The 288358-nt window shown below is 40.7% G+C and overlaps 3 protein-coding genes and 1 non-coding gene across 6 annotated transcripts; 2 read left to right on the top strand and 2 right to left on the bottom strand.

Annotated features, from left to right (window-relative positions):
• Window positions 1–87508: 87508 nt before the first annotated feature.
• On the bottom strand, window positions 87509–170666 carry LOC148014867 (uncharacterized). Of its 2 annotated transcripts, XM_087665632.1 has the most exons (20): window positions 170410–170662; window positions 170240–170312; window positions 149420–149542; window positions 149055–149224; window positions 130997–131149; window positions 94792–94977; window positions 94472–94586; window positions 93160–93485; window positions 91862–92005; window positions 91607–91741; window positions 91435–91521; window positions 91224–91346; window positions 91003–91135; window positions 90788–90916; window positions 90362–90496; window positions 89918–90060; window positions 89676–89822; window positions 89443–89581; window positions 88820–88938; window positions 87509–88703 (listed from the first exon to the last, which is right to left on the bottom strand). In XM_087665632.1, exons 1-20 carry the CDS (start codon window positions 170479–170481, stop codon window positions 88593–88595), a joined length of 2763 nt encoding a protein of 920 aa, XP_087521758.1. In that variant the 5' UTR covers window positions 170482–170662; the 3' UTR covers window positions 87509–88592. The 2 variants fall into 2 exon arrangements, with proteins under 2 accessions (XP_087521758.1, XP_087521759.1); XM_087665633.1 differs by lacking the exons at window positions 87509–88703; window positions 88820–88938; window positions 89443–89581 and having other exon boundaries at window positions 89681–89836; window positions 170410–170666.
• Window positions 170667–194880: 24214 nt separating this feature from the next.
• LOC148014866 (obscurin-like protein) lies at window positions 194881–210038 on the top strand. 2 transcript variants are annotated; one of them, XM_087665139.1, is made up of 7 exons: window positions 194881–195162; window positions 195240–197130; window positions 207614–207755; window positions 207848–208013; window positions 208094–208345; window positions 208511–208982; window positions 209071–210038. In XM_087665139.1, the coding sequence occupies exons 2-6, from the start codon at window positions 195330–195332 to the stop codon at window positions 208859–208861; spliced, it is 2712 nt and encodes a 903-aa protein (XP_087521265.1). In that variant the 5' UTR covers window positions 194881–195162; window positions 195240–195329; the 3' UTR covers window positions 208862–208982; window positions 209071–210038. The 2 variants fall into 2 exon arrangements, with proteins under 2 accessions (XP_087521265.1, XP_087521264.1); XM_087665138.1 differs by having other exon boundaries at window positions 209064–210038.
• Window positions 210039–262107: 52069 nt separating this feature from the next.
• Window positions 262108–262206, top strand: LOC148014865 (U6 spliceosomal RNA). Its single transcript, XR_015688552.1, has one exon. It is a non-coding gene; the product is annotated as a U6 spliceosomal RNA (small nuclear RNA).
• A 1410-nt stretch (window positions 262207–263616) lies between these two features.
• Window positions 263617–269670, bottom strand: LOC148014864 (dihydrolipoyllysine-residue acetyltransferase component 5 of pyruvate dehydrogenase complex, chloroplastic-like). Its single transcript, XM_087665371.1, has 6 exons — window positions 268611–269670; window positions 264933–265124; window positions 264691–264778; window positions 264533–264603; window positions 264345–264428; window positions 263617–264170 (listed from the first exon to the last, which is right to left on the bottom strand). Exons 1-6 carry the CDS (start codon window positions 269532–269534, stop codon window positions 264066–264068), a joined length of 1464 nt encoding a protein of 487 aa, XP_087521497.1. The 5' UTR covers window positions 269535–269670; the 3' UTR covers window positions 263617–264065.
• Between the last annotated feature and the right edge of the window lie 18688 nt (window positions 269671–288358).

Genomic DNA, 288358 nt, shown 5'->3' with positions numbered 1-288358 from the left:
TCAGGAATTTCTCTGGGTCTTTTGCCTTCTAATGCATCCGGGCTTACAATGGTACTCTTCAGAAGATTTGGGAGTGAAGCTAAATCTTTATTCTGCTCAAAATCACCTGGCATTGCTTCACTTTCACTAAGTGAACTTCTCAGATGAAAAAGGTCATCCATCACAGGGAGGACACTCCTTTCCAGATCCCGGGAACTTCACTAAACGATGCAGCAACGTTGAAACCATCTTTAAGAGATAAACAAGCAAAATCCTTTTCAAAAATCCTAGTCCTTGGTGAGTTGTGGCCTAGTTCCAGCACATCTCCTGTAGGACTATGCTGTGTCAAACTCGAATTCGACATCAATGACTTTATGTCTGCATGCACTCCACAGGTGCTGATCAACCTCAGCTAGAGAATAACATTGAGCTGAGAGGCACATTTTCTGTTTTACAGAAGAAGATGCTGGTTTTTGACAATAGCTGAACCATTTGAGTGGATAGAAGCATTTGAAGCTAGCGGAAGTGCCTTCAGAAGGCTCTGACTGCATTGTACCACAGGCCTATCCAGAGAGAGCTGGCTTTCCTATCTCAGAAAGCTTGCTCTGCAACTCACCTTCTGTCATTTGGTTTCTGATACGCAGAGTTTGGAGTTTTAAGTGTGACAACAGACATCCTGAAGAGAACTCATTTTCTGCAGCATATGTCTGCTTAACTTTCAACTCGTCTAGTTCTTCCAACATTTTGCTAAGAGCTGTAACAGACGCCAACTCAGTAGACCTGATATACTTGAGCAGCAACCAAAGCCTCATTAACAGAGCCCTATTCTTCAATCGCTGAATTTGTAGAACTTGTAGAATTCTGATCAACATGTTTTAGCTCTCTTGTGGAAAACATCCATGAACCAACCACCATCTGAGAATATATAGGCTTTGGGGATGCAAATCAGTATACTCATTGATACTTTGTGTGCCCATGAGCTGAGATATAGGGAACGACATGAGATCATGCTGTCAAGAATGGATCAGATGGTTCAATCTACTGATCAGACTAAGGCTTCTATTGATAGGTTGGTAATATCCAACGACCTACTCATGGCACAAATCTCTAAACTTTTACAATTGCAAGCGGCATCAAAAGAAGTTAATGAGAAGGCTTGTTCAAATAGTGACCCTTCAGTCCCACTTCAGCCATCCAACCAAAATGGTCATGGAGATGGGATCATTGCAAGAATAGGTATTCCAAAAAATGGTTATGCTCATGGCCAGCATCAATATGCTGATGGTACACCTGAATCAAATGCTTATGCTTATGGACAACATGTATATGCTGATGAGTATCATCCTGTTGAACCTTGGCAGCAGAGTGGTTACTATGGTCAACATGCTTATGCTTATGAGCATCCATTTCTTCAACAACAAGATTTGGATAATGAACAACATGATCAACAAGAGGATGAGCAAGAAGAAGACCAAGAAGATGTACGAGTCCAAGAAGATGTACAAGCTGATGGTATCTTCGTTGATGAATCACATGAAACACTTGCAGATGTAGATGGTCATGTTGAAGGTTTTAGACTCTTAGAGAAATCTCATGATGATATTTTTGGGCAACAGTTTACACTTAATCAAGGTTTACAGCAGCCATTGAACGCATTTGTTAATGAGTACCTTGATCATGGTTATGATGACCGGCACATGTTTGATGATGATATAATATATGATTTAGGCATACATGAATATGAAGATGGCATTGTGCTTCCCTATGATCTAGGGGATTATGGATGTGATCATGGATTTGATTATGGGGATACTTCATTGTATCCATTTGATCCGGGTGGATTGGAGTATGTGGTTGAGAGGCATTCTATTCTCTTGGACAATCATTATGATGGAATACCTTTTGACCCAGGAGGTTTTGAGTAGGATTTTGCACCTTCATTTCCCACTTACGATCCTCTCTATTACTTAGTACAAACTAGTGCTTTTCCTATTTTTGTAGCCCTTGTATCAGAGTGGTACTCTGTTTCATCTATCCTTTTCTAGTCTTTCAGGTTTGTTTTTGAGGACAAAAACTTTTGGGAAGGGATGGATTGTAAGAAGTTGGAAATAGTTAAAATGTTGATAATATGCCATGTCACACTGACATTGGTATATAAGGAGATAAGTTGTAATTTTCCACATCTTTTGACAAATCAATACATTTACAATCTTTCTCTCCCTTCTTGCTCTAAGCTTCCATGGCTTCTTCATCTTTCCTGTCTTTCTCTCTCCAATTCTAGTCTTTCTCTCTCCTCGTCACTCTTATTCTCTCTCTCCCTGCAGTCTTTCTCTCTCCTCTGCAATCTTTCTCTCTCCTCTTTCTCTCTCCCTGGTTCTCTCTCTGACAAATGATTACTTCTAATTACTAATTATTAGTTATTAGTTACAAATTATTGATTACTAATGGTAAAAATAAACTAATGAGTAACCAATTATTAATTATTAAATACTTTTAACTAATTATAAACTATTTTAAATTAATTAAAAATATTTTAATTAATTATTAAAAAAGTATAACTAAATATTAATCAAATAACTAAATCAATTAACTAGCTAACTGAATTTTCTCAACTCACAAAATATTAATATTGATAAAATTAACTATTTAATTAAATTAATTAATCAATAAAACTATTAAATATTAATATAATTTTGACTAATGAAATTATTAATAAAATAATTAACTTTCAAATTATCAACAAACAAATAAAATTGATTAACTAGAAAAAATTTTCTAACTAATTATGAACGAGCTAATTCAATTAATTAACTAGCTAATTAATATCAATTAATTAATAAAATGGTTAATTTCTAACAAAATTAACGAGCTAATTAAATTAGTTAAGTAATAAACTTTTTAATTATAAAAATTTTTAAAATCAATTTAGTTTAGTTAATGTTGAAACTAATTGATAAATGAACTAACTAATTAAGAACCAGCTAATTCAATTAATTAACTAGCTAGTTAATATCAATTCATTAATAAAATGGTTAATTTCTAACAAAATTAACGAGCTAATTAAATTAGTTAAGTCATGTCATAAAATTTTTAATTATCAACATTTTTAAAATCAATTTAGTTTAGTTAATGTTGAAACTAATTGATAAATGAACTAACTAATTTCTAACTAACTATTTAAATTAGATAACTAATAAAAAGTTTAACTAATTATTAACTAAGGAATTAAATTAATTTAACGAATTAAATTTAACTAGCTAAATAAAGAATAACTAAAATTTGAGGGATGTTGGTTGTTTTTTTGGGGCGCGGGGGGGGGGGAGATGGTATGTGGTAGGGGGCGAGGGAGCAAAAAGTTGGTTGGGAGACGCGGCAAATGACCTAGTGGCAATTTCTATTTGCCTCAAAAAAGGCAGCATTGATGCCTCCTTATGGGGCTCCCTCGACCTTACCTCTTTGCCCACGCTCGTTTACACCACCTACCTGCCTGTCTCATTAATTAACTTACTAATAAATCTATTGATTAATTAAGAAACTAATGAAAATTAAGTAATAACTTCTTTAAATTAACTAGTTAATTAATAAATGTTAAAAATTAATTAATTAATAACTAATTAATCAATTATTTAATTAATAATTCATTATCTAATAAAATTATTTAATTATTTAATTATTTAAAAGTAATAACTAATTACTAAAAATTTATAAGCATATAATAAATAATTGATTAAAGAACTATTAAGTCAATTAAATAGCTAATAATAATATTTATTAGTCAATTAGTGAAAATTAATAACTAATTAATTAAAATTAATGACTAATAACTAATAACTAATAACTAGTTACTTGAAATTAAAAATAAATGAGTTAATATTAATAATTAATAACTAATAAGAAATTATTTATTTATTAGATATAAATCATTTAAATTGAGATCGATTGAAATAATTATTTATAACAAATAATTTATTAATTAATTTATAACACACAATAATTATGTTTTTAATTTGTTAATCAAAATAGTTATTATAATGATCAATGAGTATGAAGTGAACCATTGGTATATTAATATTACTTAACTTGTCTATTAATTTATATGTTAGTATTAATCATTTCATATAAATCAATGTGTTAGTATAGTAATACTAATTAATCAATTAATATGATAGTACATTAATATGTTGTTGTATGGGATTTTTTTTTTGAGAAGATAAAGAGAAAGTGCATGTGCATATGGATTAGGATCATTTTGCTTATTGAGAAAGGGGTCGTCGAAGCCCGCATCTATATTAGTTATTTGGGTTTAGGGTCTAGGGTATGCAAGAGAGAGTGTGTCTGGGCCCTAGGATGGTTGAAGAGAGAGAGTGCATGTGGATTGGGATTATTTTGTTGCCAAAGAAGGGGTCATCGACACCCCAATATTTGGTATAGGAAAATATGATAATCACACCGCCCTCTCCCTCTTGCATCTCTCTCTTCGTATGACACATGTTTCCCAGTCTCCCTTTCTCCATCTCTCTCTCTCTCTCTCTCTCTCTCTCTCTCTCTCTCTATCTAACATGCATTTAATGCAGCACTATCTCAAAGTGGTTATATAAGGCCACACACCCCCTATGACACAGCTCCTCTCCCTCCCTCAAGTTGTGGAATATTTTCTTAATCTTGCAAGTATGTACACCTCTCTCTCTCTTCTCCCCTCGCCTCCCTCACTTTATCTATCACCCCCCAGTCTCTCTCCTTGGCTCCCTCTTGCTACTCTCCAATCCCCCCTCTCTCTTTCTCTCTCTCTCTCACACACACGCACACACACACACAATCTCTCTCTATCTTGCTCTTTTGCTCTCTCCCTCCCACACAAATCCACATATCCTCTCTCTCTCATATCTGACACCCGCATCCCTACACACACACACACACACACACACACACTCTCTCTCTCTCTCTCTCTCTCTCTCTCTCTCTCTCTCTCTCATACACATGCTTTATATATCCTCCTTTCTCTCTCTCCCTCTCTTATATATGATATACACCCCCATACTAAGTCTTTCAATGACACCCATATCTGACATGTGTATTCATACATGTGTAGATAGCTTTGGAAATGGATCCAACGTCAAGTGTTACACCAAACACCAAGGTCCACATATATGTATCCTCCCTCTCTACCAAACCTATTATGCACTACACAAGTAGTTGGTTCTCGATGTTGAAGAAGGAATACATTTGCAATGGCAATGGCTACCATGTTCTTGCTATCACCCATGTGAATGGCCAAATACAAAGCATGCCAATCCATTGCAATAATGACCATGAGACTGGCTAGGTATATGTTTTGGATACCTTGGTCTTGTAAGACTATCTTGTCGAATAAGGAAATGGGTCTACATTGTAGCCTTCCCCTACCATAGACCTCACCCAGAGCCCTTGTAGAAAACAACAATCACTGTGGAAGCCTCACCACCCCCATGGACATTGAGAAAAACAAAACCATCCCTATTAGGCTTGATGTGGAAGAGGAAGGGATGCGTCAATCCTCTTATGCTATAAGTGTGGTTGAGTACATAATGTCTTCGGGGGCTTGACACTAAGTATTATGTCATTTGCTTCAAAATACGAGTGCTATAGGGAGAGTGGAGGAGATCCTAGTTTTGTATGATGGCAATGTGGCTTACAAGATTCCACCAGTAGTAGACAATATGCATCCAGGGTATGGAGCAAAAGTACGATGGCCATTGTTGGGCAAAGCCTGTGTCAACATCAATGGCATTCCCTGGTACTATTCATCAAAGCAAATGTGTCGGAGAACTAGAGTGTCCTAATAGAAATTGTGTTGGGAGGTCAATTTTTTGGCTCCCTAAATAAGGTGGCATGGACATGTACAAGATTCCTCATTCGCTCTGCTATCATTAAAATGATTGCGGAGTCGCATGACATGGTTCTAGTACCCTATTGCAAGTAAATCATATTAATCAAGTCCCAATGCATGCTATGCATGTAAACTCAATACCAGCATACCAACCGTCGAAATTTCAGCTGATGGTCTCGATGGAAGCCTTAGATTCTTCTATTGTAAGAATCCCCGCATCCTGCTCTCCAAGTGTGAGTGTATAGTGTATTATGTAATGTTAGTAAGCCCAATGTCAAGACTGTTCATCCATCAAGGCACACATAACCATGATGTGCAAAGCTAATGCCAAAGAGGTACGAAAGATTGTAGAGGAAATGGTAAGAGACTTTAGTGCAGCTGGACCTCGACACCTGCAAATGACTGTGGCCAAAAGGCTAGTAACGAGTGCCTTGGTTCATGAGCAAGGTGTCCCCATGTGTCTGACACTGAACTCTCGACAATGCTCAAGGAACTCCAACCACTGATTCAGAGGAACATGTAACATATTATTCCATTCACAACACATTCCAAAATATAATTAAAAAACCATATATATGAAGATCAATATTCTGCGCATGCAGGTTGAAACACATGGTCCGTGCAGCACATGCCGAGAGAGCGATCATGGAATAGAATCTCATCTTCTAAAGTTAAAGAAATGTCATGAGTGAAATTTTTTCCATGGTAGCCTATTCCCTGGGAAAGCCATTGACAATGATAGCAGGTGCTTTATATTCAAAATGTCAATGATTGGGCTAGCCTTAGGGGTTGACTTAGCGAATCATATGCGAATGAATGACACTAGGGAACCTACTCAATAGCTAGATATGCTTTGACCACGTGCATCGCATTAATGATTGGACCACCATGGCAACACATGTGTATGACCCAAGGTAGTTTCTCTTACACGATTCTACCATCACAACATGAACTTAACTAACATAGTTCTCCTTACTCTTCCATTCTTGTCTTATCTTTCTATAGTGTTCAAGAGTTGATGACTTTGGCAATATGTGAGATGAAGGAAGAGGATACAGATGCACAAGCTCTTTTTTAGACAAAGACGAATGAAGTGATGGAGAAGTGTGGACACCCAAGCACCAACTTTTGAGGATTCATGGCAGATGAGGCAGCCTCCAATTGGAGGGCTATTTGCACAATGTTCAATGGTGGTCCGGACAATGTGATGCAAGGAAGGGAGAGCTCTTCTTATTTCATTGGGAACAAAGTCTCCAAATACTCACAGCACACTATGTGCACAAGACTTTCCAAGATGAGTATAAGCACTTGTCCCGCATGTGGAGGTGTGCAGCTACAGAAGATGATGCAACAATGCAATATTGATTCATTCGGGCTTGGTGGGCCTCAAGGAAAGTTGTGGATTGCAATATACTAGCAATGGATTGTTGGCTTAGTTGGAGGCATATCAAATATCTGCAATCAGAGGTGACACTTTGTCAAGATAAGACTAGTTCGTAATAGTAGGATGTGATGTGTGGTGCATTTGTTTTCTCACGCTCCATACCTTCTCATGTTGTATGTCCACGTGGTGAAGGACATTGCTCATATGCCAACAACAAACCTAGTAGAGCCAATGCATGCAAGTTGGTTGGCAAGGGAGGGATTTAAGGGATCCATCAACTTGTATGATGCATGTGTTAGTGATTTGGCCTATAGAGCACAAAATGGCATGCATTCATTGGTGAAAAGTTCCATGGTGTAGAACCCAGTGTATAGAAGCTTTTGAGTTGACAACAAATAAGGAATTAGCCCCAGTCCCCTCAAGCAATGGCAAGGATGGTTGAGGAGGTGCCAGGAGAAATTGAATTGCATCAACATCCTGATTTTTGAGGGGACAATGTGACTATAGCAAGAAAACACAAGGTTGATGGGAAAGTGGGGTCCAAGGAAGCCAATGCCTCTGACAGGCCGCTGGGTATGTGACAAAAAACACACCTAGAAGAAAAGGTACAAGAAAACTAAACTTTGAGGACCCTTTTCCTTTCAACCAATCAAGGGCAATGTTACCAAATCATTCGGAGGAATGGTGGTGGAGACAGTTCTTCATGACATAGTTTGGGCTATAAGAAGGATTCCATCTTGCATTCGTGTACAATGTCAAAGATGGTTGGGAGCTAGAGAGGGAAAATGCAAAAAATCTATAAAAAATACGACGTATGGAGTGCTTGCGCCTTCATTTTGGGGCATCATGGAGTGTTCCAGCTCAAGAGGAGAAGCTAGCAAACAACATGGAATACGGCACCCATTTATATGATCTTGTAATGATAGTGTGGACTATACATGGAACATTTGTTCTTCCATTCATCACACACCGCCCAAGGTTCCACAAGTATGGCCAATGGCACGAGGCACAAATTTGACCATAGAAGAAACCCACATGTTGGAGAGTGGTGGGTTTGTTTTACAAAAGGTGGCACAAGAGGTGGATGCTAACGAGGGCTTGTGTAGATATTGAAGAGATATTTCACAAGCTATAGGGATAGACTCAGCATTGGCTCTAGATACAACTATGAATACAATGGTGAAGCCCTTGAAGCATGAGGTTTTCAAACTAAAGACACATAACTCAAGTGTCATGTAGGAGTGTTATGATGTGCACATTGCAAAGAATCCAATACGTAATTGCTGAGATTTCATGGACTGTGTCATAGTAAGAAAAGCATATTTGGCATGCAAGCACCTATACTATGTGTACCTTTGAGTATTTGAAATGGATGCAAAAGCCAACATGTTTATACACCAACCCACACTCACTAAAGAAAACTTGCACATTGTATTTAAAAATAGAAGAACTTTTCCAATACCACCTATACTGTGACCAACAATGCAACACCAACACTACCTCTTCGCATGACATCATTTTATTTTGTTGAGAAAGTACTGTTATACAATCCAGTTGGGTGGCTTGTGTCAAAATTTTGACAAGCCTTTGGTGACCTTGTCTCTCTTAATTTGTCAAGCAAAAGTATTTTTTCTAGAGTTGACACAATATAAATGTACATTTGGATTGCTTGTATAAATTGTATTGTATCAAATTTGTTGGGGGGAGGGGGGAAGGGAGAGAGGGGGGAGGGGAGGGAGCTATCGATCCATTGCAATTAAAGTTCTAAAAACACAGAGCGGCCACACAAGCATTTTTATTATGAGAGAGAGAGAGAGAGAGAGAGAGAGAGAGAGAGAGAGAGAGAGAGAGAGAGAGAGAGAGAGAGAGAGAGAGAGAGAGAGAGAGAGAGAGAGAGAGAGAGAGAGAGAGAGAGAGAGAGAGAGAGAGAGAGAGAGAGAGAGAGAGAGAGAGAGAGAGAGAGAGAGAGAGAGAGAGAGAGAGAGAGAGAGAGAGAGAGAGAGAGAGAGATGTATTTAGGATTTAAGAGAAGTGTTTGTTACAACACATGCCATAATTTGATGTGAGGTATTATTATAGAATGTGGGCTGATCACATGCATGAGAGAGAGAAAGTGAGAGAGAGAGAGGGAGATAAGCATGGAGAGTAAGTGACTAACATTTATATAGGTATATATACATAGGTGAGAGAGAGAGAGAGAATGTAGAGTGAGAGGGAGAAATCGCATGTACAACCCTAAACTGAGAGAGAGTAAAGACATGGAGCAATTTGAGAGAGAGAGAGAGAGAGAGAGAGAGAGAGAGAGAGAGAGAGAGAGAGAGAGAGAGAGAGAGAGAGAGAGAGAGAGAGAGAGAGAGAGAGAGAGAGAGAGAGAGAGAGAGAGAGAGAGAGGTGTGGGCCATGGTGTTTCGTTCCAGGTGATCATATGAATGAATCCGTGTTACGTGTTAGAGAGAGAGAAATTGTTTACACGAGATAGAGTGCTATTTGATTGAGTGTGCTACAAAAAGAGAAAATACACGTAGAGAGAGAAACTCAGAAACTGAGAATGAGAGAGAGAGAAAGATAGGTACACAAAGTGAAGGTAGTGGTGGCGATTGTGGAGGTGGTGAGGGTAATGGTAGTGGTGGTTGAGGTGGCGACAATGGTGGTGGTAGAGATGGTAGTAGTGGTGGTGGAGGTAGCTGTGGTGGTGGTGATGGAGGTAAAAAGTAATCTAGGGGTGGAATAAGTGGACTATGTGAAACAAGAAATGGAGATTGCCCAAAAAAGATCACTCAAAAAGCTTGCTTCTTGCCCTTCCCCAGTGCTAATTCTTTCTCTATTTGGAAATGGGAGTCTAGATTGCTTGTCGAATTGACAATCCTTACATACATGATCATAGTTGATATAGCCACACTACAAAAGGCCATAAACCACATGTCTAGACTACATTTGTTTCAACATTTTTCAACATTTGTAAGTCTACATGCCTAATTATTCTATGCCCCATACCTTAATGTCCTTATCTTGTGTTGATAAATATGTCATATCCTATGGTTGCATGTATCTAAAGTACAACCGTATGTAAAGTGTCTTTAAGTTTGGGGTATCTATCTTTTGAGGATACCATTTTAGTGTGTGTGGACTATTGGAGAAATAGAGGAGAATAATGGAGGAGAAGAAGATATTGAGCTCCTGACTTCCCATTTGATTGGCCTCATTGACTCCCTCCACTTCAGTTTTCATTTGGTATCATAGCCATACCCACAGAAACTTGCAAAGAGGCAAGCTGAAGAGCAGGTCTACTCTTTACGTCTCAAGAATAAAAATCCACAGGAAACCAAAGCACACCAACCGCAAGAACAAATGCTGAACTAACCAATTTGAAGCAAGACGAATGCTCAGCTGTGGCGATTTGGAAGGCCTGTGTATTGAGAAGGAGCTCAAAAGGGGCAACTGCGTGGGAGTACACTTGGGACTGCACTGCTACAGAGGAGAGGACATGGTACGATACTTGTGTTGAGAGCTGATGAAGAGAGATGATGCTGACTCGAGTCAAAGGCCACTTGTCACGCTCTCACATGCTGTCTATGCTCTGATGGGACTCTTCGAAAACTGGTTGAGTGTTAACCCCAACACCAAGAAAGAAAAAGAAAGTGGGAAAGACGCAGGGCAAAGGTGGAAAAAAAAAAGGATAGCCCGACTGAAGAAAGAAGAGGAAAGAAGACCAAAAGCGCAAGGGCAATCTTAAAAGTTCAAGGCAAATGCAAAAGGGGAAAAGACGCATTTTAAAATAAAAAGGCGCACCCTGAAATCTTGTAAAAGAGCGCCGGGTTCTCACCCGTGCAATTTGTAAATGTAGACAGGCAATGGAAAAGAAGCTAGGAAGATAGAAGGACAATGAGAAAAGGGGCCTAGGCTAATGGCTAGCCATGTAAAAAAGGGGGATGACCGCCCATGGAAATTAGGGCATGTATATAAAGTTTTAAAGTGAATGAGAAGCTCATTCTTTGGTGTGTGGCAAAAAGAGTCTTCTTCTTCCTCTCTTCTTCTCTCCTCCTTGCTTGTGTGTGCTCTTGAAAGAGGGAGTGTGAGAGTGTGAGGGAGTGATTGTGTGTGAGAGTGAGGGATTGAAGCTCTTCACCATCTCCTCTCCTCTTCTTCTCTTCTCTTCTCTTTTCTTCTCTTGCGCACGCGGCTATGGAGGATGGAGCTTGGAGATGGAGGAGGCTTGAGGATGCTTGAGCTAGTATCAAGAGTCGTGGAGCTACCGGAGTGCAAGAGAGAGGAGGGTACTCGATCGGGCATCAAGGTAAACTCACAACACTCGTAGGATCGACGGCGCGTCGGCTAGGTGAGAGATAGCCATTAGAGCTCGCTTGAAACACTTGAAACAATAAGCGGTCCGTGGGTCTTGGTGGTTGAGTGAAAGCTCCCACATTTTGGTTCCATTACCGGGACAAACGGATTCAAGCTTGAGCACTTGCGCACCTCATATCGAGCATTGAAGTAGGGTATTCATCCCCAAAACAGAGCTTGAGATAGGTAGGAAGTTGGGTGTTTTCGATCTCTAGAACAGATAAGTATTTTGGGATATTTTGGTTGTTTGATGATTGGAAAACATGGAGAAATTAGTTCAGTGTTTTGCTTTCGATTTATGTTGTGTTTAGGGTAGGCTAACAGTAGGAAATCACACCTGAGTGGCAGAGGGTTGCTGCTGTGAAACAGGGAGAAAATCGGGGAAAATAGGGGAAAAATGGAGGAAATGTGCATGTAAATGTGTAGGAAATGCTAGGAGAGTGATCTGTAGTGTTCAGGGAAGGACCAACAGGGTATAAGTTCTGGAAGGGCAAGAGAATCCTCATTTGCAACCAGCTGAGAGAGAGAGAGAGAGAGAGAGAGAGAGAGAGAGAGAGAGAGAGAGAGAGAGAGAGAGAGAGAGAGAGAGAGAGAGAGAGAGAGAGAGAGAGAGAGAGAGAGAGAGAGAGAGAGCTTGGCGACCGTTCAATCGACCAGGGCATGGAGTGACATTGCATTCGGCGATTCCCAGGTACACCGATCTCTCCCTCACCAGTCCAACTCCATTGCTGGTGAATTTCGTGGTCAATAGTAATAGATATCTGGAGATCTTTGGGCGAATTCATGCTCGCAAGTTCGTCGGGCTGGCGGAATCGGACGTCCGACCCAGTGTCCCATTCCTAGAATCGGACACTCGGACAACCCATCCGATTCGGACACTTGGACAGCCCGTCCGATCGGACCAATCCATCCAATTCGGACACTCGGACAACTCATCCAATTCGGACAGCCCGTTCGATCGGACCACTCCGTCTGATTCGAACGCTCGGACTCGGACCCACCCTGTCCGATCGGACGAATTAGGACACGTCAACAAGTCGGACCACCTGCCCGATCCGATTTCCAGAATCGGACCCGCCCATAATCGGACCACCAGAATTGGACACTCGGACTAGCTTGTCCGATTTTAGAAATCGGACCAGCCTAGAATCGGACCACCCTTGTCCGATTCATTTAACACTTGCCCCCGTCCGATTTTTGAGAATTGGACACTCGGACTCTGAGACTGCTACTCAACCCTAACACACCTGGTCCGATTCCCAGAATCAGACCATTGGTAAATCAAACATCCGATTCCCAGAGTCGGAAAAAAAAAGGGGGGAAGACATCAGAACTTGGCCCCACGAGCGACTGGAAGAGCAATCCACTCCAGGACGCCGTGGCTAACACCTTGTAGGCAGTCTCCGACGTAGGAGTCAAGACCAAGGGACACACTGGAGCATTCCCCAGCAACCTATCCCCTAGTGAACAATGAGAAGCAGCGCAGACCCTAGAACCCATTAGAACAGCCAGGACTTGAGTAACAAAGCCTATCAGGCCCGAAATGAGCAAGAGTGAGTAAGACGCCGGGAAATTGCTTGCAGCACTCATGTTGAATTTTCGCACTTGAAGTACACTTAGGAAAGCTGAAAGCCTAATTGAGCACAAGTGCACGAGGAACAACACACTCATGAGTGACCTTAAGTTGAGAACTGTATTCAGTAATTAAAGGAACTCACTCAGATAAATCGCTCAAAAAACCCACCAATAGGAGAGGACCCAAGACATAGATAAATGCGCGAAGCGCAGGATAGAACCAAGCAAGGAGCGTCAACAACAAGGATCTGTCACGACTAGTTAACCTGATTGAGAGCGCAGCGAGGTGCAAGAATTCGACCATGATGGAAGAAAGCTCAGACCATCGGTCTACCGAGGAGCTCGATGTGAGTGTATTCCCAGACGCTATACAATAGATGGTGAGCATTTACGATGCACATGCCCGGTATGAGCACCGTGGCAGGATGGCAGATGCAATCATTGCAGACCTAGAGGAGGAGAGAAGGCTAGCCCGTAGGGCATTACAAGGCATAGCTGAGTATAATAGGGATCAACAAGCTAGGAGCCTAAGGCAAAGCATGGAGCTGCATGAGGTGCAGTGAGTGCTGAACTTGGCTGGCTGAAACCGAACAGACCATGAGAGAGCACTAGAGGGAGACCTGACGCTGAGCGAGCGCCTCATGAAACGACTGCTCGATAACACTGTAGTAGAGCAGAGTGCCATTGCACTAGCAACGTCTCTTCTTGCAGGATTAGGGGCAAACCAAGGCTCAAAGAGCCAGGCCAAAATACCGATTGTTGCCAAGCAACTCGAGAAGTACCAACCGCATGATGATCCGTACAGCTTCGTTGAGAAGTTTGAGCAAGTCTGCGAAGCCAACGGCCTTAACGACCAGACTCAACATTTGCAAGCATTCAGACTTTGCTTAAGCGATAAGGGTAGGACATGGTATACAAGCCTAGATGCCGTGGAACGAGCCAACTACAATAATCTCAAGGATCTCTTCAACAAGAGATTCGCCGAGCCCGGATACTCCGACAACCTGCTAGTACGCTTGATGAATGTCAAACAGAAGGAGAAGGAGGACATCCGCGACTATGTGACCCATGTGAGAAGTCTCTTTAAGAGAATCCCCTTAGGCAAGCGACCAACTGACAGAGCAGTTTCAACTGTATTCATAAGTGGAATTAGAGATGAGGAGTTATATAAGGCATTGGTAGGCAATTCAAGCTTGCAGCGAGACGTGGTGGCTAGAGTTTTTGAGGAAGCCATCAGAGTCCATGACCAGTTGAAAGAGCGAAGCTCTAGGAGCTCAACTCTGGAAGAGACTAACCCGCGAAGCTTAGATTGAACATCAACCTCTAGTGAGCGGTCAAAACCATCATCCCAAGATAAGGGGAAGACCACCGAGACGGCTGAGGTCAAGATGGAATTAGCCAAAATACAAGACATGTTGAGATGACCGACGCGCCCCCACATCCAGTGCGTGTACTGTGGCGGAAACCACTTGCCAGCAGAGTGTCAAGACCCTAGGTCAAGACCTTGCGCTAACTGCGGTAGGTTCGGCCACAATGCCGCACACTACAGATTACCACAAAGACTACCATACGTGCAACCCTACGGCCAGCCTTATCCAGCTAAGAGGCCGCAACCATTCTTCGGAAGGGGAGCCCCGTTAGCCCTACCTGTCTCATCACGCTGCCCTGAAAGAGAGCAGCAAAACAGGGACAAAGCTGACCAAAGGTGCGCAGAATGCAGAATCACCCATCTTTTCATAGACTGCCCAAAGCGGAAGTCGTCCTCCAGTTCAGCTAATTTGCCATCTGTCCCATTGGGGTTGTTTGGTGTTGAAAACCCCGATGGGGAGGCCACACGTATTCCCTTGCGAGTTATGACCCGAGCCCAAACGAAGCAGGCCGGCATCTCTCTACCAGGACCTAGCAATCTTGACACGACCTCAGTAGGAAAGAAAAGCCGTAGAGGCAGAGAAAGAAGAGATTGGAAGCTAAGGTCGCACTGAAGACCAACAGTGCTACAACCTTACCTAATGGGAAGAAAGTCTCAGACGCAGAGGCATAGACTTCAGCCCCTAAAATAGCCCAAAAGGGAAGCGCTAAGATAGGGGAATACCCACACCCCAAGCGGCAATTAGAGGCCATAGAAAAGGTGAACGAATGGGTGAGGGAGGCTCAGTAGCATCTCAAGGATGCTGAACCCATCATAGAGGACGAGATCGATGATCTCTCCAGCATGAGCGCGCCAATGTCGCCACCTCAACCTAAATCGGCTGAAGCCACTGCGCCACCAGCAGTGCCGCTGAGACCATGTCTAGATGCAACAGAACTGCAGAACAGCCGCGGCCAGTGGCTAGGATAGTCTAGACTAAGAGAAGGATGAGTGTATGACAACCTCTTGACCACGTTAGTAACCATGCATGTAACACTTAGCCTAGGGGACCTGCTTAAGCAGCACCCTGCCCTATGGCAAGACCTTAAGCAGTGGGTCGAGGGATCGCAAGAGCAGGCCACGGCAGACCCTCAAGACCATGATGCAGAAACACAATTGCCAAGTTTGACGCTACACTCCGTACCTAAATCCTTGCACGTCAACGCCTTTTGGAAGGGCTCTAAGATGCATGTAGTCCTGCCGATCCTAGCCATGGGTGACACAACAAGGAAGGGAATTGTAGACATGGGAGCCGGGGTTAGTGTGCTTAGCCACGCAACGCTGCAGACTTGGGGAAACCCGCCTGTCGAAGCTGCTCGGATTAATGTCACGCTAGCAAATGGTATGAGAGTGAAGCCATTCGGGGTCTTGAAGAATTGGCCAGTAAAGATCGCAGGAGTCCACTTCTCTGTCGACTTTATAGTCATGAAGGGAGTGGACTATGATATCCTATTGGGCCGACCCTGGATGCACAATGCTAGAGTCATCGAAGATTGGGGTAACAGCCTAATCTTCCTTGGCAATAGAACTGACACCGTAAGAATAGAGATGGACACTTGGAAGACCTCACCAGTCGACCTAGAGGCCATCTCTATTATGCTCAAAGGGAACACTCAGGTCAGGGAACCCTATGGGTCCTTGACTAAGTATATCCCATGCCCAGAGGACGAGAGGGATTGGATGCACGTTCTCGCTACACTTGACCTGCCATTCTCAGACCATGAGGTGTATGAGTAGGCCATCAAAACAATTGGCAAGACAAACGAAGCACTCTCTACACCCGTCTACATGACGGCAGCAAGCCCCCATGAAAGGCCTAAGCCTGTCACCTTCCAAGTACCATCCAACAAAAGGGAACTCCAGGGGGTACTGGAATATCTAGTAGACCAGCTAGCGGGCAACCCAGCTGCCAACTTCAAACTACTCCAGGATCTCTTAGAGGATCCTAAGTGGCAATGGACCAGAGTGCACGAGCTGAACCTCATATATAACTGGGCCCTGATGCCAGACCAATGAGACGGGGCATTCCAAGCCCTAGGAGATGATGGGCAGTTGAACGACAAAGATTCCTGCGATGAATACGAAGACTTTCAATCCTTCAGTGGTGAGAGCGAGGGTGAAGTGGATACCATAGAGTACGAAACGTATGGACGAGAAATTGAGCAGATACGAGAAGATGCCAAGCCACAGAAAAGGCAGGCCCTTAGACTGGAGCAAGGAGTCATGCGCATGGAATGTGATCGTGCGTGGTTGGAATGTATGGGGGCCATAGACCTAGAGCAAGCAGGCCTAGCCCAAGCAGGAACGACATCAATACTTAGAACCGAATCGCCATCCGAATTGCTTCCACTAGGGGAGACCGCCTCTTCCAGTGAAGATGGAGGGTTTGACTTTGAATCGGAAGTTACTTCGGATAGCGACCCAGAGATCCCTAGGCTGCCCATGACTAGATGTACTAAGGGGGACTTACCCATCCACCTGAGACGCAGACGGTCACACCAAGATAGGGCAAAGCATCCCAAAGATACACGATTAGAAGGGCAGTGAAAGCCGCAGGACCTCCCTAAGCGATTCACTAAATTCAAAAAAGGGGATAGGGTAGTGGTTCTGCTAGGTGCCAAGCGTCAAGGGCAGACAAGCGAACCGATCGAAGGACCAGCCAAGGTCAAGGAGGTTAACCTAGCACTGGAAGGGGAGATACCCCGACCAGTGTTCATTGCCGATGACTTAACTGGTAAGAAAGAGTTGAGTCTTGTGGCTCTCTTGCGGGAGTACATGGACATATTTACCTGGTCCTTAGAAGAGCTACGGGGGGTAGATTCAAGTGTTGTGACTCACAACATACCCATGACATCGGACGCAACGCCTATCAAACAGTGACCGTACCCCATGAATCCAAAACACGCCCATACTGTCAAGGAGGAAATTGACAAGCTAATGAGAGCTGGATTCATTTACGAAATTGAGCACACAGACTGGGTATCACCCATAGTCATTGTGATGAAGAAGAACGGCAAAATCCGAGTGTGCATCAATTACAAAAAGGTGAATGCTGCTACAAAGAGAGACAACTATCCCTTGCCGTACATCAAGCACATGCTTGAGAGAGTGGCATGCAAAGAAGCCTACAGTTTTTTGGATGGCTTCTCAGGGTACAACCAGGTGCAAGTGCATCCTACAGACAGGCACAAGACGCCTTTGCTAGTGAGTGGGGCGTCTTTGCGTACGTAGTCATGCCCTTCGAGTTAACCAATGCCCCAGCCACCTTTTAACGCCTCATGTGCACCATCTTCAAGGACATGCTTCACAAGGAGTTAGAGGTCTTTGTCGATGACCTGTGTGTCCATTCGACCTGGATTGAACACCTAGACAAACTCCGCGCAGTCTTTGAACGGTGTCGCTTATATCGTCTCTCCCTGAACCCCTTGAAATGTCAGTTTTGGTTAAAGCACGGATGCACCTTAGGACACGTGGTGTCAAAGAACGGCATTGCCATGGACTTCTCGAAGGTCAGGGCTATCGTTGACCTTCCACCCCCAAGTTGTTACAAGGGAGTTCAATGCTTCTTAGGTCACACAGGATACTATTGGTGGTTTGTACTGAACTACACACTGATCGCTAGGCCATTGTACAAGTTGCTAATTGTCTTCGAGTGGACTGAGGCATGCCAACGGGCGTACGAAGAATTGAAAAAGGCTCTAACAATGGCACCGATTCTATGAGCCCCAGACTTGACCATTACCTTCCACGTATACATTGACGCTTCTAAGTTTGCCGTGGGGGCAGTGTTGTGCCAACCTGGTGAGTATAACCTAGATTACCCAGTGAGTTTTGCTAGCAAGCAACTCACTGAAACGGAGATGAATTATTCGACAATGGAAAGGGATTAGCCATGGTGTTCGCCGTGAAGAAGTTTCGGCATTACCTGTTGGCCACCCCTTTCACCTTCTTCGTGGACCATCAAGCCCTGCTCTATTTAGTGAACAAACCTTGTTCTACAGGACGTATAGCTCGATGGCTCCTCCTGCTCCTAGAGTTCGATTTCTCCGTGGTGGTATGAAAGGAAAAACAGCATTACATGGTTGATCATATGTCCCGTATACCCACAGGAGAAGCCGCTGGACAAGGCATCATGGACGAGTTACCTGACGCCCACTTATTCCACCTGTCCAGCGAAGGAGACCTATTTAGCACCAATCTGACACCGTACTGGGCAGACGACATAGTCCAAGTGCTCGAGCATGGACTACCCGAGCGACCAATAGAACGAGGCGCTTGATCCTGAGAATCCAGCCCCAGCTGATTGCAGGCCAACTCTATAGACTGGGGCAAGACGGATTGTTGCGTAGGTGCGTGTGTGAGCATGAGATGCATGATGTGCTCTCAGAGGTGCACAACGGCATTGCAGGAGGACACTTTAGCGGAGACAGGACAGCACTGAAGGTGCTACAGTCCCAGCTATGGTGTGCCACACTTTTCTGCGACGCTAAGTAATTCGTCAAGCATTGTGACGAGTGCCAAACGGAAAAAAGTCCCGATTCGTAAGGATCAAATGGAGTTAACCCCTGTTATTGCTCGCCAACCCTTCGAAAAATAGGGGATTGACTTCATAGGACCCATCAGCCCCGCGGTGCAATACTCACAAGCCAAGTACATCGTGGTGGCCACGGATTACCTCACGAAATGGGCAGAGGCGAGAGTCACACGAAAAAACGATGCTAGGATGACTGCCAAGCTCTTATGGGAGCAAGTAATCTCGCGCTTCGATTTCCCCATCGAACTGGTTAGCGACCAAGGAACACACTTCATCAACAAAGTGATAGTCCATCTCCTATTCGCCTTTCTTATCATCCATCATAAATCCTCACCATACTACCCTCAGGCTAATGGCCAGGCAGAATCAACCAACAAAATTCTCATCAACGTCCTGACTAAAGTAGTCTCAGCCTCACGAAGCGATTGGGATAACAAGTTGATGGCAGCCTTGTGGGCCTACCGAACAACTTATAAAACGGCCGTCGGTCAAACATCTTTTAGGTAACCTATGGGACTGAAGCCATTCTCCCATTAGAATTCTTTGTCCCTAGCCTGAGAATAGCGCTCCAAGAACGATGGGAAGGGAAGGAAGCATGGACTCAATGCTTGGTCGAGCTGGAACGCCTATCAGAGACTCGTCTTCTAGCCACCCACACACTTATCTGTGAGAAAGCCCGACGCAAGAGCTAGTTTGACAAACATGTCAAGCAACGGGAGTTTGAGCAGGGTGACCTAGTGCTCCTCTACTCAGTTAAAGGACATAAGCAAAAGATGAAATTCAGAGGTCTCAGACCCTTCAAGGTTCGGGCAATCAGCCGAACTAGTAATGTCGAGCTTGAGACACTGGATGGTGAAGGAATAGGCTTCTTCAATGGCAGCGTGTCAAGAAGTACTACCCTCCCACTCATCCTTTGCATGAGCCACCAATGGTAGAACCGCCTGTCAAAATACGAGTAGCCACAATTACTGAAATCTACGAGAATGAGGAGGAGCCTGTAGAACCCGCCTACCTCCGTGTCACGGTCACTACCAAGCAAACGTGCTCCTTCACCGCCTTGATTGATGAGGGGGCAGATTTCAATGTCTTAACGCACAAGCATTGGATCCAACTCGGCAAACCACTACTTCATCCCACAACGGCCAAATTAAGCCCATACGGGGCTCAATCCTACGCGCTTCTCGGCACATACAGAGTCGCCATTTCTATTGAGTCTGAAACTGTCCCCATGTTGTTTTACGTATTGCCAAGTACCACGAACGCAGGCACAGAGTCATTGCTCGGGCGAACCTTTAAAAAGCAAACTCACTGCAATGTTGATTATGAGTCGCAGCGCATCCACTTAGCAATCAACAACGTGCGCATTGTCACAGCTTTCAGCAAGGGCCTCGTAACACCATCACCGTTCACAGGGCCACCGATAGAAACAGCCGTAGGCAAGACTAAGGAGGGGAGTAATGCATATCTGTCGCTCCCAGATCCCCATAAACCGTAGGCCGCAGCAACCAAAGCAAAACCCCAACAGCCTCGCTTGCAATGGGTACCTAAACAGCCTCGAGAACTACCTAGGACTAGATGGGCATGTCTGCATAAGACCTATAACTCTAAATCTAGGAAACCAAGACGCCATCACCGGAAGCGCCATGTGATTAAACAAATATGGGTCCCTAAAATCCTCTTGCATGCACAAGGCTACTATGAGGGGAATGCCTTGATGTGGATTCCTAAGGTTCCTACTGCCAAAAGAACTAGTCCTACGCCGACCTCAAGTCTGATCAGCCCATGTCCCTCGATGCCTCAAGAACATTGGCCGCAGTGCTCTTCAGAACCCCAGCCATCCGACTCCTCTACGCGTCAGCCCAAGAGAGTCACACACACCTATCGGCCCAAACAATGGCCACCACCAGAAGTGGCATCACCCAACCAAGTCAACCCGCCGCTCCGCAGTCTAGTTGACTACAGCAGCCCAGTTTTTGCTGTGACCAAACCTGACCCATCCATCTTGCCAACAGGCAGGTTGCCGACTCAAAAGGACTCCCAGCCACAACTCTGTACAGTCAGAACCTCCAGTTCTAGCAGAACTCAACCACCCGTCGGCCTTACGCCCTCCTATGAACGAAAGCCATTTCTAACGCTGGCCGCGCTGACCTTGCAGAGGACACTGGAGATGATGTGGTGGACTGCATCAAACAGCTCGATGTCACCTTTGTTGCACTGGCCCTCAGCTATGACCGCCTGGACTTGGGTCTATTAGCAGAACCCTTTGCAACAAACGTGCGCAATATGCCTTGCTCTTGGGAGACTTTTGAATTTGCCTTTGCACAGGCTTCTCGCTCTGCCACCGCTGAGTTGCTCGCTAGCGAGGTTTCCAAAGAGCAAGCCATTAAGCAATGCCTCATCACATCATTTGACCCATGGACAACGTCTGCCATCACCGACCAAGAGATCGCAAGGTTATCCCACCTGGATGATACGGGATCACCCTTCTTGAGGCAGTGGTATGCTCTTAGGTTGCAATGGGAAGTCGACGGCGGATGTCGCATAATGACCAACGCCGAACAACATCGAGCCATCAAAACGGTTGAGTATGATCCCACCTACATCGTGCCTACCTCGTATAGAGTGTTAACCACTCTTCGGGGTCGACCCATGGATGAACATATCACAGGGCACCCCTATCTCGACCGCCTCTTAACAGAGGAAGAGCTCCACATTGCAAGTCGGGTCGACTCCGGTGATTTCCTCATAGATGTCCTCACGTACATCACACATGTAGGAATTCGACCCTTTGATCTAGGCTGCGCTGCTCAACTGGAATATAACCCCAACTTCTACGCTTGGCTCCTACACAAATAAAGATGAATGCTTTGGCCCCACAACCTCCAATCCTGGGACGGATTCTTCTTTTCCAAAGGGGGGAAAGAGATAGTAAGGGGATAAACGAAATAAAATCTAAAAAGTAAACCAAGTGTGAAACGCTTAAAATTGAAATGCGAAAGTAAAAGGTGATGATAGAAGTGTGAAAGGCAAAGTTAAGGCTATGTTCAATAAAATTTGCTATGCTTTTATTTTTCCAGCAAATTAGTTGCCAAAAAATACTAAAAATAGAAATGGCTAAATGTGCAGGTGGCGACCATGGCAAGCCAGGAGAAAGCATGCAAGCTTCCCTTCTCAGAGGAGGAACAAGTAAAGTACGGCCTCACGGTGGAAACAAGAGCTTTCAACCAGTTAAAGTTCCGCCACGTCTTCAACCGAGAAGACGTAGTCATTGAAGAACCGGCGGTACATCAAATCATAGAGCAATGCCACCTACAAAAGTACCTGGACGTAGTGGACCGGAGGATAGATTACACCCTGTGCACTGATTTCTTGCGTACCTTCAACAGAAACAGGGGCACCGTCACGGTGCATGACAAGGAAGCTATCAGATAGGTGCAGATCGAGCTAACCCCCGAGTTGGTGGAAAGGGCACTAGGGCTGCCAAATAAGGTGGAAAGGAAGCCAAAAAGAGACATCTATGCCATGTTGGGGATGGATAAAGTGAAGGTTCACACCAATGACAGAATTAGCCTGGCGGACATCCCCAACCAAGAAATTCAGCTGCATGCAAAGATGGTGCACGCCCTATTCTCAAGCCAGAGGTACAACAACATTATGACCCGAATCAATGTACCTCTGCTCGACAGCATTGCGCCGCAATTGCTGGATGAGGTGAACCTTAATGGGTTCATGAGAAAGACAATTGAGGCTTCAGCGAAAGCCCTGGCGATAGGAGGAAGAGCCGTGGCAGGAGAGTCCCCGTCGTCCCGATCGACCATCATCCTCCAAGGCCTCCACCATAAGGTTTGGAGGTGTCCTTACCGCAATCATCCAAGAAGCAATAGGGCAGGGACAAGCAGGAGAAGACAAAGAGGGAGGTGACGAGGAAAGTGGCGAGTCACCGACACAGTCCCCGCCCCACACGGAAGAGCAGCAGAGGTCATCTGATGAGACGGAAACGGACGCTGACGAGGAGGGAGAATCCTAGGCTACACCACAAAGGCATGCAGAACAACGAACCAAGGCCCTACATGGAAAAAGAGAGGAGGAGCGAAAGAAGAAAGAGAAGGAAGATCTGGAAAGGGCTCGAAGGGAGTCAGTGAGGGATGAGGAGGAAAGAAAAAAGAAGGCCGAGGAGGAGCTGAGAAGGAAGGAAGAGGAAGAATTGGAGCTGGCAACCTGTCGCTCCATCGAGAAACAACACAGAAGAGACGAGGAAGGAGCAAAGGGTCCACACCAACCTGAGGCACCCGGTCCCAGTACCGGTGTGTCAGAAATCGCGCCCCTGCCCCCTACAGAAGGAAAATGAAAGGACCTGATCAGGCCAGCTTCCCCCCTCCTCATACCGTCCATGCCAGCCACTCCTATCATGACGACACCCCTTGCCACCGCCACCCAAGGGCCCACCGCAAAAGTCGATGAGAGCAATGTGGTCACTTGGCTACAATTTTTAGTGAAAAGGGAGCTGGCAAGGGAAGCGGCCATGGCCACCCCAGCTTCAGGAGCCAAAAGGGCAGCCACAGCTGAACTGGAGCCAAGGCCAGAACTGAAAAGGCAAAAAATAGAAGATATCACCACCACTACGACCATGCCCCACCCCCCACCTCCAGCAAGCTAATACGACAAGTATGTGAAGGAACTGCTCTCGCAGTTGCAAAGGGCCAGGGAAGAAAGGAGGATAGCCGTGGAGGAGCTGGCAGCGGAACGAGAATCACAAGCCGCCCTCCAGCTGGAGAGAACAAAGCTGATAACAGAATATCAAAGGGAAATCGCTGTGCTCAGGGAGGAAGCTAGCACTAAGGAGGCAGAAGAATTAAAAGCCCTGAAGGAACATGACACTGCCTGGGAGGGAAGAAGAAAAATCTTGATGGAGCGTCTCAATTGGGAGAGGGAAACGAATGCCCACCTTTGGCTAAAAAATGATCAGTTATCTGCAGTTAGCTTGGAAGCGTGAAGCCAGCTTGACAAGATCAAACAGGAGGCTGCAGAGCTGCACCAGTTAAGGGCAGAATAGGTGCGAAGGATGCAGGTGAAGCTGGACAAGCTCAATGTGCAGATCGCAGATGAATACCAGGAGTAGTCCCGCCTGCACCGTGAGCTCGAGGCCCAGCAGCAGCAACAGCTCATGGCAATGACCCTCCAACAGGGGGAGAGCCTGGAGGATATGGAAAGAAGGGCAAAAGAATGGGCAGATCACAATGAGCAGAGAGTACGGGACTTAGCATGCCGGCTAGCCAAGTCCGAAGGAGACAGGGTGCTGGCTGAGAATTAGGCAAAGGCAACCCAACTCTCCATGATAGCCCAGCAGCACACCTTCCTCAATACGCTGCTCCACTTCACCAGACCGGAAGGAGATAAAGCCAATGATCAGCTACAAAGGAAACTAACCATTGCGCGCAGAGCTCCTATAGCAGGCCTGCATGTGCCACTGCAGCTAGGAGGCCCGCCGCAGAGCCTAGAGGAGCAGAGGAGATATCTTGCACAAGTAGTCCTGACGGCGCAGGAGATAGATGACCTCAGTTTCACAGAGGCAAAAGCACAAGAAGATGAGCAAGCAGAAGGGGGTGAACCGGAGTTCGATTTGGGACCTCAAGAGGAGGAATATGTCCCACCACCCCCTCAGCCACAACAAGCCGAAGTGCAGCCCCCTGATACATCCGCCGAGAGAAGAGCGGCCCAAACCAACCGCAGGAAAGAGATGGTGGAGAAGGCAAGAAGAAAGCTGAATGCCAGACCCGCTCCAAGACAGCCTGCCCCTCTCCTACTACGCACCCAAGATTCCCCTGCTAAATTCCATGCCGAATTGATTATCTGGGAACAACAGGAGTATAACCGCGACCCCTTCAACTTGCACTTTGAGTTTCCCACTGCCTTGAATAGGGTACTGCCCATTCAACTGGTAGAGGATGTCATTGCTATGGGGGCAAGGTTCAAAGCCAAGTGGTTAGCAGAGCGTGAGGCTCAGCCAACTGCTTGGGGAGCCAAGGACGCGAGTTTTGGCAAGATAAAGTCCTCTAGGTGCCTAGATCAATGGAAGGCTATAATTGCCAACCCACCTGGAGGAGACGCATTTTTGATGTCAACCTGGACGTGTGGATGGCATTTTGCAACACCCTCCCTTCAGAGAGAAATGACCCCACTTTTATGCCGTATCCTCGAAGGGTAGGGGTAGACTTCAATCCGTCCATCCACGACAGGTTCGATTTCCCCATTATCTATAATACCAATAGCACCTCCCATAGGGACGCCCTTCTCTTCACCCTCCCCGACTTGTATAGCTCTATGGATAGATTTCTTAGCGAGTTCACCTCTTGTCCCGACCCCGCATTCATCACCACTTGTAATTATCTTAGGTTAATTAGGATCCTAGTCCACCAAGAGCCCGCACCCCAAGAACGCCACCTCCCACCCCTCTATTTTAACCCCAACGCCATAGATAGCAACACCATGACTCCCCTCATGATGCGTGCTTCTCTTTTGCTATCTTTCTGTGGTGCACTACTCGAAGACATGAGCGACAGCAAATTCACCCAGTGCAACCACCCCTTCCTTTCTACCACCACCCTCAAAACCCGCCTCCACATCAAAGGCTACTTGTTGAGCCAAAAATTCCTTAACAAGGCACCCCGCCCTCTGCCAACCCCTACCCACCATGTTGAGATATCGAGCTCTACTCGTGATACGCTAGGGTGACCGTTGTGTATTTATGTCACCGACTTGTTAGTTGCAGACACGGTTGGTACACCGCCCATGAATAATAGCTACATGACAACTATCCTTATCTACTCTAGTTCGTGGCTCAGTTAGTATGCCACCTTAGTTAGTTAAGTTTGGTTTGAGACCCATATATAGGGTTCTTCTATTTCTTTGTACTTGAGTTCTTTTTGGCTTACACAACTAAGAAGAGGAAAACTGTTTTCAGCCTCCACCCTTGTGTGTATTCCCCCATTGTGCAATCAAGAAAGCTACAAGTGAGACTCCTTCCTTCTCTCCCACAATCTTGACATGCTATCAGAGCCTTGTTCGTGGTAAGGAGCTCAAGAAAGCAAGCCAAGCTCGCATTGTTCTGGTAAGAGGAGCAGTGTTGCTTTCATTTTTTGTTTTGGGAGCAGATCTCTGCAGGTAGCACAGCCGGAAAGTGCAGGAGTGCATTGTCTCAGGTTGAGACGCCCTTCGCCGTGAAGCAAGAGGGCAGTATATGCTGCGGGCGAGGGCTTTAGCCCTCAGCGACCTTGTTTTTTTGATTTGAGGCCATTTCGGGGCCTGTTTTGGAGGCGGAAGTTTTCTGCACGCACTCAGGAAAAGGCCTAATTTTATGCTGTGTAGCCACTGTTCTACAAGTCGGTGAAAAGTTACTGTAGAAATTGCATTGTATGCCTATGCGCAGAGACATTGGGAGTTACAGAATCATCCTTCTTGCCTGTTGATGCAAAATCGTCACTAGGAAGTGACTGTGTGGTCAAATACCACTTTTGTCAGTTTTGCAAATTTGCCCTTGTGAGGCTGAAGTTGTGTTCTTTGCAGTGACAGAATTTTTTGCAGTGTTCTGTAATGGCATCTGATTCTCTTTCACAGATTGTCACTAAAAAGCTTGACAAGAACAACTTCCAAGCATGGAAGTTTAGAATGACAAATTTCCTTATGGAAAAAGGATATTGGAAATTTGTTGCAGGAAATGAAGAAGAACCAGTTCTTCCTTATGTTCCCAATCAACAGCAAATGCAGGCATTCAAAACATGGCATGAGAGAGCCAGGAAAGTTATGTACTGGCTGTCTATCAATATTTCAGACTCTATGATTGTGCATATTCAAGATGCAAGTACGCCAAAGGAGGCATGGGATACTTTGTCAAAAATGTATAGCACAAATACGCAAGCCAGGAAAATGCAGCTCAAGCAAGAGTTGCACAATGTGCAAAGAGAAAATATGAGCATCAATGACTACCACATGAAGGTGAAGAAGATTGCAGATGCACTTGCTTCCATTGGGTCGCCAATGGAAGATGATGATTTAGTTTCTGTGACCTTGAATGGTCTAGGAAAGGATTATGCACAGTTCCGAACATCCATTTCCGTCCGTGAAAGATTTCCTGATTTTGAGGTGCATCTTCTTCAGGAGGAACTTCAAAAGAAGCTGTCTTCTACTCAAATGCTGGAAGAGGTAGAGGCAGAGGTAGAGGAGGCCGATATGGAGGCTGTGGTAGAAATCAGAATATGCAGCAAACTCAAGAAAACCAGTCCTATGGAGGAGGACGTGGTAACTCTAGAGGTAGGGGGAGCCAAAGAGGTCGTGGTGGATGGCAAAGAGGCCAAAATGCAAACAGTAATGTTGAATGCTACTACTGTGGTAAAATGGGTCATATGGCTAAAGACTGCTATAAAAAGCAGAATGACATCATGAATGGAAAACTGCAACAAGGGAATTATGCATCTTCTAGTAGACAAGGTGATGACAGAAATGAGCACTTGTTTATGGTGCAGCATATGAACAATTCTGTGACAAGTGTAAAAGAAAGCAATGATGTATGGTATGTTGACTCAGGTGCATCAAACCACATGACAGGTCATGCAGAATGGATGGAGGATGCAAGAAAAATGGAAAAACCAAGATTTGTGGAGACTGGTGATGATACTACACATCCTATTGTGCAGATTGGAAAAATTACTTTGTCTATGCAGGATGGGAAAAAGAAATACATGTCCGATGTATTTCATGTCCCGAATATCACCAAGAATCTAGTTTCTGTTGGTCAAATGGTTGAGCAGGGCTTGCAGGCCAGATTTAATCCTCATGGATGTTTTGTTGAGGATATGAAAAATAAAGGTCGCTTGATAGCAAAAGGAAAGAAGAAGGGCAGAATGTTTACATTGGATGCAGACATGTCTGAATTGAGTGCAACAATGTTTGCACATGGGACCGGTGTAGTTGCAGATATTGATATCTGGCATAAACACATTGGTCATGTTAATGTACAGCGACTTAAATCAATGCAGGCCCAAAATATTGTTGCAGGTTTGCCTAAATTCAAGGTTGCAGAAATGCATAAGGTATGTGAAGCCTATCAGTTTGGAAAACAGGCAAGGAAACCATTTCCTAGACATGTTCAAGAGAGTGAGAAGCCATTGGAATTAATCCACTCTGATGTGTGGACTACTAAAGTTGCATCTCTTGGAGGCTGTCATTATTTTGTCACTTTTATTGATGACTATAGCAGAAAAGTTTGGGTGTATTTTATGAAAAAGAAAAGTGAAGTTTTTGGGCATTTCAAAACTCTTAAAGCTATGGTTGAAAAAGAAACAGGCCTGCAGATAAAATGCCTAAGGTCAGATGGAGGGGGAGAGTACCTCTCAAATGAGTTTGCAAGGTTCCTGCAGGAGCATGGCATAAAGCAGTAATATTCATGCAATCATACCCCACAACAAAATAGAATTGTAGAAAGAAAAAATAGGCATATTGGAGAGGTATCTCGTGCCATGCTCAATGAAAAAGACTTGCCATATTTTTATTGGGCTGAAGCAGTTGCTACAGCAGTCTACATAATGAACAGGACTCCCACTGCAGCAATACATGGAATGACTCCAGAGGAGAGGTATACTGGTAGGAAACTAGATATTTCTCATTTGAAAATTTTTGGTTGCATTGCCTATGTACATGTGCCAGATGAGTTGAGATCCAAGTTGGATCCAAAAGCTGAGAAGTGCATCTTTATTGGTTACTCTCTGCAGAGCAAAAAGGGTATAGATGCTATAACCCTTCTACTCGTAAGTTTACAGTGAGCAGAGATGTTGTTTTTGATGAGATGAGTAGCTGGTATAAACCAGTAAATGTGATTGATGATGTAGATGCACAAAATGGTAATGCTGCACAGAATTCACAGCAGCAGTCACAAAATATTAGTGGACCTGGAGCATCCTCTAGCAGTGGTTCACATTCTTCGCCATGGACAGGCAGATTGAGATCAGGAGAATCTTCTCAAAGTAATGCAGATAGTGGTATGCAGGTATCACGAAAAGGAAAAGAGAAGGTTGATCAGCCCATGGTTGATGTGAATGCAGGTCACTGTTATGTGGATGGTGAATCCAGTGGCTCTAAACAGAGCATTGATGATGAGTTGGGTATTCCTTCTATTGTTACACCTGGAGTAAGGAAGACCAGGGTTGTTTTGAGAGCACCTGGGAGTGAACCTACTTTGCGCAGGTCTACGAGAGCTAGGTATCCTGTGGATAGGCTGAAATATGATGGATTTACAGTCATTCACTATGCATATATGGTCAAAGTGATACAGGAACCAGAACCCACTTCTTTTGAGCAAGCCATGGGAAAAGAAAAATGGGAGAAAGCCATGGATGAAGAAATGGATGCCTTGGAAGCAAATGCTACATGGGAATTGGTACCTTTGCCTAAAGGTAAAAATGCAATTGGCTGTAAGTGGGTTTATAAGGTGAAGCACAATGCAGATGGTTCTGTGAACAAATACAAGGCAAGATTAGTAGTCAAGGGGTATGCACAAACATATGGCATTGACTATGAAGAAACATTCAGTCCGGTTGCAAGGATGGCAACCGTAAGAGCAGTCATTGCTATGGCTGCATCAAAGGGATGGTCTTTACATCAGATGGATGTAAAGAATGCCTTCTTGCATGGTGATTTGCAAGAAGAGGTCTATATGGAGCAGCCACCAAGTTATGTGCATGCTGTTCATCCTGAGTTTGTTTGCAGGTTGAAGAAAGCCTTGTATGGCTTGAAGCAAGCACCTAGAGCATGGTCTGACAAGATAGGACAGTATCTTGTCACTATTGGCTTTCAGATTTCCAAGGCAGATTTCTCACTTTATGTGAGAAAAACAGAGAAAGGTATTATGCTACTTGTCATTTATGTTGATGATTTGATTATGACAGGTGATAGTGATGAAGATATCCTTCATGTGAAAATGCTATTGAAGCAGAAGTTTGAGATGAAGGATTTGGGAGAGCTGCGTTATTTCTTGGGCATTGAAGTGATTAGATTACCAAGTGGGATATAGCTCTTGTAGAGGCAGTATTATGGATTGGACATGCTGTCCAAATATGGGATGACAGGCTGTAAGCCTATTTCAGTTCCTTTGGAGCAGAATGTGAAGCTGAGCATAGATGCAGGTGAGCTTCTAGAAGACCCTACTATGTACAGACGCATAGTAGGAAGTTTGATTTATATGACTATTACCAGGCCAGATTTGAGCTATGTTATTGGATTGGTAAGTCAGTTTATGCAGGCTTCAAGGAAACCGCATTTGGATGCGGCTAGATGCATACTCAGGTATGTGAAGTCCACATTGCAGTATGGACTATTTTATGAGACTGGGGTTCAGATACAGTTGCATGGATACACTGATGCTGATTGGGCTGGTAGTATTTCTGATAGATGATCTACCAGTGGATATATGTTCTCTTTTGGGAGTGCTGCAGTAACTTGGAGCAGCAAGAAACAGCCTACAGTTGCCTTGTCGAGCACAGAGGCTGAGTACAGGGGTGCAGCAATGGCTGCATGTGAGGTAGCTTGGTTGCATAAGCTACTTTATGATATGCATCAGTCTACAGATGGGCCAGTTGTCATTTATTGTGACAACATGAGTAGTATACACTTGGCAAATAACCCAGTCTATCATGCTAGAACAAAGCACATTGAGGTGCATTATCACTATGTGCGAGAGAGGGTTTTACTAGGTCTTATTGATCTAGTTTATGTCAGCACAGAGGATTAGGTAGCTGACATATTCACGAAGGCATTGGGCACAGAGAAGCTGCACAAGTTCAGAGACCTGCTTGGTGTGCAGGAATTGGGATTGAGCTCGAGGGGGAGTGTTGAGATATCGAGCTCCACTCGTGATACGCCAGGGTGACCGTTGTGTATTTATGTTACCGACTTGTCAGTTGCAGACGCGGTTGGTACACCGCCCATGAATAATAGCTACATGACAGCTATCCTTATCTACTCTAGTTCGTGGCTCAGTCAGTATGCCACCTTAGTTAGTTGAGTTTTGTTTGAGACCCATATATAGGGTTCTTCTATTTCTTTGTACTTGAGTTCTTTTTGGCTTACACAACTAAGAAGAGGAAAACTGTTTTCAGCCTCCACCCTTGTGTGTATTCCCCCATTGTGCAATCAAGAAAGCTACAAGTGAGACTCCTTTCTTCTCTCCCACAATCTTGACACACCATTCAGATGACGAGAAGTAAACTCCTGTCATGCCCTTGTACTGTTTGCCTCCATGTGTACGCCTCCTCATGCTATTATATTTTTTTTTAAAAAAGAAGAAAAAAAGAAAGAAAAGAAGAAGAAGACGGAAAGATGCACCACAATCACCGCACCTAGGATCCTCCCTAGCTCCCCCCCCCCCCCCCCCCACTTCACACTTAGGGGACATCAAGGGCAGGACGTTCAGACCTGTCACCCTAAGACTTGCACTGCACTGCCAACAAAGCATGAACTGGGTCCTCAAGTGTGGGACTTTACCAAGGGCTTACCCAAGGTCAGACCCATCTCCCAGTTCCACTGCCACACGCACCATGCACTACACAACAAGACAGACACACCCCTTAGGGAATGCACAACTTTTCCTGCAGGTTATGTTCGCACTTCAAGACAGGGCTACCCGCAGAGGAGGATCGCCCACGACTTCCCTTAATGATCAACACTTCTTTTCCTGTACCGGCATCTGGCCACCTGCCTGCTGATGGCCACCCTGAGTGAATCAAGTCAAGGCAGAGCTGCCATTGGCATAGATCTTGGAACCGCCTCGTCCAATTATCCATGCCCAACGCCTCAAGATCCACGGATCGCTTATTGATTCCACAAGCCTGAAGACCTTCAACTCAAAGACAAGGATCTTCAATCAAAGTCACGGGTTTGCAAGCCAAACCGCATTTGAGGGGTTTCTTCAGAATAAATCCCTCCAATACCATCATCCTAAGGGATTGCTTATTGCTTCAAGCATTTCTTATACTCAAAAGACGACCGGCTACGTAACCATCGCCACAACCGTGTGACAGATGCCGAGTATCTTCATGGAGCCTAAAGCATGCCGAAATCTCTCCTGGTCATCATCCCCAACCTCCATCACCTATCAATCCCCCCAACCCCGACCTACCTGTTCCGCCTAAAGGCCGACGTAACTAGCCACTATGGCCCACCGTAGTGCCATGGGACTGGCACTCGTCTAGGAGGGGGTAATGTGAACCCCAACACGAAGAAAGCAAAAGAAAGTGGGAAAGACACGGGGCAAAGGTGAAAAAAAGAAGAAGAAAATGTAGCTTGACTGAAGAAAGAAGAGGAAAGAAGACCAAAAGCGCAAGGGCAACCTTAAAAGTCCAAGGCAAATGCAAAAGGGAAAAAGGCGCACCCTGAAAACTTGTAAAAGAGCGCCGGGCTCTCACCCGTGCAATTTGTAAATGTAGACAGGCGATGGAAAAGAAGCTAGGAAGATAGAAGGACAATGAGAAAAGGGGCCTAGGCTAATGGCCGGCCATGTAAAAAAGGGGGATGACCGCCCATGGAAATTAGGGCATGTATATAAAGTTGAAAAGTGAATGAGAAGCTCATTCTTTGGGTTGTGGCAAAAAGAGTCTTCTTCTTCCTCTCTTCTTCTCTCCTCCTTGCTTGTGTGTGCTCTTAAGAGAGGGAGCGTGAGAGTGTGAGGGAGTGAGTGTGTGTGAGAGTGAGGGATCAAGAGGGTGAAGCTCTTCACCATCTCCTCTCCTCTTCTTCTCTTCTCTTCTCTTTTCTTCTCTTGCGTGTGCGGCTATGGAGGATGGAGCTTGGAGATGGAGGAGGCTTGAGGATGCTTGAGCTAGCATCAAGAGTCGTGGAGCTACCAGAGTGCAAGAGAGAGGAGGGTACTCAATCAGGCATCAAGGTAAACTCACAACACTTGTAGGATTGACGGTGTGTCGGCTAGGTGAGAGATAGCCATTAGAGCTCGCTTGAAATGCTTGAAACAATAAGCGGTCCGTGGGTCTTGGCGGTTGAGTGAAAGCTCCCACATTGAGTCAGCAGCAGGCATGAGATCCAGGGAGCAGCTCATGAGGTGGTTGTTGGGAAGGCCGATCATACAGCGTCTAAAAGGCAGACTGATAGAGGTGGCAAGGTTCCCAAGAGGGTCGATTCCTCACGGAAGTCTGGGCAAAGTGTTGCTAATAGAATCTCGTCCGAGAGGAAACACAAATAAGAAAAGGGTCCCTTTGTACAATGAAAGAAGAAAAGAATGACCAAGAAGTGATTCAGCATCACGCTCTGCAATCACTTGCATAAGTTTGATTGTAGCATACTCATTAAGAGCCAAATGATATGCTTGCTGAGGTGTGAAAACGCCATGCATTCATAACATACGTCAGTGCAATCCTGAGAGAGTGCTAGCTGTAGGGGTCGCCCTTATTGAGGCACCTTCCAGGAGTGCTTCAAATCACTGGCAGTTGAGAGATTTTTTTTGATGTTTTTTCTGTGGCTTACTGACACACCTTCCAGGGTCATTTGCAGGTGTAGCTTCAAGTCACCGATGGCTAGAGAGCAGTATATCTATTGGTAGTTAGAGAGGCTTTATGCTGTTATCTGTGCCTCACTGAAGCACTTTTCAGACTGTGCTGGTGTTTCCAAATCTACTTTTTAGTCCATCACACAGTTAAGTGAGTTTGGTTTGCATGAATTGCCATGGAAGGTAATGGCAGACCAAGAATGCATGGCTCAGGGTTACAAGTTGCAAGAAGTTTTCTTGAATGCGGTGCTGTGTGTTATGAAGTGATGATTTATTTTATGAGTTTGAGGAGATTGGAAGCTGGAGTTCCTATGGAATGTAGTGGAACAACTGCTTTGTAATTCAGTTTTACTAGCATGCTGCTCTAAGTTGAGTGGTTACTGCAGGGATAAAATTCAATACAATGGACAACATCTGATATGCTAGGTGCTACATTGTTGTGCTTGCAAAAGTGTGAGAAGTGTGTGATACACTTCCATCACAGGATTTGGTCATTGGGGCATATTGCTAAATACCATTTTTGGACAGGTTGTATTTTTGTTTTGTTTTGAATTTGCAGTAGTCATAATGTCTGACACAGCACAGATCACTCAAATCGTGGGAGACAAATTGACCAAAGACAACTATAGTGTTTGTCTTACAGGATGGAGAATTTTTTGATGGGGTAGAGGTCTATGGGACCTCATAACAGGTGATGATGAATGTCCAGAAGTTTCGAACATCCAACTGAAGAGCAAAAGAAAGCGTACAAGGATTGGACTGGCAAGAACAGGAAGGTTTTGCATTGGATCTCCATATGTATTTTAGAAACATTGATTCCTCATATCAAAATTGCAAGTACTTGTAAGGAGGCATGGAAAATCATAGAAAAAATGTATGGAACATGTACAGAGGCTCCTAAGATACAACTTTAGTAGAGATTACATGGTGCATGGAGAGGCAATCGTAGTATCAATGACTATGTGGCAGAAATCAAGCAAATTTCAGAAGACCTTGCATCCATTAATGCACCTGTTGATGATGATGATTTAGTGTCAGTGACACTAAATGGGCTTGGACCAGCTTTCAAATCTTTGGATACCTCTATTTTCGTTAGGGGAGGCTCTATGCCTGACTTTGAGGAGCTTATTGGATTGCTACTTACAGAAGAAATCAAGTTGGGATTGAATGCATCTAGTAGTGGCAAAAATTCAGGTGGAGATAGTGTTTTCTATCACCAGAGAGGTCATGGCAGCTCATCTAGAGCTAGAGTCTCTTCACTTGGTCGTAGTAATTATGGTTTTGCTCATGGAAGAGGTAACTTTGGTCGTGGTGACTTCATGCATAGAGGCAGGGGGAGATCTTTCCCTAGAGGTAGAGGACGGTCTAGTCCTTCTTCACAAAGAGATGGCACTTGTCATTATTGTGGGCAGTTTGGTCACTTTGAGAGGGATTGTTATCAGAAAAAGAATGCCATGTCTAGGGGTCGTGGAAGGACCCAGTATGGCCACTATGCAGGCACTTATGGTCGTACAAGTTATGGACCTAGAGGTGGATCGCCTAGAGGTCACCTATTTGGTATGAAGCATGTGCTTGGGAGCATGACTCATCCTCTTTGTGAGAATGCCTCGTTTTTGGATTCAGGAGCTACAAACCACATGACTCATCATGCTGAGTGGTTTGATAGAAAGGAGCAAATGCAGAATGATGAATATGTTGCCACTGGTGATGATACTTTACACAAAATTACTCATATTGGTACTGTGCCACTTGTTACTAAAGATGGGATTGAGAACAAGCTTGGTGATGTACTTTATGTGCCCACAATAACTAAGAACCTAGCATCAGTTGGTCAAATGACAGATCAAGGATTGCAGGTGAGATTCAATAAGTTTGGATGTTTCATTGAAGAGTTTCATAATGGGAGAACTGGCAGGGTGATTGCTCATGGTAGAAAGAAAGGGAGATTGCTTGCTTTGGATGTAGGTACTCCAGTGATTCAAAACTCTATGTATGTTGAGAGAGGACATGGGAAAGATAAGGATGTGGAATTATGGCATAAACGGATTGGTCATGTTAATTTGCAAAGATTGAAGCAAATGCAATCAAAACAGATAGTTCGTGGTCTACCGCATTTAGGATATGTGAATTTTGATCATGTATGTGAGGCTTATCAATTTGGCAAGCAATCCAGATTGCCATTTCCAAAGAGGGGGAGAATAAGCAGCTATCCTTTGGAAATAATACACTCAAATATTTGGGGCCCATGTCAGAATGTTTCCATGAGTGAAAAATGTAGATTCTATATCACTTTCATTGATGATTTTAGCAGGATGACTTGGGTGTACTTTATGCAGCATAAAAGTGAAGCATTTGAAAAGTTCTTGGAATTTAAATCTATGGCTAAAAAGCAGTTTAGATGCTACATAAAATGTTTGAGGTCAAATAATCATGGAGAGTACATGTTATATGAGTTTTGTGACTTCTTGAGAGATCATGGTATCAAAAGGCAATTGACATGCAGGTATACACCTCAGCAAAATGGTGTGGCTGAAAGGAAGATTCAGATTATTGCAGAGGTTGCAAGGGCAATGATGAACCAAATGGACATGCCATTGTCATATTGGGCAGAAGCAGTGCATACTGCAGTTCACATTATGAATAGAACACCTATAGCCTTGATTCATAATATGTCACTATATGAGAGAATGTATGGCATGACACCCACTGTTGCATACCTTAGAGTCTTTGGATGTTCCTGTTATGTTCATGTTCCTGATGATTAGAGAAAGAAGATGGAAGCTAAGGCTGTAAAATGCACTTTCCTTGGATATCCTGATGAGAAGAAGGGATACAAATGCTATGATCCAGTGAGTAAGGAAGTATACATATCAGGGATGTCAGATTCAATGAATATGAATCATGGTACAAGCCCAAAATTGCAGTGGATGTTGATTCCTATGAAAGCAATGATGATGATGGCTATGGAAGGAAAATTTCAGTAACAACAAGGCTGAAAATCATCATGTGGAAGATGCTTCAGGACCTCAAGAGAATGTGGAAAGCAGTGGCAGCTACAGTCCATGGAGTGGTAGATTGAGAAATGCACAAAGGAGTGCAGAAGTTGCAAAAGGTAAGAGACCAATGATTAAAAGTTCAGAAGATGAATCTATAGATGACGAGTATGGCATTCTGCATGTTAAAACACCTGGCATTAGAAGTGCATGAAAGTATGTGCCACCACATGCTAGATCAAATGAGACACACGGTAGTGCACCTCAATTGAGAAGGTCAGAAAGGGTAAGGTATCTAGTTGATACATTAACTTATAATGGGTTCATGAAGATGCATTATGCATACATGGTTTCTTATGTACAACATGTGGAGCCTACTTGCTTTGAAGAAGCAGTAGAAAGCAAAGAGTGGAGACAAGCAATGGATGAAGAGATGGATGCACTAAGGAAAAACAAGACTTGGGATTTGGTGAAACTACCTTATGGCAAGAAGTCCATTGGATGTAAATGGGTTTATAAGGTCAAATGTAAGTCGGATGGTTCTCTTGAAAGGTATAAAGCAAGGCTAATTGCAAAAGGATATGCAAAAACTTATGGTTTGGACTATGAAGAAACATTCAGTCCAGTAGCTAAAATGACAACAGTGAGATCGGTAATTGCCTTGGCTTCTATCTATGGTTGGAGGTTTTATCAAATGGATGTGAAAAATGCATTTTTGAATGGCAACTTAGAAGAGGAAGTGTACATGGATCAACCTGAGGGCTATGTGGATCCAAAATACCCACATTATGTATGCAGGTTGAAGAAGGTTTTACATGGACTGAAGCAAGCACCAAGAGCATGGTGTGATAGAATCAACAAATTCTTATGCAATATGGGATTTCAGCAGAGCAAAGCTAATTATCCACTTTATGTGAGGCATACAGAAGATGGTATGGTTGTTGTGGTCATCTATGTTGATGATCTCATTATTACATGTACACTTGAGAAGGAGATTACTGAAGTCAAGAATGGGTTACATAAAGAGTTTGATATAAAGGACCTTGGTTTGTTGAGATACTTCTTGGGTATTGAGGTTATTGACACACCTCATGGTATATGGATGATACAAATGCAATATGCATTGGAGATGTTGGAAAAATATGGCATGACAGGATGCAAACCGGTTGATACACCATTGGATCAAAATGCTAAGTTGATGGATGATGGATCTTATGTTGAGGATGTTACTATGTTCAGAAAGATGGTTGGTAGTCTTATCTACTTGACCATTACAAGACCAGACTTGAGTTACGCTGTTGGATTGATAAGTCAGTTTATGTAGAAACCATGCAAATCACATTTGGATGTAGTGAGAAGAGTTCTTAGATATGTGAAGAAGACAGTTGAATTTGGGTTGTTTTATGAAAAAGGAATCAAGCCTACATTATTTGGATACTCAGATGCAAACTGGGCAGGTAGCTCTATGGATAGAAGATCTACCAGTGGCTATGCATTCTCATTTGGATCAGCCATGGTAAGTTGGAGCAGTAAGAAGCAACCTACAGTTGCTTTATCAAGCATTGAAGCAGAGTATAGAGGCATTGCATTGGCAGCATGTGAGCAGACATGGCTGAGATTGATCTTATATGACATGGGCATAGAGATTGATGGTGGAGTCATTATGTATTGTGACAATGTTAGTAGCATTATGTTGGCAAAGAACCCAATCTACCATGCAAGAACAAAACACATAGAAGTGCACTATCATTTCATTAGAGAAAAAGTCATTGATGGAGAGATTGACTTGGTCCATGTGAAAACAAATGACCAAGTTGCTGATATCTTTACCAAAGCATTAGGTAAAGATAAGTTTGAGTACTTCAGGAGTGCACTTGGAGTCTTATGTGTGCAAGCTCATTCTGAGCTTGAGGGGGAGTGTTGATAAATATGTCATATCCTATGGTTGTATGTATCTAAAGTACAACCGTATGTAAAGTGTCTTTAAGTTTGGGGTATCTATCTTTTGAGGATACCATTTTAGTGTGTGTGGACTGTTGGAGAAATAGAGGAGAATAATGGAGGAGAAGAAGACATTGAGCTCCTGACTTCCCATTTGATTGGCCTCATTGACTCCCTCCACTTCGGTTTTCATCTTGCTCATGTCTAGTCTCCATATATATAGAACTTTGTATCACAAGAGTTCCTATATCCAATGCAAACAATCTCTTTTGACCAAGAGCAATCAACCTACCAGGTTTTTTAATTCCTAAACTCTTTAATGAAGCAACCATATTTATTGAATCTTACTTGAAGCCCTTGATCAACCATTTGTCCACAACTGAAGCCAAAATTTTAGTGATGATAGGCACATACAAGACATCTTCAAGCTTATTCATTATCCAATCTCTAGTCATCAAAGGAACAATACTAATATGAGTTACCTTATGCAATATATAATCTATTATAGCCACATACTCTTTAGTTTGTGTTTGTTTCTTCCTATCAAACCATTCTACAGGATTTAACATATGGTTTGTAGCTATCGAATTGAAAGACCAATCATCTTCTCTAGGGGATGTGTCATACTGCTAACTACATGCTGCATAGCAAAAAGATGACCTCTAGGTGATGAAATATCTCTAGAACCATAGCATTGCCTCCATAACCATGTGCATAATGAACATATAGTGTCCTTCCATGACCTCTAGACATAGTATTCTACTTATGACAACATTCTTTCTCAAAGTGGCCACATTGTCTACAATAATGATAAGCATTGTCTCTATAAGGGACTAGACCATCCTCTATCTCAAGAACAAGATCTCCCCTTAGCCTCTAGGATATCCTTGACCAAAAGGCTACAACCACGAACAAAGTTTTCTCCATGACTATATAAAGATTCTCTAGCTCTTGATGAGCTACCATGACATCTGTAATGATAGAATATACTATCTTGACTAGCATTTTTCCTATTGCTAGATGTATTAAGGCCCAATTTTATTTCTTCAATAAGCAAGAAGGTAACCAACTCCTCAAAATCAATCATAGAATCACCTCTCACAAAAATAGAAGCGTCAAGGGACTTGCATGTAGGTCCAAGTCCATCCAAATTAATAGAAACCAAATCATCATCATCCACAGGTGTATTTATCGAAGAGCAAGATCATCTGCAATTTGCTTAATATCTAAATTATAATCCCTATTTCTTCGATTTCCATGACATGGATCATGCAATCTATACTTTTGCTATATCTTCCTTGAATCTATTTAAGTGTCATACATTTTTTCAATAGTCTCTTAAGCATCTTTACATGTGCTAGCCTTCTTGATGTGCGGGATCAATGTCCTTGAAATGCATATAGAAATTCGTCATAAAACCTTCCTATTTTTACCTATCCAATCTTTGTAGGTCTCTCACAAAATTAGAAGTGTCAAGGGACTTGTATGTAGGTCCAAGTCCATTCAAAGTAATAGAAACCAAATCATCATCATCATCATCATCCACAGGTGCATTTATCGAAGCAAGATCATATGCAATCTGCTTTATATATAAAACATAATCCCTATTGCTTTGACTTCCATCGCATGAACCATGAAATCTATATTTTTGTTGTATCTTCCTTGACTTTGTGTAAGTGTCATACATTTTTTCAATAACCTCCCAAGCATCTTTACATGTGCTAGCCTTCTTGATGTGCGGGATCAATGTCCTTGAAATGCATATAGAAATTCATCATAAAACCTTCCTATTTTTACCTATCCAATCTTTGTAGGTCTCTCACAAAAATAGAAGTGTCAAGGGACTTGTATGTAGGTCCAAGTACATTCAAAGTAATAGAAACCAAATCATCATCATCATCATCATCATCCACAGGTGCATTTATTGAAGCAAGATCATATGCAATCTGCTTTATATATAAAACATAATCCCTATTGCTTTGACTTCCATCGCATGAACCATGCAATCTATATTTTTGTTGTATCTTCCTTGACTTTGTGTAAGTGTCATACATTTTTTCAATAACCTCCCAAGCATCTTTACATGTGCTAGCCTTCTTGATGTGTGGGATCAATGTCCTTGAAATGCATATAGAAATTCATTGTAAAACCTTCATGTTTTTACCTATCCAATTGTTGTAGGCCTTCTTTTGTTTCTCTGTGGGATTTTCAAGAAGTTTAAGGCATGCATCTTCACCTATTATGAGGTCCCATAGACCTCTCCCTATTGAAATTTTTTCCATGTGATAGGACCATACACTATAATCATCCTTAGGTCACCAACAATTTGAGCAATCTATGCCATTTTTGACATTATGACAATTATAATTTTAGAAAAATTATAAGTATGTAGTATACCAAACCACTATTCAAGCACATGAAATAAGTCATGAGCATCAACAGTTCAAGTTTGAGATTAAAAAGCATTAAAAATACCTAAATAAATACATGTAAAATGAGTTTCAATGAGATTGCTATCATACATATGTTCAATTGCTATCAAATGCATATGCTATGCATAAATTATTTAGCAAGAATGATTGAAAATGGGACTCAAACTGTGCTTGTACAACCCAAAAAACATCAAAATACAAGTCTAAAATAATTAACAATTTATCTTTCTTTTTTAATGTACTTTTTTGTGTGCTAAAAATGAAGTCCAATACATGCCTAAATGGTATTAAATTTTTTGGAAAATTTTTGGATAAAATTTCCCCTTCAAATAGGCACCCAAAAGTGGCATAAAAATCAAAATTTTGACCTTGAAGCCGGTTCTTCTCATTGTAGTGTAAACACAAGGATTGTGAACTAATTCAGCAAAATAACCAGTTCCATGGTTCTCCATGTGAATTTTTTTTTGAAAACAACTAGTTCATCGATGCTCAATGTGAATACCCAAGTGTTTGAACCAATTCATTGCTCGAATGATGTGAAAGTGGTTAAGTTGGGAGGGCCTTAGTAGTAAGGTCAAATAGGAATAATGGATTCATGAGCAGCCACGGCTTGTTTTGGCTACAGCAATTTGGGCTAGGTCTCCTCCATACACTCATAGGGATTATTCTATTCCATAGCATGCTCGTCTTCTACAAAACCCCTTCCTTATCCAACAAGTAGGCCCTTTGCGTCTCCACAAGTTGCCTTTGTGTTTCCCGGCAGAAGTAGGTCCTCGACTCAAGCATGCTTAATAAACCCCCAAGCTTGTGGCATCCAATACATGAACTGATTCAAAACCAAAAGCAACCAAACCATTGTTGTAATCCATGATTTCCAATCTTCAATGACTTTTTGAATGCATTCAAAGTGAGTACTAATGTCCCAAATCTGAGCTACAATGGCTCTTCAAATTTGTGAACATGTTTTGGGTTGACTAAATGAGGATTTGTACCTAATTTAGATGCAAACAACAAGCTTTAAATTCAATGTAGACCTCAATTCCGTTGCACCCCTCAATCTGATTCTTAACTCTTGTACTTTTGCTTTAATACCAACTAAAAGGGTTGGATTTAGATGCGCAATAGAAGGGAGATGGCACAAGATATGAGGCTCAATCCATCTTCTTCTTCTTCCTCCTCATTATTTTTTTCTCATAATACAAACAAGTATCTCCCAAAGTGGATAGACAATTTGACTTTAGGACGCTTTACACACAACCTCTTTTCCACTTTAATACAACCATAGGATATGACTTAACCTGTGTTCTATTTCTCAATAGTTTGAAACTTAACAAAAAGCTTGATCAATATTGGACAACTTTGCTGAGTGTGGTTATTGAGTGATCTTGGGTGATCATGTATGGAAGATTTGCAAGGGATCTCTTGTTGTGGCCAAAGGTTTGAAATCCAATACATTGTACTCTTTCCATATTTTTTATGTTAATTTTTTTAGTCAACGAAATGAAAGCTTTGTGTTGTTTGAATTATCTTTCTTGTCTAGATTTTTTGGATCTTAGCTTTTGCGAGCATTGTCTCTTTGGAAAGCAAACTAAAATGTTGCATAAGAGAGATAGTCAGAATAGAAGATTAGAATGTGTTCATAGTGATTTATGTGGGCCAATGCCTATGGTTTGATTGGGAGGAGTACCGCACTTTGTCATGTTTATATGATGTCACAAGGAATATTTGGGATTATCCTCTTTGCAAGAAAAATAAGGTATTGGATGCATTTCGAAAGTTCTTGGCATTTGTAGAGAATCAATTATGCAAGAAGCTTAAGTGATTGATGATTGATAATGGTGGAAAGTACATGTCGTATGCCTTTGCATATTTTTTTGCAAGGTGTGGTATTAAGAGAGAGTTTGCAACTCCTACGAATCCTACTCAAAATGGTGTGGCTGAGAAGATGAATAGGACCATTCAAGAAAGGGTCTATAGTATATTCTCTAATCTTAGTCTAACTAATGAATTTTAGGGTGAACCTATCAAGATAGCAATGCATTTGATCAATAGGTGTCTTAGCAAGACATTGCATGGAAAGATACCAAAGGAGTCATGGTCTAGAGAGACACCTAATTATGGTCACTTACATATTTTGGGCTATGAGGCATTTATGAAAATAACTAGAGACAAGCTAAGTAAGGTTGATTCTAAGTCCAAGAAATGCGTTTTTTCTAGGCTAAGAAGAGTTAGATGAAATAGGCTAGTATGTAACCATGATGCCATCTTTTATGAAGATAAGATGTATAAACAACCTATTGAAATAATTGAGATCAATAGAGTAGTATTTAAGGAGGGTGGGTGGTAAGTGTATGAGCATATTGCATGATTTGTTTCATATGATGCAGGGCTTGGATAGCTTGACAATGCTGAGATAGAAGTGCCACATGAGATGGTGTGGATAGCCTCGTGTCTTACATGAGAGATAGGAGGGACATTTGGATGTTACTATTGAGCTAGTTTCATGAAAGTTTATAAGGATTTTTAGACTGCCAGATAGATATACTCCATCTCTAGACTATGTCATGATCAGAGATTGTGGTGAGCCTTCTTGTTATGGAGATGCTATGATTAGGAATGACAGTCTTAAGTGATAGAGGGTTATGCACTCAAATATATATTCTTTGGAAATTAATGCTACTTGAGAGTTAGTTCCTTTCCCTAAGGGCACAAGATGCACTGTCATGTAAGCAAGTCTATCTCAATTTGAAGCATTGCCTAATTACAAGGCAAGATTAGAAGCAAAATGATTTAAGTAAGAGAAGGGGATTGACTTTGATGAGATCTTCTCACCAATAGTTAAGATGACCACCCTTCGTACAGTCCTTGCTTTGGTTGTGGAGTTGGTTCAGATGGATGTAAAGATTGCCTTCTTACATGGGAAATAATGATATTCACATGTAGTAGCTTGAGGGGCTTGTTGTGGAAGGAAAGAAGAAGTAGTTGGTGTGTAAGCTACATGAAAGATTATATGGTTTGAAATTGGCTCCTGGAAAATGATATCACAAGTGTGATGCTTTTATGTGGTCTCAGGGGTATACTAACAGTGAGACAATTACTACCAATGCACTAGAAAGACTTGAGATGGTAGTCTTATAATCTTGATTCTTTATGTGGATAACATACTAATTGCTAGGAAGTCAATAAGAAAAGGTCACATGAAACCTTTGACATGAAGGACTTGAGAAATGCTTGGTATGCGAATTATCCAAGATTGAAATAAAAAGATACTCTATTTGTTAAAAGAAATACATTGGAAAGGTATTCAAGCGTTTCAGTATGGAGGGTGTTGGGGCTTGGACTACACCATTACTTTAGTATTTACACATACATATTGGCACTTGGAATCAACATGTATGAAGTGACCCTTACATGTCGTTTGATTTCACCTAAACGGAGGTGACCATCTTGATTATTTCAGATGTATCCTTTTAAATCTTTTGTTGAGAGAAATGCAAAGATCTTGATGATTGCACCCATAAAGGGTTGCTCTTGTGTTCGATTTTTCCATTATGTTCTTATCTCTTGAAAATTGATGCTGTCTGTCATAAATTATTTGTTTAGGAATGATCTTGAAGAGAGTAATCCAATTTACATTTTTCAAGAGAGAAGTGCTCTATGAATGATTATAATGTATATAATATGTTTGCATATCAAACTAAAGATTAAGTGATTAATATGGTTGTTAATTGGTTCAAGAAGTTGTTTGCAGTAGTAGGAATATTTCAAGTAGACTAGTGTTTTTGTGTTCTTATTTTGGTCTTGACAGGCCATAAAACTTTGGTGATCCTGCTTGGTTCATGTGCATAATGCTCATGATTTAGGCATCCAGCCTGGAAGAAACAAAATTTTAGGAATTGGTTTCAAGAGTGCATGATTGTAATGGTAGTGATCATGTCTAAAGTGATATTGATGATGGACAACATTTATATTAGGGAGTTACCTTCCACTGGATAATTGGATTATCACAAGAGCTCGAGCAAGAGAATTGAGAGAGGCCCTAAGGAGGGAAAAACAACAAGTGTTTTTTGAAGCAGAATTTGCAATACATGTGGATGAATATATGCAAACTAATAGAGTGGGATAGTTAGCTTAATGCATATTTATATCTGGAAAAACATGAACCTGAGGATTTGGAACTAGAAGATGTCCCTTCCATAAGTGCATCTAGAACCTGATTTGGATACTTAGACCTCTCTTGATGATTTTAGAAGAAGAATACGAGATGTCCTTCTAGTAGGTATTGCTCTTTTTGGTCCACTTGCATAAAGGCAATTGCCATTTAATCCATTAGGAATTAACATTCAAAGAAGAAGGATGGCAACCTAAGTACCACCACCTCAAAACCCTAAGGTTCGGGCAACCAAATTTTCAGGTGCAAGAGGAAAGAAGCTCTTGATTGTCATGTGGCTTAGTTTGCAACTTGATGGATAGCAAGTGGGTTCAATCAAATGTATGGGGATCAGGTGAAGAAGAAACAATTTGTAGCCACGTTGCAAGGCAAAGCCATGGATTGGTTTAACAGGTTATGGCATGGCTGATTTACTGCATATGATGCACTGAAAACTACATTCCTAGGGAGGTTTAGATAGGACAAGTCCCCTGGCGACATTCTACAAAAGCTAAAAAACATAGATCCAAAGAGTATATTAGTAGAATATTATACTCATAAATTTAAAAACTGACTAAATAGACTTGATCAAGCTAATAGACCATTTGTTCAAATGCAAGTTTCTTATTTTATCAAAGGGTTGAAAAATAGAATCAGAGGCCCTATAGCCAATGTGGAATTTGGACAAAATGATACATTAGATACTATGATAAGACCTACTCTCAGGGTGGAGAAAAGGCTTGGTACTTCTTAGTATTCAGAGAATCGAAACAGATGATGATTCCTCAGATGCAAATTCAGATTCAGATTCAGGTTTAGAAAGAGGCAAAATCAAAAGATGAATCTAGTGATTCGGATGATGAAGAGTCTAGCAGGAAGATGTATAAGAAAAGGAGGAAGAAATCAAGTTTAGCAAAGAGCAAAAAAAAAAGGAAAAAATGAAGAAGAAGTGAGAGGATAGTAAATTGGAAAAGAAAATCAAGTAGAAGTTGAAATATTTGGGTCTTTCTGACTAAGAGGAAGGGGAAACATTGTGATATATGTCAATATCAAGGACATGAAACTAAGACTAGTTGGCACAATCCTAATGTGCACATAGGGTAGCAAGTGCCAATAATACAGCCTAGGGTAAGTGTTATACAACTAGCAGTAGTTAACCAAGTAGTTTCCCGACTTAATGCCTCAAATACCTTTTACGGGACCTAGAAGAATGCTAGCAAGAAAACCATCGAGAAATTTTCATGGACAATAGCAAACTGCTCAAATTGGAGCATGTCATTACTATGGAGAACAAGGATACTTCATAGGACTAAATTGTGAATTGTGGGCAAGGCATAGGATTGAGAGAGGAATGCCAATAGCAAGGACTCGCAATGATGGAAGGCATGTAGGAGAACCTCATCAACAACATGCACTTGCCCTAGTAGCAGCAATCCGACTAGATCTACTTGACCAAGATGAGCAAAGGCAATCTCCTAAAGGTGCAGAGACTGCTAGTAATAGGAATTTTCATTGAGAGAAAGTTCAAGAAAGGGCAGAGCATGTGCCAAAAAATTAAAATGTTGTAAGTATGCGTGTCCAATGTGATTATTCTAATTGCATTAAAGTAGAAGATTGTCTTGAAGAAGCTACAATATTAGTTATTACTAGAAGCCAATAAAATTTAAATGATGTAAGTATGCACATCTAGTGTGATTGTTCTAATGGCAGTAAAGTAGAAGATTGCCTTGAAGAAGTTATGGTATTATTTGTTACTAGAAGCCAAGCCGGTTTGAAACTTAATTGGAAAGACAAGAGAAAGCTAGGAAAAAGGTGAGTAAGCAAGTTAAGGAGTTGTAGAAAGAGATAGGAAAAGTAGTATTTGAAGAGCCTGAAGATCAAGAGTGGCAAAGTACCAGGGGTATTAGGAGCATTCTCCAATTTCTAGAAATGCATTTCTTGAACAAGAAATGGTTCAACCTTTAGAACAAATCAAGTAATGAGTACAACATCTTGAAGGTCCTTTTTCAAGGCAAGGGCTATCAAAATTTCATGATAGGTTAGAAAGCAAGGAGTCTAAAGTGGTTCAGAACCCTAGAACTAGCCATCCTAAAGATGAGTAGTAAGGTAAACTTGAAAAGCAAGAAATTAGGGAGGATTAGGGCATGGATAGTTTTGATGTGCCATTGTGCTGTATGAGGGAGGACAAAAAGCCATCATTCAGTCTAAGCAAAGATATGAGCATACAATGATAAGATCTACAAGAGTAGTTGAAGATGAAGAGTAGGAAGTTAAACTAAATGTGGGAGGAGAGACCCAACTTGGAAGAGAACTTCAAGAAAGATCTTATCAAGTTGTGCTCGGAGTTTTAGGATATCGTTGCTAGGGACTATATAGATATGAAAGGGTTTGATCTAGTAGCATGTCAATATAGGATTAAATTGAAGAAGGATGCTAAGTCAATCATCCAAAATTGATACAAAATGAACTTGAATTATGCTAAGCAGGTCAAGGTGGAGATTGACAAGTTGTTGAGGGTTGGTTTCATCAAGCTGGTTAATGAAGTAACATGGTTATCTCCCATAGTGGTGGTGCCTAAGAAGAATAAAAAGATTAGGGCATGTGTGGATTAGAGGAAGCTCAATGCAGTTGCAATGATAGATCCCTTTTTGATTCCCTTTATTGACTCTCTACTTGATGATGTAGCAAGGCATGAAATGTATAGTTTTTTGGATGGTTTTTTCATATATAATTAGATCAAGATGCTAGATATGCTCTATGTCCCACTATTGTAAGGTGCCACCAATGATCCATGGTGCTCTAAGTTGTAAGGCCCTCATTATGAGGAGAAGCCATGTGTGAGCATGGACATTGGTTGGGTCCTAACTTGTATGTTAGATGAGGTATATGTGATCAGATGATGGTGCAAAGGTGACCTTTGTGGATCTAGCCTTTTGGTTAGGTAGGGTAGTTATGCTAGGTAGTATTTTGAGGCATAATGAATCAAGTTGTGAGTGGGGGTGTGGAAGTTATCAAGGATCCTTATTTTGGGGTTCGGGGGACCACAAAAGTAGCCTCTAGTTGGGAGGTCTCAAGGGGTCCAGTGGTCCCCCCCTGATGGGGGTCTAAGGGCAATACCCTCAATCGGATGGTAAAGGAAATATTCCCTGGTTGACTAGGGAAGGTTCATAATATGGTCAGAAATGCTAAGTAGACTACCTTCTTAGGCTGTAAAAGGAAGACCCCTCCAAAGCCATTGTCAATCTATCTTTCACTTAGCTAGAGTTCTTTTAGTTACCCTTAAGCTCTTTGCCTATCATTTATTTGGATCACCACCTAAGCTTCACAGTGGAAGCGTATAGGTGGACAGAGCCATCTTTGTATCAATTCATTAAAAATTAAAGTAGTTTCTATTCTTCTCATATTTTGGTGTGTGTTCTCTACTCATTGCTTAGATTTTGTCTACTATGCCATGCAATTTCTACATGGTATAAGAGCGTAGAGAGTTCTAAGGAGTGAGGAGTATGTGAGAGGTAAGGACTTCAAGAGCAAAGAGGAGAAATGTTATCTGGTGCATCAGGCAGTGGTGCTGGTGTACCAGGTGGTGCTACTACTATATTGACAATTCAAACACTGAGGATTTGTCCACCAACCTTTAGTGAAGGCAAGTCCGATGGTACAAACTACATTTTGTGAAAGTTTAAAATTACAACTATCCTTGATTCCTATGAGATTTTGGAGATCGTGTTGGGGAGTGACCTAGAACCACAACCCACCCTCAACCCATCGAATTCGAGTGTTACGATTCCTCCAAATATATATCTTCTATGAGCTTGGAAATGAAGTAATGCAAATGCATTGTGTGCCTTAGTTACAAATTGTTCTTTTTTACCTTGATTTAGCATATAACCAAGCCATTAGAGGCTTGAAACATACAACAGAGTCAGTACAAAACATGAAATCAAACAAGGATTCAAAGCTTGGAGAATCAACTAGTAGCAAAGAAGTTTGCAAAAGGAGAGATAGTTGAATCATTCATTACTCAGATTAAGAAACTACCCGATCAGATGGTTAGTGATGGGATACAAAAGACTAGCAAGGAGCTAGCTTGGAGATGTCTTCATATTTTCCCACCAAATTTTGATGGATTGGTAGCTATCCTAAACACTCACATGAGACCCCAAGCTTTGAGGTTTGAGGAAATTTGTGCACTACTAATGGAGGAGTTGCGACTTAAAGTCCAAGAAGATAGGAGTAGTGGAGATGCTACATTCTCCACCAATGCAAAAGGAAAAGGTGGTTCCTCTACTAACATTGACAAAAAGAATAAGAGTGGTTGTGTTTCTATTGCAAGAAGAAAGGACATGCAATTGCAAATTGTCATGTCAAGAAGGTAGATAAAAAGAATGGCATTGTGAAGACTAAATGGAAGGAGATAGCCAATACGACTGAAGTAGAGTTAAAGTTATTCATGGCAACCATTGAGAAAGTGTATTCCTCAGTGCAAGTAATATCCACCACTAGCTCATGGGTATTAGATAGTAGCGCCTTCCATCAAATGACCAAAAAGAAGTGTCTATATAGCTCTATGAAGACTCTGTAAGAATCCATCATTGTGAGTGATGGTTGGGAATGATACAAAATGACCTATTGAGACAATAAGTACTATTTCCTTTGTTGCTACAAATAGTAAACTCAAAAATATTTCAAATGTGATGTATATTCTAGAGATTAAGAGAAATCTACTATCAATTGCTTCTATAACTAATCTTGGCCATGAGGTCAGGTTCACTAAGACATGTGCAGACATCATCAATAGTGTTGGAAAAGTTGTCAGCAAAGAAGAAAGAAGGAACAACCTATATGAGCTAAGTGCTCTTACAAACAACACTGGTGTGGGCATAAGTAAACTTTGGCATGAAAGATTTTGTCACATTGGTTTTGCAGTATTAAAGGAGATACATAAGCAAGGTGAAGAATGATACTTGGGAGCTAGTGGATCAGATAGAAAAGAAGAAGATTATTAGTATCAAGTGGGTCAAGAAGGTAAAGTACAAGGCTGATGGTAGCTTAGAAAAGTACAAGCTAGATTAGTTGCAAAAGGATTTTCACAAATTGAAGGATTTGGCTTTCAACTTGAATCATTTGCTCCAACTACTAGAATAACCCCTATTCACATAATACTTGTAGTGGCCGCTCATAAGAAGTAGCCAATTTTCCAAATGGATGTTAAATTAACATTCTTGGATGGAGGCCTTAAGGAGGAGGTATACGTGGCTCAATCACTAGGGTTTGAGGGCCCACATTCTGATAACAAAGTTTGTAAGCTAAAGAAGGCATTGTATGAGCTAGAGCATGGTACTAGTAGATAGGTAAATTCTTTTTAGGCTTGAATTTTAAAAGATGTGCATCAGATGCTAAACTTGTATGTTTACAAGAATGGTGAAAAGTCTGGAGTGATTGTCCTACATGTGGATGACCTTCTTATTACAAGTGACTATGAAGTTATGATCCATCAGACTCAAAAGACTTTGAGCTGTGAGTTTGTAATGACAAAATTGGGCTTGTTGCACTATTGTTTGGGGATTAAAGTCAGTAAGAGCTTGGCAAACTCTTCATCTCTCAAAAGAAGTATGCATGGGAGATCTTAAAAGCATTTTGCATGATTGAGTGTAAGGAGATACCTACACTTAAGGAGGTCAATGTGAAGTTATCCACTGGGGATACATTAGACTCAAAATGCTTTGAATTGTGAGTTTGAAATGACAAAATTGGGCTTATTGCACTATTGTTTGGGGATTGAAATCAGTAAGAGTTTGGCAAAATCTTCATCTCTCAAAATAAATATACATTGGAGATCTTAAAAGCATTTGGCACGACTAAGCATAAGGAGATACCTACACTTATGAAGGTAAATGTGAAGTTATCCATTGGGGATACATCAAAACTAGTAGACATTGGGAGGTGCAAGAGGTTGGTTAGCAGTCTCATCTACTTATGTAACACTAGGCTAGATATTAGTTTTGTTGTTGGTGTTTTGAGTAGATTCTCAAACAAACCATGAGAAAGTCATTGGAAATCTAGAATGTGGGTGCTTAGATACTTGAAATGAACTCTTGATATGGTATTACATACATTTTTGGAAGTGCTCTTATGGAAAATTGTGAATTATATTGGGCAGGTAACAGTGATTCCAAAATATCAAAATTTGGATATTGTTTCTCTTTATGTTCAAGAATCTTCTCTTGGATTAGTAAGAAGCAACCAATTGTGGCATTGACTTTATGGAAGTAGAGTACAAGGCAGCTTGCTTTGCTACATGTGAAGCAATATGGTTAAGAATGATCCTATGGCATATGGCTAAGATGTGACAATTAGAGTTGTATTGCCATTGCCAAAAATCTAGTTTTTCATGCATGTAACAAACACATTGAGATTCAATATCACTATGTGCATGACTTGATCGGGGATGGGAGAGTAGAGTTGAATGATCTATTGTCCAATGGAGGAGAATGGACTAGATATCTTCACCAAAGATCTTACAAAGAATCTCCTCCAAGTTTATCCTCAGAGACTCATCGACATTGGCCTGAGGATGTAGTTCACTTGCAGGTGGACATTGAGGGGTTGGGTCTTAACTTGTATGTCAAATGAGGTCTATGTAACCAGATGGAAAAAATGTGACCTTTGTGGATCTAGCCTTTGGGTTAGATAGTGTAGTTATGTTGGTAGCAACTCGAGATACAATGCATAAAGTTGCGGGGTGTGGGAGTTATCAGGGACCCTTATTTTGAGGTTCAAGGCTAGTGCCCCCACCTTGATAATAAAACAAATATTCCCTACAATATTCCTTGGTTGACTAGGGAAGCTTCATAATGTGGTCGAATAGGCTGACTAGACTACCTTCTTGGGACCCCTCTAAAGCCATTGTCAATCTATCTTTCACCTAGTCAGAGTTGTTCCAGCTACCCTTAAGCTCTTCACTTATCATCCATCTAGATCACCATCTAGGCTACACAGTGGAAGTGCACAGGTGGACAGAGCCATCTTTGTATATGTTCATTTGAAATTAAAGAAATTTCTATTCTTTACATATTTGCCATGTGTTTTCTACTCCTTTCTCAGATTCTATTTGCTATACCATGTAATGTCTACATAGGATGTATCTAGATGATATGGATGCCTTCTTTCATCACAGAATGGGGAGCATATGTTAGTACTGTAAAAAAAATTGGCCTCAAGAATGGACTACCTAAGTTTCAAAAAGTTGCACACAAGACATTTTATCCATACCTAACTACCTTTATGAGAGTGTTTATAGATTATTTTGTGTCTTTGGAAGCAAATGAAAGAGCACTTGAATAATATTAGGTTCTACTTTGAGAGGTGTAGAAAGTTTACTATGTCTCTTAATCCCTTCAAGTATGTTTTTGTAGCAAAAGAGGAGTGCTTTTGGGCCATATCTTGTTTGAAAAGGTATGGTTATAGATCAAGGAAGGTAGCAATAGTACAAAAGGCCAAAGATCCAATAAACGTGCAAGAAGTTATGAGATTTGTTTGCTAGGTGAAGTGGCACAATAGATACTTGAGGTATTTATCCCATATCTATTCACCTCTTAGCACTTTAACTAAGAAAGGTATGAAGTATGTTTGGAGGGAAGATAACAAAAAGCCTTCACTATTCTCAAGAAAATGCTTGTGGTAGCTTCAATATTACAACCTCCTACATATGGGAATTGCCCTTTCATGTATTTGTTGATGCTTCAAGCATTGCTATGGGCACAATGCTTATGCAAGATAAGGTATTTGGCTAGTTTAGGCCCATATACTATGCAAGTAGAAGGTTAAGTACTATAGAGAAGAATTATTCAATTACAAAGAGAGAAGCACTTAGGATGGTCTATTCTCTAAAGAAATTCAAGCTTTACTTGTTGGATAATCAAGTGATATTTCATGTAGATCACCAAGCCTTATTGTTCGTAATCAATAGATCTTAGAATAACATGCAGATTGGCTAGATGGATGTTGTTATTACAAGAATTTGATTACAAAGTCATTCATACTCCAGGTAAAGAACATGCGGTGGCTGATTATCTTAGCAAGTTGAAAAATGATGATCTTGAAATAGGAGTTCTTGATCAAATACATGATGCTCATCTCTTTGAAGTTTGGGTTGTACATCTAGATTCATACCATGACTAGCTACTTCACCTCTTACTAGAGGGAGTTATGCCAACACACCTTATAGCTGATCAAATAAGGAGGTTGGCACTTAAGAGTAGATAATTTTAGGTTATTATGAATACATTGTACAGAAGAGGAGTTTTGATAATGTACTAAGGAGTTGTGTGCTTGAATATGAATAGCCAATAGTTCTTCATGAAGTTTGCAGATTATCAAGTGGTCATTTTTTTGGGGAGATTACATGCAAGTAAAATTTTACAGGTTGGTTTGTGGTGGCCTATTGCCTTGAGAGGGATGCCCACCAATATGCCAAAGAATGCCTACAATGCTTGAAGGGGGGTTAGCCTCTTGATAGGGCTAGGATGCAAGATTATCTTGTATTACCTCTTTAACCATTTAAAAAATGGGGGATATATTTTGTTGGACCTATCAGCTAGCTGCTAAAAGGACAGGTAACCAATATATTTTGGTATGCATTAATTACTATACGAAATGGGTAGAAGATCAAGCCTTGAAAGATAATGAGGCAACTGATGTAGCCAAGTTCTTGTATTCTAATATCATGACTTGCTTTAGATGCCCCATAGAGTGGGTTGATGAGATAGGGATAATCACCTTTTAAATTAGGTCATTTAAGAATTGATAGCTAGGTACATGATTTTACATAAGAAGTCTACCCCATATACCATTCGCAAGCTAATGGGTAGCTAGAGAACTCTAACAAGATTTTGTTTCATATCTTGAAGAAGATAGTTGAGGATAATAGGAAGGATTGGGATGTCAAGTTGGACTCTACATTATGGGAATTCTAGATAGCATACAAGGCGAAAATGGGACTTACACCCGTTAGGCTAGTATATGGCTTAGAGGCTATTGTCTCAATGGAGTTTCTGGTTCCTAGCTTGAGAATTGCTGTAGAGCACAAGTTGAATCTTGAAAAGTCAATGCAACACAGGTTGGAACAACTTCTGAAACTAGAAGAGGATAGGATGTTAGCCGCCAATGTTTCAAAAATTACACAGTTTAGAAGGCCAACATGGGTGAACAAGCATGTAAAGAACAAAATTTTGAAAAGGGGGATTGGCTTGTGGTGAAAAATTATCAATTTGGAAAATCTTTCACAAATTTGAAGCTAAGGTATGTTGGTCTATTTGTTATCTTTAAGGATATTGGATAGGGCACATTTTTATTACAAGACTTGAAAGGCAATATACTAAAACATGCAATGCTTGGTTTTCAAAGTGGCATGACTAGTAAATTTTGTGTAATTCCTTGTCTAATGGAAATTTAAAAAAAATGAAAATCTTGAGAGTTTCTTCTAAGGATTTTTGGGGTTTTTTAAAAGGATAGGTTTTTGTGAAGTCACAAAGGTGTTGGTCAAAATTTCCATTTTTTTGGGGAAGGTATTTGGAGGTAAAATTGAGTTTTCTAAAATTTGAACACCTGGATATCTCTTCTCCTCTAAGCTCTTCAACTCCATTCCATTTTTCTCGAAGCTCTCCTATATCCTCTTCTCTATGCTATCCAATCTACTTTACACATTGAACTATCCCATTCCCTTTGAACACTTTTCTATTCTTCTCTTTATTCATTTCATAAATTAACATTCACTTAGCTAAATTTGTAACTCCTTTGACATCTCTTCAACTTGAGCTCACTTTCAATTAACTATATCCATTCTATGTAGTCTATGATAGCAAGATACCTTCATATACTTAGCTACTCCATTTTCATTAATGTCTTTGTGTCTATCCAATCTATTGTCACACACTTAACATTCATTCAATGAAATTATGTAACTCCATTGATATCTTTTGAAATTGACCTCACAATCAATAAACAATATAAATGTGGGCAAAAAGAAGTTGTGTGTTGAGGTAAATGTTGAATATGCTCCTTTCTTAAGAGGACATAGAGTGCCCATATTGAGCCTCAAGTTTTATAAAGCTATAGGGAGATGGGATTGAAGCCTATAGAGTTGTGGGTGGATGGGGTAATTCATCTAATTGTTTCTTAACATATAGCCATCTTGCTTTCTTTGGAATGAACAAAATTCCTAAAACATGTGTGTGAAAATGCTAATGGATTGCTTGGTTACATAAGATGTCTCAATGAACAAGCATTCAAGCTATTTAAAACCTACCAAACAACTATACAAAACTATTATGACTTCATCACTACACATGAACTCTAAATGTAGTAGCTAGTAAGTGATGCAACTCAATGGATTATTAACTCATAAAATAATTTGGATCAATATAATACTGGACAATATTCATGATATTGGCATTAGATAAACACAATGGAGGAAAACACTATTGACAATATTGGCATCATGTATAAGGAGATAGATTCATAATTGAATGACCTTAAAAAGATCAATAATAAGTTGAGATAGGAGCATAAATGAAAGAGAAAACCAATCAATGCATTGATTGAGAATGTTGGCCAACAGAAGTAACATATCAAGGCTTGTAAGATTGCTCATAATGAAAACTTAGGTGAGGGTGAGTATGGATCCATTCACAAATTGCTAAAACAATCTTGACATGGGATCCTACATACCTACTAAAATTTAGCAGCAAACCCAAGCAAGTGTAGTGCCTTCACTTTGGTTTCTAAAACCAAAAAGACTTATGATGAAAGCTCTGAATTGTCATAATCTCAATCCAAGCATATTGCAATCTCAATTGCAAACCCTATATCTAAAAGTTTAACAACAATGGAAGTTTGATCCCTCTAGTAATACTTTGTTCTTTGTCTATGAAGAACGACATATAAATATCCTTATACATGCCCCATGCAAGAAAGTGGTCTTCACATCCATATGAAAAAACTCCATATCCTCTCTAGCAGCCAAACCAAGTACCGTATGAAGGCTGGTCATCTTGACTACTAATGAGAATATCCCATCAAAGTCAATCCCCTTCTCTTGCTACATAGCCATCTTGACTACTAATGTTTGTCCTTAGGCAAAGAGACTAACTCCCATGTAGTATTCCTTTCAAAAGAATCCATCTCTAACTACATAGCCATCTTCCACTTATTTCATCCCTAATCATAGGGTCTACATAATAAGAAGGCTCACCAAAATTTGTGGTCATAACATAGTCTAGAGCTGTAGTATACCTATCTAGTAGTCTAGAAACCCTTGTAGATTGTGTAGAACTGGACCAATAGGAGTCTTTGGCTATTCCGCTTGTCTATCCTATACGACATGTAGTTATCCACCATCCCATGGCAATTCCACCTTAGAATTAGTAGGCTATCTAAGTCCTAGATCACATGGAACAAGTCATGCAATTTGTTCGTATGTTGGCTATCCATTCTCTTGAAATACCACTCATAAAGTCTTAACTATTTTGATGGGATACTTATGCATCTTATTCTCATTAAATGTGACATCGTAGTTTCATAGTACATTCCTTGATTCATGATCCCATAAGCAATAGTCCATTTTACTTGATTCTCCATAGCTAAGAAAAGTGTTTTTCTTATACTTAGGACCAGGCTTACTTTCCTTATCCCTAAGTATATCCATAAATGCTACACAACCAAAAATATGCAAGTGATCATAACTCGGTCTCTTCCACATCATAACTTATCTCCTATTTTTCCATCCAATGGCTTGGTGGAGACCTATTGATAAAATATACTACCATCTTTTAGAGAGACCATACTACCAGACCCTTTCCTAAAGAGTCCTATTCATTTTCTCAACCACACTATTTTAAGTAGGATTCTCAAAGAGTTGCCATCTCTCTAAATATCATGGCTTGCACAAAAGTTCATAAAGGAATGTGAGGTGTATTCTCTATTATGATTAGTCCTCAAGCACTTAGGATTCTTGCTTGACCAAATCTCTACAAATGCCAAGAGATTTTGAAATGCATCTAGCACATCACTCTTTTTGCAAAGAGGATAAGCCTAGATCTTCCTTGTGGCATGATCTATAAAAGTGACAAAGTATGATGCTCTGCCTAATGAAGCCATATGCATTGCCCATACAAATCATTATGAACCAAATCAAGACATTTTGATCTTCTACTCTTTGCATGCATAGTTATTACCAAGGTGAACACATTCTCTCCTTCTAGTATCATAAATAGAGAAATACTCCCTATGTGGAGTAATATGAAATGATTCTTTGGAATCCCTAAGCCAATTCTAAGACATATTATCATCCATGGAAACTAAGAAAGAATCACCCAAAATGGATAAAAATAAAACATTACCATCATTATTGCCACATGTATTGATATCGTCAATCCATTGCTTTTCTCTTTTCCATAATTCTCATTTGCCTTCTTATCTTTTTGCTCATTCTTCAATTTGAAGAAGTCATTTTTAATGTACCCTTTCTTGTTGCAAACAAAGTATTCCACATCCTTTTCTTGATTTGCCTCTCTCATGAGAGTTCCGCATTAGGCCTTCCTCTCACCATAAGTGCACTAGAGTTCTTTGACTCTAGATTATTCTTTTGGTCCACCTTCTTAGTGATGAGAAAACTAGTCTCAATAGCACTCTTAAGATCACTTGTGGGTGTGAACTTACTAATGGTAGTCCTGATGTTGAGATATTTAAGCTCAATCTACCTACTACCTACCGACATGACATCTGGGTGTGTATAACTATCAATCATGTGTGTGTGTCTTGAGTGTTGAGATATTCAAGCTCAGTCTACCTACTACCTACTGACATGACCATTGGGTGTGTGTAGCTATCAATCATGTGTGTGTCTTGAATAAGTTGGTAGATTTGACTTAACTCGAGTTAGAGTAAGTCAGTGGTTAGTCATTAGATGTACTTTTGTACTTTGAGTGTGATGAATAATGAAGATGAACATTGAGAGCTGTTTGCTCTCTATTGCCCCTATCTCTCTTTTGTTCTTCTATTAGAGAGATGAACCCCCATGACCCGACGAAGTGTCTGAAGAGCCTAGAAGCTTGGCATTGGAGTTTTAGGAGCTGGAATGAAGAGACCTATGAATGGGTCTATAGGAGTAAAGAGCTATCTTGGAATGTTGGTAGCCATAGCTCAAGATCTAGGTATGTTTCTGTGGTCTACCTTCTTTTGAATAGTATGATCAGAGCCCATTGAAGCTTGTTTTTGTAGGGGTTATTGACAAGCATTGGAGCTCTTGACAATGATCATTGACCTCAACAAGTGTAGCAACATAAAAAACGTGGATAGGATAGGTTACACCTGTTTTTGGATTGACAAGAAGAGGACAACATACATCTACTTGATTGTAGCTCATTGGGAGCTATATGGAACTCCATTGTCTATACTGATGCTGGGCAATGTATATGCCTTTACTCTCATGTATTTGGGGATGGTCTTGAAGAGTTTAAAACTCAAATTTGGAAGGCAAGAGGAGCACGTTGAAATCTATATGTGAATGTATGACAGATTAAGCTTGACAATTGAAGCATTGTGATGCTTGCTTGGTACCCGTCATGCCTAAACTTTGCCACACGGGATGTGGATGTCTTGTGAGATGTTGTGGGTTGTAAATACTCCAAATTTGGATTGATTTTATTGCTATTTATATAGTGGGCTGGCTATTTGTAGCTTGTAAAAAGTTGGTTTGGCATTGCTATTATTCATAAACACCATTGGCGATGCTTGTATGTACTTCCATTGAACCCCTAGGGTTATGGTCATGTTAGGGATGTTTTGAGGCAATTTTGAGCTGAAAATACTTTAGTTTGCATACGCAATACATTGCTAGTTACAACATTGAATTGGCTGAAAATTGTCTATTACAGCTATGGAAAATTGAGCAACCATTTATGCCTATGTGATCATGTATTGTTCCCTACAAGTCATGACACATGTCGAATGTGATTTGAGGATGTTTGTGGCTTGAAATTTCTTAAAATTTGCATAGAGGATTGTTGCTGGAAATTATAGATTGTGATTTGTAAATGTTTTTGGGAAGATACATATATGTCCTACATGTAGTGAATGAAACCTACTTAGCACACTATTGAACATGATTGCTATATGACATATGTTTGGAGATGTTTGCCATGTTTTAGAGTTGAGAAATCATTGATTTTTTTAGACTACATTGAATACAAGAGTTGCAGAGATGGCAAATGCTGACACGATTGATAACATAACTCAAACAATGGGTGAGAAACTCGATAACAACAACTATGCTATTTGGAAGTTCAGGATGGAGAACTTTCTCATTGGCAAGGGTTAATGGGACTTGGTTATAGGTGCGGAGGGTGAGCCCAAATTTTCAGAGAGGAATGCGGCTCCTGATTAGCTTAGGCCGCATCAAGCATGGACTAAGAGAGCTCAAAGGATCCTGCATTGGATATCCCTATGCATTTTTGATACTATGGTTATGAAAATAATGAATTGCGATTCACCGAAGGATGCTTGGGATATTTTGATGAGATACTATGGTACTACCACTAGTTCTAGAAAAATACAATTGAATCAGAAGTTTAACACAATGTACAGGAAAGTACGGTCCATTGTGACTAAGATAAAGACTATTGCCAATCAGTTAGCATCCATTGGGATTGAGGTAGATGATAAGGATTTGGTGGCTATGGCAGAGGTTCTAGCCATGGTAGGGGAACCCAATAGCATGCATCTTAGCATGGGCAAAGTCAACAAGCATTTGTTGGTAGAGGTGGTGGATACTTTTGTGAGGGGGAGATCTCAATCTAGGGGGAGAGGATCTTGTCATACTCAGTCTACTCATGAAAATGCTAATAAGAATTCATATTCATTACTGTGGGCAAGCATGGCCACATTGCAAAATAGTGCTAGAAAAAGTAGGTTGATTAGAAGAAGGGTAGATAGCAGGGTCACTATGCATTCTCTAGTCATGTAGAGCTTGAGATTGGTGAGAGACTATTTGCTATGACTTATGTACGCAACAAAGGCAAGTAGCAAGGAAAGTTTGATGATGTTTGGTATATAGATTTTGGTGTCTCAAAACACTTGCCACCACATGGTGAGTAGTTTGATGAGTTGAAAATAGGTGCTAATGGCTATGCATGTATTGGAAATGATTCTTAGCATGACATATCACACATAGGTATTGTTCCTTTGGTTATGGATGATGGCATGAAAAAGTACTTGCATGGTGTATTCCATGTACTATCAATTACCAAGAATTTGTTGTTTGCAGGTCAGATGGTTGAGTAGAACCTCCAGTATAATTTAATAAAGATGGTTGCTTCATAAAGGTGTATGGCAAAGGATATAGATTGGTTGCTAAAGGCCAAAGACATGGTAGGATGTTTACACTTGATGCAAACATACTTGAGTTGAATGCTGCTATGTTTGCTCATGATGTGACAAGTATCCGAGACATTGATATATGGCATAAACAAATTGGACATATAGATTCCCAAAGTTTAAAAATTATGCAACATAAGGAGCTTGTTATAGGGCTAACAAGGTTTGGGACATGTATGCTCAACATGTCAGTTTGGGAAACAAGACAGGTTTCCATTTGCTAGAAATACATGGAATAGCAGTAGGCCTTTATAGCTTGTGCACTCATATGTTTGGGGATCTACACATAATGTATCACTTGGTGGGTCTCGATACTATGTGACATTTGTGGATGAATGTAGCAGGTACACATGGCTATACATTTTAAAGCATAAAGATAATGTGTTGGACAACTTTATGTATTTTAAAACTCATGCTAAAAAATAGCTTAACTATTATGTCTCATGCTTACGATCTGATGGTGGTGGAGAGTACGTCTCAATGGATTTTGATAGATACTTAACAAAGCATGGGATCAGGAGAGGCAATTGACTCTTGTAGCTATACTCCACAGTAGAACATAGTTGTTGAAAGAAAGAATAGGGTGATTATATAGGCAACCAAGCCATGTTAAATGAGAAGGATATGCCTTTGTCTTATCGAGCTAAAGTAGCACTTATGACTATCTATATTATGAATAGAACACATACTGCAAGGATACATTAAAAGACACCTTCTGAGAAGCTGTACAGCTGTAAGTATAATATTTGACATTTGAAAGTATTTGGTAGTATTGCATATGTTTATGTTCTGGATGACAAATGGAAGAAACTTGACACTAAAGCAGTGAAATGTGTTTTCCTTGGATACTCATAGGAAAGCAAGGCATACAAGTGCATTGTTCCAACTACATGTTGAGAATCAGCAATCACACTCACTCAAACAGCCTCTTTGTATGGAGCTTCAGGGTCAAGGATATGCAGGCTAACCTATCCCATATGCACAATGGTGCCTACTGCAGTTTCCTACTTTCCTATAAAGCATTGTACTTGCTTTCTTTTCTTAATGCAATGATAGTACTCTTTTCTTTTCAATGAAGTGTCAATGTCATTGTCCACATACACAAGATTGTGTTTATGAGTCCAAGTCTCAATCTTGGAATCTAATTCACTTGTGTAACAAACAGTGTCCTTTCCATCATGAGTATACACTTCTTTTCCATCTTCCATAGTTTTCGCCTTTGCCATGCTCTAGATCCCGCATTTCTCACATGGTATCAGAGCCCAGCTGGGCATGGCATTGCTTCTCCAGCCTCTCTTGATTCCTCTCAACCTCAATCTAGCTTAATGTCAGCTCATGACTTCATCTCCCAACTCTACTCTCACTGAAGCTTCCATGGCAGCCATAGCCAGCAGCACCCTGTCAGATTGAGCTGCTTATATCTCACTCCACAGTCAAATCTCTTGGAGCTTCCTTCTGGAAAAGTATTTCCCAACTCACAAATCTTTCATATATCACATCAATCTAGGACATTTGACCATTTAGAGCTCAGCATTGTGAAAATTCTCAATCTCTGCTCTGTGTCTGCCATAGCCAGACAGGACCTACCTCACTTGGAGCTTCAATAACTTCTCAACCAGGCCATTTCAGCTCTTGATTTCTTCTAGGGAGTTATTCCTCTACTCAAGGCGCTTCATCCTGGCACATAAATCGACGACATTGCTACGCCCTGACCCTGGCATTATAGAAATTGTGGAAACCTGTCCTGAACTGTGCCGAATCTATTCGCGCCCTCTGCGTGCTTCATACAGCTAGCGATCTTGACGATTATGATAGGGCTTTGATAGCCCATGAAGTCAGCTTCCTAGGCATGTAAAAACTTTTGAAAATGATCAAGTATAGCTCCTACAATGTTGAAAAAACCAAGCCCCTGTCTCAGAAACCCTAATTTCACCATAGCCAAAATTTCTCAAGCTTTTTTTTCTCAATTTTTCTTTCTCCTGACACTCAACCCAAGTCTCTGTCACTCTAATCCATTGACCTAGCATCAAATCAAGGAGGGGAAGGACTTGAGAAGATTGAAGAACGACCGAACGATACCGAACAAGAAGAATCAAGAATCAAGCTCAACATCAACACTGACATAGTGTGTTTTCACACTCTCACTAACTGTGTCTCTTGACACACTGCATTCTGCTCTTCTACTAATAAAATCTCAGAATTCTGGTGTTGATTTGCAGCTGATCTTGCAACCTCAACATGGGAAAAGACTCTCCAAATGCTCGATTCAAAGGAGTCAGGTTTCACACCTGGCAAACCCACATCAAGCTCATCTTGATGAAAAAGGGTCTCTGGCCCATCACAAATGGCAAAGAGAAGAAACATCGGGACGCAGACCTTGTAACTACTTGGCAAAAGAATGATGATAGAGCCCAGGCCATTATCAAACTGGAGCTTGATGACGGTTATATCCACCATGTGGATAACTGTGAGACCTCACAGGATACATGGAAAAGACTTGATATCATGTTCGGTGCACAATCTAAATCATCAAAGTATGGTCTCCTGATTGAGTTCTTTAGGCTCGAAATGAAGTCCAGCACATCACTTGCCACACATCTCAATTACATGGAAGGACTCCTAACCCAACTTGCAGGAATCAACATTAAAATGGATGAAGATGTTTGCATCGGTGTTCTACTTAAGAGTTTGCCTCCTGAATATAATAATGTATTAACAACTTTAATCAACATGCCAAATCCTGAACTTGTTGATATCCAGGCATCAATGTTAGAAGAAGAAAAGAAACTTAAAAGCAAAGAAGAGCCCAGCACTTCAAAGGATGAACAAATGTTATATGTAAACAACAGATACAAAGGTAAAAAGGAACCACTCTTCTGTGACTTCTGCAAAAGGACCGGACATACTGAGAAGTTCTGTCATGCTAGGAAGAGGTCCCAAAAGGCCTATCTTGCAGCTGTGAAAGAAGAAGAAGACCATGGACCAAAAGATGAAGATGAAGATGAAGATGAAGATGAAGACCACCACGATCAGAAGGACAAGACTCATCAGTCCTTTTACTCTCATAATTATGATAGACTGTTTTAAAAGCCTTGTACTTCCTTGCCCTAATGCTTCCTGCCATTAGCTTTGTAAACTCCTTATGTAACTTGGCATTGCAATCCCTATACACTTTGTGAGGCCCCTGTTACAGCCTCTGGATGTCCATCATGTTTTGGTGCCCACACTTAGCCTTTTCTGCAACAACCTCTGGTGTCTACCATGTTTGTGGTGTGCCCACACTTTGTAGGTGGTTCTCATTACAGCCTCTACACACTTTGTGCCTTTCTAGTTGTGATTGAGGAGGGGTGTTGAGAATCAGCAATCACACTCACTCAAACAGCCTCTTTGTATGGAGCTTCAGGATCAAGGATATGCAGGCTAACCTATCCCATATGCACAAGGGTGCCTACTGCAGTTTCCTACTTTCCTATAAAGCATTGTACTTGCTTCCTTTTCTTAATGCAATGATAGTACTCTTTTCTTTTCAGTGAAGTGTCAATGTCATTGTCCACATACACAAGATTGTGTTTATGAGTCCAAGTCTCAATCTTGGAACCTAATTCACTTGTGTAACAAACAGTGTCCTTTCCATCATGAGTCTACACTTCTTCTTCCATCCTCCATAGTTTCCGCCTTTGCCATGCTCTAGATCCCGCATTTCTCACACTACACACGAGATCTTGCTCTCAAACGTGATGTTGTGTTTGATGAGTTAGCAACTTGGTATGGTGCTAAGTAATTTGTAGTATATGATGACACTTCACAAGGCATGTATGTTGAAAATGGATAGTAAGACACTATTTCTACTAGTGGACCTTCTCATGATGCATCTGGAAAGCAATGTAAGTCCTTGGATAGGACGGCTCCATAGCCATGGGTCTCCATCCACTAACATGGATATATCAGTGAGGGGGAGAGATAAAGAAAAAGAGAAAATTTTTGATGATGTTATAGGTCCATTGACTTCAGGATATGACTCCTTTGAGAGTCTGGATAGCAAGTTTGGTATACTTATAGTGGTTATACTTGGAGTTAAGCATAGATACATACCACCTCATGAGAGAGTGGAATCTAGTTCACCTCCATTGTTGCGGAGATCACAAAGACAAAGGAAGCCAATGGATAGGCTTACCTACAGTGGATACTCGATGTATATCTTTTGCAGAAGCAATTAAGGATAAGAATTGATGCAAGGCTATGGATGATGAATATGAAGCTTTGCTATAAAATAGAACATGGGATTTGGTTGAATTGCCTGAGGGAAAAATGTCAATTGGATGCAAGTGGGTCTATAAGGTAAAATGTAAGTCTGATGGCTCACTAGAGAGGTCTAAAACTAGATTGGTTGTGAAAGGATATGCCCAATAGTATGGGCTATATTATGAGGAAACCTTTAGTCTCATTGCTAAGGTGGCAACAACTGTGTGGACTGTTATTACATTGGTGGCATCCAAAAACTAGAATCTTTATTAGATAGACATTAAAATACTTTTCTAAATGGTGATTTAGTAGAAGAGGTTTATATGGATTAGCTAGAAGGCTATGTGCATCCCGACTATGATATGTATACAGATTGAAGAAAGCATTGTATGGATCAAAGAAAGCTGCACAAGCCTGAAATCGAGAATTACTTTCTACTTGTAGACACTTGGATTTCAGCTAGGTAAAGCTAATCATATTGTATTTACCAGGAAAACAAAGATAGGATATGTGATTTTGGTGATCTATGTAGATGATTTGGTGATCATAGGGCATTGATGACATAAAAGCTATATTGTAAAAAGAATTTTTTATTACAAACTTGTGAGAGTTGAAATTTTTATTAGGAATTGAAGTTATGCATACACCTCATGGGATATAGATGATACAGAAACAATATGCATAGAATATGTTGGAGAAGTATGGCATGCTAGAATGCAAACCCATGGATACACAGCTGGAACAAAATGTAAAGCTAGTTGTTGATACAAGAAATGTGATACAGAATGTGACTATATATATAAAGATAGTTGGGAGTCTGATCTATCTTGCTATAACTAGATTGGAGTTGAGTTATGTAGTTGGTTTGATTAGCCACTTTATGCAGTAGCCAAGGAAATACCACCTAGATATAGTGAGATGAATTTTGAGATATGTGAAGGGTACATTGTCTTATGGGTTGTTCTATGAGCATGGTAAGCCTATTGAGCTTACATGTTATAATGATGTAGATTGGAATGGCTGTGTGTATGACAAGAGATCAACTAGTGGATATGGATTTGGTTTCAGAAGTACACGGTTAGTTGGAACAATAAAAAACAACCTACTATGGCTCTCTCAAGTACAGAACTAGAATACAAGGGTGCATCATTGGCTACATGGAGGCTGCTTAGCTAAGTTAAGTTGATAGATGACTTGGGGATTCGTGTGGATAAACTAATCAAGCTATATTATGATAACATGAGCAATGTGCTTCTAGCAAGCAATCTAGTTTATTATGCTAGGTCAAAGCACATAGATATACATTATTATTTAATCAGGGAAATGGTGTTTGGAGGCAAGATAGACCTCATACATGTGATGATTAAAGACCAAGTGGCTGACATCTTTAGCAAATCACTTGTGTTAACCCTAGTGCAAAGAAAGCAAAAAGAAAGTTAAAAAGATGGATGGCAAAGTGGAAAAATATGGCTTGACTAAAGAAATAGGAGAAAAATGGCCAAAATCTCAGGGACAACCTTAAAAGTTCAAGGCATGTGCAAAAGAGAAAATGTGCATTTTAAATGCAAAGGCACACCTTGAATTTTTGTAAGAGAGTGTTAGGCTACCTCTTGTGCAATTTGTAAATATAGATGGGCATGGGTGAAGGCACAATGTAAGTAGGAAGGAAATAGGAAGAGAGAACCTAGGCTAAAACGATCAATTATGTAAAAAAGGGATGGGTGCCCAAAGGGGATTAGGGCTTGTATAAAAGGAAAAAAGTGAATGAAGAAGCTCATTCTTATATGTGGCCAAAACTAGCTCTTTCCTTCTCTCCTTCTTGTTCTTGCTTGTGCTTGTGCTTGAGAGAGAGAGCGTGAGAGGGAGTGAGTGTGTGAGGGTGAGGGACTATGGTGGAGAAGCTCTCCATCTTTTCCTCTCTTTTTCTTCTTCTCTTCTCTTGCACGCGGAAATGGAGCTTGGAGTTTGATGATCGAGCTTGCTTAGGCTTACACCTTGGATTGTGGAGCTACTAGAGTGCTTGAGGGAGGAGGAAACTTGATCGTGTATGGAGGTAAGCTCACTACACTTGTAGGTGTGAGAATGCACGTAGCTATGTGAGAGGTAGCCATTGCACTTGACTTGAAACACTTAAAGCAATAGGTGGTATGTGGGTCTTTGCTATTGAGTGAGAGCTCGCACATTTTGGTTCCATTGCTAGGACCAACGAATTCAAGCTTTGAGTGCTCACACACTCCGAATCAAGCATTGAAGTAGGTTTGTTACCTCAAATCAATGCTTGCGATAGATAGGAAGCGAGGGAGTTGAAGATGTATTTGATCTCCTTTGCAAGTAAGTTTTTTGGTCTTTGAATAATGCATTTGGGTAAGGATAAAAAAAGGATAACAAAGAAATACGTAGTAGGGTTTTTGCTATAATAATAGGCCCAAAACAAGGAAAAAATAGGGAAAAGAGGGCTCCAAGGCATTAAGACGGCAAAGAGAGAGAAGGGGGAGGTAAAAGACTAAGCAAAGAAGGTCTAAGAAGCCAAGAGGGCAAGGGGAGAGCTGATTTGTCATTTTTGAGTTGTGTGAGAGAGAGAGAGAGAGAGAGAGAGAGAGAGAGAGAACTACATGGCTAGAAACCATTTCATGCTTGGCAATCTTCACCATCACACCTTCGAGCTTTGCAAGTAAGCTCTAAGTGTGCCTTCATGTTGGATGATTGCTCTTAGGACTACAGTTGAGAGATTGATCAAGATGCATATGAGATTTGATACAATTTTGACCATTTTGAAACTTTCGAGGCGTGGCACTTGGATGGAGGCATAGTTGTTTGAGTCCCGTGCTTGGACAATCCAAGTCCTCAGTCAGCTCGGATGAACCATAATGGTTCGAGTCATAAACTCGGACTCAGATAAAATATTCAGCCTTAGACAGCCACTCAGGCTCAAAAGATAGCCAAGTTTGGACTCGCAAAATAGTCCACTTGGATGCACAACCAGTCAGCCTAGATAATGGCCGAGCAGCTGTTCACTCAGACCGCTCAACTCGGATGGTTGGAGCTAGTCACTCCGACACTATCACTTGGAAAAACTATGCAAAGACTAGATTCTAGCAATTTGGACCCACCCTAGGGTAGGCAAAGCCTAAGCTAGACAACACCATCTAAGGCCAGCAAACTCATGAATCACGACCTAATGGTCCATAAAGATAACTACGGTCACTAATCCTCAACCACATTTCTTGATAGAGACCCGAATTAATTGATCAAACCTACTACCCCTCAGACCACATGTCTAGAATGTTGTAGAGAATAGAACAAACCTGCTAGAGTGGTCGTCACCCACACGAAAGGGTTAGGACAAGTGTATGCTACATTATTGTATTGTTTTCATTGAATTCACACACTACATCAATTAAACACTTGACATGCACCAAAAAAGATGAAAGATTAATTTCACACATTTCACTTTGAGGAGCACCCCACTAGTATTTGAGTGTCCATAACATTAAGGATTGTTTTGAATAACAAGGAATTTACACAAGATAAGATAAGTTGAATGAACCCATTAGTATAGAACGAGACCCTCAGACATCGAATAGTGGCCAAGGATGTTAATAACTGAATACAAAGAGACTTGAATCATCAAGCTGCTTAGCGAACAACATTAATAGGTACAATTAGGGATGCAACTCTCCCCAACTTGATCAATTAGATCAACACCCTAGTTGCTCAAGGAATCGGCAACATGTTAGGAACTAGCACCAACCTTGAAAATGATAATATTGACTTGGGAGAATTCCCTATCACCCACCAGTGGAGATCACAAGGTTTAATGTCACATTAGCCAATAGAATGAGAGTTAGGCCATTTGGGGTACTGAAAGATTGGCCCTTGAAGATAGCAGGAGTCTAGTTCTCAGTAAACTTCATAGTCATGAAGGGAGTGGACTACGACATTCTGCTAGGCCGACCTTGGATGCGAAATGCATGAGAGATAGAATTGAGGCAATGGTATCATATTCTCCGATAATAGATCGGAGGCTATAAGAGTCAAGATGGATACTTGGAAGGCCACACCGGTCAGTCTAGATGCCATCTCCACTATCTTGAAAGGAGAATCATAGGTTATGAATTCTTACGAGCTACTAATAGAGTATATCCCTTGCCTCAAGAACAAATGGGATTGGATGCATGTGATAATCACCATTGACCTGTTGTTCTCAAATGATGAAGAGGATTATAAGCAGGTTGCAAGGGCAGCCAATGAGTCCCATAAAGCCACAACATCTCAGCTACCAAGGGGTAAGACCTTGCCATCGGTACCATTTTGCATGATAACCAAGAGCTCTAGCAAACAACCAATACCTGTCCCTTTCCACATTTCGTCTAACAAACTTGAGCTCCAAGGGATTCTTGAATAATTGAAAAGAGAGCTAGTAGGTAACCTAGCTGCCAATCTCAAACCCCTCAAGGACCTCATGGATGAGCCAAAGTGGTAGTGGACCAAAGTGCATGACTTGAGCCTAATGTACAATTGGGCATTGATCATAGATGAGAAGAGGGTTGAGAATAGAAACCTAGGAGACAATGAGTAGTCAAAAGGTAACGATTCTGACAATGAGTATGAAGACTACTACTCTCCAGATGAGGAAAGTGAGGAAGAGCCTAAGACAATAGGGTATGACACGGAGATTGAGTAATTGAACAGATACATGTAGAATCCAAGCCACGAAAAGCTAATGTCTTTAGGAATGAAGGAGGAGTCTTTAGAATAGAATGCAATAGCACTTGCTTGGATCTTCTAGGAGTGATAGACTACGAGCAAGGTGGATTAGTTCAACCAAGTACCACAACACTCCTTAGAAGAGAATCAACCTTAGAGTTGCAACCACCAAGGGAGACTCCTTCCTCTCACAACGGTTGTGAGTTTTTTGTTCTGAGTCAAAAGTGAGCTCTAAGAGTGACCCACAATACCCCTACCACCTAAGACCAAATGCACCAAAAGGGACTTGCCATTCCACCTAAGGTGCAGGCGATTGAAGGAGGAAAATAGGAAGTAGCCAAAGGGATTAGAAGTTGAAGGACAACGAAAGCCCTAAGACCTACCTAAGTACTTCACAAAGTTCAAAAGGTGATAGGGTAGTGATCTTGTTAGGAGCTAAGAGGTAAGGACAAGCAAATGAACTAATAGAAGGGCCTATTAAGGTCAAGGAAGCTAACTTGGTAGGGGAGGGGAAAAGTCTTGACCCATGCTCATACCTTACAACCTGATTGATCTTGTCACTCTCTTACAAGACTACATAGATGTATTTGCTTGGTCCTTAGATGATCTCAAAGGAGTTGATCCGAGAGTTGTGACCCATAACATTCGGATGACTCTTGATGCAACACTAGTTAAAAAATAGTGGCCATACTCAATGAATCCAAGGCACACGCATGCCATCAAGGAGGGAGGAGATAGATAAGCTATTGAAGGCTAGATTCATCTACAAAATCAAGTACATGGACTGGGTATTGACCATAGTAATTGTCCTAAAGAAGAACATATAAATTTGAGTGTGTGTAAATTATAAAAAGTTAATGCTATGACAAAGAGAGATAACTATCCACTACCCTACTACACAAAGCACATGCTTGAAAGAGTGGTGGAAAAAAAGGGCTACATTTTACTGGATGGCTTCTTAGGTTATGACTAGGTGCAGGCACACCTTGACAATAGGCATAATACAATGTTTATGATAGAACGGGGTGTGTTTGCTTACATAGTCATGCCATTTGGGCCAACAAATACACCAACTACCTTTCAATGCATCATGTGTGCCATCTTCAAAGACATGCTTAGGCAAGAATTGGAGGTTTTTGTTAATGACCCATACATTCATTCTAGTTGGAGAGAACACCCACATAAGCTTCATGTAGTCTTTGAGTGGTATAGGTTACATAATCTCTCCTTGAACCCCTTGAAGTGCCAGTTTTGGAGTAGGAATATGGTGTTGACTTTAATGAAGCCTTTTTTCCTATGGTCAAAATGACTTGGAACTTTATCATATGGATGTAAAGATGAATTTTTTACATGGGGACTTGCATGATGAGATCTATATACAGTCGCCTAAGGGCTTTGAAAAAAAAGGCAGGAAACACCTAGTATGCGAGTTGAGAAAGAGCTTTATAGCCTTAAGTAGACACTTAGGGAATGGTACCACTTATGCTTTTGTGCATTCATAGGGATAGAGCGATAGTGCAATGGATCTATGTTTATATAGAAGAAGGCACACGATGGTAGCGTTATGATTTTGCTATTCTATGTGGATGATATGCTTATTAATGGGAGCGATCATGATGAGTTGGATGCTTTGAAAACTTAGCTCAAGAAGATCTTTGAGATGAAAGACATGGAACATTTCTCGCATATTCTTGGGATGCACATCATGCAAAATATGAAAGGTGAGAAGAATCGAAGCTTGCATGGGAGAGCTATGGCAGGAGAGCAAGAGCAAGAGAGAGAGAGAGACTCACAATGTGGGAACTTCAACAATCACAAAGTGTGACCGGCCTTCTCTTTATTCATCTATCACTAAAAGAATAAAGAATAAAGTGACGAGGATGGGTGCCCATCGCTTGCAATGTGTAGGAGCAAGCACTATTAGTGTAGTAATACTCGGGCGGCTAGGTGGAGGCACCTTTACCCCCAACAACCTCCCAGTTAATTTAAATCTACCCTAGTGAGGAGTAAAAAAGAAAAAGAAAAGATAGTACAACATGTACATATGTACAACAGGATGAGGAAAGATGTCATCTCATCCCACGCCCATCAATCTCCTGAGAAAGGCAAAGCACTCTGTAGAGAGGCTTTTTGTGAGTAGATATGTAAGATTTTGGTCAGTCGAGATCTTGACAAGGTCAACAAACTTGTCCTCAATGACCCCACATATGAAGTGATACCTCACCTCAATGTGTTATGTCTTTGCATGGAAGACCGGATTCTTGGCAAACTGAATAGCACTCATAGAATCTGAATGCAGTGTAGGGATAACATCAGTACCAATGTTATGAACCAAACGGCCTAACCATATGTCCTCCTTGCAAGCCTCAGTGGCTACAATATACTCAGCCTCAGTGGTGAAAAGAGTCATACACTTTTGCACTCTAGACATCCAAGAGACATTACCTCTAACATAGGTGAACACATAGCTAGAAGTGGACTTTCTACTATTTGCATGTCCTGCAAAATCAAAGTCAGTGTACCCCACGACTCGTGTATCCTAGCTGCGATAGCATATGCATATATTTGCAATGCCATTCAGGTACCTCATGATACCCTTCACAACATCCCAATGCTTCTTGTCAGGTGTAGCCATATAATGTGCCACAACATCAATTGCAAAGGCAATATCTAGATGAGTGGCTATCATGGCATACATAAGACTGCCCACTACAAATGCATAGGAAATCTTGGCCATCTTGGCCCTCTACTCATTTGTCTATAGACAATCAGCATGTGATACCTTCACATAAGAAGGCAATGGACAACCAATAGGCTTCATGTCCTACATGTGGAAGCGCTCAAGGACTTTATGAATGTACTCCCTCTATGACAAGTAGAGGAGTCCCTGATGCATGTCACATCTAATGTGCATACCATGTATGTGAGAGGCCTATCCCAGATCCTTCATCTCAAAGCTTTTCTTGAGTTGAGCCTTAAAAGCATCATCATGAGCTTTCCCTACTAATAGCATGTCATCCACATAGAGTACCAAAATAAGAAAAAATCCATCACAAGCTTTCTTCGTGTACAAGCACGGATCCATAGTACTATAGTTGTAGCCCTGTGACTACATAAAAGCATAGAACTTATGGTACCATTCCCTAGGTGCTTGCTTCAAGCCATAAAGACTTTTCTTCAACCTGCACAATAGGTACTCCCTTCTAGGCGCTGCAAAGCCCTTAGGCTGCTCCATGTAAATCTCACCATGCAAATCTCCATGTAAAAATGCCGTCTTGATATCCATCTGATACAAGTCCAAGTCAAGCTGTGCGACTAAGGCCAAAACCAAGTGAAGCATGGTCATCTTAACCACAAGAGAAAAACCCTCATCAAAGTCAGCTCTATGCTCCTATTTAAGACCCTTAGCAACAAGTATTGGCTTATAAGCCGGCTTGGGGTGTCCAGGGGTACTCTTCAACTTGTACACCCATTTGCCTGGCACAATATTCTTGCCATTATGTAAGGAAACCAAATCCCAAGTCACATTCATATGCAAGAAGTCTATCTCAGACTATATAGCCCTCTCCCAGGAGTGACTATCACCCCTGTGCATAGCCTCATCATAAGTGAAAGGCTTGCCTGCATCTATAACCAAGAAATAATGCATCGAGGACTAAAATTTGTCAAAGGGATGTCTATCTTTAGTAGAACGCCACACAATAAGATGTGTTGCTTGCCCAATATTCTATCCAACAACTTGGCCATGAGTACTTGCTGATGTTGCAGGCTGGCCAGCTGGCTGTACGGGAGCTCATGGCTCTTCTTGAAATATAACCATGTGTATCTCCACTATCTTCTTAGGCTTCCTATGCATATTGCCTTCATGGAAGACTACATCATGGCTGCGGATGACTTTTCACACCTGCGAATCCCATAGATGGTAACCCATCTCTCCTACATCTCCATAGCCAAGGAATATGCATTTAATACTCTTAGGATCCAACTTGTTACGATTGTCCTTGGGTATATATCAAAAGGCCTCACATCCAAAGAAACATAAATGCGTATAAGAGGGAGGCTTTCCTGTCCATACCTCCTCTGCAACCTAGAAATCAATGGCGCTACAAGGTGATCTATTGATGATATGCATGGCAATTGTAATTGCCTCAGCCCAAAAGTGTTGGGGTAGGCTTGTAGCATGGCTAAGAATACTGTGAACCCTCTCCTAGATGGTCCTATTCATTTGCTCAGCCCTACCACTCTAGGGAGGGGTGTAGGGGGCAGTCAACTGACACATAATACCCCTCTCATCACATAACTGCTCAAAATCACGTGATACATATTCACCTCCATTATTTGTCCTAAGGCATTTCAGTCTATGCCTAGATTGGTTTTTTGCCAAAGCAAGCCATCTCTGAAAAACTGCAAAGACATCAGACTTTTGCTTTATGGGAAAATCCCATACCTTATGTGAAAAATCATCTATGAAGGTAACAAAATACTTCGCGCACCACCCAAAGACTAACACGGCATGGGCCCACATACATCAAAATGTACCAAAGTTAAGGGCTTACTCGTGTGTAATATACAAGACTTCTTATGCGTAGACCTAGTTTGCATGCCATAAAGGTAATGATCACAAGAATCAAAATGAGAATAGTCAAGAGGTGGTAAGTACTACAAACCAAAAAGCATTTTCATTCCTTTAATAGATATATGTCCCAAACGAGCATGCCAAAGAGATACATGAGGTAAAGACCCCACAGACAAAGCATAATCAACTGTAGATCTAGAAATAACTAAGGGGTAGAGGCTGCCAAACTTGGCACCTCTTGCAAGCACAAGCCTGCCACGAGTAATCTTCCATGCAGAGTCTCCAAAAGATACATGATATCCTACAAAAGATACATGATATCGTACATCATCAAGCTATCCAATGGACATGAGACTACGTGTCAATGCAAGTACATGACATACATCGTGCATAACAAAACTGCTACCAAAAGGAAACTGTAGCCTAACATCACCTATATCAACAATCTCAAGATATCCGTCATCACCCAAGTGCACAGAACCCGAAAAAGAACAGTATGAATGGAACCACTCTCAGCAAGGTGTCACATGAAATGATGCACCTGAGTCCAAGAGCCAACACTATGCATACATAGAGTGTTCATTATCATCTATGAAGCACTAGATGAAGCTGCTACAAGGATATAATCCCCATCACTATCCTCAGGCTGCATAACATTGATCTCTTCAATTTTAACACTTGACTTAGCAGGTACTATGCTCGATCAAAAGAATTCTCCTACACTCTCTCTTTTTCCTTGTCTTTGCACCTTTCATTGCGCAATTCATGACATTGTGGCCTTATGTGGCCTTTCTTCCCACAATGATGACAAGTTAGATTTGTATTTCTCCCATGAGACTTACTGTGCGACTTGCCAAGCGACTTGGACCGAGATTTTTGCAAATCCCGTCCGTGGCCATTACCACGGTCGTTCTTTGTATTTCCATCATGTCGTCCTCTAACTGTCAAAGCACGAGACACATGAGAGGTATCCAAATTCTTACGGTTTATCTCTTCTTGCAAAAGAGAGCTCTCAACATCAGATAGCTTCAGAGTAGTGGCAGAAGCACATAAGACTATGTGGAATATATTCCAAGACTCATTAAGAGTTCCAAGCAAGGAAATGGAGTGACATCCTCTTTGAAATCAATGCCCTACTATGGGAGCTTTCGCTCAACTGTCAAGACCCACGGACCGCTTATTGTTTCAAGCATTCCAAGCCGAGCACTAATGGCTACCTCTCACATAGTCGACGCGCCATCCACATCTACGGGTGTAATGAGTTTACCTCCATGCCGATCAAGTTACCTCCTCTCCCGCGCACTCCGATAGCTCCACGATCCAAGTGCAAGCTTCAAGTGAGCTCCATCCTCAAGCTCCACGTTCCAAGCTCCATCGCCACGAACAAAACAAGGGAAGAGAGAGAAGAGAAGAAGAGAGGAGAAGATGGAGAGCTTCTCCTCCCCGGTCCCTCACCCTCACACACTCACTCCCTCACACTCACACTCCCTCTCCCAAGCACAAGCTCAAGCAGGCAAGCAAGAAGAAGCAGAAGAAGAAGAAGAAGAAGAAGAAGAGGAAGAAGAAGAGACCCACTTTTGGCCACACACAAGAATGAGCTTCTCATTCACTTTTCAACTTTATATACAAAATCCTAAATCCCTTTTGGGCAATCATCCCCTTATCCCCTTTTTTACATGGCCGGCCGTGGCCTAGGCCCTTTTCCCCATTGTCCTTCTATCTTCCTAGCTTCCTTTCCACCTCCCGTCTACATTTACAAATTGCACGAGTGAGAGCCCCGGCACTCCTTAAATTAAATCATCATGCGCTTGCACTCTTTTACAAAAGTATTGACTTGCGCTTTTCCTTGTGCACCTTTTTCCCTTATTTAGGACTTTTCTACGCTTCATGTATTTCTAGGATTTTCTTGGCGCGCCTTCGTCTTCTGTTTTACTTTTTCCTTGGCCTTGTCTTCTGCTTCAGCTTTTCTTCCACCTTTGTTCGTTTGAGGGTTAACATTACCCCCTCCTAGACGAGTGCCAATCCCATGGCACTCACCATCGTAGGTAGCAGGCTTTAGTATGCACCGAAGACATGGGTGGCAAGGACGTCTATGGTTGCCGTGGAGGAGTATTGGTAGCGGTGTGGAGAAAGGTCCTTGGGGGCATATTGGTGGCCTAGGTGGCTGGTGGAAGGGTTGTTGGAGTTAGTGGTAGAGCTGTTCTTTGTGGGGGATTGCACTGATGGCCAGCACAAGTGTTGGTTTGTTGGGGATTCTGCACATGACGATTCTTCGCGGGCTTGCAGATGATAAAGGATAAGAATTCAGAGTTGGATGTCGATAAAGAGCGAACGACACATTCGTTGGAGTCTTCAATACCTGCAATTTTGTGGTGCACCTTATAGCAATCTTGAGGATAGTTAGTTAAGCTAAAACTATCTTTGTGTTGAAACAAAGTTTAGCCTTTTTGTCACAATGACATGGTTTTTTGGAAAAAAATGGACATTTTACCAAGCTCATAACATCGCACATTTAGAATGATAAATGACAAAAGGTTTCCATACTACGTCAAAAACTTGACAAAGTATCAAAAGTGGGTTACAAAAGCTAAAAATTACACAAACTATTACAATATTCTTATAAGAAATAACCTAACCATAGGAAAATTGGTCATGCTGGGAATGAGACTTTTCCCACTTTACCTAGAACTCTCTTCAAGGAAATTTATTTTCTTTTACAGGTATCCTCAAAATATCCTACATCTAAACATAAGCTCTCATTATAGTTTCACATTGTGATCTTTACAATCTCATAGGTTGCATATTATTAGGTAGGCCTACATTCCATATAACGATCACTATCCCATCATTGTGGGTGTCCATTTTCCTTCTATTCATGATTCAAGTACTCTAGGAGTACACTCATTATGGTGTGCTACTTATATTTTTAGGCCTTAGAGTGCTCCCTCTTGGAAAGAAACATTTTATTATTAATCGTGCCAATAAATTTCAAGATTTCTGCTTTTTTTGGAGATATCTTTCTCAACTCTCTATAGGAATTGCTATAGGTACCTCAGAGATGCACCTAACTTCACGCATATGTTTCCCAACCCTCTAGGAACTCACTATAGGCAGCTCAGAGATGCACATAACTTCACACACACGCGCGCGCATGCGCGCGCACGTGCGCGCACAGCCCGCACACCCGCAGACGCACACATACACACACGGATGAAATGAAATGAATCATTAACATCTACAAAAGGCAAAAGTGATCTATGAGATCATAAGTAAGAACCATTTGTAGCTCACTAGAATAAAACTAGTAAACAAAAGCTAAAATCTAAAAGAAAATCATAACTTAAACTATCATGGGGTGATGAAGGTCATGAGATTGAAGAAGTTGCAGTACAAAAGCACAGCATGGGTATACATCATAATTAAATGTGGTAGTAATATACAAAACTAAGTAAACATGGGTTGGCCCTATAGATACTGTGAAGATACGTCCATTCCAGGAAAGTTCTCATCTATCATTGATATAGCCTCAATCTTGTCCCATGTGGAGAAGAATCTCATGTCAAGTCTCTAGCTCAACCAATAATGTTATGTATGACCCTTCGCATATGTCCTCACATGGGTCAGGATTTGGCACTTTTAGATTGGCTATGCTAGACCGCTCAATTAAGCAATATCCCTCATATAGATGCAAATGAGAATTGTGTTAGGTACTCCTTAAAACTTCTCCTAAATACAAGAAAGACAACTTTGGAGCCATCTCCACATTCCTTATGAAAAAATGTTTAACCTACATCTTGATAAACACTCAATGTACTGGTCCACTTCAAAGGAGTGTCTCTTTGTGTTGTATCTCAAGCAAAAATAAGGCCACACACATGATTGCGTGCAAGGGAGGGGGGGGGGGCGGGGGGGGGGGGGGGGGGGGGGGTATATGCCCAACCACTTATGCCTCATAAGGTGTTTGATACCTAAGAAGGGCAGCTCAAAGAATTAGGAGTCTGTATGGGTCAAATTAGAGGCTCTTCCCCTTTTCCTTGCCCAATTAGTAGGCCAAAATCTTAATGTCAATGGTGTATACAATGTTGCCTCATTCATTCTAGGAATATATGACCATTAAGAAAAGCTATGGACTTCCTTTGGGTTCATATTCCACCCTTAGAATAAAGATAGTAATTGTGATATTAAGTAACATCAAAATTATCTTTTTGTCTCAATTTTTATTGAAAATGCACAAAGTACAAAAAATATATTTAAGTTGTGAATTACCTTTTATTAATATTAAAATAATTACTACTTAAAAATTTGATACATCATACATGGATCAATCCCTATTAATGATACACTCTCTCTTTAGCAAAAGTTGAGGCCAATCAATACAAAGAGAGAGGAGAAGAAGTGCAATGACCCATGGTGATCAAAGTTGTGACACCCCCATTATGATGAGTAGCTATGTGTAGGTTGAGATGTTGGTTGAATCCTAACTTCTATGTTAGATGAGATCTACATGATCATATGATAAAAGGTGACCTATGTGGGTTTACCCTACATTCTAAATCAAACAATGAAGTTGGTGGTACATTGCATCATAGGAGTTATCAGCCATAGTGAGGCTTTAGGGGCAACACCCTTAATCTGATATAAAAGATGTATGGTTGTCCAACCTAATCACCTTTGTGGCCTATAAAAATGACATGCTCTCAAACCAAGATCTTCCATTGTTCACCTTATCAAAGTTCATCTAGCTAGCCTTAAGTTATTCACCTAGAATCTCTCTAGATCCCGTCTACTTTACTATGAAAGCACTTGATGTGATAGCAAATTAAGAGAAGAGCCAATAAATTTTCTAAACACAATAGATACCTCAATAACAAAGATAGAGGACAACATATATGTATCAAATCAAGGCAAAGTCCAAGAGAGCACATCTTGCACCTCCTAGACAAAATGAAAGCATCACAAAATTTTATGACCCAAGACATAGTAAACACGATATATATAAGCTTATCTACTCATACAATTCATTCTTTTATGAAATTGATGGCCATGATGTCACAAGGATACATGGCAGGAGTGGGCAAAACATTGAGTAGTACCATAAAAACAAAGACACTCTCTTCTTCATCCACGAAAATTACATTGTCTACCTAAGGTTCACAAGTTAGCAACATTAGCATAGCTTTGCACATAAGCAAACTCTATCAAAACCACACAAGGGCCTTCCATGAACATCAACTCATTGAGATATACACTTAGGGGAGTTAAGTAACCTTGCACCCATAATTACAACCTAGCCTTCAACTAGAAAATCACCTCCTACTTCTAAGCAAGATCTTCAATCCAAAAACTTCAAACACAAACTCTCACACAACATCACCCCTTCTCAATCACCAAACCCCCATCATTTTCTTCATTTTCTCGGCAACTTGCCTCCAGGATATGAAGTGCAATGTTGGTTGCACAAAAGAAGGGAATATATGTAGTCAAGTAAGATATTTTCCAAATATCTCCTAATAATCATGGTTTCTCTATCTCAATAATTATTTCTATTATATTGTATTTTCAATTGCTTTATTGCAATTGACCATGTTGATTTGAAAACAGACATATCCTACCCTAATCAAAAAGTAAAATTAAGCATAAAGCCTTTAACTACACATGTCAAAATGCTTTTGAATATATTAAAGAAATAAGATTACAAAAGAGATCAAGAGTTTCATGAAAGAGAAACATCTTGATTCATGTGATGCATCTGAGCATTATTAGATGAGACCAACATGTCAAGTAGAGTGTACATAACCATCTCTAAACTTTTACAAATGAGCACACTACATTTATAGTTGCTAGGATCATTTCGTATCAAATATATATTTTGCACCAACAAAATATGTGTAAATTTATAAGAAATAACAATGCGAAATTACTTGGTGTTAAGTTGAAATAATATATGTTATTTGTGAAGGGAGTGAGACCAGAGTGGAAGCAAGAGCTATGGTGGAGAAAGAGAGAGAGAGAGAGAGAGAGAGATATATATATATATATATATATATATATATATATATATATATATATATATATATATATATATATATATATATATGTGGGGAACTCCAACAGTCACAATGTGTGACCACCCTTTCCTTTATTCAAATGTCATTGAAAGAATAAATATTGAAGTTATAGTGATTGGGCGCTTGCTACCTGTAGTATACAGGTGTATGGATATTGTTAGTGTAGAAATACAAGTGGTTAGGCATATGTGCCTTTATCCCCAACAACCTCCCACTTAAAGGAAAATGTGCCCTAGTGAGGAGAGAATCAGAAAAAAGTGACAAAGTATAAATGTACAATAGAACAACAGGATGAGAAAAGCCATTATCTCATCCAATGCCTTTAAACCTCCTAAGGAAGGCAAAATGCTCCGCTAAGAGACTTTTCGTGAGCAAATCGATAGGATTTTGGTCAATTGAGATCTTGACAAGGTCAACAGACCTATCCTCAATGATCTCTCTAATGAAGCGATAACACACCTCAATGTATTTTGTCTTCACGTGGAAGACCAGATTCTTAGCTAACTAGATAGCACTCATAGAATTTGAATGCAGGGTAGGAACCACATTAGTTTACCAAGGTCTACCACTAGATGGCCTAACTAGAGAGTCTCATTGTAAGCCTTAGTAGCTATAATATGTGCGGCCTCGGTAGTAGAGAGGGCCGTGCATTTCTCTATTGTAGACATCCAAGAAATATCACCTTTAGCAAAGGTGAAGACATAGCTAGAGGTGGACTTCATACTGTCTTCATGTCTTGCATAATCATGATTCGGTGTACCCACCACTCCTATGTCTTGGACACCATAACACATGCACATATCTCTTGTACCCTTCAGGTATCCCATGGTACCCTTGATGGCATCCCTAATTCTGTCTCCCACGTGTAGCTATATAGCGCACCACAACTCCCACTGCAAATGCTATGTTAGGATGAGTGGTTATCATCGCATACATCAAATTGCCCACTGTGAGTACATAAGGGATCTTGGCCATCTCGGCCTTCTACACATTGAACTGTAGACAATCGGCTTGGCTAACCTTCACATAAGAAGGTAGATGACATCCAATAGGCTTACCATCTTGAATATGAAACTGGTTAAGGACTTTCTAAAGATACTCCATCTGTGTGATGATAGATAAACAAGCCTCTTAGAGTGATCATGCATCATGTGCATCTCAAGAATATAAAAGATTTGTCCCATGTGCTTCATCTCAAAGCTCTTCTTGAGCTAAGTTTTCAAGATATCCAACTCATTAAGGGCTCTCCCAGCAATAAGCATATTATCCACATAGAGAACCAAGATCATAAGGTTTCCATCATGAGCCTTCTTCATGTATAAACACGGATCGAAAGAGCTATGACTATATCCTTGTGAATGCATAAAATCAACAAAGTTGTGGCACCATTTCCTAGGTGCCTCCTTAAGGCCATAAATGCTCTTTCCCAACTTGCACACTAGGTGTGCTCTACCGTTTTCTTCAAAGCCCTTGGGATTTTGCATATAAATCTCATCATGCAAGTGCCCATGGAGGAAAGCTCCCTTTACATCTATCTAATAAAGGCCCAGATCTAGTTGAGCAACCAATGCTAGTACCAAGCAGTGTAGGGTCATGATTTTGACCATAGGAAAAAGACTTCATTGAATTCAACATCATGTTCTTGCTTGAAACCCTTAGCTACCAATCTGGCCTTATAAGCAAACTTGGGGCAGCCATGGATACTTTTCAAATTTTATACCCGCTTGCACGGCAAAGCCTTCTTGCCTCATCATAAGAGAGAGACTCACATGCATTCATTGCCATAACATAATCCATGGAGCATATAAAGCACTCGAGAAGTTAACATCTAGAATGTGACAAAGAACTTTGCACCACCTAGCGACTAATAGGGCATGGGACCACATACATCCGAATGAACAAGAGCCAGAGGCTCATCCATGCACTTCATGCCAGACTTCCTATGCATACTACATGTTTGCTTGTCATATAAACAATGATCATGACTCAAAACACTTACAATCTCGGGGTAAAAGATACTACAAATTGGGAAGCATTTTCATTCCTTTCAAATATGTACACAAGGCGATGATGCCAAAGAGATACATGTGGAACTAGAGCCACCATAGCCAAAACATGGTCAACTGACCCAGATATAAGCAAAGGATAGAGGGTACTAGACTTAGCACCATGTGCAATAACAAGATTCCCACATGTAATCTTCCATGAGAAATTACCAAAAGAGACAACATAACTTGCATCATCCAAGGTGCCAACAGAGATAAAGCTCTTCATGAAAGCCGATACATGATGTACATCATAAAGAGTGAATTGTTGCCTGCACCAAACTGCAACTAGGCATCACTAATAACAACTATCTCTTACTAGATCATTACCCAAATGGACAAATCTAGTCATACTGTGATAATCTCTAAGGGGACGCATGAAAGGAACTTTGTGAATCTATCAACCAACATCGAGTATAACTTCACAAAGCATTAGCCAACTGTTAAGCATTTAAAAAAAAGCTACCACTATAAGATCATCAAATACATCAAGCTACACCACATTAGTCTCATAAATCTTGATGCTAGACTTGCTAGGCACAATGCTACAATCGTTATTCTTTTCCTACACTTTATCCTTTCTCTTTTCCTTGCACTTGTCTTCGTGCACTTTATAGCATTATGGCTGAATATGACATGCATTCCCATAATAATGACAAGTAAGACTGGATTGATGGCCACAAGACTTACTGCGAGATTGTCCATGTGTCTTAGACTGTGGCCTATTAGAGTCTTTACCACTACCATTTCCATCATGCGGGCCTCTCACAGTCAATGCATGTGATGTACGGGAAGCATCCACATTCTTTCTCTTCGCCTTTTCTGTCAAGAGAGCACTCTCAACATCCTACAATTTCAACCCTTCCTTAGCATATAGAGCCATACAGAAAGTGTCCTACCAAATAAAAATAAAGGATGGAAAGTATCCTTGAACTCGATCTTCTGAGACAGATAAATGGCTAATGATGGAGTGAAAATCATTCAAGTGTGCAGATATAGAAGTGCCTTCATGCAAAGGTCCATAATCTATTTCAACCAATACATTTGAGATGCAAGACTCTACTTGTCATAAAGATTCTTAATTTGTGTCCAAAGCTCATATGGAGTTTGATTTTTAGCTACAACATTGTAGTGAAGCTACTTGGAGAGTGATAAGATGATTGTGGACTTGCACAGCTTATCTAGTTCATTCCAATTGTCAGTCACAATGTTTTTGGGTTTGACACACCCATTTTCAAGTGGTCTAACCTATAGTTCTTGCACTAAAACCTGCCATATCTAGGTCTTTCAATAGTTATAGTTGGTTCCATTCAATTTCTCAATATTGAATATAGCATTGTTACAAGAACCACTAGCCATGGTAAGACCAAGCAAGGGTGGAAAAGGGCAAAATGGGTTGTTGTAATACTTGCAAATCAACCCCAAAACCGCTACTAAATCAAGCAGGAGATAAGAGATACTACGAAATGAATGAGTTGTCCACAAATTGCAAGCAAGTAATTGTTAAGTCCGAGTGACTATCCTCAAATAGTAGAATGCATAACATTGAAATGACAAGCTACTATAATAAACTACATCAATATGCCAACAATTAGCTATGAACAACCAAGAAGGAAGAAGCTAGGAACAATCAGCACTAAAGACTGTCACAATTGCATTGTGTCAGTAATCATATATGTAATAGGCATAAATGGCATGCATAGAGTAGGTCTCATAAGTAAATGAAGAGAATTGCAAGACGCAAAAACCACTTGGCAAAGCTTAACACATAACCCAGAAGCATATAAATACTATTGACAATACCCAAACATACATAAGTACCAAGTCCAACCAAAGAGATCAAATCATCCCATGATAGGGTAACTGCATCTAATGCATATCAAGGGAGCATATACATGTCACAATGAGTCCCACTATCTCACTATAATAAGCTTAAGCTCAATTGCATAAACCAAATTCTTTGTAGTGCATCCAAGTGTCAAATGTAGCTCAATAAATAAAGCCGGATAGCTCCCACTGAAAAGGAAGTCGAATGCCAAATGAGCAAGCAAAGCTCAAAACATTTGATGATGATATCAATATATTCAAGATCCATAGAGTATACATCAGGAAGCATAATACCCAACATATGCTTTAAACCTGTAACTGCATAACCCAGTAAAGCAACCAAGGCACGCATAACCCACTAGAGCAACCAAGGCATGCAACCACAATCAAGATGAATGTTTCCAAGCTCAAAATCGAGGCGCAAGAGCATCCAAGAGCACATCTAAGCACAACAGGCATTTAATGTTCCATGAGCAAATCTTGCTATCCATTGTATTATAGTAGAGTAATCTCTGTTAAAATTGAGCCAATGTAATCTCAAATCCAACCATTAGCACTTGAAGACATTTGCCAAACATCCCAACATCAATGCATAAGTGTATGAGCATTAGTGAGGCTCAAGCAATGAAGTAATGGCTGCCTCTATTTATATTACGACAAATTGTCCTGAATGTACATGCTCCAATAGGTCCCAAACAATGTTGGAGAGGTGCTAAAGCTTTGTCAAATGCTATATGAGATATAGGAGCTGCCAATGTGTGTAATAATGCCAGGGACAAGAGTTGGAAAACTAACTCAAATCACACTGAGTATGCCGATGTGGTTGTTGGTCTTGCTACTTGTCATGATTGCTTTTGAGCACTTACTAAGGCTCAAACAAGGTCATCCAAGCTCTCAAATAAGCCTCAAGTCGAGAAAACAAAGTGCAACAAGCTTTTTATATATTCAATAATGTAATTGTTATCAATTACGAATATAAAAGCCAATGATTAGGTAGTTTCCTCCAATATCTTCTGTAGATTCTTCAATTGATAGTGCTATGGATGAGCTTATAAAAATATGTGAGATTTACAAATCAAGCTTGCTACCTTGCTTAGGGATGATTTTGTCCATCCTTTCATATAGTGTGACAGTACAAAGTATAACCGTAGAGACTGAGTTAACATCGATGCTTTAAGAAAGAATTTGACTTTTTGATAAGATGGAAAGATTTATACAAATGAAACAACTATGACCCTTTCTATAACCTTCGAGAAGGAACGTATGTAAAAAATTCTTAAAGATTTTACAGTGCGAAACGCTTATGGAGTTATACATGCTACTACATCTATGGATTGCAAATAGGGAGATCTCTAATGTTCACTGCAAGTAAAAAAGCAAAGTTATAGACCCATACCAACCAAAGATAAAGCTAAATGATGCAAGTTAGAGTATTAGAGAGAAGATTGGGTGGGATTCCCCTATGGATACATTTTTTATCTGTGCTTATTTGGTAAAGCAACATAACCTAGATACTTTAGGATAAATGTATGAATGTATGTTTTTGAAAAAAAATAAACTAAAATTGAGTATACATGAAAAAGAAAAGGTTGGGAGAATGGTGCTATTTTTAGAAAAAGAGGAGCCAAAGAGAACAGATTTGAAGCCAGATTTATGGGTTATGGCAGCTATGGCAAGCAACAAGAAAGAGGAGCTTTAGGATTGGCTTGAGTATGAACGAGCTCCATTACTTGAGTTGGCCACATAGACACAATATATTCCTTTTCAAATGAAGGGATTTGATTGTATGTAGTATACTATCAAAATACTCGAAAATTTGTATTTAAAGTACAATACTCTGTTTGATACAACTAATCCTTTTGCACAAACAAACATCAACAAATGGACTTTTCATCTCAAAGAATCCCAAAGTGTTGGGAATAAAGACACTTGCAATACCTGCACACATGTACACTCCAGTGGCGAACACCCATCACCATGACTGCATTCTTTATTCTTTCAGTGACATTTGAATAAAGGAAAGACCGATTACATATTGTGACTATTGGAGTTCTCCACATCTTGTCTCTCTCTCTCTCTCTTGCTCTTGCTTCTTTTACCATAGCTCTTGCTTCTGCTCGCCTACTTCCACTCTAAGCTCACTCCCTTCAACTAGTATCAAAGCCATTGCATCGACATTGGAAAGCTCTTTCCCTTGAGTTTGCAACTTTAGCTTAAAGGTTTCATGGCAGTTCAACCCTCTTCATCCCGAGGCATGAATCTTACTCCCACTTCTTCCTCAACAAACAAAAATGAAACATTAAGAAAATCTAAAACCATTAAAACAATGGAGCATTTCAAATGCATAGTATATTGTTGCAATGCAAAGTTTTTACTTAAAACCTCACACATTTTATTTACAAGTTCCACCCCCAATATTAATTATTTCAAAACTAATCTAAAATTGTCATACATTGACTAAATGAAGATAGCTTAAATCAAACATTTTGATTCTTATATAATACAAGCAACTCTTCACTTCATATTTGAATAATTGATTCCTTGACAAAAATGAATGAGCCAAAAGTTCTTATGCTCTTTCCACATGAGAATCATCCAATGTACGTTGCATCCCTTCAACCTCTTGCTCATTGGCATGATCGATTGCATACATGTTGCATCATTGTATATAATTATTAAGACCATTGCAACAGAATGAGGCTCACTTCTTTGACATTTGGATCTATTCAAAGATACCCTTCCATATCATTTACTTGTGGATGAAAATGGTGGTCTACTGAGTACAATAACAAAAACCACCTCTTATGTGGTGTTACCTCATTTCTACCAAGTTATTGAGAGTTGATTTCATATAAAATCCATCTACAAATAGAGATGCACAATCATATCAATCAAAAGGCCAATACAATGTGACAAAGAAAGGTGAGCTACTCCCACATCCCTAATCACGTGCTGGCTTACGACCTGCTAAAACCAACACAACACAATGATGAAGTGCGAAAAACTCTCAGGACGACAAATTGCATTGTACTAGTTTTGAACTCCCTAGACCTACACAATGCAATGTCAAAGGGTGGACTATGCTTGTGGCCCATAATTGTCTTCTATGGGTCTTAGAGGTGACTAGACCAATGCAACCTCGTAAGGGATTATGGGAAGTTATTGTGGTTCCTAATCAAGTTGTGTTGCCCTAGGTTGTGTAAGCGTGCGTTGTTTCAAATTTGAATTATATTGAACTAGGGATATTATAATATTCTATTATCATATGAGAATATATGGTATTGAATTCTACATTTTTGACCTAAAACCAAGCAAAATTAATTGTGACAATGCATGTAAAATGGCGAAAAACTTCAATGACCATCACAAAATCTCAAAATTAGAAAGAAATTGGGAAAATGCTAATGCAGACCAACACAGCGCAATCAGACGTCAACACAATTTAAGGTTTCGTTGAGAAGAAGCAAGCAAAATTCCCATGTTGACCAACACATCAGAGGGACTCCCTAGAAGTTTGGGGAAGGTTGTATCATGTGCTGGGTGTTTTTCGTGATGTTTTACAAATTTGACCTTTCGGAGGTGCATCGTGTTGTACTGGTCTATTTGGGTATTCTCTCAATTTGTTCCTAATTTGAACTCTCCGAGTCCACTTTGATCGTTTTTCCGATTTTCAATGCGGCTTTTGGGGATGCAATGGTACCATCAATTTTCCCTACTTCTTTCTACACACAAAATGTAGCGAAGTAATGCTGCATTGTAGCTTGCTTTCTAATCAATGTAATCTCCGCCCTCTTGCTTTGACGCTGTTCAATGAATTGAATAAGAGGTTGACACCATATGATAGATGGTCTCCAATGGTGTATAACACAATTTCTCTGAAACCCAAATCTCTTAAGTTGCTAAATGTATAACATATCCACAAAACCCATAATTGCGCCTAGGTGGGTCTCATTACAAGGCCATTGCCTCAAAATTTCAAGGCAGACGACACCGGATTTGTTGACAAGCCGCCTCGAGAGGCTGCTTCAAGTCCAAAACCACCTCCAATATGGTACAGCGGAACTCTGTAATACGACTGACATGAAGCGAGCCTGTGAGAATGTCAGTAACATGCAAGTTGATGAGAATATCTCGACCTCTCTCATTCTTTAGTGGAGAAGCCTTGATATTTGCAAAACTTGCAATCAGGTATCTGCCTGCCCTTCTGTTTCCACGTCTCTCTGGGATGTGTTTTATATCCCAACTCTCGGGTATATCCTGCATGTGGGCTGTGACTTACTTTGCATGAACGTGGCCGCTTTACCGAGTTTGACATTCACTGCCGCATGTGCCTGTCCCCCTGGGTTGTGGGTCTTAATCCAGCTGTTACTGCCTGTAAACACATCTGACTTGAATTAGCCAATTCGTACATGTTTCCCCGTTGGCAATCCTGTTGCTTCTCTTTTACAGCATTTAGCTGATCTAAGCAAGGCAGAGCTTAAACCAACTGGCATTTGGACATCCACTGAACCAAAAAAGCCATTCAGGCATTTGCGTCTTTCTGATTCTTAGGTCCTGTCTGGCCATCCATAAGCTAACGCACAAGCACGGCGTAGCTTTCGCAAAAATGCCAGCAGCTCCTTATTTCCAATACGTTCAATATTTATTGATTCATGACCCTGTGCAGCAGACGACCAAACAAAACTTACATTTTAGGCTCCGCAATTTCTAAGACTAACTTCCTTTTGCTATTTCAAAATACAACATAAACACGGGAAGCACTTTGTTCACTCACCTCAAATCTGCTGAGCAGCGAAATCTCCTCCGGATTGTGGAAAACCATTTTTCGGACATGCTCCATACTCAACACTCGAAGAAGAGAAATGGCAATAGCATGAAGTCTCTGCCCACTTTCTGTCAAAGATAAAGGAAGACGTGATAAATCTAAGATTACTTAGGATGATATACCACAGCATATCGTCACAGGAGCACCTTTACCAGCATGCACCCTTTCAAACACTGTAACATCTGCATAGGACCTCTTCTCACCAAAGATGTTTCCCAAGAATGCCCCCTCGTTTTTAATCTTTAATTATACTTATCTCATACAGCCCCTAGGAAAATTTGATGCTATCCTGTAGGGCATGACCCTATGTGCCATGGCACTCCGTGCAAAACAAGTTCATTACAAGTGTGTGCCTTTCACAAGATTGTGCACATGTTTGACAGGAAACGCAGAGAAACAAGTAGGCTATACTTCAGGGGAAGTACCCTACTAACAGAATGCCTTCATGCATGTAAATCTATTCAAATCACCACTACTTTCTACATGTACACTAGATTATGATAAAGTTATGCTTCCTCATGAGGCAGAAACCCCCAAAGTGCAAAACCCTACTCAAGTAAACTCATGCTTACCTCTGTCTAAAAAATTGAACAAATGATGAGCAACTAGCTCTGTTAGTTTCTCATTATTTGAAAGTAACAGTATACATGGTTGGGTGAGTGACTTTGCAAAAGGTTCTTCTTTCAAATTTCTTTTCTGGAAGCCCCATTCCTGTTGTCACATAACATAGCAAGAGTCTGAGCTGGAAAACAGTTGAATGTCGACATTAAAGCTGGAAACTTACAATTACAATGACAACACTTACAATAGTAACAGTGACGAGATAGTTGGCAATAAAAGCTGGAAGTATTTCGAAAAGTGGCTTTGGAGCTGAAAAGGCTCTATGAGGCCCACTAAGCACAGTAATCATCTTAAGGAGTCCATAGGAGACTACAGAAGGCAAAGGCAAAACCTGCAAAGATGCCCCTTTCAAGCCAAAAGTTCACTTGAACAATCTGTAATGCCATTTATATTTCTTAGATGTTATTTTTGACTCGTCACACTCACCATATGATGACACATTGAAGGGATCAAAAGGTGAAGTAGTAATCTTCCATCACCTAGTTGACAGAGACATGAGCAAACTGCACCACTGATCACTCTATACCTTTGAAGTGTTGTTCGTTTTTCATCCAATTCATCTGTTGCACCTGCAAAGATTACCGAGATCATATGATGAATTATTCACACAGCCAGCACACTGGACATGTAAACCCCCTCACCACCCCCCAACTTCACCCCTGAAAACAGGAAAACATAGTGAAAAAAGAACTATAAAATCCTCAAATCAGTCTGATGCCATGAAAGCAACGAAGTATAGTCATACCTTGTCATACAGGACTCCAAAGGATTTCAAACAAATTTACCCCGCCCAAACTCCCCCTGCCCTACCCGAAAACAGAAAAAAAAAAAATTTGGGGCCCCATATGAGCAATGGAAGAAACATCAAACCTTCTGACCATGCAGGCCCAATGAGAATGGTGAGCAGAAAACTAAGATGATCTGAAAGCCCAATGTATCCTTTGTGAAAAACTGCCTGAACAACCTCCACACACCTTACAATCAGACTCGTTTGCACCTCCAGACCTGCAAGTGGCAGATCAAAGACAATCTCATTCAACCAAGATGTAGAGTTGCAAATACAAACACAGAACACAATCATAATGGTTGGACTCGTCAACTATGCAGCATGATAAGAAAACTATGCTTGTTTAATGTAAGTGCAAACAAGTTCACTCCAGAATGCACAAACACCGATGCCCCTGTAGTAATGCCTATGTCCAAGTGGCATGCATTTCTGATGGCTGATAAAGAAAAGATAAAGTGCACTCTTTATGTAAGCTTGCCTTAGATTGAAGCATTAACACATCTACTTACAGAGACAATAGGTGATTGCCCTGATAAAAGCACTTGAGAAACTGGTAAAATAGTACAGCAAATCAATGGCCACTTGTTGGCACTCCAAAGGCAGTTTAACAAATGGCCCCTGCAGCCGCTGGGTTACATCTGCAAAATGTGAGTCTCGTAACCTATTCAGGCTTACAAATCGAGAAAATACTCTGAAAGCAGAAAAGGAAGAAATTAACAAAGACCTTGATGGTGCTTTGTTGTTGACACTCTGCTAAAAAAAGGTATCAAAATTGGCTGCAGAGCATTATATTCATCAGCTATCAGAGAGTTTTGTGGTGCTGACTGTCCAAGGTGATGCAGAACCTGTAAAACAACCTGACAACAAAGTATGACTTAAGTACCTCTGATGGACAGACATCTTAATACCTGTTGGAAATCACACACACACACATCATAGACAGACCAGAGAAGATGAAGGATGATGGTGTTTCAACTCCCAGAGAAGCTTTGGAAGTGCCTGCAGCCACTGTTTCTGAAACTCGAAATTGTCAGCCTCATGCAGTGTGTTTCTGACATTCCCTTGTTTCTGCAGATAAACAAACATACCATCAACTAAAATATATTATGCCCATGACCCTACTTAAAGCTTCTGAAATGTGTGTAAACCAACATACAGGTTGAAGAATCTCCGCAATACACGTGAGACAGATATGCTTAAGTTTTGATGTGGGTTTGCAGCCTTGAAATACTTTTGTGAAAGCCTGCAGAATTACAGAGCATATGCTTATGTCCCTAACCGAATAACCTGAACTGATCTGGTAATCACAAAACTGTGCAAATGTGCACCTGCAGCAGTCTTGTTTGGCATTCTTTGCTGATAGAGTGTACAAGGTCAGGAAGATATGCAACCAATGATTGGATATACATTTCCATGGATTTTTTGTCGATAACATCTGATGCCAAACCCAAACATGAGTGTATCTGTGGGGAAAACAGCAGGTATATAAACACTCACACTTGCAAGTATTATAGCTGCAGGAACATAAGGTTAGATGTGCTCTAGCCCCTAAAAGAATGTTGAAATACTTAATAGATAATCACCCTGCTGCTCAAAATATCTTGAACAAATTCGAGGAGCACATTAAGTCTCCACTTTTGATCATGTATCTGCACTTCTCCAGTTATAATAGACACTAGCATGACCTCAGTAATTGCCATATTTAATCCGATAAGTAATTGATCGATCTGCAGCAGAAAAGCAAAAAAAAATTAAACCACTGATGACTCTTTATATTTGTATACAGAAGTTTGTATATTTGAACTTTGAAAGGAATCTAGAGAGATAATACATGCATAATGTATATTGTATGTGCATGCTTCCCTGCAATGGAACACCTTGTACCCCTCTGCTTGTCACTAATGTAAGCACGCCATGTGAACCTATGCTCAGAGTTTTGGAGCATCATATCTCTTTCCCCCCAAGAAGAAAAACCGCTTTCTAGATTTGGCAGTCCCTTAATTGTTAAACTAAGATCTAAAGCTTGCAATATGCACATGTACAATAGAGCCCTGGTTCAGCCCTGTGCCCAAAGAGAAACCTGCATCCATGATCTTACATTCTCATCCTTGCATGCGAAGACAGCGCATGTTATAGATCGTACAACTACCCAGGCCCACACAGCACATAAATAAAAATGGCATGCCACTCTACTCAGTGAAATGCTGGATTAACGCCCAAGTTACTATTACTGCAGATTGACAGGGGGGTAGTTCTGTCAGACTATTATCATCTCTCAAGCTCTTGCTTCAACACTGAAAACATTCAACTGCCTGTTGTATCCTGCTATTCTTAAGTGTTATATAACTCTTTAAGTACCAGGGGTGAAGGTTATCATGTAAAGAAAAATGGTTCCATAGATTCCAACACTTATTCATGCCAGATTGCACAGGGAGTATCAGCACAATTGCCTAACCACTTTACAGACTTATGTCTAGCCACATCCATCTGGATCTTACCACACATACTAGCATTTGCCATAAATTCATATCATATCAAAGGAGAAATAAATCCCATTGATCAATGTTAGGCTTGATCATCCACTTCTATGTTAGTCTTAATATTTGTAGAGCTTGCACATCACACAACTCTAGGCCTATCAAACATCGCATGCATTGAAAGATTGTGTCATTGAGGTACAACACATTCTGTAGGTTATGCAATATGTATTTAAGATGTATGCAAGGCACTCATGCAAAGTTGTATGAGTATATTTAAGTTGTGTGCAAGACAATTGAGAATGTTATGCAAGTTGTATTCACGTACACAAATGGCATGGGAAGCCAAATAGTCAAAAACCATTCGAACTTGAAATCTTCACAAAGATTTCATAAAAACTCACCTTCCTAGGAAGGTTGATTACTGGTGCACGGATAGGAAAAGAAGCCATCAGCTGAGATGAAAGCAGATCTGTTGTATTTGCAATCCACTTCTGAAAATCACTGCTGCAACTTATACTTGGAGTAATAACATCCAATTGTGACCGACCATCCGAGCTATTCAAACCATGTTGAGGTTTGGAGCAGATAATGATAATCTGCAGAGCCTGACAAATTTTGACCATGCATTCCATCTTCCCTTGATCAGGAGTTTGTCCAGAGCAAACCAGGGGAGCACACTCAGCCCAGCAAGTTAAGAGAGCCTGTGTAAGAGCCTGTGTCTTTGAACCTGTATGAGCGAGGCGCCAAGGAGAGCCATAGTCAAGTCATAAGAGAAGTTAAAAACTGGCATACAAAAAGCAAAACCATCAACCTTGATTTCCCCAGTGACTAACGTCACAGCCAAATATTTGTCAAGCATCAGTTCCAGCTCTCACTTTACTCCCAAATCACCAATTTCCATACTTTTTCCAGAAGAATATAAGATTACAAGGAACTCAAGGGCAGATTTACTGCCTGTGTTTATAGACTCAAATATTTGAACTTTGCAAGCTGTGCATGATATAGTACACTGCATGCATAATATAGTGCTTCATATCAATTTTAATTTTCAAAAACTGAGCACACCAAAATGGAGCTGTACGCTATCTCAACATCATAACAAAGAGCGGACACCTATCCTGATCTAAGAGATGAGAGAATTACTTTGAGGCAGCAGAAAGCTTTAACGAGGTGATTTTCTTTTCTCTCTGGACATAGTTTTGGCTAATTCCTATCGCTTGCCCTATATTTGCCTTTCTAAAACATACTCTCATAAATGCACAGTTTGATGGAGATGCTTCAACAACAACTGCCTATTCACTGCTTGTAGATGCTATGGTTCATAAAATGTTTATTTGATGACCTTGCAATTAAGGGTAGTTAAACTCTAGGACCCAACTCGTGTAGCATTTCCAAACTGTATATCATAACTTCACAAATGTCATGATTGACAATCAACAATGACTTGCATGGATAGATAACTGAATTGAAACTGAGTTATCTTACACATATTCTATTAATCATAGTGACTGCAATTACTAACTGACTTAGGAAGGTGACAGCAGTACTGCTTTTGGATTCAAATTCTTTAGTATCAAGCAAGTCTTTCCACAGTGCCTGCGGTCCCTGATTAACTGCTGTTAACCATACTATCTTATCTAGAGTCAAGCATACTACTGCATACAATATATTTCATAAACTGATTCATTGATGGCAACAGTCGTGTTCACAAACCTGGGAACTTGACATTTTTCTCTATTTCAGACAAGCCTTGAAACTTTGAAGCAGCTACTTGCTGTGAGACAGCACTTTTGTACCAATGCAATGCAAGTACCATTGGCTTTTCACCCTGTAAAACACCAATACATAATCGAATTAACAGACAATTTGTGGTCCTCAAAGTACTCCTCTTACTACACAACCTAAATTTGTAGAACATGGATCAGTAAATTATATTTGTTTTGAACTATTGAAAAACATGCAACCCACTCCATTGGTTAAAGCTGAGTGTATGCTCAAATAGATAACCAGTTCATCAGAAAACCAATGTGTACCTTTAACTTCAATGAGTTATCCTGCTGCTGTTGCTGCCCTCTATTGGCCACTGGGTTTTGTAATCCCAACCTTGAGCGAATAGCAGCCAAGAAATGCAATAGACTGTCAAGCACTTCAGGAAGTTGCCTTTCTGTATGACCACTGACACCCAACTTTCCCAAAAAATCAATGTAGTACTGATTGATCTGAAATGCACAAGCTGTTCATATTAACAAAAATAAAACATACATGAAACAAACTCAAAAACTACAAAAATATATGGAGATTAAAATTGAGTTATGGCACACAAATCTTAGGCGCTCATAGCTAGAGCTATATGTTTTGCTTTGTACCATCTGTCTACAAGTGAGAAAGATATGCGATTACCCCCAAAAAACTAGAAAATGGTAAAACACACCAAGTGCACAAAAGGTCAAAATGTCTAATGAGAACTGGCTCAATATGCAGGAATTCCATAGTAACACCATCACGGGATGTGATTGGGGACATGGAACAGCCTAAAGAAAGGGCATAGCCATTTATTGTTACACTTATTGTGTTTCTAGTCTTTCTGGTGTGAACCATAGAAACATGAAACAGGGAACGGGAACAGGGAACAGGGACGGGGACACCAAACCTAGGGAACACAAATGTGGGAACGGGAATGGCATGTTTAAAAAACGAAAAAAAGTAATATTTCAGTCATAATCCATGTGGAATGTTAAAACCAAGGTGTATAATCCACAAGGACAAATCATTTTAAGTTTTAACTTTAAAGATATCATGCATCATTCTAAAACTAGTCATTACAAATTGAATTAGAACCTACAAGGCTCAAGAGTCAAGCTAATCAATTATAAAACGCATGATGCATATGCCATGAAACAATGAACAATGAACTAAACTTTAAAGTCTAAACTGAAAGAACATGCGCATTGCCCCAAAACAGACTACAAATATGAAGTCTAATCTTTAGGCTGAAGTAAAATGCAGCAGGACAAAATAGCCCAAAGGGCAACTGCAAAACTGCAAGTATAAATATAATGTCCGCATGGCACAACGGCCCAACTATCACATTGTCATCAATGATCATAATTTCATATACAATGTACTCATGATAAGCAAACTAAATCAAAGATCATCATCATCATCTAAGGCTGCTCTAGCTACTCCTAACTGAGGCTACTCTAGCTACTCTTGACGTGCCAACCTCATCATCATGTATACCATGAAGTGCTACATCTCCCACAACATCAGCATGTGTCTCCTCTTCTGGTTGCATTTCCCACTCTATGAATGGATCGGGCTTTGTTATCATGTTATTACATAAAATCCTCAAATTAGCACTAACAAACATTAGATCGTTTGCCCTCTCAATACCAAGACGACTCCTCTTCTTTGAAGAGATGTGAGCATATGTACTCCACAATTGCTCCAAACAAGAGGAGCTAACTGATTAACTCAAAATACGAATGGCTAGCTGCTGCAAACCAAGACCATCTAAACCGTAGTCCTTCCACCACAAAGCTGCCTCGATCTCACAACGATCATCCTATGCATCCCCATAACCAAATGAACCACGAAATGTTCTATAACATGAAAGTTAGTCTCTGATCTTTTGTTTGGTGCCATGATCAAGCACTAGACAAGACAATATAAGCCTCCATGCATCCATAACCCCAATATCATTCTCTTGACCCTTGCTCTAAAACTCAAGATCCACAACAAATGCAGCTATAGGAGTTCCACCTCATCAAAACTAAATGGTGTAACTTCTTATATGCCTCATCATTTGGTGTCAGCTCTTGCATCTTTTCATTCAATCTATCCATAGCCTCATGTACCTTGCCAATGCAAGGCTACATAACATCTAGAACCCTCAATAAATGCACAGAAGGTGATACCATAGCATCTAACCGCTTTATATCATTCCAAAAAGCCAAGTTATTTTCTTTATCCAAGCATAAAATACTTGTAGGAGTATCTGCCAATGCTGATGAGGTGAACTCATCACTAAGAAATAATTGTATCAAGGCACCATTGCATTCTCTTAATCTGCATAGCATTAAGAATTCAAAGAAAAATCTCAAATCTGAGTATTTTCAAAGTGTCTCCTTCGACTGCAAAGTGAATTGATGGTGAAGAAATTGGTGATTCAAAACAAAGCTAACCATGGCGAGAGAAAATTGAGACACAAGAGTAGGAGCCAACCGGCTAACTCGCATGCCACGTGGTGTTTCCTGTCCCATTTTGGACAAGGAACGTAGTATGGGAACATGTTCCCTATCTGAATTAGGACAAGGAACATTTCGCAAGATGAGAAAGCAATGCGCGATGGATTCATGGGTCCATCACAATGGGGATGGTGTTTCGACCTGCCGGGGGGCCATTTGAATTTGATGATTTCAATAGAAGGTCATGGGTATATGTGTTAAAGAGCAAAAAGCAAGTATTGGATGCCTTCAAAAGGTTTCATGCTTTTGTTACCACACGGAAAGGGCTTAAGTTAAAAGTTATAAGAACGAATAATGGAGGTAAGTATGTTTCTAATGAGTTTAAAAAGTTTTGTGAGATACATGGTATTAAGAGGGAGTTGACAACCCCTTAAAATCATGCATCAAATGGCATGGTTGAAAGATATAATCGCACACTTTGTGAGAGAGTTAGATACATGCTGTCCACAGCTACTCTCCCACAGCAGTTCTAGGAAGAGGCTCTTAAAACTGCAGTTCATGTATGCAATTGCTCTCCCAATCATGTATTGGAAATGGCATTCTTCAAGAGGTTTGGTCTCGCAAACCTGTTTCATATGAACATTTGTGCCTCTTTGGTCGTGGTGCCTTTATGCATGTTTCTATACATCAAAGAACTAAACTAGATATGAAATCCATTAGGGCATCTTCATGGGATATGGAGATGGAGGAGGGTCATAGAGTTTGGCTTCCTCAGGACAAAAAGATAGTACACACCCACCGAGACCTAGTATTTAATGAGGCAAAGTTGGTGAGAAATGCTACACAGGGTGGGCTTATATAAAGGAAGGTCAAATTTCAGCATCAACAGCCAATCATTCAACAGTCATTAGCTGAAGATTCTATTCCCTTTGATGCTGAAAATGAGCAACAACCTACTGTGCTACAGCCAGAAGATAATGGACAACAAATAGATACATAGAATGGAATAGGACAGCAAGAAGAAAATGCTGAAAACAGGTTATAGTAGAAAGAAAATGCTAAAAATCAGCTACTAGGTGATGGTGTGCACATACCTAAGGATGCAGGCCCATTGCTTAACAATCTACACATATCAAAAGGCAGCCATAGAGGTTTCAGCCATCTTTGGATTGCATTTTATTGACTCATGAAGGTGACCCGCTGACATTTAGAGAGGCACAGTCATGTGAAAACAACAGATAGTGGGAGCTTGCTATGCAAGAAGAGATGAAGTCTCTATATGCAAATAACACATGGGAACTTGTACCTTTGCCCAGGGATAGGAAAGCTATCCCCAACAAATGGGTTTACAAGCTGAAATGTATTGATGGGAAGCCCAACTCTAAGGCCCATTTAGTTGCTAGGAGCTATACATAGAAGGAATACATAGACTTCCAAGAGGTTTCTTCACCAGTGGTGAAGATGACGACGCTCCATGTTTTGTTTGCTCTCACTACATCTGCGGATTTACAGTTGGATTAGTTGGATGTGAAGATTGGTTTTCTTCATGGTGACCTCAATGAAGAGCGGTACATGAAACAACCCAAAGGTTTTGCTATTCCATGGAAAGAGCATTTAGTTTGTAAGCTAAAATGCAGCTTATATGGGCTGAAACAAACCCCTAGACAGTGGCATAAAAAGTTTGATACCTTCGTGCTCAGCCATGGATTTAAACGCAGTCATGTAGATCACTACTTATACACTAAAAGGGTTGATGATGGAAGTCTTATTGTGTTGGTCTTTTATGTGGACAATGTGTCGATTGCAAGACAGGATAAGAGTATTTTGAATGCTCTCAAAACGCAGCTGAGTTCAATCTTCTCGATGAAAGATTTAGGGACACCTAGACACATTTTGGGCATGCGCATTAAAAGAGATAAGAGGGCAGCATTTGTTGTTTCTCTCACATGACAAGTACATCAATAAAGTACTTGACAGATTCAATATGGCTAATGCTAAGCCTCTTGGTGTGCCTTTACTGCCACAGACAAAGCTTAGCAAAGCTAATTGCGCAAAGGCTGATTCAGTTGCTAGTACTATGAAGGGCATACATTGTGCATCAATTTGTGGTTCTTTGATGTATGCCATGGTTGCAACTCGCCCTGACATTACACATGCAGTGAGAGTTGTTAGTAGATTCATGTCTAACCCTGGCAAGCCACATTGGGAAGCAATGAAATGTATCTTTAGATACTTACAATGTTCATAGGAAAAGTATATATGCGATGGAAAGGGTACACTAGAGTTGCAAGGATTCTGTGATTTGGACATGGCAAGAAATCTTAACACTAGAAAGTCTACCAGTGGATATGTCTTTACTTTGGCTGGTGGGGCTATTTCTTGGTATTCAAGATTGTAGAAAATTGTGGATATGTCTTTACTTAGGCTAGTTGGGCTATTTCTTGGTGTTTAAGGTTGCAGAAAATTGTCGCACTAAGTACTATAGAGGCTGAATATATTTCAACCACATAAGCTTCTAAGGAACCTATTTGGCTTGGCCATTTGGTCAAGGATTTTGGTCTCTCTTCACATGCTCCAGTGCTTGGTTGTGATAGCCAGAATGCCATATGTCCGGTTAAGAATGTCATGTTTCATGCACGTACAAATTACACAGATCTTTAGTATCACTTCATTCAACAGGTCTTGGATAATAGTCTTGTCACACTAAGGTTCAAACCCAAGATAACCATGCAGATGTTCTCACTAAAAGCCTTGTAAAGGCTCAACATTAGCATTGCATCCAATTAGTGAGAGTTGTCTAGCTTAAAGGTACCACTTCGACCCTTTAAGTGGAAGTTTGTTGGATATAAAGTCCCTTCGAGTGTAAAGTCTCTTAATCTCCATGTGTATAGACATATACGGGTGTGAACATGCCCTTATTTTGTACCCTAACCTATAAATACTTTTTATTCTTTGTGTAATATATAAATACATATCCTAATGCAAAGAGAGAGAGAGAGAGAGAGAGACAGAGAAACAGAGAGAAGAGTCAACACCATGTTGAGAAGAGAATCGGCCTCTTCCTCCCCCTTGACAGGAATTTATTGAAACAAAACCACAAGCACCGAGTGTCTGAACCATATACAAAAAGGCTAAATACTGCAATTCTCAAAATTAGGATTCTAAATCTCTAATTTCTGCAAACTCCGAGAAACGAGTTGATTCTCTTCATTAGTGCTTGGATTAAATCAAACTAAGTAAAAAGTGCTTCTTGGATGTGAGATAGATACGAAAGTACAAAGCGTGCGGCTGAAATTTTAGCATAAAAGCTTATTTCAAATGAAGAGAAAGACCTCCAATATATAGGTGAGGGGCTTAGGTGCTCAAAACTGGAAAGTTGAGGCTACAAATAACAAGTATTTGTTGAAAATGACAAGTGTAGGGACACTTGTCTCTTCAAAATGGCATGGCCTCTTCTAGATGCCACATGTCACTTTTTTAGAGAAAGAAGCTTCAAAACCTTCTACTCTAAAGTTCTCTCAAATGGTTAAGAATTTGAGATAGCTGCTAAAGACAAAATTGGTCCTTGCGAAATTCTAGAGCCTTTGGTGCAAATAGAATTTCCATTTGACCAACTTTTAAAAATAGTAACCTCCTAAATTTTAGAATTCGCCAAATTTAGCTTTTGAAGAGCTTCTTTATATACATTCACCAATTTATGGTTTATTTATTTAATCATGAGTATTTAGTGTCACTTTCCAAAACCACTCATTACATGGGCTTCTAGTCAATATAACTATCTGAGTGTAGAAGTCTTAGTCATCAAAGTTTTCTGGTCAATCTAACCGCCCAACTAAACTTTTAATTTCTCTTGGGCATCTTGTCATTAACAACCCAAGTATAATTATAAGGTGTTCTGATCATTGGCCACCTTAAATAAAAAGATGAACATTTAATCATATTTTAAAATATTTAAATAATACAAATCACCTCTCAAAGTACATAAGCATCAAATTAATTTGAAATCATTGAGTCAATATGTCTTGGTAACAATTAATATACAAAAGGTTTGTTACAACTAATGCAATCTCAATACATGAAGCCAGTAATGAAGCAATCTACTCATCCACTAATGTGGGAGCTTCAAGAGGCATAAGCTCCAAAGGCACTGGATCAAGTATCCCCAAGTGTCACCTTGATATCCAAGGATGGGATGCTCAACGCCCCCCTCTACAATTGAAAACTCCACGAATCGAACGTTTTGACTCGTGCATACCTCCCATGAAATGAGATCATAAAATCAATATTCCTGGGACTGTGAGCTATAATCCACAAATACCTATCTTTTAAAAGGTGGCTTAAACTTATCCCTTTCTTTCTCCACAATGTGAACATAGGCATCATATATGAGCACCTTGAAATAAGTCACCACACCGGTCTTTAACCAAAGTAACTCTCAAAAGTTGTCACACCAACCATAGCCGATACAGGGAATTAATTAAGGATGTAAATAGCGGTGGCCACTACTTCAACCATAGACACTCAAGTGTATATCCATGCTTCATCGTGGTCCAAGCCATCTCGATCAAGCTGTACATCTTCCACTCCAATATCCCAATGAGCCACCTACCATGTGTATCTTGCATTCATAGCAAGCAACATAGAGATATGATTCCCAACAAGATTTCACATAGGGCTAAGCAGCCCTTGTTTCGATGGACTTATGTGGATCGATGCGGACGGAATCCCTTGACTAAAGTTTATACTTTATACTAATTGTTAATGATTTTAGTAGAATGACTTGAATGTATTTCTTGAAGCTAAAGTTACAGGCATTCACACACTTTAGGGATTCGTTGATCTTCTAGAAAAACAAGTCTAACACGAAACTCAAGACCCTAAGTTCCGACAAAGGAGGAAAAGTCATCCCCAACAAGTTAGCTATGTTTTATGCAGATCATGGCATTCACCAAGAGAGTTTCAATACAAACACACCTCAAGAACAACATGACCACGAGTGGCCTTTCAAAGGTACTCATAAAGGCCGATGAACATGCACAAAGAACTTATCAAGAATCTCCATCAATAACTAAAGAAGAGTCCTTACCAAACTTGACCATTGGACCAAGAGCACACATTTTGCTCATTGAAAGAAAATGATATCCCAAACCTAGCACATAGAGAACTTCTAATGTATGGGCATCAATTTGCCTATCCCAAATTAGTTGCATGATCACCTTTTCCTTTGATAGGGACCAAAGAGCTATCACCTATATGGATTTTCCTAGGCATCAGATGCATATACAGAATACCATTTGAAGGAGTCATGTGGCAAGAAGAACCACTATCCACAATCCACTCACAAGGCTAGGGGACCAACATCATTGCATTAGAGGTTGTCAAAGGAGCATCCTCAATCACCTCCAAATGGAGGAAGGTGGCCAATGAAGCAGTAACCACCGCTCACAAATCCTTCATAGTTTTCTTCTTCTTGATGTCCTTTCCATCCTTGTCGAAGCAATCCTTCTTCCAATGACTCGTTGTTTTCAAATCTAACAAGAAGACTCCTTGGCTTTGTCTTCCTTGGTCTTCTCATCCTTCTTCTTCTTACCGCTCTTCTTCCCCTATTGTTGGGAAGATTGTCTTGTCAATGCCTCGGACTTGGGACTGCTCTAACCTTTGAGTTATTTCTCTTGGTCCATGACCGTCGGAACTAACTCTTCCCATTTAAGGGTATCCATCCACAGTAAGGTCATTGTTCTAAATATGCCTCTCATGCTCATCGAGGAAGAAATGACTAACGAGACACAATACCCATACGTGTCAATGCCATTATGAGGGCTCAAAGCAAGAAAGCTAGTGGCAATATCTTATGGCCATTTAGCACTAATGGATTTGTGATTGGGGAGAAAAATGCCAAAAAGAGAAAGTGTTCAATGTCCGCATCTGTACCTCCACAAACACCAATTTCATGGCAGTCATCCAATTGAACAACTCATCTAATTCCAACCATATAGCCCAAGCAACTATCAAAAGCTCAATGTGAGCTATACTGGCTAGAGTGCAAGAGAGAAAGAGGAAAGATCGGATGCAGACTTTCCATTTATCCCAATGTGCCTATACCTTGACCAACTCAACTTTCCCATCAGAGAAAGGTTGCAAACATCACAAGTCGTAGGACCGTCTATCGCCTTGGTCACAAGCTCAGCCAAATCATACAACACCAAGATGCCAAGAATCATTACCTACTCAATGCAGTTTTTTCCATCAAGGTTCTAATCAAAGGAAAGAGCCAATAATAAGGGGACCTTACAATCCATAATAGCCTAAAACTCCAAATCAGACTTGAAAGACACTATACTCTAAATAATCTGCACAAAAACAAGGGCTGCCCCTCTGACTCCAGAAACCATGCTTGCTAGAGCTTCCTCCATTTCTCCTTAACTTGTTTCAAGTGCCGGAGGCGACAAAACTCAAAATCTGCTCCAAAAGGCTGAAAATGCAGCCATTTCTCCTTCACAAAACAGCCAAAACCTGCAAAAAACAGCAATTTCACTCCTTTCCTGCACTCCATCTGTTCATCACAACCTTCAAATGCTGAAAATGCAAACTTTTGTTGAACTGAAATCTCCCATTCAAGTCTGCCCACAATCAATCAGTTCTTCAGCACTACTCTAATATTATGTCAAAGTGCAGCAAATGCAAGAAGTCTATGACTAGACTAAAAGAAAATGAACACAAGAGGAGAGAGAGAGAGAAGAGACACTAGAATGCAGAATTCTGCAGTAAATGAATGCTAAAATGAAGAAGGTAAACATATACATGGGCTGTCAAATGTATCTCCACGAGCCGATCTCTCTCTCTCTCCTTGAAAACCAAGTGAATGATGACTGGGGCAAGCCACGCTATAAATAGGCAAGAAAAATAGAAATAAAATAATCAGATCCAACAGGAAACACTGCTGCAAAAACTCATCAAGGTCATAAAATAATACATAAAATGCTACGCAATAAATTTGACCACCACGTGGTATCCTATGCAGCTATTCTGGCCTGCCCAGCCGACTGCCCAAAAATGTAGGAAATGACCTCACAACCGCACAAACTTGTGTGACTTGAAAATAGCAAATGTGTAACTATGTCCGAGAGTACTAACTATACAACAGTAAACTACCAATGCCTATTCAATTCAACAAATTGGATCGGTCCTAGACTAAAATTCAACGAACTCCTCACTGATCGCAGCGTGGCAACAGTGAGAGACCATGGTTGCATTTTTCAATGTCATGATGGTCAACATTGGAGTGATTGCAGCTCCATGCTTGAAGACACATATATTTGAGTGTCTAATTGAGACAGATTCTAAGCTCCTTCGTCAAGGATGACAAAAACAACTGAGAATATAGCAATTGGAGCAAATATAGTCCATTGAAGAGCCAAGCACATGAGGATTCATTAGCAATGAGAGTGCTAGTCTGTGAGAGCTACATTGATTGCAGGAGTGGGTCACAAGTGGTTCATGTAAAGGTTCGTCCTCAATATTTTAAAAATACCATAAGGGGCACTCACCTTGAGGGCCAATCTTGTGTTATCTCTACTAATAGCAACAAGTTGCATTTGTCCATATGTGCAATGCTACTATGAAAAGGGCAACTAAAAGTGACCTACCTCGAATGTTGGGTGGTAATGGTAAGTTGGACAATGCCAACCAACTAATATGGGCATACACAATGTGCTATGTCTCCGTCGGAAAGCAATCATGGGATTATCTATATCGCATAGAGGTCAAGCTTGCAAGCCCATTGTGCAAATCAATTGCAAGCACATCCAATAGTTCATCTATTGTTGTTAGTGGTTCACCAACTCTAGCTCCTACTACTCTTCCCATTGTATATCAATTGAGACGGGATAAGAGAGATGCCCAAGCATATGCATTGATTACACTTCCATACAAGGCACATACAATCATGCACCACAGTCAAACAGGCATGGGGATATACTTCCTTGTTTACATTAGATAGTGGTGCAAATCTCTCTCAGAACAAGCAATGTAAGCACCCTTTGATATCATAGTACACTAAGCACCTACATATAGTGCTCCTCGGTCTCAAACTCAAGCCAAAATAATTGATAAATTTGATCCTTGGGAAGGGAATGTGAGGACATGTGAGACTAACCAATGGCACATATTACTCTACGAGAGAGGTGTTGAAAAAGATGCTCTCAATAAAAAGCCATCTTTGTCCCTAACGACTTGATACGTGTCACCAAAATGACAAATGAACTTAATGGTTTAATTAAACTTCACGAAGATTTTTAAGTAAAATGAACTTTAATTTTGGTAACCTCTCACTCTTAGCATAGGCACCATTGCACCACAAGTGAATGATTTCATACTAGGGCATGCAATTGACAAGTGTGTGGGCCATGTGATACATGGCAAGGGCTAACGAAACAAGGTGAAACCTAAAACTTTCATTAAATTGAATGTTTACACCTTAGGATTAAGTTATATTGAAAGTTTCACCCACTAAACAACTCACTTAAGCACTCAACTCATTCAACTTGCCCTGAGCTAAAGTTTCGCCTAGTGAATAACTCACTTATGATTAATAACTAAGTCATTAATTAACCTTGATTAAAAACATCATATGATTAAGGAGTAGCTAGTTACTCATTTAAAAAGCTTATCTTGGCTATTTGGGCCACTTCTCTCTCATTTGGAGCAACCCAAATTTAGAGGCATCCACTCTTTTCTTTCTTGCAGCAAAAAATTATAAATTTCAACCATGGAATCAACTTACATCAGCAAGCAATTTTTCTCCTCTTCGCACAAGGTTTCCATTAGGCAACTTCATAACTCCATTTACAGCAAGATATGCTCTTGTTTTTTAGCTAAACATTAGAGAAAGGCACCAAGTTTTGGGGACTTAGGGCTTAGCATGGATTTGTTCATTTAGGACAGGAAGATTAGTTCATAACCGTACTCTAGCATTCCTAATACCCTTTCATCCTTTCGTTACACTTCTATCGATTCCTATTCATATTAACATACATCATTAAACTTCTTTAAACCAATTTTTGAGCAACATGATGACATATCTACCTGGCGCACTTAGGTACCAAACGTCTTCTTGGTGTGCTGCAGGCTAGAATCTCTCGACGCGTTCCCCTTTCCGGATAGACTTAGTCACCACGCACCGCAATCTTCGATTAATTTCTTTACACGAAGATGTAGTCGATTCGAAGAAGCAAACTCAGTATATTGATAAAACAAGAAGGAACAGAATACAGTGATAAAGGACTGAAAGAAGGGTATATAGGTAGCTAGTGGTTATGACTAATCTCCCTGTGAGGGAGTTAGTTGGACATTATGAGAGTATGCTCAAAGCTTCCCCAGAGTGTTGGTGTATCACTCCGTGCTATGAGTTCTCAAGCTTCCCCAGAGTGTTGGTGTATCACTCCTTCGTGCTATGAGCTCTCGGTTCTCTTCTCCGCCTCCCCCTCTCAAAATGTGAGAGTGTTCTTATATAGAGAGTAGGTTGAGTGCGTGTGGAATAAAGTGGTTCTTCACTTTATTGTATATAGTGACCGGTTTATAAGGGCGGTTCACTTTTACATATTTGATGCTTTTATGATGGTGACCAGTTATAGAGGTGGTTCACCTTTTACATTTCTTGAAATGGATGTATTATTTGGACGCACTTGTCACAGTTGGTATGATGGTTACGACAATAAAGTGCTCGACATTTTTCAGAGCTATCTTTATTTTCGTTTAATTCACTTATGACACGTTGAAGGGTGTCTTTGTCTTTGTTTGACATTTCGGTGTAGTCCTGTAGTAGCAAGGTGACATCAGCTTGCTTGTATACTTTGCTGATGATATGTCATTTTCCTTCTTGTAATATCTTGCGCATTTGTTTTAGGATTATTGCTAATCCTTGCGCCTTTTTGTATGGAAGGCTGTTTAGATGTAATAATCCTTCCTTGTTTGCTTTTTCTTTAGTAATTGCTTCTTGTTTGGAGATTTTGCTTATTATTCCAAAGTGTATTCCTTTTTGGAATCCAGGCTCTGGAGTTGCATTAAATATTTTTATATTTAACGGAGCAGTTAAATCCTTTTCTAGGAGATAATTCGCTCCCCATTGGAAAATATATGGCAGTTGAGATATTTCTTCACATCTGCTGGTGGTATATATTTGATCTATAAATCCAAAATAGAATAATTTCTGGATTATAGATGGATCTGCTTTTGGTAAGGTGATTACTCGAGGATATTGGGATAAGAGTATCTTGATGTAGTAGCTTTGATTATTGATTTGTTTTACGAAATCAACAATAGAGGAGTATTCTTCATTGAAGTTGTTGATGTCGATGAAGTGATATTCTTCTTCTTGGATTTTATCATTACTAGTCGTAGCATAGTCCTTATATTTGATAAGGCTTTTATTATCAATAATCATACTAGTTGATTTATTATCACTAGTCGTATAATAGTCCTTATCTTTGATAAGGCTCATATTATCAATAGTTACACTAGTCGGCTTATAACTCTGTTCAGAGTTCTGTTTATAGTCCTTTAATACAGGACACTGAGTATGCCCCACTTTGGGGTCCTGGTTATCAGCCTTTTTCACAGGCTATTGACCTGCAACAGGGATTAGTACTGGAATAATCCTTTTGTCAGATTCTTCTTTTTGTATTTTAAAGCTTTCTATACAAGCTTGTAATTTAATAGTGGCTAATGTCAATATATTTTTGACTTCGTCTAGATCCTTTTGAAGCTTTTCCATTTTATGTTGCTGCTTCCCTGGTCATTAGATCAGCAAAAACGTTAGTAATACCTGCAATATGTATTATGTCAAAATCATAATAGGAGAAAAAGAGCTACCATCTCCTTAACCTATTATATTGTGGCATAATTGGTAATTTGTTTCTAATCATTCCTTTGACTTGTGTATTATCTGTTCTTACTATGAACTTTGTTGGAAGTAAAAAGAAATTGAATTTTTCTATTGTTCTTTTTACTGCTAGTATCTCTTTTTCGTTTGAGTGATATTTTTGTTCTGTAGTGGAAAATGTTCCACTGCAATATCTACATATATTTTGTTTTTCTTGGTTTTCTATTTTTTCCTTTAATATGCCCCCCCAGAAATTTTCTAAAGCGTCTGTTTCGATTATTAATTGTCCATTTGAACTTGGTAGTTGTAATCTTGGAAAATTTCTGCATTGTTCTTTTATCCATTGGACGGCCTTGGTATGAATGTCTAACCATTCCCATTTTTTATCTTTTTTGAGTAGTGTTTGTAGAGGTGATCTATCTTTAGCTAAATTATTAAAGAATTCTTCGGCATAATTGGCACATCCGAGGAATCTTTGGAGTTGCTTTGTATTTTCTAGTATATCCGGAAAATTCATTATTTTTTCGGATATATGATTCTGAAGTTCAATTCCATCATGGTCTATGATGAATCCTAGATAATCGATTTTTGCTTTATAAAGTTCCATCTTTTTTATGGATAGATTTACTCCATTCTCTTTTGATATTTGGAAGGATTTTTCCAAATGTGTTTGTGTTGATTTGTATTTTTACTACAAATCAATATGTCATCTACATAGATAATGCAAAATTCTGATATCTTTCTGTATATGTTATCGACCCATTGTTGGAATTCTTGTGGAGAATTCTTGAGTCCGAATGCAAGTATAAGCCATTCATAATGGCCTTGTGGAGTACTAAATGCTGTTAGTTCTGTAGAATTGGGTTCTAATTTGATTTGCCAAAATCCGGATTTACAATCGAATTTGGAGAATATCTTTTTGTATCTTATCCTGTCAAGAAGCAATTGTTTGTTGGGTAAATAATACCCGTTGAATTTTAGTTGTTTGTTGAGTGTTTTGTAATTGACAACCATACGAGCTTTTCCTCGTTTGATTTCGATATGATTTCTTACCATAAAGGCTGGTGAGCTATGAGGGCTTTTTGATTCTTTGATTAGTCCCTGCTTGAGTAGTTCTTCTATTTGTGTTTTGAATTCCTCCTGATCTACTTGAGAATAGATCATAGGTTTACAACGTATTATCTTTGGTTCTATTAACTCTAATTTTGCATAGGTTTTATGTTTATGCCAAAATTCTAATGGGTTTTCAGAATAAAGTTCTTTGAATTTTTCTGTCCATATTTGGACTTCGAATTCTATTTTTTCTTGTTGTCCAATCCTGTTAATACCATATTCTGATCTTTTAGTTTTTATGATTTCATCGCATGGTGTAATTAATGTAATAGTATCCATAGTTTGCCTATATTCTTTGAACAAGTTGAAGAAGTCATTTCCGAGAATGATATCTACACCTGTTTTGTTGTTTTGATATATTATGGGCAATTTTATTGCTACATTTTCTATTATGATTCTTAAGTTTTTTGATATAAGGTTATAGACGGTTTCATGTCCCGACATATCCTTACCTATAACTTGTAATTTATCATCTTTGAGCCATGACTCTGAATGTATAACTTCTTTTTTACATGTGGATATAAATGATCCATTATCTAGATAGGCGTCAAATTCTCTTTCTATGTCTTTAGTACAAACCTTTATTTTTATATATATATTGTTTTGTAAAGAAAGTGTATGGACTTTTCTAAGCATTATTTTTTATATGTCTTGATTATAGTATCTTTGATTTGAATGGTTAAACAGCCATTTTCTATTTTATAGTATTGACAGTCTTGTTCTAGGAATTTCATTCCTAGTATTACTGGATAATCTTTTGTTAGCATTTGGTCTATCATCATAGCAAGGTCAATGATTTGATTATCTATTTTTAGTCTTGCTTCTACGGCTTCTTTAGCCTTAGCAGATATTCCTGTCCATAGGTGAACATATTCGTATTCTTTATGTAATTTGACTTTTGTCAAATTATTGGCTATTTCATTATTAATGTAATTTTGATGTGCGCCTGTATCTATCAGGAGCAATGCTTCTTTCCAATGTTGGCCATTGAATATTTCTCCAGCTATTCTGAAGTGTGTAGTTTTATTATTGATTATTGGCTGACTATTTTCAGCTATTTGTTTTCCTTTTTGAGTGATCAATTTTTCTTCATCATCACCCCCGGTAATTTGTTTGATGGTAGGGTTTCTTTTTAAGAAACCTTTTTCATCAATGTATGTTTTAGGTTCATCTATTTTGGTTGACGAAGTGGGTTTAACCGTTAGGTCTAGATCCCATTCGTTATCCAATAATAGTGGTCTATCGATGCTGGGCATCTCTATTTCTTCAAAGGAAGAATAAATCTGATCTATGGAGATTATATCTCTATCTTTGAATTTTAATGAATGTACGCTGTTAGTAAGCGCATAGCTTATTGCAGAATGTATATTGAAAGGCTTTGTTCCTTGTTGAAACATTTTGTAATTTTCAAATTTATAAGCTAGTGTTAAGGTGCTATCTATATTTGTATCTAGCATGCTTATGGTATATCTAGGATATAAATAGAATCCCAATTGTTGATAGGCTAAGTTGCCTTGCATAATGCCTAATAGGGCATTTCTTCTGTCTATAATTCTATTATCAAGAATCGCCAATTTTAGCGGTGTGTCTATTCCTGCTCTGTAGTGAGATTTTATTATTATATGTACACCTCCAAGATGTATATATCCAATTTTCTTTCTATCTTTGTCATTTATATGTTATAAGTTTTCTTTGATGTCATTAGCTAATAACAAAGGTAGATTGATGTTACCTTTGGTATGTGCTACATCAATTGATTGCTCTCGAACCTTAAGTCCGTAGTATATTATATTTTCGCGATTGAAGAGCTTTGTCCATTCTCTAACAAACGCTTTTTCTGATGTATCTTTTGGTTTGTCTTTGGATATCCTTTTAAAGAGATCTTTATCGAAAATAATATCTCTCTCAAAGGTTTTACTATCTTCATTTTCTTCTAAATGAAGTGGTTGCAATTCCTGAATATTATTCATTATCAGAATTACTAGTACTTTCTATATAATATATTTCTCCTTCCGTGTCTATGGAGGAGTAGTCTGTTAAGTACTCATTATACAGCATGTTTAATGCTGTTTTGTTTTTCCTTTTCGGGCATTCGTTTGCGTAATGACCTTTTTCCTGGCATAACCAGCATTTGCATTCTTTGATTTTATTAGGTTGTTGTCTTCTTTTTAGTATCCTTTTATTTTTGAATCTAGGAATAAATTTTTTATATGTTTTCTTAGGGTAATATTTTCTATTAAATTTCCTCTTATATTTCTTTTTTGGGTATGGCTTTCTTATATCACCAAATATGAGCTGCTGACTATTTGTAGGACAGCATAACCCTTGTTTTACATGTTTTACTATTAATCTTTCCTGTTGTGTATTCCTGCACCAGGTATTTATACTTTGCCGTGCATATTTTATTCTGGCACCAAGAGTGTCAGATCTTTCTTTTAACCAGGTTTTGTATCCCTAAGATAATCTCTGATTATATGGGTAAGGTAGTTTTGTGAAATATAGTTCTTTGGCATTATTTAGGCGTTCGTCACCTAAACCTTGATAGTAAAATTTAGAGAATGCACATGTGTAAGCATTAAATCCACACATGGTTCTTATCTTTAGTAATTGAAGATTATTGTATGCTTCATCTCTAGCGATTTTTAATTCTTCTTCTCTGTGAGCATCCCAATCTTCACCTTGGAATTCCTTCCGGATGGCTTGTTCAAACCTTCCTAGAATTCTTCCGTGTGTTTCATTTTCGTTTATTTCTGGAATTAGGCTATTTCCAGTCTTTATCTCATTCTTTTGTTCTATTGTTTGTAGATCCCACCAGTGGGCTACATTTCCTTGGAATGAAGTTATGATAAAGGATGGTGTTTCCTTTATATCTATTTTCTTTGTGGTTAAGCCATGTTTCATGCTCTTTACCCATGTTTCTATTATTTTTTCTATATTTATTTCACAGTCTAGATTTAACCATGTTCCTGCAGAAGGAATTTCGGTTAATCTTTCATAGCTGTTCAATTGCTGAGATTGAATCTTCTATACTCATATTATCTAGTGCCTGTAAGAGTGGATCCTTCCCCCTCTTGTTTTGAGATTCATCCATGAAGGTTTTGCCTTCATTAAGATATATAGATTCGAGTTGTTCACTTAAATATTCTATTTCCATTTCGGATTCAGAATCAGTTTTATCCATCTTAATTCTGTCCTGGTAAGGTCACATATAGATCTCTATATGATATCATATTCCGAGTTCTTCGGTTTTCGTATGTGAGTTTGTACATTATGTAATCATTTCTTAATTCATTTTTTATATTTCTTAATGTTCTCGGATCTATGTAATCCTTTATAGTCTTATTGATATAACCAGCGAATGTAGTCAAATTGGCAAGATACCAAATGAGATTATTTATATTATGATAGGAAGGCTGAAAGCTTCCTTGTTCAGAAAAACATTGGTTATATTCATGGGCTATTCGCGTTTGTAAACGCGTTACATTGTGTCTTTGATATGAATCAAAGAGATAGTTAGGCTCTTCCATGAGCTCTTTGGCGCATGATTTTACATCTTTCTATTGTCCTGAGTTCTTGTATATTGAATAAGTGGCTCATTGTAAAATCTGAGTATGCTATAGTTTTCCAGAACATTTGTATAAGTCGTACTCGAACATTTATCTCTCGAGCGACTTCCATTTCTATTTCTTGAAAGACTTCAACATTTCCACCATGTCGGAGGCTGTAGAATGTCCTTCGTATATATCTTTTGATGATGACGATATGCTCAACAATGTCGTCGACCATTTGCTTGAATTGTTCATTGTCCATCTGCATATTTAATAATAGGATCTTGTTGATGACTCTAAAGGAGTTCTTCCTATATTTGATGTTTGAGGGAATATTTGTGTTATTTGTTCCAATTTTTGAATGATTATATTTAATTTATCATTTACTTCTTTAATGGAGACTTTGTAATTATTTTGGAATTGTTCAAATTCTTATGTATTTTCAATGATTTCTAGTTTTTCTAATTTTTCACTAATGTTTAGCTAAAAAACAAGCGCATATCTTGCTGTAAATGGAGTTATGAAGTTGCCTAATGGAAACCTTGTGCGAAGAGGAGAAAAATTGCTTGCTGATGTAAGTTGATTCCATGGTTGAAATTTATAATTTTTTGCTGCAAGAAAGAGAAGAGTAGATGCCTCTAAATTTGGGTTGCTATATACCTAGTACACATTCTCTCTAATTTTGTCATGAAGAAAATGACATTCTCACAGTTCTATCATAAGAAATTCCCCTTGTCTATGAAAGGAACAGCATGGCACTGCATGGAGACTATGCAAGAGAGTTAGCTCAACAAATGCTCCGCGAAATTGGGTTCAAATGCTTGCTTTCATTCGTAGGGTTTGTAAGGCTAAAGTATTCATTTGCAATTTCGAACACTCTACAACTAATTGGAGACCAGCAATTAAGATATCAGGGCCATTGTGCACCCGTGGATCAGTTATATCGCAAGAAATCGCTAAAATACGACCATCTGTAATAACTAATTTCAAGCATATTCTAGTAATTTAAAAAAATACTGAAAAAGACACCAAGCTTTGGAGCCAACAAGTGTTAATGTGTAGTGAAGGAGCACTCTAGCTCCAATTGTGTAGGGTGTTCTTGCAAAATTTACTATTACACTAAATAATGTGTATTTGCTAAAATGTTGTTTACTACCCTTTGGCCTTACAAACGCTTGTTTCATTGTTCCGTTGCCCGGACATCGCCAACTTTCTAAAGGAGGTGAGCTTGTGGTTGTCTCAAGGAGCAAACACATGCATTCTGGTTTGCTGCAATTCAGTTACAACAAGTTTTATACTCATTGAAACCAGTGTACAGCAAGGGACAAACAGTAAAAGATGTCACACAACAGTGGTAGTATGAGTGAGGAACAGGAAACCCCTCTTAAAAGGCGCTCAACACATGGTTTTAAGTCTCCAAATGCTGAAAATGCTTTAGTAGAGAGAGCAATAAATGTGATCACTGAGCATGTAGCTTAATCACATGTAATCCCACAAGTCCAAGGTGCTCACAAAGCAAATGCAATGTTTTGGCATGGTTAGCAAGTGCTGTTATAAACTTGCAACAGTTAATTCAGCAATCTCAATTTGCTGAATTTATGCTGTCAGTACCTGATGTTAAAGAAAAAAAAGTTGCTTTGCATTTTAAACAACCAAGTAAGGCTCATGAACAAACTTTTCAGACAAAGATATTGCATACACCTGCACCTATAATGCCAAATGTGTAGGGAACTCCAGTTCAGCAACATGATTATCCATTAGGGAATAATGTGTAGCACATTCCCCATGGACAGCCAACAATTTCTCCACCATCTACGCATCCAAGTTATTTTGGGGATGGATCATTGTCTCACGCTATGCATGCCACTACACCCACCAGTTTTGGCATCCAAAATGCAACTAGTTTTCAGCCACCAATGTTAGGTGTTCACATGAACTATCATGAGGCAATGCAGCCCCAAATGCACTAGCATGTATGGTAACATTGGTATGCAGCCAAGTATGCAAACTGGAATGTTTGGTCAGTTGGGAGGCACTACTGGGCATATGTCAAATGCAAATGCAGTAATGGATGGCATCACCAGCACCACCATTTTTGCAGCCACCCATGTATGATAATTTGACTGCTTTGGGTAAAGTTAAAGACTACAAAGAAGGTGGGGCAATAGTCAAATTTGAAATCTTTAATGGTATGCAGGATAACGTGAAGGCTTTGACCTTCATTCAACAATTTGATGCGGCCTACTCTGAGGGAAATTTTTTCGATCCTTCAAAAGTGCACAAGGCAACCACTATTTTAAAAGGAAACGCACTTCAATGGTGGAAAACCCTTTTGATGCAAGGCAAGTGCAATTCAAACAAGTTTTCTCTTCTCAATGGCTCACAAACACTTTTGAAGTGGATGTGACAACAGTCTAGATGCAATTCATTGTGCTAATTTGGAAGAGTACACAAATAAATTATGGGGAGCTTTGTTGTCAATTAGCTCTTTTTGTGAGGTCACAATGGCTAAGCAAATAGAGACCTATTGTTGTGGCCTACCCAAAGAAATCCATGACTATTGCACCAAGACAAAAGTGACCAGCATAGCACAATTGATTGAAAATGCAAATACATCTTATGCATTGATGAAAGGACATGTCACAAGATTTAAGGGCAGCAAAGATGCTTCAAAGGACAATGCTGAAAATAAGGGCAACAAGACTGAATTTTTGGGCAGCAAGTTTACATCCTCAAAAAAGGGTCAACATACTGAAAATCAGTCAAAGCCATTCTTTCAAAAAGGCAAACGAGGCAAAAGGTTATTTGTTAATGCTAAGAAAGCTATTGAAGGAAAGGCATTGTATGATGCAAACAAATGCTATGTTTGTGAACAAGAGGGGCATATAGCATGTAAATGCCCAAAACGTATGTCTAAAAACCATACAGATGACAATAAGAATCATAAAGGCAAGGAGCATAAAACTTCTGCTAGATTGGTAATATTGGTACTTGATCTTGTAGGGTGAGCAACCAAACAAAGATGCTTTAGAGCTATGCCATGCATCGGTCAAAGTGAGGGATCAGCATGCTTTAGCTTTCTTTGATACACATGTCAAGAGCTCATGCCAACTTCATTTCCCTAGAATTGGCAACCAAGCTGGGCATTAGAGATTATGAGATGGGTCCCATGGGTGAGGCTAGTTTGGCTTGTCTTGGACATGCAGCACCGGTCAACCCTATCATTGGAAACTTCGAATGCATTTGCAGTCATATGTGGACAGCAAGGATTTTCACATTATGCCATTGGAGGACTGCCATGTCCTATTGGGTATTCCATGATGTCATAGAGTGCATGCAATGACTGATGTATATAATTGGAAATTCACTCTCATTCATGAAAGAAGGCAACATGTTATTGATGTAAAGCTAAAGGGAGAGTCTAGTCCCCATGTTTGCTTCAACAATTTCATCAGTAATGAAAAATCATCTTTCCGCGTACTTAGTTTTTGCTAAAGGTGTTAGTAAAGATGGTGGACAAAATCTTAAAAGAATTCCAAGATTATTTTTTGATTACCTACCTAGAAAATTACTATCATAGTTGCCTCTTATGTCGTACGCAACTAATCATACCATACAATCCGTACCGTATAGTTTCGTACAAGAAGATGGGACGTTTCTAGCCACCGCATCTGCCGCATCCTCCCACGTTCCACTTGCGCTTTTGACCTAAGCGCTCCACCTGTGTGGCACTTTTGAGGGGGTGGGAAGCCTTGGATACCTCCTCTCACCCCCTTTTCCAACTATGCACTCCCTCTCCCCCACCCTCAAGCCCTCCTTGGATTCCATCCAACTTGCAACTGTCTTTGACTGTTTAACCCTTATCTCATCTACAAAAGGTGCTCCTCTCCTCCATGCTTCCACACCAATTTAGCAAGCATTAGCCATTTTCATCTTCCATCCGGTCTTTCCTGCACCCTATCAAAGCATTTGCCATTCTCATCTCCCATCCCCTCTCTCTCACTCTTGCCCTTTCAACTTTACCCCAACCCTCTCTCTCTCTCTCTCTCTCTCCACCTATCACCAACATCATGACTCGTGAGAAGCACGAGGCCTTCAATTTGCATGCAATCCATGTGGAGAGGGTCACAAAGAAGTCCAACTCCTACCATTGGACATGCAAGTATTGCGACAAGCGCTCTACAAGTGGTGCAACCCGGCTTCTCCAACATCTTTTCAACATGGGGGGCGGGAGGAAGTTGTTGCATGGAAGGAGATCCCTCAAAACATTGTAGATGAGATTCTCGCCAAGATGAAAGCATGATCCACAAGAGAAGGAGGAAGTGGCTTATTGGCACCGACTCCTATACCTCCTAATGAGGAAGTATCAAATGTGGGCGTATCTTCAACGAATGCAAGAGAGGCCTCTATCATCGCTGGTGGGGCCTCCACATCCGCATCCGACTCCGTTAAAAGACAGAGTGGAGACTCATGCGGCACCGAAGAGACAATCCGCTCTCTCTCTCAAGCTCCCAATCATGTGTATTGATCGGTTGCCTTTCTAAGAGAAAGGCAACGACTTGCAAATATTGAAATTGCACGCATGGTGATTGAATGCAATCTTGCATTCCATGTCCTAAAGCAAGACCAACGGAAGAAGATGATAAAAGCCATTACCAATGAGGCTCCATATGAAGGATGGACCAATATCAACCGATGTCACATACAACGACATGAGGACAAAAGATTATAAAAGCCATTGCCAAGGTGGGTCCATGTGAAGGATAGACCGATGTCACATACAACGACATAAGGACGAAAAAGATTGATGAAGAGAAGGAGAGCATTGATATAGCTCTTGATCCTATTCAGCCACATGGATAAAATATGGTTGCTCCATTCTCACCCACGGATGGAGAGATCGTAAGAAATGGGTCATCATCAACATACTCGTCTCATGTCCACTGGGCACTTACTTTTTGCGGGCCGTAGATACCGGCAAGAAGAAAAGGAAAACATGGGCACATTCATCTACCGCCACATTCACCAATCTATCATTCATGTATACATTGCCTCTTAAATTTGTTTCACTTTCTTTCATTATGATAATTGATTTATGCATAACTATCTACCTCCCTATTCCAGTTTATCTCTCATATCTATCTCGATTCTCTCTTTCCCCCCGAGAACCAACCACCATCTCTCTTCATTTTTGAATCTTGAAAGTTGAAACTTACAAGGTTCAACTCTCGTTTTCTCTCTAACCTCCAAGTATTGTTACTTGTAATTTGTAAATTGTGGTTGTAGGTGGGCCCCTCGAATGTGGTGCAAGTTGTTACTGACAATGCATCAAATTGTCGACGCATGGGCCGTTTGCTTAAGGCCGAGTTTCCTTCGATTGTGTGGACTCCATGTGCAAGTCATTGTTTGGACTTGCTCATGGAGGATATTGGTAAGCTCAAGTGGATGAAGAGGGTGGTCCGCAAAGCTACATCCATTGTCACATTCTTCATGGTAAAGGTAAAGGTACTTGTGATGTATCGTGAGCATAGTACACTAGAGTTAAAGAATCCTTCTTCAACTCGCTTTTCTTAAATGTGGTTATTGCTGAAGCGCCTTTATGAGGTGCGGTCACCTTGCACCAAACAGAGGTGTCCACTCTATGGAATGAGTGAGATGAGCATGAGACAGAGGAGGCCAAAGCCATGTAGCGATTGTGCCTTAATGAGCAGTTTTAGCAAAAAAGTCTGTGTCGTTGTCATTGGAATAACTTCCTTTTATAGGGTGTTACGTATAAGTGATTGCAAGGGGTCCACCATGAGCCTTCTCATTCACTTCTTTAGAGCAGCATTGGTAGAGGCATGTGCTTATTCAGTGATCACAGAGACTTAGCGTGCACATGTTTTAGAGATAGCAGAGAGAAGATGGGCATGGATACATAAGCCCATCCATGGTTTTACCGCATTGGTATATCCAGTTTACAACTCATTGGCGGTCATGGATGATAGAGTTTTCTGTTTGGACCAGCTTGCTTATTTGACTCGTGTGGTTCCTGTGGATGGCCACAATGCAGCGCTGGACGATCTAGGATACTATGCAGATCAAAGAGAGCATGTGGCTTTTGCTTCTCCCACTTGTTAGAGGAGAGAGTCACTTGTGAAGCCTTTATTTTGGTAGCCAAACTTTGGATACGCATTGGAGACCCCTTCAGCCCTTAGCATGAGGGCCCTTGCCCATGATTCCTCTTCGGGTGCATGTGAGAGAAACTGAAGTGCCTTTTGCTTCTCCCACTTGTTAGAGGAGAGAAACACTTATGAAGCCTTTATTTTGGTAGCCAAAATTTAGATACGCATTGGAGACCGCTTCAACCCTTAGCATGAGAGTCCTTGCCCACAATTCCTCTTTGGGTGCATGTGAGAGAAACTGAAGTGTCTATTTCATCATTCACACGAAGATTCACAATCGTCTTAGCACACAACAGTTAGAGCGGCTAGTCTATTGCAGCACTAACTTACACATCATGAGGGCTATGATGAACATGGATAGTCCGAAGCAAGTAAAGTTTAAACTTAACCATAAAATTTAAAACTTGTTGTTTGAAACTTCGAACTTTGAAGTTTATACTTTACAATTTAGACTTTAGCATTTACTATCTTATGTGCATTGTATGGGTGAATATTGATACATTAAAGTTGATGAGTGACACTCTTCAAAGTATACATTAAGAGGTGGACGAGGAGGAGATGATTTTTACAAATCTCTAGAGAGAGCTTATAGCAACACATACTCATGGCATTCATAGTTAGCATGCTCATGGGTGAGGAGTTTGAGTAGATGGTAGCAGGGGCAGTGTCATTCGGTGCCCTCCAACATCGAGAAGGAGTGGTTTGAGTGGCTTGGAGACATATATAAGGCGAAGTCTAGTAGCTCACATCCCGTGCCTCATGATGACATCCTCCCCTTGCCAACACAGCCGCCACCTAGGGAGCCATCATTTGATGATGATGGTAACCTCATTAGTAACGATCAGTATAAGTGTGTGTCATCATCCGATGCCAAGGAGTCATCTTCAGACTCTCTTGATAAGCACTCTGATGGTTGTGATGATCATGATAGTGATGCCTCATCTTAATTCATAGGTCTCTCTCTTTTTTGTACCTACTATCATTGTATTTGCATGCATGATGTCACTATGATGCATCATATATGGACTATCATACATCTATGTATTAGACTGTAGTTATATAGTATGTTTTGCGCAACCCATGCGACCGCAATGGTCATGGTCCACCCTCATGTGTTCATCTTATTTTGTAATGAAATTGCTATTTCCACTTTAAACATGTATTTTATCATTTAATGATTTATGGTTTTTTTTAAATCATGTTGATTTTTTTTTAACTAATATCATACCATACCTTTATAAATCATAAGGTACCATTTAGTACCGTGTGTTATCGTACTGTACCGTATCACACATTTCGTACCTGACAACTATGATTACTACCTAAAATGCCAGTGGATCATTCTATTGATCTTATGCCTGGTACTGCACCTCCAAACAGACCAGCCTATAGAGTAAGTGCTCCTCTTAGCGATGTCTGTCAGATCCTGGCCATACCAGTCGGACTGGTCGGACTGACCAGTCAAACTGGTCGGACTGACCAGTCGGACTGCCACGTGGCAGTCCGACTGTATTGCACCAGTCCGCTGCATTTAATGCAGCCGACCTGTCTTTTCTGGCGCATATTTCCCGGCTATTTATAGCCGATGTTCTGCATTGTTTCTCTCACTTCTGATCGCAGGTTTCAGGCTGGAGATTCGTGCAGATTACATCTCTGTTTGCAGATTTCAGGCTGGAGATCGTGCAGACTGCAACGGACTTCGAGGTGAACAGCAGGTTGCATCGTCGAGGTGGACACACGCAGTCCCGCGCACTGCGCCCATGTACATATCTGCATATCTTATACAACACACTTTATACAGCAGATCTTCATCTTCCATTGTCTCTTTCTCTCTCTCTCTCTTCTCTCTGCGTTCTCTCTCTCTCTCAGTCTTGGTCCCATGCTTCCGCATCGCTGCACTCTAACATGGTATCAGAGCAATGAAGAAGGGCTGACTGAGTGAAGAACCAACCTAAAGAGGAGATTCCATCGCGACACAAGGCTGCATTTCCAGCGTTTGAGGGCGAGTGGGAGGGCTGCGCATCGGAACAAGGCTGAAGCGAGCGTTGGCACGCGGAAAAGGAGTCCAGTTGGTGGATTTGCTGCTGTTTACTGCTGTTTAAAGAGGAAGGCTGAGTTTTCAATTTTCAAGTGCAGGTTTTGCTTTTTCATTGCCTCCGGCGGGTGAAGAAGAGACGGGACACAAAAGAAAGAGCCCTAGCAGGCTGCGTTTTCACAGTCAAAGGGGGCTGCTTTTGCGTTTGTGAAGGCATTACAGGTAAAGATGTCTACAGAGATTGACTTGGAGTTCCAGAAGATCATGGACCGGAAGGTGCCTATCTTACCGGCTCTTCCCGCAGATCAAAAGCTCGATGGCGACAATTACCGCATCTAGCGCGTGATGATGTTGGCCATCCTTGAGTCCTACGATTTGGCGGAGCTTGTACAGGAGGAGATCGACCGGCCCTCATTGAGAGATGAGTCCAAACTCTCTTCCGATGCTCGTGCGGAGTTGGCCAAGGCACAATCTCATTGGGACAAATTGAATGCCCGGATTCGTTCTTTTCTCTTTCTGTCTTGTACTACAACCGTGATAGCCCACATCGGGCACTTGACGGTGGCTCGGGAGATATGGCTGGAGCTTGATCAGATGTATAACTGGATGACCCTTATGAAGCGGGTTTCTTTGGAGGTGCAGATGCGGACCTTAACCGTGAACAAGTCTTCTTCGCTGCGGGAGCACATCAACAAGCTTAGACAGCTTCAGATGCAGGTTCAGAATGCGGGGAAGCCGATTTCCTCCGAAGACATGGCGATCACCCTATTGTCCCAGTTGCCGCCACGATTCGATGCTTTCTACTCCGCCCTTATTGCTTCGGGGCAAGAGTCTACTCTTCGGTGGGAAGAGTCGGTTCCTATGGTCTTGGACCAAGAGGAACAACTGAAGGGACAGCATGCTTCCAAGTCGGAAGCCTTGACAGGTCAAGCCTCTCAGAAGAAGGGGAAGGACCAAAAGAAGAAGAAGGAGGACAACAAGTCCAAGAAAGACAAGGAAAAGAATCCACATGCCATATTTGTGGTAAGACTGGCCATTGGAAGAAGGATTGCCCTGACAAAGACAAGAAGGACACCAACAAGAAGGACACGAAGGATTCTGGAGCGGTGGCTGTACCCTCATCAGCTGCGTTTCTTCATCTAGCTGTTATTGAGAACTCTACACCAAATGCTTCTGATGCTGCGATGACAGCTTCCCAAGCTCGAGAGTGGATCGTTGACAGTGGTGCCTCCCGGCACATGACTCCTTCATCAGTTGGTGTTGCCCAATTGCGACCTTCGCATGGGCAGATTCTCATTGGAGATAGCTCTTCGGTGTCTATTGCAGGACGGGGTGAGATGCAACTTATTCCACATGGACGTGGTGGTACTCATACCTTAGAGGTCTTGCATGTGCCAGGTTTGGGGTATCATCTACTTTCGGTTCATAAGATTTGTTCGCTTGGACTTTTGGTGGAGTTTGACAGTGATTCGGTGCGAGTCCTTGATCGTGGGTCAAGGAAGGTTTTCTCATCAGGATATGAGGAGAACGAAATCTACAAATTCACGTCTTCTACCGCTCTCCCTACTCTTCTTCTTACCTCTCAGACACAGTCAGAGCTATGGCATGCTCGGTTTGGTCACCTCAACTATGATTATCTTCGGAGAGCGTCACATGGACAGCTTGTTCGAGGGTTGCGAGCAGCCATGCATCTCCTGCATTCGTGGGAAGTAGCATAGGGATGCGATTCCCAACAAAGCTTTGCGGCGGTCTACTTCACCGATGGAGCTTGTATCTAAGGATCTGTGTGGCCCCATGAGGAACGAGTCCTTGAAAGGAAGCTCCTACTTCATGTTGATCGTAGATTACTACAGCAGGATGACTTGGGCCTATTTCTTGGCATTAAAGTCGGAAGCTTTCTCGCACTTCAAGGATTGGCTTCTCTTTGAGGAGAACCGATCGGGCCGGCGATTGAAGACCTTGCGATCCGACAAGGGTGGTGAATTTGTTTCTAATGAGTTTGCTCGTTTCTGTGCAGCTACAGGTATTCACCAGGAGTTTGCTAACACCAACACTCCTCAAGAAAATGGCATTCTTGAACGGAAGAACCGAAGTGTGATCGAGATGGCGCGCACCATGATGGAGCACCGACAGACACCTCAGTTTCTGTGGGCCGAGGCTGTGGCTACTGCAGTTCACATCCTTAACCAATCCCCCACTTCGGCCGTTGATGGGATGGCACCTTTTAAGGCTTACTTTGGGACTAAGCCCGATGTTTCTTATTTCAGGGTTTTTGGGTGTGATGCCTATGTTCACATTCCCAAGACTCATCGTGATAAATTTGAAGCAGCTTCCCGAAGACAGGTGTTCGTTCACTACAGCTCTCAGTCCCAAGGCTATCATTTGTATGATCCCGTCAAGCGGGATGTGTACACCAGTCAAGATGTGCGGTTCGTGGAGGTTCCGGCCATAGCAGTAGGTGAGGAGCATCCCATTCTTGGAGATCCAGGGGAGAGTTGGGCTCCCGAGACAGTTCCTTTGGAGCCAACGCCTTTTGATTCTGATTCTGTTTCCGATACAAAGTCTATTGTTCCACCAGTCACCCCCGAGGAGTTACCACCGGTGGATATCCCAGAGTCTTCAGCTGATGGAGAGAGACGAGGAGAGGTCCGGCCTCCTCCTCGCTGGGCCCGTGACACACTCCGAGATTCAGGGATCGAGGGGGTCCCTGAGGAGTGGGAACCGCAGGATGGTCCGCGGCGGTCACGGAGGCACCAGGCACATTCTACGAAGCTTGTTTGCTCTAACTATTGTTTGATAACCCGTGTTATGCAAGATTGAGAGCCCACCTCTGTGAAGGAGGCTTTACAGTCTGCACCATGGAAGAAAGCTATGAAAGCCGAGTTGGAGGTTATTGAGAGGAATGGCACTTGGTATCTCGTGCCACGCCCACCGAATAAGAAGGTGATTGGCGTCAAATGGGTCTTCAAGACCAAGTACCTTAGCGATGGTTCTTTGGACAAGCACAAGCTCGCCTTGTTGCTAAAGGTTTTGCTCAGCGCCCAAGGATTGACTGTCATGATACTTTTGCCCTCACTGCTCGTATGGCGATTATTCGAGCTGTTCTTGCCTTGGCTGGCCATAGGAGATGGCCTGTCTACCAGTTGGATGTGAAGTCGGCCTTCCTCAATGGTGATTTTAAGGAGATCTATGTAGAGCAGCCTCCTGGCTTTGGATCTTCTGATGGGAAATTCTACAGGTTGAAGAAGGCCTTGTATGGCCTCAAGCAGGCTCCGCGTGCATGGAACGAGAAGATTGACTCGTTCCGTCAGTCACAGTTGGGATATCAGCATTCCAAGGCTGATCCGCAGCTTTATATACACACACTTACAAGGCTGGTTGTGTGCTTTTTGTGTTGTATATAGATGATTTGATTGTCACAGGTGATCATGAACAAAAGGTCAAAGAGACGAAGGCAGCTTTACATCAGGCGTTCGAGATGACGGACTTGGGTCTCCTCCACTTCTTCTTGGGCCATGAGATTTATCAGTCTCAGAGGGGGATTTTCATCTCTCAGCAGAGATATGTACAGGAGCTCTTGGTTTCTTTTGCGATGGAGGATTGTTGGACCATTTCTACTCCTATGGATCCGAACTGGAAGGCCACTTCACATTCAGCTTCTCCCATGGCGGATACTTCCCGCTACCGTCAATTGATTGGATCGTTGATTTGGCTCCTCAACACTCGTGTTGATCTTTGTTTTGTTGTTGGTCTCTTGGCGAGGTTCATGAGTGAACCTCAGACGGTGCATTGGCACGCTGCCCAGAGGATACTTTGGTATTTGAGGGGGACATCTGATTTAGGGATTCATTATCCAGCAGGCACAGGTGGTTCAGATCTTGTACTTGCAGGTTGGAGCGACTCGGATTGGGCTGGTGATGTGGACCACAGGCGGTCTACTACAAGTTATTGTTTTACCTTGGGTACAGGTGTTATCTCATGGAGTAGCAAGAAGCAGCCCACGGTAGCCCTTTCATCTACTAAGGCGGAGTATCGGGCCGCATCTTCCACCACATGTGAGGCTGTGTGGCTTGGAGATTATTGGAGGAGCTTGGCTGCCCCCAGACTCGTCCTACTTTACTACAATGCGACAATGAGAGTTGCATTGCCTTGGCACGGAATCCTGTTTTCCATGCCCAGACGAAGCATATAGAGATCAAATATCACTTCATCAGAGAGAAGCTTCTGGATGAGACCATCGCTGTGGAGTACTGCAAGACGGAGGACAATCTTGCAGATTTGTTTACGAAGGCACTTCCCCAGGCTCCACTTCGGAGACATGCCAGATCCCTCAGGCTTCTGCCCTGTCCAGGCTCTGAGAGGGGGTGTTAGCAATGTCTGTCAGATCCTGGCCGTACCAGTCGAACTGCCACGCAGAAGTTCGACTGTACTGCACCAATCGGCTGCATTTAATGCAGCCGACCTGTCTTTTCTGGCGCATATTTCCTGGCTATTTATAGCCGATGTTCTACACTATTTCTCTCACTTCTGATCGCAGGTTTCAGGCTGGAGATTCGTGCAGATTACATCTCTGTTTGCAGATTTCAGGCTGGAGATCGTGCAAACTGCAGCGGACTTCGAGGTGAACAGCAGGTTGCATCGTCCAGGTGGAGACACGCAGTCCCGCGCACTGCGCCCGTGTACATATCTGCATATCTTTGTATACAGCACACTTTATACAGCAAATCTTCATCTTCCACTGTCTCTTTCTCTATCTCTCTTCTCTCTGCGTTCTCTCTCTCTCTCAGTCTTGGTCCCACGCTTCCACATCGCTGCACTCTGACACTACCCAACAATAGGAAATAATAAATCAAGTAAATGAGTTGTTAGAAAAAGAGTCGATTCAATCCAATTCATCACCCTTTTGCTAACCTGTACTCCTTGTGCAAAAAGAGGATGGAGTATGGTGAATGTATATTGATCACCGCACCTTGAACAAAAACAAATTTCGAAATAGATTCCCTATACCGAGGAGTGAAAATATCCCTCATCACTTAGAGTGATAAGTCATACTCTTTCCAACTAAACAAACTATCTACTAAGGGTTGACTTTGTTGTACAAACAAATCATCATACTTTGCCATATTTTCTCACTCGGACTAAGTTGTTTGAGACTCATATGCGATGGGCCAACTTTTTATCCATGTTCCACTTTCAGATAGTGCATGTGGAGGATAAAAAGAATGTTGCGGCTGATGCATTGTCTAGGAAACCACAAGTTTCAGCAATGTCTATAGCATATAATCATGAGTTAGATGAGATGAAAACAAATTATCAAGAGGATCAAGACTTCGCTAGAGTCTATGATCTATTATAAGATGCTCAGCACTATGAGCACTATACTCTTAGAGAGGAATTTCTTATGATGCATGGTCGATTAAGTGTTAGAAAGCAATTAGGAGCCAAGGTTATGGTTAAAAGTCATGCATCTTCGTGTGCAGGGCATCATGGAATTGATTCTACAGTGAAAGCTGTTGAGATTTTCTTTTATAGGCCAACTTTGAGACTAATATAAATCACTTTGTGTGCATATATATTGTATGTCGAAAGGTCAAGTTTGACCAACAAAAGGCACTAGGTTTGTTGCAGCCCTTGCCTATTCCTGAAAGACCGTAGAACAACATAGCCATGGATTTTATCTTTCATCTTCATGAGACACCTACAAGGAATGATGCATATGGACCACTATTTGTAGGTTTAGCAAACATGCTCATTTCATTACGATATGGAAAAAGATAATTGCCGATCACATGGCAAGATTTTTCATACAGAATATCTTTAAATATCATGGCATGCCATAGTCTATTGTGAATGGCACGGATCCTTGCATAATGAGTCTCTCTTGAAGAGGCATTTTTGAGAATATGGGTACCACCCTAAGTTCTCATCTTCTTTTCATCCATAGACAAATGGGGAGTTTGAAGAAGCAATGCTACTATTTTAGATCTTTTGAAATACTATTTTTCTAAATGGGGAACAATTTCTACCTCTTGTGGAATATACTTATAACAACACAGTGCATAGTTCCACTAGGAAGGCACCATTTGAGATTGTGGAAGGGAGGGAAAAGTTCCCACCCATTTTGCATATAAAAGACAAGATCTTTGAGGCCCACAATTATGTCAATAGTTTGGATGAAGCTTCTGCTAAAGTAAAGATAGCTCTACAAAAGACTAAGCAAAGGAAAAGAAAGCATTTAATTGTCACTACAAAGCTCTAGCATTTTACACAATGATTAGGTCTTATTATGCTTTGAAAAGACTAAGTTAAAGAAAATGAAGAGTAAATAGCGTCTTTTCCCTAGACTCAACATGAGGTATTATGGGCCTTTCCAAGTGTTGCTAAGAATCAATGAGATAGCTTACAAGTTGAAGCTACTTGATCATTGGAAGATTCACAATGCTTTTCATGTGAGTCTTAGGCCTTTCCATGGTGATGTGCCTAATGATATCAATGATGAGATGCAGCCAAAGATTGAGGAACTCAATGAAATCTTGGTTCCTAAGCACATATCCAAAAGGAAAGGAAAGAAAGGTCAAGGGTAAAGTCTTCTGTTACTATTTGGTGAAGCTTCAAAACTATGCACCTCTTGATGCAAAATGGATGGAGAAGGAGAACTTCATAGAATCACCTCATTCGTTACAACCTTACCTTGATACTTTTCAATTGGAGGCCCAAGCTCAATCACGCTTCGCAAAGCGTAGATCTGGAGCAGTGCATGATGCTCAAGAGAGGGATGGTACTTCTACTTGCTTAGTATAACTATGTTCACGTATCTAGAGGCTATTTGAAGATCTTTAAAATTTCATACAAATACTTCTATGATAAACTTACTAGACACCTGTGTTTCTACAGTTACGTTTGGGTATTTTCTAATGTAATGAGTACCATTTTCATAGCTATGGATTTGTAGAATTCTAATTGATTGTATACTAATACAATAACTGCTATCCTTTTTTTTTAAGTTACATTGCTAGAATATGGTGTAATAGTAGCGTGCTTAGTTACATTAAAACATGTATGGATATTTGTACATTGGTAGTATAAACACTAGCAACGTACTTGGCTACTTGGAAACATGTATGAGCAATTATACATTATATTGGTCATTTAGTATGCCATGTGGATCTTAAATACATGCGATCAGGATCACTTGCAATGTTTCAAAGAAAAAGTGAGGAAAATTATGCCACCAAAATGAGAAATTAAATTAATGATTTAATTAAACTTCATGAAGATTTGTAATTAAAATAAACTTTTATTCTAGTGCCTCTAGCTCTGGACACAGTGATTATTGCACCAACAAGAAAGTATTTGACACTAGGGTATGCAGTACACAAGTGTACAAGCCATGTGGTACATGGTAAGGGCTAAAGAAACAAGGTGCAATGTAAAACTATCATTAAATGAAAAGTTTACATCTTAGAATTGAGTTACATTCAAAGTTTCACCCAATAGCAGCTCACATAGAGCACTTAAGTGATTAGGCAAGCCCTAAGCTAAAGTTTTGTTTAATAAGCAACTCACTTATGAGTAATGACTAATTCATTAATTCGCCCTTCATAAAAGCATAATATAATCAAGCAGCAGCTAGTTGATTACTCATTTGGAAAGCTTAGCTTAGCTATTTGGGAACTCTTCTCTCTCATTTAGAGCAACCCAAGTTTGGAGACAGTCACTCTTCTCTTTCTTACTGCAGAAAATTACAGATTTCAGCCATGGAATGACCTTACAACATAGATAGAGTGTGAACAACAATCAATTTTTCTCCTCTTGACATCCGGATTCCATAAAGTAGCCTCATAACTATACAACAAGACATGCTGTTTTTTTAAAGCTAAATATCATAAAAACAGGTCATAACAACACTGTGGATTGAGATCTTTTCTTCTTCTTCGAGATCTCAAGCCTAGTGCACTTTCTAGGCAATTTTGTCGCAAAGAAAGCAGCACATTTATAGTTTCATCACAAGAAAACCCCCTACTTGTGAGAGGAACAACATGGGATTGCATGGAAACTATGCAAGAGAGTTATTCAACAAATGCTCCGCAAAATCGGTTCAAATGCTTGCTGTCATTTTTGGGTTTGACAAGCTGAAGTATTTATTCGCAGTTTCGAACACTACAACTCGTTGGAGAACAGCAATGAACATGTCAAGGCCCTTGTGCGTTTCTCAATCACTTATGTCACAAAAAATCACTCAAATACAACCATTTGTAACCAATCTCAAACATATTTCTATAATCTAAAGAAATATTGAAAGGAACGGCAAGCTTTGGAGCCAAGTGTCAATGTGTGGAGTAGGAGCACTCTAGCTCCAATAGTGTGTGGAGTTTTCTTGCTGAATTCACTATTAAGCTGAATTAAGCGTTTGCTAAAATGTGGTTTACTACCCTTTGGGCTTCCAAAGGCAGGTGTCAATAGCTGTGACCACTGTCCTAGCAATGTGCACATAAATGATATGCATCTTGATCATCCTGTTGAGCTCCAAGAGAACTCCGAGATGTATTATAGAGTCAAAATGTGATCCATGTGTAGCTCATCTCAGTCTACCAACACTCCATGTCACCCTACAATGCTAGCTATTTTCACTTACTCTAGCAAGTCTAAAGAGAGAACAATTGGAGCATTCTCATTTGTATGCTACACATGTCAAGATAAGAACATTAATCATTTTCTACTATCATGTTTTTATAATTCCTTTCTCATTTATCTTCACTTTCCCTATAGAAATAAGTCCCTATACAAAAGAAAGGCAATGGTCATGTGTTATTTTACAGGCCCAAAAACCATCCCCTATCTGCCATCCCAAACAAGGAGGTACGACACAGGATGGCTCTGACGTGGGAACAACTATCAAGGATAGAATAGAGAGGTTTATGATACGGGTTAGGCGTTCTTCCAAGAAGACTTATCCTGAACAGTCTCTCTCATTCCCAAGGGCTGAGGATTGCTCATTTGAACTCCATGTTCACCCATAAATTACATAACTGTAGGGCTTTACCATGACCATACATGGAATCAATTTTGGTCTTCTCCTTAAGTTTTCTGTGAAAATACTAGAGAAGAGTGAGGTGAGAACCTAAGGAGTTAACTTCTAGCCCCCAAAACCCCTTATTTTTCGAGTCTCAAAAATCTTAGACCCATACTAGAGAAGTATTAGTGCAGGGCCTGATATGCTAAGAAATTTGACAAATTGCTTTGACCTAAGGAACAATTTGAGATTCCTCTCAAAAATGGACAAAACAAATTTGAGTAACTGAAGATTTTTTAACATTCCACACAGTATATTGAAACCAAGTGGAAGCATGGTTCCGATATGCACAATATAACACTTTGTCTCTAAATCACTATAGTCCCTATATTTGATATTCTGCCCACATGCTGGAGCAACATTAGGCTTTTCCCCAAATGTCAACAAAGTTGACATTGGTCAGTATTTGTGAGTATACTTCATTTGTGCCTCCTTTGAGATTGTTGGAAATGTATCTTAACTGATGCAAAAAACAAAGCTTATTCAGCAAAGGCATTTCCAAATATTCCAGAAAAGAGCAGCTTGAGAACTGTTCCCCCATATGCTCCAATAAAAGAAACTCCCTACTGCAGTCAAAAAGTGCTCTGAGAGGCACCAACTTGATGCTTTCACTGGAGTTCCCATAATATCGAGTGTTGCCAATGTTGGGGCATATTGTAGAAACCCCAAATTCTTCTTATATTTCTATAGATTTAGATATCCAACAGAGACTGGTGTAGTACAATTGCTTGACCATTTGTCACATCGTTTGCTTGTAAAGTGCGACCATTAGGCCACTCAAATTTTTTTAGTGGCTATAATTTATATCATTCAAAGATAATCCTATGCCTACATAATCTATGTTCAACAAACACTTATTTTCTACTAGCTCATTAAATACAAAATTTAGGCAGCAGATAAACTGATTATATGATCAAGACAGAAACAACTGCAGTTATGTTTGAGTCTTGCATCTAGTACAGTGAAACAGTACGGACTCACATTGTTATCCCAACACTCTGGATAAATTGGTTTCATTAGACTTTAAAAACTTTATGAACCAATACCTAGTGGCATTAAGTTAGAACCTTAAACCACAGCCTTACACACAACTTAGAGCTTCTTTCACTGGCACTCAACATTCAAGCTTATAATCAAACTGTCCCGCCCCCTCCTCCTTTCGCATGCACACAGACACACACACACACACACACACACACACACACACACATATGTGAACACTTTTGAAGAACAAAGTACCTGATCAACATAACCTGATACCACAATCGATGGATAACTTTGGATAAAAGCATCTAAAAATCCAAAAGCTGACATCCGAATAGTTACAGCCAAATGTGTCATGGCACTAAAGATGTGTGCCATAATAATTGGTGCAAGCGGACGTATTGAGACCTGCATTGACAAACCAGTCCAACTTCATTGCCTCTCAGGCCTAAGCGATCAGGTTCGCAGCTACAGTTATTTCTAAGGAAATAACTTGTTTAGGATCACTATAACAACTGCATCCATAGAGCACCGGCACAATTAACACAGATTCAGATGTACCTTAAATGAAGGTATACTGTTTAACATGACAGACAAAGGAAGAAGTTGCACAACTTTCTGCACTATGTATATGTTTGAAAAACAATGTTCTCTACTTGTGTGTTACCCAGACTCCAGAGTTTGCTCAAATGTTAGACTGTACTACAGATATGGGTATGTTAATAGCCACAAACTTTGGCCATCATTTATTTTAACTTTCCATTAGGACATTGTTCACTTTCCAGTTACTCTTTGGTCCCAATTAATGCAAGACAATTCCAGTAATCAATTGCTTTCGCAACTCTCCCTCTTTTTTAACATGTATCAAATTAGTAGGTGTATGATTGGCCTTACCAGCAAACAAAGATAATCTAAGCCAAATTGCAAAACAAAAAAACACACAAGAAAATCAAACAACTCTCCCCCGGGCCACGTTTTGACACCCCCCAAACTCCCTCCCTCTCCCTTCCCTCCCCTACCCCACCCAACCCCTCCCTTGGCTCCCCTCTCCGCGCAACCCCCCTGTTCAGCTAAAATATGCATTACTTGCTGCTTAGCCTCTTAAACAGCCCCAAAACACACTTAAAAATGCTTTTTTAGAGTAAAATCGCTAAAACAGGGAGCGGTTCAAGAGAGTTCAGTGGAAACCATAATTTGGGAGGCTCCAATCCACATCTATAAATAGACAGGCTGCCCACCATTCAGCCATCATCCTTGTTTGCAGGTTACACCAGCCCACACACCCTCTGCTACTATTGGCGCCCAATTTTCAGCCCACAATCCGCCTCCATCTGCTGTCCAACCATCATTGACTACAGCCACATTATCCCCAACCTGCGTTTACAGCATTGCAGGCCATGACACTCTCCGACACACCTTCTCCAGCTGTCGACCTGCTGTTTACAGCACTCGTGCACAATTTCCAACTTCTGATCAGTGGTACACTACTGGGTTTACCAATTTCCAGCATCCAAACTGCTGCGCTTTGGTGACCAGCCTGCTACACTCCTACACTATTCAGCACTCCTACACTATTCAGCACTCCTACACTCCGACTGGTGGTCACGGACTTCGGATCCGTCTCTGGTGGATGTCACACTCCGACATTGCTCTGCCCTTGAGCACATTGTACACTCTTACATTCATTTACAGCATTTATTCACTTCAAAGTTGTGTTCTCTCTCTCCCTTCTTCTGTTTCTATTTGAGTTTTTGTGTTTGAGTTTTGAGTTTTGCGTTCAGGGTTTGAGTTTTTCCCTCTGTGTCTGTGTTTGTCTCTTTGTGTTTCTATCGTGGTCATACACTCTGTGTGTCCTCAATGCAAACCCTAGCAGTTTTCTTCACATGGCATCAAAGCCGGTGCTCTTGTAAAAAATATCCTCCGAATATCGTGGAGAGCTAGTCTTCATGCGAGGCACACAAAACGACTCGTAACTGAATCACAATGTCCCAAACACCTTCTTCTCCAGTTCCTATGATGTCTTATCAGGCTTCTCCATCATTGGCGGCCCTGAGACAACATTATGGACTTGGTGAGGACAACACTCCACTTTCACTTTCACCTTCTTCTACTCCTATTCCAAATTTCACTAACATGACAAAGGATTTGAGGAGTACTATCGCAATAAGTACGGTGATGTTTACACCCATCCTACCAATTTTGCTACCACATTCCGACCGGTTGGTGAGGATGGCCACCTCTCCAATCATGGAGAACATACGGCATTCGAAACATCTGGCGATCCATCTTCATCATCTCACCCAGGTGACCCCAAGTCCAATGTCAGGTTTGTACAATTCTTTTGTTTTGCATGAATCAAAACCCTCCCCAATTTCTTATTTTGAGATGCAAGATAAGGATGGCTTTGCATATGTGAACTTCAATAGAGGGGGCTCACGAAGCACGTGGAATTCAGGTACATCTACACCTTCTCTTTCATTTGAGCATATCACACACACTTCTCATCTGCATTACTGTCGTACAGCCTGCCACGCCAGCAAACTACTGCGTTTGCAGGCTCCAGCTGCCGCCCTAAGAGTTTTCTCTCTCCTGTCTACAGTCGCTGCAGTCTTTCTCCTGCAAGCTGTTCTGCCTGCGTTTTCAGTCTTTCTCTCTCCTGTAAGCTCCGTTTTTAGTCTTTCTCTCTCCTCACTGTTGTCTGCATCAGATCCAGCTTCTCAATGCTACATTTGCTGATGTTCGACATCTGAAGGCTGCCTTGCTCCAATTCAGAATTCGTTCAGAGTACGACACACTCTCCAGCTCATTACCCCTGTCCTGATCCTAGAGATATAGAAGTTCGAGATTCCGTATTCATTCACTGCATAGTGTCTTTGCTGCATGAGCATCGTATTATTAGTAGTCATATCATTTCATTTATTCACTGTGTTCATTGTCTCTGAGTTACTCTAACCCTAATTGTGTTCTTTTTATTTTTCTGTGCTTTGTTGTACGGTTTCTGTTTATGCTTCTGTGTAAAGGTATTTTTCTTTACAACTACTGCTACAGCCGATGCTTTGCCGCATGGGAAGAATTCAAGGTTCCAAGAGAGTAGGGAAAAGCCAAACAAAAAGTTACCAAAGGCTAAGAAAAAATGCAAATCTAAAAATCGACATGAAAAGATATCAAAACGGCAAAGAAAGGGCTGGAAATCATTGGCATACAGTAGGGAATTAATGATTGAAACAAATGCTTTACTTGTGAACACGAGGGTCAAATTGCAAAGGACTATTCCAACAGGCAACAAGCTAGAAAATCAAAAAATCAAGGAGATCCCAAGGAAAAGAAGCCCAAATCATTAATTGTATGGGTACCTGATGTTGTTAGTAATCAACCCAATAATGATGCTACTGAGTTATGCAAGGCATGGGAAAAAATCAAGGATCAATATGCTTTAATCTTCTTTGATAATGGTGCACAAGCCAACTTTATCTCTATAGACATGGCAACCTGTCTAGGCACTTTAAGGTAGAGCCCGAGTGAAAGCATGCAATTGGAAGCAAGAGCAAAGCAAAAGCTATGGTGGATAGAGCAAGAGAGCAAGAGAGAGAGAGACACCATAAGTGGAAACTCCAACAATAAAAATATATAACCGACCTTCCCTTATTCAACAATCCCTAAAAGAATAAAAAATAAAGTGACAATGATGGGCGCCAGTCACCTACAATCATGGTGTGTATAGTAAATACAAGTCAATGTAGGCACATGCACCTGTATCCCTAGCAACCTCCCCCTTGTAGGCAAATGTGCGTCAAATGAGAAGACAATAGGAAAACAAAAAATGACAAAGTACAAATGTACATAAAGTACAACAATATGAGAAATAGACATCATCTCAACCTACACCTATCATCTTCTCAAGGAAGGCAAAATGTTCTACTAAGAGACTTTTAGTGAGTAGATCTATAGGATTCTCCTCAGTCAAGAACTTCACAAACTCAACAAGCTTGTTCTCTACCACCTCCCTAATGAAGTGATAGCGCACCTTGATGTGCTCTACCTTTGCATACAAGACCCGCAACTAAATAACACTCGTAGAATCCGAATACAATGTAAAGGTAACAAATATTACCAAGGTCTTCCACTAGACAGCCTAATCATAGGCCCTCCTTGCAACCCTCAGTGGTTACAAAGATAAAGCCATCTATTTCTACACTGAAAATCCAAGAAATAGCACCTCCAGCAAAGGTGAAGATATACCCAAAGATGGACTTCCTACTATCTACATGTCTTGCATAGTAGGAGTCCGTACAACCCACAATTGTAGTACCTTGGCCACCATAGCAAATGCATGTATCTCCAATGCCTTTCAGGTACCTCATGATACCCTTCACAATGTCCCAATGTCACCGGCCAGGTGTACCCATGTAGTGTGGCACAACCCCCACTCGAAATGCTATGTCATGGAGAGTGGCTATCACGATATACATCAAACTACCCACTATGAATGCATAAAGGATTATGGTCATCTCGTCCTTTTGCTCATCTAACTTGGGACTGTTAGCAATCATGTTTGTCATGCCTTGTCATCTCCTGCCTGTGAGCCTCAGTCTGAGTCAGACGAAAACTTTAGGAGCTCTGACTTGTCTATCACTTGTTTTGACGGAGGAGGTAGCTCATTCTAGAGCACTCAGTTTATTGCATTTCAGTGCATTTTCTCCTCCAATCGGGATTTTATGTGCATTTCCCGGGGCAGTTTCTGCATTCTTCAGCCTGCCTCACCTACCGGACATTGTCCACCCTTTCCGGGATTTTTCTGAGCATTCCTGGCATTTTTACCAGCATTAAATGCTGGTCGGACATATTTATGGCCTCCAATTTCAAGTCGGCCAGTTTTTGGGTTTTTTGGCTATTTATAGCCATTTTCCACTTGGCAGTCAGTTGTATTATCATCTTCCCTCCTTCTTTGGCAAGTGCACACTCCGACTGCATCATCTTCCTCCGTCTTCGGTGCTGCCGTCATCATCAGCCTGATCTGGTGCCCTCACTGACGCTTCGGGCTGTGTGTAGGGACTGATCAGTCCATTTCAGTGTATTCAGCATTCATTTCAGTCAGTGCAGATTTTCTTCCTTCATTTTCTGCTTTCTCTCTCTCTCTCTCTCTCTCTCTCTCTCTCTCTCTCTCTCTCTCTCTCTCTCTCTCTCTCTCTCTCTCTGTGTCACACGGCTCTGAAAAAGACCATAAAGCCAGAGGAAAAGCAGTCGGGATGAATGAGTACGAGCGATCCTTTCACCTCCCAACCTTGCCTAGTTTATTCCTGGCCAGACCCATCGTGATCCGATTGCCAGCCGTCAAACCTTGGTGAGTCCTACTATTCTTGGACTCTCTCTGATTCTAGGCTCCCCTAAACCCCGTTCAGGCGCCCTAGACCCCGGACGATCATCCTCGTGCATGTTTCCCTTGATTTACCTTAATGTCACATTTAATGTCACATTAATGTCACACTCCCTCTGTGTTCGAGTTTCTTCTTCCGTTGTGCACTCTCACATGGTATCAGAGCCTAACTGAGAGCACGGAGGACCTCATCGATTGGAGAGACACCACACCCCTCTTCTGCTGCTGCCGCCTCATCCCCAACAGCCAAGGCAGCCCTTCCAGGAGGTCACAATCCTTGCGTTTGCTGCTGGCGCCTTCTCCAGTGGCTGCCACGTCATCAACAACCTCTTACTGCTTGCGTTTTCAGCCAAGCGGCCCCCGCAACAGCTGGGTGACATCTTCCTTATTGGCGTTTTGCTCATCAAGCGGTGTCTACGGCTACTGGCGGCTGATCTTCATCTGACGACTCCTTTGCAGCCTGCGTTTTTGGTGTTTGGCTACTGCCACTCCGGAGTTTGCTCCATCCTCAGCTGCGTTTTCACCTTCTGGTGATAGGCGACCTCATTTACTGGTGTTTGGTGGTCCGCTCGGTGGTTGGTGACCCTTTGGTGGTCATTATTCAGCATCGGCAAAGTTTTCTTTGGTGTTTGGTGTTTGCAGATATATATGAAGATGTCTTATCACCAATTCTCTGCTGATTCAAAGGATGAGGTCTCTATTCCTTCCTCTGAGAGACGGAGAGACTTTCATGCTAGTTCACGCGACGACCGGAGGTCACCTAGCCCATTTGACTGAGATCCCTCTATTCCCCGTTCTATCCATGTTTCACAGAAGGCTCGTTCTACTGGCCTTCATATGCCTTCCATGGCACCCTCTATACAGGTGCCCGTACTCCCTTCTTTGCCCAAAGAAGACTGACTTAATGGTTCCAACTACTCGCTTTGGTTGTGTAAGGTGGAGTGTATCCTTGATGCCTTTTATCTTTGGGTGTTTGTTACCCACCCTATTTCCCGTCTAGTGGAGGATCCCACCGTTGGATCATCAATGGATCGTGTGGCCTTATGGGATCAGCTCAACTCACGAGCTCGATCTTTCCTCTTTATGAGCTTACAGGATTCTGTCCTAGTGCATGTGCGCAGGTTGCGGAAAGCAACAGAAGTATGGACAAAGCTTGCTTCTTTGTACCATCAAAAGACTTTTGCCCATCGGATTACTCTCGAGAAGAAATTACGGATGCTCGTTGTTGATGATTCTTCTTCCATGAAGGATCATATCAATAGGTTGGAGGACATGAGGGATGAGCTTGCGTCCCTTGGCAGGATGATCTCTTCCGAGGATATGGCCATGATTCTGTTGACTCAGCTACCATCTCCCCGTTTTGATGTCTTCTACACCAGTCTTCTTACATCGAGGACCCGTGAGAAGCTTCTATGGGAGAAGCTTGCCCCGCTTGTTTTGGAGTATGACGAGTGCGCCAAAGAGGTAGCCAGTGGATCCACCTCCATCAAAGCTTTTGTTGCAGGTTCGAGAGGGGGGACACAAAAGAAAGGGAAGTCACAAGCTAAAAGACAGGAGAGTTCTTCAGGTTCTGACTTCGGCTCGAAGAAGCCTAAATGCCCATATTGTGGGAAGGGGACACATCCAGAGGAGAAATGTTGAAAGAAGTACCCTCACCTTCGTCCAGGAGCGAAGGATGGAGCTAAAACAACTGAGCCTTCTACCTCTACTCCAGCGATTACCCACGAGTCAGTGTTCCTTCATATTATTGACTTAGAGGCCTTCTTCAGTGGTTGCCTCATCTTCTGAGAGGCCTTGGCTGGTTGATAGTGGAGCTTCTAGTCATATGACTCCCCGAGGTGATTTGTTGCAGGATCTATGACCTTCTGAGGATTCAGTCATTGTTGGTGACATTGTTTCGCTGCCTATTTGTGGTGTTGGCACTTTGCCTTTATTTCCCGACTACGCGTCGCGCTCCCTTTCCCTCTTTATGTTCTTGACTTGGGCTTTCCACTCCTCTCAGTCTATGACCTTACTAGGCTTGGTACCCGGGTTGTCTTCACCGAGCAGGCCATTTGTATTGAGGATTCTTCTACAGGGGCTGTTGTTGCGACAAGTTGGCAAGAGAGCGGGCTTTATCGGCTCCATTCCCCTTCTCTTATGTAGGGACCTCCGAGGCAGTTGTCTATTGCTACACCCATTCCCACTTGTGCACCCTCTTTTCCATAGGTTCCTTCCCATCCCCCACCCTCTCCTCCGGTGGCTCCCTCGTACCCCCCATCCCTTTCAAAGGGGGACGATCTCGGTGATGCGGCTGTGAATTTTCTGGCCCCTACTGTTTTAGAGGGGGCTTTCCAGGATCGCGAGGAGTTTCTTCATCGACGGACTTCATCGACCTTGGCATTCCTCTTGCCACCCCAGGATCCATTTTTCCCTTGGCCTTCCGCCACATCCAGGACCTGAGAGGGGGGGTTAGCAGTCATGTTTATCATGCCTTGTCATCTCTTGCTTGTGAGCCTCAGTCTAAGTCAAACGAGGACTTTAGGAGCTCCGACTTGTCTATCACTTGTTTTGATAGAGGAGGTAACTCATTCTAGAGCACTCAGTTTATTGCATTTCAGTGCATTTTCTCCTCCAGTCGGGATTTTATGTGCATTTCCCGAGGCAGTTTCTGCATTCTTCAGCCTGCCTCACCTGCCGGACATTGACCACCCTTTCCGGGATTTTTCTGAGCATTCCTGGCATTTTTACCAGCATTAAATGCTGATCGGATCAACATTAAATGCTGGTCGGACATATTTATGGCCTCAAATTTCAAGTCGGCCTGTTTTTGGGTTTTTTGGCTATTTATATACATTTCCCACTTGGCAGTCAGTTGTATTATCATCTTCCCTCCTTCTTTGGCAGGTGCACACTCCGACTCTGTCATCTTCCTCCATCTTTAGTGCTGCCATCATCATCAGTCTGATCCGGTGCCCTCATTGACGCTTCGGGCTGCGTATAGGGACTGATCAGTCCATTTCAATGTATTCAGCATTCATTTCAGTTAGTGCAGATTTTCTTCCTTCATTTTCTGCTTTCTCTCTCTCTCCCCTTGTGTTCATGTTTCTTCTTCCGTTGCGCACTCTCACAGGGACAATCGGCCTGATTGACTTTCACATGGAAAGCTAAAGGACAACCAATAGACTTAACATCCTACATATAGAATGCTTCAAGCACCTTTTCTGTACGCCTACTGTGACAGGTAGAGAAGCGCCTCAGAGCAATGGCATTCATTTTAGTCAGTGCAGATTTTCTTCCTTCATTTTCTGCTCTCTCTCTCTCCCCTTGTGTTTGTGTTTCTTCTTCCGTTGCGCACTCTCACAGGGACAATCGGCATGATTGACTTTCACATGGAAAGCTAAAGGACAACCAATAGACTTAACATCCTACATATGGAATGCTTCAAGCACCTTTTCTATGTACGCCTACTATGACAGGTAGAGAAGCGCCTCAGAGCAATGGCATGAGATGCATATATCAAGAATATATGAGACATCCCGCATGTTCATCTCAAAGCTCTTCTTGAGCTGAGTCTTCAAAGAATCCTGCTCATCATGAGCTCTCCCAGCAATCAACATATCATCGACATAAAAGTACCAAGATAATAAGGCTACCATTACAAGCCTTCTTCATGTATAAACCAAGGTAAAAGTTAGGGGCTTACACTTGAAAACTCAGAAAATAGTCCATCTATCCAAAATTTTACATTTTTTGACATGAAATTTGACCGAAAAGCCCAAACATCATGTTTTGTCACAACATTCGCTCAATTTTCTAAACTCTTCACCTTTGATCGACCAAACATTCGCCCACCTATCTACAAACTAAAAATCATGAGGGTCTCTTATCTTTTTACCCTGGTATAAAAACACTAATCCATATCACTGTAACTATATTCCTCTAAATGCATAAAAGCATCGAGCTTATGATACCATTTTCTAGGTGTTTGCTTAAGGCCATAAAGACTCTTTCTCAACTTACACACTAGGTGTTTCCTGCCCTTTTCCATAAAGCCCTTAGGCTACTTCATATTGATATCCTCATGCAAGTATCTATGCAGAAAAGTTCTTTTCATATCCATCTGATAAAGTGCAAATCTCACTATGCAACCAAGGCCAAAACGAACCATGTCTATTTCTCATGAGCTCAACTCATCTCGCAAAACCAAACTTTAGCATAGCATAACCGGACATAAACCATGGCTAAAACATCAATGGCATCATAACATATGCTGTTGTCCATGGAACTAGATGTAAACCATTGAAAACTGAGCACAATTTGATTATAAACTGATCACTTGCTGATCTGAGAATTGATCACAAACTGCTGCAAATGTGACCCCAAACTGATCACAAACTCATTGCAAAAACTAACCAGCAATCAATGCAAAACTGATCCAAAAAGTGACCATAAACGGTTCTCAAGCTGATTAAAAATTGAGCTGAAACCGATCAGAATTTGTCTCAAAATGGAGGCAAAATTCATGCTAAATTGTTCATACGTTCCAGTGCTCTGGTGAAACTCATACTCATCTGCATACATCTCATAGTGACTAGTACACTAAGTAGTCACCTCATGGCAAACATACTATCGGCGCAATACCTTGGATGCATGCTGAATATATTCGAGATTCACTACATACGAGAGCTATCCATAACTGGAGGAGCGGAAGTGCTACCTCCCCCTTGAGCATCAGGCAATACTTCGGACCCTTGCTTTGTTGAGCCTGACAGAGCCCAAGAACTTAAGTTAGCTCTAACTGAAATGCATCTAGGCAAAGTTGCAACAACTGAGGATGGTCTACCAAGTCATCCTCTTCCATCTATTTGGCATCCATTGGTAAATAATTCTAAAATTTCACCAAGTATCTCCTAAAAACTTTACCTTTGACCTTTCTTTCCTTATGTGCCAAAATCTGCTATAGTACCAAAGTCTCATCTAGCTCCTCAACCTTAGGATAAAGTTCAACAAACATATCCTCTAACACATCACCATGAAAAGGCCTCAACAAACTGACATTAAAGGCATTGTGTATCCGCCAATGTGGAGGTAATTTTAGCCGATATGCCACATCGTTGATCTTCTCCAACACCTGGAAGGACCCATAGTATCTCATACTCAATTTCGGATACAATCTTTCTCTTCCTTTCGTCTTTTTCAGCCTTGCCTTTTCAAAACGCAGCAATACATAATCACCCTCTGCAAACTACAAAGCACGTCTGTGGCGATCAGCTACCCTCTTTTGCTTTTCTTGTGATCTCTGAAGTGCATATTTTATCTTTACATAGGCTGCATCCAATTTTTCCACATAATGATCAACCTCAAAGATCTTATCCTTAGTTTGTTGAATAGATGGTACCTTTTTGCCACCCTCAACCACCTCAAATGGAGCTTTTCCTATGGAACTATGCACTGTGTTGTTGCAAGCAAACTCAACCAAGGGCAAATACTGCTCCCACTATGTCTTGTGGTCTGAAACATAGCACCTTAAAAGATCTAACACTGTGGGATTTGCTTCCTCGAACTGACCATTTGTCTACGAATGGAAGGATGATGAGAATTTCAGCATGATACCCATATTCTTAAACAATCCCTTCCAAAATAAACTAGTCATCCGGGGGTCTCGATCACTAATGATCGACTCTGGCATACCATAATACTTAAAGATATGCTGCAAAAACAATCATGACATATGATCAGCCTTTATTTTCTTCCTCATCGGAATTGGCTTGTTTGTGAAATTTGCAAATGATAGTCCATATCCTATCATTCCCTGTAGGTGTCTTAGGAAGCTCAAAAATAAAGGCCATTGCAATGCTCTACAAAGGCGTATCTAGAATAGGCAAGGACTACAACAAACCTAGTATCTTTTGCCTATCATTCTTTATCTTCTAGCATACAATGCATGTCTTAACAAACTGTTCTACATCATGCCTCAAAGCTAGTCAATAAAAGAAATGCTCCACTGCCTTGACCGTAGCATCAATACCTCTATGTCCTGCATACGAAGGAGGATGACTTTCAATGATAACTCTAGACCTTAACTACTTTGTGACACAGTCGTCCATGCATCATCAAAAACCCATCTCTTAGCACAAAGTGTCCATGCCTTTGGCCATTGCAAAGTTCATCATAAACATTAGCAAAGCCTAAATCAGCAACATATTGCTCTTTCATGGCATCCAACTCAGTGTGATAAACCATGCTGACGACTGAAATTTATGGCTTATGTGACAGTGCATCAGCCCACAACATTCTTACCATCAATATGTACAATCTGCAAATGAAACATAGAGAGAAAATTTGCCCATCTTATATGCTTCTCTAACAACTTTGTCTACGTCAAAAAGTACCTCAAAGTTTCATGGTCTATCTGCATTGTAAAATCAGCCCCCAACAAATAATGTTTCCACGTAGACCGTGCATGAATTACAGCCAAGATCTCTTTCTTAGAGACCTCCAATTTCTTTTCTGCACCGTGGAGAATTCGGCTCTCATAAGCCACAACTCGGTCATCTTGCATAAGAACAACCCCAATGCTACTACCACATGCATCACATTGAACTATGAATGACTTCCTTAGATCGGGCAACACAAGCACATGATCTAGAGTCGTCTTTTCCTTTAACTTTCTAAATGTTGAAATTTCCACTACTGTCGTAGACAGTGCATGAATTACAGCCAAGATCTCTTTCTTAGAGACCTCCAATTTCTTTTCTGCACCGTGGAGAATTCGGCTCTCATAAGCCACAACTCAGTCATCTTGCATAAGAACAGCCCCAATGCTACTACCACATGCATCACATTAAACTATGAATGACTTCCTTAGATCGGGCAACACAAGCACAAGATCTAGAGTCATCTTTTTCTTTAACTTTCCAAATACTGAAATTTCCACTATTGTCCATCTAAATGGCACATCCTTCTTCTGCAAAGCATGCAATGGAGATGCGATTTTAGGAAAACCCACGTACATACTTCCTATAGTAAGAACATAACCCCACAAGCTACGGATCTCATGCACATTTGTCAAAGATAACCATGAGTATTGCTTCAACCTTTGCAAGGTCCATGCGAATACCATCAGTCGATACAATATGCCCCAAAAAGTGGATTTCATGCAAGAAGAATTCGCTCTTCTTACCATTGATAGCCAGCCTATGCTCATGCAGTTCACTGAACACGGTGTCCAAGTGTTTTCTATGCTCTACATCGATCTTTGAATTAGCAATCCTATCATCAAAGAAAGTACCCACAAATCCTCTATGTGGCTTGAAGATACAATCCATCATCCGATTAAAAGTGGCAGGAGCATTCATAAGTCCAAAAGGCATAACAAGAAACTCATACAATCCAAAAGATGTCCCAAAAGCTGTCTTAAGCACATCTTTCGGTCTAATGCGTATCTAATGTTACCCAATTTTCAAATATATACAGCTAAATATGACTGCCCCTTGCAATCTATCCATAACATCATCGATCGGAGGAATCGGAAAGCAATTTTTTATTTTGATCTTGTTCAAAGCACGATAATCAATACACATACGCCATAAACCATCCTTTTTCTTAAAGTGTGTCAAAAATTGGAAGCTCCAAGACTTGGATTCAACACAGACTGTCAACATGACATACTCAGCCACATTAATTGCACCAGGAACAAATCTATCAGGTTGTCTAGTAGCCCTAGACGATCTCCTAACCCAATGGTCATTGCTTGCTGGCTGTTCTTGCAAATTTCCATTTTCAACATGCTGTCCTGGCATTTCAGCCTGCAAATCAACATTTCAGCTTGCTGTCCTGGCTGTTCCTGCACATGTAATGGCTCATTTTCACGGGCAATAGCTGGCTGATCATTTCCAGCATCATTTCTTGCATTTACACGTTCATTTACAGCAGGTATATGCTACTGTACAGCAAGCACATTTTGCTATCCAAAAGGTATTTCTTCCCGGAATACAACCCTACGGACCTCCTCAGTCTTTTCGAGCTGTTTGTGCATGCGATCTTCCCGGAAGATAACGTCATTGCTGCGTACCTTGTCTCGGGATCCCACAATTTATACCCCATTTCACCCTCGTCACCATATCTTAGGAAAATGCATTTACAGAACTTTGGCTCAAGTTTGCTGCGTTTTTCTTTACGAATGTGCACAAAAGTCTCGCAGCCAAACACTTTCAGATAAGCATATGAAGGTTGCTTGCCCGACCACGTTTCTTGGGAAACTCCCCCCCCCCCCCCCCAAAGACCTGTTTGGTGACCGATTAATCAAGTGAACGGCTGTCATAATAGCCTCTGCCTAAAACCCATGGGGTAATGCAGCACGAGATAGCATCATACGGACCTTATCCTGTATGGTCCGATTCATACGCTCTGCAACTCCATTTTGGGGTGGATTATGAGGGGCGGTGAGCTCCCTCTTTATCCCTTTGCTGTCACAAAATGCCTGAAAGGCTTTGGACACATATTCCCCACCATTGTCAGAGCGAAGACACTTAAGTGTCTTATTTGTCTGATTTTCAACCAATGCCAAGAATTTTTTAAGCTTATCAAGCACTTCATCCTTGCTACGAATAGGGTAAACCCATACTTTCCATGTAGCATCATCGACAAAGGTGACAAAATATTTCTTTCCCTCTAAAGATAATCCTGGCATTTGACATACATCCGAATGTACTAACTCTAGAGGAGAAGATTTCAAAGAAAGAGACTTTTTGTGAGAAGTCTGTGCATATTTGCCATAAATGCAATGATCACAATGCTCAAAATCAGCATAACAAAGACAAGGCAAGTAACCCAAACGAGAAAGCACTTTCATTCATGTTTGACTCGTGTATCCCAACCGGCCATACCACAAAGAAACACTTGGTTGCTCGGTCACGGCAACAACATGGTCACGTACACTAGATACATGAAGTGGATGCAACGTATCACTCTTGCAACCTCTGGCAATAACCCTAGATCCCTTATAGATCTTCCATTTTCCATCACCAAAAGGTGGTATGAAAACCATCATCATCTAGCTGCCCTGTGCTAATCAAGCTCTTCTTGAGCTGAGGTACATGCCGTACATGTTGAAGTGTAAAGAGAGAGCCATGCCGATATTGTAACTGCACACTGCCAATACCTGCAATCTCATATGCATAGTTGTTCCCAAGATGGACAACACCATGTCGACCCCCTGTATAGGCGGAAAACCACTCACGATGAGTGGTGACATGAAAGGAAGCACCTAAATCAAGAATCCAGGCATGCATGTCATCATCCGTATCTGCAAGTAGAGCATGTGCACCAAAATGTGAAGAGACAAAGAGTACATCACTCCCACTGTCACTGTCATGAGTGACTACATTCACCTCTTCAATTTTTACACTGCTCTTCTTAAGCTGACTGTCCTTCTTCTCTTCCTTGCAATCATCTATCTTCTTGCCTTTTTCTTTCTCTTTCTTCCATTTGTAGCAGTCACGTTTAAAGTGACCCTTCTTGCCACAATTATGGCATTCAACATCTTTGCCACGTGATTTACTGCATCCCTTGTCATCATATTTGCCCTTTTGCTGTAGTCTGCCCCTAGTATGCAAAGCACTGGAAGACTTACTGGATGCATTGTTCTGCCGATTCAACTCTTCCATAAGTAGAGCACTCTCTACATCAGCATACAAAAGGATCACATTAGAATTGCTCATAGCAATCCTGAATGTATCCCAACTCTCTAGTAGAGTGCAAAGCAAGAAAGTAGCCTTAAATTCCTCATCAATCATGAACTTCAAGCCAACCAGCTGGCTGAAAAAAGAGTTAAACTCACTCAAGTGAGTAGACATTGTTGTACCTTCTTTCGTACGCAAATCCATAAGCTTTTTCAGCCAATACACTTTACTTGCAACACTCTTCTGTGCATACAGTTCTTCCAGTCTAGTCCATATAGTATATGCAGAATCCAAACCTTCAATGTTGAAGAGCAAGGCATCAAAAATTGATAGCTCTATGGTTGAGCATGCAAGCTCATTCAACTCATCCCAATCACCCTGATCCATGTCTGCAGGCTTTGCCCCTTTAGTTTTGATCGGCTTTGCCTGCTTCTTTTGTAACAGGATATTGTAGCACTGTTTTTGCCACACATTGCACCTTCAAGCTTCTTTATGTGCATCAAGTTACTGCTGTCATTGCTGCCAGCCATGATTTTCAGCCCAAATGTGACCCAAAAACCAGTAAATGCAGGCCCAAACTGTCACCGAAGTGACCAAGGTACAAACAAGTACCAATCAGGAATAAATGACCACGCAGAATTACAGATTTCAGATCTGTAATTAAGTTTTCAGAGGCACCAAACCAAGTGCTACAGCATTATCCAACTGATTACAGCTGTTCCAAAAGGCATGTGCATCACATTACATGAGAAATCCCAAAATTTCAGCTGCAATTTCAGTTGTAAATGTACCCATGGGCATAAAATTCGACATGAACGGTCAAAAGCCCCAAAATTTTGTGCTCGGAGCGTCAAACACACATCTGCATTTCCTTTGTCATGCATAGGACTGTCCAGTTTTGCCAAAATAAAGCAATTTCAACAAAACCCCCAAATTTTACCAAGTGTTGATGTCCAAATTGCGCGGAATTCAACCTACATGTACATAAAATGACCAAGTGCTGCACAAATTTTGCCCAAATCGCAAAAGCCCCAAATTGCACGGGGTCCAATGTGCCTCAATGTCGAGAAATTGGGTCAATTTCAGCCCAATTTGTGCATGTACATGAAAAGCCCCAAATGTCGGGGACAAAATGTCACAAATTTCTGCAATTTCTGAGACAAATATCACTATCGCATCTTGCTCGCACCAAATCTGGACAAATCCCCAAATTTCCAAAGTCCTGGGTGCACTAATTTTAGTGAAATTGAAAGAATTTCACTAAAATGTGAAAAACCCCAAAATTTCCAAGCAAATGTGCACCGACTTTGCAATTTCTGAGTCAGATTGTCCAATTCTGTGTTGAGATCCCCAGATTCGAGAAAAGCTCCAAATTTTTGGGACAATTTTGCACAGATCTGAGACAGTGCTTGCCCGCGCGAAACCCCATCAATGGGTATAAGCAATTTTCAAAAAAAGATTGAATTTTTTGAAAAAATCTTACAAGTCCACGGACCCGTCAGTCGTGCGCTGTGACTCCCGCCTGTTCGCCTTAACGCGCTGGTCGCCATGCCCACCATGCAATCGCCCCATCACGTGTCATGCAGCTGCCGCACCCGTCACCAGTCGTTACAGTCGCCGTCAGCTACTACTGATCGCCCGTCAACTGGTCGCCCGCAATGCCTGCAGCAATAGCCGCCTACTCTCCAGCATCCACAACTTGTCGTGTGCCTTGCAGTGAGACGACTGCAAACTGTCATCTGACCATCACGCAACTGACCTGTCCAACTCGTCGGACTCCTGCAACACACGAGCCTGCCTGCAACCTGCCCATTACTCCTACAGCACCTTGGTTGTCTCTTGCCAGCTTTGATACCAGTTTGTAGGGTAAGGTTAGGCATGGAGATCGAGGCAGGCTGACCTTACACGCAGTGAGAGAGACAGAGAGAGTGCGAGAGAGCAGAGTGAAGAGTGAACACATTTTTCGGTACAATGATGAGTGTACCACTTTAGGTTTTTAGATAGATATATGTATGAAAGTACAATGTGTTAAGGGTGTGTTCACACCTATGCACATATAAAAGGCATGATGGCCCTTTATTCCCAACACTAGGATTTAAAATGTCTTCCATGTGAGTTAGTTAAAACCTTTCATTGGATCTACTATGGATTATATTGAGAAGCTTCCATCTATGGATATAGTGTGTATTTATTGCTTTCCACATTAAAAATACTCTTTACATCTACCACCGAAAGTAAAATTTTAAACAGTAGGAGGAAGGGCTATGGAAAGTTGAGTATCAAATGAAATACTAATTTTATGCATATCTTGATATATAGGATTCAATTATTCTAAGTTTATGGAGCCATTTGACTATCCATAGGCATGGTCACACTGGGAGGAGCTGGCAACATAAGCACATTTTGAATCATGCTTCCTCTCTCATTAGGAGAACTCATGAGTATCACTTAACCGCCATTCGTCAATGCCAAAGTATTTCCAACACCTAGACTCCGATTCCAGTTTGCCCTAGAGGTATAGGCCACTTGTAATCGCGATTCTACCTCCTCTACTCTTGTAATAGCCGTATCAATGTCAATCTTTGTCTAATGTACTTTCAAACAGAGCTCTCGGAGTAACTCTCTTTGTATTCAAAGCACAGCTAAGCAGTTCAGGGTACCAAATTCTTTTACACAATCAAAGTAAACATGTAAGAGTGTGGAATATCTGCAACTGCTGAACCATTGATGTAATGAATAGAGGCCCCACACAGGGATTGTCATGCTGAGTGCAGTCACTCCAAAACCACTGAACAGGGCTAAGCTGAGGCCACAAAAACTAATAGAGCTTAAGGAGAAAGTAGCCCAAGTCGTTCATGTTATATAGTTGCCTCAATCCACATCAACACATTCTTCTATTTTTTAGCAGATTTGGGGCACACTAGAAAAAAGATGTTGAAATTCTTACTAGTTCTGTTTTATACAAGCAAGAAAAGCTGTGATGACAGGGTACAGATTAGAACAGGTACAGCATAGAATGGTGCTGGAAGTAGTCAAACTTAAACACAGACCTCACAAGTGAGAAAACAAGCCTTAGATAATGACCCTTTGGATGTAAATATTTTTAGAACCCCATCCCACACACAATAGAAAAACACCAAAACAGTAAGAAAAGAAAGCTGACATCACACAGGTCTTATGCCTCACTAACACCCTGTGAGACAAGTAGCGATCTGGCAAATCAAAGGCGACAATACTACATTATGTATTCATGAAAAGATATTAGTGAGCATACCTCTGGAAGGATTGCAAAAATGGATGTACGAAACAAAACCAGCAGAGCTTGCCTTACATTCTGATCTTTATCTGTTATTCTTTGACATAACTTTTCCACAACAGCAACAGCATGCAGATTAAGCTCATTAGGATGGCGAGCCAGCAGGTCCTTGATGCCCAGTATAGCATCTATATATATACAGACACTTGCAATCAGATTATTAAGTAGACTGCTGTCCAACTTGTACTGTGGGAGCACAACTAATAAGAAATGTCTGTATTAAAAATAGAGCTGCTCCACTCCTATAAACATACTAACCAAATGCGTACAGAAAGCTGAAACCAACACAAATCACAAAAAACCAATCCACGATTGCATCGCACCTCTTCGGACATTGTCATTATGATGTGTAGTCTGCATAAGTAACTCTTTCAATGTTTGCCTTCGACTGCTTATTGCCAGACCATCTTTATCTTGTGCAACACTTTGCCCAGGTAAAATAATGGCTGTAGCAACAGATAAAATTCTCTCTTTTTTTTTCGTAAAAGGAGATAAAATTCTCTCTCTCTCTCTCTCTCTCTCTCTCTCTCTCTCTCTCTCTCAAAAAGTAGAAGTACAAGATTGCAAGATTACAAAATGGCTCAAGGCCATCATGCATAAAAAGATACAAAGTCACAACAAAGGAACAAAGCAGATTGCCGTGGGCCTAAATCATCTCTGACAAAGATATCAGCAAGCTACAGAAGGTCAAGCTGCCACTGGAGAGGTCCCTTATGCTTCACAAAATGACGTTGAATGCCCAAGACATTAATCTCTCTCTCTCTCTCTCTCTCTCTCTCTCTCTCTCTCTCTCTCTCTGTGTGATAAAGAATCAAAAGAAGGTGCACATTGTGAACACCACATTAGAAGAAGAGAGGATGAGACAAGCAAGGCAACTAAATGTATAGGTAAATGCTATACCTGACAAGCAGGGCTCATCACCCGAGGAGGATGGTAAGACCTTATACATATGCCTCAGATGCAAAGAGGAAAAAGCACTCCCCTTTACAAAAGCCTAGAGAGTTGGGAAAGACCCACAAAAGTGCACACTCATCTTGAGGTTTCGAGATGCAATGGAGAAGATGGCCTTCATAAGGAAGAAATCCGTACCGCACAGACTCTCAAGGGATCTTATCTACCTTGGAGATGACCTTACCAAGATGCAGGTGGAACATAGATGCACAAACGTGCCCAAAATAATCCAAGCTAGAAAGGAGGGCAAGAAGGCGGTGTATAGAGATGACCAAGCCATCATTGACGGCAAGGTGGCTGAATAGGGATGCACGGCCTATGAGAGAGACACTTCATACATATAGATGATAGTATGGAACTGCAACGGCTCATTATGGACACACCCAAGGAGGATGAAGGAGGTAATGGAGGATCATGAGCCGATTTTGATCACAAAGACACACCAGAGTCCCGAAAGGGGACTGCCCAAAGTACAGGGATATGTGTGGGAGTCCAAATACAGAAGCCGCACAAGATATCAATGGCACCACTCAAGGATCAAGAGTGGTGGTACTAATCAGGTACGATCTACAAGATAGAGTCCATATCATAGCACAAGATCCCAACACACGATACATGTGGATCATAGTAGAGAGCTCCCGCAGCTAGATGTTATTGTCATAATGCAGCGAATGTGGAAGCATATGGACAAGATAGAAAGAAAAGTGAACACAAGAGAAAGGGAGAGAGAAAATAGACAGAAGAACGCAGAAATCTGCAGTCAATGAATGCTGAAATGAAGAAGTCAGATATACAGGGGCTGTAGACGTATCTCCTCAAGTCGAATTTCTCTCACTAGGACCTGGAAAGCAAGTGAGGAGGACAAGCTGACAGTACAACATAAACAGCCCAAATCAATAGCCATAAATGAATGCAGTCAACCAGCAAAACTGGCCAACCTGATCAGCAACCAGCCAACAGCATCATAAATGCATAAAATAGTCTACGCTGACCAGCCTGCCTGCCATCTCGCATAGTCACCCGCCCGAAAAGATGCTCGTACACACTGACAATTGGAAATGCCCACAAACTGACAGGAATAATGAATAATGCCCTCCGAGAGTACCTCTGATAGAACCATTTGCACTTATGGTAACCTAAGAAATGCTAGTCTAGGGGATGACTAATCTCTAACACCCCTCTCAAATCCTCGATGCCACATAAGGCTCACAAATCTGGAGTGTTGTCCGTGAAGAGGCTGAGGAAGTGCCTTCATAAACAACTCTGCAAGATTATCCTCCATCTTGCAATAAACCACATCAATGGTCTCATCCAAAATCTTCCGCCGAATAAAATGACACTAAATCTCAATGTGTTTCGACCTAGCATGAAACATTAGGTTCCTTGCCAAAGCAATGCAACCCTTATCATCACAATGAAGTGTCGTAGGACCTGTTTGAGGACAATCAAGTTTTCTTGATAACCTCCAAAGCCATACCATCTCGCATGTGGAAGAAAACGCCGCTCGATACTCCACCTCTGTGGAAGAAAGGGCAACAGTGGGCTACTTCTTGCTACTCCATGAGATAACACCTCAACCCAAAGTAAAACAATATCCTGTTGTTGATCCCTACTAATCAACATCTCCAGCCCACAATTTGAATCCATCCAGCTGAGCGTTAAAAAGCCACATCAAGCAACCGATCAACTGTCACGGGGACGTGAAATTCTAAGATACTTTAATCTTGCTAGTAACATTAGGTTAAGTTATTAATCAAATGTGCAAGGTTGTTTAGCACATGTGATGCACATGGCAATTATTCCATGGGAACGGGCCGAGGACCCCGAGGATGCAGTGAATGTTAAAGGCAAAAGTTGTGTTAAGTTATGCCAACTGGGTTTTTGTGGTCAGTTGGTGCCAGGTTAGACCCTAGGACAATTGTTTGGCTATTAAATGTCAGTGGTGACACTAGGGACTAGCATTAATTAATTAATTAATGCTAGTCTAAGGGTCAACAGAGGTTGGAAACCACTCCAAGTTGCAAATGGCCTAGCCAATTTCATTACAAATGGGTATGTCTAGTTTTGGGCAAGGTCAAAAGGGCTGAAATTAATTTTCAGAATTAATTAATTTTAAAAAATTAATTTAATGGCTGAAAATGCATTAGGAAGGCTGCCACTTGGCAAAACTTTCCCATGCAACTAGGGAGAAGGCTATTGAAGGGTGGTGGAAGCTGAATTGCAGCCGTTCGGAGCTTGGTGGAGGGAGAGGAGGTGATCAGATTTGGCTCTAAGAGGCGACGACAACTGATCGCACCCCGCGACAGGACAAGGGACAACAGGTTTTCTCTTCCGTCTCAAGAGAGGCGGCAGTAGGAGAGGAGGGCTTACCAACCAAGTTGGTATTTTACCCCCCATTTGAAGCTGTTGATGCCATCAGATTTGTCATCAAAGCTACAAATCAAAAGATACATTTCAACTGATTTCTCTCTCTCTACAACATTCTCTCATCTCCTCCAGTCTATGCTCAAGCATTCTCAGTAATTCTCAACCATTGGTAGCAGAGTACAGCCAAATTTGGTGGACAGCAGAGAGTTTACTACTGTAAACCCTAAATTATAGCAGTAATTAGGGTTTAGCAACCACCTTGGGACCCATGCCATCAGTCAAAGGCATTGTACACTAAAATCAGCACCGGAAATTCGTGGAATTGTGAGGATTTCACATGCTAGCCCATCTATTGTGAATTTGGGGCAGCATTTGACTAGTTCGGGTTCCATTAGAGCAAGTCCTGGGTGAAAATCAAGGGGCAAGTTGCCCGAATGCTTTGCTGATTATTGGAACAGCACAAGGGACTTTTGAATCAGCCAAGGAGATCGTGAAATCTTGGCTTATAATTTATCCATCAGCAATTGAAATTAAAGAAATACCGAAAGGGGCACCAGTTTTGGGGCCAACAAGGTGTCTATTGTCCAAGTTTATAAAGGTAAAGTGAGCATTTCAGTTTATGTTCATTTGCTAATTGCTGTAATTAAGTGCTTAATCAGGTTAAAACACCCTATCTGAGAAGGAAGGCTGGTTTCATCAACTACCTATAGCAAGTAGCATCCACCACCAGAGAATCTGCATGGGCCTTAGCCTTCTAGCTCGAATCCATAGGTGTAGAAAAGGCCTTACAACCCTCCATCTCAAACATGGCATAAAGCTCTTGCACATACTGTTGTTGGGAGATGGAAACCCCCCTTAGAGTCTGATAAATCTCATGGCCTAAAAAGAAATGAAGAAGGCCCATATCCATCATCTCGGACACCTCGTATAGTGCCGCCCTAGTCTCCTTGACCTTTTGGGCATGGCCACCTGTCAAGATAAGATCATCCACATAAAGCACGAGCAACGAGTGCCCTCCAACTAAGTTGTGGACATATAACTAGGAATTAAAAGAGGAACATCGATACCCCAACTTCCCTTGGAGGAATGAGTCTATCTTCTCGTTCCAAGCACATGGAGCCTATTTAAGGCCGTAAAGGGCCTTCTTCAACCTATACACCTGTTCATCTTATGAGGAAACACCAAGAGGCTGCTCAACATAGATCTCCTCCTCCAAATCACCATTTAGGAAGACACACTTCACATCAAGCCCATCTCCTGTCACTGGCTAACGCTAGAATGCCTCTAATGGTAGCCATTTGAGTTATAAGTGCAAAGATGTCATCGAAATCCACCCTTGGCCATTGTGAGAAGCCCTTTGCTATGAGTTGCGCCTTGTACTAATCCAAAGTACTATCATTGTGATATTTGGTCTTAAAGATCCATCTGACACCAATCACCTTCCTGTGAACGAGATGAGGCACAAGATCCCATGTGCCATTCCGCTCAATAGCATCCAACTCCTGCTTCATAGCCTTCTTCCAATGCTGTGACTGCAAAGCCTTCTTCACGAAGGTGGGCTCTCTATCCTATATGGCACAAGTCATCAAATAAAAGTTAGTACAAAGAAGCTCAACAGCATATGCTTGGATCCTCCGAGATCACCCCGCTCCATCTTGCGATTGCCACTCCTTAGAAACTCCCTTAATCCCTGAATCATGGAGTGTGTCTCGAGCCCAACAAAGACGAGGAATATCCACCGACAATGGTTCAATCAAGGAAGTCAGTGGGGAAGTAGTACCCTCATCCAAAGAGAAAGCACTTCCATGAGACACAAACTCAAAGGTACAATTACTGGCACCCAACTATCATCTAGATCTCCAAGCATAGGGTGCTCCTCACTCCCCTCTGAGACTAGAAGCTCCACGAATCGAACGTCTCCACTTGTGTAGATAACATGTTTAACGGGATCATACAATCGATAACCCTAGGACTACAAGATGTAGCCTACAAACACTTATCTTCAAGAAGCCACTTTAAATTTATCATGTTATGTCTTCGAGATGTGGACATAGGTGTCACACCCAAAAATCCTAAAATAAGAAACATCAAGCTTAAACCCAAAATACGTCTCATAGAGTGGCATACCAACAATGACCAAAGTGGGGGATCAATTAAGGATAAGGATTGTAATAGCCACAACCTCAGCCCAAAGACACTAAGGTGTCTGTCTATGCTCCATCATCATGCGAGCCATCTTAATCACACTTCAGTTCTTCCCCTCCCTAATGCCATTCTCTTGAGGTATATTTGTGTTTGCAAAACACTTGGTGGATACCATGATCTACACAAAACCTAGCAAGCTCATTAGAAGCAAATTCTCCTCCCTTATCTAATTGTAATATCTGCAATTTCCAACCTAATCGGTTCTCCTCAAAGAGTAACCAAACCTTGAGATGGGAGAAATCTGCCCACTCATAAGGGTGTGGGGCCATCAACGCACCCTCAAAAGCCCTAGCGGTCAATGCCTCAATCACCTCCAAGTGGAGAGAGGTAGTCAATGAGGAAGCAACCAACCCTCCTAAATCCTTTGAAGACTTCTCCTTCTCCTTGTCCTCTTCTCCTTGTTGGGGCAATCCTTCTTCCAATGATCTGTCTTGCCAACAAATGTAACAAGTGGAATCCTTCTCTTTGTTCTTCTTCAATTTGCCGTCCCTCTTCTTTCGGTCCATCTCCTTCTTTTGAGAGGACTAACCTATCAATGCCTCCAATTCGGAAGCATTCTGTCCTTTCAATTGCTCCTCCTAGTCCAAAACCATAGGAACCAACTTATCCCAACGAAGAGTCTCCGACCACCCTAAAGCAATCAAGGTGGAGTAAAATATATTGAATCGAGACAATAACTGAGAAAGAAGAATTATTGCCATGTCCTCCGAGGTAATTGCGTTCCCTCTGTTCTAGACTTGCATCTGCAATTGCCGAAGCTTATTGACGTGCTGGAAGACTCGTTAGGACTCAACGTCCTCATCTAAACCTCCAAAGACACATGCTTCATCACAATAATCTGATTGTACATCTAATCAAGCTCTAGCCATATGTCCCAAGCCACAGTCAAGGGCTCGATCTAAGCAATGACGACGAGAACTCAGCTCTCTCATCTAAAGAAACCTTGGAGGTATCATGAACTATAGGACAATCTATAGCCTTGATCACAAGCTGCGCCAAATCATAAGATTACAAGATGACAAGCATAATTACGTGCCATATGCAATAATTCTCCTTATCAAGCTCTTGTTTTGAAGGAAGAGCCTTATTAAGCTCTTGTTTTGAAGGAAATGCCAATGCCTGCTAGCGCTTCCTCCGCTCATCCTCAAAGAGTTTCATCCGCTAGAGGCGATGAAAACTCAAAATCTGTAGTAAAAGGCTGAAAATGCAGCCTTTCCTCCTTCACGAACAGCAAGGACCTGCAAAAAATGGCAACTTCTCTCCTCCACACACTGTTAACAGTCGTGTTTGTCATGCCTTGTCATCTCCTGCCTGCGAGCCTCAGTCTGAGTCAGACGAGGACATTAGAAGCTCTGACATGTCTGTCATATGTTATGATGGGGAAGGCTAGTCACTCTTGACTGGCTGTCTTAGGATATGTATTTCTTTTTGGCCTCTTTTAGTCGGCAGCCACTGGCTGCCCGGCCACTTTTTTGGTCACTGATGTGGGCCGCCCATTTTAGGGCATTTTTAGGGTTTGCGCCCATTTTAGGATTAGGGTTAGGGTTTGTCCTTTTGCCTATTTATAGGCAGCCCCCCTCCCCACTTGATCACTTGTCTTCTTGCAAATTCCGACACTCCTTCTCCCCCGTGGTGGTGCTGCCATCATCATCAGCCTGATCTGGTGCCCTCACTGACGCTGTGGGCTGCGTGCAAGGACTGATCAGTCTCCTTCCGTCTTCCCGTTTGTATTCAGCATTCATTTCAGTCAGTGCAGATTTCTCTTCCTTATTTTTTGCTCTCTCTCTCTCTCCCCCTCCGTGTTCGTATTCCCTCTTCCGCAGCGCACTCTCACACACACAAGCTGTCACCGCAGCCTCCAAAGGCTGAAAACTTAAGTTTTGTCGCGAAGAATCCTTTTGATCAAGTCTGCACATGATCAATCAACCCTTCTACACTACTCTGATACCATGTCAGAGTGCACTAGATGCAAAAGCATATGGACAAGATTGAAAGAAATGTGAACACAAGAAAGGGGGAGAGAAAAAGAGAGAAAATAGCGCAAAAATCCGCATTCAATGAATGCTGAAATGAAGAGGGTAGATATATAGGGGCTGTAGACGTGTCTCCTCGAGCCAAATCTCTCTCACCAGCACCTGAAAAGCAAGTGAGGAAGGCGAGCTGCCAGTGGAGAATAAATAGTCCGAATCAAAAGCCATAAAATATGCAGTTGGCCAGCGAAAAATGGCCAACCTAATCACCAACCACCCAACAACATCATAATTGCATGAAATAATCTATGCTGACCAGCATGCTAGTTGTATGTGTCGCTTGCCCGAAAAGGTGCCCATAGACTGTGATAGCTGGAAATGCCCACAAGCTGACAAGAATAATAAATAATGCCCTCCGAGAGTACCTCCAAGAGAACTAATTGTGCCAATGGAAACCTAAGAAACGCTAGTCCAAGCGATGACTAATGTCTAACATTTATATATTGACCTCTACTACTTTCCCCCACAAGGGTCAAGATATGCCACCAGAGAGCCCCAAGAGCAAAAGGGAGAAGGAGATGGAGGAGAGTCGATAGTTGTCAAGTACAAAAGGTACGATACGGTATGGTATGATAAAATACGGTACTAAATGGTACCTTATGATTTTATAAGGTACAATACGATATTAGTACGAAAAAAATCAAGATGATTTTTTAAATAACAAAACCATAAATCATTAAATGATAGATCATAGAATACATGTTTAAAGTGGAAATAGCCATTTCATTATAGAATAAGATGAATACATGAGGGTAACCATCGTGGTCGGCAATCGCATGGGTTGTGCAAAACATGCGATACAACTACAAACTAGTATATCTGATACAAAAAAGAGAGACCTATGAATCTATGATAAGGCAGCACTATCATCATCATCATCAAAACCATCTGAGTGCTCATCAAGAAAGTCTGAAGATGACTCCTCAACATCAGATGATGAGACACACTCATACTCATCCTCACTGATAAGGTTACCATCATCATCAAATGATGGCTCCCAAGGTGGCAGTTGTGTAGGCAAGGGAGGGATGTCATCATGATGCACACGATGTGAGCTACTAGAGTCCCGCCTTACATATGTCTGCAAGCCACTCAAACCACCTCTCCTTAATGATGGAGAGCGTGGAATGACCATGCCCCTGCTACTAGCTACTTGAACTCCTCGCCCACAAGCACGCTGACTACAAGTGTCACGAGTATCTACTGCTATAAGCTCTCTATAGAGCCTTGCAAAAATCATCTCCTTCTCGTCCACCTCCTGATGCATACTCGGAAGAGAGTCACCGGTCAACTTGAATATATCAACATTCACCTACACAATGCAGTGATGCACGTAAGATTGATCATTGTAAATGCTAAAGTCTAAATTGTAAAGTATAAACTTTAAAATTCAAAGTTTAAAACAGCAAATTTTAAATGTTATGGTTAAGTGTTTAAACTTTACTTGCTTCGGACTACCCATCTCATCATAGCCCTCATCACGCATAAGTTAGTGCGACAACAGGCTAGCCACTCTAGCTATCGTGTGCTTCCGATTGCGAATCTTTGTGTGAATGAGAGAATAGGCACTCCAATTTCTCTCACATGCACCTGAAGAGTAATCCTAGGCAAGGACTCTCATGGCTAAGGGCTGAAGGGTCAAGGTCTCCAATGCATATCCAAAGTTTTGCCACCAAAATAAAGGCTTCACAAGTAACTCTCTCCTCCAACAATTGGGAGAAGCAAAAGCCACATGCCCTCTCTGATCTACTTAGCATCCTAGCTTCTCCAACACTGCATTGTGGCCATCCACAAGAACCACACGAGTCAAATAAGCAAGCTGGTCCGAACAAAACTCTCTATCATCCATAACCTCCTGTGACTTGTAGACCAGATGTACCAATGCGATAAAACCATGGATACCCATGTCCTCTCTGCTATCTCTAAAACATATACACGATGTGTCTCTGTGATCATTGAACAAGCACATGCCTCCACCAATGCCACTCTAAAGAAGTGAACGAGAAGACCCATGGTAAACCCCTCGCAATCACTCATACGTAACACCCTATAAAAGGAAGTCATGACAATGACGACACGGACTTTTTGCCAAAACTGCTCATTAAGGCACAAGTGCTACATGGCTTTGGCCTCCTCTATCTCATGCTCATCCCACTCATTCCATAGAGTGGACACCACTCTCTCGCGCAAGGCGGACCGCACCTCATAAAAGTGCTCCAGCAACAACCACATATAAGCAAAGCAAGTTGAAAAAGACTTCTTCAACTCTAGTGTGCTATACTCACGATACATCGCAAGCACCTTTACCTTTACCGTAAAGAATGTGACAATTGATGTAGCTTTCTGAACCACCCTCTTCATCCACTTGAGCTTCCCAATGTCCTCCATGAGCAATTGCCAAACGTTATTATTTCTTATCGTGATTCTAGATTTTGCAATAATTTTTGGACTACTTTGTTTCCTAATTTAGGTACTAAGATTGATTTCTCATCTGCATTCCATCTTGAAACCAATGGGCAAATAAAAGCTACTAACAGTACAATTCTAGATCTCTTGCCTACATACACAATTTCAAAACCACAAACATGGGATACACACTTGCATCTACTTCAATTTACATACAATAATACACCACACACAGCTACACAAAAGCACCATTTGAAATCATTTATGGATATAGGTTGCCTACACTTGGTACATCATTGTATCGAGTAGTGTTAAAGCTGTTGATGATATTGCCAATACGCATGCTACTATTTTTGCTCAGGGACTGGCACATGGAGTCCACACAATCGAAGAAAAGTCAACCTCAAGCAAACGGCCCATGTGTCAACAATTCGATGCATTGTCAGTAATAACTTGCACCACATTTGAGGACCTACCTACAACCACAATTTACGAATTACAAGTATACTGACAATACTTGGAGGTTAGAGAGAGAAAGAGAGAGTTGAAACTTGGGCCTTTCGAGTTTCAACTTTCAACTTTCAAGATTCAAGAATGAAGAGAGATGGGGGTTGGGAGCCTTGTGGCCTGGAAGGAAAGAGAGAATCGAGATACATACTAAAGAGAAATTAGAATAGGGAGAGAGATAGTTATGTATAAATCAATTATCATAATGAAAGAGAGTGAAACAAATTTAAAAGGCAATGTATACCTCAATGATAGCTTGTCGAATGTGATGGTAGATGAATGCGCCTGTCGTCTTGCTTCCCCTCTTGCCGGTATCTACAGCCTGCAAAAAGTAAGTGCCGAGTGGACATGAGAGGAGTATGTTGACGATGCCCCGCTTCTTACGATCGCTCCATCCGTCGGTGAGAATGAAGAAACCATATTTTATCCATACGACCCGAGTAGGATCGAGGGCTCTATCAATCCTCTCCTTCTCTTCATCAATCTTTTTCATCCTTATATCATTGTATGTAACACCGGTCCATCCTTCACATAGATCCACATTGGCAATGGCTTTTACCATCATCTTCCATTGCTCTTGCTTTAGGACATTAAATGCAAGATTACACTCAATCACTATATGTGCAATTTCAATGTCTGCAAGTAAGGCAACCAATCCACGCACATGACTGGAAGCTTGAGAGAGAGAGAATTATCTTTCCGGCACCGCATGAGCCTCCACTCTTTGTCTTTTACCAAAGCCGGATGCGAATGTCGAGTCCCCCACCACCAATGGTAGAGGCCTCTCCCACATCAATTGAAGATACACCCACATTTGATGCTTTTTCATTAGTAGGCATAAGAGTTGGTACTAATAAGCCACTTCTGCCTCCTCTTGTGGATCCCCCTCTCATCTTGGCTAGAATCTCCTCTGCAATGTTTTAAGGAATCTCCTTGCATGGAGCAACTTGCCCCCCCGTCTTGCAAAGATGTTGGAGAAGCCGAGTTCCACCACTTGTATAGCACTTGCCGCAATATTTGCATATCCAATGGTGGAAGTTGGACTTCTTTGTGCCCCTCTCTACATGGATCGCATGCAAATTGAAGGCCTCGTGCTTCTTACCAATCATGGTGCATATCCAATATTTGAGTCTTGCATATCCAATGGTGGGAGTTGGACTTCATTGTATCCCTCTCCACATGGATTGCATGCAAATTGAAGGCCTCATGCTTTTTACCAGTCATGGTGCATATCCAATATTTGAGTCTTGCATATCCAATGGTGGGAGTTAGACTTCATTGTATCCCTCTCCACATGGATTGCATGCAAATTAAAGGCCTCATGCTTCTTACAAGTCATGGTGCTGATGACGGATAAAGAGGCCCGAGAGAGAGAGAGATGCTTTCGTCTCAACTCTTGAAACTTAAGTCTTGAAAGTTAAAAGGAAGGTAGACTGGAGAGGCGCAAGGGTTGGGGTAAAGTTCAAAGAGCAAGAGTGAGAGAGAGAGAGAATAGAAGATAAGAATGGCAAATGCTTTGATAGGGTGTGAAATAGAGGGAATGGGAGATGAGATTTGAGAATGGCAAATGCTTCAATAGGGTGTGGAAAAGAGGGGATGGGAGATGAGATTCAAGAATGACAAATCACAAATCCATTCAAGAATCAAGATCCAAGAGAGAAAGATGAGAATGGTAAGTGCTTGTTGAATTGGTATGGAAGCATGGAGGAGAGAAGCATCTTTTGTAGATGAGAGAAGGGTCAAAGTTCAAACAGTCAAAGAGAGGTCACCGAACAAAGAGAGGGCTGCCAGCTGAAAGCAATCCAAAGAGGGCTGAAGGGGAGCTAATGGTTGGAAAAGGGGGTGGGATGAGGTATCCAAGGCTTCCCACCTCCCCAAAAAGTGCAACGCGGGCAGGCGGAACGCGTAGGAAACGCGGGATGCGCAGACAAGGTGGCCCAAATAAGCCCAAAATATCATACGAATCCATATGGATACGTATCATACAGATCGTACGGTACGGATAGTACCGTATGTCATACGGAGGCAACTATGGGAGAGTCCCACTTTACAAACTTATCAAATGAGATTGTACACTATTCTAGGCAGGGAGAGATTCTCCTGGTAGGAGATTTTAATGCCAAGACACAAAACAAACAATGTGACATATATGATTTTGAGGATCCAGGGAGGCTATGGGTAATGAATATAGAGAAAGCATGGAAATGTAGAATATTCATTGATATTGGAGAAGATAGCACTCACTACAGCGAGTTTCTACTAAAGCTAGGGTCACAACACCATCTCGTCATTTGTAACAAGATGAAGAAATGGCTTGGATCTAGAGCACTAACTTGCTTCCAGTCCGCTAGCTCTAGTGCAACAAATTATGTACTAGCTCCATTGAGATGATGGAACTAGTTAAAACCTTCACCATTCCCCTCTATCTGATCGAAGCAAACCATACCTACCTATCCCTCACCATATCCTCCTCCCCAAACCCACAATTACCAGCCATTGCCCATACCTAGCCCACCACTTTCTATTTTAGCCATGAGCTAGCTAACATATACATCTATCACATAAATAATGGGCTCACACAGTTTGAGTATATTGCCCCCTAGGGACACTCACCTCCCAGCTCATCTCCATTCTCCACTTGGTAGATGATAAGTGCAAAGAGCTATATAGACACCTAGGGATCCAGAGAGGAATAGGGTCTATCACAAAGAGAAGCCCGCAAGCAAGTGTAAATCTTGACTCCTCGTAAACCATAAGCATATGTGGAGGCACAGTATTGGGACCTGTACCATTTGTTCATGAGCAGAGATATAGCCACAACATGGCACAAATTACAAAAGCTACACCACCCCACTCATTAGTGACCCAAAGACATGGTACTCCTATGTAGAGGGACCGTATAATGTACTACACCAATCATCGATTCCTCACCCACCCATTGGTACCTCACCCCACCACATCCACCTTCTTCGCACATGATATGGTGAGAAGAGCAATAAAGCACCTACAGCATGGACAATCGATGGATCATATGCGTATATATGGTGAGCACTTGTAACAAACATTTTGTGTATCAAATGTTACCAAAACATATTGGCTCAATGATTCCAAATTAATTTAATGCTCGTATACTTTCAAAGGCAATTTTGCATTATTGAAGTGTTTCAAAATATAATAAAATGTTCATCTTTCTATTTAAGGGTGGCCAATAGCCAAAATGCCCTATAATTATACCTAGGTTATCATTGACAAGATTCCCAAGAGAAATTAAAGTTTAGTCAAGTGGTCACATTGATAAGAAAACTCAGATGACTAAGGCATTTACACGCCAATAGTCACATTGACTAGAAGCCCATATAATGAGTGGTTTCAGAAAGTAAAACCGCATGCTCATGATCGAAGCAATAAACCATCAACCAATAAATCTATATATTGAAGCTCTCCACAAGCTAAATTTGGCGACTCCCAAAATTTAGGAGGTTACTATATTTGAAAGTTGCTCAAATGGAAATTATCTTCGCGACAAAGACTCCAAAATTTCGCAAGAAACAATTTTATCTTTAGCGACTATCGCAAATTCTTAACCATTTGAGAGATTTTTAAAGTAGAAGGTTTAGAAGCTTTGTTCTCTAAAAAAGTAACATATGGTATCTAAAAGAGGACATGTGTCATTTTTGAAGAGACGACACTTGTCATTTTCAACAAAAACTTGTCATTTGTAGCCTCTACTTTTCACTTTTGAGCACCCAAGCCCCATACCTATACATTGGAGGTCTCTCTCTTCATTTGAAATGCAGCTCTTATGCTGAAATTTCAGCCACACATTATGTACTCTCCTATCTATCTCTCATCCAAGAAGCACTTTCTACTTAGCTTAATCTAATTCAAGCACTAAAGAAAAAAATCACCTTGCTGCTCTGAGTTTGCAAAAATTAGGATTTCAGAAGCCTAATTTCCAAAATTGCAGGGCCCTTTTGTATATGGTTCAGGCACTTGATACCTGTGGTTTTATTTCAATAAATTTCCATAAAGGGGGAGGGGTCGGTTCCCCTCTCAACATGGTATCATCTCTCTCTCTCTCTCTCTCTCTCTCTCTCTCTCTCTCTCTCTCTCTCTCTCTCTCCTAATTTTCATGGTGATAATTAATCGAGTTGGTTAAGTTTAAAGTATTGTCATTCTCACGTTCTTCCCTACACTTAAAGCACTTCATTTATGCAATTGACATTTTGGCTCCTCTCCTTGCTTTTATATTCAATAGGGCCCTAGCAAAAGACTTTCCACATGAGCGGACTATGCATACCATCGTGCCCATCCATAAGTCTAGAGCCCCTTAGATCCAAGTAGCTACATAACCATCATGTTGAGCCACACATTCGCAAAGATATACAGAGCAGTGATGGAGACAAAGCTCAATGCATATGCAAAGAGAGGAAGATTGAGAGTGGTAGGATAAGCAAGCTTCAAACAGAAATTCTCTCCACTTGACCACATCTTCACCTTAAAGAGCATGATTGAGCATACAAAAATGAGGAAAAAGAGACTACGTTGCTACTTTGTGGATTTCCATTAAGCCTTTGATATGATTCCACAAGATAGACTACTACAAAGGCTACAGACATTGGAGATCCTATCGGATATGATTTGGGGTATTTATGCACTATATGAGAGAGTGGTGAGTCAAGTGAGATACCCAAGAGGACTTTCAAACGTGATTGCTAGCACCATTGTAGTGAAGCAAGGATGTCCTCTGTCACCTACACTCTTTGGTCTTTACATCAACAAGATAGAAGATCACATCATACAAGAAGGGGATGATAGGGTGGATGTTAAGGCAGAGAGTGTATGAGAATCGAGACAAGTATAGTTATTTCTCAGCACACAGAGAGAGAGAGAGAGAGAGAGAGAGAGAGAAAGTGCCGAGTAGAGAGTGAGAAAGAGAGTGAGCACAACTCCATGTGGATACAATCACTCAAGCGTACCACTTTAGGTTTTTTTGATAATATATATAAAGTACTTGTGTAAGGGTGTGTACACACCCGAACACCGTAAAAGCCACGATGATCCATTATTCCTAACAACCTCCCACCTAAAGACAACATGCTTGAAGGTAGAGGAAAGAATCATCTAAGTCTATATATGTACAAAGCTGAAATACACATATACTATTCAACCCCCATCATCTGGCGGCAATGAGTAAATCGCTTTATTGAAAGATCCTTCGTGAAAAGGTCTGTAGGGTTATCATCGGTACGTACCTTAACAAGCTCAATGCTCTTGCTATCAAGTACATCCTTGATAAAATGACACTTCACCTATATGTGCTTTGTCTTTGCATTATACAAGATAGGATTTTGTGCTAGCATGATAGCACTTTGACTATCACAGTAGAGGATAGAAACCTCTAAAATGCCAAGCTCTCTCACCAAACTTGAAAGACATAAAGCCTCCTTGCATGTCTCAATGGCAACCACATCCTCTATCTCTATAGTAGACAATGCAACAAACTTCTACAACCTGGATATCCAAGAGACTACTCCCCTTGTGAACGTGAACACATATCTTAAAGTAGACTTCCTGCAGTCAAGATAACAAGCATAGTCTGCATCCGTGAAGCCAACAACAGATGACTTCTGCTTCCCAAAGCAAATGCACAAGTCCTTTGTGCCCTCAAGGTATCTCACGATACCCTTCAGTGCTTCCCAATGCGTTTCGCCAAGATGAGCCATGTACCTACTAACCACTCGCACCATAAATGCAATGTTAGGACGTATAGCAACCATAGCATATATGAAGCTATCAAGCTACCAACAGCTGAAACATAAGAAATCTTGGCCATTTTAACCTTTCCATCATCAAATACAGTGTTGTCATCTGCACTAAGAAGCTATTGTGTGGGCTTTGTTTCAAGGAGTCCAAAGCATGAACATCCTTGCTTGCAAATCAATATGTCATCCACATACAAAACCAAGAGAATAAGGCTACCATCTATTGCCTTCTTGGTATATAAGCAATAATCAACTTGAGATCTATGGAATCCCTGAGATTACATAAATGTATCAAATTTACGATATCATTCTCGTGGTGCTTGTTTCAGCCCATACAAACTCGTGTGAGTTTACATACCATGTGCCCTTTTTCCTTTGTAACAAAACCCTCAGGCTGCTACATGTAGATCTCCTCATGCAAATCACCATGTAAGAAAGTTGTTTTTACATCCATTTGTATGAGTTCCATATCTTCAAATGCAACCAAGCTCAAAATCATTTGCAAAATAGTCATTTTGACTACGGGAGAAAAATTTTCATCAAAATCAATTCTCGATTCTTACTTGTACCCTTTAGCAACCACTCATGGCTTGTACCTTGGCAAAGAACCAGAAGTGACTTTCATTTTGTAAACCCATTTGCATGGTAGCACTTTCTGCCCTTTAGGCAAATGCATGAAATCCCAAGTGCCATTTTTCATGAGAGACTCCATCTCTAGCACCATAGCCTATGGAGAAGCCAATGCTTTCTGGGCCCAAACATCCTCAATGCCATTGGGGTCTACATATATATCCTTCATGATGCTTGAGCATGAGGAATCCCTAAAGCTATAAAGAAAGCTTCCATCTCGGTATGGTCACTCTAATGAGGTATTTATAGCTTCCCAACTAAGTGATAAGAAGAAATTGAAGGCCTAGTATTATCACTATGGTAAGAGTGACATTTGCACAAGGATTATGAGGAGTTAGAGGCTTTGAGGAAGAAGAGAGAAACAAAGACGCAACAAGATATGGACTCTTCCGATAAGTCATCCTCCTCCGACTCCAACTCGGATCCTCCAGCACTGCCCCTCCTTCTACTGCTTTCTAATGCACATGATGCAGTCATCGCTCATGACTCTCCAATGCCAAAGAGAAAGTGTGAGATGATGGCGAGGTGGTCTAGCCAAAGGCAAGGAATCCACCGTCATTTATGCATTGTGGCGTCGGTGACACGATGGTCACGTGTCCTTAGTGGTGGCTTAATCACCCACTACTTTGGTATCCCTCATCCTATTCTGGTGATCTTTCTTGTATGGACTATCCTAAGTCAGTATCATTGTCTCATTGTATTGTATCAAATCCCCTATGATCTGAGAGGGTATTAGCACATTAGTCATCTCAAGTCTATGCATGAGTATTTGTAGGTTCGGTACTATAGAATATTTCAAGTACTTTTTATGGTCATTATTTTGATGATTTACAGCATTTATGGCTGTTGATCAACCTAATTAGTTATTGGCATTATTTTGTGTCTATATATTCTCGCTTCCCCCTCCTCAATCTATCTTCCAGATTCTCAATGCACATCTTGTTGCAGAGGGGAACCCTATGCCAATGCCCACACGCACAATGATTCACTATTGTACACAACTGTTGTGTTTGGTATATGGATTCCATCTCTCGAGGATATCTCTGGATTCTCCCTTAGTAGTGTTCTTTTGTTTCTTTTGTTTTCTCCTCTCTCTTGTGTTGTGTGTGCAATCTTCTATGCTTACATTACTACACCCACTTCTAGCCACCACTATTCTGGTACAATCTCAATGCACCCACAATGCAACTCGATGACATTGAGCTAAAACATGTCATTATGATGGACATCATGCTAATAGGCATAAAGAGGATCTCGACTGCCCAAAATGCATCACTTAGTACAAGATGGCCTCTTATAACAACCATCTTCTTCAAGGTTGTGAGGATGGCTTTATCATCAGGCTCCGAAACATAGATGTATGCATGTCATTTGGGATACGGTGTGCCATAGGTGAGATGAAAAACTCCTTACGCTTGCTTCAAATTGAGATAGGCAAATACTTCAAGAAGCACAATAGGATAGTGCATATCTAAGATACCATTTAGAGGTAGAGACAAAGGAGCATTACATATGTAGATGTCTTGCATATGTAGACCTGCCTACTCTAAGATATGAGGGTCCTTCCATTGCCTTTTCCTTGAGTGGTCTGGCCCCATTTTTTCGAATCATGGTCTTCCCCAATAAGGGATGCCTAGGACTCTCTCTTTATGAGGCCTGTAGATATTGAGATGCATTGAACCATACTAAGGCAAAAGCCAAAAGTACGCATGGTAGTAGAAAACAAACACCAACAAACTTCTCGAAGGCCCCATCACCATCGGTAGAGGCATCATTGTAAGAAATTCTCATATAGCCTCACCTTATGCGATGCAATCATGGATATGTTGAGATACCTTCTTAGTAGCACTATGCTAGATATTTTAGATAATAGGAAAGCCATGAGCTCTTGTATATATATGAGTTTACTCACTTGCTACTTATTTACGTCATCCATGACAAGACATGCCATGGATTAAATATAACCACCATTTCAGTCTAATTGGTCATTTTAGCCTTCAATAAATGTTAATCTCCCTCTCTCCCCCTGCCCCCCCTCCCTCCTCTCTCGCTCACCATATCCTCAAAAGAAATCACCCGAAGAGAGGCTAACTCACCTCGCATATCCTCCATCTTCATGATGTGCTCCTTCATGGAAGTAGAATCATCAAGACTGAGCATCCGCAATTTCTTCTCCAAAGAAATCTTGTGGGCGAACATCTTATGCTAATACAAAGACGCAAGCTTCTTCCACACTTCCGCCACAATCTATAACCTATGAACATGAACAAGAACAGAGTCATGAAGACTCATAAAGAGAAAGGAACGAGCTCGAGAGTTGAGCCTATCCCACAAGGCTGCACGGTCCATAGAGGCTCCATTTGACTAATCCATCATGGGACGGTCGATGGGTGAAGAAACAAGCTCCCATAGGTCGAATGTGTCTAGGATGCACTCCACCTTGCACGACCAGAGGGAGTAGTTTGCCGATGCCAAGTGATAACTACCAGAAGGGTCACCAACCACCGATCAGACTGTGTAGTGTGAACGGCAAGAAACTGAGGTCGCCAAACACCAAAAGCTATAAACGCAATTGGAGATGATGCAAACGCTGATGCAGAAGCCATCAGACACTAAAACGCAGCCTGGGGTGGAGCCACTTGCAAAAATAGAGCCGCCAAATGAGGAGAAAACCGCCTAAAGAACAAAACACCACCAAGAGGAGTATCGCCCAGCTGATAGAAGGTTGCCTTGCAACAAAACGCAACCAAGAGGAGGTAGACAGTGACGTGGTAGTCACTAGAGAAGGCGCCTACAACAAACGCAAGGGTTGGGACCTGCAGGAAAAGTCGTCTGGCTGATGGGAAAGAACTGGCAACAGTAGACGAAGGCAATGGTGTCTCTCTGTTGATGGAAGCTCCTCCGTGCTCTTAGTTAGGCAATGATACCATGTCAAAGTGCGCAACGGAAGAAGAAACACGAACACAGAGGAAGAGAGAGAAAGCAGAAAATGAAGGAAGAAAATCTGCACTGACTGAGATGAATGCTGAATACAAAGGCGTGGACTGATCAGTCCCTGCACACAGCCTGGAGCAACAATGGGGGCACCAGATCAAGCTGGAAACAATGGCAGCACCAATGCCAGTGAGAGAGGAGGGAGAGTGTAAATCTGCATAACAGTGTGTGGGACTGATTTGTAGGGGGGGGGGGGGGGGGGGGGGGGGGGGGGGGGGGGGGGGGGGGCGCAGGGTGTGGGCTGCTATATATAGCCCCCCAGCCTCCAAAGTGGCCGACCTACTGCCCGACTGCACCAAAAAAGAGACCTAAAATGGCCGACTGCCACCCGAGAAGGAAATGCACAACAAAAACAGCAACACACAAACGGACAGAGCTCCTCTGTCTCTTGCCAGACTCTGACAAGAGCTCACAACCAAGAGATGACAAATTGGCAATGAAAAAGAGCACACTAACAATATCAAACAACATTGACAAGTTTTTTAAGAATTTGACTTCACCTTAGTGTCCAAATTCTTAATGTCATTGTATTGAGATCAATATGAGATTATAGCCACAAGCCAAGCTATATATGCTCCAAAGCTATATATGCTCCCAAGTGTCTAAGCCCTACACAGAAACAAACCCAATGATGCAACTCGTGTCATAGTACACATGAAACCTAGCAATTGAATACCCAATATTCTCCCTCATAACAAATTTATGACACTCGGTTCTTCAAATCTACAAAAAGTCTCCATTTTTCTACTTCAATACACTAGCATATTCACATGGCTCTTAGTTCTTACATAAAGTTTGCCAATAAGGTGACTAACTAGATTCCAAAGAATGGTCCGCTAGAGTAATACTTACCACACTGCAAATTCCCCTTATATAGTAAGGGAGGACAGTGACTAGAGGCATAATACTTAGGCCTTGACATAACTCAAAGTAATAAAATGTACAATGTACATCTTATCTACGCCTCCAGGACCTTGTTCTCATTAAACAGTTTCGGGCTAAGATGATTGTGAGAACTCTAGGAATTTGATCTAGTCAATCGGAATAGACAGAAATTTGTGCAATAAGTAATGTTTTAGCAGCTCTTGCAAGTTTGGTTGGCGAAAGTTACACAGCAAGGCACTTGCCTTTGGCTATCTTTGGTAAAGTTGTTTGGCTAAAGTTATTGTGAACACTCTAGCTACTCAAACGCATTGCTTGGAGGATAGAGAAATCAGTGCAATAGGTAATCTTTCTGGTCAGCTTGTATCTAGAACTAATAAAAGAATTACAAAGGAGAGGCACTTACCTTTGGATTTCACTTCGACCTTCGTAGTGTTGGAAGCAGGTAAGAGCTTTCGTCCGACCTTATGCTTGACCTTCTGCAGAAACGCAGCAGCCAAAAGAAGGAACCTAAAACTGTGTGAACACCAAAAACAGAAGAAGAAGAAGAAGAAGAAGAAGAGATGGATTTGAGACCTGGAAATCGACCCCGATGCCTGTTCTTTTCTTGCTGCTCTTCGCCATACCTCGCTTCTTCGTCGGAGGCATGATGAAAGGCTCAAACGAAGAAGAGTAAGAACGATCGCTTCAGTCGACGGAAGACAGGTCTCCTTCAACAGGAAGAGACGAATACTTGGATTAAGCCCGCCATATAAGCTTTTTGAGTTAAGCCCAGAGACAACAAATTCAGCTCTTTTTTGTCCTTAATTATCTGATTGCACTCTTTCCACACATAGTTAATTGCGTTCCCCTTAAAATAAAGCCTACGAAACAAGGATCCACAACGCAATGTCTCTGATTTTCTATGTCAAGTCTTTAGCCAAAGCACTTTGTTAAGAAGTTCAGGCCATAACGACTTAACACAAGGTATTAATTGGCAATCAATAGCAGTCTCTTTAGACTTTCACTCTGAGATAGAATGCACAATGCAAGGGTCTAGATCCTATGTGGCAAGTGGGTTTGAATTTAACACATTAAAGACATTGAGTCAAGATCATGGTGGAGTCTTTGTCTTTTCTAGATATGCTAGATCTCTGGAGTGTATCTACTTGAGGTTATCAACTCAAAAGGTCATCATTCAATCATTAGAGGCCATGGATGGTAATTAAGGTGTTCCTAGGATTGCAAAGGAAGTCTTTAACACCAATTGTGGTGATCAACAACCAATCATGGTGGAGAGAACATTGCAAAGTATATGACTGCCTTTAAAGCATTTATTACCACAAAGGGCCTTAAGTGCCCATTAAGGGTCACGATTGGTAGGTAGACATGTGGCCCAAACCCATGCAACATCCTACTATGGGTGGGGGAAACTTTATTCTAATAAATATGGAACTTGATAAGACCTATGACAAGCTAAGGTGGGATTTCCTATTGCAAGTGATGAGAAAGCTAGGATTGGGGGGTTAATTTTTGCACGATGATAAGCACCTTATCCACTAATGCCTTGGCAAACGTAGGGGTAAATGGATTCATGTCACATCCATTTGAATTGCAAAGATTAGTATGGCAAGTATGCTATTTGTCATTGCTATCAATCCTCAACTAAAGGCCAAGCTACATAGGGTGGAAAGAAGAAGCTTAGAGGGACTACCACTACCCATTGGCACTCAAATGCATTCTCACTTGTTTGCTAATGATAACTCAATTATTTTACAAGCAAAGGAAAAAAATGTAGCTCAACTACTTTAGATGTACAACCAATACTCTCATATGTCTGGGGCAATAATAACTAAGCCGAAAATAGAGATACTTTACCTTAGACTAGAAGACCACAGCCGAAGTAGATCCAAGGGATGGGGTGTAAAGTGGTAAAAATGGGGGAAGTCCTAGGGTGCTTAGGACCACCCATAGGCTTGGCCATTTCGAGAAAGAAACAAATGGATTGGCTACTTACCAAAATGGAACAAAAGATAGCAAGATACCCAAATATGCATATTTCCTTTGTAGGAAGGTTGTTAGTGGAAGATAAAGCACTAATGCCCACAACCACGTGTGTCATTATAGTAATCCTGTTTATAAAGAGGCAATGTGGGAGGCTAGACAAGGCCTTAAGATCCTTTATATGGACTCATGGGGAGCAAAAGAGAAATGGCACTTTATGGCTCAGGGCACCACTAAAGTTGTAAGCAATGGGGGGCTCGACTTAGAAAAGGTTGCAGAAAGGGTGGAGAGGCTAGCACTCAAGGCTTTGCTTCAACTGGAAGGGAAGGTACCCTAGGCTATTATAACATAGGTTGTGATCAATGCTACAAAAGTAGCAATTAGTAGGTGGGTGATGCTAACATGGGAGGATAAATTGTTGTTGGCATTAACATCTAACATAGGAATAATGGATACGAAACTGTTCAGAGCTTGGTACAAACATGGAGAAGCACTATAAAAAGACTAAATTCGAAGGAGGAAGACCCATAGGGGGGAGGGGGGACTATTCCAGTGCATTTAGACTTTCCTAATGACCTTTCAGCATAAGAACCCACTTCTCAACTTGGATGCCAAACTTATAGGTTGGATTGTGGGCAAAGGGCTAGAAAGATGGAAGGATATATGGAGTGAGGCAGATGTCAAGGTTTTGCTAGTTGACAAAACTTGGAGCAAATACATTCTAGAGGTTGAGGAAGTTAGATGGTTGCAAGGAGAACTACAAAGGAAAACCAAATCATGACCTCCATCATCCAAATAGTACCATGGAAGGTTTGGAGATCTTTCGGCAATCATAAGGGAAAACCAACCTTTAAGGTGAGACTGATGAGAGACCTTTAAGAGGTGAAAGGGGACATATCTATCAAAGTACACAACAAATGGAAAAGCTTACTCCCACATATCTCAGCGAGTGCATCAAAGAGGAGGTTGCATAGGGCCTGGAAGGCCACCCCTAGTTGACAATTAAATATTTTGTTGTGGAATGTAGTAGCACTCAAGCTACCTACCAAGGATTTGATTGAAAGAATTATGCAAGTGAATACTAACGCAAAAGGAGACAATGAAGCACTTGTTCTAGTCATGCAAAGAAGCTATGGCTATCTTGAGGAAGCTAAGAAACTCGTTTAAGGCAACATGGCTTGATGAGTTCATCAACACGAAGATAGCTTTGTTAGGAGGCTAAGCAAAGATGGTTGAAGGTGCTCTAAAAAAAGGTTTGGAACATAGTGGGAGATCTAATAGTAAAACATATTTAGAACAACATAATTAGGGTTCTAATGAAGAAGAAGAGAAAGGGTTTTGGCCAATGAGATCTTTCATGCTATCAAACAATATAGTTTGGCAATATTTAGGACTCTTAAGAAGGAGCACATATCTACAAAGTTGCAGTTAAAAATTTTAAACACTTTTTAATTTTGTGAAAAGTAAAATTTACATATAAGATGGTGTTATATAAAGCACGCATTCACATTTTTAATAAGAAAAGGCTATGTTTTGATTGAGAAAGGACTTCCAAGGACTAAGACGTTTGGCAAAGGACAATCCTCTAATAGCGACCAATTGCAATCATAAATTACTCCACTTTACCACCATTCAATATTTGGACATGATCAATGTGGACCACACAAAAAGTTATTGCGGGATATGGTGAAGCAATATGAGTAATAGCTTGCAAGAAGAAGCTTTGTATTCTCAAAAAGAAGTTAGCCATGTTTGTTTTAGGTAGCACAAAAAGAGAACCAATAAATGGGTTTACTTTTCTAATTACCATTGTTGCATTGACATGCAATGAGTTTTTTGAAATATCTTCACCACTATTTTGCCTACATAGCAGAAGCATTTATTTCAAGAATGATCCAATAAAAACAATATTTTTGAGCTACAAAATATGAGCCTCACGTTATGTACAAGAAACTCAAGTTAGTCAAATTAGCCTACAAATACTTACAATATGTGGTTTGAACTTTGAATTTGTACGTGGCCTACTTGCATAGAATATTGCCCACAAATGTGAAATGATTATCATAAGTTTGAAGGATAAATAGAAATAGCCAAGGGCTTTAGAAGGCCAAGAGTTTGGCACAATGAACCTCCATTGGCAAATACCAAAACGTTTTTGCCAGTTATGCACACCCATTTGCACAACCCAAGGAAAATAAGATTTTTACTATGAAAAGACTACATGTAACCTAGTTGCATGCCCTTCTACATAGAGATTGCACTCAAACTATGTTGGAGGTAATTATTTAGGGGAAAAAAATAACCACTCAAAATCTATAGAACAAGTAAAACAAGAAAAGACTAATATAAAAAATTATCATCGGTCTTACCAATAAAGGTTGTATCTCTACATTAAGCCTAATGGCACTTTGAAAACCCACAAAGAAACCCTCACAAGCATAATCAAACTTGGAAAAAACCATACAAAAAAAGACTAATATAAAAATTTATCATGGGTCTTACCAATAAAGATTGCATCTCTACATTAAGCCTAATGGCACTTTGAAAACCCACAAAGAAACCCTCACAAGCATAATCAAACTTGGAAAAAACCAAAACCATATTATGTTTATCACAAGAAGAATCTTAAATCAAATCTACCTAATATTCAAAGATACCATCTTACCTAAAATATGCAGGCCTACTCCTAGTCATTAAAGTGCCATTAGTAGTCATGTTGGATTTTGGCTTGTTGGAATGGACACAAATTGCTTGGAGAAAAATAAGCTTGAAAATAGACAATACAAACTATATTGAGTGGTAGTTTGAAAAAGATTCATAAAACTAAGTACTCCCTAAGTGAATAGGCATATTTTACTACTATATTATTTTAGCTATAGGTTCGGAAAGCCTCGAATCTCTAGAGGGCTTCCCAAACCTACCCCCTTTTCCAAACCTCCCTCCCCTTCCCCTCCCCTCTTTCTCACGTGTAATATCTCATTTTCTCTTCCCCCTCCCTTTTTTCATCGAAGCCTCCCCTCCCCCCCCACCTCCCTTTTTAAAATTAAAACCCCTCCCCTCTCTCTCTTTTCTTTTTCCCCTCCCCTTTTTAATTAAATTCTTCCCCCCTCCCCCCCCCCTCTCTCTCTCATGTGTAGGGCCTAGGTTCTCTCTCTCTCTCCGAGATTAAACTTTTGTTTAATTAAAATAAGGATATATATATATATATATATACACACACAAAAAGCAATAAAGAAAAAATAGAAGAGGGAGCAAAGGGAGAGAGAGGGGGAACAGAGAGAAAGAGAATTATAGAGAGAGGAAATATAAAATTTAAGATTGAGGAGAGAGACAGAGAGAAGAAAATGAAAGAGAGAGAGAGAGAAAATAAGAAGAAGAAGAAGAGAAAGAAATTGAACACAGTGAGAGAATTATAGAGTGAGAAAAGATAAATTTAAAAAGAAAGAAAGAGAATTATAGAGATGAAATATAAAATTTAAGAGCGAGAGAGAGAGAGAGGAAAAGAAAAAAGAAAAAGAGAGGAGAGAGGGGGAGAGAGATAGAGAGAAGAAAACGAGAGAGAAAATAAGAAGAAGAAGAGAAAGAAATTGAACACACAGAGAGAACTATAGAGAGAGGAAATATAAAATTTAAAAGAAAGGGAAAATGACAAATTTAAAGAGAAAAAAAGAAAAAGAAAAAAGAGAAACTTTCTTTTTAATTAAAAGAGAGAGAGAGAGAGAGAGAGAGAGAGAGATACAAAGAGCAAAAAAGAAAGAAGAGGAGAGGGAGGGAGAGATAGGGGGAACAGAGAGAGAGAATTATAGAGAGAGGAAATATAAAATTTAAGAGAGAGGGAGAGAGAGAGGAAAAGAGAGGTGAGAGGGGGAGAGAGACATAGAGAAGAAAATGAGAGAGAGAAAATAAAAAGAAGAAGAGACAAAATTTGAACACAAAGAGAGAATTATAGAGAGAGAAAATATCAAATTTAAAAGAAAGAGAAAAGAATAAAATTTAAAGAGAGAGAAAAAAGAAAAAAAAGATGAGAGAGAAGAAAAAGAGAGGAAAGGGGGGAGAGAGACAGGGAAAAAGAGAAAAGAGAAAAGTTTTTTTTTAAATTTAATTTTTTTTTGAGAAAGAGAGGAAAGGGGAGAGAGAGAGAGAGAGAGAGAGAGAGAGAGAGAGAACATATATAATTTAAAAAAAAGAGGATAGAAGAAAAAGATAAAATTTAAAAGAGAGGGAGGGAGAGAAGAAAAAACGAAAAATTAAGAAAGAGGGGAGAAGAAGAAAAGGGTGTGGAGAGAGAGAGAGAGAGAGAGAGAGGAGAAGAAGAGAGAGAATATAAACATAAAGAGAGAATTATATATAGGGAAAAGATAGAATTTACATATTTTAAGAGAGACTGAGGGGGGGGGGGGGGAAGAAAGTGAAAGAAGAGGGGGTGGGGTAGGGTGGATAGAGCAAGGGGAGAGAGAGAACATGTAGAGAGAATTATAGAGAGAGAAAATATAAAATAGAGGAGAAAGAGAAGGAAAAGAGAGGAGAGAGAGAGAGAGAGAGAGAGAGAGAAGAAAAGCGCAAAGAGCAGAAAAGGATAGAGAGAGAGAGAGAAAACAAAAAAATTTAAAAAGAGAATGAAAGGATAGAGAGAGAAAGAAAACAACAAATTTTAAAAAGAGAATGAAGAGAGAGAGAGAGAGAGAGAGAGAGAGAGAGAGAGAGAAGAATAATAAAAAAAGGAAAAAAGAGGAGAGGGAGAGAATGAAAAGAGAGGAGAGGGGAGAGAATAAAGAGAGAGAGAGAGAACCAAGAGAGGAGAAAAAATAAACTAAAATAAAAGGCAAAGAAAGAGAGAGAGAGAGAGAGAGAGAGAGAAGAATAATAAAAAAAGGAAAAAAGAGGAGAGGGAGAGAATGAAAAGAGAGGAGAGGGGAGAGAATAAAGAGAGAGAGAGAGAACCAAGAGAGGAGAAAAAATAAACTAAAATAAAAGGCAAAGAAAGAGAGAGAGAGAATTAGACATAGGGAATTTGGAGGGGGGAGAGAGAGAGAGAGAGAGGAAAAAGAGGAAAGAGAAAGATGAGAAATGGATTGTTGAGCGAAGTTGCCGTGCGATAACACAGTTACTTCGCTTGTTGCTTTCAGGCAACGAAGCGGCCTCGCGCACGCGGAACGCTAGTATATATAATGCAAGGGGAAAGAAGTCTTTACAATGGGAAAAAAGTGTTGTGATTGTCCTACATGTGTTTATAAATATTACTACCAAAATATGGTAATACATCCCCCCCCGGGAGTGATGGAGTGAACAAGACCTAGCAATCATGTTAATGGAAGTTTCAAGCACTATGAACTATAATCAAGCTACAAAGGAAAGTAAGCCCAAACCTTCGCAAAAGGTTGTGAACTTCTCATGATGTAAAACCTTTATTAAAATATTAGCAATGTTATCCTGGGTTGGCACATAGTCCAAGTTGATCTCTCCTACACAATGTTTCTTCCTAACATAATGATATTGCACCTAAATGTGCATAGTATGAGCAGGGAACGCTAGGTTCATGTAATTATTAAGGTGCTCTAGCAAAGAATAAAGGTGGTGGTGGTTAAATAACTATCAAATGGCCATATCAGCCAAAAGTTAGCTAAGCCAAACACACTCAATTGTAATTGTGAATGCTATCATCATGTACTCTAAGTTCAAAACTAGAAGTGGTAATAGTAGGCTACCTCTTGCTCAACCACGATATGCATTTGTTTCCAAGTACAAAGTAAAAGCTACTAGTGGATACACATGTCATAACAACGAGCCTAGTCAAGATTTGAAAAAGCATGTAAATCCGATGGTGATGATCTACCCTTTTGATAAAACAACCCAAGGTGTCAAGTACCACTAAAATAGAAAAAGGTATACTTTACTTTTTGCAAATGGATTGGATCAGTTGGTCATGACACCTCCCCCCTTGGAGTAAAAGAGGCTAAGGGTAGAGGCTGTTGTTGAGGTATATCTATAGTATTACATGCCTTGTTGAGGTATATCTGTAGTATTATATGCTTCTATCTCTATTGAAATTGGTAGTTGTTCTTCATTTATTGGGTCTTCTTGTCATGAAAATGTTGTTCATGTCCTATTTTGTTGTGATTTATTTGATAGAAAGGTTTGATTCTACTTACATTTGCTATAGTTGTTGTATTTTTGTAATCCCTTCTGACTTGGTAAGTATTTTCTGATACAAGCTACAATATTGTGTATGGACCTAGCTACATATGCATAAGTGATCACTTAATCCTTTCTTCCGTATTGGGAAGTAAATGCTAACCTTTTGGCCTACTCTGTATTTGTCTGTATTTGTTGATAGCGCATCCCTAGTCATAGTATCTTTTCTATTTTTGATGAGCTACTTGTAAATTTTTGACACATGCATTTCTTATCATTGGCAAGTTTTGTTCCATGTGTTGTAGCCATTTTGTGGCATATGCTTTGTCTATCTTCTTAGTCCAAGGTTGAACTTCAGGAGAGGGAAGATGGGACCTCATCCATATAGTGCTTCGAGAGGGCCGATCTTTGTTGACTCTTGAATTGATGTATTATAAGCATGCATGATGTGCAATAGGTTCTTATCCCATTCCTTGTGTTCAAGATCCACAAATGATTTCAACATCTGTTTTATTGTTCGATTCATCCTTTCTATGAGGCCATTACTTTGGGGATGATACCCTGAGTTGAATTTTTGTTGAACATCTAGTTGATTTGTGATTAACTCTAGTACTTCACTTTTGAATTGTTTGCCTTGATTTGGCAGGATTGTTTTGGGGCATGAGTGTCTCCAAATGATTTCCATGAGAAATTTGGCTACCGTGTCAGCTTTGTTATCAAGTATTGCTTTGGTTTCACGCCATCCAGTGAAGTATTTTGTCATAATGATAATGTATTTGTTTCCCATTTTTTATTCTTGAAATAGTATTGTTATGTCACATCCTATTAATAAGCTATGCGACCGTTATTGGTGTGAGTGTAGCTTGTTTTTTCCTTAGATCTTTGGTTGCCTTACACTTCACACATTCTTGAAGGACCCTGTTGATTGTGTTTCTCATCCTTGGCCAATTGTATTTTGACCTTAGCTTTTGCAATTTATTGTGAACTCCCAAATGGCCAAATAATGGGTGCGAGTGATAGTAGTTAATGTACTTGTCTATCAAATATTTTGGGACATATAGTCTTAGTTCTTCATCCTAATGTATGAAATATAGTTAGTTGTCTTTGATCATGAAACTTTTGTGGTATGTGTTGTGTGTTGTTGATTTCATGGAATCTATAATATTTGCTATTATTGTATATGCATTTTGAAACTTTGGGATATCATGGACAAGGAGTTGCATGTGTTGTATTTCTAGACAAGATAGCCCATCTACCAAATTGATTTGTTGTGCCTTTCTTGTATTGTATTTTGAACTGATATTATTGCAATGAAAGGATCCATCTTAACAAATGGCTTGGAGGATGTTTATTGTGGATGAGAGTAACCAATGGTTGGTGATCCGTCTGTATTGTGGTTTGATTTCCATGAACATATGGATATAGTTTTGTTAGAGCCCATACTATTGCTAGTAATTATTTCTTTGTTGTTGAGTAATTTTGCTATGATTTTATCAAGATGCAGTTGATTAATGAGATGGCCTACATGTGTTCATCTTTATTTTCTTGAAGTAATACTGCTCCTAATCCTTTATTTGATGCATTTATTTGTATTGTAAGTGGCTACGTGAAATTAGGGTATCTTAGGGTTGTTGAATCATTCATATACTCTTTTGATTCTGCAAAACTTTTTGGCATGAGTCCATTCAAATTTGGCATTCTTCTTTAGCAGTTGTCTCAATGGGTATGTTATCTCAAGGTTAGGAATAAATCTTGTACAAAATGTGATCATGCCTAGAAAACTTTATACTTGTTTTGGCGTTCTTAGTGCTGGATATTGTTTGATTGCCATGACTTTGGTAGGGTCCATGTGAATCCCTAATGTGGAGACAATGAATTGAAGAAATTTCAATTTGGTTACACCCCATTTACACTTTTTGAGCTGATGTTGTAAGTTGTACTTCTATATTCTATGTAGTACTTCTTTGAGTATTTGTAGGTGCTCTTCCCATGTCTCTGTGCGCACTAGTATGTCATCCAAGTAAAGTAACACTTGATTTCTGTCTATTAGATGTGAGACTATTTTGTTAGCTGTCCTTTGAAAGGTGCTTCCTGCATTGATAAGTCTAAAAGGTTTGAATTGATAGAGGCTAGTAGGTGTTTTGAATGTTGTCTTGTGGGCATCTAGAGGATTTAGTGGAATTTGCCAATAGCCAGAGGCTAAATCTAATGATGTAAAGAACTTTGACTTACCCAATTCATATAATAATGTGTCTAACCTTAGTAATGGATAGACATCATGTTGTGTGATGTTGTTCAAAGGCCGAAAGTTGATGCAAAAGCGGTATTGATCATTGTCTTTGTGGACTAGATGTGGTTCTGTTGCCTAGTCACTTTGAGATGGTTCTATCACTCCTTTTTCTAGCATCTCTTGGAAAACTTTGTTGATGTTGTCTACTTCTTTTGGTGATCTTCTTCACATTGCCATCTTGATTGGAGGGTGATCCTTGGTTTGAATTTGATGGGAGATGGGTAGATTTATTTATGATGTGCCTTTTGTGGGTTTAAAGATGTTTGGAAATTGTGATAACATATTTGTAATGTCTTTTGTGCGCGTTTCTTTGTCTACCATTTGATGTGTTGTATTTGTGTATTGTGTGCAGATTGTATCTAATGTGGCAGCTTGTAACAGTGGAATAGGAGAATCGTTTGGTATACTAAGTTGTTTGTTTTTTTAATCTATCTAAGTTCATTATATAGAAGCCAGTCTAAACCTAGAGTGATTGGAAAAATTTACCTTGGTAATATGTAGAGTTCGTGTGTGAATGTTGTGTGTCCTATTTGGAATGGTGGTGATGTTGCTCTTCTTGTGTGATACAATCTTTGATGATCACCAAACATTACTGAGATGGCATGTGTTTTGTGCTGTTTGAGATTTAGTTTTTGTGTTATCTCATTGCTAATGGATGAAATAGAACTACATGTGTCTAGAAGTGCATGTAACTTTGTGTTTGCTATTTGTATGTTAGTAGTGCATTCTAATCACTTTGTTGTTTTAGAGGTTGCCTAGATATGTGAATGAATATGTATGTTGTGTCCAACTAGGTATGTCTTGTATTTTTAGCAATACTTTTTGTATGGCCATAATTATTGCAAAAGAAACATTTGGGTTTACCTTTGATGTCTCTTTCTAGCAGCCTTCTTTTTTGAGTCCATTGGGCATTTTGGACATCAATGTCCATTGAGATAGGTCATTCTTGTAGGATTGATGGAGTTGAGGATGAGGTTGTGGTATTGATTTCGATTCTCTGTGCAATTTGGATTGCATCATGTAGTGTCGTTGGGTCTTGATCTCTTACCCTTTGAGCCAATTCTTAATTTATTCTTGGCCAAAGGAAGAATCATTTCATGGCTTTTGCCACCACCATAGATGGGTCGGCTCGTAATAATAGTTGGTTTAGTTTGACTATGAATTGGGCAATGGGTTCCTTTGACCTTTGTTTGAGTTCTTATAATTGTTGTAAGGCTGTTTGGGCTATGTTTTGTTGGGCAAAATTTTGAATTAGAAGTTACTTTGTTAGTTGCCAATATGCTTTGACATGTTCTGCTTGTTGGAAGAAGAACTAGATTGTTGTTATTCCCTCTAGAAGGGTTTAGACTTCAAGGGATTGTCTCTCGGGAGACTACTGGTGATAACTAGCCACGTTCTCAAAATGGTCAATCCGCATTAGGATATCCTATGTTGGCAATGTTGAGAATGGCTCTTGTCCAACTCGGTTATATGTTTTCTTGTTTGTTTGGGCTTCAGTGTTCATGAAATTGATTAGTGACTGATTGGCGTCTGCATAAGTTAGTGGTGCTGGAGCTTGTTGTGGTGAACTTGGTCAACTCATTGTTGTGCCTCTATAGGAGGAGCCTCCCATCTCCACCAAAAATGTAACAAGCCAAATTACACAATAAAGACTGACTAACTTTCTAACAATAGGTAAAAACATGTGGAGGAACCACGCGAGACACATGGCTCGCTTTATTGAGAGTGAACTAAGAATTACATATAGAATCCTATGTGATTGAGATGTGTGGTCTAAAATAAGTATTAGTTTTTCTTCCTCTTATCCTTCATGCTTTCTATTTTGGCGCTTGAATGTAGAATGAGAATGCAGGAAGAAAAACAAACTCTGGAGGTGAGGAAACTTGTCCTTTTGTTTCTTTCATGTTATTGTATGGCAATACACTGAGCTTGTGTTTGTCTTCTACAGATGAGGAGGAAGGTCTCTCTAGTGCTCTTGGGATGACGTCTACATATGAAGAGGAAGGTCTCTTTGTTGCTTTTAGGATGATGAAGCTTTGCCAATACTGCTGCGACCACTGTCATGGTTGGGACACTGACAAGCAATATCTCTAAGATTGATGCACCTCTTCATGACCAACACCCATCTCATAGAAGGACGTTGGGGAAATCAAGGTGGTAGAACTAGAAGGTGACCTGAATTGCAATCACAGAGGTGACGAAGGAGATCACTACCACAAGAATGGGAAGAGGGAAGGAGCTTTGTCAAAAGAGTGACTGAGAGATAGATATGAGATTTTTATGATAAAACCGCTGTCATTAAGCCCACATCACAGTAAGGAACTGTATTAAACCAAGCTCTCAATAAATCCTTTAGATCCCTCAAAGATCCTCCTTCTGGAATTATTTGGTTGATCAAGATCCCCAAACTTTGCAAGAGACGTTTCAATTCATGACAAGTCATAAGACTACCCACGGCTGATGCATAGGGAATCTTGGCCATCTCGGCCCTCTGCTGATCTGTCTGTAGACAATCGACATGTGAAACCTTCACATGAGAAGGTAATGGATAGCCAATAGGCTTAACATCTTGCATGCGGAAGCGCTCAGGGACTTTATGTACGTACTCCCTCTGTGACAAATAGAGAAGTCCCTGAGATCTATCGCGTGTGATGCTCATACCAAGTATATGAGAGGAATGTCCTAGATCTTTCATCTCAAAGCTCTTCTTGAGCTGAGCCTTAAGAGCATCTATCTCTTCAGGAGCTGTCCCTACTAAAAGCATGTCATCGACATAGAGTACCAAAATCACTAAAGAACTGTCACAGGCTTTCTTCGTGTACAAGCATGGATCCATAGTACTGCGGATGTAGCCCTGTGACTGCATGAATGCATCAAACTTATGGTACCATTCCCTAGGTGCCTGTTTTAAGCCATATAGACTCTTTTTTAGCTTGCACACTAGGTGTTCCCTACCAGGGTCTACAAAGCCCTTAGGTTGCTCTATGCAAATCTCATCATGCAAGTCCCCATGTAGAAAAGCCGTCTTGACATCCATCTGGTACAAGTCCAAGTTAAGCTATGCAACCAAGGCCAAGACTAGGCATAGGGTGGTCATCTTAACCACAGGAGAAAAGACTTCATCAAAGTCAATACCATGCTCTTGCTTAAAACACTTAGCAACCAATCGAGCCTTGTATGCCGGCTTGGGGTGTCCAGGGGTACTTTTCAGCTTGTACATCCACTTGCATGGCAAAGCCTTCTTACCTTGAGGCAAGGAAACCAAATCCCAAGTTTGATTCTTATGCAATGAGTCAAGCTTAGATTGCATAGCCCTCTCCCAAGAGTGACAATCACCTCGGCACATAGCCTCATCATAAGTAAGAGGCTCTCCTGCATCTGTAATAACCAGTACATAATCCATAGAGGGGGCAAAACGGTCAGGAGGTCGTCTATCTCTAGTAGAACACAGGCTCTGCTGCCTGACCGACATCCTATCTAACATCAGCATGTCTAACATCTGGGCCATGAGCATCAGGTGATGCTGCACGCTATCTAGCTGGCCGTGGAGTAGGTTGAATGGGAGCAGGTGGCTCCTCTTGAAAGATAACTCTACGTACCTCAATCACTTTTTTAGGCTACATATGCATTTTGTCCTTATGAAAGATGACATTATGGCTGCGGATCACTTTCCACACCTACGGATCCCATAGACGGTAACCCATCTCTCTTGCATCTCCATAGCCAATGAAAATGCATTTGACACTCTTAGGATCCAGCGTATTGCATTTGTCCTTGGGCACATGGCAGAATGCCTCACAGCCAAATACATGCAAATGATCATAAGAGGGGGGTTTGCTTGCCCATACCTCCTCTGCAACTTGAAAGTCTATGCCACTGCTAGGCAACTTGTTAATGAGATGCACTGCAGTAGTAACTGCCTCAGCCCAAAAGTGCTGTAGTAAGCCAGCCTGGATAAGCATGATATGGACCCTTTCATGAATGGTCCTATTCATGCGTTCAGCCATACCATTTTGGGGTGGGGTGTAAGGGGCAGTCAACTGATGCTTAATACCTCGCTCATCACAAAACTGCTTAAAAGCACATGATACATACTCACCCCCATTCTCTGACCTTAGGCATTTGAGGATTTTCCCAGACTAGTTCTCTGCCAATGCAAGCCAACGCTGAAATGTGTCTAAGACATCGGATTTTCTCTTTATGGGATAAGCCCAAACCTTACGCGAGTAATCATCTATGAAAGTAACAAAGTACTTTGCCCCACCAAGTGATTGATAAGGCATGTGCCCACATACATCTGAGTGCACAAGAGCCAAGGGCTCACCCATGCGTTTCTTACCAGACTTTTTATGCGTATTTCTAGTCTATTTGCCATACGAACAGTGATCACAAGAATCAAAATGCGAAGAGTCAAAAGGTGGAAGATACTGCAAAGCACGGAGCATTTTCATTCCTTTAAGAGACGTATGCCCCAAACGAGCATGCCAAAGGGATACATGGAGAATAGAACCCACATATAAAACATGATCCAATGTAGCTCCTGATACAAGTAAGGGATAGAGACTGCCAAACTTGGCACCTCTTTCAAGTACAAGCATGCCATGAGTAATCTTCCATGCAGAGTCTCCAAAAGACACAAAATACCCTGCATCATCAATATGTCCAGTTGACATTAGGTTGCGTGTCAATGCAGGTACATAGCATACATCATGTAAAACAAAAGAGCTACTAGAAGAAAAATGTAGCCTAACATCTCCAATGCCCACAATATCAAGAGACATGTCATCACCAAGATATACAGAACCAGACATGGTACGATAGGTCTGAAAACAATCTCTACAGGGTGTCACATCAAAGGACACACCCGGATCCAAGAGCTAGCACTGCGTATACATGGAATGTATCTCCAAAGTCTGTAAGGCATCACATGGAGAAGCTGCAAGTATATAATCATCATTTGAATCAGTGGCTTGCATGACATTAACCTCTTCTATCTTCACACTGGACTTTGCAAGTACAATACTATGCTCAGAAGACTTTTCCTGCACTTTTTCTTTTCCCTTTTTCTTGCACTTATCATCACGCATTTTATAGCACTGTTGCCTAATATGTCCTGCTTTTCCATAATAATGACATGTAAGATCAGACTTCCGTCCATGGGACTTACTGCGACCACGTGACTTTGACTTGGACTTCTGAGAGTCCCTGCCCTTATGATCATTATCATGCCTGCCATTTCTGCCACCTCTAACGGTCAATGCATGTGAAGAGCGAGAAGCATCATTGTTTCTCTTGTTGATTTCCTCAATCAGTAAAGCACTATCAACATCTTTGATTTTCAGTGCATCAAGCTTGTTAGTGCATATGGCAGTACGGAAGACATCCCATGATTTAGGCAAGGTGCCAAGCAGAAACAACGGGTGCAAGTTGTCTTTGAACTCAATACCCTATGACAACAAACTCTTTATGATAGCATGAAACTGACTCAAATGAGATGAAAGGGAGGTCCTCTCCTTCATGTGAAGGTCCATTAACTACTTCAGCCAATCCATCTGTGACGCAGGACTTTGCTGTGCATAGAGCTCCTAAATCTTCTCCCATAAATCCCATGCATTTTGATTCTCATCTTCAACAACATTATGATGGACCTCTTCTGAGAGTGACAAAATAATGGTAGACTTGCATAGCTCATCAACTTCCATCCAAACATCATCATCCATATCCTTAGGTTTAACACCTTTGAAATGCAAGGGTTTAATCTGCAACTTCTGCACCAAAACCTGCCATATTTGGGACTTCCAATACCCATAGTTGGTACCATCTAACTTGGCAATGTTAAAGAGAGCCGTGTCTTTCAGATGACCAGCCATACTGTCCCAAATCAATGCAAAAAGGCAAAATTGCAGGTTGCTTTAATTAGCATAAAATGCACTAAAACCACTGCTAAAACTGGCTGAAAGAGTGGATTTTACCAAGAGAAGCACATGTCCACCAAATATGACCAATATAACATCAAATAGTAAGCATTATCCTCGGAGAAGTGCTCAAAATCTGCAGATTTCAGGTTGCTGTAATAAATGACAGATTTCAGTAAATGAGAGCTAACTGTGCTAGAAGCGGATCCCAAGTCAATCATATACTACCAAGACCATAACCAACATCATGCGGGCATAACATAGGCATATGACAGTCGATAAGCATGAATCCAACACCCAAACATGTCATGAAATATCTGCTAGTGAGTAGGCACACCCCCCCAATCAACAGAGCAAAGTGTGCCTACCACTATCAAGACTTGACACAAGTAGGTGTCAGCTCACAAGGAAAGGGACCCAAGTCAAAGAATCAGCTCATAAGCATTGGAAGGAACCAAGACAAATGAACCATGCATCATCCCAAAGGGTAAGAAATCCCAAAGAGTCTCAAAAGCTCAAATAGCATAGACCGCCTGTGCAATGTTTGTCAAGCATCCAAAGACGCTCCCACTGGCACAAAAGCCATAAATATCAAGCAACAAAGCTCAAACAAAGCATGTACAAGCACCAGTGATAAGTGTCCAAGATCAAGCATCAATGAGACATCCCGATAATGTAGGCGGTAGAGCATCCATATGTAGCATCCATAGACATCAAGTACATCCCAAAATAAACTCTGGCAAGCCAATAAATATCCCAAGTAAACTATGGGAGTCCAAAGTCAAGCCAAGACAAAGCTCCAGTAGCAAAAGGCTCCCAACAATGTAACTAGCATGCATAGGTGACATAACCCGTAATGGCAGTCAAGGCGGTCAAGCATAGACCAAAGCATGCCATAAGTGCAGCAAAAACGGAGCATCCAAATTCTTTCCAAAGCTGAGTGCAAGCTCAATCAATGATCCGGAGTGTAAGCCAAGCTCAAAGTCGGTCCCCAAATGTCAATATATCACTATGTATGCCCGAAACATAGCTCGAATGGCATAGGCATAACCAAGCATGAGTTAAATAGCTTCAGCCCATTGTATTATAGCAATGATTCATTATGCAAAACAAAATATTTCAGCATCAAAATTAGCTCCAAAATGGTGGCAAATCAATAGGCATGCATCCCCAAATCAATAGGCATCATCAACTGGGACCAATCGGGCATCAAATAGCAATGCCGGGCAAGCATAAACATCAAATGTCACTGTAGCATTGTTATAAATTGCCTGTGGAGTGTTATGAAAGTCCCAAAACAGTGCCAAATTAGACCCAAGTCAATGTCAATGCTCAAGGCTTCAACACCAAGCTCCAAGCATATGTAAAGGCATCAAATGAGACCCTTTTGAAGTGCCCAATGGCCTGGGGAAGAAGCTGGAGATGAAAAGTGTGGGGATATTGTCAAGAACATGCTAAAAACTAGTGTATTTTCTCCTATAGATGTTGCTGAACCACGTGGGCTTAATGAGGTGGAAGGGGGGCTCAAATGGGTGCCAAGGGTGGCCCACAATAGGCCTTAACAAGCCTCAACAAACCAAGTGGAGAGAGAGAGAGCTTCAAACCTCCATGGGGAAGCTTGGCAATGGCTGTCCTGTTTCCTGCAACCTATGAATTGAAGTAAACCCTCAAAAGAATGCTTGAATACCTCTTAATGAAGGGCCTAAGGGTGCCTCAATAGGCCCGGGAAGCCGAGGAGTGACGGGAGCTCAAGGGAGTCGGCTATGGATGTTGAGATGGAGACCCAGTGCGAGTAGGAAGTTGATGGGAACCTGAGAATGCCACGAGCCAAGCTCAAGAGTCAAGAAGCCAAGCTTTGATACTAGTTGAAAGGTGAGAAGGATCGAAGCTTACACGCGAGAGCTATGGCAAGAGAGCAAGAGCAAGAAAAAGAGAGACAAGAAATGGGAACTCCAACAACCACAATGTGTGGTTGGGCCTTCCTTTATTCAAACTGTCACTAAAAGAATAAAGAATAAGTGAATGTGACGGGCGCCCGCTACCTGTAGTGTGCAGTGGCAGGTACTGTTCAGTGTAGTAATACATGAGTGTCTAGGTGGAGGTGCCTTTACCCCCAACATCTTCAAGTGTAAAACTCAATTTGGACTTTCTCAAATATAGAACTAATAAGATGCAATGATGGTATTGAATCATTCTCATGGGAAAAATATCTATAACCAAACATGTTGCAATCAAATATAATAGATAATTGTTAGTAAATTTAATAAATATCTATGATTTTGTTTCCAAGGATTGATGGCCAAATGTGAGGCATAGAGAGAGAGAGAGAGAGAGAGAGAGAGAGAGAGAGAGAGAGAGAGAGAGAGAGAGAGAGAGAGAGAGAGAGAGAGAGAGAGAGAGAGAGAGAGAGAGAGAGAGAGAGAGAGAGAGAGAGAGAGAGAGAGAGAGAGAAGAAGAAGAAGAAGAAGAAGAAGTTCTTGATATAGTTTATAGGTTGTCGAGTTTATGTAATATTGTAGGCTCAGTGTGTGACAATAATATGTATGCCATGATAGGCTTAATGTAAATAGAAATCACCATTAATTATGTTTATTTTATGGAGATATAGTGTAGGCTTGATCTTATTGATGTCCGTTTTCCACCCCCTATGTATCAATGAGTGTCACACCCCCATATATTGCATTTTCATGCATTCAAGATTGTATTAGTCTAAGTTGACACAAGTTTCAAAGTTTGGATTATGTTCATTACATCAACCTCCCATGAATCCTCTTGCCATATGAAATGTGCTCTCGAATACATGTGCAAAGCACTAGGAGAATCTAAGCATGAAACACGTAGTCAAAGGTTGTGCAAGAGTAAATTGTTACTTGTGACACTTTCTTGGCCTTTAGATAAACACATCAATTGCTATTGTCAAAAGTGGTATGGTTGCCACATGTGTAAAACAACAGAATATATTGCGCATGATTAAAAACCTATTGTTTTAATAGATCTAGTGCTACAAATAATATGGAATGCAATAGTTGAATTATGTTACCCATGGTGTGTGAAGAAGGGGAGAAAAGAGGAGACTTGGCAGTGGTTATGCAAGCTAGTTAATTCCCATAATCAAACTTTATTAGGAAGGCAGTCACCTAGTACTGCACATCATGTCCTCCTTGCATGTAGTTGAATGTTTGGGACCCGGCTCAAAGTGCTTTGGGTACATTTATCGACGATTGTGATGAGACAACGGAGTAGGCAGTAGTGGAAGGCAACAATGAAGGGGATGCAATGGTTCTATAGTCTCATAAAAGGAAGAGGGATGAAGAGAACGCTATCTTTATGGAAGCTATGTGAATGATATTTGTTGAGCAAGATAGCAACTCTGTAGGAGTCAAGGAACAAAGTTCATAGGAGACTCACGTGGTCTTTGATCTCCTAGTTGAAGCCCTATACAAGACCATGGAGTAGCATCAAGATGGTGTGGCCAAAAAGATCACTCTTGATTCAAGAAAAGTATGTAGCAATGTGATACGCTTCAATGTGGTGTGCTTGTCTTCTTCATAAGGAAGCCACCCAGGTCCATGGAGGTGGCTAGATGGCTCAATGCAATCCTCAACACCTTAGGGCAGATGGATTAAATTTTTTATGGAGATAAGGGGTTCTATGAGGTCCTCTTCAACAACAGAGAAGCTGCATGCAAAGTATTGGATCAAGATGTCTACTTTTGGGGGATGGACCTAGTTTACATCACCGTTTGGAACCCTGTAGAGTTGGGTAAAGAATTGCTTTGCAAAAGATGTCTAGCCTAGGTCAAAATTCTAGATCTTCTTGCCTATCTCTAGTGCATGCTACTGGACATTAGTAAGGAGCTAGGAAAACCTATGAACATCCCTCCTTTGGCTAACTCATTCAGATATTGAGTGTGCATTCTTTGGAACCCAAAGGAGGAGCATCTTGATTTTGTGGACCTAGACATTTCTCATGTTGGTGAGCTACATCTTCGATTGGTATGGAGCAAGTTTGTGGGTTTGTGCCATAATTGTGGAAAATGGGGACATTATGTCTGAGAATGCCTAGAGCTAATGGACAAAGAAGATTGAGATAATCAAATGTGGAACCCATCATGGGTGGATGTGGCCAAGAACAACCCTCCTCTAAGCAAAATCAAAGATCCAATGCGGCAAGGTGGAAACAACAGGAAGGTTGGTAGCAAGTCAGAGGTAAGAAAAGTAAGTCCTCTCCACTTACAAACAAGTGTCCAAAACGTAGAGCCTAGAGACCACTGGCCCACAAGTAGAATGACTGGTTTTGGTCAAAGCTTCATTCACACCACATTGTAATGGAGGACATTGACACTAATAGTTTAAGGAATTGGTTCCTAAGGAGCCTCTAGAGCAAAGGAACGAGGCTATCCAAACCACTCTAAATCAATCTGATGGAGATAGTCAGAGACCAAATTAAGCTAGACAATATCAATTGCAAGGGCTTAAACAGAGGGGCCAAGAGACACCCCTTTTGGAGTTGGGTATATAAACATGACTTTGACATTGTCTTTGTGTAGAACCATAAGTTACACAAGTGGTGGGGCTCCCTGTTCTCCTACAAAGACTACATTTGCTTCATGAGTGGAGGCATGAGTAATTACTCGCGGTGCCTAATAGTAATTAAAAGCACCTAGCATCCGACCCTAACCTTCCAATCTATGAAGAGAGGCATATTAGCTATTACTACGGAATGGGATAGAGAGCCTCTTATGCTGATCAACATCTACGAATTGAGTGATTAGTGAATAAGAAAGATCTAGTAGGAACAAATTGTGGACATCATAGTCGTTAACTACTTGATTGGGGGGATTTCAATATGGTGGTCCATCAAAAGGATGCCTCTATTGATTTAGCAATGGCCTATGAGGAGGAACTAACAACTTGGCATTTTGTGGTGACAATGGATGCTTGCTAGATATGGTGGACTACTTTGGCTCCTCACATTCAGCATTCACATACAACTCCCTCTCATGAGGACTATTGGTCTTGGCTAGATTGATGGTACTACACACATGCAAGGGAGTGGGTCACTAATGTGGTTCTAATGGGGACCAATGTCAATTGCTTCCTCTCTGACCACCTTCCCATTAACCCTTGAGTTGAGATCATTTGAGCCCTCTCTAGGGTGGTGGGCAAGCACAAGTGCTTAACTACTAACCTTATACACTATGGCCACACCCCATTCCAATACGTGTTGTTAGGTGCCTCGACTAAGCTAGAGGATGATTTGAACAATGGTGATTAGGATCCTTGGGGGGGAATTGTTAACACAATGCAATACTCAATCACCCTTTAGGGTGTTTGGCTAATCTCCAAGGAGTGAAAGGAGGAGGAGTGGGCAGACACAGTGGTGGCCAATCTATCAGCTTTTTTGGGTCTATCAATCCCTACTCCAAGAAGAGATTGAATCTCTCATCAAAGTCCAAAATATTTGAAGTGCAGGATACTTAACGCATTAGCTACAACACTATCGGGTTGATGGGTGTAACAGTCTTGGTGGAAAGTTGGAAGGATGCCATGGTAGAGAGAGGGATAGAGTGTAAGCCTGGAAAGGGAGACTAAAAAGATCAACTGAATAACTAGCATGAGGCTTATGCTTGACCTTGGCTACTGCTCCCCGCTGTTCATTGAGAGCTTGTATAGAAGAAGGAGATGTGATAAGCTAGTTGCTCTTCGACTTGACAATGGGTACTGGATCTCCAACCAACCATGGGTGGTAGTACATGTAGATCCTACTTTGCCAAGAAATACCAAGAGATTCTAGGCAAAGTGAAGATAGGTGCAATCCAAATCTCTTAGATGCGGTTCTCACAATGATCACTAAGGAGGAGAATAATAATTTGATTAGTCCCTTCACAATTGAAAAACTTGAAGGGTCACTCAAAAGTCTAGGTAGCAAGAAATCCCTTAGCCTTGATGGGATAACAATATAATTTATTTGCTATTGGGGGTTGTTGAAGTAGAGCATAAGCACCATGATCAACCTATATTGGTAGAAGGGGGGATTTCTACATTTATGTTTGGAGAGCATTATCACACTAGTTCCAGAGTAAAGGCAATGCTTGCGATTGAAGGATTGGAGACCAATCTCTTTGCTTAATTCGGTCTATAAAGTATTTGGTAAAGACATGGCAAATAGGCTTATGCCGATACTGGGTAAGCACATTAATAAGCATTGGATTGGATTTATCAACGGCAGGAGTAGAGGTGATAATGTGCTTGATGCTATGATTGCAATGGATTGGGCTAGAGCCTCCAAACTATAGGAGGTGGTGTTGCTTCAACCTGACATAGATAAAGCCTTTGATTGGGTTAGCTAGCACTACATGGAGAAGGCATTAGAAAGGATGGGGTTTGCCTGCCTCCCTAGGCTAGTGGCCAATTGGGTTCAAGGCATTGTCTTAATTAACATCCTACTTTTGGACCCCTTCCAAGTCTCTTGTGGAGTTTGGCAAGGTTGCCCTCTTAGCCCACTCTTGTTTGCTTACTACCACATATCCCTTGTTATGTACCTTGGAAAATTTGGCCAAAGATGGAGAGCTTCATGGCATGCACTATAGAGGCAAGTAGCTTTTAGGTTAAGTGTTTCTAGATGACCTTCTAATGTCCTTGAAGCCCCAAAAAGAAAACTCGAAGAAGGAAATGGAGATTTTGAGTATCTATGAGCATGCTATTGGATTTGCCATTAATATTAACAAATTAAAGTTAATCAATGTGTTAGAAGCATACATATTGAATATGCAATGGAAAGGAAGTATACTAGGGAGGGGTAACCTATTTAGACACTTGGGTGTGCCTTTGTGGGTGGACCTTAGGAGTTGAGCAAATCTTCGTGGGTGCTCAACAAAGCTCGAGAGAAAGTAAGTAGTTGGGCATCAACAAATTGGTCGTTCCACATTTGACTAATATTCTTAATCACTTCATTTATCCACAGTTCACCTTCCTTTTACCATACATTAGGTGGGGAAAGCATGAGCAGAAATAATGGGACTCAATAGTCAACAGATTTTTATGGGGTAAGCAAGGTAAGGCATGATGCTCCATACCTATTGCCTTGGACAAGCTCAAAGCCCCTCTTTTGGAGGGGTAAGCAAGGTAAGGCATGATGCTCCATACCTATTGCCTTGGACAAGCTCAAAGCCCCTCTTTTGAAGGGGGACTAAGTCTCCCAAATCCCTCTAAGGAGGTCCATGCTCTTAGAGCCAAGCTTTTAAGAGGCTATTGGTTTCAAGATCTATGATGGCTGTATATATGCTGGTTGACATATTGGAGGTAAGCAATCATAAATTCTCTAACACTTACGGGCTATCAGCCTTAGACATGCCTTAGTCACATGCTCCATCCAAAGTCAAAGCCCACGACTTCATTTTTGAACTTACCAGGTCATGGGATCTTGTGCTCAGTATGGCACAAATCAACCATGTCTCGCTTGAGGTGGATAGTGAAGAAAACGTTTATTGGTCCAGAAGTTATAATCCCCCCTTGATCTCTAGATTGGGGTGCAAAGCCCTGTAGTTGGTAAAAAAGGGGATAGTCAAGTTTAAGCACTGGATTGGAGAGGGGGATCAGTTGCTTGCACATTTGTAGGAAAACCTAATTGGGGGGCCCTATCCAGGTGAGTCCAACTTAGAGATTGGGTTGCCTAGCAAAGCGGCAATTTGAAGTTGACTACAATGAAGAACATCATCCTCTCTTACCTCGGGGTAGAGGGGAAGGACTTATCCAAGTCACTCAATACAAGGGCCATTAAGGTAAAAATACTCAAGAATGATTGGGGCATCTAGTTTCCAATGGACAAGATTAGAGAGTGTTTTTGCAACATGTGGGCCCTAAGATTCCCATTGAATGATCAGATCCTCCTTTGGAGAGTGATGCTAGGCGTCATGTTCTATGGTTCCAAGTTGAAAAAAAGAGGTACACTAAGTGGCCTTTGCATTGGTGGAATGGAGGAATCCCTCCAACGTGTGCTTTGGGATGGGATGTAGTATTCAACCATTTTTTTCAAGTTGGAGATGAGGTGAAAAATTTGTAGGCATGGGTGTTGGGAGACTCATTGACCCCACGGAAGAGCATAGATATCTTGCTGTGCACAGTTAGTCAAGACTTGTGGTCCTAGGCCTCATGTGGTTCACCAAAAATCAAGTGGCCTTCTAGGGCATATGTAGCCTACCTTCTTGGATGGAGATAGTCTCCAAGATTAGCAGTATATGGGAGTTGATTGGTAATCTTAAAGTTGGGTCACACGAATGTTACATCAAGTCAAACATGTTGATAAAGTCAAAGTCAAGCATGTGTGGCCACTAGAGTACAACTTCTTGCCGTTGATTTTGGGACTGGAATGGGTTGATTCGAGTCGATAGACCCACTAGAGTTAACCAAGCCAACTTGACCACAAGTTAGCCTTTCCTTTTTTGTTTGAGGTTCCCACTTCGACTGGCATTGTTGCAACCTGTTGCAACAAGCACTGTTTATGTGTTGACCAACATTGAAGAGATGTGCATGTCCAATTGCCTTGACTTAATTGCCACGTGCAAGTTCAATCATGGACGTGTCTATTGCCGGGCTTGTAGGATACTTAGAACCACCATGATGTGGCCACAATATTGTCTTTTGTAAGGCCCTAAGTTTTTATAAATGAAGGTGTTTCTTTATTACTACAAACTATTTATGAAAGAAGTGCTTTTTGTCTAGTAGGTATGTTAAGGGACAAATAACGGGTCTGTATGTAACGGGGCCTTCTAACACAAGCAACTCTGCTAGCCAGAGTGACGCCGGCGTGGAGAAGAAGCATGCTGTGTCATCCCGACTGGCGTAATAAACAAGTTGCAATCCGGTTTTCAGAAAGAGAAAGCAATCCTCAATCCGCAGTCACGCAATCGTCATCTCAAGATACAAGTCTCAATTTCTATTGGCACCAGCCTCCATCGTCCACGCAGCGGGTGCAAGCTGCCAGCAGTTACCAATTTGCAAGCTCCAGGTACATCAATGGTTGATTCTTTTTTCCGAAAAGTGTGCCCGTCTCTGAGCATCCTTACTGGTCTGAGTGCTTTGCAGAACTCGTTAGATCATGTAAAAGAACTTTCCGGAGTGCTGCTTCGCATTGCCTCACTATTCGTCTTGGATACGCTTTGCGGAATTCATTGAATGATGGATCTTAACCTTCTGGAGGATTGGTTGTATAAGGTGGTTAATCCCCCATCATCAGCATCAATCAAGCCTGCGCCTCCTTCGACACCACAGCAGGTCGCTCGTGCTTGGGCACAATTGAGGACCTGCATCCAAAGGGAGCATCTTGAGCCTGAGCATGTGACAGCCCTAGCTTTTCTAAGGGATTGCGGGCGTAACCTCCTGCTGGGAGAGAAAGAAGCCAATGCCTTGATTGCAATCTTATCATTTCCAGCTGAAGCTGATAAAGAGTTGTTTGGTCAAGCGAGACGTTCGGCTGCTGTGCTCCTAAGCATCTGGCTGAGGAAAAGCTTCAAATCAGCAGATGGCAGTCAGTCAAATCACAATTTATCGAATAGATCAAGACAAACGTTGGAGTTAGCCATTAGTAGCACTTTGAAGGTGTTGGAGAATCCTGATGACACGCATTGTTTCATCAATGAAGCTATTCTGCTTCTTGGGACTATATGCATAACACCTCATGTTCAAGAAGGACACCGAAAGGCTTGCCTAGAGGCAATTCTAACAAATTGCCTTGTTGAAAGAAAAGCCATAACTAAAGGGAGCTTAATTGAAGCATTGGCTGGATTAGGATATGCTATGGTGTCCTCAGACAGTCATCATGTGGTAGCTATATTGCAAGCTGTGTTATCATTGTGGTCTGAAGATCTGGATTCAATGTCAAAGTCTGCTGCCAATCTCAAGGATGCGCTGTTGCTTCTACATCTCATGGAATGGTGTGGTTCAACATTCATCAGTCAGGCACAATTCGGAGGTGCTACTCGTGCGAAATTAATTGTACATGAGGTTGCAGAGGGTAACATCAATCATTCAAACCTGACCACCAAATGCGTCATAATGCTCATGGCTGCTGGTCTATCGAGAAGCTTTTCTCAACATTTGCCTGGAGAGCAGAAGAAGTATCAGGATTGGCAAAGCATGGTGATCTCTCTTGAATCTATAATGGCAAGTATGATGGAGTCTTGTTTTCATGAACAGGTTGAGATGGTTAGCAGACCTATGGAAACTGCTACTATCGAACTTGCCTTCCAACATGAGGATCAGAGCTGCCTTTTACCTACACTTACAAGAGATAAGCATTGGGAGCAGTGTGTGGCACTATCTATATCACGGTGTAATAGATTTCTCTACAGGCCATCTGCTTTACTCTGTCTTACGTTTGTGTTAGTAGAAGATGCATTACCTTTAAGTTCTTTTTACAATAACTATGGAATAAACTTTTGGAAGTTGCCACAAAATACACTGCAAACTACTTGGCCTTATGAACACAAGAACCTTTTGACTCATGTGGATGGCATTTTGTTCCAAGAAGCAGCTGGCATATCTCATGCTATTTGTAAGCAGTATAGATCGGCAGATAGAACATGGCAACTTTGGGTAGAGAACTTGCTATGGCAATTTTCACATGCTACCTACAAAAGTCAACAATGTTTCTCTCTGGCTAACAAAGTTCATTTTGGGGATGCCAATGTTGAAAAAGGAGCATTGACTCGTGTTCTTCATATGGCACTCCTGTCATCAGTCATGATTTTCTCATCTGCAATGAGATCGAAAATACATGCAACAAGAGATGATAAAGGGCTGTTTGCTGCACAAGTATTGAGTGCACTCTCTTATTTAGAGTTTGTTCGTCAAGGCTATGTGCCAGAGTACAGCGAGTTGGTGCAAAGGAGTGTGGAGTGGGTTTCACAAAGCGAACTTGCATGTCCCAATTTAGTGTCTCTATCTCCAACGCTTGACGAAGTCCTAAAGCCACCAGGTATTACTATGGATGACATAACTCTTTCACTTCAATGCTTTTGATATCTTCTTTGCCCAGATCATGAGATGCTAACTAAACCAGGACAATACATGACTAGGAGTATTGAATAGTTTATTTTGATTGCCTTTGTCATGGTTTGCTGATTTTATTCTTGGGTTTTTTGTTGGAACTTTATACAATTGTTCCTCGTTTTTAATGTAAATGAGGCAACAGCTTGATCATTTTGTTTATCCTATAGATGAAAGGGGGTGATGAAAGCAGGGTGGAAATTTCCTCCTATTCTTGGTATTAAGCTATGAGGCATGCACTGCTGGAGGTGATGAGATGTTGAGATTCAGAGAAGCCTCCTTGGACTGCTAGATCATCAAGTTTAAATGATACCCAGTATGTTACATGCTCAGGACCTAAGGTTAAGAGCAGGCAGCCTTATGGATGACCTTTACACTTGGGAAATTGAGGAGGTTAAGACGAGCATGTCAAGGAAGCCTGTAAAATGGGCCATTAGATGTTTGACTGGGGAAGCTCGCTTTATGATTGCAAGGTGAGTTAGATGCCAATCCTTATATCTTGAGCTGTGCTTTTGTCTCCTGTCATGTTAGTGTTTTGCAGGCTTATCCAAGTGCAGGGGTAATAGTCTTAGTAGAGCTGCATGTAGGGAAGGACCCCATGTGATGATCAACCATCTACGCGGTCTTATAGAACCATTGGACACCACACACATCTCTCTCTGATTCTACTTAATGGATTCCAGCTGCTCCTACATGGCACACAGCCATCCATTCTATGTTAGAGCATCCTCAATAGAAGCTTGTCCATATTGGCATAACACAAAGTAAGACAACATGCTGCTGCTGACCTTCAAAGACCAGTGTGGCAGAGCTTGGGAAATGATTAAACCCTTGGCTCCTACATAAGAGTCCTGAACCATCATGGAACTCAAAAGGGTGACAATTGAAGCTCCTCCTGCTCATCTATATTTTGTAACTGCAGCTCACTCTCCTCAAATTTGTCTATCCCTTTTAGCTCTGGCAGAATTGCAACTGGCTGTTGTGTGCCTGAAAAGACACCAGAAGATCCCAATATGGGGTCTGAGCCTTTATGAGTTAGATTCATGTCAATTGTGCAAACCAAGCTTTCCATGATAGTGGTAGGATAACTCTTTAGAAGAGCACCAGCTTTGATTGCTAGCATACGAAGATAACCTAGCGTTTTCACAAAGAAAATCTTGGAGTATACGAACACAACTAAGACATAGTGCACTTAGATAAGAATGCCAAGGAAAGAACAAGACAGTGAACGAATGCATGATGAGAATGTGATATGGATGTAGGAAGCTCAACGAGCGGAGACTATCCAACAGCCACCATCTCTTGTGGGAGCTGGCTAAGAGAGAGTGCCAAAGAGAGTTTTTCTTTGAGAATGGATCCTAAGTGCAGCAAAACCACCAAGAAGAATGTTGATGCAGTAGACTGGAGTTGAGGGTGATGAAAATGCAGTATGGCTGAGGTCTAGTCCTTGCAATAAGTCGCTCAAGTTGTTTTTCAAGGAGCAGGGTGAAAGTCAATCCCCAAGCAAACAAGGGGCAAATTGGTTTGGAGGCTTGCTTGTCAATTCTGGTATCAAGAGGCACGTGGATTAGTGGAGGGGGTCAGAGGGTCTCAGTCATACTTCTTCCATTTGCAATATATAATAAAGAAATACTGCAAGGGATGCCAGTTTTGGGGCTAATCGAGTGTCCATTGTCCAAGATTAAAATGGTAAAGTGTGCATTTTCAGTTTATGTGAATTTTATGCTTGCTGTAATTAGTACTTAATGAGGTTATTTACCACCCTATTCGAAGAGGAAGGCTGGTTTCATGGGATGTCTTCCGTACTGCCATATGCACGAACAAGCTTGATGGGTTGAAAATCAAAGATGTTGAGAGTGCTTTATTGACTGAGGAAATCAACAGGAAAAACAATTATGCTTCCCGCTCTTCGCATGCATTGACCGTTAGAGGTGGCAGACATGGCAGGCATGATAATGATCATAAGGGTAAGGACTCTCAGAAGTCCAGGTCAAAGTCATGTGGCCGTAGTAAGTCCCGTGGACGTACTGCCATATGTATGAACAAGCTTGATGGGTTGAAAATCAAAGATGTTGAGAGTGCTTTATTGACTGAGGAAATCAACAGGAAAAACAATTATGCTTCCCGCTCTTCGCATGCATTGACCGTTAGAGGTGGCAGACATGGCAGGCATGATAATGATCATAAGGGTAAGGACTCTCAGAAGTCCAGGTCAAAGTCATGTGGCCGTAGTAAGTTCCGTGGACGTACTGCCATATGCACGAACAAGCTTGATGGGTTGAAAATTAAAGATGTTGAGAGTGCTTTATTGACTGAGGAAATCAACAGGAAAAACAATTATGCTTCCCACTCTTCGCATGCATTGACCGTTAGAGGTGGCAGACATGGCAGGCATGATAATGATCATAAGGGTAAGGACTCTCAGAAGTCCAGGTCAAAGTCATGTAGCCGTAGAAAGTCCCGTGGACGGAAGTCTGATCTTACCTGTCATTATTGTGGGAAAGCAGGACACATTAGGCCGCGGTTTCACGGTTCCGTTGTTAGGACACCATCAATTTCCTTGAACTACTGGATTTGAGATACTTGATTGGAGGTCAGAAGCCTTGCTCTAGTGTTGAAATTGTATTTAGCTAAGCATTACAACAAGAATGTCTTCAAATAGTGAGATGGGATCAAGCAAGGATGATGCCTCTCAATCTGAAAGTTCACAAAGTATTGGGGAAAATGTAGTGCCTAATCTTGGACAAGGCATGCAACATGGACAACAAACTGAGAATGAGAGAATTGGACAAGAGATGGGTCTTTCTAGGTCTCTTGAAGCTGATGACTAGTAAGAGGAAAAGGCCTTTGATGACTAGTGTAAAGATCAGTTGAGAACAATAGTTGAAATGTTAATGCAATTGGTAAATGATTCTTAGTTCACATGCTTTTTGAACCCTTAAAGGAGGGTAACAAAGGCAAGAATAGAAGATTGTCTTTGAGAGCTTCAGGACAGTAAGATGCACAAAGGAAGAGGCAATACAACAGTGTGATGTTCTAAATGTGGATAATGAGTATAAGAAAATAATGCCAGTGGGACAATTGATGCATATGCAAGGCTTGGAAGTGCCAATCCAATGCTTTTTGGATAGCAAGGCATGTGTGCAATTATAGGGCAGCTAGGTTACTTTGGTGGTGGCACTAGTTTTCATGCTATGGTGGATCAAGGACCGCATACGGAGATGTATGACACACCTCCTTATGGTATGCAGCAACCAATGCATGGTGTGCAAGGTCCAATGTATTGTATGGTTGATAATATGCATAACCCCATGTATAACAATGTTGGCATGATGCTGGGGCATAAAGTGGCAAGTTTGGCAATGTATATTTGCAGCCCATTGTGTTTGGGACTCATGGTATTAATGCTGGTCATGCAAATGCTCTGTATAGTGTTGGTCATGAGGAAAAGTGCTGGTAGTAATGCATACAATGTATAGGAAAATGTATCTTGGTATGGTTGGTAGTATGTAAATTCCCATGCACAGTCACATTGCAATGGTTCAAAGTATGCAAAAAAGAATGTTTTCTAATGCATCTGATGCTCCTAGCATGTTAGGTACACATGAGGGGTTGGTAAACCAGATGCAATGTTACATATTAGTTAAGTTGGAATTGCAACAGTGTGAAAGTATAAAGCATTGCAATGCTTAAGGAGAAGAAAGGCCTACAACCTAGTGTAGGTTTGAGGCAAGTAAAGTTAGAGGTAAATTTTCCATTTGCTTCTTCATGAAGCTTCAGGATCATTTCATCAATCAATGCAAAGTGGATGGAAGAGGATAACTTTTTAAACCATCCTCAGTTATTGTGGCTTTACCTAGATGCCTTTCAGTTGCAACTGACGTCAATTTGGGCTTAGTTAGGTTTAGCAGAGTAGGGGTTTGGAGCATTGCTTGATGCTCAAGGGGGAGGTAGTAGTTCCTCTTCTCTAGTTGTGGACAGCTCTTGTATGTAGTGGATCTTGGATGTATTCAGTATACATCTAAGGTACTGTGTTGACAACATGTTTGCTATGGGGTCACTACTCAGTGTACTAGTCACTGTGTATACATCCATGGTACTGTGTTGACAACATGTCTGTTATGGGGTCACTACTCAGTATACTAGTCACTGTGAGATGTATGCAGATGAGTATGAGTTTCACCTGGGCACTGAAACTTTACTTTTGCATCAGTTTATGATCAGTTTGGCATGAGTTTTTGCCTTGGTTTGAGAAAAAATGTTGATTAGTTTCAGCTCAGTTTTTGATCAATTTGAAACCATTTATGGTTACTTTTGTGATCAGTTTTGCATCAGTCTTTGCGTTAGATATACCAAAATGTTTTTACAATTGGTTTGTGATTAGTTTTGGTTCACATTTACAACTGTTTGTGATCAGTTCTCAGATCAGCAAAGTGATCAGTTTATGATCAGATTATGCTTAGTTTTCAATGGTTCACATTTCTTTCCATGGATAGTAGCATATTAGTAAATGCTACTAAGAGTTGCAACCATAGTTTATGTTGAAAATATGCTTTACCGTGGTTCTGAAGTCAAAACAGTTGAGAAACATGAGTTATGGATGTATCCAAAGGGTTTCTAGCAATAGTCGGGATTAATTTTCAGTTTTATGTTATGTACATGCTGGCTGGAAATTTTCAAGAGGTGTGGAGCATATGACATGGTTGGACAAGAGTGGCCAATGTTGTGACTATGATGCTTTATGGAACTTCCAATGTAGTATACTTTCCTTTGGCACAATGCAGTGCAGTCAAGGACGATTGCAAGGTTTTCAAGGGGGAGGTCTATCACACAGGAATGTGAAATTTGAAGATGCTTTAATCTTGCTGATAACATTCGATGAAATTATTAATAAAATGTGCAAGGTTGTTTAGCACATGTGATGTACATGGTGGTTATTTCATGGTAACAGTTTATGCTGAAAATATGCTTTACCATGGTTTTGAAGTCAAAACAGTTGAGAAACGTGAGTTATGGATGTATCCAATGGGTTTCCAGCAACAGTTTTGGATTGATTTTCAGTTTTATGTTATATACATGCTGACTGGAAATTTTCAGGAGATTTGAAGCATTTGACATGGTTGGACAACAGTGGCCAATGTTGTGACTATGATGCCTTCTGGAACTTAATAGTGCAGTATACTTTTCCTTTGGCACAATGCAGTGCAATCGAGGACGATTGCAAGGTTTTCAAGGAGGATGTCTGTTATGGGGATGTGAAATTTTAACATGCTTTAATCTTGTCAATAACATTTGATTAAATTATTAATCAAATGTGCAAGGTTGTTTAGCATATGTGATGTACATGGTAGTTATTTCATGGTAATAGGCCAAGGACCTCGAGAATGTAGTGGGTATCCAAGGCAAAAGTTGTAATATGTTATGTCTAATAGGTACTAGGTGGTACCTGGTGTCAGATTTTGGCCTAGACCAATTTATTGGTCGCTAATGTCAGTGGTGACATTAGAGACTAGACATTAATTAATTAATTAATGCGAGTCTAAGGGTCAATAATTACTTAGGGATACTTGGAAGACAAATTGGCCTAGCTAATTTAATTATTAGTTGATGGGATTAATTTTTTGAGCACAAGATTAATTATTAAATAAAATTTAATTTAATAAGCTAGGTAATGCTGTATAATGAGATGAGAAGTTGCCACTTAGCAAAACTTGTCTATGCAAGTTGAGAAAAACGCTGTTAGAGAGTAAGGAGAGGTTGCTGATGTGATTTTGCAGCCACTAGGGATTAGCCCTATAGCATTTGATAGCAGTTTGGAGCCCTCCAGGAGCAGGTGACAACAGCCCAAGGTCCTTCTGCTGTAGATGATAGCATATAGGAGGGGGTGATAGTCTTTCTGGTGGTCCTAAGTTATAGATGAGAGCTTCTATGGTTGTTTAAGCACGACAACTGCAGTTTTTTAGTGTTTCTCATGATGAAACTCTAAAATTTGTCTCTCTACAGCATTTGCTCTCATCCCCTAGCCATTTCTCAAGTTAACTTAATATTTTCTAACAGTTTGAGCCATTAGAGGAAGAGATTTCAATGAATCTCCTAATTTACAGTAGAAATTAGGATTTTAACAGCTGCCTTGGGATGTGTGCTCAGAGTTGAGGACCTAGGTCTTGAATTCCAGCAGCTGAAATCGAGAAATTTCAGGGAGATTTAAGAGGCTAACCATGCAATATTAGATTTGGGGCCAAATCTTTCTTTCAAGGAGTAGAGCAAAAGTCAATCCCCAAGTAAACCAAGGGGCAAATTGGTTTGGAGGCTTGTTGGTCAATTTTGACAGTGAGAGGCACTTGGATTAGCCTAGGGGGTTAGAGGATCTTAATTGTACTCCGTTCATTTGCAATATATGATCAATAAATACAACAAAGGACGCCAATTTTGGGGCCAACCGGGCGACATGTCAGAGTGCAGTGATGCGAAAGCGTAGGACAAAGTCTGAGAGAGAGTGAACACAGAGAGGAGAGAGAGAGAAAAGGAGACAAAATCTGCAGTGTAGTATGCTGTATAAGAGTGCAGAAATATACAAGTAGGTAGAGGAAATATCTGCGTATGTCTTCGACTTGATGACCTCGATCTCCGTCAGCCCAAGCTGTCTCAGCCAACAGATCTCAAGATCAGAATCTGAAATGAATGACTAGATAGAAGGATGTGCCACAACCTAACTATAAATAGCCAGGAAATAAAGAATGCCCAGCACCAGGTCGATCGGCTGCATTAAATGCAGCCGACTGCAGAAAAAATAATAAAAAAACTGTTCACTGCAGCTTGTATTGTCCGACTGCAGGCTGCCACGTGGCACTTGTGCAGACTGCTGACGTGGCTGCTGACATCCGTACTGCTGATTTGGCACTTTGCCATACTCTGCTGTCCATCGACTGTCTAGGAAATGACTGTCTTACACCCCCTCTCAGATCCTGGATAGGTCAAAAGACAGAGGGATCTGGAATGCTGCCGAAGAAGAGCTTGAGGAAGCGCCTTCGTAAACAAATCGGCAAGATTATCCTGCATCTTGTAATACTCCACATTAATGGTCCCATCCAGAAGCTTCTCCTGAATGAAGTGATACTGGATCTCAATGTGCTTCATCCGGGCATGGAATACAGGATTCTGTACCAAGGCAATGCAACTCTCGTTGTCGCACCGTAGAAGAGTAGGACGAGTCTGGGGGTAGCCAAGCTCCTCCAACAATCTCCGAAGTCGCACGACCTCACATGTAGTGGAAGACGCAGCCCGATACTCCGCCTCAATAGAAGAAAGGGCTACCGTGGGATGCTTCTTGCTACTCCAAGAGATAACACCTGTACCCAAGGTAAAACAATAGCCTATAGTAGACCGTCGGTGGTCCACATTACCAGCCCAATCCGAGTCACTCCAACGTGCAAGAACCAAGAACCAGATCTGAAGCATCTGTACCTTCGGGATAAGAAATCCCTAAGTTAGAGGTCCCTCTCAAATACCGAAGAATCCTCAGGGTAGCTTGCCAATGCACCTGTTTGGGTTCAGTCATGAACCCTGCCAAAAGACCCACAGTAAAACAAAGATCAACACGAGTGTTGAGAAGCCAAATCAAGGATCCAATCAATTGACGGTAGCGCGAAGCATCCATCAGGGGAGAATCTGAGTGTGAAGTGGCCTTCCAATTCATATCCATAGGAGTAGTAATGGGCCGATAAGTCTCCATCTCAAAAGTCACCAAGAGCTCCTGAATGTACCTCTGCCGAGAGATGAAAATCCCCTCCTGAGACTGATAAATCTCGTGACCCAGTCTCCATCTCAAAAGTCACCAAGAGCTCGTGAATGTATCTTTGCCGAGAGATGAAAATCCCCTCCTGAGACTGATAAATCTCGTGACCCAAGAAGAAATGAAGAAGCCCCAAATCCGTCATCTCGAATGCCTGATGTAAAGCTGTCTTGGTCTCTTGGACCTTTTGTGCATGATCCCATGTTACAATCAAATCATCAATATATAACACAAACAACACACAACCAACCTCGGAAGTGTGCACATAAAGCTGCAGAAAATTGGTAAACGCAGCAGTGTACCACCGATTGGAGGCCGGAAACTGTGCAGAGTCTGCTGTAAACAGCAGGCTGAAACAGTGTCTGAGAGTGTCAGGGCCTGCAATGCTGAAAACACAAGCTGGCTGACCCTGGAGATGATGGACAGCAGGCGGAACAGCAGTTTGGGACAGTCTGGAGCAGTCGCCAGCAGCTGATAGTTGTCGCCTACAACAATGGACAGGCTGAAGATAATGTGGCTGCAGTCGATGATGGCTGGACAGCAGATGGAGGCGGACTGAAGGCTGGAAATTGGGCTCCAACAGCAGCAAAGGGTGTGTGGGCTGGTGTAACCTGCAAACACGGATAGTGACTAAATGGGGGCAGCTTGTCTATTTATAGATGTGGAAGGGCGCCCCAAAAATTAGGGTTTCCACTAAACTCTCTCGAACCGCTCCCCGTTTTAGGGTTTCCATTGAACTCTCTTGAACTGCTCCCCGTTTTAGGGTTTTACTCTAACAGAGCATTTTTAGTGTGTTTTGGGGCTGCTGAAGAGGCTTATCAGCAAGTAATGCATATTTTAGCTCAACAGACAGTAGGGGCAGCAAGATGGCTTGAGAGGCAGGACTTTTAGGAGAGTAGGTTCATGATGAAGATGATGTTGAAGATGGACTGCTGAATGAATTGGGACGATGGATGCCCCAACATGTCCTTATGTAGGGGAGTTTTGGGCTTTTTTCCTATCGCCAAATAAACAACTTTTTCAATGAAATAATTCTTTTTAGGGCTGTTGTGGAGTTAAAATAGGACTAATCCTCCTTTTGTGTTAGTGCTGTCCTTATTTTGGTAGCTCAATAGATGACACTGTGCTTTGATACTGTGATGGAAACAGGGAACAATGCAGATGAGGTAACACTGGGAGAGAGAAAACAGAAAGAGTGGCATAATTTATCAAGGCCCTAGGTTGTGAGAATTCAAGTGTGGAGGATGACTGGAATGGAATGAATTACAATGGGGTAGAGGCCATGTACTGTCACTAGCTAAGGAGATGGCTGATCTAGCATTGTGGGTTGTAGGAATGGACAACCTGATGACGTAGCATAATTGGCACATGGAAAGTGCCCTAAACACTATGGGCAGTATCTTTGTAGTGGGGCTGATATGGAAGCTAGACACATCAAACTCAACACTCATGAGCCCAGGTTGCTGACATCATGCATTAGTTATGGACTATTTTTGAGATGACCAATATGTGTCCATTGCATTATTTCAATATATCCCAGTAGTATTTTTCTCAGTCACTACTAAAGCTCATTGAAGTTGTTGCCTGTATTTGGTATGTCTCATTCAAGTCTTTATCTAATACCTATGGAACCATACAAGAAGCTTTGGTTTTAGGTGGTGGATGCTACTATGTTCCAGGTTCTTGTTGGCTTTTTGCTTTATATAGTCAACCGATGCCCTAGTGGGGGCCTATTCTTCAAGGCTTCACAGATTCCGATTTTGCAATTGATGTGCATAGGGAGTGATCTCATGTCTTTTTTATTATCTCTTCGCTTGATCTGTGTTGGTCTAGTTAGAGATATGGAGTCTTGAGGTATTGGGCTTATTGTGATGTCGCATGAAAAACTCTATTTTGTGATAATTTGTGGAGTTGGAGTATCCACCATTCTCTATGCCATATGTAGAGAGCCATGACATTGGCATAGAAACATCTTCTATTTGAGGAGGTAAAGGTCATTTTAAGGTATTTCCCTATTCGAAACAATGTGGCTGATGTCTTCACCAAGGTTTTTACCTCAAAACAGCCTTCATCACTACTTTCTAGAGTTGTGGTCTTACTCCTGTGTTAACCATTTCAGAGAGGGATGTTCTTTATCCCCTTTCCATTTTGTTCCCTTTGGGTGGAGTCCATTTATGCTTGTGCTCTTTTTCTCATCTGAGCATAGTAGTGTGACATTCTCCCTTTGTGAGTTTTTTGCCTCCATCTTCATGAGTTAAGAGTGACTGACAGAAGGTTTGCAGTTTTTTGGTTTTCTTTCAATGGGAGTTACCATGTTGATTTATACATGGTTCATAATGTACTATTTAGAGAAGTAGAGCATATTAATGAATCTATCTACTAGGACTCTTTCCAATTCTTCAAGAATCCATGTTTTGCCCTTTCAAGAACTCTACACCATTTCTTGGCTTGATTCACTTTTGCTCTATAAATTGAATCTAAGACCGTTTGTGCATGGTTTTTCTCTACCTCAAATGTCTTGTAGATATTTCAGTTGTCTTTCTGCAGCTTTCACTTAGTTTTGGCTGGTTTAGATACGACCAAGCAAACTAATTGTTGATTTGTATCTATGGGTGTGCAGAATCTGATTATCCAAATTATGTTTGGACCCAAGATACAGTGCAAAGTGCACGTGTTTTGTTCAGCTTCCGTGTATTGCCATTTTGCCTCAACTTGCTCCCACTGTCAAGCTTTGCAAGCAGAGTAGCACCAGTAATGTTTTTGTATCCAAACGGTGATTTTCATTTGTTTTCTTCTAAACAATTCATGTCATGAATGATAAAGCATTGTCTGTGCCAACCTTAACTTGACAAAGGTATTTACAACATCCAGTTGAAACTTTGGTTCAAGCATCACATGCACTATTTACTGCATTTATATCATTCCAAGGTGATTCAAAAGAAGCTAACGACTCTATGGAACATGGTAGAGACTCTGTGAAGGAGCAGCTTGCAGCTAGTTATGTCGAGAAAACTTTGGAGGTCCACGTATAAGCTTTTTGCATTTACTCCATTCAAACAGTTCTTGTTTCAAGTTCTTGAACTTGTTGTCTCTCATGCAGAATTTCTCCAGAAATTTGAGCTTTGATCTCCTCGTTTCTGGAGTTGGTGCAATTGTACGCCATTTGCCTGCAGGAAGCCCAGTAATAGTGTACTGCATCAGTTGTCTTGCAAAGAAAGGTGCTGAATTTTTCCAATTCTTATCTATGAAAGAGCAATCTAAGGAGACACACCAACCACAAAAAGAAGAGTCGGAAACTGCTAAAAAATTTCAGACACTTCTTTTACATCTTATACTTCTGGTTGATATACAGGTGACCTTCTATGTTGTTAAATGATGTTGCGTGGAGTTCTGTTTGAGGTTGATGCAAGTAGACTATTTTCAAGTGCAATAGATCTGCTTGAGAAGTTGTCTGTCTCTGATATGGTATTTATCAGGAAACTCTGCTAGTTTGTAATATCAAGGCTGAAATTTGCAGGTTTTGCCTCACATACTTAAAGAAGTAGCAAGACTGATCCTTGGGTTGCCTAGTCCATATCAAACAGATGCTCTCGAGGAGGCATTTGATGTGCTGGCCGGTAGTGATGATCTGACTCGTAAACATATTATTGTACCATGGTTGCAATCTCTTTCGTATCTTTGTTCACATCCCAATAATGAAGAAAGACAGCAAGCTGCCGAAAAAGATGCACACACTGTTGCTGCAGAACATCAACAGGATCGTGCAATAAACCTGAATATCACTAGTGGCTTTAGATCAGGAAACTGCAGGGTGTCAACAGATGGCCATAATGAGGCTTCTTCATTGCCCTTGCAATCCAGACTATAACATCTGATGTATCCAAGTTTCTCTTACAAGAGGAAAAGAAGCCTTGTTACCTGCCAAGTATTATGATTGGACTCAACGAGCGCATTTGTCTCATGAGTTATCTAACATCAGCTACCTCAAGGTTTGTCTCAGCAATGTTATATAATCTTACTACCTTAGCTAATGTTTGCATGCATGTGCAAACTAACATGGTGAGTTCCAGCTGACAGGGATTTTAGTATCATGAGTTGTTTCTGCAAGAGAAGGCCACTTTGGGTCCGATGCAGTGGTTGTGACCTGCAAGACACTCTGGGATCCTTGAAGTCTGGATTGTGCAGTCCTATACTGCTCTCAAATTTTAGTTCGGTCATTTGCAACAACAGCTCCACCTCCTCCCAAGTTCTGTCTATTTATGATGCCTTTTAGATTTCAGGTCTGTGCCTTTGTGCACGTACAGGCCATTGGCTTCAGCTTGACTATAGTGTAGTGGACTCAAAGATTCAGAAGCATGGTCATCATGAAAAGGTGGGAGAAGAAAAAAAAACAGCAAAATTCTGCTGATGGACTGCTCTTTATGAGGATTTTGAGAGTAATCTGAAGGGACTGATTCGCTGCTGAGTTTTTTAAATCATAAAATCAAGTGCCAACCATTGGCGCCATTGATGAAATTCTTGAAGAGAGTCATCATACATAATGTTCATCCTTGAAAAGGGTGCAGCACTTTGTGGGTGGAGCTCTTTTGGCAGAGAGTACATTATGCTGCTTGTTGCTTTGGTGATCTGTTGCTCACGTACAGTCAATAAAAAGATATAATGCTTGAGAAACCTCCTCTCATGTATGGTACCCATCGGTCCGTTTACTACCTTGGTACTTTGGTCATGGATGAAAGCTTATTGGACTCTTATTAGACATGATTTTTGGTTTGGGTGGAAGTTATGGATGCCCCTTTGTATATTCAAGAGCATCTAGGGTAGTGCAGTTAGTATCGATAAAGGTTGGTTGTCCACCCACACTTTCTATGTTAAGAATCACTTTTATAGCCATATGGATGTAGGTTGCAACTTATACAATACTAGCATTGTAAGGATTGATGGACACTGAGATCATGCCAAATGTGTGAAATTTATCCCTTTGTATAGAAAGAAACTTAGTTGAACGTATTAAATTGTTATGATCTTAGTAAGTAATGGTTTTTTGGGCACTAGAAACATGCTATGCAAGCATATGGTTTATGTGTAGGACCATAATGAGCATTCTTTGGTTGTTGATATGGTTCCTATGCACATCATGATATCTTATATCTTGGTTTGTATATTTTTTTAAGGACAACCTTGTTTGTTTGCCATGAGCTTCAATCCCAAGTAACATATAACATGTTTACTCACTATATGCTATAACCTTGAGTAACCCTTTTGATAGATGCTAGGTTGAGTCGTTGATGAGTTCATCATAGACTAAGGCTCACTTGAGCAAGCCATAAAAGGATGCTTAATTACCTCCTTCAAAGATATCTGTGTTGAGACAACATCGGAGGATCTTACCAATCTCAATTATCTAGCACAATCCAAGTCCTTGTTTTGCAATGAAGTTTTGTCTTATTAGCATAGCTAGAACGAGTGGATTACCGAAACATGACCAATGCAGAGCAATGTTGCATCATAGGGACGTCTAAGTATGACTCCACTTATGTCATTCCAACTTTGTTTTGGGTCCTTGCCTTAATCGGTAATTGACTATTAGAAGATAATGTAATGTTGAATTTGTACATGGATTGGATCCTTATTGAGGAAGAGCTTCACATTGCTAGTCGAATAGGTTCAAGTGAGCTCCTCATCGACATCTAGATTTATATCACTCGTGTTAATGGCTTAAATAAGGAACAATAATAACATTAATGTATCCATTGTGAGTTTCCATGCAAAGAGTTAAACGCTTGTATACATGTGATAAAAATTATAAAGTTTATATCAATAATTTGTGGATCTAAAATTTTCTCCCATGTTGTTGGGAATAGAATTAGGCACATGTACATCGTGATTATAGAAAAATAAAGGTAGGCTTTAATGCTTATAATATTAATGTATTGGATTTATGGTGTACAAAATCTTATTTATCTTGCTAGTCATTGTATCCTGATTCTCATAGATATGTTGGATTTAGGATTGTAGGAATTCACACATACAACTTGAGAGCACAATACAAGTATTGACATATATCAATAGAGAAGATTTATGAGACTATGTTTGTCCTAACAAATCTCTTTTTGTCATGTGAAGCCTTATACAAAGTGATAGACCTAAATATCTTATTGGGACATTTGTTTAATGCATAAGCTACACACAAAACATCTTGAAGCTGTAAACTATGTGCAAAACTATTTTAATTATGTATCATGCCATCTCCATGAGAGATACGTTCTCTCTCTTAGTTATTCCATTGTGCTTCAGTATATATTGCATTATATATTGATGTTTTATACCACATTCAAGCATTAAATTCCTTAAAACATATACCCCCCTTCCCCCCTCCCCTCAATTAGAACAGAGAGTACCCACTTTATATCTTCACCAATCTTCAGCTGTGCTTGTAAATTGCTTCAAGTACCAATAACCATTTGGACTTAGCTTTTAAAGCTTTTATTCATGTATACCTAGAGTAATCATCAATGAAATTTACAAAGGACACATAATTGCCAAAAGATGATGTTTGCATTAGACCACGAACATCACTTTGTATAACTTGCAATTTGTGAATAGCTCTCTTGAACAATCTTTTGGAAATAAAACATACTACATTTTATAATATGTAACATTTATAAATGTATTTTGCAACTATCTCAAGTAGACAATGAAGACAATATATGAGATCTTTGTAGGTGCAATACATTAGCGAAATTCACATGACTAAAATGTGTACACCAAAATTTTGCATTTAAACGTGAGAATCTATAACTACACATGCCATGTCTTCTACACATTTACCATAATTATTTAGCTTGTGCATTTCGTGAGACAGTGTGAACTAGAAGTAATAATTGTATTACCATATGAGATATCATAAATTGTAAATCTATCATCAATAAACTTGATAATCAAGCCAATCTTGTAAGTGCAAAAATTGACAACAAATTCTTCTTAACCTTTGATACATACAAAGCATTTGTAAGTGTGAAAGTATGGTCTGTGTTAATAGTCAACACAATTTTTCTAACTTGTTTAGCAGGATAAAAGGAGTTATTGGCACATGATAGTACTATCCTTAAAGGTACATTCAAAAGAAGTAATAGACTGCATCGAGAAGTGTTAACCCCATCTACAAAGGCATAACCAAGGAGCATGCATAAGAATGCGAAAGAAAAATTGGAAAATTACAAAGGCAGAAGAAAAAAGGAAACATAGAAGCATCTTAGTGCTTGCAATTTTTGAAATTAGAAAGTTACTTGGAATTATTTTTGTAAAAGAATGCGAAGTTTACTCTTGTGCAAATTGTAAAAATAGATCTTGGCTGAGCTAGTTAAAAAATAATTGGAAGAATGTAAATAGTGTGTGCAAGTGTGAGAAGGCCAGACTAGGTAAATGCAATAGGAGGGTGCCTAAAAATTGAGGCCATGTATAAAAATTGAAAAGTAAATGGATAAGCTCATTCTTGTGGTGTGCAATCTTGAGAGCTCTCTTCTTGCTTCTTGCTTTAGAGAGAGAGAGAGAGAGAGAGAGAGAGAGAGAGAGAGAGAGAGAGAGAGAGAGAGAGAGAGAGAGAGAGAGAGAGAGAGAGAGAGAGAGAGAGAGAGAGAGAGAGAGAGAGAGAGAGAGAGAGAGAGAGAGAGAGAGAGAGAGGCTTGCAACATAGATCATACGCATGTGCTTGCAATTACATAAAATAAGTTACAACACAAATTGATTCATAAAATTGCAATTTAGTGGTATAAAAAGTGGAAGTGGGAGAGCCTGACAAAATTCCCAATACATAATCCAAACTAAGTGATGAGCTATGCATAGAGGATAGAAGGTGGATTTAGAAATATAGGGTCTGAGGAATTAATGGACTTGTCCATGTTGTAGGCATGGCGGCATCTACTTCATTTGTTGCATGGCATGCTCTCCTTGTGAGTATTTTTAGCTTAAACTGTCCATTCATCAAGTTGCATATTTCTTCATGTGCAATATTTGTACTTGCATCCACCTTCTAAATAAGAGGAATAATTGGGGTGTACACTATATTTTTATAGACATATTGAGTATATGTAACATCATTTGGACAAAACCACATAATTTGAGCCTTTCGACCACACTTCCTTGGATGTTGTCTTTCACAAAAGAAGCATGGAGCCACAATACCTTGTGAACAATTTTGTAGTATCTTGCTATAGTTAGTCTTTCCTCCGATCAATCCCATACACTTTACCATGCAACCTAGTGGAGTCATGCATATTGCCCACAAGGTTGGATTTATGCTATGCTCCACAATCGTGAATTGTTTTCTCACTAGAGTAGACATGCCTTGTTTTGGTACTGTTGTGTGATGTTGTAGAGTTTCCCATCCTTGGAGCCTCCACATGCAGTGTTACCCATTGGACAAGTGCTATCTCCTTCCACTCCATGAAATGAAATCTTCATAGGATAGCCTTTTTGTCATTGCTCCTTGGTTTCCATTATAAAACCAAGCTTGTGAGAACAAGTTCCTACTGTTTCTATTGATTTTCTCCTCTTGCTCTGCACAGTTTCCTTGTTCCCTTCCAAACTTGTTGGCTCTTGAAACATTGGAGTCCTTGCTACTGCTTCATGTATCATACGTGCAACTTGTAGTGGGCTTGGGATATTTCTAGCCACAATTCACTGCAAAGGTGCTTCCATGCTTGAGCCATCACCAGACAAACATGCATTGTACAATGAGATCCTCTCCTTGAATCCTTCCCTACAAACCACGAACCATGTAAACTCTCTAAGAGATTTGTACTTAGTGTTTGGGCAACCTCCACATCACTACTTAAAACTTGCAATTGTCAAGGATTATAGTAAAAGAAGATGTGTGGACACATTAAATTACAAAACATAAAATCACATGTATTAAGAGTGCTTACAATAGACATGATGTTTCCTAAATGCACAAATATGTTGTTCCACTAGCTAAGCCAAATATCCATGAACAGAATATCACTCTCTTGCACATGGCCTTTTTGCCACCACTTTCTTATCAATGCTACTTGCATCGTTGCATCTTGTTTGTGCCAACATCCATTGCTCACATAACAAACACGAACTTTCTCTCCCATCCATCACATTTTCTGGACCCTTGTTGATGACAGTACTGATTGCTAACCAATTGGCTTCTACCTTGTCTACCATCAATTAAAAAAAAAAGGCATGTGGACATTTGCATTGTTGCATCACGGAGTTCAACCACTCCCAAAACAAGACCTACATGGCAGTGTCCTCCTCTTTCATCTCACACATTTCTATTGTCATTAGTTCTTGCACGCTACAATAGATTTCAACTTAGAACGAGATTCAATGCATTGCACTATATTGCGTTGCAGAAGAAAACCTCTTACCTTAGCACATACACGTGGTAGGCCATTATAACCCAACCATTTACTCAGTGAGTATGATCAAACTGTACCCATGCATTGCAAAGGTTTTCATTTTGTGACTTTCTCATGTAATTCATTAAGTCTATGCCTTGTTGGAAGAGAGGGAGAGAGACAGAGTGGAGCAAAAGATGAGCCTCAGCCCATTGTTGTTCTTCTTTCATTATACTTCCAACATACTAAAAACTGAAAGAGACTTACACACATAGGTATGACTAACCAAGACTAACTGTGGTTAAGTCACTAACTACACCGACTTATTGAATGTCACACACATGTACAGTTGTATCTAGCTAATATCGGTCACACACATAAAGATAGGCAGACTGAAGAGTAGTGGGAGCTTGATATTCTAACACTCCCCCTCAAGCTCAAACCATCTGATAGACTCCAAGTAGCTATTTGAAGTATATGAGCTTTTCTTTACCAAGAGACTTGGTAAATATATTTGCTACTTGGTCTTCAATCTTCACATGAATCAAGTCAATCTGCCCTGTAAGAACCATTTCTCTGATGAAATGGTAGTGAACCTCAATATGTTTGGACCTAGCATGGTAGACAGGATTGCTAGCCAACATAACACTGCTGAGGTTATCACAATGCGATCTCACTCTGCTTTCCAATTGTATTCCCAAGTCTTTCAGCAATTTCATTAACCAAACTGCTTCACAAGCCGCTAAGGTAGCTCCTCTGTACTCAGCTTTTGTACTAGACAATGCAACAGTAGGCTGTTTCTTACTCTGCCAACTAATCATATTGTTGCCCAATCCAAATGTATAACCACTGGTTGACCTCCTATCATAGGCACAACCCGTCCAATCAACATCAGTAAACTATGTCAAGTTAAGGGATTTTCCATATGCATACAATAACCCAGAATCTATAGTACCCTTTACATATCTCATGATCCTCATGACTACATCTAAATGTGGTTTGAGAGGCTTCTGCATGAACTGACTAATCAGCCCCATTGCATAACATAAGTCGGGATGGGTAATAGTCAAGTATATCAAGCTCCCCACCATCTGTCAATACATGGTCACATTCTCTATGTCATTTCCAACATCAACTTGTAGCTTGACATTGTGATCAAGAGGTGTCTTCATAGGTTTGCATTCAACCATACCATACTTCTGTAACATGTCATGAGCATACTGCTTCTGTAGCAGCCATATACCTTGAGGCGTAGAGACTACCTCAATCCCAAGAAAATACTTTGGTTCACCAAGGTCTTTGACTCTGAATTCAGCCTATAAACATGATTTAATTTCAGTAATGCCCTCTTCATCATCTCCAGTGATGATAAGATTATCTACATAGACTGCTAGAAACACATATCCGTGATCTGTCTTCTTCGTGAGTAGACTGTGATTTGCATCACCCAATCTTAATCCATGTTGCTGTAAATAACTGCTGATTCGAGCATTCCATGCTCTAGGTGCCTGTTTCAGTCCATATAAAGTCTTTTTCAGCTTACATATATGTGTAGGAAAGTCTGGGTGAACATAGCCTTCAGGCTGCTCCATATATACTTCCTCAACCAAATCACCGTTCAAGAACGTATTGTTGACGTCCATTTGCCATAATTTCCAGCCTTTGCATGCTGCCAAAGCAATGATAGTTCTGACTGTTGCCATTTTAACCATCGGACGAAAGTCTCCTCATAGTTAAGGCCGTACTGTTGCGCATACCCTTTTGCAACCAGCCTTGCCTTATAGCTTTCTAACGAACCATCTGACTTGCACTTAACCTTGTACACCCATTTGCAGCCAATGGGGACTTTGCCTTTAGGCAACTCAACTAATTCCCATGTCTCATTTTCAGCCAGGGCTGCATACTCCTCATCCATGGTAGCACACCAGTTATCATCTATAACTGCACCATCAAACTTTGTAGGTTCTTTGTAACCTATCACACTAGCCATATATGCATAATGGCGGACTGAATAACCAGTGTATGTAAACTTGTCAATTGGTTTTTTGACTCTCTCAGATCTCCGTAATTGTGGCTCACTCTGAGCTTGCCTGTCATGAGGCGGTACATAACGACTCTGCCTTGCTCCAGGCGTCATAATAGACGAAATGCCCAACTCAGTATCCAAACTGTCACTGTTAGATGACTCATAACCTGCTGTAAGTGGACCTATCACATCCTCAAGCATATTTTCTTTTCCCTTATCCAATCTCCCCCTCATTGACATATCCCTGTCAGTGGACGTAGGAGTACGACTCCGCAAGTGTCTTGACCAAAGACTTACTATAAGCGACCCACCACCTGTAGGACCACTCATAGATGTATTCATTGTAGGTGTATTTTTAGCATTACTAGTGTTGGCTAATCCATCAGTAGCCATTGCAACCAGATTACCATACCACAATGCCAGCTCATCAAAAGCAACATCTTTGCTAATCAATGTCTCATGTGTAGACAGTACATAACACTTGTAAGCTTTTCGGTTTTGTGCATAACCAAGGAACACACTCTTGACATCTTTAGGATCCAATTTCTTCCTCTTTTCATCACGAACATGCACATGTGCAGTGCTGTCAAATACCTTCAAGTGTGAAATGTCAAGCTTATGACCATATAACTTCTCATATGGAGTTACATCATGAATCCTTGCTATAGGGGCTCTATTCAACACATAGACAGCAGTCACTACTGCTTCAACCCAATAACCATTTGGCAAACTCTTCTCATTCAGCATAGCTCTGGCCAATTCTATTAGTACCCTAGTTTTCTTTTCTGCTACACCATTTTGTTGCGGTATATAGCTGCAAGTTAACTATCTTCTGATCCCATGTTTAGCAAGGTAACTATCAAAGTAATTAGAGATATATTCTCCACCTCCATCTGATCTAAGACATGAAATTTTACAGCTCAACTCGTTTTCAACATGCTTCTTAAATTCCTTGAATGCATCAAATATATCATCCTTATGTTTTAGTATGTAAAGCCAAGTATACCTGTTGAAATCATCAATGAAGGATACATAGTAACAAGCACCACCAAACGAAGCATTATGAGACATACCCCATACATCTGAATGTACCAATTGCAAGGGTCGTGAGCTATTCTGTATATGTCTCATAAATGAAAACCATGTCTGCTTTCAAAACTGACATGCACCACATACATGTCCAAATTCATGATACTTGAACTTAGGCAATCCAAGCACAATCTCCTTCTGCTACATAGATTTCAGCTTTTGTACATTCACATGGCCAATCTGCTTATGCCATATCTCAACATCCCGTATAGCACCATCATCATGTGCAAATATGACTGCTTTCAATTCTGGAATTGATGCATTAAGAGTAAACATTCTGCGGCCTCTAGCAATCAATTTGCAGCCATTACCATATTCTTCAACAAAGCATCCATCTCTATTAAATCTCACTTGCAGATTCTGTTTTGCCATTTGTCCAAGTGACAAAAGATTCTTGGTTATTGTAGGTACATGTAGTACATCATGCATGCTCTTTTTCTTGCCATCAGGCAATCAACAACAGAACAATTCATGTGTGCTAAATATCATGTTGGGTGTCATCCCCATTACACACATAGCCATGTGAACCTGCAACCATCTCATCAAACCATTCTCCATGGGATGTCATATGATTTGAAGCCCCTAAATCAATGTACCATCTCTCATCTCTGTTCTGCCTAGATGCATTCTTAGACACATCCTGCATGGCAAACAACCTGTCACCCTTGGCTTTCATGGCAGCCTACTTCTTATGACAATCTTTGGCTATATGTCCATATCTACTGCAATAATGACAGTCCTTGTCTCTGTTTGACTGATCATTCGATTGCCATGAACTAGATCCACCATCTCTACCATGGGGTGATCTCCCCCAACCTCTAAAGCCGCTAGATCCACGGTGGCCATGTGTATTTGTGCCATGCCAGGCATTCTGTTGATGCTGTCCATAAGCATTTCGAGTGTCTCCTCGACCTCAAAAAGAGCCACGGCCTCTACTGCCTCTACCACACTGGCTAGAGTAAAGAATAGTGTCTTTGCTTTGAGACACACTAGAACTTGTATTCAGCCCAAGCTTAACTTCCTCATGCAGTAGCAAAGTAATCATCTCATCCCAATCAGGGGATTCAGCTCTCATAGAAATAGACGTATCAAATTCTTTATACTCTTTGCCAAGTCCATTCAATGTCAATGCAATCATATCATCCTCAAACACTGAAGATTCAATGGTGGCAAGCTGATCCGCTATGTTCTTCATGAGTATGTCCCATGCATCCTTTGGGAAACTGCATCCAGTAACCTGTATAACCATAGCACCTGATATACATAAGGAAAACCAATGTAACACCTTGCATGCTCTCTCAGCCAATAGCTTATGAGCCCTTTTCCGATCATTTGTCAGATTGCTTTCATGTATTTTAGGTTAAGCCTCATCACCTGTACATAAGTCCCAATAACCTCTGCCAACCAAAAAATTCTTCATACGTGAAAGGTGAGAAGGATCGAAGCTTACACTCGAGAGCTATGGTGGGAGAGCAAGAGCAAGAAAGAGAGAGACAAGAAATGGGAACTCCAATAGTCACAATGTGTGACCGGGCCTTCCTTTATTCAAATTGTCACTAAAAGAATAAAGAATAAAGTGACGGTGACAGGCGCCCGCCACTTGCAGTGTGTAGTGGCGGTGACTATTAGTGAACTAATACACAGGCAGCTAGGCAGAGGCACCTTTACCCCCAGCAACCTCCCACTTAAAGGTGAATTTGCCCTAGTGAGGAGTGAAAAGAAAAAGAAAAAAGACAGTACAACATGTACACGTGTACAACAGGATGAGAAAAGATGTCATCTCATCCCACACCAATCAACCTCCTGAGGAAGGCAAAGCGCTCTATAGAGAGGCTTTTCCTGAGCAGATCTGTAGGATTCTGGTCAGTCGAGATCTTGATAAGATCAAAAGACGTCCTCAACGACCCCACATATGAAGTGATACCTCACCTCAATGTGTTTTGTCTTCGCATGGAAAACCGGATTCTTGGCTAACTGAATAGCACTCATAGAATCCGAATGCAGTGTAGGGATAGCATCAATACCAAGGTCAGCAACCAAACGACCCAACCAAATGGCCTCCTTGCAAGCCTCAGTGGCTGCAACATACTCGGCCTCTGTAGTAGAAAGGGCCATGCATTTTTGCACCCTGGACATCCAAGAAACAACACCTCCAGCATAGGTGAATACATATCCGGAAGTGGACTTCCTACTATCTGCATGTCCTGCATAATCAGAGTTAGTGTACCCCACGACTCCTGTATCCTGGCTGCCATAGCATATGCACATATCTGCAGTGCCCTTCAAGTACCTCATGATACCCTTCATGGCATCCCAATGCTTCTTGCCAGGTGTAGCCATATAGCGTGCCACAACACCAACTACAAAGGCAATATTTGGACGAGTGGCAATCATGGCATACATAAGACTACCCACTACGGATGCATAGGGAATCTTGGCCATCTCGGCCCTTTGCTAATCTGTCTGCGGACAATCAGCATGTGATACCTTCACATAAGAAGGCAATGGACAACCAATAGGCTTTACATGTCCTGCATGCGGAAGCGCTCAAGGACTTTATGAATGTACTCCCTCTATGACAAGTAGAGGAGTCTCTGATGTGTGATGCGTTTAATGCGCATACCAAGTATGTGAGCGGCATGTCCCGGATCTTTCATCTCACAGCTCTTCTTGAGCTGAGCCTTAAGAGCATCTAGCTCATCATGAGCTTTCCCTGCTATCAACATATCATCCGCATAGAGTACCAAAATCAATAAAGAACCATCACGGGCTTTCTTCGTGTAAAGATATGGATCCATAGCACTCCTGCTGTAGCCCTGTGACTGCATAAATGCATCAAACTTATGATACCACTCCCTAGGTGCCTACTTCAAGCCATAAAGATTTTTCTTCAATTTGCACACTAGGTGCTCCCTGTCTGGTTCTGCAAAGCCATTAGATTGCTCTATATAAATCTCATCATGCAAGTCCCCATGTAAGAAAGCTGTCTTGACATCCATTCGGTACAAATCCAAGTCAAGCTGAGCAACCAAAGCCAAGACTAAGCGCAGGGTGGTCATCTTAACCACAGGAGAAAAGACCTCATCAAAGTCCACACCATGCTCCTACTTAAAACCCTTTGCTACCAATCTAGCCTTGTATGCCGACTTGGGGTATCCAGGGGTACTTTTTAGCTTGTACACCCACTTGCACGGCAAAGCCTTCTTGCCTGTAGGCAAGCTTGCCCGTAGGCAAGGAAACCAAATCCCAAGTGTCATTCTTATGCAAGGAGTCTATCTCAGACTGCATAGCCCTCTTCTAGGAGTGATTGTCACCCCTGCGCATAGCCTCATCATAAGTGAAGGGCTCTCCTGCATCTGTAACCAAGACAGAATGCATCAAGGGCTGAAATTTGTCAGGTGGACGTTTGTCTCTAGTAGATCGTCTCATGGCAGGCTCTACTGCCTGCCCAGCTGCCTGTCCAACACCTTGACCATGAGCATCTGCCGCAGCTGTAGGTTGTCCAACTGGTTGTGTGGGAGCTCTCAGCTCCTCTTGAAATATGACCCTGCGGATCTCAACAACTCTCTTAGGCTATCGATGCATCTTTTCTTCATGGAAGACTACATCATGAGTGCGGATGACTTTCCACGTATGTGGATCCCAAAGACGGTAACCCATCTCGCCTGCATCCCCATAACCAAGGAAAATGCATTTGACACTCTTAGGATCCAGCTTACTTCTCTTGTCCCTGGGCACATGGAAAAATGCCTCACATCCAAAGACACGAAGATGTGCATAAGAGGGAGGTTTTCTAGTCCATACCTCCTCTGCAACATGGAAATCCAAACCACCTAGAAGGTGATCTGTTTATGACATGCATAGCTGTACTAACTGCCTCAACCAAAAAGCTCTATGGTAGGCTTGCATGGCCAAGCATACTGCATACACACTCCTCGATGGTTCTATTCATCCGCTCAGCTAAACCATTCTTGGGGGGGGTGTAGGGGGCGGTCAACTGACGCTTAATACCCCTCTCATCGCATAACTGCTCAAAAGCACGTGAGACATACTCACCCCCATTATCTGTTCTTAGGCATTTTAGCCTATACCCAGACTGGTTCTCAACCAATGCAAGCCATCTCTGAAACACAGCCAAGACATCGGATTTCAGCTTAATGGGATAAGCCCAAAATTTCCATGAAAAATCATCTATAAACGTAACAAAATACTTTGCACCACCCATAGATTGACAAGGCATGGGCCCACAGACATCCGAATGTACCAATGCCAAGGGCTCGCTCATGCATGGCCTACCAGACTTCTTATGCGTAGACCTAGTTTGCCTACCATAAAGACAATGCTCACATGAATCAAAACATGCATAATAAAGGGGTGGTAAGTACTACAAACCAGAAAGCATTTTCATTTCCTTCAAAGACATATGGCCCAAATGGGCATGCCAAAGAGATACATGTGGGATAGAACCCATAGACAAAACATGATCAAGGGAAGAAGCGGATACAATCAAGGGATAGAGGCTGCCAGCCTTGGCACCTCTCGCAATCACAAGTCTGCCACGAGTAATCTTCCATGCAGAGTCTCCAAAAGATACATGATAATCTGTGTCATCAAGCTGTCCAGCTGACATGAGATTGCGTGTCAAAGCAGGTACATGATGTACATCCTGCATAACAAAACTGCTACCAGAAGGAAGCGGCAGCCTAACATCACCAATGCCCACAATATTAAGAGAGCTGTCATCACCCAAGCGCACAGAACCCAAAACAGTACGATATGAATGAAACCACTCTCGGCAGGGTGTCACATGAAAGGACTCACCTGAGTCCAAGTGCCAACACTGTGCATACATAGAGTGTATCTCTGTCATCTGTGAAGCACTAGAAGAAGCTGCCAGATATAATCATCATCAACATCCTTAGGCTGCATAACATTGATATCTTCAATTTTAACACTTGTACTTTGCAGGCACTATGCTGCGATCAGAAGACTTATCTTGCACTTTGTCTTTCCCCTTATCTTTGCGCCTTTCATTGCACAGTTCATGGCATTGTGGCCTAATATGGCCCTTTTTCCCACAATGGTGACAAGTAACATCTACATTCCTGCCACACGGGATTTGCTATGTGACTTCCCACGAGACTTGGACCAAGATTTTTGAGAATCCATCCATGGCCACGGCCACTGCCATGCTTTCCATATCCATCATTCCTGCCTCTAGTTGTCATAGCATGCGACACACGAGAGGCATCCAAATTCTTATGGTTAACCTCTTCCTGCAGAAGAGCACTCAACATCAGATAATTTCAAGGTAGCAGTAGAGGCACATAATGCAGTGCGGAATACATCCTGTGACTCATTAAGAGTACCGAGCAAGAAAAGAGGAGTGACATCCTCTACAAAAGTGATGTCCTGCGAAGTCAAGTTCTTGAATATAGCGTGGAACTGGCTCAAGTGAGCAGACATAGTCACATTCTCCTTCATGCGCAGATCCATAAGCGGCTTCAGCCAATACATCTGACTCGCTGGACTTTTCTTGCCATAGAGATTCTTGATTTTATCCCACAACTGCCATGCACTCTGTTCTTCCTCAAATACATTGTAATGAACCTATTCTGTGAGAAATAATAGAATAGTGGACTTGCATAACTCATCAAGCTCAAACCATTCCTCATTTGGCATAGTTGCAGGCAGCTGCCTGCTGAATCTCAATGGTTTGATCTGCGATTTTTTGCACCAATACCTGCTAAATCTGGCTCTTCCAATAAGAGTAATTCATACCATCAAGCTTAGTGATGTTGAAAATAGCATGATGAGTGGACGAACTCACCATAATGCAGGCTGAAAGATTGTAGACAGTTCAAAACTGCTTGATGTTTACTATAGAAAATGACCAAAAAATCACTAAAATTGAGAGAAAATGGCGAGAAAAGTGTAACCAAAGCTGTTGCCCACCAAGTACTAGTGAAAGTACATCATTTCAAAATATTTCAGTATGAAAAATCCATGTTAGTCCGGAGTTATATGCTTGCTGTAATAAATGACAGCAAGGTACTATGTGAGAGTCAATTGCTGACCAAATCACTGCACCAAGTCAATAAATGATAGCCAAGACATGATCAACCATAAACATGCATAAATCAGTACCAAATAGTCATCAAGACCGTGAGCAAGCACCACACATGTCACCAAAATATCCATCAGTGAGTAGGCATACCCCTTGGACAATAGGGCAAAGTATACATAACACTGGCAAGACCTGACACCAGTAGGTGTATGTTCACAAGAGTGCAAAGCCCAAGCTCAGGTCAAAAGTAACTCCAAGGTATCAGTGCATGAACCATGCAACATTTAAGTGTAAGAGATTCCAAAGTCTCAACTGTATGCAAAATGCTCAAAATAGCATAAACCTCCTTTTCATTGTCGGTCAAGTATACAAGATGCTCCCACTGGCTCAAAAGGCGGATAAACAAGCTCAACAGCTCAAGCAAACCAAGTTAAAGTACCAAAGACAAGTAACCAATACAATGCCTCAATAGCATCCAAGGTCATAATGGAAAAAGCCAAGTCGTAACGGAAAAATCCAAGTCAATATCCAACTACTCAAGGGAATACTCAAATGAATGTTGAGACAAGCTCAGACAAATGCCATCCACAGCCAAAGCATAAAGCATTCATCAAGACATCATAACCCGTACTGGGTAGCCTAGGCATAAACCATGTCATAAATGAAATGCCTGCTGCAAAGAAGTGACAATCAAACCCAAATCGAGCTCTAATCTCAGCTCAAAAGCATTCCGAAGCATAAACAAGACATGTGGCATAGTCCAAATACATCATGACATCATACCGAGTAGCCGGGAGCACCCCGTGAGACCAATAGGCATAACCCAATTGTAGCATAAATAGCTTCAGCCCTGAAGTTTCCAGCAGCATATAACCTCTGTAAACTGAGCAAATCAATGCTCAATCCAAGCTCAAATCCATAGGCAAACCATAGGCATACATTCCCGTATGTATAGGCACCAACCGGGCATAATCGAACATCAAATGCCAAGACTTGTAGGCGTAAAATTGAAATAACAGGTGGCTGCCCTGTTTTGGACAAATTTGGGATTGTTCAAAATAGTCAATGGCTGAGCTAAATCAGCTCTAAATGCGTCTCACATAAGAGGCATAACATCCACAAGTGATCCGGCATCAATAGACATCAGTAGAAGCATCACATAAGCCATAAGCATACAAATACATGTTGTCTCAAACTTGAAATCTATTGCATAATTTTTTGTCATCAGAATTTGGCAAATTCGACATCACCATCGCGTCCAAAGCGTGCCAAAACCCCAACTTAGACTCTTACCTTGCCTGAATCGGGTTCCGAATGCCCGATATATGACAAAAAGAGTGATTTTTGGGCCAGATTTTGAAACAGGGGCAAAAAAAATGTGAGCTGGCAAGGGGGGTCTGCTGTCCCATGTGTCAACAATGGGGCCCAAAGGGGGCACAAATGGGGGCCAAAAGAAGGCCTACACCAAGCCTCAGCAAGCCTTGATAGGCTGGAAGCAAGATCCAGGTGAAGGAATCTCCAAGAGGTGTGAGCTATGGTTGTGCACAACCTGTGAAAACCCTGTTTACCTAGACCTGTGGATTGAAGTAACACTCTGAAATAATGAAGCAATACCTCAATGTCAATGCCTTGATGGTTCCTCAATAGGCTGGGAAGAAGCTCGGGAAGCCGGGGAGTGATGGGAGCTCAAGAGAATGAGCTATGGCTGCCAGGAAGGAGACCCAATGCGAGTGGGGAGTCGATGGTGGATAGCTGAGAATGCCACGAGCCAAGCTCAAGAGTCGGGAAGCCGTGCTGCTCTGATACTAGTTGAAAGGTGAGAAGGATTGAAGCTTACACTCGAGAGCTATGGCGAGAGAGCAAGAGGAAGAAAGAGAGAGACAAGAAATGGGAACTCCAACAGTCACAATGTGTGACCAGGCCTTCCTGTAGTAATGCACGTGCAGCTAGGCGGAGGCGCCTTTACCCCCAACAATATGGAACTTCCGTAAAGCAAAAAATTTGTTGTTAAGCTTTTCTCGCACAATTTGAGTGATATTGTCAATGCATTGAGCATTTGCCATAGTTGCAGCTTAGGTATTCAATGATGTATACAACCTGTAAGTATCTGACTCCTTTTCCTACAATTCAGGACCAGTTTCCTACTATTCAGGACTGTTTCCTACAATTTAGGACAGTTTTATTGACAACCTGCTTGCTGTAAACTGTATTCCAACAACGAAAAAAGATAGTCAACTGAGCATAAACCAAGAGCAAATCAGTTCAAAACATTTTATAGTAGTGGCAAAACATCCCTGCAAGTAGCAGTACCAAATACAGCCAGCCCACTACTATAACCAATAGTATTTTCTATGTTAAAACAAGAGTATTCAGACCTCAAAACAACACCCCAAAAGATCTCATTCAGTTGCCACTCTATGCAAGAGTTGATACATGTCCAACCGGTCAAAATATATTGCATGTATGTCAAGTGAAGATGATAGATATCCTTCTTGCAGACAATAACCAGTCAATACCCTGGTATAACCAGCAACACGTCAGTCTAAACTTTGGATTTTCAACACCCACAATATCCCAAAAAGCATCTACCACTCAAGTGGTATGATTCAAGCATTTGTTAGTAGCAAATAAGCATCACAGATACTTCAACCCTGTAGGTATATTGTTTCCAAATTCAGGATAGCAACCAGCTCACTATTTCCTGCCTGCAAATAAGCTCCAAAACTAAGCATTTAACACTCCAATATCATGCTCAAATGCATGATAATAAGGGCATATACATTGTTAGGATGAAAGCCACCAATGCCTTGGAATCACCTGCTATTTATTGCAGTAAGCAATCAATTTGCAGCGGTCTGTGCTGAATATCTAAAAAACTATGAGGATTTTGAAAAAAGTTTCTTCTGCAAAGTTGTAGACACGTCGAAACGGTCAAGAATAGTAGGCCACTTCTCCAAAAACCATTTATGTAGTAAGATATACCTTCTGCAAAAAAACAGGATGCAGGCATAGTCTCCTTTGATGACATTTTCTTTAGATTTCTTGATGTCAAATGGCCACTGCCAAGCCTTCAAGCTTCAGGCATTCAGGATTTGATACCATGTTGGAAGAGAGGGAGAGAGACAGAGCGGAGTGAAAGATGAGCCTCAACTCATTGTTGTTCTTCTTTCATTATACTTCCATCATACTAACTAAAAGAGACTTACACACATAGGTATGACTAACCAAGACTAGCTGTGGTTAAGTCACTGACTACACCGACTTATTGAATGTCACACACATGTACAGCTATATCCAGCTAATGTCGGTCACACACATAAAGATAGACTAACTGAAGAGTAGCAGGAGCTTGATATTCTAACATGCCTAAGGTAGGGCCTTTTATTGACATCTTGAAGACAAAATATTTCTCTTTAGGCCAACCTTGGCTAGGGAAGCAACTTCTATGGAAGAAAGTATACATTGATCTTTTCTTCAAAAGAAACAGTGTATCATATCACTCCTTTGCTAGCTTTACACTTTTTTTGTCTTGTTGCATAATACATCAAAATCTATAAAGTACCCAAAATATTAGTAATGAGTAATCAACGGGTAACAAAAACAATAGATGATATACCTGTGACTCTCAATAAGAGGTACCAACTCATACAAAAAATCTACAAACTCACAATCCCCTATAACATTGTTGCTCAAATCTTGGCTTTGTCCCATTAGTGGCTTCATGAGAAGGTCCCATGCTATTATCATTTGTACCTTTTATGGCCTTTCACTCCCATCCATTCTTAAAACCTCAAACACCATCTTCTTTGTTTTTGTGATCATTGACCTGGATGTGCTAGACTTCACTACATCAAGAATGTTGATGAATATGAATGATTAGTCTTGTCATATTGGTATCATGTGGCATGACATAGTACAATATACATTTACAAGTGTCCACAAAAATAGCCAACTGTTGACAGTAATGGCATAACACATCATTGTTACCATCATTCAACGTAGTGCCTGAGTTTGACCTTCCTTATCAGTATGCCCATGAAGAAGAGATTATTAAATTTGTGATTGGTGCTATAGTAGGGACAATGTATCTTGTGACACTCTACTACACCCACACAGTGCATGGAATTGACATGGTAGACATTATAGGTTTAGTCCAAAGGTGGCCATTGTACTTCTACTCCATATAATCCATTCTTGAGATCTTGCCATAAGTGGGTGGTAGCTCAAATGTTTTGTTGCCACCATACATTTTAGGGATTTCTGTCAGTGTGACCTTATCCTTCATTGCATGTATGTTTGCTTTGAGTACATTACTAGTCTTGGTTCCAAGTATCATATTGATAGCACTTACAACAACAACAACAATGTCCTCCCCTAATGGTTCAAGTTCTTAAACCTCTATTCTTAATGGCATCCCCTCCAAGTCAATAGCACTAGCTTTCACACTCAATGAGTTGGCACCCTAAAACAAGGGTTCATCATCATTGCTTAGGTTGTGTCTTTGATTAGAGTTTCCATCTTTGAAAGGTAGTGGCTCATGTAGAATATCATACTTACTAGAAAGGAAGGATTCAAGCATGTAGCACTCCCTTTCCTCAACATCCCACTCTTTGGTTAAGTTGGACTACAAATCGTTGTCAAATATAACAATGAGATCAGTGAGCCTCCTTGTTGGTGTGGTAGAAGCCCCTTTAAGAATGATATCATCACTGTCGACTTGACAGCATGGCCCTGTTGCATCCCGTCACCTCACGGGCCATTACGCCCTTGATATCCCTCCCGCGTCACAGCTCACTCACAGCATGCGTAACACGTTTGTCGGACAAGGATAACATGGCACTTGGAGTCGCCGGATCGCGCCATGGAAGAGTTCCGGGCTCACAAGGATCCACAATCAACCATCATGGAACACATCACCATGGGGGAAACATAGTTCATAACCCACCTCTCCTCATACAAAGTCATTTTGACTTGAACTCGGAGCAAGGGGTCCAGCTGCCTTGCTCAAAATGAGAACCCTGCATGCTGGGAGGCAAAAACGATGGTTGCTCCATGAGGCATGGCATACATGGAGGAGGGGGGGGGTTTTTGCCCAAGCCTCACACTCCCTTCCCTCATACTTTAGAATAAGCTTTCCTTCCCGCAAAGTCACTCGCTACTCGCACTTCTCGCCATTGAGAAATGTGCATATAGTGTAGTAGCAACCATCAACTAGATGTGACACACAAAACCAAACGAAGGCAATGGTGAAATCATAGAACGGTCAAAAGAAATGGTACATAGTGCTAAACTTTGAGTGTAAAGACAAACTTAAGAGAAATAAGGATAATATTGGGATCCAAGAGAAACAAGCAAGAGAGATTCCAAAGAGGATGGGGGCATCGGAGAAGAGGACATGAAAAGGAAGGTCCTTTGCAAGATATAAAAACATGGGAGGTGATGGAGCAAGCAATCATCATTAGCCACCACCCTCTTTGTGCAACTATAACCACTTGGGGCCCTTGCTTATTGTCTTGAATATTTCTCCTCTCTCTCTATCATCATATCTCTACCCTCTCTTTCTCTCTCCATATCTCTACCTCCTCTCCCTTTCACTCTCTCGACCTCCACACCTTTATCATCAACCCACTCTTATGTCTTTCTCACCCTCTCGCTGCATGGCTCTCTTTCCATGCATTGCTTCAATGAAACTACCTTATAGCAACACGCACAATAACCTCACTCAATCATTCCATGTGTGCTTGACTAGGGCTTGAAGTGTGTGTGACTAGGGCTTTAAATGTGAGTGTGATTGGTGCTTTAAATGTACATGACTAGGGCTTTAAATGTGTGTGACAAGGGTTCAATTTTTCTTTTGTGTGTGACTATGGTTTGGAATTTCTAAATTGGGAATCTCACTTGGACACAATGGGAAGGACCCTCAAATATCTCAAGATTGAAAATGACTATGGACTTACATGTAAGTATGGATAGAGTTTCTAATTTGTTAGATATACAACTGTACAAGGGTAGGATACACTTACGATAAGGGATCCACTAGTGATTATGCTTTTAGCCTTGCATTGTGGTGACTTGGAGTATTAAAAAGCAACCCACAACATCATTTTCCAAAATAAAGGTAGATTATAGAGAAGTAATCTTTGTTGCTTGTGAGGTTGCTTCACTTCAGAAGCTCTTATAGTTTTGGGATTGCTTATTGAGAGGTTTGCACTATATAAACATCACAGAATTGGCAAACAATCCTATGTACCCATATTACCAGCATATGATAACACAAAAAAATTATATATATTATCATTGTAGTCATGGAATGGTACCAAAAGGTGAGGATTGATTTGATCCATGTGAAGAGCAGAGACCAAGTGTAGTAGAATTAGAATATCAAGCTCTTATATCTCTTATGTTATAATGTGTGTGAAAAATAATTCTATTGTCTTAACTTGATTTTAACATTGAGACAATGGGGATAACTTGATATATGGCGATTCTAGCTTATTAATGGGGCTAACTTGAAAATGGGAATAGCTTGATTTAGTATTGAGATAATGGTCCTACTAAATCATCATTTGGAAATGAACCCCTAGGTTTTTTAGTGTATTGATGAGACTAAAAAATTCACGGCCATCCATATAGCTAACTTGAGGAATCTAAAATAACATGTTTCTAAGTAATGAATGACAAGAGACCAAGTTTCCACAAATTATATAGGAAGATCAAATGTCTTCTAGATTTGTCTTAACATTGTGGTGCCTTGGCCAACTAGCAATTTATGTGAGCTTTGGAGGACATCACCATTAAAAAGTGAATTCCTCATAAATTATTGAAAATTCTCTAGAGGAATGCATTATGGAATTGTGGAGATGGAACAAAAAGGTAACTCTAAACGTGATACATGCTCATGATGTAGGAACAACAAATTGTCCTCTTGAAAATCCTCCTTCATAGATGTATGTATCATTAACATCCATCAATTGGCTATTGCTATTTGGTCACTATCCATATGTGACCTATAGCATCATGTGTTATTATAATCATAACTAACTTTGAAGATTTGTCATAATTGACCATGACACAATAATGTCTTGAACCTTGGATAGTCCCATTGCCCTCCTGGTAATTTTGCTCATCACTTTCAAGCTTGGTTAGTACTTTGGCCTTATCATCTATCTTGTTGAGCCTCCAATTGTGAGGGGAGTGGTGATAGTCTCCTAGGAATGCCAGCTCTTATCTTCTTCGAAACACTTCACTAAGCACTTTAACACAGCTGCAAGGAGAATTTCATAAAATGGGAATTCTCAAATGAGGCGTCTATTGCGGGGAATTTAGTGCAAGCTGAGCAAAGCCTTACAATTCCATGCTAATTAAGTCCTTTAGTCTCTAAGAATGCCATGATGCAATGTCCCTTAGATGAATGCTAGTAGGTTGTAGCACAATAATGACATATGGCTTCTTAGTGACAAGCACTCTTGTTTCTTTTCTTATACTTAACAAGGTCAAGTTGAAGAACTGCAATGCTTGTACTACAATCGATAGATGATTTCCTTGAGCATTAGGACCCTTTTATTGATGCCTTAAAAGAGAAGACCACTTTAGCACTATAGGAGGGATAAAAAATGTCTAGACTCAAGGTGTGTCTATCTTTGCTTAACTTGTAGTTTCTTTATGGATGGAGCAATGCTAATGCAACAAATTTACCTAGGTAGATGGACATTATGCCATAATAATGATTTTTTTTGGTAATATGATTTGCTGATCTATTGCAAAGAACCTATTCGGCCAATCCAAATGGGTTGCGCGAAACATTGTGTATTCGTAACACTAAATGTCATGCCAGATGCTCATGATGAGGCAAGTAGATCTTATGGAATCTAGACATTGATTACAACATGACTATATAGAATTGAATGTGTTCCTAAAGTATGGTGCAAAATGAAATGGAAAGTGAGATAATATTGGTGAAATTCCATTATCACTTCCCCCTCATACCTTGGACCCGACACATATTCATACTCAAGAACTTGGTGGCCCTTATGTCATGGCACTTAGAACATCATTTCTCTACATTTGATTTTGATCGAATCAAATTCATTGACCTCATAATTCATTTGCCCGAAGTTCTTTGATCTTAGAATTTAATGAGAACCATTTAGGATAGTTTTTAAAGAGGAGGGATACTCCATGAGAAGTACAATTATTAACTTTGATGGCCCAGATTCAAAAGCAAGAAGCATCTTAGTCTCTCAAACGTAAACTTTTTCTTGGCATCAATGCATGGTACATGAGTAAAAGCTCCTTTGACCCATCCAAATCTATAGGTTGGATGAAATGCTAGCTCTTAGTTCTACCATAATATTCCTAGGTGTCAGGTTGATCAACTATCCAAGTGTGGATGTCCTGGTGCCATTAGGTTGATCAACTTGCCAAGTCTTGATGTGCTATTGACTAGCAGTAAGGGTTGAATAGACTGCTTCTATGAGCTAAAGCATATAGCATGTATATTAAAGATGTAGTCAATGCATCTTTGCATGATGCTACTAGATCCATAGGTTGATTACAAAATAGGCTGCTACTCTATAATAATGTATAATGCTAGGCATAATGGTGGTTCTCCATCATGTTGCGCTAATGCTAAATATAATAAATATGATGATTAGTAGTGTGCCATTGTCCAAGTAACCACCCATAAGAGTCTATTAGACCTCATCAATGATTTGTACAATACAATCCAAGATAGTCATTGAATCTTTTAAGAACATACCATGCATTGAAAAGTTCACATTTGAGAGACTATGATGCTTCTTCCTTCTGAATCTAGGCCATCGAAGCTAATAATTTTGTTTCTCATGGAGTGTCCCTCCTCTTTAAAAACTATCCTAAATGCAAATTAAAAGTTTACATTTGAGAGACTATGATGCTTCTTCCTTCTTTGAATTTGGGCCATCAAAGCTAATAATTGTGTTTCTCATCGAGTATCCCTCCTCTTTAAAAACTATCCTGAATGGTTGGCTCAATCAAATTCATTGAGCTCAGAATTCAATGCCTCTATTGTTGGCATTGAGCATCTTGAGGTACTAAACTACTTTTGGTTGACAAAGTCATAGACCTTATGGTTGATAGAGCTATAATGGTTGTGGACACTAGTTTGGGGAGCAGTTCGAGTGGGAAAGAGGGCAACCTAATTGTAGTCAATGCAAATTGTCATATTGATAGCGTGAGACATGTCTTTATTGATGTCAATGAATTTTTTTTCTAGACGATATATATAATAATGTTTGAGGGAGGAAGGATGAGGCATTGTCAATGCTAGTAATTGCCAATGAATTCCCCCTAGTGTTAGAGAACCTTCCCATAGAATACAATTATCCATGGCTTGAAGACATCCAAGGTAGTATCATGACTCCTGAGGATACCGTTAACTCGATAGAGCATGTTGCAGTTGGTGATCTAGGTTGTGCTAAACATCGATCATTTCACAAGTCACTAGAAGGGCAAGGGAGCTTTTGGGAAGGATGCCTCAATAGCATAGTACATCGACTAGATCTTGATTGGCAATACTACTAGCATGCATGCATCATTCACCCTAGATGTGCAAACCCATTTCTCAATTTTGAAGGTTTTGTTGAAGATACTATATGCTTCCATCATCACTTCAAATATACACAAGTTAATTTTTATAAAGAAGGAGTTGGTGAAGCACATATTCAACACACACATATATGGGAGGACAATATGGGCCATGGGTATGGGAAGGGTTGTGAAAGCAAGCAAGGGGACCATGGAGCAAAGTGCTAGGAACACTCTACTGAAAGGGAGCAACGGATCAAAGGTTGGACTCGAGAGCTATGGCAGGAGAGCAAGAGCAAGAAAGGGAGAGACTAGAAATGGGAACTCCAACAGTCACAATGTGTGACTGGGCCTTCCTTTATTCAAACTGTCACTAAAAGAATGAAGAATAAAGTGACGGTGATGGGCGCCCACCACCTACACTGTGCAGTGGCAGCGACTGTCAGTGTAGTAATACATGGGCAGCTAGGCAGAGGAGCCTTTACCCCCAACAACCTCCCACTTAAAGGCGAATCTGCCCTAGTGAGGAGTGAAAAGAAAAAGAAAAAAGACAATACAACATATACACATGTACAACAGGATGAGGAAAGACGTCATCTCATACCACGCCCATCAACAAAGCGCTTTGTAGAGAGGCTTTTCGTGAGCAGATCTGCAAGATTCTGGTCAGTAGAGATCTTGACAAGATCAACACACTTGTCCTCAATGACCCCACCTATGAAGTGATACCTCACCTCAATGTGTTTCGTCTTCGCATGGAAGACCCGAATTCTTGGCTAACTGAATAGCACTCATAGAATCTGAATGCAGTGTAGGGATAGCATCAATACCAAGGTCAGCAACTAAACGACCAAACCAAATGGCCTCCTTGCAAGCCTCATCGGCTGCAACATACTCGGCCTCTGTAGTAGAAAGGGTCGTGCATTTTTGCACCCTGGACATCCAAGAAACAACACCTCCAGCATAGGTGAATACATAGCCGGAAGTGGACTTCCTACTATCTGCATGTCTTGCATAATCAGAGTCAGTGTACCCCACGACTCCTGTATCCTGGCTGCCATAGCATATGCACATATTTGCAATGCCCTTTAGGTACCTCATGATGCCCTTCACGGCATCCCAATGCTTCTTGCCAGGTGTAGCCATATAGTGTGCCACAACACCAACTGCAAAGGCAATATCTCGACGAGTGGTTATCATGGCATACATAAGACTGCCCACTGCGGATGCATAGGGAATCTTGGCCATCTTGGCCCTTTGCTCATCTGTCTGTGGACAATCAGCATGTGATACCTTCACATAAGAAGGCAATGGACAGCCAATAGGCTTTACGTCCTGCATGCGGAAGCACTCAAGGACTTTATGAATGTACTCCCTTTGTGATAAGTAGAGGAGTCCCTGATGCATATCGCATCTAATGTGCATACCAAGTATGTGAGTGGCCTGTCCCAGATCTTTCATCTTGAAGCTCTTCTTGAGCTGATTCTTAAGAGCATCTAGCTCATCATGAGCTTTCCCTACTATCAGCATATCATCCACATAGAGTACCAAAATCAATAAAGAACCATCATGGGCTTTCTTCGTGTAAAGACATGGATCCATAGCACTCCTGCTGTAGCCCTGTGACTGCATAAAGGCATCAAACTTATGATACCACTCCCTAGGTGCCTGTTTCAAGCCATAAAGACTTTTCTTCAATTTGCACACAAGGTGCTCCTTGCCAGGTTCTGTAAAGCCCTTAGGCTGCTCCATATAAATCTCATCATGCAAGTCCCCATGTAAGAAAGCCGTCTTGACATCCATCTGGTATAAATCCAAGTCAAGCTGAGCAACCAAAGCCAAGACTAAGCGTAGGGTGGTCATCTTAACCATAAGAGAAAAGACCTCGTCAAAGTCCACACCATGCTTTTGCTTAAAACCCTTTGCTACTAATCTAGCCTTGTATGCCGGCTTGGGGTGTCAGGACCTATGGAATAAGATTAAGAATCTTGATGATAAGAAAAGTCCGGCGAGTCAGATGTACTGGTTGAAGCAGCTTATGGATCTGCGCATGAAGGATAATGCGACTATGTCTGCTCACTTGAGCCAGTTCCATGCTATATTGAAGAACCTGACTTCACAGGATATCACCTTTGGAGAGGAAGTAACTCCTCTTTTCTTGCTTGGGACTCTGAATGAGTCATGGGATGTATTCCGCACTGCCTTATGTGCCTCTAGTGCTACTCTGAAACTGAATGATGTTGAGAGTGCTATCTGCATAAAGAAGTTCATCGAAAAACTTGGATGCCTCTCGTGTTTCACATGCTTTGACAGTTAGAGGCAAGAATGACAGGAATGATCGTGGTCATGGCGCAACGCTAATGTCACTTGTCATCATTGTGGGAAAAAGGGCCATATCAGACCACAGTGTCATGAGTTGCGCAATGAGAAGCGCAAGGATAAGGGAAAAGAGAAAGTGCAGGAGAAGTCCTCTGATCACACAGCATTGTACCTGCGAAGTCCAGCGTCAAGATTGAGGAAATTAATGTCATGCAGACTGAGGATTCCGATGGGGGTGATGAGTTCATACTTGCAGCTAGTTCTTATAATGCCTCACACTTGACTGAGACACCTAGTATGTATGCACAGTGCTGGTTATTGGATTCAGGTGCATCCTTCCATGTGCTTACCGTGAGTGGTTTCACTCTTACCGTATTGTATCTGGATCAATTAGACTTGGAGATGACAGGTCTCTTGATATTGTGGGCTGTGGAGATATTCAGTTGCAGTTTTCCACTGGCAGTTCCTTTTTGCTCAGGGATGTACATCATGTACCTGTGCTTACGCGCAGTCTTATGTCTGCAGGACAGTTGGATGATGCAGGGTTTCATGTCTGTTCTGGGGATTCTGCCTGGAAGATTACCAGAGGCAGACTTGTGCTTGCTAGAGGCGCCAAGGCTGGCAGCCTCTATCCTCTTGTTGTATCTGGGTCTTCTGTAGACCATGTTTTGGCAGTGGGCTCTATCCCACATGTATCACTTTGGCATGCCCGTTTGGGGCATATGTCTTTGAAGGGAATGAAAATGTTATCTGGTTTGCAATATCTTCCGCCTTTGGACTATGCACGTTTTGACTCGTGCGATCATTGTCTTTATGGTAAGCAGAATAGGTCTACGTATAAGAAATCGGGTAGGCCATGCATGTGTGAGCCCTTGGCTTTGGTGCATTCAGATGTTTGTGGGCCCATGCCCTGTATGTCTATGGGTGGCGTGAAGTAGTTTGTTACCTTCATTGATGATTTTTCTAGGAAAGTGTGGGCTTATCCCATAAAGCAAAAGTTTGATGTTTTGGCAGTCTTTCAGCGTTGGCTTGCTCTTGTTGAGAACCAGACTGGGTATAGGCTGAAATGCCTTAGGACTGACAATGGGGGAGAATATGTCTCACGTGCTTTTGAGCAGTTTTGTGATGACAGGGTTATTAAGCATCAGCTGACCGCCCCTTACACCCCACCCCAGAATGGTTTGGCTGAGCGCATGAATAGGACTATTCAGGAGCGTGTCCACTTTATGCTTAGCCATGCAGGTCTACCACAAAGCTTTTGGGCTGAGGCAGTCAGTACGGCAGTGCATGTCATAAATCGATCGCCTTCAAGTGGATTAAATTTGCAGGTTGCAGAAGAAGTTTGGGCTAGTAAGCCACCCTCTTATGCGCATCTCCGTGTCTTTGGATGTGAGGCATTCTGCCATGTGCCCAAGGACAAGAGGAGTAAGTTGGATCCAAAGAGCATTAAATGCATCTTTCTTGGTTATGGTGATTCAGGAGAGATGGGCTATCGCCTATGGGATCTGCAGGCACGGAAAATAGTACTCAGCCATGATGTAGTCTTCCATGAAGACAAGATGCACAGGAAACCTGAGAAGGTGGTTGAGATCCGTAGAGTGATCTTTCAGGAGGAGCCTAGAGCTCCTACACAACCAGTTGGACAGCCTACAGCTGCAGCAGATACTCATGATCAGGGTGTTGGCCAGGCAACTGGGCAGGCATCAGAGCCTGCAATGAGACAATCTGCTAGAGACAGACTTCCACCTCATAGATTTCAGCCCTCTATGCATTATGTTTTGGTTACAGATGCAAGAGAGCCTTTCACTTATGATGAGGCTATGCACAGGGGTGACAGTCACTCCTGGGAGAGGGCTATGCAGTCTGAGATTGACTCCTTGCATAAGAATGAGACTTGGGATTTGGTTGCCTTTCCTAAGGGAAAGAAGGCTTTGCCATGCAAGTGGGTGTACAAGCTGAAAAGTACCCCTGGACACCCCAAGCCGGCATACAAGGCTAGACTGGTAGCAAAGGGTTTTAAGCAGGAGCATGGTGTAGACTTTGATGAATTCTTTTCTCCTGTGGTTAAGATGACCACCCTGTGCTTGGTCTTGGCTTTGGTTGCTCAGCTTGACTTAGATCTATATCAGATGGATATCAAGACGACTTTCTTACATGGGGACTTGCATGATGAGATCTATATGGAGCAGCCTAAGGGCTTTGAAGAATCTGGTAGGGAGCACCTAGTGTGCAAGTTGAAGAAAAGTCTTTATGGCTTGAATCAAGCACCTAGGGAATGGTATCATAAGTTTGATGCCTTTATGCAGCCAGGATACAGGGGTCGTGGGGTACACTGACTCCAATTATGCAGGACATGCAGATAGTAGGAAGTCCACTTCTGGGCTATGTATTCACCTATGCTAGAGGTGTTGTCTCTTGGATATCCAGGGTTCAGAAGTGTACGATTTTGTCTACCACTGAGGCCAAGTATGTTGCAGCCACTGAGGCTTGCAAGGAGGCCATATGGCTAGGCCGTCTAGTTGCTGACCTTGGGATTGATGCTATACCTACACTGCATTCAGATTCTATGAGTGCCATTCAGTTGGCTAAGAATCCTGGCTAAGAATCCGGTCTTCCATGCGAAGACGAAACACATTGAGGTGAGGTATCACTTCATATGTGGTGTCATGGAGGACAAGTCTGTTGACCTTGTCAAGATCTCCACTAACGAGAATCCTGCAGATCTGCTCACGAAAAGCCTCACTACTGAGCGCTTTGCCTTCCTTAGGAGATTGATGGGCGTTGGATGAGATGTTGCCTTTCCTCATCCCTTGTACCTATGTACAGTTGTACTGTCTTTTTCTTTCTTTTTCTCTCTCACTGGGGTAGATTCGCCTTTAAGTGGGAGGTTGTTGGGGTAAAGGCGCCTCTGCCATGCCGCCCCGTGTATTACTACACTAACAGTACCTGCCACTGCACACTGCAGGTGGCCGGCGCCCGTCACGTTACTTTATTATTTACATTCATTTGAGTGACTAGTAAATAAAGGAAGGCCCAGTCACACATTGTGACTGTTGGAGTTCCCATTTCTTGTCTCTCTCTTTCTTGCTCTTGCTCTCCCGCCATAGCTCGCATGCAAGCTTCGATCCTTCTCACCTTTCAGTCTTCCTTTGCCCGCTCCAATTGTGATAGGAGTTCCTATACGTAGTCATCATAGTTTGTAGACAACGGCAGTGCAATGGGACCAGTGGTTGTAGATGCTTCTATCTTTTGCCTTTTGGGATCCCGTCTAGGTTTCGCATCCGTAGATGCCTGCCTTTTTTCTCCCATCACAAGGGTTCCTGCACTTGCACCTTGAGTTGCCTCTTTATTGACTAGGAACTACACCCACACCACAAGATTGTTGGCATCCACCGTGGTAGAGGAGTCTTGGGTGGGTGCAGTGACTAGGGTGGCAAGCAGTAGGATGTGTGGGATGGGTTTGATTAGACCCTTTCCCTTACCCTTGGTTATTGGGGGTGGTAGGCTTTTGGGTGCTTTGGAGTTGGTGCTTGGACCTTCGTGTTAAGGCTATGTCTTCTTTCCCTTTCTTCTGGAGCTCTACGTCTTCTTCCTCAGCTCTTCTCTTTCTCTCCTCCTCAGTTTTCCTGGATTTCTCTTTTATTCTCTTTGCCTTGTCCCTTTATTTTCTCTTTCTTCATTCTTTTGTGCTTTTGGACTTACTTTGGGCTCCGTGTAGGTTTGCTTTCTCTTCCTTCCCACTCTCTTCTTTGACATTCTTTTGCGGAGTCTCTTTCTTTGATTTCTTGGTTCTTCCTTGACTAGATTGTGCTTCTTACTCTCCTTCTTCCTCACTCACAGTCCTTTCACTGGACTACTCCTATCCTTGGCATGGAGGGGATCTGTCTGGTGTCTCACCGACTGCCTCACCTTTTGTGCCTTTGCTAATGCTTCTCTTATGATGGCCGTGAAGACCCCTCCGAAGCCATTGGTAGAGGCCTTTGACGATGATGATTTCCTAGCTTTGGAGGCATGGGACTCTCTTGTAATAAAGCATAAATGCCTTAGCTTAGGGTTTAGTATAAAAGGTGGAGATGTAACATGTGAGGGACCTTTTACCATTTTGAAGAATACATGATTTGAGGTTTCCTTCCTTCCACCATCTAAGAGGGTGCATGCTCTTAGCCACCATGATCATGGGGTGGATACCATATCCCACCTTGGCATGAGGTGAATTCATGGTGTAGCATTCATCTTTGATTCTCATCCTTCCATGGCAATATAATTTCATGCCTAGCCACCTTGGTTATGGTTTCTTGGAACATATGGTGTATTTCTTGTATTTCTAGTTATTTTACTTGTTCTAAGAATTAGCTGTTTTGCATTGGTATCAGAGCATGGATTTTGATCCATGTGAAGAGTCATTTTCTTTGGAAAATTTAGTCACAGGAACAAGGGACAAGTAACTGGAGTACAAGATTTAGTTACAGTGGTTAACACAATTAAAACCATGACTAGCCATGGTTATCTGTATCAGGTCATCATTAATATGGAGGTTCTTGGAGTTGGACATAAAGCTAATGAAGGATCTATGGTGAAAATAGCAGGCTTTCTCTACAACTCCATAGCCAAGATCTTGCTTCTATCTCTTTTTCAATTACTTGATGGTCCAAATGGCTAGTATAGATCAATTCTTCATGTTGTAAGCTTGTTATAGAGTACATATATGCCTTGCTTAAGCCTCATTTTAATCATGAAGTAAACGGGTAGGTTCATGGATTGTTTGCACTAGTTTTTTGAAAACACACTCCATCAACGTGAGCAAAAATGAAGGCTAAGCTTAACTTCTAGCCTACTTAAGTTCACTTGCAAACTCTCTTCCAAGTCTATAGCATAATAGAAGCAAACTTCATCACTCTCTCTTGAGTTCTTGGAGCTTCAAAACTCTAGCCATGGTTGAAAATGGACAGCATGAAGATTCCTTCAATTTCTTGAAGATTTGGCCTCTTATTGATGCCTTTTAGCTTCCAATGGTCAAGGGGAAGCATCTACAACACACATTGGGTCTACATTGAGGATTTCAAACAAGATTGGAGCATCCTCTTCTCTTGATTTGGGGCAAACAAGGTAGCCACTTGATTCTTTCAAAATTTCTGGTCTTTGAAGATTGGAAACATGGCACTTTTGGCTCCTGATGCCTCCTAAGGCTTCTAGGCATTGGATTTTGCCAAAATTTGAAGGTCTTGCTTCAACATTGCAAGAATGGGCTTGATTTTAATGTTGCAAGTGTATGGATAGCTTAGTTCAAGTACTTCAAATGGGGGAGCTCTTTTCAAGATTTGAAGTCTTCTATTCTCTTGGAAGGTTCATCATCGATTCCCCTTCAATTTTCAATCACATTTGGAGCTCACAAGGATCATCTCCATCAAGCTTATGGTCATAGAAGCTTACTTGGAGAAGAATTGGACTTTATGCACTGAATATTCATCCTAGGAATTACAAATTGAAGGTATGCTTGGCCACTTCAAGCTGGAGGTCAAGATTTTCAAGTCTCTTATGGTTGTTCAAGCTTCCATAATCATCTACCTTCAACAATGAAAGAGGTATTACTACATTTTGCTCTTAATTCCCTTTAATTCCAATTGCTACAACCATCCATTTGCTGACCAAGTGATAGAAACCATTCAAGAGGATATCAAAGAATATGTCAATGATCAAAATAACACCAATGAAGCCTGTAATCAAGACCAACAAGATGAAGGTGTTAGTGTTAGTAATTCTCATAGTGTATGACTTGGCAATGATGAGAATCAACTGTTTCGTAAACCTTTGAAAGACTCCATACTTTCAAAAGAGCTGTGTATATTGAATATTGGAATGCATGACACTCATGAACAACTCTCTAATTCATTGGGAAAGATGGAGACAACATCCAATGAAGTAAATGAGAGTCTTCAGCAATTGGTCAAGTTTATGCTGAATGGATTTGAAAATGCAGTAGCAAAGTCTATGAAAAGTGGATTTGAAGATGTATTAGCAACCATGAAAGACTTGAAAACTCAAACCACACCTTCTATGCCAAATGAACCCACTTCTCATATTAGAAATATTTTAGCCCAACCCACTAATATGAAAGGAAAAGGAATTGATCAGCCAATAATGTCAACCTTTGAGAAAGGAGAGCCATCAATATTGAAGAGTGCCTATTATTAGCCATCGATACCATCAAAGCATCATATCCGTCCACAATTCAATTCAAGACATGAGGCCACTTTTGAAGAGGAGGAGAACTTCAGAGAAGATGAGAATAAAGAGTTTCATGGATGTGACCCGTTCTACAAATCCTTTCCTTTCCAATCTACCATCAAGCAAAAAGAATCAAAGATGCATGATAAGAATGGAAGATTTGAGGAAAGAAGGTCATTCCATGATATCACTAACAAAGATTTGAGGAAAGAAGGCCATTCCATGATATCACTAACAAAGAAAACTCATTTTATGGTCAGTCCAATAGTGGACAGCCTCATTCTTTTAAATCGAGTCAACCAAATCAAGGTGGTAATGCTTCTAGATCAAATTCTTTTGGAGAGGTTCAATGTAGAGAGAGTCTTGGAGACAATCATCTTTTGGACAGCACTCTAACAATTTTTAGCCAACCTATAATGACCAGGAGTACAAAGAGAAGATCACCATTTCCAACTTCAAGGGTGATAATGCATCTCCAACAGAGTGGGAAGAATGGGTAAATAAATTAGAGATGTGCTTGGCACTTTTTCCTCGCCAAGATGAAGCTAAGATCTATTTTACAGCACTCCATCTTGAGGGCTATGCACATACATGGTGGAGATATATGCAAACATTTGGTCATACTTTTGCTTCTTGGAAGGATTTTAAGAAGGCAATGTTAGATGTGTTTATCTCTCCAATGGAAAAAGAAAGATTGCAAAGAAGATGGCATGGTGTTCAACAAAGGGGCATGTTCGTCTGTGACTACTTCAATATGTTCCTCAATCTCTCTATGTACATTGAAGGAATTGATAATTTGGCAAAATTAAACAAATACATCTTTGTTCTAGATCCAACCCTTTCTTCAAAAGTAGGTGCAATGCAGCCCAAGAGCATTCATGATGCTATTCAATATGCTGAAAGGTATGGGCAGAAATATAGAAGAGATTCAATGGGTATTTAGCCTAAAAGTGCAGGGTATTCCTCACCAAATCAATCTTCTAAGTTTGAAGCTCATTTCAATTAGCCAAGGGATGTGTATAGACAAGATGGCAAGGGAATTAATACCTACAACAATAATTATAGCAAGGTGCCTACTTATTTAATGGCTTATGGGTCAAACCCAAGTGTTGGTGGTGGTTCTAGACCAATAGCTGAAGCTAAACAAAACTTTACAAGGGCTGAAAATGCACAAAAAGGATCTCAAAGAAACACTTACAATAAAGTCCTTTCTAATGATCAAATTAGGGACATGCGAGCCAAAGGTTTATGCTTCAAGTGTGGAGAAGAGTGGACACAAGACTATAGGCTGAAATGTAAATCCAAGAATAGCAAGCTCAATTTTGTCATCATCGATGAGCCAGATGAAGATGAAGGTGAAGAGGAAAATGTGTTTCATGTGGATGCAAACCCTATGGTTGAAGACATGCATGATGAGAAAGATGGAATTAATGATGAGTTCTATGATAATGTGGACAGTTTTCCCTTTGATCCGAGTGGTTCTCTATGTGCAATTTTTGATGATGCATGGACTGGTTGTAAGGGAGAAAATACCCTTAGACTTGAGGGGCTGATCAATGGGAAAGTGGTTCATCTTTTCATAGACATGGGCAGCACCCATAGCTTTATAAATACCAAGTATTTTCATGGGCTAAAATTGCTAGCTCAACATATGTAAGTGCCATTGAAGATCCAAGTTGCCAATGGAGCTTATGAGTCAAGCAATGAAGTGTGCCTACGCACTCCTATCACCTTATCTCCTTCATGTACCATATAAGTGCACTTGATTACTTTAGAAATGGGACCTATAGATGTTATCATTGGCTACGATTGGTTAAAGTCCATTGGAAAATTTTCATTAGACTTGGAAAACATGCAAATGGAGTTCAAATGGAATGGATAGTATATAGAATTAAAGGGCATTGGTAAAAAACAATTGGAACTCATATCCATAAAGAAGTTACAAAAAGAAATCAATGCAAGATCATGTATCTTCACTCTTTTGCTTGCGAAAGTAGATGAAGAGCAGCCACCAAATCAACCACCAAATCAGCCATATTCTTCTTCAAAGAAAAAGGATCCAAGGTTAGAAGAGCTATTGGAGGAATACAAAGATTTATTTCAACCACCATCATCTTTGCCTCCAAAGAGAGAGGTTGATCACCCTATCAACTTGCTGCCTAATACAAAACCCATCAACAAACCTCCCTATCGCTTGTCAAAGTTTGAAACGGAAGAGGTGGAGTGACAAGTCAAAGAGTTGCTGCAAATGGGTTTAATTTAGCCAAGTCAATGTCTATTTGCCTCTCCCATACTCTTGGTTAAGAAGAAGGATGGATATTTTCACATGTGCATTGATTATAGGGAGTTAAACAAGTCCACAATGAAGAATAGATACCTGATTCCATGCATTGATGACCTTTTGGACGAGCTCAAAGATACAAAGTTCTTTACCAAGATTGATCTCCATTCAGGTTATCACCAAATTAAAATGAAGGAAGGAGATGAGTATAAAACAACCCTTTATGACTGAAAGAGGGTTATACCACTTCTTGGTCATGCCATTTGGGCTTTCAAATGTGCCCGCTACTTTTCAAGCTCTCATGAACAAAATATTGCAATCCTTCTTGTTCAAAATAGCCTTGGTATTCTTTGACGATATCCTAATTCATAGCAAATCCAAGGAGGAGCATTTGATGCATGTATGAGAGGTTTTTGAGATATTAAGAAGACACACACTCTTTGCCAAAATGTCAAAGTGTTCTTTCATGGAAGATGAAGTGGAATACTTGGGTCACATTGTAGGAGAGCAAGGCATTCAAGTGGATCCCAACAAAGTGAAATATGTCAAAGAGTAGCCTACTCCTACGAATTCTACTTATTTGAGGGGTTTCCTTGGATTGTCTTCCTTCTATAGAAGGTTTATAAAAAATTATGCTCATATGGTGGCTCCTTTAACCAATAGGTTGAAGAAAGAGGATTTCCTTTGGGACTCCATAGCCGGCAAGAGTTTCAATGAGTTGAGATCTCTCTTCATTTCAACATCTATCCTTGTATGCTCGGATTTCTCTAAGGAATTCATTATATGTGCAAATGTTGGTGGGAGAGGAGTTGAGGTTGTTCTACATGAAGACCATGGAGTTATAGCTTATGAAAGTCACAAGCTTGATGATAAGGAGTGTTAACTACATGTCTATGAACAAGAGATGTTGGCAAATTTGCATGTTATTAAAAAGTGGCATCATTATATATATGGAAGCCATTTCAAGGTTAAAAGCAATCATTGTGTGCTGAAATATTTTCTTTTCCAACCAAAATTTTCCCCTAAAAAATGAGGTGGCTAGCTACTCTTCAAAGCTATGATATTGAAATATCTTATATGACTGGAGATAATATTGTGGCAGATGCTTTATCAAGAATGTGGGCATGCTCGATCTCTACAAATTCAATTGTGCATAAGGATTGGATATATGATATCCAAGAAGAGTATTTTCTTGATAAGCAAGCATAAAAAATGATGAAGAAATTTCAAAAAGGCAAAGGAGAAGAGTATCCCAATTTCAAATGGCACAATGGTCTTTTGTGGTATTATGGTAGAGTCTACTTGACACCACAATCTTCTTTCAAAGTCAGTGTCTTGCATGAGATGCACTCTTCGCCTTCAACAGGATACCATGGATTATTCAAAACATTTTTCAATATCCATAAGAGCTTCTATTGGAAGGGCATTCAGAGGGATGTCAAGGATTATGTTATGCAATGTCTTCCATGTCAACAAAATAAGGACTCGTCTCTTCTACTCAGCGGCTTACTTCAGTCACTCCCTATTCCTCAAGGCAAGTGGACTGATATTGCTATGGATTTTATTGTGGGATTACCTACAACTAAGCATGGGTGGAATAGTTTGAGCCTTCCCTTTTCCTTGTCATGCAACATATTGCTTGTGTATTAATTGCAAATATGTTTCATTGCCTTTCTTTTTTACATGCTTGAATTTCCTACTTGAGAGATTTAACCAATAGTTTGCCTTTGAATTGCCATGTTTGATGAAGCAGTCCCAAAGGTAAATCTATAAAACCAATTGAACATTTTCACAAGGTAACTACTCTTGACATGGCCACCTCCATTGCAACTATTCTTGAAATATGCATTACAAGCTTGAAAATGAGAGTTCTCCATATCTTGGGTGCTACACATTTCCAAAGACCTATACTTCTCCAAAAAATATAATTCATAAGCATATAATGTATTGTGAAAGTATGCATAGTCAATGTTAGAATTGGAATTCCAAACTATACAAATAGAAAGGAACACCTAAGTAGTAAAGTAGAACATGAAGTGGATGTTGTTAGTTTCTCCCCATGCATTAGCAAACTTTGTAAAATCTCAACTACTTTATGAAATTTAGGTCCAATGGAATGATTTGTTGATAGTTTTAGCATTATACACACCCACTTATCAAAAGAATGCCAAAATTTGCCATGCACATTCTTAAGATTGGGATCTCTTTTTGTATTTGTACTCAAGTTGCACGAATCTTTCAAAAACTCCCATTTTAACTTTCATGGATTGCTAGTCATGTTGCTCAAGGAATCTCTTCGCCTTTGTCATACTCATTAGTGTTTTCTATGCTATGCCATGTGTTAACCATGACATGTTCAATTCCTTTTAAATCTCAACCTTACCTCCATGTATGCCTAATGAATTTAATAGCTCCTTGATCTTCTCAATAGCCACTTCACATCTAAAGGGATGATTCATTGTGTATAAGTAATTGGCATGTAACTTCAATTCCTTATCAAATATGTACATTAGGCAATGTAAATTGCAAAAATGGATATTCTTAATATCAATTGGAAATAGGAATTTTCAATTCTTATCAAGTCGTGACCTATTTGGTGGCACCTTTGAATTTCACACATGTGCTTCTCTATTCCTTGTGACATGATCTAAGACCTTAGAACAACTATTTGCTTTTATGCAAAACAAACAAGGTGATGATACTAATGCCTTAATATCATAATGGAACATACACTTGAGTGTATTAGGATCATCACCCAAGTGCCATCTAACATTGTCTTTGACTCCTTTTAGGTTAGAGCTTCTTGCCATCTACTTGATTATTAGAAATTATATCTAAATATGGAGTTCATTGGAAGATCCAAGAGAGAACATTGTGCATCTCCTTGGGCACTTTATTTGCCAAGTTTGATAACAAACTCCAAGGTTGAAATAGCACCTAATAAGTATAGTTGGCACAAACTTACTAGAAATAAGTGTATCATATTGTGTCCTTAATGTTATATTATGGCAATTCAATACCTTCGATATATTGCACCTTGTAGAAATAAGCAATGGTGCATTTCAACTTAACCAAGTCAACAAAGACATTGTTTTACTCATTATATTCATGAGAAATCATCTTTCTAGGTTTATGTCGTTCCAATTTCATTTTTTTCTTTGATAAAAAATAGTATCATGTTGAATCAGCAAAGGATATATTTTATGCTTGTTACATAGCTCTAAGTTGAAATGGATGAAGAGAAATCAAATGCTTTATTTTGCTACAAGCCAAGGTATTTGCTATCAGATTGTGCATGGCCTCATAGCCTTGTTGTGCCACATGCTATTTGAACTTCTTCCATGGATAAACTATTAAGGTCATCTAGAAGAACCTCATTTGATATAGTAAGGAAAAGTGATTGATGTCGAAGGTCTCTCACAATTGTAATAAGATGTTTGCATTATAAAAAATTTCTTCAAAACTCAAACTATTGAGCCTTGCCTTGGCCTTTAGCATAATCAAAAAAGTTCTTAAGAAAAGAAACATAAATAATATCAAGGGAGAGAGTAAATCAAAATAGTCCACTAATTGGATATAATTAACCTCGATGCTTGCATGCATCTATTTTATGCTCCAACATTCATTGATAGTGACAACATTGGTAGTAATCTATGTTTTCGTTCCTTGTAGCCCATGGGAGTTTGCTTGTGTCTTTCTAACTTTTCTTTTAGAATGTTCTTGTCCTTCTCCACTTTCTCCAAAGCTAATTTCAATTATGCATTCTTCTCCGCTAGGGTAAATTTTCTTTGCACCTCCTCTATTATTGCTTATTCCTTTTGTTGAAGACTATCTTTGTATTCCTTCAATTCTTCTTCTTACTTAAGGAGTTTATTTTCCTAGTCATGTAAGGCTTTTTGAAATTCATTCAAAGAACCTTGTGACTATATAAGAGATTGATGAGCATTATATAACATTGATTGATAAATTTGGTGCACGTGAGTATTGTAACCTAAATGTTGCAATAACTTAATAGACCTTGTTTACCATTCCTAACATAACTAAGTAATTAAGATAAGGGATTAAAAAGAGGATTTAGGTTAGTACTAGGATCATTTGGATACAAGGAACCCTAAACCCAAATATCTATATTTTTCATTTTCTTTGAATAACATTGGAAAGTTGTTGTTGCATCTAGGTTATGCTTATTATAAGGGATCTTTGTCATAGCATACTTCTCATCCACACAAATATGTAAATCCATTTTTCTCTTATGGTTGCTTATGTCCCTAAGAAGTTCCATTAGGAAATATAAGGTAGAAGAGAAACTTGTGTAGATTGATTTTCTTATTATAATATTAGTTTACAAAGACAAAATGGTAAAATAGAGCATGAAAAATACTTAGATGAGCATACAATATGATTAGGCACCTTTAGATATGGAAAAGACTACTTTTTGAGGGTGCAAGTTAACTTTTTGGGCTAAAATTGGCCCACTCTCTTAATGTGGAACTTAGGAAAAGTAATAGGACATAACCTACCTCTGGAGGGTCCCATGCACTACATGTGTGGAGTTTTAAAAAAATAAATTGATTAGGAGACATTTTAATGCAACATAGAGTATAAAAATGGGTATTTAAACTTGCAATTGATTAGTATATTTTCAAATAAAGAAAATTTTTGTGAAAAAAATAAAAATATCATTTTTTTGCAGTAAAAATAGGTCCAACTTGTTGATGTGTCACTTTTAGAAGAGTTTTGGATCCCATCTTGGAGAATGAAAAGGGTTATTACCAATGTGAAAAGGAAAGGGAGATCCCCTTCATTTGAGGTGGGGTTACCACAAAAGGTTGGGTGGATCCTAGGAATGTTGGGGGCCTAGGGGATAAAAATGCATGCAATGATGACCACATTCAAAGGTCTAATCTAAGTTTAAGGTTTTCTAATCAATTCTAGAGTTTATATTTTCCCTAATGTCAAGAAACATGCATCCTTTCTTCTGAATCATATGCATATAGATCTAGTGCCATTCAAGTATCATATAATATTCTTCACTACTTCCCAATGTTTCTTGCTAAGATTTGCCATATACCTGCTAACCACCTCCACTGCAAAGTAGGCAATGTCTAGACGTGTAATAATAATAGCATAAATCAAGCTATTGATTACATATGCATAAGAAATTTTACCATTTCAACCTTCTCATTTGGCTTAGTATTTTCGTCTTGGCTAAGTTTCAAATACAAAGGTAATGGAACACTAAAAGCCATGATTGACCTCCCAACAATTAGTAGTCATACACATAAATGATCAATATTATAAGGCTACCATACATAGCCTTCTATGTGTATAAACAATAATTATTCTCACTCCTAATGTAACCTTGGGACCTAATGAAGGCATTGAACTTATGATATCACACCCTAGGAGCATGCCTCCAACCATATAAGCTCTTATGGAGCTTGTATACGATTTTTTCCTTGCCTTCCTCAACAAAGCTCGTTGATTGCTACATATAAACATGTAAATCTCCATGCAAGAAAGCTATCTTAACATCCATTTGCATAAGTTCCATATATTCCTTGGCAACCAATGTAAGGACCATATGAAGGGTGGTCATCTTGACTACTAGTGAGAATATCTCATCAAAGTCAATTCCTTTCTCTTTCTTAAATCCCTCGGCCACCAATATTACCTTGTACTTAGCTGGAGAAACTTTCAACTTATAGCTCCTCTTGCATGGCAATGCATGCTTGCCCTTAAGTAAAGAAACTGACTTCCAAGTAGCATTTTTTGATGAAAGAATTAATGTCTGACTACATGGCCTTCATCCACCTATGACTACCATCCATAGTCATAATATCAACATAACAATAAAGCCCACTACAATCAATAGCCATAACAAGAAGGCTCACTACAATCAATAACCATAACATAGTCTAGAAATTATGTACAAGGCCCTAGTTATCCTAGCTATTTATCAATATCAATGTGAGGCTACTCACCTACCTATGGTGCTTCCATCTCAACATTAGTTGGTTGTCCAAGCCTTGCATCATGTGAAATAGATACACATTCTACACTGTTGATGGCTATCCATCCTCTTAAAACTCTACTCTATGCATCTCAATTGTCTTAACGAGCTTCTTATATATCTTATCCTCATTAAAAATCACATCATGGATGTGTATTACCTTCCTCGATTCATGATCCAAAAGACAATAACCTGTCTCATTTGAATCATCGTATCCAAGAAACATACATTTCTTGGATTTAGGATCAAGCTTGTTTCACTTATCTTTAGCAATATACATAAATGCCTCACAGCCAAACACCTACAATTGATCATAAGTAGGTCTCTTTCCAAATAATATCTTCTTTGGAACTCTCCACCCAACAGCTTGCTAGATGACATGTCTATCAAGTGAACATCTTTCCAAACACCTACAACTGATCATAAGTAGGTCTCTTTCCAAACTTTATCTTCCATTACATAACTGAATTAAAAGTCCCAAAGAACTTAAAAAGCCATAACATAAGCATATAAACTCCAAATTTATTCCCTAGAATCCCAAAGAACTTAAAAGGCCCAAAAGTGAGTACAAATTTTTCCTATAATGAATATGGCTTTCACCCAATCATGAAAGGTGATCATTTGTATCATCAACTGAAATGGTAAATTAAAATCATTGAGATTATTGGACATAGAAGTTCCCTAGTCCATGTAGGGATCAATAAAAATTTTCAACCAATAAACCTTAAAGAAGAACTTTCTTTTTCATACAAGTCACATAGCTTCTTCCATACACCAAATGCACCACCTTTTGTATCATTTAATATTAAAACACATGAATTTAGAGAGTATTAGTATGATGATAAAGTGTGCAACATCATTCCAAGAATTTGATAGAAAGGAGATTAACCCATATCATCCCAGGCATCCTGTTCCATGTTCTCATGCTTTCCACAACTTGATTGGCTTGATTTGCCTCTTTTGAACCAATACATTGTGAATATACTGTTTCCAATAAAAAAAGGTAATACCATCAATCTTTTCAATATGAAACAATGCATTTTTTGAAGTTAAAGAGGAAACCATAGTCATTCCAATATGTATAAACTACCAAATAGCCGCTATATAGTCATGGTTGTAACTTGCTTGCCACTACAAATGCCAACCAATAGCAAAGCAATACCAAAACAACTTGAGCACTTTTTCCAATACATACCAATCTTTTTACAAATTTTTGTTGTAATTTTTGGGTTGTCTATCTCAAGTAAAACAACCTCAAAATCACTTCTATCTTCTCTTTCTAGTTTGAAAATAGTTTTGGCTTGTTTAATCTTAATCTAAAGGTTACAAAGAATGGATTTTTTATAAAAATGATGTGATGTAGCCAAAATGCATCCAAGTAGGTTGTTTACACCAAGAATAGCCTCGTAAAGCAATTGGATGCATAGCACAGCCCATAGAACATCAACTCTGTTCTCTTTCTTCTTCTCTATTAACAAACATAAGTAGGCCTTGAGCTTAAAAACTACAAGTAGGCCCCCTACTTTTCCACTTAAGTTGACCCCCTGCTTCTCAAAAACAAGTTGTCCTTGTGCTTAAGAAGCCTCTATACTTGCATACATGGAATAGATGACTTGAATCTCTTACCAAACAATCCAAAATCAAATTGAATTGTCTTAAATCTAGCCACTATTGGCTATCCAAGTGCTTCCAAATCAAGCTATGCAAGCCCCCAAACTAAGCCTCAATGGTTCCCTCAATCGAAACACTTGTTTGACTTAAACATAGAGCTTGATAGTGAGATAATTCTCTTTCCAATTTGAATAGCAAGTAGAAATGTTGCAAAATAAGCTTGAATCCTTAAGCTCCTTGCTCCAAGCACAAGCTCCAATGAACCTATTTTGATACCAATTGAGAGGGAAGCAACGATGGCATGTCAAGTCAAAGCTATGGAATGCAAGAGGGTTGAGAGAGAGAGAAAGGAAGAGCACAAGATAGTTTTTGGTGGATACTTAGTTACCCTTATTCGTTATTATCTTCACTTATATATGATTGTATAATGTGTAGTATTACTTGCAATGGCCATCTGATGATCTTTGACCAATTGCCCTTGACCCCAACATGCCAATGTTTATGACCCTCACATGGCCACAAACTCATCATTTATCTTATTTAGTTAGCTACATCTACTCACAGCTAGCATCATTATAGGACAACTTGATTATTATAGCCAATTCTGTATTGTTTGACTTGGTAGGCCACTTTCATTTATGTTGTATCTTATCAACACTTAGTATACAATTTATATGTAAGAAAGAAAAAGAATACAAAGGAAATGTTTTGGCCTCAATCTCTATTCTTGTTTAATTAAGTGAGCCTCCCTTGCATCCTTTGTATGTGTTTGGTATATTGGTTTGACAAAGTCCTCCCATCATGTGACTTTTGTAAGAAATGCATTATTCAACTATGGAAAGAGAAGGATTGGGAATGTTGTTTGCGGTTAAGCTGTTTTCCTATTATTTTCTCACGACCCAATTCACCTTCTTTGTAGACCATCAATCATTGCTTCATCTAGTAAACAAATCATGTGATATAAGCTACATTGTTAGATGGCTTCTCCAATTGTTGAAATTTAATTTCACTATGATTATGCACAAAAGAAAGAAACACTATATGGTCAATCACATGTCTAGAGTAGCAAGTGGTAAAAAGTGACTAGAATCAATGACAGTGTTCTTGATATTTGCTTAATGAAAATTCAACAACAAGCTGATCTTTTTAAAGCCAATATAACACCCAATTATGCTAATGACATCATACATACCATGGAGAAGGGATTCCTTGGATGCCCACTCAAAAAAGGTGAGAGTCGCCTACCTTTTTATTAAGAATTGACCCTACTAAATGACCATATGACAACTATATAGTTAGGATATGATTGTGTCTTAAGAAGATACATGTGTGAGCACAAGATTAAGGATTTTCTCCAAGAAGGACATGGAGGGATAGTAGGAAGTAATTCCAATGGCAATACCATGGCTCAAAAAGTGATTCATTCATAGTTATGGTGGCCTACAATGTTCAAGGATGTGGTACATTTTGTAAATCATTGTCATGACTATCATCACACTAGAGTACCAATCCGAAAAGACAAAATGAAACTTAGTTTAGTGGTCTCACATCAACCCTTTGAAATGTGGAATATAGATTTTATTGAAACCACTAATCTTACTACTCAATACTCACATGCATAATACATCACATTGCTAATAACTATATGAGAAAATGGGTGAAGACTAGGAACACACGCAAGAATGATGCCAAGACCAAGAGTAAGTTCTTATGGGAGCAAGTTATCTCAAGATATGACTACCCCATCAAGATCGTGAGTGGTAGGGAACACATTTTTGATAATAAAGTCATTGACCACTTCCTATTTTCTTTTCTGAGCATTCAAAGGACATCCTGCCCATTTTAATCTCAAGCTAATGGAGCAAAGTCAATGAATAAGACCCTTATAAACATCCTCAATAAAATCATCTTAGTCTCTAGAACAAATTGGGATAATAAGCACATGGTGGCATTTTTAGGCTTGTCAAGCAACATTCAAGTTGGCTACATGCCAAAACCCCACTTAGACTGACATATGCCATTGATATCATCATGTTGTGATGTTTCTCATTCCCAAGCCGCAAATAGTAGTACAAAAGTATTGGAAGGTACCAAAGCTTAGCCAATTATCTAATATAACTAGAGTGCTTAATGGAGATGTACTGCTTGGTTTCACATGCCTTGACTGTAAAGAAGGGAAAACAAGAGGCTTGATTCGATATACATGTGTAACAAAGGAACTTTGAGAAAATTGATCTGGCGCTCGTGCATTCAATTAAATAATATAGGTAGAAAATAAAGTTTGCATGCCCCAAACTTTATTTTGTTCGCATCATTAGCTGATCAAGTAATGTGGAACTACAAACCTTGGAGGGGAAGAGAATAGGAAACTTCAATAAAAGTAGAGTCATGATGTACTACCCCCTAGGACATAATAAACATGAGCCCCCTTGAAATGAACTTGAGTTTCCAGTTAGACACATGACAATGGTGAAGCAAACTTGGTATAACCAACTAAAGTGTTAGAATATCAAGCTCCCATTACTCTTTAGTTATTCTATCTTTATGTGTGTGACCGATATTAGCTAGATAGAGTTGTACATGTGTGTGACATTCAATAAGTCGCTGTAATCAGTCACTTAACCATAGTTAGTATTGGTTAGTCATACCTATGTGTGTAAGTCTCTTTCAATGAGTATGATGGAAGAATAATGGAAGAAGAACAACAATGAGCTGAGACTCATCTTCTACTCCACTCTGTCTCTCTCCCTCTCTTCCAACATGGTATTAGAGCTTGAACACCTGAAGCCTGAAGGCTTGGCAATGGCCATTTGATATCAAGACATCAGATATGAAGAAAACGTCATCAAAGGAGACTGTGCTTATAGCCCGTTTTTTTGCAGAAGATATACCTTGCTACATAAATGGTTTTTGGAGAAATGGCCCTCTACACACCAACCGTTTCGACGTGGTCTACAAATTTGTAGAATAAACTTTTTTCAAATTCCTCACAAATTTTGAGATATTCAGCACAGACCTATGCAGACTGGTTGTTTACTGCAATAAACAGTAGATAGTTCCAGGGCATTGGTGGCTTTCATCATAACAATGTATATGCCCTTATTATCATGGATTTGAGCATGATATTGGAGTGTTAAATGCTCAATTTTGGAGCTTATTTGTAGACTGGAAACAGTAAACTTGTTGATGTCCTGAATTTGAAAACAATATACCTACAAGGTTGAAGTATCTGTGATGCTTATTTGCTACTGAAAAATGCTTGGATCATACCACTTGAGTGGTAGATGCTTTTTGGGATACTGTGAGTGCTGAAAGTCCAATGCAATATATTTTGACCGGTTGGACATGTATCAAGTCTTGCATAGAGTGGCAACTAAATGAGATGCTTTGGGGATGTTTTGAGGTCTGAATACTCTTGTTTTAACATAGAAAATACTGCTAGTTATAGTAGTGGACTGGTTGTATTTGGTACTGCTACTTGCACATAGTACAAACATTGATGCTTGTATGGACATAGTTTGTTGTTGGGATGTTTTGCCACTACCATAGAATGTTTTGAACTGATTTGAGCTTGGTTTATGCTCAGTTGACCGTGTTTTTTCACTGTTGGAATACAATTTACAGCAAGCAGGTTGTTTGGAAAACTGTTCTTGAACTGCAAGAAAAATGTTCGTGAACTGTAGGAAACTGTTCTTGAACTGCATGAAAACTGTCATAAATTGCAGGAAACTATCTTGATCTGCAGGAAACTGACTTGAATTGCAGAAAATTGTTTTGAATAGTAGGAAATTGGCCCTAAACTGTAGGAAAAGGAGTGTGATACTTACAGGTTGTATACATCATTGAGTACCTAAGCTGCAACTGTGGAAAATGATCAAGACATCGACAATATCACTCAAATTGTGGGAGAAAAGCTAGACAACAAAAAATTTGCTTTATGGAAGTTCCGTATGAAGAAATTTTTGGTTGGCAGAGGTTATTGGGACTTATGTATAGGAGATGAGGCTAAACCTGAAATGCCTAAAAGGAATCCGACAAATGATCAGAAAAGGGCTCATAAGCTGTGGACTGAGAGGATGCAAGGTGTTACATTGGTTTTCCTTATGTATATCAAATGCTATGGTTATACAGATTACTGGATGTAGTTTCCCAAAGGATGCATGGGACATACTCATGAAGAATTATGGAAATGTAACACATGCAAGAAAGATTCAGCCAAATCAGCAGTTCAATAACATGTCGAAGAATGGCAGAAGCATTCAGGCCTACACTACAAAGATCAAGAATATAGCGAATCAGCTTGCCACCATTGGATCTTCAGTGTGTCTGAGGATGATATAATTGCACAGACATTGAATAGACTCGGCAAAGAGTATAAAAAAGCATTTGACACGTCTATTTCTATGAGAGTTGAATCCCCTGATTGGGATGAGCTGATTACTTTGTTGCTACATGAGGAAGTTAAGCTTGGGCTGAATACAAGTTCTAGTATGTCTCAAAATAGAGACACTATTCTTTACTCTAGCCAGCTTGGCAGAGGCAGCAGAGGTCGTGGCTCTTTTCGAGGTCGAGAAGACACTCGAGACACTAATGGACATCAACAGCAGAATGCCTGGCATGGCACGAATACATAGGGCCAACGTGGATCTGGCGGTTTTTGAGGCAGGGGGAGATTCCCTAGAGGCAGAGGAGGATCCTGGCAGTCAAATGATCAGTCCAACAAGGACAAGGACTGTCATTATTGCAGTAGATATGGGCATACAGCCAAAGATTGTCATAAGAAGCAGGCTGACATGAAAGCCAAGGGTAGACAACATGGAAATTATGCTTCATCTAGCAGAGTTCTTGATGATCAGGGTGACAGCTTGTTTGCCATGCAACATGTGTCTAAGAATGCATCTAGGCAGAACAGAGATGAGAGATGGTACATTAATTCAGGGGCTTCAAATCATATGATACCCCATGGAGAATGGTTTGATGAGATGGTTGCAGGTTCCCATGGACATGTTTGTAATGGGGATGACACCCAGCATACTATTCAGGAGTTGTACCTTTGTTAATGCCTGATGGCAAGAAAAAGAGCATGCATGATGTACTACATGTACCTACAATAACCAATAATCTTTTTTCAGTTAGACAAATGATGGCAGAACAGAATCTGCATGTGAGATTTAATAGAGATTGATGCTTTGTTGAAGAATATGGTAATGGCTGCAAATTGATTGCTAGAGGCCGAAGAGATGGCAAAATGTTTACTCTTGATGTGTCAATTCCAAAATTGAAAGCAACCATGTTTGCACATGATGGTGGTGCTATACGGGATGTTGAGATATGGCATAAGCGGATTGGCCATGTGAATGTACAAAAACTGAAATTTATGCAGCAAAAGAAGATTGTGCTTGGACTGCCTAAGTCCAAGTATCATGACTTTGGACATGTATGTGATGCATGTCAATTTGAAAAGCAAGCATGGTTTCCATTTATGAGACAAGTACGGAATAGCTCATGACCCTTGTAGTTGGTACATTCAGATGTATGGGGTCCGCCTCATAATGCTTCGTTTGGTGGTGCTCGTTACTAAGTATCCTTCATTGATGATTTTAGCAAGTACACTTGGCTTTACATATTGAAACATAAGGATGATGTGTTTGATGCATTCAAGGACTTCAAGAAGCATGTTGAAAATGAGTTGAGATGTAAAATTTCATGTCTTAGATCAGATGGAGGTGGAGAATATGTCTCTAATTACTTTGACAGGTACCTTGCTAAATATGGGATCAAAAGGCAGTTAACTTGCAGTTAAAGAGTGTGTTCCTTGGTTATGCACAAGACCGGAAAGCTTACAAGTGTTATGTACCATCTACACACATGAGACATTGATTAGCATAGATGTTTTTTTTATGAGTTGGCATCGTGGTATGGTAATCATGTTGTAGTGGCTACTACTGATGGATCAACCAGCACTAGTAATGCTGAAAACACACCTACATTGAGTACATCTATGAGTGGTCCTACATGTGATGGGTCACCTACAGTAAGTTCTTGGTCAGGACACTTGCAGAGTCGTACTCCTACGTCCACTGACACGGATATGTCAGTGAGGGAAAAAGTGGATAAGAGTAAAGAAAAGATGCTTGAGGATGTGACAGGTCCACTTACAGCAGGTTATGAGTCATCTAACAACGACAGTTTGGATAGTGAGTTGGGCATTCCATCTATTATGATGCATGGAGCAAGGTAGAGTCGTTATGTACCACCTCACAAGAGGCAAGCTCAGAGTGAGCCACACTTACGGAGATCTGAGAAAGTCAGAAAACCAGTTGACAAGTTTACATACACTGGTTACTCAGCCTGCCATTATGCATATATGGCTAGTGTGACAGGTTACAAAGAACCTACAAAGTTTGATGATGCAGTTACAGATGATAATTGGTGTGCTGCCATGGATGAGGAGTATGTAGCCCTGGCTAAAAATGAGACATGGGAATTGGTTGAGTTGCCTGAAGGCAAAGTCCCCATTGGCTGTGAATGGGTGTACAAGGTTAAGTACAAGTCAAATGGTTCGTTAGAATGCTATAAGGCCAGGCTAGTTGCAAAAGGGTATGCGCAGGAGTATGACCTTGACTATGAGGAGACTTTTAGTCCGGTGGCTAAAATGGCAATAGTCAGAACTGTCATTGCTTTGGCAGCATACAAAGGCTAGAAATTATGGCAAATGGACATCAAGAATGCTTTATTGAACGATGATTTGGTTGAGAAAGTATATATGGAGCAGCCTGAAGGCTATGTTCACCCAAACTTTCTTACACATGTATGTAAGCTGAAAAAGGCTTTATATGGGTTGAAACAGACACCTAGAGCATGAAATGCTCAGATCAACAGTTATTTACAACAACATGGATTTAGATTGGGTGATGCATATCACATTCTGTTCACGAAGAAGACAGATCATAGATGTGTGTTTCTAGTGGTTTATGTAGATGATCTTATTATCATGATGAAGAGGGCATTGCTGAAATTAAATCATGTTTACAGGCTGAATTCATAGTCAAAGACCTTGGTGAGATGAAGTATTTTCTTGGGATTGAGGTAATCTCTACACCTCAAGGTACATGGCTACTACAGAAGCAGTATGCTCATGACACGTTATAGAAGTATGGTATGGCTGAATGCAAGCCGATGGAGACACCTCTTGATCAGAGTGTCAAAATGCAGATTGATGTTGGGAATGACATAGAGAATGTGACCATGTATCAACAGATGGTGGACAGCTTGATATACTTGACTATTACCCGACTATTACCCGTCCTGACTTATGTTATGCAGTGGGGCTGATTAGTTGGTTCATGCAGAAGCCTCACAAACCACATTTAGATGTAGTTAGGAGGATTGTAAGATATGTAAAGGTTACTACAGATTATGGGTTATTTTATGCATATGGAAAATCCATTGACTTGACAGGGTTTATTGATACTGATTGGGCTGGTTGTGCCTATGACAGGAGGTCAACCAGTGGTTATGCATTTGGATTGGGTAGTAGTATGATCAGTTGGCAGAGTAAGAAACAGCCTACTTTTGAATTGTCTAGTACAAAAGTTGTACAGAGAAGCTACCTTAACGGCTTGCGAGAAGCAATTTGGTTGATGAAACTGCTAAAAGACTTGGGAATACATCTAGGAAGCAGAGTGAGATTGCATTGTGATAACCTCAGTAGTGTTATGTTGGCTAGCAATCTTGTCTACCATGCTAGGTCCAAACATATTGAGATTCACTACCATTTCATCATAGAAATGGTTCTTACAGGGAAAATTAACTTGATTCATGTGAAGACTGAAGACCAAGTAGTAGCAAATATATTTACCAAGTCTCTTGGTAAAGAAAAGTTCATATACTTCAGACAACTACTTAGAGTTTATCAGATGGTTTGAGCTTAAGGGAGAATGTTAGAATATCAAGCTCCCATTACTCTTCAGTTAGTCTATCTTTATGTGTGTGACTGACATTAGATGGATATAGCTGTACACATGTGTGACATTCAATAAGTCGATGTAGTCAGTGACTTAACCACAGTTAGTCTTGGTTAGTCATACCTATGTGTGTAAGTCTCTTTCAGGTAGTATGATGGAAGAATAATGGAAGAACAACAACAATGAGCTGAGGCTCATCTTCTACTCCACTCTGTCTTTGTCCCTCTCTTCCAACATAAAGCAACAAGAAAAAATCAATTGATAAATGTATCCAAGTTACACAATTCACGAGCGCCAACCTAGGGCTTCAAACATGAGTCCCAATCTAGAGCTTCAAACTACCATGTTAGGGCCCTTAGAATCACTAATCTAGACTTTGAGGATTAGATAATGATTTTGCCTATGTACCTTCGAGTTAGGTTAATTGTGACAAGAGGCGTCAATGTTGATGCTCTCATCAATGAAGGATCCAACTTCAACACGCTATCGTACCACTTTTGGAACAAAGCTAGCCAACCAAAACTAGTGCCCATAAAAGAGAACCCTTACAATGGCACTTCATACCTCTTGGGATACCCATTTAAATTTAAGGCAAAGTGCAATATTTCCCATGTTGACAAACATACTTACTTGACATTCCCAAGAGCTAGAGTCATCTTTATCTTAAATTTACAGGAACTAACTAAAGAGAAGAAGAAAGACAATGTCCCAAAACCACCACCTACAACTTCAACTCACAAAAGAGGTAAGAACTTGCTACAAAGTAAATCAAAATACGACGTACAACTATAACCGATTGGCAAGTCCAAGCCTATGAAAAAAAAAATCTACTAGACACCAATGGACACTGAAAGACAAATCAAAGGAGGCCTTAATCAAGTTGCGATCATCAAAGGTGTAATATCACAACATGATGGGTGCTTAAGGCTATGCTCAAGGTGCAAGGACACTAGCAAGGCAAATGTCGCTTGTAGATTCCAAAATGTATCTAACCCCTCAATCCACAAACAAGTCAAGATCCCAAGATCAAACTTGTTTTCAAGGAATAGCCACAAAGTTAGTGATAAAGACTACAATTTCAAAACCCACTACAACCATGAAAGACATTCCCTATAAAGCTTGTTGTGGTATATAAGAAATTGCCAACACGCAGTCCAATCAACCATAGCCCCTATCTATTGTTGTTGAGGACATGTAGCCTAAACCAAAGAACCAACCTAACCATGCTACTAAACCTAGAAAATAGGATCCACAATAGTAATAGCCTCCAACTGTTACTCGTGTTGCTCCACTCAAAGAGCAAACACCCATGCCCAATGACAACAATGTGCAAAATATCATGGATCCACCACAATAGTAGTAACAAATTGTTGCTCACACCTATAATCCAAGGCATACACCATCAAAAGAGGTTTAAGTAGTCAAGATAAATTGAAATCTTGACAAATATTTATAAATAAGAGATTAGATCTACAATGGTGGATATTGAAGGCCTAGCACAACAATAACTTGTATATAAGTAAACACACTGAACTCATGGTATACAAATAACACTTTATCATAAACAAAACCCCACACATCGAGAAGAGATTTGAGCGATCACCCAAGCCAACCTTTTCACAATGCTAGTACATACTAGCCACTTTTTTTTTGTACCTATGGGGGGTGGGGTGTGCGTATGCACACATGTATGTGCACATGTACGTGTCTGTGCACACGTATGTGTGTGTATGCAAGTGTGTGCAAGTGCACAAATGAGAAATGAATTACTTGCCAATGCCTATAGAAGAGACATGTATGAACGTATTTTGACTACTAAAGAAAACAAAGAAATGAAAATCCATGAGAATATCCTTATTTCATATATTAGTCCAAGAAAGATGATGCTATAGGAAACTATGGTTCATCTTCTCCATTGTCTTCCTCCTCCAACCACTTCACAAAATTTCACTTCTAATACACATCTAAAGGAAGACAATAATGACCTCTCTTTCCTCCTAAAGCTTCTCCTCTTAATACAAATCTAAGGTAATGCATTTATGACTCCAATATCAAACCAATAGAATGCATGTACATAAGTAATACGTTCAACGCAACTACTTGGAATTAGAAGTCAAAAAATGCACATACATGCTTATACATTAGACACATGCACAACCCACAAAAAGATACCTTTTTTCATAGAATTGTGTGTGTGTGCGCGCGCGCGCGTGCGTGCACGCATGCGCGTACAATGCATGTGTATATGCACTTGTGCACATGTCATGTGAATGAAAGCAAATCCAATGGATGCAAATGCATACTTATTGATGCCTTAAAAACACACAAATATCCCCAATAAGGAAGACTTTCTTTCCTTTTGCATATGGATACATCATGTTTTTTTTCTTAATGAAGCATCTCATGTAATGATAAGTGTACAAATTCGAATGAATGCTTCTTAATGTGTTTGAAATATCTACTATCCTCTTACATTTCTAAGTGAAGGTTTTTGATGGGTGCCATGTGTCACCCACCAAACTATGCTTGTGAAAGAGAGGGGAGGGGAGGAGCGTCCCAAACAAACACACACACACACACACACACCCTCTGAAGAAATTTGATAAAGTTGGAACAATGTAGACAAGATTAGCATGGCCCTTGCACAAGGATGACATGCCCAAATCGATAAATAGTCCAAATTTTTCTCAAAGTTACTCCCTAATGGTCATTATTTCATGCTATGTATACTAGTCATCAACTATGGATCTCTATTGTTCGTAATTTCTTAAAGATTGAGGAGTGTGCATGGGAATACTAAAATCCAAGGTTCGTGGTGGCTCATACTAAACACCAACTCCCAAATCCAAAGTCTCAATTCCTCCTTTTGTTCTCTTGACCCAATTGGTATGCTCATGAAAGGTCATCCTTCAAAAGGTGAATTGATATCCAATGGAGGATAATGCTAACTCCTTGTAGATTGAGTTGTTGACTCTCTCAACTGCCCTCTTGAGAAGGAAATCAAGATATTCACTTCAAGTTCAATTGGATGGCACATTTGGACTTGGTTTCTATTACTAATTCCTTTGTAAATTGAGTTCTCTCTCTTGGAAAGGAAAACAAGATAATCACTCCACGTTTAATTAGATGGCACATTTAGGCTTGGTTTCTATTACAAGTGTGACTTTGTCAACTCATAGTGTACTAATGTCTTTCCCACATGCGGGTGGGTTTTCTTGATCTCCTATGAGCTCTACGATTTGTGGGGCATGTTCTCAACACAATTGCAAGATTGACAACCCTTTCCCACCTTTAATTCAAATCATCCTTGGCAAATTGGAGACTTGCAAGTTGATTGTATCTAGAGGATGCTTTGGTTAACTAGATTGATCATCTCTTAACAGACCATCATTGATTGGTAACTAAGGCCAATGTTGTCTAAGGACTCCATAGAACCAATGCCTAGTCAAAATCAAAATTGACTATTATGGAAATGTGAACCAATAAGACTCCATTCGATTATAGTCTCTCTTTGGGAAATGTCAATCAATGGTCTAAGATCCCACCTTGACACTTTCCAAACACCATATTTCTAATGGCTTTTGTACTACCAATATGGAATCTTCCTACCACATTTATTTCTTACCCATTGACTAAGAAAAAATGATCACTCCTATTTGACGTTTGGAGAGTTATGGTGGAATCTTTGTTGTATCCCTCTAAGTGGGTCTTTGGCAAGGCAAAATATTCCACTCATGTGCAACCACATATGAAGATATTGATTCAATTTTATAGATTCTAGTACTATTGGCACAATTGGGTCACCTAGAATGCCTTCATCTTGGATTTCACCTCTAGGGTTCAAAGTCCTATCATTAGGCTCAATCCTCACCATTGGCACAACCGAATCTTGTTCAACACAATGGCCTTCTCCATCAAGAGGATCTAGTTTCTTGGTAGGCAACAATTGCTTGTACAACTCTACTACAAGTCTTGTACTTGTCATGTGATTAGTTTAATTGCCCATTAAGAAGAAAAAGGCAAAACAGGCGAACGGGGAGAGAGAGAGAGAGAGAGAGAGAGAGAGAGAAGAGAATAATGGCATGACAGTAATATGTCGTAATAAGAACTAGTGTAAATAAAACCTATTGGTGAGACTCTCTACACCTAAAACGCAAGGGATGAATCCTTTCAACACGCCCCTCGTGTTCTTTTGACGATGATGGCTCATAGTAAGGTAAGACATGGCGACATTTCTGCCAAAAGAAGGGACACCACAGGGATTTGTTGGTTATCTGCAATGTCAAACACTCTGGAGCAAGCTTCTCAAATTTCAGTTTTTAGACGGCATTTCAACCCCATTTTGATGGGGCAGTGCCACAAGAAAAATACCACTCCTCACAATTTTAGTCAGAATCTACTCCCAAATGCTGCCCGAGTTATTGATCCGCTCATCTGCTAACTCAACAAGCTGTTACCGTTACTCCTACAAAACGTTGAGCCTGCTGTGCCTTCTCAACTTCCATTCAATTTGCCTACATACATATCTTGGGTCTGTCAATCAGTTCACAGGGTAAGCTCATCTGGGTTCTCAATAGCTTTCGCAAATGTCTGCAGGAAAGCAGCCAAATCTGCACCATAAATGATCCTGTGATCTGCAGTTACATTCACCTGGAAAAGCAACAAAGACTCCGAAATGTGAGAAGCAGCATGTATCATACCCAAGTTGCAATAACAAAACCAATTGCATAGAATATGTATTAACAATTGAAGAGAAACTATAGGCAATCAGATACAGGACTTTTGTGGCTTCAAAAACTACCCCAGCAAGAATGAAACGTGTACCTGCATCTGCCCTTTCACTCCTAGAAGACCATCTGATGTTGCCACTACCTTCTTTTGTGATGCACCAACAGCCATGATTGCACCCTGTCAAGCAACACAAAAATCAATGTTAGTGATTGAATGTATGACTATTTGCTCTGATTGCAGGAGTATCGAACCACAAAGAGAAACTTGACAGAGATACACACAGTTCCAGGAGGTAAAATCGCATCGAATCGATCCACACCAAACATCCCAAGATTGGAGAGTGTAAAGGTCCCTGCAAAATCAAACAGCAGCCATGTTGGCCCTTCAGAATGCACAGCAATCCAAACCTAGTGATTCTTGAAACTGTCACTCATAATACCGGAGTTATACTCTTGAGGCTGCAGCTGCTTTGCGCGGGCTTTGTCAACAAGCTCCTTCCATTTGTTAGAGAGACTGTATATGTCAATCTGTCCACATTGTCACATAAACAGCCAGATCAACTGACAGGAATCCAATTTGATATAGTATTTTAACAGCCAGTTTTTCAAATTGACTTGCAGTTAGTGTAGATTGGTCATATACTGGTATGCATGCACTAAGTACTACAAAACAAAAGCCTACCTTGTCCGCATTCTGGAGCACAGGGGTCAAAAGACCCCCATCCATCGCCACAGCAACTGCAATATTCACATTACTATTGTAGGTGAAGCTTTTTCCATCCTTGCAACTTGCATTTACAACTGGATGCTGAGCAAGTGCAACTGCAGCTGCTTTTGCCAATAAAGCTGTCATAGTCACTCCCTTGGACTTAAGCTGCAAACAAATAGCAAACAATGTCATGATTGCAAGAGTTGAAGACATACTGTCCTGATGCTGCATGATGATCGGGGAAAGACAGAAACAAAGAGGCCCTCAAAAGTTTGGGACCAAAGACCCGGGCCTCCATCTACAGTCTTGCTACATTTACCTAACTGTTATCTGTGGCCACTATGCAGCACGAAAAAGCAGCTGGATTACTCAAAAAGTATGCCACACAAGGTTAAACCTTAGCCTGCCTTGAGAACTTGATAAATCTGCATAGGAGCTTATTGTACAGCAATGTAATTATTGTCTGGCTCTTGTAGTTTTGTGTAAGAATGGCCACAGCATTTACACAGGAGATCCATTCAAAACGACTTACAGCTTGCTGCTTGTCCACAAGCTACTAAAGCCTAGAGCTTTCTGGTGAAGATCACTAATAATATCATTACTTCTAGCATCAAAACAAAGAAAGAAACTTGCTTTCCCAACCAAGTTCCAACAATAAAAATCATAGAAAATAGTTTGATGGTTACTGGGTACTGGAACAGGAAGGGGACCAACTTTATTACACAAGGTTAATGGGAGGAGAGAATGGATTCAAATGCGCAAAATTGCAATATACAGAAAAGGTATTTTGTGGGAGGAAATGCACATATGCTACATAGAGAAAAGGAATCTTCTGGCATGCTGAGCAAAGGGAACACATTTAGTGTAGAGATTTGTGCAGAGAAGTGGAAGAGATGCCTGGAAAAGCTTGAAGATCAAAAGGTTCTTACAAGATATGCACCCGCAAATATTTACAAACCTTAGAAGAGCTACTAGAAAATAAAGCCGTTATGCAACATTCAAGAATTAGGGTTGCTCAATTGCCTGAAGGAAACCTATGAAAGTTTGTGAAGCCAGAAGACAAGTACAGCCCCATTTTCCCATATTGTATTCTATTGAAACAATAAGATATACTAAGTCAGAAATTCAGCTAATGCATAAAGCCATATTTTACCTTGGTCCATCTTGCTCCAAGCATTTGTGTTCATCTACATTAGGCCTTCCCTGTGTGTAAATTATGCAAGTGGATCAAGATTCATGCAAGATAGTATGGACTATTCCAGCTTCCTGCTTGCCTCGTACAGCAGCTTTAAATTTGATCATTTGATGCATTGCATTTTCACTCAGCTCCAGCATACTACACCAGTTTTGCATCAACATGGACCAGATTCAACCTGAATTGATCTGCTTGACTGGGTGTGGCCACATTCGACCAGTAATTGACTATGTGGCAATCCTTTGACTATCAAAAGGAGAGAATGAACAAAGTTCTTCAGTGTAGAATGCACCACACTTTAGCAAAAGGGCCGATTTCATGTTACATCCTTGGACATCTATATGGGCACCAGTAGCATTGGTCACACTGGTCATGAAGTGACTTGGTGCGAAAGCACTAAGGGCACTTTGGGGTTAGGGCAGCTGAGTCCTATTTATAGGACTCAAGGCCCCTATTGTGCACATTGTTGTGCGATCACCACTCTTGGACTCTTGGCCTATAGGCCAACACGTCCGTACCTAGGACAGTGTGGGCTGGTGGTATGGGACACCAGTTCTCTGGACGTGATCATGACCAGGAGTGCTGCTAGCTCCCAAGCTCGGGAGTGAGCCTATTTGGCTCTATGGCTGGGGGGTGAGTCTGATGTCCATCCCCTTTGTGTTCGAGGATATAGCTTGTGTCATGTCTCATGTGCAAGTCGGATCCTCCATGGACGTTTCGCTTCACATGCCTGCTGTAAGGTTCACTGAATCAGACCCATCTTCACTGTAGATTGAACTCCTGACTGGTTCATCAAGAGATCTAATTTGCAACCTGACTAAAAAATTGGATTCTCCATAAGTTCAACTGACCTAATGTCCTGGTCGACATACAAGTGGAACCTGAGAAAAGTCCTCTAACAATGTTCAATCACAAGACATGTGCCAAGCATGCTGAGAAGGCACTGCTCTCTATTTCTGTGCATATTGTGCTATTTTCAATCAGTTTATTTAGATATTTAGATTATTATATCAGGCCAACCAGATGTATTTCTATTCTATCCAGCCCAACATCTTCTTCAGTTCTTTGTTTTCGGTTTTTGAGCCAAGGTGTCCCGAGGACTCCGGCAGACCCTTACACTACTAGCTTCTTTGAAAGGGGCCTCAATGTCCATGATATAAGTATCTTAAACTGCTTGCATTCGCAAGCAATATTGCGCAGTTCCTTTGTGACTCTGGAAAGCCATCATCCCATCCACACTTACAAATTCTTCCTATATGACATTGAAATACCATCATCCTATCCATCCTTCACCAATTCTTCCTATGTGACATTAATAAATTCCCAGCATAGGTCCAATGGTCAAAACATAGAGCACTCTAGAAGACATCCCAGTCACATTAGCAATATTTTTGCTGAGATCAATGTCTAGGGTGTTAACGTGGAGACTCACTGTTAGATTTGTTCGGCAACTTGTGAATGCTTGCAACACTGTGCCTGCCCCATGTTCTCAGCTTCATAGAGATGCTAGCCAGCTTCTAGGGTGATCAAGCCAATTCTGCAATACTTAAAGAAGCCCTTCCAATTCTAGACTCCTTACTATCTCTCTCTTTATTTTATTTCAGCGATCCAATATGTTAATGGAATTTGCCCTTGGTACAAAAATGCAACAAACAACAATCTGCACCGAGAGAACCAGTCTACTGGAAAACTTGCTACATAGATCTCTCAGAATCAGGCTGTTAGATGTAGTGCTTATTTGAACCTTACTGCACGGATCTCTCCGAATCAGGACTGATAGCGGAGACTATAAGTGTGAGTCATGTGCTGCCATGAAATGCCACCAATGTGTTAAGAGCTTAATTTGCATATACCAGGCAACTTCCATGTGACGTGCATGCATATAAGATAGTTTGAGAACCAAGGGTCAACAAGCACCCTAGTCACCCTGGGTAGCTCCCTGATGGCTGCATTTAAAAAACTAATTGAAGGCTCCAAGGCATCTAACAAGATTAACTACTAAAGTCCAAGAGCAGAAGGGCTAGTGAGCACCCAGTTGCCCCAAGTAACTCCCTGATGCCTGCTTTTGACAGACTAATTTGAAGCCTCCAAGGTATCCTCACTCTAGCAAGATTCACGATTAGTGACCCTTGCCTGTTCTCAAAGAAGGAAAACTTACACAGCTAAGATTCCAAGCTGCAGCCTAATGTCTCTGCTGTAAGAAAAAATTGGCTTTTAAGTTTTTGCAGTGTACTCAAGGGCAGTGGCAGTGCACATGCCCAAAGCAAACAGTCTATACATTAAGTACATTATTGGATGTATCTCTACAGTGTGCATAATACGGGTGCACATAATCATGCGGATTGTTCAATTTGAGGATTGTATGCTTATTCAGAAATCAACATCCAGAAGTGCTTTTTGCAAAAACCCATCTTATCACTGATTGGAAACTGCATAGAGGGATCATTGACATGTACCTTCTTATAAAGTGTATCCAACGCATCTGTGCAGATAGTGTAGCCCACTCGAAATGTAGGCACAGTTAAACTCTCCACCATATTTCTAGACACAGCTGCTTGCATGGTGGTGAAGGGGACTGTTGTGCCAGGCACCACTGCTGGTGCTGCTGCAGGGGGGGCAGAGGCACTCTTGCTAGCTGGAACGGGGCTGGGAGCCGAAACAGGTGGAGCTGCCACAGCTTGAGGCTTCGGTGCAGGTGCCTTCCCCGCGGCAGTGTCAACATCTGTAGCCGTGATACGGCCATATGGTCCTGACCCTACGACTGTGTCGAGGTTTAACTTGTACTGCTTGGCTAACTTCTTGGCATAGGGGGTGGCGACGATGCGGTGGGGCCCATCGGGGGCAGCAGCAGCGACACGTGGTGGTGGTGGCGGGGCGGCTGAAGAGGAGGGGGCAGGAGGAGGCGGAGGTGGGGCGACTGGCTCTGCAGCAGCAGGTGAGACGGCGGCGGCGGCAGTGCTCATGCTGCTGCCGTTCGACTGCGATGCTGCCTTTGATTTGGCCTCTGCAATCTCGTCCTCGGTCTCGGCCAGGAGGGCAATGGCGGCCCCGACAGGGGCGACCTCGCCCTCGCCGACGATGATGGCGGCAAGGATGCCATCGTAGAAGGTCTCCACGTCCATGTCGGCCTTGTCCGACTCGACAACGACCACGCTCTCGCCGCGGTTTAGCTTGTCGCCCTCTGTCCTGGTCCAGGAGACGATCTTGCCCTCGGTCATGGTGGAGCTCAATGCAGGCATGAAGATCTCTCGGACCTTGGCCTGAATTGAGGGAGGGGAGGGTCGGCGGCCGCTGCGGGCGGCATGGAGGCAGGGGGGGCGGGCTGGGAGGCTCTTGTGGCCGAGGAAGGAAGATGATGCGAGGGAGGCGAGGGCCTCCATGGCTGGAGCTGCAGGGATTACCTGCTTCTTTGCCTTGATTGAGAGAGAGAGAGAGAGAGAGAGAGAGAGAGAGAGAGAGATCCTTAGGCAAAATCAGCTCATGCAGACAGGATGATGATGATGATGATGAACATGAGAGAGAGAGAGAGAGAGTATGGATCAAGGAGAAGGGACTCTGTTTTATTTACGGCGTAATTGCATTTTTGTTGTTTATTTATTTATTTATTATTTCATATTTATCTGCTTTGTCATTGGTGAATCGTCCCTTATTTGTTAATTTACTTATTATTTATTATTTATTATTTATTTGCATTTCGATTGGTGCATCTTCTCTTCTTGGAGGTTGTTTTTTTTGCATGGGATGGGGACACAGTCCTACCTAGTGGGATCCGCCTTTGCACTTTGATTTGCTCGTCCTCTCTCCCCCCCCCCCCTCTCTCTCTCTCTGTCTCTCTCTCTCTCTCTCTCTCTCTCTCTCTTCCGTCCATCAACTACCCACAACTTCCCTTGCCTAACAAGTAGCCATCTTCTTCTTCTAGTTAGTTGACTTTGAGATTGCCACCCCCCCCTTTATGCACACTTCAAACTCTTCCTACCTAGTCCCTTGTCTTTGCCCCCCCCATGCAAACTCTTCCTACCGATAGTCCTTGTCTAGGGTAAGTGTATGTAGCTAGCTCATCAAACTTTTCTTTGAATGTGGCATTCTTGCCCTGTACTTTAAAAGCTCAAAAAGTTTGGCCCAACAAAAAATTGAGGGTTAGTGTCATGTGGATACTTAAAAAAAATTTTAAAGACCTTGAAATCTTTAGAAATGAGATTTCTAGGTTTTAGCTATATTTATGACTCAAGCAATATGCATTAGTTTATCTCAAGCTAATCTTATCGATCATCTAAGTATTGTTGTAATCTAATATGATATTACAACACAAACTAATAACTTTTATTGATGGGCATGAAATGTGCTAATGCCTTGCCCATAATAACATTGTCCAATTGGCTTCTTGCAAACAAATAGCAAAATCTACTTGTCATGTCATCCCTTTGAAAGGTAGAGCTCAAGTGGAAACACATAATCGGAAGCAAGAGCAAAGTAAGAGCTATGGCGAATAAAGCAAGAGTGCAAGAGAAAAAGACACCATATGTGGGAACTCCAACTATCCAAAGTGTGACTGGCATTCCCTTATTCAAATATCAATGAAAGAATAAAGAATAAAGTGATAGTGATTGGGTGCCCGCCACCTGCAGTGTAGAAGTGTGGAGGTATTCTTAGTGTAATGAATACACAAGGAGTTAGGCACAAACGCCTTTACCCCCAACAACCTCTCACTTAAAGGCGAATGTGCCCCTAGTGAGAAGAGAAAAAGAAAAAAGTGACAAAGTACAAATGTACATCAAGTACAATAGAATGAGGAATAGGCATCATCTCATTGTATACCCATCGTCTTCTTAAGAAAGGCAAAACATTCTGCTAAGAGACTTTTAGTGAGCAAATTTGCTAGATTCTCATCAAGATTTTGACAAGCTTAATAAATGTGTCCTCTACCACCTCCTTGATGAAGTGATAGGACACCTCAATGTGCTTTGTATTTACATGGAATACCAGATTCTTAGCCAATTGAATGGCACTCATAGAATCTGAATGCAATGTAGGGACCACATCAGTAATACCAAGGTTTGCAACTAGACGGCCTACTTAGAAAGCCTCTGTGCAAGCCTCAACAATAGCTGAAACATACTCTATCTCTATACTAGATAGGACCGTGCATTTCTACATCCTAGACATCTAAGAAGTAATGCCTCCATTAAAGGTGAAGACAGAGTCAGAGGTGGACTTCCTATTGTTCGCATGTCCTACATAATCAGAATCAGTGTATCCCATGACTCCTATATCCTAGATACCATAACATCTGCACATATCTACAATACCCGTAAGGTACCTCATGATACCCTTCATGGCATCCCAATACTGCCTGCTAAGCGTAACCATATAGCATGTCACAACTCCCACTACAAATGCTATGTTAGGGCGAGTGGCTATCATGGCATACATTAAACTGCTTACTACAAATGCATAAGGGATCTTGGCCATCTTGGCCTTCTGCTCATCAAACTATGGATAATTGGCTTGGCTAACCTTCACGTGAGAAGGCAAAGGACAGCCAATAGGCTTAACATCTTACATATGAAACTGCTCAAGAATTTTTTGGATGTACTCCTTCTATAACAAGAAAAGGAAACCCTTAGAGCGACCGCGCGTGATGTGCATCCCAAGAATATGTGAGACATGTCCCATGTCCTTCATCTCAAAGCTCTTCTTGAGTTGATTTTTCAAGTCAACCATCTCATCATGAGCACACACAGTACCAAATTTATAAGGCTACCATCACGAGCCTTCTTCATGTATAAATAGAGATCCATATCACTACTACAATATATCCTTAGAAATGCATGAAAACATCGAACTTGTGGTACCATTTCGTGGGTGCTTGCTTAAGGCTATAAAGTCTTTTTCTCAACTTTCACACTAGGTGTTTCCTACCTTTTTTCTCAAAGCCCTTAGGCTATTGCATATAAATCTCATCATGCAAGTCCCCATGTAAGAAAGCCATCTCAACATCCATCTGAGAGAGGTCCAGATCGAGCTACACAACCAAAGCCAAAATCAAGCGTAGGATAGTCATCTTGACAATAGAAAAGAAGAGTTCATCGAAGTCAACACCATACTTCTACTTAAAAACCTTAGCAACCAATCTGCCCTTATAGGCTAGCTTGGGACATCCAAGGGTACTCTTCAACTTGTACACCCACTTGCATGACAAAGCATGTTTTTCACTAGGCAAAGGAACCAAATCCTATGTATGATTTTTCAACATTGAATCATACTTTGACTCCATGGCCCTCTCCCAAGAGTAACTATTACCTCTGCGCATTTTCTCATCGTATGTAAGAGGCTCACAGGCATCTATCACCATAACATAATCCATAGAGGGCACAAATTGATGTCAAGTTTATGTCTATCTCTAATAGACCGCTGCAAATTAGGCTATGGGGCCTATACCTCCTATTTAACATCATGGTCCTAGGCCACTAGAGCATCAACTATTGTAGGTTGTCTAGTTGGTTGTGCAGTAACAGGAGGCTCCTCTTGTAAGATCACCTTGCATACCTTAACAACCTACTCAGGTTGCTTATACATTTTCTCCTTTAAAAAAACAACATCATGGCTATGGATGATCTTTCAAGCATGTGGATGATCTTTCGAGCATGTGTATCTCATATGCGATAGCCCATCTCACCTATATCCCCATAACTAAGAAAGAAACTTATTGCACTTGTCCTTGGGAACATGGTAGAAAGCCTCACAATCAAAGGCACACCCATAAACATATGATGGACATTTTCCAGACCATACCTCCTCTACAACTTGATAGTCAATAGGAGTGTATGGAAATTGATCAATCAAGTAGTAATTGCCTCAATCCAAAAGTGTTGCACTAAGGTTGCCTAGTTCATCATACTATGAAAGTGCTCCTAAATTGTCCTATTCATGTACTCAACCATACCATTCTGGAACGGGGTATACATGGTAGTCAACTAATGTTTAATACCCCTCTCATCATAAAACTACTTAAAGGCTTTAGATACATACTCACTTCCATTGTCAGATCATAGGCATTTCAGCCTATACCTAGACTGGTTCTCAACAAAAGCAAGCCAACACTAAAAGGTAGCCACCTAGACTTTTGATTTCTGCTTGATGGGGTATGCCCAAAGCTTATACGAGTAATCATCAATAAAAGTAATGAAATACTCTGCATCACCTATTGACTTGCAAGGCATAGGTCCACAAACATTAAATGAATAAAAGCTAGAGGCTCATCCATATGCATAATGTCAAACTCCTTGTGCGAGTTACGAGTCTACTGACTATAAAAACAATGATTACAAGAATCAAAACACTTATAGTCAAGGAGTGGAAGATACTGCAAACGAATATGAATTTTCATTCCCTTTAATGACATATGTTTAAGGCGATGATGCCATAACAGTAAATGTGGTATAGCAACCACTGCTAAAACATGGTCGATATACCCAAATACAAGTACAGACTTGGCACCTCATGCCATGACAAGATTCTCACGAGTAAGCTTCCATGAGGAATCACCAAAAGATACAACATAACTTGCATCATCCAACTATCTAGCTAAAAGTAGGCTATTGGTCAAAGCCAAAATATGGTATACATCATCCAAAGTAAGCATACTATCTGAAGGAAATTGCAATTAGATAACTCCAATATCAATGATATCCAAGGCTATGTTATTATCCAATCTGACATATAGTCAACTGCGAAGCATCAAGAGAAGAAGCTACAAGTATGTAGTCATCACCAAAATCTATCTGAACAACATTAATCTCTTCAATCTTGACACTGGACTTGCTAGGGACAATGCTGTGATCATCATTCTTTTCCTGCACTTTATCCTTTCCCTTTTCTTTGTGCTTGTCATCACACATTTTATAGCAATATGGCCAAATATGACCTTGCTTCCCACAATAGTAACAAGTCAATGTGGACTTACAGCTACAGGACTTATTACAAGATTATCCACATGACTGAGAATGAGACTTATGAGAGTCTCTCCCAACAACAGTCTTACTGCTCGTACCATTATTACCTCTAGCTGTCAAAGCATGAGAGGTGCGGAAAGAATCTATATTCTTTCTGTTAAGCTCTTCATTTAAAAGAGCACCCTCTACATTCTAGAATTTCAACCCATCAATAGGCATATTTGCACATATAAAGCAGTACGAAATGTGTCCAATGACTCAAGCAATGTAACCAACAAATTCAATTCCCTACAATGACAAGTGGTTGAAAATAGGATGAATCTCATTCAAGTGGGTAGACATGGAGGTCCCCTCCTTCGTACGAAGGTCCATGAGTTGCTTCAGTCAATACATTTGAGAGGCAGGGCTGTGCTTATAGATTTTGCAAATCTTATCTCATAACTTCCATGTGGTCTGCCCATCAGAGACAAATTATAGTAGATCTCCTTAGAGAGTGACAAAATGATTGTAGATTTACATAACTCATCCAGTTCAGCCCAATCCTCTGAATCAAAGTATTTAAGCTTTACACTTTCATGTATCAATGGCTTAATCTGCAATTTCTACACTAAAGCCTGTCAAATTTGTACCTTCCAATAGCTATAATTTGTGCCATCTAACTTCTCTATGTTAAAGACAACACTATCATTCAACCCACAAGCCATAATGCAAGAGATGAAAGCACAATACAAGACAAAAAATGTTGTTGTAAACGATAGCAAAATAGCCCCAAAATCACAACCAAATCAAGGATTGTGCAAGAGAAACTACCTGAAGGATGAGCTATCCACTAATTATAATTAAGTAACTATCAAATCCGAGTGATTGCCCTTGGATAAAATGCATAAAACTGAAATGATAGGCTATTGTAATAAATTGCCACAATATTCCAACAACTAGGCATGAGCAACCAAGAAATAAAGACTAGGAACAACCAACATTGAAGGTTGTCACAATTGTAGTGTGTCAGTAAAACCATACATGTGGTAGGCATAGATATCATGCACATAAGAGATCTTAGGGTAAAGAGAGAAGAGCTACAAAATTCATAACCCACTGAGCAAAGCTCATTATATAACCCAACATATAAATATTAGTGACAACACATTGATAGACATAAGTGCCAAGTCCAAAGTAAGTGATCAAATCAACCCACTATAGAATAACTGCATCCAATACATATCAAGAGAGCATGTATATGAAGTAAGTGTCCCATGGTCTCTGTGAAAGTAACCTCAAACACAAGTGCATAAATCCAAAGCTCTATGTGACATTTGGAGTAGCATATGTAACTCCCACTAGAACAAAATCGAATGTCAAATGAGCAATGCAAGCTCAAAACATCAAGTACATGACATCCAAGTATCCAAGATAGATGAGCATAAGTCGAGAGCATAAAACCCAAAAGATTCTTCAAGCTTGTAACTGTGTAAGCCACCACTAAAGTAACCAAAGCATGTAACCATAGCCAAGATCAAGAGCCCAAATCTCAACTCAAAAGCATACCATAGTATATCAAGAAGTATATATATGTAGTGGTACATCCAGTGAGTATCTCGTAAAGCATTAATGACCATTAGGCATAAACTTTTCGCTTATAAATGATTACTACCTTGTTATTACAATACTGAAATGACAGTGAAATCTTAGCTATTTCAAGGTTAATTCAATCCCAAAAGCATAATCATACCATCTAGGCACAAAAATAGTATCCTTGAAGCATCAAACATGCATTATGGACTTTATTGTTTATTGTTGAAACTATAACTACTATACTTTGTGTGAAATAGAGAATAAAAATTTGTATAGAATCAACTCTGTGAGTATCTATATTTGTAGCTCTCATCATGCTCTTCATTTCTAGCTATAGAATGCCTAAATCCGATATCGTATGCAAAAGTTAAGGCCAAAATATGAATGTGTTGCCAAGCTACCATAACTATCCACTACTTCTACAACATGCTCTATATCCACTCAAAATGGATAAAATAGTTGATCATGAGCTCAATAAGCACTCAACAAGGCTTAGCTAAGCCTTAAGAAGCTCCTCAAGAAGAGTAGAGCAAGCTAGAACAAGTCGAGAGAAGGAAAGACTCGATGTATACATCAAGATGAAAAAAAAGAAAGACTCAATGTATACATCAAGAGAAAGAAACAATGGTTGTCATGAAACCTTGAGTTGAAGCTTTGAATCTGGGCCAAAGTAAAGGATAAAGAAGCTCCTTGAATGGCTAGCTCTAATACTAGTTAAAAGGTAGAGCTCAAGGTGGAAGCATACAAGTAGAAGTAGGAGCAAAGTGAGAGCTATGGCGAATGGAGCAAGAGAGAGACACACCGTATGTGGAAAGTCTAATAGTCAATGTGTGACCGACCTTCCCTTATTCAAATGTCACTGAAAGAATAAAGAATGAAGTGAAGTGATGGGCACCTGCCACTTGCAGTATGCAAGTGTGCATGTATTATTAGTGTAATAAATACATGGGCAGTTAGGCACAGTGCCTTTACCCCCAACACCCCTATATAGCAATTTAAGCCATTTCATGGCTTATTTGGGCTTGTATTGGGAATTTATTGGGGTGTCATTTATAGTAGCTAGGGCATACACTTTGCATATCTAGGAAACCTTATTTTTAGCTAACTAATGCACTATTTTGGCCACATGCAACTGGCCAACTTGTCATAAGGTAGCACTCCTTTGCTACCTATATATTCAAGCCTCCTTTCCCCTCTCCATCATCTCATCACATGCTTGCCTCCTTAGGAGAGAGGGGGATTGTAGGCACTTTGTTGATTAGCCATTACCCATGTGGTTTGAATCATTGTTTTCATACCTTGGTATATGCATTACATAACTTGATACTTTATTCATCAAGTTTGCGTGTTCTTGCTTCTATGGTATATTTCCTTCAATGTTCAACCATTGTTTTTTGTTGCTTCTATTGTGCATCTCATTCTCACATGTTTTTAGATGACCAAGTACCTTAGTCTTGATGTGTTTCTTGATTTTATGATTGTTGATTCAGGTCTTCTATGGCTAGTTTTCCTACTCAAGGGGCTGCATAACCTTATGTTTTGCTAATGCTAGCTTTCCGTCAATATGAATGCCCTTCATCCTTATTGGGTGACATCGTAGAATGGCTACTTGAACTATTTTCCATCTACTAAATGTTCACTAACCCACATTCCCAACTCCTAAACGTGTGTTTTTGGCTCCTATCCCTATGTTTTAGTTGGAGCAACCTTCGTTTGGATTCTCCTTGCTTGTAGTCACCTATGTGATTTCAAGCTCATCAACCTTGCATTTTGTAGCTTGTTGTAAATCCAATCACCTAGTCTAAGAGAGGGTTTAGGTGTGTAGATTATCGTGTTTATTCACTCATTCTCTTTGCAAGTTGATCCATACTTCTTTGTGTGTGATTTCTATGCTTGAATTTTTGAACCTTTGATTGTTGAGTTTATTCACCATAAGTGCCCTAGGTACTCTCTTATACCCTTACTTTAATTCTATCTTTATTTCAATATCAATGTATGGGCCAAATAGTGTCAGAGAGAGGGGGCATCCTTCCTTCACCCTAATGGTTGAATGTATAGGATCCAAAAGGTCCTTTAGTGTCCATACTCTACCATCAACCTGTCGGTAGATCATGTGGGAAGCCAATGCTACCAATAGGTCATGCGGGAAGACCTCTTATGTTATGCAATGGCATCCGATCAAAATTAGAATGTTGAGTGTGGGTGAAGACACTAATATATACGTATGTACATGATTTTGGATAGCAAGAAAGGATTCGAAAAGCCTATTTACATTCCCCATTGGTAGTTCTTTTAGAAACATGTCTTGTTTATTACAGAGATATGGGGGGAGAAAAACTTAAGTATTTGGATCCAGATGTTTCTTGGATTGGTGGGCTCAAGTTTAGGTTGGTTTGGAGTAAGCTCATAGGAATGTGCTATGATTGTGGTCTTTGGGGGCCACCATCACAAGGATGAAGGTGAAGATCAAAAAGTACATGCAAGTAAATCATCTTTTGATAGAATTGTCAAAAACAATCATAAGCTAGAGCTTAGACATGTTACCAACAAAAGTAGCAAACAAGAAGGAAATCAAGGATGGTAGCTAGTTAAACATCGCAACAAATCAAAGGGCTAAAGTGTCAAAAAGCACACATGTTAAACCTCCATGAATCATGAATCATCAAAATAAGGCCTTGATCCCTAAAATCATTGGAGCTGAGGAAAATACTTTTATAAACATTAGTAGGATTTCTTTAAATCAGTCGGACTAGGAAAAACAATGAATTGATGTAAGAATTCAAATGGCATCTATCCAAGAGGAATCAAGCTGAATGGAGCTAAGAACTTTAGATGGGCTCACATCACAAACCAATGCAAATAGGCTGGACATGACTAATGGACTGTAGGTTAGCACATGATTCAATAACCAAGAGACCTTGGAAAGGAGTGACAAGAGATTTCAAAGATTGTCTAATGGTTAAAACACACATGATCAAATGGAAGTGAACCTTAAGCTATATTCTTTCAATGCATAAATGGGAATATTAAGAGAAGCTTGTTTTGGAATTGATCCTTGCAAGTTTCGATGTAGTCCTTTTTTAAGATCATAAAATGCATCCACAAAGTGGCAAGGATTCCTCATACAGAGATGGTTGTTGCTTCGTAAGTGGGGTGGTAGGTGGTGAGTTAGGATATGCAACAATATTAAAATCTTGTAGAAAACATGCTTAAGTTTTACTTTTTAGATGGATTTTTATTTATTTTTGGTTAGCATAGAATGGGGGGAAAAATTCATTGACATCATTAACATCTATGGATTTAATGATACTAGGCTAAGAACTTATGGATGGTCTTAGAAAGTCTAGACATTTTGAGAAGCCTAATTAGAGGTGAATTCATTGACATCATTAATGTCTATGGATTTAATTATACTGGGCTAAGAACTTATGGATGGTCTTAGAAAGCTATGTCAATCTTAAGACCTCTACATCTTAATCATTCAATGCACAATAAAAATTCAAAGGAACAATATGGAAGGATTGGGAAGTGCAAAATTAAAGATCAAATATTCTAGAATAAAAGCTCGTTCAAAAGTGATACCTTTGTGCCAATGGGGTTGTGGCATATTGGTTTGGGTGTGGGTTGAGTTATAGGGGTACATGAGTTCAACCCTACTTATCATAGCCCCAAAGGCATAATAAAATATCTATTTGCTTGTAAAAGGTGGTGCATTTGTGCTACATGATGTTCCTTGGGTTGTAGCTTAGTAGTCTTTGTGTGTTATGTTTTAAGCAAGGCTTTGTTATTCTTCTCTTTTCAACTTATTGGACTTGCAAAGTCCAAGTCCAATAGGTCAAAGGAGTGACATAACAAAGTGCCTATCCTGACTCCTAAATAGCAAGCTACATATTGTTGGCACAGCCATGAAAGCTTCAAGTCAATATCTTCTTCCTAGGCTGAAGCAAGTGATGAAGAAGCCCCTCAAATGCCCACTTTGTTGAGATATCGAGCTCCACTCGTGATATGCCAGGGTGACCGTTGTGCATTTATGTCACCGACCTGTCAGTTGTGCAGATGCGGTTGGTACACCGCCCATGAATAATTGCTAGATGACAGCTATCCTTATCTATTCTAGTTCGTGGCTTAGTTAATATGCCACCTTAGTTAGTTGAGTTTGGTTTGAGACCCATATATAGGGTTCTTCTATTTCTTTTGTATGTGAGTTCTTTTGGCTTACACAACTAAGAAGAGGAAAACTGTTTTTCAGCCTCCACCCTTGTGTGTATTCCCCCATTGTGCAAGCAAGAAAGCTACAAGTGAGACTCCTTCCTTCTCTCCCACAATCTTGACATGGTATCAGAGCCTTGTTCGTGGTAAGGAGCTCAAGAAAGCAAGCCAAGTTCGTGGTGTTCTGGTAAGAGGACCAGTATTGCTTTCATTTTTCTGTTTTGGGAGCAAGTCTCTGCAGGTAGCACAACCGGGAAGTGCAAGAGTTTTGGAGGTGGAAGTTTTCTGCACGCACTCAGGAAAAGGCCCAGTTTTATGCTGTGCGACCACTGTTCTACAGGTCGGTGAAAAGTTACTGTAGAAATTGCATCGTATGCTTGTGTACAGAGACATTGGGAGTTACAGAATCATCCTTATTGCCTGTTGATGCAAAATCATCACTAGGAAGTGACTGTGTGGTCAAATACCACTTTCGTCAGTTTTAGAGATTAGCCCTTGTGAGGCTGAAGCTGTGTTCTTTGCAATGACAGAATTTTTTGCAGTGTTCTGTAATGGCGTCTGATTCTCTCTCACAGATTGTCACTGAAAAGCTTGACAAGAACAACTTCCAAGCATGGAAGTTTAGAATGACGAATTTCCTTATGGGAAAAGGATATTGGGAATTTGTTGCAGGAACTGAAGAAGAACCAGTTCTTCCTGATGTTCCCAATCAACAGCAAATGCAGGCATTTAAAGCATGGCATGAGAGAGCCAGGAAAGTTATGTACTGGCTGTCTATTAGCATTTCAGACTCTATGATTGTGCATATTCAAGATGCAAGTACGCCAAAGGAGGCATGGGATACTTTGTCAAAAATGTATAGCACAAATACGCAAGCCAGGAAAATGCAGCTCAAGCAAGAGTTGCATAATGTGCAAAGAGAAAATATGAGCATCAATGACTACCACATGAAGGTGAAGAAGATTGCAGATGCACTTGCTTCCATTGGGTCGCCAGTGGAAGATGATGATTTAGTTTCTGTGACCTTGAATGGTCTAGGAAAGGATTATGCGCAGTTCCAAACATCCATTTCCGTCCGTGAAAGATTTCCTGATTTTGAGGAGTTGATTGCTCTTCTAATTTCTGAGGAGCAGAGAAATGGTGGTGCATCTTCTTCAGGAGGAACTTCAAAAGAAGCTGTCTTCTACTCAAATGCTGGAAGAGGTAGAGACAAAGGTAGAGGAGGCCGATCTGGAGGCCGTGGTAGAAATCAGAATATGCAGCAAACTCAAGGAAACCAGTCCTATGGAGGAGGACGTGGTAACTCTAGAGGCAGGGGGAGCCAAAGAGGTCGTGGTGGATGGCAAAGAGGCCAAAATGCAAACAGTAATGTTGAATGCTACTACTGTGGTAAAATGGGTCATACGGCTAAAGACTGCTATAAAAAGCAGAATGACATCATGAATGGAAAACTGCAATAAGGGAATTATGCATCTTCTAGTAGACAGGGTGATGACAGAAATGAGCATTTGTTTATGGTGCAGCACATGAACAATTCTGTGACAAGTGCAGAAGAAAGCAATGATGTATGGTATGTTTACTCAGGTGCATCAAACCATATGACAGGTCATGCAGAATGGATGGAGGATGCAAGGAAAATGGAAAAACCGGGATTTGTGGAGACTGGTGATGATACTGCACATCCTATTGTGTAGATTGGAAAAATTCTTTTGTCTATGCAGGATGGGAAAAAGAAATACATGTCCGATGTATTTCATGTCCCGAATATCACCAAGAATCTGGTTTCTGTTGGTCAAATGGTTGAGTAGGGCTTGCAGGTCAGATTTAATCCTCATGGATGCTTTGTTGAGGATATGAAAAATAAAGGTCGCTTGATAGCAAAAGGAAAGAAGAAGGACAGAATGTTTACGTTGGATGCAGACATGCCTGAATTGAGTGCAGCAATGTTTGCACATGGGACCGGTGTAGTTGCAGATATTGATATCTAGCATAAACGCATTGGTCATATTAATGTACAGCGACTTAAATCAATGCAGGCCCAAAATATTGTTGCAGGATTGCCTAAATTCAAGGTTGCAGAAATGCATAAGGTATGTGAAGCCTGTCAATTTGGAAAACAGGCAAGGAAACCATTTCCTAGACAAGTTCAAGAGAGTAAGAAGCAATTGAAATTAATCCACTCTGATGTATGGACTACTAAAGCTGCATCTCTTGGAAGCTGTCATTATTTTGTCACTTTTATTGATGACTATAGCAGAAAAGTTTGGGTGTATTTTATGAAAGAGCAAAATGAAGTTTTTGGGCATTTCAAAACTCTTAAAGCTATGGTTGAAAAAGAAACAGGCCTACAAATAAAATGCCTAAGGTCAGATGGAGGGGGAGAGTACCTCTCAAATGAGTTTGCAAGGTTCCTGCAGGAGCATGGCATAAAGCAGCAATATTCATGCAGTCATGCCCCACAACAAAATGGAATTGCAGAAAGGAAAAACAGGCATATTGGAGAGGTATCTCATGCCATGCTCAATGAAAAAGACTTGCCAGATTTTTATTGGGCTGAGGCAGTTGCTATAGCAGTCTACATAATGAACAGGACTCCCACTGCAGCAATACATGGGATGACTCCAGAGGAGAGGTATACTGGTAGGAAACCAGATATTTCTCATTTGAAGATTTTTGGTTGCATTGCCTATGTTCATGTGCCAGATGAGTTGAGATCCAAGTTGGATCCAAAAGCTGAGAAGTGCATCTTTATTGGTCACTCTCTACAGCAGAAAGGGTATAGATGCTATAACCCTTCTACTCGTAAGTTTACAGTGAGCAGAGATGTTGTTTTTGATGAGATGAGTAGCTGGTATAAACCAGTAAATGTGATTGATGATGTAGATGCACAAAATGGTAATGCTGCACAGAATTCACAACAGCAGTCACAAAATATTAGTGGACCTGGAGCGTCCTCTAGCAGTGATTTACATTCTTTGCCATGGACAGGCAGATTGAGATCAGGAGAATCTTCTCAAAGCAATGCAGATAGTTGTATGCAGGTATCACGAAAAGGAAAAGAGAAGGTAGATCAGCCCATGTTTGATGTGAATGCAGGTCACTCTTATGTGGATGGTGAATCCAGTGGCTCAGAATAGAGCATTGATGATGAGTTGGGTATTCATTCTATTGTTACACCTAGAGTAAGGAAGACCAGGGATGTTTTGAGAGCACCTGGGAGTGAACCTACTTTGCGCAGGTCTACCAGAGCTAGGTATCCTGTGGATAGGCTGAAATATGATGGATTTACAGCCATTCACTATACATATATAGTCAAAGTGATACAAGAACCAGAATCCACTTCTTTTGAGCAAGCCATGGGAAAAGAAAAATGGAAGAAAGCCATGGATGAAGAAATGGATGCCTTGGAAGCAAATGCTACATGGGAATTAGTACCTTTGCCTAAAGGTAAGAATGCAATTGGCTGTAAGTGGGTTTATAAGGTGAAGCACAATGCAGATGGTTCTGTGAACAGATACAAGGCAAGATTAGTAGTCAAGGGGTATGCACAAACATATGGCATTGATTATGAAGAAACATTCAGTCCGGTTGCAAGGATGGCAACCGTAAGAGCAGTCATTGCTATGGCTGCATCAAAGGGATGGTCTTTACATCAGATGGATGTAAAGAATGCCTTCTTGCATGGTGATTTGCAAGAAGAGGTCTATATGGAGCAGCCACCAGGCTATGTGCATGTTGTTCATCCTGAGTTTGTTTGCAAGTTGAAGAAAGCCTCGTATGGCTTGAAGCAAGCACCTAGAGCATGGTCTGACAAGATAGGATAGTATCTTGTCACTATTAGCTTTCAGATTTCCAAGGCAGATTGTTCACTTTATGTGAGAAAAACAGAGAAATATATTATGCTACTTGTCATTTATGTTGATGATTTGATTATGACAGGCGACAGTGATGAAGATATCCTTCATGTGAAAATGCTATTGAAGCAGAAGTTTGAGATCAAGGATTTGGGAGAGCTGCGTTATTTCTTGGGCATTGAGGTGATTAGATCACCAAGTGGGATACGGCTCTTGCAAAGGTAGTATGGATTGGACATGCTGTCCAAATATGGGATGACAGGCTGTAAGCCTATTTCAGTTCCTTTAGAGCAGAATGTGAAGCTGAGCGCAGATGCAGGTGAGCTTCTCGAAGACCCTACTATGTACAGACGCATAGTAGGAAGTTTGATTTATATGACTATTACCAGGCCAGATTTGAGCTATGCTGTTGGATTGGTAAGTCAGTTTATGCAGGCTCCAAGGAAACCGCATTTGGATGCGGCTAGACGCATACTCAGGTATGTGAAGTCCACATTGCAGTATGGACTATTTTATGAGACTGGGGTTCAGATACAGTTGCATGGATACACTAATACTGATTGGTGGGCTGGTAGTATTTCTGATAGACGATCTACCAATGGATATGTTTTCTCTTTTGGGAGTGCTGCAGTCACTTGGAGCAGCAAGAAACAGCCTACAGTTGCCTTGTCGAGCATAGAGGCTGAGTACTGGAGTGCAGCAATGGCTGCATGTGAGGTAGCTTGGTTGCATAAGCTACTTTATGATATGCATCAGCCTACAGATGGGCCAGTTGTCATTTATTGTGACAACATGAGCAGTATACACTTGGCAAATAACCCAGTCTATCATGCTAGAACAAACCACATTGAGGTGCATTATCACTATGTGCGGGAGAGGGTTTTACTAGGTCTTATTGATCTAGTTTATGTCAGCACAGAGGATCAGGTAGCTGACATATTTACGAAGGCATTGGGCGCAGAGAAGCTACGCAAGTTCAGAGACCTGCTTGGTGTGCAGGAATTGGGATTGAGCTCGAGGGGGAGTGTTGAGATATCGAGCTCCACTCGTGATATGTCAGGGTGACCGTTGTGCATTTATGTCACCGACTTGTCATGCAGATGCGGTTGGTACACCGCCCATGAATAATAGCTAGATGACAGCTATCCTTATCTACTCTAGTTTGTGGCTCAGTTAGTATGCCACCTTAGTTAGTTGAGTTTGGTTTGAGACCCATATATAGGGTTCTTCTATTTCTTTTGTATGTGAGTTCTTTTGGCTTACACAACTAAGAAGAGGAAAACAGTTTTTCAGCCTCCACCCTTGTGTGTATTCCCCCATTGTGCAAGCAAGAAAGCTACAAGTGAGACTCCTTCCTTCTCTTCCACAATCTTGACACACTTTGATACTAGTTGAAAGGTGGAGTAGAAGTGGAGGCAAGAGATATTGAGGTTCAATCAAGAAGAGAGATATTGGTGTGTGGGAACTCCAACCATTACAATGTGTGACTTGTCTTTGCTTATTCTATCACCACTAAAAGAATAAAGAATGAAGTGACAATGATGTGTGTCTACCACCTATAGTGTACATGTGTGTAGGTACAATGTACAAAGGAACTGTGGTGGGTAGCTAGGCACATGTGCCTTTAACCCCCAACAATTCTAGTGCTGCCAAGAAGATTGCAGGACAGTTTGCCAAGTGCCAGGAGTAAGGCAAGAGCCACTGGATAGCTAGGATTGGTGTTTCCACCCAAGACAAGGTGTTGTCTTGGTAGTGTGAATTGCACTAGTAGCCTACTAGGATTATGCATCAGTACCAGACCACAATAGGGCCTCAACCAATCTCCCTGAAGTCAAGCTGAAGCCCTAAAACAAGCTTTAACAAGAAGTTGAGACCTAGTGCATACCTTGGAAGGATGAAGGGTGGGTTGCTATGAAAACAAGAAATAAATCTTCTTTAAGGACTGAAGCAAATAACCAATGATGCTCTATTGCTTAGCCATTTTCTCATAATTTGGTACAAATATGTCGTATACACAGTGATTAACATGTATTTAAATGCTTTGGGTCCATATAATGCTTATAGGGCAAGTTTCGAACTCCTCGGATGTTTGTTTTAATTCTTGGGCAAGCTTTCTTGATTGTTTAAAGCTTGAATAGCTTGACATTTGAAGGTTTCTTTGCTATACCAAAGTTTAAACAGCAAGCATACACTATGATCTATATATTACATGCCTATAAGTGCTTCGAGGATTCTACATGTATGTATTGATGGTTAGCATTGATATATATGCTTGGATACACTTATGATATGCTTTCAAGTTTGTATTTGACCTCTATTGGATGTATTTGGGCATTGGATATTTCCTTCAGTTATTCATCACTTGCAAGTTGAAGACATATTGGATGTATATGCTCTCAAATGTATTTATGATATACTTGGGCTTCCCGAATGCTATGAGACTTATGTCTTGAGCTTTATTGTATCCTTGGGCCTTCCAAATTTGCTTCCAATGGGAGCCATTCATATTTACATTGTAGAGCTTAGTTCATTACTACAAACAGTGGAAGTCTCTTGCTTATGTGCATACTCAGTTGGTCTATACATACACTGGTCATGCAGATACTGACTCTTGTGGACAAATTTTCTTTTCTTGGATACCTTGTACTTTCATTATTAGTGGTTATTTGTGGTGGAAACATGCTTAATATGGATTGTTGTATGCTTCTATGTATCTAACACCTCGTGTGTTTTGACAATTCTTGGAACTTGGTTGCTACATTGCTAGTTGCATTTTATATATCCGATTGCTACCCCAATATTCCTAACAATGGGAGGTTACTCCTTTGGTCATTTGCCTATAGATGTATGGTCACCTATTATAGTTTTTTGGATATTGAAAACGTTTATGAGTAGTTTTCTTTGAGAGCAAGTGCCTCATTTGAACACTCTAGTGTCTATTGTTTGTGGATAGGTATATACGCTTTTGTTCCCCACTTCTTGCCCTCACTTTTGGCTCAGCTTTGGGGCTATTTGTTGTGATCACAGCAACCCATACTCTTATACTTTGTAGTCATTTGTAGACAATGGTAGGTACTTCCAATGCATCAAATGATAGTGCTATTTTCAATATATAAAAGTTGGATGGTAGCAACTTCCAATATTGGAAGACGCAAATATGGCAAGTATAGGTGAAAAAGAAGTAGGTTAGGCCATACTAGTTCTGGTTCAAGGTTGGGTGATTTGTTACTATTTTTATGTTCTGCCTTGTTGGTATGATTCCCTGTATCATCAAACAATCCGATTTTGGCTAGTCTAACTCAAGGAGTCGAACATTCCGAGTTCAATTGGGTGTGTTCAATTGGATAGAAAGTCATCCGATAGTGGCACCGGTCCGATCGGGTGGTCCGATTGGTTCGTCGATTGGGCCTAGTCCGACTAACCAGTCAGACGGTTTGATTCTACCAATCGGACTGATTGATTGGTCCAAATCTAGGAGTTGAACACTGACAAGGTGGTCCGATCGCGACGAGTGCAAACGTAGATGCTATTGAACAAGCCTAGCAGGGGGCATAGGCACGACCACAATAGCTTCCTGATGAGACCATGCCACCATGCGAGGATCACCACCTCTTCAACTGGCTGAAGGAGCTGACTATTTGTTGGCAACAACAAGAGCTCCAATCCCAACCCTTCAAGTTCTCCTTCCTCTACCCCCACGGGCCTTAAACCAAGTCTTACCCCTAGAAGTAGCGGAACGAATCGTTTGTTTGGGCAATACTCTAGTGAACCGATGGGTTGAGGAGCGGAGCATCATCATCACACAATGGATGTGGGAGCCCATGGACTACTAGCATGACAAGGTCTATCAGGTTCCCAAAACCGTCCAAGGCACGAGGCATAGCCAAAGTGGCAGAGGAAGATTTGGAACACCGATTTTGATGTATGGATGGCTTTCTGCGGCACTCTACTGGAAGAACGGAATGATCCCGCCTACATGCCCTACCCTCGTAGACACGGGACATTGGTTTTTGTCTTTTAGGGTCTTGTGCAGCCATCTTTAACCTTCCAACTCCATGTCTTGCATGCATTAAACCCCAAAACTCATTTTTTTCCCTTTTCTTCTCCTTGTTTTGCATGTGTCACAACGGCAAAACCCTACTGTTTCCCTGCAAGTTCTTGGTCCTAATCTACCTAAATGCAACCAAATATCACAAAGTAATCCCTGGGTTGAAGTAATCTACTTTTCTACTCATCGAAAAACTCCAAACACTTACTTGTTTTGAAGATCAAAGCGCCTAAATCTCCTACCTATATCAAACACCGATTCAGGGGTGAAACCCTACTTCAATGCTTGATTCAAAGCATGCAAGCACTCAAGACTTGAATCCGTTGGTCTTGACAAAATGGAACCAAAATGATGGGAGCTCACGCTCAATCGCCAAGACCCATGGACCACTTAGTCTTTCACGCATTTCAAGCCGAGCACTAATGGCTACCTCTCACATAGCCGACACACTATCCCTCTCTACAAGTGTAGTGAGCTTACCTCGATGCCCGATTGAGTACTCTCCTCCCTCATGCACACCAGTAGCTCCACCATTCATGATGTGAGCTCAAGCAACCTCAATCCCTCTC

This window comes from Lygodium microphyllum, chromosome 24 (genome assembly GCF_053477565.2).
Source record: "Lygodium microphyllum isolate KBCC chromosome 24, Lygodium_microphyllum_v1.1.10, whole genome shotgun sequence".
NCBI classification, from domain to species: Eukaryota; Viridiplantae; Streptophyta; class Polypodiopsida; order Schizaeales; family Lygodiaceae; genus Lygodium; species Lygodium microphyllum.
Note: the sequence above shows the minus strand (reverse complement) of the source record. Positions and strands in the feature narration are given on the sequence as shown.

Bases quoted from the DNA above. Each gene is read 5' to 3' on its own strand.
- LOC148014866 (XM_087665139.1), top strand. From the start codon at position 195,330: ATGATGGATCTTAACCTTCTGGAGGATTGGTTGTATAAGGTGGTTAAT. The intron at 197,131-207,613 runs GTATTACTATGG...ATGGGTGTGCAG, and splicing joins CGAAGTCCTAAAGCCACCAG to AATCTGATTATCCAAATTAT. The intron at 208,014-208,093 runs GTCCACGTATAA...TCTCTCATGCAG, and splicing joins ATGTCGAGAAAACTTTGGAG to AATTTCTCCAGAAATTTGAG.
- LOC148014864 (XM_087665371.1), bottom strand. From the start codon at position 269,534: ATGGAGGCCCTCGCCTCCCTCGCATCATCTTCCTTCCTCGGCCACAAG. The intron at 264,779-264,932 runs GTAGGCTTTTGT...CAATGTGGACAG, and splicing joins TGCTCCAGAATGCGGACAAG to ATTGACATATACAGTCTCTC. The intron at 264,429-264,532 runs GTGTGTATCTCT...GTTGCTTGACAG, and splicing joins CGATTTTACCTCCTGGAACT to GGTGCAATCATGGCTGTTGG.
- LOC148014867 (XM_087665632.1), bottom strand. From the start codon at position 170,481: ATGCCTCCGACGAAGAAGCGAGGTATGGCGAAGAGCAGCAAGAAAAGA. The intron at 94,978-130,996 runs GTACTTTGTTCT...TGTGCATTTCAG, and splicing joins TATCAGGTTATGTTGATCAG to ATCAATCAGTACTACATTGA. The intron at 90,917-91,002 runs GTCTTTGTTAAT...CACATTTTGCAG, and splicing joins AACAACAAAGCACCATCAAG to ATGTAACCCAGCGGCTGCAG.